Source organism: Pieris brassicae, chromosome 7, assembly GCF_905147105.1.
Source record: "Pieris brassicae chromosome 7, ilPieBrab1.1, whole genome shotgun sequence".
Lineage (NCBI taxonomy): Eukaryota > Metazoa > Arthropoda > Insecta > Lepidoptera > Pieridae > Pieris > Pieris brassicae.
In genome coordinates, this window is record NC_059671.1 from 1,908,106 (window position 1) to 2,196,463 (window position 288,358).

General features: G+C 32.2%; 1 protein-coding gene and 1 long non-coding RNA gene across 2 annotated transcripts; both read right to left on the bottom strand.

Moving 5' to 3' along the window:
- Nucleotides 1–48,417: 48,417 nt before the first annotated feature.
- On the bottom strand, nt 48,418–197,634 carry LOC123712086 (hemicentin-1-like). The gene is made up of 17 exons (XM_045665026.1): nt 197,494–197,634; nt 151,661–151,794; nt 108,422–108,584; nt 98,544–98,740; nt 84,719–84,829; nt 81,740–81,946; nt 76,378–76,532; nt 75,837–75,981; nt 74,346–74,476; nt 73,019–73,178; nt 69,163–69,314; nt 67,823–68,039; nt 65,976–66,191; nt 63,423–63,557; nt 51,918–52,019; nt 50,908–51,065; nt 48,418–50,489 (listed from the first exon to the last, which is right to left on the bottom strand). The coding sequence occupies exons 2-17, from the start codon at nt 151,731–151,733 to the stop codon at nt 50,370–50,372; spliced, it is 2,442 nt and encodes an 813-aa protein (XP_045520982.1). The 5' UTR covers nt 151,734–151,794; nt 197,494–197,634; the 3' UTR covers nt 48,418–50,369.
- Nucleotides 197,635–280,535: 82,901 nt separating this feature from the next.
- LOC123712326 lies at nt 280,536–281,178 on the bottom strand. Its single transcript, XR_006754073.1, has 2 exons — nt 281,076–281,178; nt 280,536–280,851 (listed from the first exon to the last, which is right to left on the bottom strand). It is a non-coding gene; the product is annotated as an uncharacterized LOC123712326 (long non-coding RNA).
- Nucleotides 281,179–288,358: the final 7,180 nt, after the last annotated feature.

Sequence of the window (288,358 nt, forward strand, 5' to 3'; positions counted from 1 at the left end):
GCACGACCGGGGAAGTACCACTGTCTCACAGAAAACCGGCGAGAAGTGATGCAATAGGTTCATCTTATTGTACTCGCGTTTCGTGCGGTGAGTGAGACTCCCGGAGCCCATCAATTCCCCCCCCCCCAGAATATGAAGATGCAGTTTAAACAGAGATTACCCCAGGGGGGTACCACACGTTTCCGCTGTGGAGAATCCCCCTCTGAGCGTCCATCATCGGAACAATCAGTATTCGGTGGTGGATGCACAGGCTGCCCTTCGTATTCTGGGGTGGGCAAAAACTGCGCAAAAAACTATAGGTTTCGATCTCGGGGCAAACGGAAGAATTTACCGAAGGCATCCCCTTCCACGCTCTCAGTGGACTTTACCAATGTTAGGGGGCTCAATTCTAATCTTAACGCGGTTCACTTTCACCTCGAAACTGCGAAGCCGGCCTTATTCTTCCTTACTGAGACTCAGATATCCTCCCCGGCTGATACTTCCTACCTCTCCTACCCGGGGTACAAATTGGAACATTCATTTGTGCCGCGGGCGGGAGTTTGCGTGTACGTCAGAGAGGATATCTGTTCTCGTCGCCTCGGGTCGCTTGAAGGAAGGGACCTATCTAGCCTCTGGCTGCGCGTACACTGCGATGACCATCCGCGATTCTACGCATGCCTGTATAGGTCCCATAGCGGAAATACCGAAACTGAGCGACTCATTGAGCACATCCCAATGGCTACAGATTCCCTGCCCGAAGGGGTTCCTACCGCTGAAATCGTGATACTTGGCGATTTTAACGCTCACCATGCCGATTGGCTCGGCTCGGAAACCACCGATCACGCGGGAAGATCCTTTCACGACTTTGCTTTAGCTTACGACCTGTCACAAATGGTCCCTGCGATTACGCGAATACCAGATGTGGATGGTCATAAACCCTCTTTGTTGGACCTTCTGCTGACCTCACATCCGGAGACCTATCAAGTCTCTGTTGACCCGCCATTGGGTTCATCGGATCATTGTGTGGTCCGGAGTACTGTGCCTACTACGCGCCCTCCTCGGCCCCGTTTTTCGGGTTGTCGTCGTATTTGGCACTATCGGTCAGCAGATTGGGATGGGATGCGGTCTTTCTTTGCGTCCTACCCTTGGGGGCCTATGTGCTTTTCGTCGGAAGCTCCAGATTCCGTCGCTGCCTCTGTCGCCGAAGTGGTTCTACAGGGCATGGAACTTTTTATTCCATTCTCTGCGGTGCCGATCGGTGGCAAGTCACAGCCCTGGTTTAAGCGTTCTTGCAAGGCGGCATCGCGTCGAAAGCGAGAATGCTTTAATGCATGGGCGGAAGCGGCGATATCTCGTGATGCCAATACCAGCGAACATAAAAAAGCATATAACTCAGCCTCCAGGTCCTTCAAACGGGAAATCGCTAAGGCAAAGTCAGAGGACATCGCCAGATTTGGCGAGAGATTGGCCCAACTCCCTTCGGGGACCCGAGCCTTCTGGTCTCTCGCCAAAGCTGTACAAGGGAATTTTTGTCAGCCATCGATACCACCGCTGCACAGAGAGGATGACTCGCTCACCCACACTGCGAAGGAGAAGGCCGACCTCTTGGGCTGTCTCTTCGCGTCCAACTCGACTTTGGATGACCGGGGGAGATCACCACCGGCGATTTCGCGGTGTGATAACTCAATGCCGGAAATCACATTCCGGCAATGTGCTGTTCGCAGAGCACTATCTTCCTTGGACATTCATAAGTCGAGCGGGCCGGATGGTATCCCTCCAATTGTGCTGCGTACTTGTGCTCCTGAGTTGGCTCCGGTCCTGACGCGCCTTTTCCGGTACCTGTACTCGCTCGGCACTGTCCGGAAGTGTTGGAAGACCGCTTCGATACATCCGATCCCTAAAAAAGGCGGTCGCTCTGATCCGTCCAACTATCGCCCAACCTCCTTGTTCTCCAAAATAATGGAATCCATTATTAATGGCCAGCTCTTGAGGTATCTAGAGACAATGACATGTTGCAACTTAACAACATTCATTGCTATGCGGACGACAGCACTGGGGATACTCTTTACACTGGCCGGGCAGGTATTTCTCGGGCAATTGCCGATGAGTACCGGAACAAACTTGTGTCTGAAGTCGAAACTCTACTACGTGGAGTCTCGGACTGGGGTAGACTAAACCTAGTCCAATTTAACCCCAAGAAGACACAAGTTTGCGCGTTTTCCGCGAAAAAAATACCCTTTGTCGCTACTCCTCTTTTCGAAAACACTCTTCTTGAAGCCACAGCCAGCATCGGAATACTTGGCGTTGACATATCGAAGGACGTTCAGTTTCGCGGTCATTTGGAGGGAAAGGCAAGCAAGGCGAGACGGTACTTCACTCCGGGCCACCGCTTGCAACTCTATAAAGCGCAAATACGGCCCCACATGGAATACTGTTCTCACCTCTGGGCGGGGGCTCCCCAGTACCAGTTCCTTCCACTTGACCGTATCCAACGAAGAGCGGTTCGAATCGTCGATGACCAATCCCTCTCCGAGCGGCTCGATCCTTTGGGGTTGCGTAGAGATATGGGGTGACTCTGCATCTTCTACCGCATTTACCATGGAGAGTGTTCAGAGGAGTTGTTCGGATTAATACCTGCAGCTGAGTTTCAGCATCGGACGTCGAGGCAAAATACAAAATTCCACCCGTATCACCTCGACGTCCGACGTTCCACGACTGAGCGTTTTTCAAGGCAATTTTTGCCGCGCACCACCGCTAACCAGCTGCCCACTGAAGTATTTCCGAACCAATCCGACAAGAAATCCTTGAAGAAAAGAGCGTACAAATTCTTAAAAGGCCGGCGACGCACTCGCGAGCCCTCTGGCATTGAGAGTGTCCATGGGCGGCGGTATCACTTAACATCAGGTGAGCCTCCTGCCCGTTTGCCCCCTATTTTATAAAAAAAAAAATAGTATAACAATTTTGCTAAGTCGTCTGTTAAGCTCTCATCCTGAGGATGTGGACCAGTCTTTTGACTGACATCCCCTTTACTAATTTTTGAAATCAAACATTTATTCTCTAATTAAAAATTGTATATAATATTTATACGACATAACATTGAGATCAAATGCGATACTGTTTTATTTATTTAAACTAACAGCCTGGCGTTTAAAATCTATCCATCCTATCAATACGTCCCAATTTCCAATACCCATTGTTCGAATAGCATCATTGTGGAATTCCTCTTCGATATCATTTGTGGACTCCGCAATTTAGGTGGCTTAATTACAAGCATTGCAGAATACGTATAGCAGCTGTAATGAGACTGAATTTGTCTTTCGCATTTCGCTCTTGACAATTGACATTAATGCCACGATGTCCCAAGATGACATTTTTTGAATTTCAAAATTGAATTCCTATATAAACCTTGTTTGCTTTATAAATGTTATTAAAGCTTTCCATATTTAACCTTTTTTCTCTTGTGCTATGTATGTTTGAAATACGATGATGAAGTCTAGGACTGAAATCTCAGAAAAGATTTTTCAAAGATAATCTTTAATTACATACAATTCATACAATTTCCAGAAAAAATTACTGATTCGTTATAATCCGCGTAGATTTTTATCTTTATGCCTGACCTCGAAAATCATTGAACTCTGAATGAACTCAGAAAAGGAATTTTTATAGATGGTCTAAAGGAAATTGCGTAGCGCTGTCGAGTTGATGTCATTACTTCATTTGCTGAGTAAGAATCGACTTCAAAAATTGACGACCCTTAATTTCCGCTGTGTAGTACTTATCATGAATACTTGTGATAAACTTTTCGTTATTCAACGAGCTTTTTTCTAAGGTTCTAAATTCAAGCGTTTTTATTCTCAACCCACTTAGGCTTATTTTTTAAAATTTTAAAAATATAAGAGTTCATGCTCAATTGGAGGAATTGGAGAACTAATAACCAATAACTATTGAGTAAAGATACTTTTTGTTTTTTTTTTGTTAATTCATAAAATTGTTATATTAATATTATGAATTAATATATTGTATTATGCTTTTCCCCACTTTTACTCAACATTACTGGTCTAAAAATATCAACTACATTCATAATCGTCTCCAAAATTCTATCTATTACAACTTGCCAATATTTTGGAATGTTTATTTATATAATTAAAATAAACTCAGAGCTCAGCATTTTTAAATCATCAAGTAAAAGGCATTGACATACGAAAGTGTTACCATTAATCGCTATATACATCCGCGAATACTCTATATTAGTTAATCGTATAGTACCTTGTCATTCTATTCCATATCTGATGTATTAGAATACAATATGGTAGATAAATTGGATCACTATCGCTCTTCAAAGGATTACAGTCGATAATTGAGGATTTTGGTAAGCCGCAATTAGTAGCCATATTTTGCTTATCACTGATGACTCATTGATAATAAAGTCGCGTAATCTGTGAGTTGTTGTTCATTTTAATTAATGAGAATTTCAGTTTTAAAGCTTAAATTGATTATAATCATTACAAATTTAAGCTAAGCAATTTTCAAAATGCTTGAAAATGTATGTTGACTGATTATGAAACAACATTTAACTTATATCCTAATAAATGTATAATTAATATTTAAATTTAATTAGAATAGTTCCTTGTACTCATTAGGTGCAGCGAAAGTACTTACATTTTAATGTATTACCGTTATCAACAATAGATATTCTTAATTTCAAAGTAAGTAAATTATTTGTTAATTTTTGAACGCTGAAAAGCACGCTAAACGTCGGAAAAAAATTAAATTTAAAATTATGTAAATAATTATAAGTTGTTAAATTTTGTATAAAATATATAAATACTAAAGTTGTGATAAGAGAATTTTAAAATTGTAAGATGGTCCAAATATAGTGTTTAAGCAGTGTTAGCCAAGTGGCTTTAGCTTGCGATTCTCATCCCTGAGGTCGTATCATCATAACCATCATCCTCATCTATGGCACAATGGGCTTTCATTATATTTGCGCATTTAACATTCGCTCGAAAGGTGAAAGAAAACATCTTAAGTATACCTTGCCTTCGGCCAAAAGAAAGTTGACAGCGTGTGTCAGGCACAGAAGACTGATCACTAATCTATTAGATTAACAAATGATGATGAAACAAATACAGAAATCTGAGACCCAAACCCGATAAATGTTATAGCGCCACTGAATGTTTTTTAAATGTATTTATAGTCTAAGTGTGCACGTGTCATTTTGTTTAATGACTTTATAATGCTCAAAGACACTTAATAAAACCGTACGAGCTCTAAAACTCGAATGAACTGATAACAATCGAATAAAACCCCATCTTTAGTCGTAAAACTTTAAGAGACCTCATGTGAATCCAATAGTCCTGTTTAATATATAGACAGTAAACACTTTTTATTGAGTACTTTGCAAGTTTAAAGATGCCTTTTAAGTTTATCTTTCTTTTATTTGATAATTAAATAACTTTGATTTTTCCGCGCTATGTGGTAAACTAAATTGTAAGTAGTGAATCCGTACATTCTGACAGAAAATGAATTACAGCTTTAATGATTAACAAACCAGCACAAAGTTTTGTTAAAACTGCGTAATCTCTTTTACCATATCAGCGATATCTTTAGGCAAATACGATAAAAGGTCAGTCAGTGAACGAACGGCAAATACTAAGATTGAGAAATGAATGACAAGCCAGTAGGCCAACAATTACAATTAATAGATAATCTATTACCTCACAACAACAATTAATTACAATTTTACACTTTTTGGCTCGTTTAAAAATCTGTAGTGTAATGTGTATATTGTACATGCTTTGAATTCTTTCTAAACAATACTACACTGACATTAAAATCAGTTACCCATCAACATACATCTGATACATCATAAATTCATACTCAATTTACATAACCCGTTCATGTCCGCGTCACTTGGCAAGATTACCTAGTGTCAGGTGTCCTCGTGCCGTCTAATTTACCTAACAGACTTAACTAGATTCTGTGACTGTATCTATTAACATGGTGTTTAGTTAAAAATATTTGATTGTTTAATAAAGATATATGATGACAGTACTTTTTAATTAATTTCAAGCACAAATAAGTGTTATATGATAATTTAGTTTTATTTTAATTTAAAGCAAAGTCATAGGCTTTGATTAAGACTTCCATTTATAAGTAAGTTGGTACACCCTTGGTATGATATGGTATTGTTGGTGGATTCATTTTCCGCACATAGACTCATAATTGGTCCGTTGTGCGTTAGGTCCTGGCTAATTTAACCAGCCTAGCTCCTTCCAGAAGCACAGAAGTTTCCTGGGCACTTCACAGGCTTCACGGAGTGACCTCACTGTTCCGAGGAATTCTGTACGTTATTTAGCCACAGCCTCGCTTTCCAGGACCACGTGGGTGACTGATTCCTCTGCACGAAAACAGCCTCTGCACAAGGGGCTGTCTGTCGCGCCTAGGACAAAGAGATGTTTATTAAGGAGACAATGGCCCGTAATTGTCCCTAATTGTTTTGAGATTGGTTCTATTCAGGCTTAGAAGTTGCTTTGTCAGTTGCGGGTTCACAGCTGGCAGAGCCATTTTGGACTGTTTGCAGTCCGCACTTCGCGACCATCGCTGATGCTGGACTTAAGCGGATTTCTGGCGAATACAGGTTCACACTACCGAGAAGGGCAATGGGAGGAGCGGATACGGGCCAGCAGGCAACGGCAAACCCTTTTGTGCCTTACATGTTTTTGATTTTCAGATCTAAACGCCAGCGCGCCACGTTCTAGTACGGGAAAATATAAGGAAGGACGGACGTATGGAGAACAATTGATCTTTGACTAATAGAAAATTCGGGGACTTTGTAAAATAAATAATTGATCTAAAATTTATTATGTGAGTCTAAGTCTAAGTCGTTCAATTATAGTAAACTCTCGCTTATGTTATTTACGATAAAAGAACCGTTTTCAAATCTTTAGCTGTGAAAAATCATTTATTTTTCATTTCTTCATTCTCGGGCGGCTTCCGAACGGTTGCGACGCTGCATCGTTTAATAGACTCGATTACAATGATTTAAATTCCTAGATTATTTATTCAATAAATAAGAAATTAAATATTTTTTGTCAAAATAGATGGTTCTTTAAGTTACATCTTTATCTTGATATATATATATATTTGAAAATTTTAATAAGATACTTGTAACCCCTATACTGTCCGATAACTTTGTAAGTGTAATTGCAATTAATTGTAGTTAAGGGAAAAATCCGGATACATTCTCAACATTTAAAAAATTAGATACTTATATAAGAATCTAATTTTTCGAAAAGAAGGTCTTTGATCCATCCTATTTTTTTATGGTATCTTAAGTTAAAAAAGCCGCGTGCGCATCGTTACAAAGTTAAATAAATACATTATTATCAATTTAAGAAAGCAAATATTTCCTGCAAACTTTTATGAAGTACTAGTCAACATTATACTATGTATTAAAACTGACGCCCACCTAAAACCTGAGAAGATAGCAGGGGAAAGAATTTGAAGGAGACCTACACTATTAAATGTTATAATAACACAATCTTAATGTAGCTTAAAAAATATTACCTACTCGAATAAAGTTTATTTTCATTTATAAATCCAGTACTATAAATCAATGTTTTGGATATTTTCACGCTCCAAAACCCGTAAATATACAGCATTATGGGCAAACGCTTTTATTATACATCATGTGCAGGTGTACACGAGATTAGCGACTTATTAAAGTTTAATACGTTGCTCATTGCCTTTCAACTTCTGACTAAGCATATAATATCCTTACAAAAAATTGCGAGAAGTTCATTAATATTATAAATAAGTGGGTATGATTTATAAGAAGTCAGTTTATTTTTTTAATATTAGTTCTTTACTCTTAGGCCAAGATAGTTAACTATTACGAAAAATAAGACGTTACAATTAACAATAATTCAATAAAGGGAATCAAATAATAAAGGGAGTCTCACCGCCGGTTTCAAACTTTAATTATTTATTTTAAAAAAATCAAATTGTATTTGTAATATGATAATTGCAGTTAATGTAATTTTTTAGTGCGGATTTTATGTACGGAATATTACACCGTCAAAATGTGTTCATCACGGTAAATGGTCTCTTCAAAGCGGACTAGCGAATTTGCAAAGACACGCCGCAGGACGGCAACTGATATGGCTCTCACTTCTGTCATTATTTTAGTTTTTAACTGCTCATAATTCGTACAGCACACAGTGATAGTGAGTTTACTAAACAGGAACCCTAAGGAAAGTATTGGAAACATTTTCCTGAAAAAAGGGGAAAAAGGAAAGAGGAGATGAATAACTATGTACGTCGTACAAATTAAGACGTATCAATTCAAACTTTTATAACAATTAGAATTATTATTAAAGTATTAAAAAATTTAGTTTTCATATACTCTGTTGTACATTGAAAACTGCTGACAAGACACACGTGGTTTTTCTAAATTTTAACAGCTGAATGTGCGCGATACACCAACAGCTCGCAAGAATAATGAGTGAATGAGATATAGTCTATGATAGAGTGAGAGATAATTATGAATGTTCGAATGAGATAATCCCACCGGAGCTTCCGTCTGTTACCTTAGGTCTCTTGGTTCAGTACGGGATGTACTTATTTATAATATATTCACTATTTATGTGTTAGGGTACGTCTGAAAGGCTTAGAGATCCGAAGGATTATTAGCTTCTTACATCTTACCCTCTCATATATTCAGTTATATAAAGCAGCTTGCTCATACATCCACTACATATACTTTACAGTTACTGACTCAAGAGTCAGTCCTCTGTAAATGTCAAGGTAATGTCAGGACTTTTGTTAATTTTATTTTAAAAAGGCACACTTACTAAACACAAACGGACACTTACAGAGAACACAATCGTGCATTGTACAGTGTACATAACACTGCAATATTTAAAAAGAAACATTACAATGATACAAAGAAAAGAAATAATAATAAACGACAATAAACTAGATTAAGCAATACAAATATTAAATCAATTACGTAATTTAAAAGTATATATACCTACTACTCGTTCAAATACATTTTTATTGAAGTGAAACTTCTTTAGCGGCGTTGGAAAAAAAATACCCTCACATTTTTCGGTTACGTGACGCACATTTTTCCGTTACGCGCCAACTTTTCCTTGTTTTCAACTACGGTTGATTTAAAGAGATTCGAAGCCATGGATAATAAAAATATATAATAACGATAACAGTGATATTAGGTCCTTACATATGAAATTGGCGTATTTCGTACTGGCCACTTTAATCACGATGTTCTCCTCTTTGGTAAGGAATTCCAAATTCAAATTTGTACAGCTATTTACTCATGTATTTGTGCTTCGATGCCGTCATTCATTTGTTTTTTTCTTCTATTTTTTTCTGTTTGCGTCACTCATTTTACAAAATGGAAAACTTAATGTATCGCATTATTTACGAGTACGAGTTCCGCCGTGGCACTAGTGGTGCGGAAACGACTCGAAGGGTGAATGATGTGTATGGCGGTCATGTTGCAAAAGAAAACACAGTTCGTTTTTGGTTCCAACGTTTTCGTTCTGGAAATTTCGATCTGCAGAACAAGCCCCGTGGACGGCAAGTTGATAATGAAGTATTGAAGGCTATGGTGGAAGCGGATCCATCGCAAACCACGTCTGAGTTAGCTGCAGGCTGCGGTGTTAGTGATAAAACTGTTTTAATTCACTAGAAGCAAATTGGGAAGATTAAAAAGCTTGAAAGGTGGGTTGAACCTCATGAATTGACTGAAGCAAACGCGCGTCGACTGCTGCGTTACATTACTGAACCGGCACAATAATGAAGGTATTTTAAACCGAATCATTACCTGTGATGAAAAATGGATTCTTTACGATAATCGGAAGTGCTCAGCGCAATGGTTGGATCCTGGCCAGCCAGCCAAATCCTGCCCCAAGCGAAAATTAACCCCAAAAAAGTTACTTGTAAGCGTTTGGTGGACTAGTGCCGGTATTATTTTTTGCAGTTTTCTCAAATCTGGCCAGACTATTACGGCTGATGTCTATTGTCAGCAATTGCAAACCATGCTGGAAAAGCTAGCGGCTAAACAATCTAGGCTGGTCAATCGCTCCACGCCATTGCTACTTCACGACAAGGCTAGACCACACACTGCACAACAGACGGCTACCAAATTAGAAAAGCTTCAATTGTCCAACAGATTACCATTTTTTTTTAAATTTAGACAACTTCTTGCAAGGGAATAAAATTTAACTCTGATGGGGCAGTCCAAATCACCTTCACAGATTTTATTGATTCCCGTCCGACTGTTTTTTTTAGTAAAGGGATCAATGAACTACCTATGAGATGGCAAAAGTGCATAGAAAACAATGGTTCATACTTTGATTAATTAAATATGTTATATTTAAAAATATTCGACTTTTTGTTCCTCCCATACAAAACGCCAATTTCATATGTAAGGACCCAATAGTAATGATTCTATTAAAACTAATGAATGTTTCAATCTTATTAGTAATATGGTAAAATGAAATAATTGTATTATTTGTATTCATGTCTAAGATAATAAAACCCTTTCTTCCGTGTATACACTAGTACATGCACACAATTTTATTTTTATAAGCAATTAGCACTAATGTCGAAAACTACCGTCCAAAATAATCGTTATCCAAACACTGTCATCCGAAGGCTATTAAAACGTCTAAACCCCATTTGATTTTTCAATTAAAACCTGAAAGGTTAAAACAAAGCATTGAGGGAACAAAAGCACGAACGCAGACTTTGAGCGCGGTTTCATAATTTCCTTATTTGCAGATGTTGGCAATTTTATTTTTTTACTTTCATCACGACAGTGCGAGAATTTTACCCTGACGTTATTTACATTAAAATGGGGAAACTCTTAAACACAATGCTGTCGTGTAATGAATTAAGTTAATATTAAAATCTTCTGACTGTTGCGTTTTGTAATTCATGTTTTGTGGCGATTTGTCTGACTTATAAAAGGTAGTTTATGGCTGTGACATCTATGAAAGGAAAGTTATATTACAGGAAATTTCACGCACTTAGACAGACATATTTACAAAGATGTTTTATTAACAAATTTGATTATTTGTATGTAATTGCTCAATTAACAAACTAAAACCCACAGATTTTTTTTTATAGAACAGGGGGAAAACAGGCAGGAGGCTCACCTGATGTTAAGTGATACCGCCGCCCATTGACAGTCTCAGAGGGCTCGCGAGTGCGTTGCCGGCCTTTAAAGTTTTTCCGTTTCGTAATAATATTTTTGATTTAAAACGGATGTAGAATATAGCCTTCTGTGCCTCATATGTGACTGTTTGGGTCTAAGGTTTCATAACGACTATTTCTTCTCTTCTAGGCGGAATTCGAATTACGACAGACGTTATCAGAAACATTTTCGAGAGCAGGAGTTTGTTTATTATTATTATAAGTACACAGTAAACTTGTGTGTCCTTTTAAATTATATTATTGTATGTGTTATAACTAGGACCAGGCTTAATAGTCACGGGACTGGTGAGACTAAAATATAAATTAAATAAATAAATCAATGGCGCTACAACCTTTTAGGTCTGGGCCTCAGATTTCTGTATCTGTTTCATGATCGTTTGTGAATTGAATAGGCAACTAGGTGATCAGCCTTCTGTGCCTGATACACACCGTCGACTTTTTGGGTCTAAGGCAAGCTGGTTTCTTCACGATGTTTTACTTCACCGTCCGAGCTAATGTTAAATGCGCACATAGAAAGAAATTCCATTGGTGCACAGCCGGGGATCGAACCTAGGACCTCAGGGATGAGAGTCGCACGCTGAAGCCACTAGGCTAACACTGCTCTTAAAAATATAAATGCTTTAATAAAAATCTATTTAACTCGTGTCGGGGCAACCCAATCCAACCCTAAATCATTGTACCCTGTTCATACTATCTAATCTTATTGAATCATGATTTCACAAAGTTCAATGTATTTAGTTTAGATTTACAGTCTCTTTATATCGCGCTGGGATAAATCCACTCTGCCCTATCTCCTCTATCTGCCAATACCAAAATGGACGGGGCGAATACGACAACGGACCAAATTGAATTTGTACTGCAAGGCACCTCTCCCGGGATGCCACGGCCACTCCCGACTCATCTCGAATCGTAATTCAAACCATTTAGCTAACTTCAGAAGTTCTTTGAAATATATGATAATCATTAATATTAATTAGTCTATATGCACCGTTAAAATTAAGCACTAATCACATTTCAAAACAGCAAGCAAGCCAGCAAACAGAAAACTTTAGTAAAAAAGTTATTCCCGTTATTTTTCAGATGAATAATGCAGGAATGGGACTACACTGTTTTAACTTTTTTGTCAGTGTAGAAGATCTATCCAATTAATTATTGCGTAGCTGATAACCGAACTAAAGCTACGGAAGTTTTATCAATAATAGACAAAAGTGTTTACCTGTAAGCTACTAAGTCCATACCTAAAAGCCTTTATATTCTCTGTAAACATATTAATGTATAAACTCCCTTTACATAACATTATATATTACATAACATATAATATAGTAAATACGATGATATAAACAAAATGTGTACGTGTGATAGTTTAGACACGTAATAAATGAAACTTATTTATGACCTTATTTTTCGAAAAATGATCTACTATTTACTTTACAGAAATTGGTTTAATAAAGATAAAATTTAACAAATGGCTTTCCTTATCATAGACATGAATACAAATAATACAATTATTTCATTTTACCTTATTACTATTAAGATTATTACACAATTTCATTAATTGTAATAGAATTATTACTATCACTTTTATCGTCATTATAAATTTTTGTGCTTGGCTTTGAATGGCTTTGAATTTCTTCGAATCAACCGTGGTAAGGACAAGAAAAGGATGGTGCGTAACGGAAAAATGTGACGGTATTTTTTTTCCAACAGCGATTTTCACTTCAAAAACTGTGGATCTCACAATAAGTTCAACTCAAATGACTTAGTTATTAATATCTGAAGTGATTAAAATCAAGCCCTGCTTTGTATTCAAACGAGTTTTTTATAGATAGCACTGGCTGAGAATTTATCTATATAAATAAAATTTAATCGCAAAGTATGTTGCTAAACGCAAAGCTCGAAGATGGCTGGGATAGAATAGCAGAATGTTCCATATATATGTAGCTACTTAACTAGTAATGGTAGGCTATGTAAAAAAATCCTTTTCAGGCGAATGTAAGTTAGGGGCATGTAGTTTGATATATAAATGTTTCACAGCTACGGCTCGTAATTAGGCTATTACGGGTTTTACGTAAGGGACCTTCATAAAAAGAGCGTGGCATAACCTCAATCTAGACATCGCACTTGCAACGTTTGGCTGGTATTCATGGGTGGCGATTTTCACTTAATATTAACTTTTTCGCTCGAACTACGTTTTTTTTAAAGATGTGACTAATCGGGGAATAGTGTAGGTATAACATTATTTGCAATTTTCATAATTCACTTCCTGTGCAGCCACAGCTACTACATTTTCACTCTGTGTGTATTAAGAAAACCAAACAAAAGTTTGTATCCTTTTATGACAAGTTTAAATATCACCTATCAACTATCATTTACAAATAGTCACTACTTTGTCCATATATAAGAACTGAATAGCCTCGATAAGCTGGTAATGGTAGGGAGAAGTGATGGCAGGAGAAGTCGAGATCGATCGCCTATCGTTCTGACCAAATTAAGACAATTATGGGTCTCAACATCCGTAATGCACTGACACAAGCTGAGGATAAAGCCAGTGGACGTATCGGTTAGGGCTTTTGAAGATAAGCACGATCTTCTGTAATATAAGTAAAAAATAATAGAATGTAGCATAAATAAACATTCTACAACCGAAATACGACCGACGTGGTCGGTATTAAACATTCTCATACTATATTTAGTTTTAAACAAATTCAAAAATAGAACACATTATGGAAAACAGCCTAACTGTAACAATCATAAAACCAACTCGTATTTGCGGCATACTATTCGTAGTAAAAGTTTTCGTACGGTTTCGCGACGCTACGTAAATCAGAGCCAACCAGGTTTTATTTTAAATCACCCAATATTTCCATGTCGTGTTGCGTCGGTTTGAATTGTGGCCGAATTTATTTCGTAGCACATGTTCTGTCGTGTAAACAGAACTGTGCAAAAACGCTTGTACAGCGCCGCAAACATTGTTTTGACGTTATGGGTAGACACCTGTTTTTTATTACAAGCTGAGCGAACATAATTAATAGAGCTTATGTATCATGGTTGACGGACTGTTGAATGCAAGATAAGTAAAAAGTTACAGTTAATACTATAGATGGTGACGAACAAATGCCATAAAGAGATTTTTATCAGTGTGAGTAGGTATTCCATTAGTTATTGTATCGCCGATATCCGAACTCAGGACTTCCAATTAAGCCCAGTTCTCATCAACAATATACAATGGTGTTTCCATACCTAAAAGCCTTTCTATCTATACATATTACATATACAGACAGAGTAAATTATATTTAAAGAAATAAACTGAGATCTCACAATAAACAATAATAAAGCCCATTTATTTCTTATAACCTTAAGTAACATTTTTTTCTTATAACTATTCATCTAAAACGATGTTATTGGAACCCCATGTAGGGTAAACACCTCTAGTAGAACTTTTATGTTTCTTATTTTGTTGGTCGTTTGTTAGAGTAAAATCCACCTCATTTTTCGTTCTCCATCTGGTGATAGCTAGGACCATTTACGGTTTTTTTAAATGTTGATACTATGTTTATGATACTTCTTTTATGTTTTTTTTAACTTAACTAAAATGACGTAGTAATCATGTAATCACATAATTTACACAGAGATTATTATTATAATAATTGTAGTATCATATAAATAAAGAATGCTACGATCAGTGGAATATTAAAATTAAACGTAAGTATGCATATGTAATACTATCATTTTATTAATTACAAGCCACCTATTGAATTTATGTTTGACAAATCATGCCTCAACTTTAAAACTTTGTTGAACTAATAAAGTGTCTGTCTCATCGGTTGGACAACACGGAGAAGTCACACTTGTGAAACAAGGACTTCAATTTACCGGATGTAGGTAGCACTGAATCCTATACAAGTGCGTGCAAGTTGTAGGACACACAAAATATGTTACATATTGTTCTGTGAATGCAAAAATTGTATCTCCGATTTAGAAGACTGATTGGATACTATGAAATCAAAATTATTTATTATATAAATAATATGTTTACTTACTTCTTAGGTCAAGACTGTTGCCGTTTTTTTTTTGTTTTGTTTTAAAGAATTAGTAAGAAAGTATTTTGTTTATTTTCAGATACTGGAATTGCCTAATGTTTATTATAATTATTACCCTATTATTATAATTTGAATGATATTGTGTTTAATTAAAGTGACGGATGATTGCCTGTTGGTTAGTAAAAAAAATAGTAATACATTTTTGTGTCTTTTATCCTATTTGTCGTAGATTTTGCCCTTACAACTTCATAGGTCTGCTTACCCCAGGTGAATAAACCCCAAAATACCCCAACCTACCCTAATAATAGGGTATGTTGACCAATTTTTCCTTTTACAAAAGAACTGGCCTGAACTGTACATCATAATGAATAACGTGCTTTTTGCCACTTCTTTTCAAAGCAGAATAGTAAATCTATTAACTGGAGCCGTTTTTAAATCAATATACTCTAAATAATTAAAAATAAAAACTTAAAAGCTGAAACTTGGTCAACAAGGCCCAGTCTCCCCTAACCCATAATCGGTGCTTTTCCAATACATTAATAAAATAATTTCAACAATACAATAATAAAAGGTATCACAGAAGACAAGGTAGTCTATATATCGCGTTAACTGTTACGACCACTAGACTACGTCTATTGGCCAAAACAATCGAATTACATGTTATCATCATGGGAATCGATGCGTGGACCGCTATAAATACGGCTTTAATTCGGCTTAGCCATTCCTAAAGAAGTAGGGTTGGCTCTTCATCAAGACCTCAAATTAGTGTGTCACCGCGGTCAATGAGGTTTCCTAGTTGAAATAAAACTCTCTAATTAAAAACAAAGAAAGAAGCGGGATCCTGTTAATTTTTGTTTTAGTAATTTTTATAAAAGTGTGGAATATTTGTGCACCAACGTTAAGCAAGCGTCAATAGATGGCGTTAATACAAATAACATTTCTATACTCATTTATTGTGATGTGTAGTACTTGTGTACACCATAAACAATATGGGATACTTCCTACCATTCCGACCATTCAGGCCCGCTTATAGTTCTGAGATTTTAGATACAAATCGCTAGAGGCGTAACCCACTGCTGTCCTTCGTACATTGATAAAGTATCTAAACCTACATGGGTCTTAATATCTAGATCTGTCATAAATATTTCGAAATCGCTTGGTATACATTTTTTAATTACTTTATATACACGATCAGTTCGACCAATCACATTTAACGGAAGGCGTCAAAAATCCTTTGCCAATATAAGGTTCAAAAAACTATATAGTCAGACTAATATGATTAGAAAGTTGGCAACCCTACGCTATCTTGAATGAACGAACTTTTATTACGAGCCAGGGACTAATAAACCGTCTGTTTCATTCTACCCTCACTTGCATCGACGAAATAATTCAATGCTTTTTGATAAACTCCTAACATAAAATTAACAAATTTTCATCCAACAAACTGATCCCAGTTGTGTAATACTGAAAATTTAAAAATAATACAATTAAAGTACATATTCAACATTTTTGAAGTTATACTTCTTTTGGTGCGTTAGAGAAAAATGAGAGTCAAATTTAACGATACGCGCGCACACCGTCACAAAAAACAAACACCCTGAAGGTAGCTATAGTCAATAATGCGTTATAGTAAATGTTTAAATGTATTGAATACCTTTTTTCTATTGTAAAATATAAGTGTCGTTTTTTCTACAGGATATTTTCTTTTTAAGATTTTTTGTTACGTAAGTATAACTTCTAACGCGTGTTAAATATATGCACTTTTTTATTTTTACTCTCTTTATCATTTTCAAATGAATAAACTACTACTAAACCCTATTTGAGAAAAAAACAAAATTCTGTATCCAGTAATAATTTGAATTATACTAATTAAATCTGTTATATGCTGTTAGATGCCATAAAATGCATCTAATTGCTAAGAGACCCGCTAAAGAACTATTAATTACTCATCATTGAGAAAAGCGGAATAAACCTCGATCGTTTAATTAAATTCGTTCCTGTTTTACAAACAATATTAAGTTATCCAAGTACTCAATTTAATAAAATTCCTAATTACTTTAAGAATACGTAGATAAGTAGGATTTCGTAGGGTTTTAGAAATTGGATGATTGGTGGTAATATTTTATTTAAACTGGAGTCGTAAAATCATCTTATAAATATTTTGCGGGTAATCAATTTAAAATATATAGTATTAGCCCGCTCCGGTGTGCTACTTTTCGATTTCTAAACTCAAACTCAAAATAACTTTATATATATAGGTAAAAACTACACTTATGAACGTCAGAAAAGAAGTTAAATTAACTGTAAATTTACATTTATTACCAGTCAAGGATGTAGAGCGGGCAAGAAGAACTGAGAAGTAACTTTCCGCCACCTTACTACTCGATGCAGCATATTAACTATGTCCAGCATGTATGTCCAGAAAATACTTGCACAGTTTTACTACTATTTTTTTCTATTAAAGATCGCTTGTTAGTATTAAAATCGCCCTAAGAACTTATTGATTTATTGCAACGAAATTTGGATAACATATATTGTAATCTAAATTAATATTAAGTGTTGAAAATGTATAAAAAATATGAGATAAAAGGTCATTGATAAACCAATAAAGTCGAGAGTTAAAATCCAATATAATCTTGAAACTGATTAAAAACTACCTATTTATTTTATCGACTGAAGCTCACAAGCGTGAAATCAAACGCAGTGAGTTTAAAGGGAAGTTGGGTAATTTCGCTTACGCAATCTCATAAAATTATTTAAACGTTCCGTAATAAAAACCGCTCTACGACCGCCATAAAAGGCACTTAATTACGTGTGGGCATGGACCCTTCGAGTTATTGATGATAACGCTCACTGTATAGTGTAAATAACGTATTGAGTTATGCATATTTGTTTATAATATAGTATGAACAGTGTTGGCCTAGTGGCTTCAGTATGCGTCTCTCATCCCTGAGGGTGAACTGGGGATAGCCCAGTTGTGCACCGATGTACTTTCTGTCTATGTGCACGTTTAATACTTGCCATATCCCCAAACAAATCGACGTCGCGTGTTCGGCCCAATCGGTTGATCACCTACTTACTTGATACAGATTCCGAAATCTGAGGCCTAACCTAACCTTAGTTAATTTTTATATATTAGTAATAATTCGAAGCGCAAACCAAATGTTAGCAATTATCTCAAGCCAAAATAAGTCGTTTAATTTCTCCCAAACTCATAAATGTTAATATGACATTCTCGTTTCCGATAATAACGGCTACACTAATATTCTTTAGAGGTAAGAGGTCAGACCAAACAATAATAAAATTATAACTATATTAAAAAAATTTAGAATAATAAAAAGAACAAGGATAAGAGTTATCTAAATGTTGGTTAGAGTAATATTTGTTCACAATCAATTAGAATTTGCTTAAAACAAATAATCTAAAATCACCTATGTGCTTGTGTTTGGGTTTTAATTCTAAAATCCAATTTGTGTGGTTCCGCTGGGACACAAGCCATTAAAATTTATGATACATAGCGCAACTGTAATTAAAAGATCCCCAGGAGCAAATACTGCGATAGTTTATTAAAGAAATAAACCTGATAATATCCTTCCACATATATAACTGTTTATAAAAAAAATATGGATGTCATATGTCCATAGAACAGGTGGTAATAAGAGTAAGATTTTATTTAACTATGTCATTATTTTCAGTCAAGCCTCACTGACCCAGTGCTACCAATGCTAAATAGAAAAGGCAAGATTTTTTTTGTTTTCTTTGTATTATGATTACTTAAACAAATAGAAACGTTAAAGATGTATTTTAAATACGAAGACAATTTTCATTATCAATCATCATCATCGAAATGTGGTTTTAGTTAACGGTCGAGGTTTGATTGCACGAATTCAATATCGAAAGTGGATGATCTAACCACTAAGATAACATTGGTCGAGACGAACTCCCAAGTAGCACTACTATTAATCGAAAATAATTTTGTTTTGTCTAGTTCCATGCAAATATCTAGTTGTAAGGAACTAGAACCATTACACCCACTATTTTAAGACTGTAACGCGTTCGCGTAAACAAATACAAATACACGCAACACACACATAACATAGAAGCGCGCGTCTAATGCGAACAATCAACCAAGCTCGTGCCAGGTTGGCAAGCGGTGGCCCAAGCCGCCGTCCAGGTCTTGCAAGAGACGCCCTTGCGCTTATCGTGGGAAAAGTCTTTACTGGCCGAGCCACTCTCGCCAAAACAATCCGAGCTAAGGTGTCAAGGCCCTTCAGGCCAACAGCGAGATTCCTTAAAAAAAGCTCGTGGCACTCCCTAGCTAGTACGTTAAGTACGATAGCCCTTCGGGTCGTCTTATATTGGATCTTCAGTTTCTTGACCGATGCCTCACGTCGTAGGGGTGAATATAACGGTTGCGATGCCCCGCGTCCTCTCTACAGTTCAATGCTAGGTTACCTCATATTGTATGAACCCATTATAATGTAATCAATATTGTGTCATATTGAGTTTGATTCTCAACACAAGACATTAAAGACATACATTTTTATGAAATAAAAAGGCTCAAACAATAATGGGATATTAATACTGTTTGTATAATATGACGAAGTATCATAATATTGAAGACATAATGAGAATAAAACAAAGTCGAGTACGTTATTTAATTACGAGTCTTGTTCAAATTAATTGGAGACGTCGTTAACGCCTCATTCTGTCAACACCCTTAATTTCAATAAAAAATGTCTTATACAATTTAAAATGACGTATTTAAAGGAACACAGTAATTTTTAGTAGATTAAAAAATGTGTAGTTTTTCCTTATCAACATTTGAGAATGATCAGAAAATATCATAAACGTCTTTAAAATAGAGTCGTATAATTTATATATAAAAATATATCTATCGATACAAAAACGGAATTTTACTTTATATTTAATTCAAGTTTATTTCAAACATGAAATAGATCATCATCAAGCGTTTGTGCAGACAATTTTATAATTGTCAGAATGAAAATCCAGAACTGGTCCTGTTTTTGCTTCCTGAATGAATAAAAACCTTAAGAAGCTGATCATGTAGATGATAAAGAGACGATTACTTCAATAGCACAGGCTGTACCACGCATACGGAAATCTAGGAAGCACTATTTCAGAAGAATAATACGTTTATAAGCTTTCGTAATCTCACATAGAAATCAGTCAACAAAGACAGTTTAATTACATCAACATACATCATACTGTGGTTATATAACATAGTTATAACTAAGCATTTTCCTTTAAACAATAAAACTCCCAATATGTTATCAAGCAAAACCGTTCAATCTGTCGATAAACAAGTGAAAATAGGAAGAAAAGCATACGACGGCATCGCCAATATTGTGGCTTTCACAATCGTAAGGCGGCGCGCATTACGCTCGTAAAAAATGTGAATGGCATATTGAAATATTTCCTTTCGCCTAGCGACCCTTTCCTTTCCAATTTTCTTTTCCTCGTGCGATACTAGTATAAATCTAGTACGCAATAATTTCTATGATAGAATTATTTGATATTTAAAACTTAGCAATTTTTGTTAGTATTATGATAATTAGAGTCCTCGTTAGAATTCTGAGAAGGTCGCCTCGCAACCGCTTTTTATCAATAAATATTCCGTGAGTTTTTAACTGTAATTATACAAAATACATTTAAAAACAAAGGAAAGCCTGATCGTCAGTGGTTTAATAATATTTATTTACTTTTTAAGAATAGAATATTACATATAATATTTTAATTCGATGTGATACTATGCAGAAATTAAAACTTAGTTTACGTTTAAAATAAATATATTTATACGATATACAGAGCTTCCATTACTTAATACTATCAAAATTGTGTTTTACGCAATTACAAGAAAATACCTTAAGGGTCCAGCTTAGAACCAAAGGACTAAACAACTTTATAGCTTCGAGTAATAACAACTCGTATTACTCTAAAATAGAGTTCAATTTTAATTGCACATAAATAAGCAATCAAGGTTTCTTGTAGCGTGAAGGCGACGACTGTTTGGCAGAGATATAAACGTTTAATGGCAGGCTGTGGCAAAAACAGCCGCCACTGCAACCGAGATTATAATATCGGAGTTTCAATTGCATAACTTTGTACAATTTGCTGTTTTGCACAATCACATTACGAATAACATTATTTGTGTTAATGACATGAGTATTGTCACATTTAACTATAATTTATCTGTAACTATAACTTCAACTTAGTAACAGTGTTAGACTACTTATATGTTAATTAAGAGATCCCAGCATCAGAAATTCCTTTTTTTTGTAGTTTATGGATGCGCACTATAGGAAAAGATCGCTATGAAGTTTTTGTAAATATACAAAGAGAAGCAATCAGTCAGTCAAATTTTGTCTCCCACTATATAATAAAAAATCTGACAAGAATTGTTAAATCTGACAGAAGTATGCAGTATGTAGCCTGACTGTGCTGGTAGGATTTATCGTTATGAAACAAAATCATAATTTGTTCTCTTTTGTTTAATTTAACAAACCAATTAAAAGGTCTAATAATCTGACTTAGGTGATTCAAATACAATGAATGCAATTATTACAACTGTGACAGGTATTTATAAAACCCATTGGAGTGGTAGGTATTTATGAAAGGGACAAAAGTATATTTATGTCGTGCTATAAGCATATTTTATTTACTGTTACTACTTCATATGAACTACAAATACATTACAGGGAGTACACCAGAATGTCTGTGCACACAGAAACTTTGACAAATTAGTTCATGCTTTACGAGCGCGAACTCGGAGGCACAAAGAAGTTGTTGCACATGCAGTGGCATATCGGACAGCCGGAAACTTCTGCCACTGAATAAACGTTGTATATATACTATACGATCCGGTTTTATTACTTCTCTAAATATGAAATATATGAGCAATATATATAAATTTATTTATAGAATTTGAGGTTTAGACGGTTCAATTAATCACTTTTGAAGTGAAACTTCTTTAGGCGCATGAGGATATTTTTTTTACGGATGAAACGTCACGAAGATGTGCAGCGTTTTTTGTGAAGAAAAGGGAGGGAGCGACTGAGACCGATTGAGAGAAAGTGAGAAAGGGATATAGAGAAGAAATACACGCTATTGGTTGATTTATTCGTTTTGTAGTTACATATTATTACATATTAGAACTTTATATGGCAACTCTGTCGCATAACGTCTTGTGCAATAAGCACAGTTTTATTTATTTTTTTATATTATCATTACACGGATACAGTATGTGAACAGTGTGAATATAGATATACAAATATATGGAGTGATGATATACTGGTACATAATCATCTATTGGGAATTTAACCTTAGTAATAATTAATTTACTTATAACTTACACTTCTGACTGTGTACTTTGTACGCACGCACTTTTTTTTTAAATTCAAAAGCATATCAATTCATTCACATAAGATTTTACTTAAAGGTGAAATACTAAGATAAAACGTGATATACGGACTTTATTTTCTTATAAACGATGATAATTTAGTTTATAATTTATTTTAATTATGATACATGTATTTTTAAATGGATTAGTATCATAAAACCTCAGTTGTCAGATGATAATTTTGTCTATGGTTTGCACCAAGTGTTAGGTATATATAGAAATAAGCCCAGTATACATGAAGAGCCAAAATTGAAAAGGCGGGCGAGTCAACAATGCCATACCATAACTAGGAGAATATTTCAGATTAAAGACTGAAAATATATGCATTATCAACATAAGTCCATATGCATAAATAATTTAGTTATTGAGTGACTGGTAAATCACTCATACGTCCTTCTATTGACTGTAATTATAGTTTTATTATTAATAAAATTGATAATAATAATGTATATCAAATCGACCAACTTCAAGGGGAGCGGATGGATGACGATTTGTAGAGCAGCGCTTTCGCCCACAAACTCGGTCGGCTCATCGATATCGGTCAATAGACAAAATAGAAGAACTTATGTTTTGCTATAACAGAGCAAGATTATATCTCCAAATAAAGAGTCCTCAATATTTGCAATACCCATGCAATACCAATACAACCATAAACAATAAATACCAATACATAGACTACAACTATAAATTATAGAGTAACGTAAGTGCGTTTTTACACGATTCACCGGCTGTACGCACTTTTTAATGGACCTTTTTAATGTGTATCGTAATTTATTTTATATGCATATTATATTTATTCCTTTTTAGTGGGTTAATATTATTTACCAAGAAATAAATTATATATATTCACGTTTATTTGCACACGCTTAAGTAAAATGTTGTGCAAACAATTTTATTCATATTATACTGAAATCAACAAAACCAAGAAATTTGTTCAAATATTTGTTCACAAATAACCACATGAATTAAAGTAAATAATGAACGGAATACGGAAACAAAGAGAATCACATCGACACATAATTACAAGCTAGAAGTCCTATTGTAATTAAATGTTAATATTTGGCATCAGAGACTTAATGGAAATTTCTCCATTCCCATTTAAAATGTCTTTGGGAGATCTGTTTGAAGCTTTTGATCCACTCTCGCCTTTTAATGTCTATTTCGTAATGTTTTGAATTTCCTAATATTACGGTGTCCGTTCCAAATTTGAATTTAACAGATTTACTTTGAAGTAGTCACTGTGGCTTACACAAGTTTTAGAGTGAATAAATTATAATGCCATCCAAAACATAACTTAAAACTAAAAATAACTTAGTTTCGAAACTCAGTTGTTCTACACAAAAAAAGTTGTGAGTTCCATGTAATACCAAGTCGGTTATCATTCAGTCCCTATTTAAGGGACGTTATGTCTTAAGTTGTTACGTAATTAGCTAACCTAACAACAGTTTATACTGGCCATATCGATATAACAATTGTTTTATGTTTTAAATTAATACATTAACTTGGCCATATTATATTAAATTAGATTGTTTATAGCGATTGCCAAATATTTTTATTTAAACAAAAAAATATTTAATATTAATTAAAGTCTCACTTTCTTGAATTCCAAAGAATTTTCTTATAACCTACGTACGTACGTAAACGTTCCGCCTAGCTTAATCGTCAAAGTAATGTATACATTAATTGTAGTATATTTACTGTTATATTTCGATGGCTATTATTATAGAACGAAGATCGCAGTTATTGGTATGGTTTTCATTGCATTAGTTAGTAATATATAGGGCAGCACTCGTCAGGAAGTTAATCATTATGTAAATATCAAGCTTAACAGAGGATAAGCTTAAACGAATGTACGGCTCTCACTCACGGCCGCGCTCAATGTTTTTTTTTCAAATAATAAAATACTTAATCCTTGATAATAACTTAATCTTTGTGCCTTAGAGTTTTGATGATTGGTCAGTGACGGAGTGAGTAACAAAATTTAGAAACTGACTAGTTATAAACTACTTTTATAAGCAATTTGTCGCGCGCATAAGCAGTACTGCTGTCGTTACATTTATACAAACCAAGGGGTTTTCTAATGTAACATAATATGATTTTATTGTATTATTATTTTGTAAAATTAAGAAATTAATAAAAAAAGTGCGTGCGTACAAAGTACTCATGTCAGAAGTGAAACTTCTTTGGCAAACTAATTTGTATGTCTTGTTCATATATATAATGTAAAACTTTAGATTTCCGAGACTTAGAGGCAGGGAAAAAGGAATTTAATAGTCATTAAAATATTAAAAGTGTCGAAAATTAATACAAATACTTCGATATTAACATTATTCGACACGATTTCTATTGGTACCTATTATTGTGACTAAAGCATAATGACAAGTAAAATATGCACTATATAAGTTCGTGTTTGAAACATTCTCTAAATATCTTAAAAATATAGCCTCTATTGTCGTTCTACTCTCGCTCCATGGCTATTTGTTTCATGCTACGTTCGCTCTTTCTCACTCTTTCTTAATCGGTCTTAATTGCTCTCTCCCTCTTCTTAAAACGCTAATATTATTATTATTGCGTTTCATCCGTAAAAAACCCTCATGCGCCCAAAGAGATTTCACTTCATCAAATTAAGTTCAAATTGAAAGAAATTTTAAATATACAGTGTTGATACATTGCCTGCTTAGTAACTCATATTCAGGTTTTACTCTTTAGTTCAAAGGTAAGGTATGGTGTTAGGTATATATTTTGTTTTGAATGTTCATTATGTTATAAATTAGTTCATGACAAGTTTTTTAGTTTGTGAAACGTCACGAAGATGTACAGCATTTTTGTCGAAGAAAAGGGAAAGAGCAGTTGAGACCGATAGAGAGAGTGAGAAAGTAAGATCGAGAAAACGCTAAACGCTATTGGTTGATGTGTTAGTTTAGTACTTACGTAGTCTTGTGTAGTAAACGCACTTTTTTTATTTATTTTTATTATCATTAGAACATATAAAATGTGTAAACAGTGTGAATATAGATATATACATAGATTGATCATAATATACTGCCACACAATCATCTATTGGGGCTTTTACCTTAGTAATAATTAATTTAAAAAGAAGTTTCACTTCTGTCATATGTACTATTGTATTTATGTGTACAAATAAATGTAACTTGATCAACTCAATTGTGATTTCCATTTACCTACTTCTCTATATCCATACAAAATATCTATCAAACAAATAAAAATAAAATTTTCTTTTGAAAAAGCAACCATTCCATCAGTATTTTCTTATGACGTTGTAACGTTCAACTATCGTCAGTAAACCGACTTTACAGACAACCGTTTTTTTCTTGTTCTGTCAAATCTAAAACAGTTTATAAGCTTTGGTATATTAAATTATATTTTGTCCCGTACACTGGTTTTTTATATTGTATTTTGAGTTTGTTATGTTCAAATGTTCCATTTAGCTAGCTTGGGCGACGCGAGCGATGAAATTGCATTTATCATATAACCTATGGCCACAGATATTTTATTTCAACTTTCCGATGTATAGCGATCCGGTAAAAATGAAATTCCATATAAAAACCACAAACATATAAAAATAGTGAACTGACGTGCTTGGCCATTGTTTTAATTTTATGGGGCGTTAAAATTTACATTATTAATTACGATGCCAAAATCGTTGCTTAATCTAAATTACCGTTTTTATTTTCACATTAAGTCTGGCTTTTCAGCTGATTTATAATGTTATTAATCAAGCTGAAATTTCAGTTACGTCCAATTATCTCTTGCTGAATTTTACTTTTGTTCGTATACAGAATATTTTTCCTGAGAATTAAACAGTGTTATTTATTTCGTAGCGATTAAAAATTACCCAGGTCGTATTGATATATGTAAACGATAACATCAAAAATAGGTTAAACTATTCAAGCGGAAAAAGCTTAAAAGGATTCCAAAATAAATATAAAGCATGTTTATTTAAAATATGCGATCAATTTGTGTACATTTTGTTATGGGATGAAAAAAAGCTATATTTATTTAAATCACACAACAAGTACTTACGGAATATTAAATAAATAAAATAAACTGATTAAACAAAATATCTTGATATAAGGAAGATACACTTAGCCCTAAGACTAAGTTATCTAACAAACTTCTTAACTAACAAGCCTTCAGAACTGAAACAATTGTTTCTTTGAAAGCGATTACAAATAAAAAGATATATAGATTTTCAGATAAAAAGCCTATAGTAGTTATATGAATGGCAAATAAGTAACTACCAAAGTCCTCAACAAAAAAGGTAGGAAAACAATGCATCAACGATGCTACGAAACAAGGTCGTTAAAGCGGCACACTATTCCTCTATTGGGCACGTACCGTCGAGAGGAAACGAAATAAAACGGATTTTCACTTTTATATTCTTTGTATTTTGTAAATGTTGATTGTTTCATGTTATTATTTTGTTATCTGCAGATGATTTAATATGGATAGTTTGTGTCGTTATTCATCATCAACTAACAACGAGCTGACTAATACGCCTTAATGGTGTTTTACACATATTTTTTCAACATAAGGCAATTTGGGATAATGTTTTTAATACAACATAGCAGTATTGGTGAATGTTAAGCGTGCTACTCTTATTCATGAGGACCTTGTGTTTTGCCGTATCACGACAGACTGCTTTAAAAAAACATCCTGCGCCAACCCTTTATGGAACCAGCTGCTTGTCTAGTTATATCCAAAACATTACGACTTAAGGGCCTTTAAAATAATATTACCACTACCATAAAGGCTAGAAACGCACTTAAACGCGCAAACGCAACCTCCTGGTGGTAAAAACGTTACTTCGAGTTACTCGCCTCCTCCTTTGCCTCCTGTCCCATAAAAGAAAGTCATGTGTTTAAATGTTAGTAAACAATATTAAATTAAAATTTTCTCTTTTATGACAAGCATTGCAGGAAACTGGTATGTCCTAAAGCAAACTGAGCGGCGTGTATCAGAAAGGTTTACGACGTACTTCCAATTAGAAATTTGCTTACTAATTTACTACTTCATGTAAGTTATTTAAATAACGTAAAGTATAATTTAAATTAACACTATTCTTTGACAAAAAAAACTGTAATGTAATGTTAAATTGTTTATTAAAGTGTTTAGTATTCGCAAATAATATAAGTTTATTATTTTTTATTAAACCTTTTATTGGACTAATCCAGTCAAATTCAATGACATAGTGCTAGACTCGACAAACACATTTCCGTTGTTGGCATGTTTGTACACTTGACAGCTGCGTACAGGCTGCAGTGTCAATATGCACAGACTAAGCGGAAGTCTTTACATACTCCATTGCTCTCCCAATATATATAGGATTGTTATATAAGCAATTAGATAAGATTTTAATAATTTACCTATGGCGTTACAACTCGTAAGCGTTTTGGCGACTCTGACTACATCAGATTCTTTATTAAGTAAGTCTTATAGAAGTCTATTTAGAAGTCAAGTAATTTTTATATTTTATAGCCTTCTGTTGTCACATTAAGAATAAAATATGCTGGATTCCTCACAATGATTCACAAGCGCAGAATGAAATTCAAATCGTTCACAGCCGTTGTTTAAAGACATGACCTCAAGACAGCTTGATTAACCAAACAACAATCGCCTTCAACTATATTTCCATTATATACAATACAAATGTAGGTACATTTGTATTGTATATAATACAAATCATGGTATAGAATATTCAAACACCATTTGCATTTCGAGCAGTGTTGGCCTAATGGCGTGAGCGCACGAATCTAATACCTGAGGTTCGAAACCCTAGCTGTGCACCAATGGACTTTTCTGTCTCCAGCATTTTAAACTCGCACATCAAAGAAAAATATCGTAAACAAACCGGAACCCAAAATGCCAACAGGCCAAAAAGATGATCGCGTTGCATGAACAAAATAAACACGAAACAAAAAATCTGAGACAAAGAACAAGAGTTGTAGTGCTACCGGTATTTTAATATGATATTTTTTTGTTAGTGGTTTGAACACACCACAAAAAACCACGTTAAGCCCCGTTGGACGTACATCTCATCGAACTTAGCCTTGTGCACTAAGGTACAAGTACAGCACACGTTGAAAGTAGGTCCTTAGAAGGCCGTTCTCACTATACGTAGGTTTACCGTACGAGCAATTATGATAACTGCATAGTATAAACGTACCTTTCATCAAAAACCCTTTAAATATCGCACTCTTTACTATTAGCTCTACACTGCTCCTTTTGATACATAAAATTTCTGCATTCATTTGAAAGTTATTTAGTAATGTGCTTCGTATTATTTCAATTTCGTTATTCGCTTACCTAGATTGCCTTAAAATATTAAACTAAATGTCATATTTGATGATTAACCCAATTAAACAAAGCTTTTAAATTTAAACGGAAGAATACCATTATTTAATAACTAAAATAAACTATACAGAATATGTACAAATTTCATAAAAGTAAAGTAGTAATATAGTGGGACAAAAGACAATCGGATTGTTGTAGATATATACGAATACACTATATTCAATTACCGCGAAAAACAGTGATCTGGGTTTTTTTCAGAAACAGTAGAGCGATACGTTTTAACATCACTAGTCTTACAGTACCACATACTTTCTTGGCCGGCGGCTGAAACTGGTACTACCATTTTTAAATGTCAGACTGACATAGTCTATTTTCTGTAATTCCTTGGTGCGTACAAAAAATAATTTTATAATTATCTAATCTCGGCATCTAATAAAATTCCAACTCAAATGTATTTTTTGTATTCCTTGCATTGTTAATTGCATTGGCAATTAAATTATATAACAGTTCTGATGTAAAATGTATTATACTAATATTGCAGGTAACAAAACCTATCATATCGGTTTATATCATATATATTAACAAAACATATCATAGCAGAAGGCTCACCTGATGTTAAATGAAACCGCCACCCATGGCGGAGGGCTCACGAGTTCGTTGTCAGCCTTTTAATAATTAGTACGCTCTTTTCTTGAAGGTTGTTACTAAGTTTGTGTCACATTTATTAAAGCCTAGAACTGTATTATGTTATGTATTAACATTTCAATAAATCATTATGTCCCTCAATCATTTCCCTTGTAATGGTTAATTTTTATTTACTGGCAATACTAATCTATGATAGCGACGGTCTTACCGGCCAAAATAAGTATGTGGCACTGTTCAAGCGTAGACACACGCTACGTTTGTCTTTCATTTTACGTTCTCACCACGCGTATTGGTCTCATCTTTTCAGCGTTCGTTCGTTCGCAGAATATAGGTGATACACCTGAGAATAATATATAATAAAAACATATTCGAATAATGAAGTTGGCTAATTCTTACCAAATAAATACTTGCCTCTGAAGTACTAAGATAACAGCCGAGAAATGCCGAAATGGCAAACTTCGCTTAATCGACGCCATGCTTGGATTTGAATATTAATATTCGCTAAGTCCCAGAGAATCACATTTATGATGCTAAATTATAACCGAAATTTAATTTTATTCAACGTATTAAGTTTGTTTTCTGAGTTATTGCCCTAAACGGGAATGTCTCCAATATAACCAATGTTTTAGTTTTCGACAGATAAGTAAACGTTCACAGAACACGAATTTAATTACTATTTAAATATCGAAAAAATAGTAGATTACATGGCCGGGAAAGTGATAATTTCTTAGGTCCTATTCGCTATTATTTCCGCTTTCTACATACCCAGACGAGTCCGGCTTGATTTAGTATGTATAATACATGCTGAATAAAAGTTAATAAGTTTCTATACGAATAGAACATCGAGACGTTAAGCAGCGACGTTGGCAGCCATTGTTGATTGCCAACAAGTTGCCAATAATGTTGAAAAATGCGTCCATTAATAATCATAAGTATCATGTTTACGAGACTGTTAATACTTCTGGAAAGGTTTTTAAGGTACTACAAAAAGAATGCTAAGGAAAACTATACTATAAAAAAAAAATCTTTATTTGTTCAGATATATGTACAGTACAATTCAGATAGAGGCCTCCCTAGTAAGTCAGAGACCTGTGACAGGGAAGCTTCGCTCTTCTTTAAATTTACAAAGTTTAATCAACCAACACAATTGGTTTGAAAAAGAAAAATAAATAAATAAAAATAAAGAAATATATGAATATATTATGATGACTATGTAATGTGTTTGTGAAAGACGAAACAAATGTGTGCGCGTGTTGCATGAAAAGATGGATTAAGGAAAAAATTATATTGGTTATGGTTTAAAGTTATTTTACATTTATGGTATGTAAGATTATGAAAACTAAGAGTTTTATTTAAACTATTATAGAGATAAGCTGAGCGATTGTTGTATTGCTTACGTGCAAAGATTGTCTTGCAAATTGTGTAGCTTATTATATTATGTTGGGTCCTTTTTTGAGGTGTGTCTGTTCCATGTGGAGAGGTTGCGTGTCTCCTAAGGACACAACGGAGAATATAGAGCTGTCGTATGGTCAGTAGTTTGCAAGACTTGTACAACTCTTCAGTTGGAAAACTTTTATTTTTTAGTAACATTATTTTTATAATTGCTCTCTGAGCTCTTTCAAGTGCTAGAACTTTGGTTTTCGCACAACCACCCCACACTGTGATACAGTAGGTGATAACAGATTGAACTAATGTTTTATACACGGTATATTATATACGATATTCGTTTTATATACTGTACACTTGCAGCACTATATTTTCTATAAATTGACTTTAGAAAAAATATGGCCCCAAGGAGTTATTACTTATAAATTATAGTTTTTGACAGATGTGCCAACAAGCTTTAAAATAAATCTTATAATCTAAAAAAACGTAGATTAAAAAACACGTACATTAATAGTTATTAATGTGTTACAGCTATTAGTGAATAATAATTAGTTAATTAAAAAAAATTCTTAACTGTCACAGTAAGAAGTCACACAATTTGATTTTGATTTAACTATTCATTTAATTTTATCTTAGACTACACGGATATAGTAGAATATAGGTTTACAGTTTTCACTGGCCTAGATACCATTATATATATAATGCTATAATAACACGGATCACGATGTTTTAAAATCAACCTGGCGAAAATAGAAATATGATTTCACTAATCGGCGATTGCTTATAAACCAAAATGAAACACTTTCATTCAATAAAACCTAGCTAAGCCTGCTGTCATGATCACGAACATTAGAAATCTGGAAGTTTTCCAATTCCGAATTGGAGAACTATTCCAGAAAATTGGATTTCTTTGTGAGCTTACGATCTTAACTGGCAAGCTGTTTCATGATTGATGTTTTTGTTTATTAACTTTGCTTTAATATAAATTAATTTTGACAGGGTTAATAAAATATCATTCATAATTAACACGTAATTAAATCTGAACTTGACAATAGAAAAACATTAATTAATATAAATAAAGTCAAAGTTCTAAGTATTTAATCACGAAACGAACTTGTAAAAACCCACAATCTCAATCATTACACTTAATCGCGAACTGTTGATTTGCTACATAAAATGGTATGAATCAAATAATAATAAAAACAATTATCTGTACCTCTATCAGCAATTGGCATGGTATAAAGGAACACGCACGGCGTACAGTATAGCGAGAATAACAAGCTAACTCGTAAATATTTAAACCTCACGATAAACACAAGAAGCTTAATGGTTTCCGTAAAAATATAAATGATCCCGAAAAAATATAACTTATTTAAAACACTATCTTCTATTTTTACAATAACTAATTAAATATAAATATGAACATAAATCAATATTGTAAACCTGAATTATAATCAACTGAAATATAAAAAAAGAAAAATAAAGATAAAATGAATCTTTAAACTATTTTATAACACATTGATATTGTGAATTCAATCAGTAAATAATAAAATATATATTTTGCATTTTTTAATACAAAATAATACACTGATAGAGTTTATAACATCAACAAACAGTGCAGTACATTAAGTTAGAATGAGTAATTCGTTTTGTTACTTTACAGCAGTCCACATTGGAGCACATGCAAGCCACGGGTACTTTGTAGCGTAATGCATGTTCTATTTAACTGCTAATGGCCAAATGCCTATGGCGGGGGCACTAATTGTACATTATTCTGCTTTATCTGTACAAAACAGTGAAACATGGCCTATGCTCCTGTCATATTATACAGAACTGGCTATTAAATATCGCGTATTATTCATTATTCGATAGCCGTGTGTTTTTTCAAATTTGGAAATTATATTGTTCACTTGTTTCATTCGACGCTTGTTTGCTTGTTGTTAATGGGATATTTAGTATGCATATTGGCCATTCTTTTTGTCCTATAAAAAATAGTTTTTCGAATATACTTGTAGCATATAAAATTTGTAATATAATAGTAGTAATTGGATACAAAATGTATGAAATGATTTGATGATATTAAAGCTAATTTCCGTGAAATACACAATTTATTTTCCACTTTCGACCTCATATTAGAATATATTATTATGTTATTATAGGTACCATTTAAATTAATTACTAGTGAAATATGGAACGCATTGTTGGCATATTGTCTATCCTCTTATTCATGATTAATAAATGTACTATGAACTTTAGATAGCTTTTGTTTTGTCCAGTTGTTTCTTTGAAAATAAACGTAACATTCTGTAATTTTATTTGGCATGTAGCCCGTTAATGACACTATTGTAGTCACTCTAAAAATGAGTAAATAGCCAAATATTCTATAGATATTTGACCTTTATCTTATATACTATATATTTATTTATACTTACATTATTGTATACCTTTATGTTTATACGCCATTAAATTTGTTACATAAAGAATTTACAGAAAACCGTATCAAACGTTAGCATATCAATTAAATCTCTTATTAAATTATTAAAAATATTATAGTACCACATCATAACATAGGAGGAAAATACCTATCAGAATAATCTTTATAGTTGTTCCATTATTCACACTTAATATTTTAATTAACTCCCGAATTCGACCTATAGATGAGAATTATGATACAACAATGAACGTAATAAACTGTTTTGCGGAGCGTTCAATTGAAAATTGTAATCAAAGCAATCCTCACAAACGGTGGCAAGTAGAAAATGAGTGCTGTTTTTCTCGTATTGGCAAAATAAAAGGCAGTATATTAAAATGCTGTCGTTGAACACTTTGTATTGAAAGGAATGTTAATATCAACTGTTCTCTTTACCTTTCTTGGCATAGCGTGAACGGTATAATTAATTAAAAATCTACACTAAACCTACATACAAGTTTACTTATTTATTTATCACAGAAATACATACATTATCCTTACGGACTATGCCAATATGATACTGTCGAGAAACATTAAATAATTAAAATAGGTATATAATATTAAACAAATAATTTACACAATATCGCTACTGTGAATTCATTTAGCGAACATATAAATATATCAATAGTGTTGGAGACAGCATTCAGTAACCGCAACGTCCTGGATAACTGGGATCTGTGCAACAGACTGGTTGTTGCCATTGGTATCGCAAATAAACTATGCCTTCGCCGTCACTCATGTCCCATAGGTACTAAGAAACCCAGTTCTTGGAGCACACTTGGGTTGCACACTACACCCCTCAAGACTTTTTTATGAAAAGATGTTATTTTCAACGATGTTCACGTAAGTTTTTTTTCATACAAGGAAAAACATAACGTATCAATAATTATGCCGTAAATTTAATTTCGTATCGTTTGAATTTGAAAGATAAACGTGAAACCGTCCGTTCAAAATTATTATTTACTAGTTCAAATGTGTTAATTTATTTCTTTATAATTCTTCTCGCCTTTCAGTTTTCTATTGGCGCACTTTCGGGACTGCATAACATTGTTCCTGTTCAAACTATGCACGCCTAGAGGCACGTTAGAGTTTCATCGCTGTTATGTACCGCACAGGATGATTTGGATCATTTGTCATTCAATATCGTTCGTCATTTTTTGTTTAAATAGCGAAAGTGGAGAACTTCTTGTCTAATCTTCTCTAAATAATGTATCACAGGCGTTTATAAATAGTACACGATATTAAAAGAATTGGCTCCAACATTGAATATACCATCGTCGGTGCCTTTTTAACTTGACGATCATGCAATAGTTCCTACGACGTTTGGAAAAATGATGGAATTACGATGCGTGGTAGCTGTTATAAGGCATGGAGATAGGACCCCTAAACAGTAGATGAAGGTCGAAAATATACATCCTAGGTTAGTGAGTTTCCGGTAGTTTCATAGACAACGCACTCTGCAATGGGCTACATATACCATCAGTAGAATTTTGGGCCTTGATTTAAATATATAACCTATTTGAGTTGAGTAAATGGCTTTTCTTTGATATTTTAAATTGTTTCTCTTATACTTTATTAGGTTCCATAAACACCGTAAACATTACTTTTCTTATTAATAAAGTTTGTCATTATAAAAGAAGGATTTGATACCAATTGTATTTTTATATAATAATTTTTAGATTATAAACAAAGGCAGGTATTGATTTATCCCTCGAGTTATGTAGAGTTAGAGCTAAAGGAACTGAAGTCGAAACAATTCCAATTTATCACTGTTTGATAGGAAAGTGGATGCTAAGGTGTCGTCCTTACTCAACAAGGTCTAAGTATCAATAGTTTTATTAAATACAATGTTTGTTTTTAACATAATTAACTATCTCACTAGGGTTTGATTAAGCTGAGATGCAGTATAAGCTTAGACCCTTGAATCGAGGTATGTCTGATACTTGTACAACAGCGGATTTCAAAGTACTGCGGGTGGAATGATCAATGATACATTAATATACAATACATACAAAACAATATATATGAAACAGAAAACATAGGAAAGTACGTTAATAAGCAAAAAGATAAAAAAGAAAACTGAAATTTAATATTAAACAAATGACATTTAATACTTTATATTTCAAATGAAAAACAAAAATGATACTTCTGAACAAAGTCAAAGTCCTCCCTCTGATTTTTTAGGCAAATGGGTGATCAGCATACATTTCCGTCATAGGAGCAATGTCATAGCTCGGACAGAAAAAAATGCATTTACATTACAACTTGTGATTGAACGAACTTAATTCTAGTGCACATATGGTTGAGAGTCACACCTTTATTCTAATCTGCTTCTAAGGAAATCGTGCATGAAAATAATACAATAAATCCAATGTTGAGTACGTAACCCTAACTCACTCGCCCCGTACACTAAGTTTTGCAATTAAAATTAATTGCTGAAATGCTCTCTTTTTGCCAGTAGTGATACGTGAAACTTGCAGACCCCTTTAATTACCCTACGTTGATTTATTATAGCTTTATAAAATCCATACCAATTAATTGCTTTCGTGTAAATCGATTCGAATATGCAGATACAATTAATTATACAATTATATAATACAATTTCTCAAGAAATATCTACGTAAAATCCTCTTTCTTCTGTATGCTTCGAAATAGGCCACCTTTTATATCTGGGCCTCCAATTTCTGTATCTGTTTTGTAATGTTTAGATTTTTTCATAAGAGGCAAGTAGGTGATCAGCCTTCTGTGCCTGATACACGCCGTCGTTATTTTTGGGCCATGCCAATGTTTTCCTTCACTATACGAACGTGTGTTGAAGTCACACATAGAAAGTCCATTAGCGCACAATAAGGTATCGAACGCACGACCTCCAAGATCAGAGTTGCATGGTTCATGTAAATTTACTCAAATGTACCGATTTAAAGAGGTCAAAGAAAATATTGCCAAAACACGAAATCCACAAAAGCTGAGAATGAAAGCTAGTATCTAAATACAAATGTATCGTAAATATTCATGTATAAACGTATACAGTGGACAAATACAATCGCAATATGGAAAAGCAATAAAACGTGCTATTCTGTGTATAGAAAAAAATCAAAGCGAAAAGTTCATTTTTTTCTCTAACGGTATTTGTACAAGCCGGCTTTCACACGTGGCTTTAACGTTACTTGATTGCTCATGTGGAAAATGTTGAATGAAAATCTCCTTTATATCTAAAGTGGTTAGGTCTTCAGTGGCTTGGTATTTACCAGTCAATGTATGTTTTTTATTCACAGTTAACTTACAATGTTTAATTGTAGTCATATTTAATTTAAATTACAAAAACAGAAGATTATCATTTTAGATTATACTTATAACGATTTAATGTACATAACTTTTACATTTGTATCGTGAGATAAACAATTTAAAATGAAGTTTCGGATATATTAAAATTTTGAATTAAAATCGGCAGCGAACTCGATTTTTTACGTCAAATTAAAAGTTGCTCTTTCCTAGGTGTACAGTTAGCAATTTTTGAACGAAGTTAAACAACATAACCCCGTAATACATGTTATTCTATGTATTTATAAGGTTATAAAATAATATTAAAAAACCACATCATTTTTAAGAAAAATATATCTATAAGAATTAGGCTTACTAAAACAGAAATCTGTTTTTGTTGCACAGGGACCATTTCCAATTTAAACCTCTATTTTAAAATAGATATAAAACGGCGAAAAAAATTTAGGCGCAAAACGGCATCAATTGGTATACATTTATGTAGTTTTTATATTTCTAAAATCATTTTAATAGAACTTCTATTCTGTTTTTATGAATGTTAGATTTGTCTAAGATATGTATTATTTTGGTATTTCACTTAAATAGGTTGTAATAGTACTTTCATTCCAATTAACAGTACCAACCCCAGTTTGTCTTCTATACAAATCTCTTGAAAATTTGAGATATCTCTATCGGTGAGAGAATCCGTTTGAGCTGACATAAACAATCTTTTTGTTAAGCTACGATATTCTTAAAATTTTAAGGATACATCTACCTATAGATGATAATGTTAGGTAGCCTCTATTTCGTGCTGAAACGTAATTTAAATTTATAAGTTGTCTGCCTCCCACAAACATTTCACAAATAATTCGGCTTGTCAGTTGTCGGGTTATGTTAATATTAACTCTTAATTGGAAGTTATAAGCAAAACACGTAATAGAAGTACTTACTATGTCTAAATAAATAGACTTAATACAGTGGCCCATTCACCAGATAGTTTGTACGGTAAATAAAATGTGACCAAAATACCCATCGAATACAACATCTTCGCAGTATTCATAGTAGGTTGTTATTGGCAAGGATTATTTTTTCTTTCGGATTAATTATACACTACATTAAATTTTATCTATTCTAAATTTAAACTAGATCCCCCCATAATAATGCTTCATGTTGTTATTTACCTTTAATAATAATTATCAAATAAAATCGTAAATATTTTGTTTACATGATGGAAATGAACAGTTTACATAAATAAAATGGTTTAATTGTTTCGATATTCATAGACAACATAGATTCTTAATATATTTTTTTCTATATATAGTAGGTATCTCTTTTTACCAAAAAGATCTTGTTCTTGATAAAAAAATTAATACAATATAATACAACTTACGTTAGAAATTTAAGTATTAACCGTCACGTAAACAATCAATATTCTCACAATAACCTAACAAACCCTTGTTTTTAAGTCAGGCGGCCTATCATGACCTCTTATTGCGAGCTTATTGGCAACCTACAACTAAACTGTATCAATTATGTATACCATGACGTCAAATAAACTGGCCAGTTCAGATTTCCACGTGACCTCAGCGGTAATCAGATTTCGTTCATAAAATTTTTATGATAATGGCCTAGCAACGGAACCTTAATTAGACCGTTTAACCGACAATTGTATTTTTTTAAATTGAAGTGTCCAAATAATAGTTAAGAAGATATAAAAGTCAATATTTCAATTAAAACTAGATTATAAACTAATATAAATATAGTAAAAACTATTAAATTAATATATTTCGAATATTGAAATTGAATATATTATTTAAAAAATTGATAGAAACAAGACGACAATCCTCTTCCTTCGACTTCAAAGATGTCAAGTTTATAATTAGCTAAATATGTCTTTGATACATTGAAGATCTCAATGTAGCAACTATGTTAAATAATACTCAATTAACTAATTAGGTATACAGGTAGTATTTCAAAATTAATAAAACATTATTAATTAAAATATCATACAGTATTTTAATTGAACTTCCGCCCACCTTGATTTAAATTATACCAAAATATACTATGACTTCAAGAGTAATTCCGTGTATTAAAATTTTGCATAATCAATGACACATCTAAACCTTATTTATGAGTCAGTATAGTATAGACAAAAAACTACAAGTTGGTTCTTCATTTTACAATAAATAAAAATGTTAAAAAATATTTATCGTGGTCATGAATCAAAGTATTATCCTCTGCTGTTTTATTTCTTTAAATAATTAAAAGTATTTTTCAAATGTATAATATGTTATTAATAGCTATATAAAACTATTCTCATAAAAGTATTTATTTCGTTCGGATAACGCCATCAAGATAGAAAAAGATGTTTTCAGTCAATGTTCAATAGGGTTTATAAACACATATTCATATATTTCATTGGGTTTCTTCTTCGGCAACACCTTCCTTAATTTAGCGAGTTTGTCTGTAAATAATATTCGAGTCAAGATTCTCTCTACGAAGATCGTAAATAAAATATTACGATTTATATTAAATGAATTAGTTTTATAATGAAATTCTTTCTTCTATGTTACTTTCACTAAAATAGTTTACGCACTTTTAGTTCTTTTGATAAATACGAAAATGCGGTAGAAAAAAATTAAAATATAAATTTTTCGGTTTAATTCCACTTCAGAGGAAGAAGATATGTTTTCCTGTGATATATTTCACTACTAATGTCTGTTATTTAATTTTATTTCGTATCTTTAATAACTTCTATTTTTAATATGCACTCACACACTCACTTATGCACTCCAGTGTGTTGATAACAGTTAAAAATCAATAACAAAAAAAGAAAAAAAAGTTAATAGAAGATGTAACTAAATTATATATAAATTAAATATTTTAAGGAATGTATAACTAAGTTTGTTATGAAAGAGCTGGAAACCCTGACACAGGTATATTTTTTACTTAAAAGGGTTCCCAAATTTTACACATTGTAATGAAATTGAACTTAAAATGAATAAACATATTTTATTATTATTATTATAATTGATTAATTTATGAGCACTCTTATGCTTTACGAGTTATAATTTGTTTTACATCAAGAATTCACTTCGATATATTTATTTTTGGTAAACAAATTTGTGGACAATACTTACTCCATTATATTTATAAGTTAAACAATTACATTTAGCTCCTATACTATATCATATTTTTTTATTAAATAAATATACATTATAATAATACATAACAGCATATTTTAATTGATGAATTATTTAAAATATTACATTAGGTTAAATGGTTCTATTAATCATCTGTCGAAGCAAGTTTGACAGTAGAACTTCGGAAGTTACATGGAAACCACAAATAAAATATCGTTACTTGCATTTCCAATACATTACAGTTTATACGAGGTCATGGTACGGAAAATGGGATTTAATTTAGAATTCTAAAGTATCTCAACTGGATTGTATTAAATATTACTTGGTGGGGGCTTTCTCTTATTAGTAAAAATAGATTACAATTATGTGACCAGAAACGTGCGTACTATTAACTGCTATAAAGGCAACGATTATAATTTTGACAGATCTCTATATAGATTTTAAAATATCATATCGCATTTACTAAAAGCAGAAATCCCTTTGTATTTGAAGGTGCTATTAGCCGATAATTTACGTCACCAGCTTTATCCTAGAGTCTCAACCCTCATACGGCTTACTTACTGTTTATTCGATATCTTTGTGATACAAAACCAGGACTTACAGTAATAATTGTGGTTTATATAAAATTCCGCTCTTCTCTGTGTATTTCGATTTCTTCATTCGCATTTATTATTATAAAAAAATACATTTAACACAATTGTCTCAATTAGAGATATGAATAAATTAACACGAGAACAAATCTTTACGGGAATATTACTGAATAAAAATTATTAAAAGTATTTGGATAGCTTTGTAAGGAATATAAATGTAACACATTAGAAACTTCGAAATAGAACAAGTATTTACTTTTATATATTTCTACTTATACAGACACTAATATAGTAGAATTTACTTATGTATTTGACTATTTAAACAAAAAATAAATGATCAACATAGTAGGTAGTTAGTATAATTTATAGAATTAGCTGATGTCATTTCTGTGTTGTTTTTTGTGTAAGACACATTCTTACAAAAATATTACTAGTTTTTATATTTTCGTAGCACTCGTTTAAGTTCCATAGAATGCGCTACGAAAAGCTACATTTATTTTTATTCGTTACTCACCTAAGAGAATGGATAACGGTGATAAAATACAATCTCATTCAGCCGTATCCCAGGTCCCACGGCTTTGAGATCGTAGAAATAAATTTCGTAAATCCATAGTCCGGCCACAGTTGATCTACATCCATGCACCGATGTGTCGTTGGGCTTACGGTGCAGGGATATGGCAAACGATTAATGTACATGATATTTTTTACAAGGTTTTAATTAAATCTTTATCCTTTTCCTTCTTAAGTAAAACAATATATTAAACTAAACATGGAGAATCCTTTATGAACAAATTCATATTTATGTAGCTAATAAGCTAAAGGCTTACAAAAATGTGTGTCCTGTAGCGGAGTTTGTATCCTTATGACTCGTATTTTCGGTCTCGGTCTCGATCCTTATTAGATGTAGAATATTTTGTAGCATGCAGTCATTATTATTTTTAATTAGTAAACTAATAACATTTTACTTTCTACAGAGATTATTTAAAACAAGAATTATTTTGTTTGTCAATCTATAAATGACCTTTTTGGTATATTATTATAAAGTCAAATATACTTGGTGTAATTGATTGAAAACTTAAACATAATTTGATTGTTTACAATAACAGTTAGGAAGTTTCGTAAAGTAATCAAAGTAAATATTATTTGCCTGACGGGCTTTTACGTTAAATTTGAATTTCAAATAACGAGTCTTGATTCGATTAGAACCTCCTTGGTTACTAGTAATTATGAGGAAAATTTGAATTCTGATCAAAATTTATTAACACTTTATTCTTGTCATAAAATAATTTTTATTTTCAACCATTAGTCATCAATATATATTATCTTACTTTAAGATAGATAAGGTATGCAAATAAAAAATAATATTCAAACCTAATCGTAGCATCGTACATAATGGGTGAAAACGGATTTTATAACATGGGCAAGAGCAACGATCATGTTGAAAATACAATTATGTGTTTGTGAATGTTAATTAAATGTATATTTATTGACATAGTAAGAACATTCTAATACACAAGTATCAAGTACAATACAGTATTTACAGTAATCTTATATAGAATTATTTTTGTAAGCATTTTCAGCTGCTCCTTTCAGAAATGTTATTTAAAACTCGTTTACTTTATTCCCGCTTTAGTATCCAATCAATTAATTATCAGATTTGATGTATATCATTTATTACAATATAATATCGGCTGCAACGATGACTCGCCAAAGTAAATCTACAACTGTGCAAGCAAGACAATCTAACAAGCAAGACAATCTTACTCACACAATATTTTTTTATAAATTATGAGGCGAACAGGCTCATCTGGTGTTATAGGTACTTACAATGCAAGGCACGCGGGTCAATTGCCGGGCTTTTAGGAGTCATTCTTAAAGGACCGGCAATATCTTGATCATATCCTTAGGGCTCACTGTATTACCGTAGGTCTCCCCATGCGGACATCTCGTCTGATTTATTATATAGCGGACCCGACAGACGTCGTCCTGTCTTAACTATGAATATAAATTTCAAATTGCTATAATGATATAAGAAAATATTTCAGAAACAAAGTGTTTATTATTCTAATGCTTTATGATATACAACACTTTTTGTTAATTTTCCTGGCGTGTGTATAAATAGTTGTGTTGGTATTCCGACACGGGAACAGGCGAGATATAATTGACCATGTGAAAAACATGTATATTCAAGATTAATGTTACAAACAATTAGCGACTGTAATTATTTGATTTGTATATCAATATAATAACTCCGATCGCAGCATTTGTTTTAAGCGATATTATTTTTTCTAGCATTCTCTTTGACGATATTTGCAGCACGCATTCTGTCAATGTTATGTCAAACGCCATAAGATTCCATGAAAAAAGTTTGAATTGTAAAAGCGCTATGCACTGAAAACAAAATTTGCTATAGTAACAAAAGTTATGATTACTTAACACGGTGTTTGAGTATTCTGAAATTTTCTAATAAATAACAAAAAAATAATTAGCGAAATCGGTCCAGCCGTCCTCGCGTGATGACGTGACCAAGGGATATAAGGATTAATTTATATTTATATATATATATATATATATATTTATATACTAACAATATAATAAAGATTTTAGGTACTTATATCTAATCCTCTCTCTTGGTGTAGTAAAAATGTTCGATATCATTTCATCGTTAATGCCGCGTTTGACACTTTATAGATAAAAAGTTTTCGTTTACAATGCATAAAGAGCAAATTGCTCGTTTTGTAAAGGCCTGATATAACAAGCTTTATAGTGTAATTTAACGAAACTTAAATTCAATACTCAGATAGCAATGGATTCTGGAAAAGTAGTCACTATTCACAAGCCCAAGTATCGATAAGATACAAAAGGACACAACAGAACGAGTGAAACAGCCTTTGTTTCAATCGAACAATGTAAAAAGCCTCAAATGACTATTGAAATCGCCTTCAATAGCCTTATGTTTCTGAAGATTTGATTGCTAATGTTCGTCCTATTGTTCAAAATTTAATTTTGTATATTTTTTATCTAAAATTTTAAATCTAAAAAGTTGAATTTCAATATAGACAATTTTCTCAGTAACGATTCAAAACTTTATACACTAACAAAATTAAACAACATCTCAACCAGTTCTATGCTCAAACAGAAAATATTACAATAATATTTTCTGTAACTTAATAATTTCTTATAAAAATTGTTTGAATATAATAATATGTAGGTATTATGTAGAAATTATTGTCAAGAGGAATAGACTGCCTCCTACGACACAGTAAAGGCGTGGGGGCTAGTGCATGTGCTTAAATGTGCATGTGTCTAATATCATCACACGGTTATTTTTTCAAAGAATCATAAAAGGTCTTCTATTATCTATTTATATAGGCTGATAGTTTTTTTTTATTTAATATATACTTGAGGTACAATTTAAATTTGCAACAAACCTTCTATATCGAAGTACTTAACATATAAGTTCTCATAATATTTAATATTTATTGGAAATACACCCACATCGAATCACAAAGGATTTATAACACCTACTCTCTAAAGGTTTACTACCTTCATTGTGCAATAAATGCTGAAATTATTCAAAGGAAATATTTGTATTTTTGTAAGATATTACTACCCACGATAATTCTGTGGTAGCGTAATTTCTATAGTTGGAAAAATTTAATATTCTACACAATTTTTTACTTAAAGTAGCATAGTAGATTAAAATATTAGTATAGAACAGTAATGATAAAGTTAAAATGTGTACATGTACTAGTGTACACACGTGATAAGTGCAACTTCTTAAAGACCTTATTTTTAGAAAAATGATCTACTAAATGCAACTTTACAGAAATTGGTTTAATAAAGTTAAATAAGATAAAGTTTCACAAAAGGCTTTTATTATCATAGACATGAATACAAATAATACAATTATTTCATTTTACCTTATTACTACTAAGATTATTACAGAAATTTTTAATTTGTAGAATTATTCCTATCATTGCTATCATTATTATATATTTTTGTTATTAATGGCTTCGAATCACTTCAAATCAACCGTGACAGAGACAAGAAAAAAATGACGCGTAACGGAAAAATGTGACCGCAATTTTTTTTCCAACCCTGATCAAGAAGTTTCACTCCAAAACTTATTATTGTATACTTGAATTCAGGCTTAGATAGAATAGAATTGTTTGCTAAAATTATTTAAACAAATTAAACTAAAATTTAAATATAATTAAATCCTTTCTACATTATGTACAGACCAAAAACATACCCGAAATTCAACCAATATTCTACGATAAATTTGAAAACGCATCCGGTAATAACGTGAATTTGGCACGGAGCGTTTGCAATTTTCTCCCGATTACGAGAGCTGAGTAAACGTATCGCTTAAGATCGTACGTATCAATTACACAGATGGTCTCGGGCGGTACGTCTTTGTCTGTTCCAAATTGAAACGAAAATTAATCAGGAACTAGTTGTGGAAATGTTTTAAAGCTTTTTTAGTGATTTGAATGTTTAAATTTGGAATACATTGGGACTTTAATTACTATTCTGTAATAAAATAGGTTGGATGGATTTTGTTTTTATAAACAGTTGCGCTTTTAAAATAGGAATATGTAGTAATTAGAAGGTGTTTCGTCTTTGAACTTGATTAATTCCCGACAAAATAATTATTAATATATAATCGTTTTAAGATATGTATATTGTGTATGCACATTACCATAATATTATTCTATTATTATCAAATTAAATCCACAGATCATCATTAATCATTCAAAGTACAGATTATAACATTTTGTTACAGTTATAAATTGAAAATTTGGTCAAAAAAAAACATCACACGTCGATACGAACTATTTAATTATTCATAATCATACAAACAGAATTATCATCCCGGACTAATTACTGATTAATGGACTTCCACACTGGCTAATATTGTTGGAGAAATAAGTCCAACAAATTCACCGCTTAATTGAAAGGAAGAACTCGCAATTACATATGCACACAAGCTCAGAGGGAACATGCAGCGATCGCTACCTCGTCATCCGTGGGCTAATTCGACTAAAACTGGTTGAAGCGAGATATAACCGGCCAGAAGCGGTTATTACAAGATTGAAACAAATTTTAAATTCAAACGAAAAATAAATGGAATTATAAAAATATTTTGCACAATATTATAACGTAGCATTATATAAGATTACCGAGTTTTATTTACTGCAATTGTATGACAATTTAAATTAAATTACAACTGATTTTTGTGATGTTTTTTGTTTTTATTTATCAGTTACACTGCCTCCTATAACAATCTATAGAATAACTTTAACGACGAATAACTAAATAAAATATCGTAAAGGAACCGGTACGTTTAAGATTTATGAAATGAACGAAGTGTGTCTGTCACATAAGATTACATAGACAAGCTACTTGTCTAGAAAAACGATCAATCTATAAAACAGTAATATGACTACCATTAGATGGACACTTTATAAAGCTTCTTGTATAGTATTGTCTTTTGTTAAAATAGCTTTTACACATTAAGAAAAACCCTTTTTGAACGGATTAAAGCTATGTATTATTATTATTAAAACTTATAGTTATTTACATAATTCTAAATTTTAAAAATTATTTAATTATTAATGCCCCAATAAATACAGATAAAACAACTTTCTCTACAGCTGTGATACGTTTGACATTTAACACCTTTTGTCTTCAGTCACCGTGACCACGCACGCTGAAAAGCATGTGAAACGTCGGTAAAAATTTTTAAAATTTAGAATGTGTTAGAATTAAAAAAAGTGTTTTTCTTAAAGCTGATTATATTTACAAAACAAGACATCTTTGTATAAACGGAATGTTTCAAGAGTATAAGCAGTATTTTGTGTTGTGCCTAATATCAATAAAAGTTAAAACCGTTTAACGATAAAACGCGGTTAGAGGTCGTTCAAGAGATTTGATAAGAACTTTTATACTCAGCTTTTGTCGAAGCAAGGTGATTTTAATGCCTATCATAGAACGTGATGAGCTTACCTTGTTTATATCCTTAATAACAGCCACATAGAATTTTCGTAATCCCCAAACAATGGACATTGCGGTCGTTTTTTTTTTCTACAGAATTTTTAATAAAACCACGGGTATTCTAAACAGGTTACAAAGAACAACAGTTTATAAGGTAACATTTTACAAAATTCCCTATTGTTACATTCTTAATGCGGTAGACTGTTATTGTGATTTATGGTTTAAAGGTATATAATTATTTTGTACGCTTTTAATATATTTATGAATTTGATATGATAAAAACTTTCTTGACAACTTAAATTTTGTATTTTTTAAATCACCTTTAGGGATTGACATTTATGAAACCAATATGCAAATATTCTTCAATATTATTTTGTATCTTACTAAGCCTGGTTTGGAACATAAATATGAAGTCGCTTCCAACCTTAGGTCGTGTGTTCGAACACCGGCTATATACAACACTATGTCTGAATTTTCGTGTTCCTACTAATAATTGCTGATAATCATTTTACTACGAAACTTTATAATTATAAAACCAGACAAGTTCATTTTGTTAATAATCATTTTCTCAAATATTATGATAATAATCCTCATAAACACGTAACCGAAAGTTTATTAAAGATTGAGTTGGTATCAGATTCTTACTTAATTTATCAGGTTGCAAAGGGGGTTTAATTTTTTAATAATAATAGACGTTAAACGCTCGCTGTATTAAGTTCTAGTCAACGAGCTATCAATTAACAGAAAACATTTTGATATAATTCAATTAAAGTCTCAGACATAACAACAGTGATGAAAATAATTAAAACACCAAAGAAATTTCTAATAGGCAAATTTATTTTCAAGAAATTACATATCTGCTTAAAGTAACGATATGTGAAGTCGATATCGCTCATCAGAAACAATAACTCATAATATTGACGTTATTTACATTGAGTAATATTTTCTAAAACTTAGTTGCAAATTATTTTAGAATACAATTTTTCAATTAACACGTATTTTACAGTGACTCGATAAGCATAGTTCTCTTATCTATTTACAATTAGAATTTCATTATCAATTCTTAAAATAATTTAATAGCATCACAGTGAATTTATTTATAATACAATCTCAATTTACAGTAAATAATCTAATAAATTTTATAGTAAAACTTCTATTTAAGATATAAACACAATTAGGATAAAATTTAATACATAGTTGCGACTAACCAGAATTATCTATATTAAAACAAATGTACTTATAAATGATACTAAAAGCTATATAATAATGTTTTATCACATTTCTTTTTTCAAAGTTACATGCAAGTAATATAATTGTGGTGATTTGTATGTGTAAAGCTTTAAGGTGATGTGATTTTTATAAAAAATAAGCTGCTTTATTGTTACATTAAATAAAAAGAATCGCAAAACAGCAAACCATTCAAATGCTTATTGATACTGATCGTACGTTTTGAACATGTATACTACTTTCGGCTTTATTTATAAACGTATAAAACTTCTGTGGCTTGATTAGTTATGTTCAGTTTTTGTGGCGCAACAAATTTCTTGTTTTTAAAGACAGATTAATCATCTACAACCCAAAACCAGACTCAATATTACGCCCGTTATGTGTTCTCACATTAAAAAAAGGTAATACTTTTTGTATTTTTTAGATATTTAAAGTAAGAAGTAAGTTTACTACTACTTAGTTTTAATTTTGCTAAATCATAGTTACCAAATATAGAATTGTTTAATCAAAAAATATGAAAGAATCGTTTGTTTTACAACACTTATACTCGTATTATTTACCAGAATTTAGTTTCTTTTATCAGAATTTCTCTACTTTTGTGACTTTATTTTACCTAGTCGGTAATCTACAAACGTACTATTATAAAAAATATAAACTTAACTGTGAAATTAATTTAACTAATTGTTTGAACTGTGTCTTAACTTATATACATATTTATATACAACAGTTAAATTTCATTACTATCTAGACAAATAGGGAAACAGTCTTTTATAAAAGAAATTTAGCTAATATTAGTGTTTTTATATTTGACATCGGGCGAATTTTTTTTTATGCAACATAATTTTATTTTGGTACAAATAGATTAAAAGCGCTCCGCTCAGCCTTGGCCCGTTTTCTGGTTTTCCCACATTTCTCAACAGAGAAACAGTTTTTATTTGAGCAGAAATTGTATGCGCTATTTTTAATATCTAGTGTGCCAGCTTTAGTTTACGGATTATATGATAAACATTCCATTTTAATATAAAATTTTTGATTCAGTTAAAAGGGCAAGGTTCTTTCAACTTTATTCCAATTGAGGAAGAGACTCAAGACCATGGAGTACGGGTGGTTTTTAGGTAAGAAGGCTGCTTTTTCTCATACGGACCTAATTCGTTAAATTTGTTATATTTATAAAAAAATATATAACAGGAGAAACGGGCAGGGGGCTTATTTGATATTAAGTTATACAGCATGGGCACTCATATTGCGAGAGTGCTCGCTAGTGCATTGCCGTTTAACAATTGGACTCTCTGTTCTTGAAGGTCCCTAAGACGAATATATTCGAAAATACTTCAGTGAAGTATTTGGAGTGAGTTACATGATACGCGTAGGATACGAGGATTGCAAGAATTTTCTACGGCGTAGACATTACAGTAGGCGATAAGCTAGGCAAGGTCTACAGATGTAGTGAGCGTAAGGAATGTACATTTCATATCAGATACCCAAGTCTCACATTTAAAATATATTTAAGTTATTTTTAATAAATTAAAACCTGTTAGTATTTGTTTTTGGTTTAATCATTTACTAGACAGTTGAGATGTAAGTTCGACGTCATAGTCATTTAGGTCATACCAGTTAAAACGCATTGTATAAAAGCGAGAATAACACGAAGAATTTTAAAACTGTAAAAATATGCAGAAAAAATATAAAACCTTTGTCACGTCTGTCTATTTCTACTCTAGGCTTGGCGCGTCAATGCGAGCTTCCTATGTTTTATTCACGACCTATGCACCGCTTGACGCCCAACACGAGGCATAGTGCTCTTGATGTTTTTTAAATAAAAATTTGAAATAGCCACGGTAGAATGGAAAAAAGGTAACAAGCTTTTCCAATAATATTCGAGTGCAACTCGCCATCTAAATGGTTAAAGTAAAAAATACCTCCAATTTGCTTGAATTTTTCGTTATTGTTTTGTTTAAATAATTTATTTTCTAACAATAACAAAAAGTATTTTTTGCGACTGAATAAACTACCAGACTGCATCATTTCAATGCGTTTTATTCATTAAAGACAATCTGTTTAACGTGTCAAGTGATTTCGTTCGTGAAAAGATTTCAATTAACAGGTTTAAGGGATAAACAATTTTAATACTGTCATTAAACGTTTATAATATTTTAAACTAGGACTTTTTGTATGTTTACCATTTGAATGCCGAGGCATTTCTCTTTGTAAAGAATTTTCTTTATTGCTCAAAGAATTAGCCCCTTTGTACTCTGAGCTTCAGTTCCACAGTTTGAAATGATTCAAATTTTTCATTCTATCTCAATTGTATCTAGCTTTAAAAACAAAATAATATCCTTTTGCATTGTGTTTATAATCTTTTAGCAATTTTTTCCCCTTAAATTTCATCAAGTATTTAAACCAAAGTGATATTCAAAATAATTAAATAAAACTCTCAAACCTATCTTAATAAATATAGCTAGTCGTTGCTTTAATTGTATGACTGGTTTACTTAAGAACTGTATTCATATATATACTTTGATGATAATTATTACCACTGTGTGACACAATCAGCGATTGTCTTATTTAGTACAACGTGCAACATTAATTTTTTGATAATAATTTTCCAAGTTAGGCCTTAGGCTATGGAGGTTCTATCTACAGACTATCTATTTATACACAGCTCTCTCTAGCGTTGGCCAGTAGAGGTGTCCTCGTAGTAACAACTTCTCTCCGCCGGGAGAGAGTGCCGCTTGTCACACTTCTCCGATCATCAGCCAATGTTCCGATGCTCTAGAATCAAAAATCATTGTACATCAATACATAACATAAATATATAAGAAAACTTATATAATAGGAGTAATTTATAAATGATATACGAACGTTACAAATGTGAATTAAAATGATTGTATGTACCGAATATGTGTATTAATGTGTGCGTTTGAGTAAATATATTGAGTATAAACGTAAAATTACTATATTATCCAATAATGTAGTAATTTCGTGTTTATAATGTTCTGAGGGTTGTTTTTACTACCTCGAGGTCAACTTCAACAAACACATTATATTTTTTCTTTAGCAAGCAAGTGTTAAATACACCATACAAAGGCGGGAATCGAACCAACCGATAAGAGATAAAAATCAAACGCCGAAACCACTAGGAAAATACTTCCCGATGTCTTTCCAATAATAGAGAATTCTTAAAGTATACCTGAGCATCAGACGCCGGCGTGTTCGGTGTATGGGGTGTATTTGATCTAGTATCGTGCAAGCTGTGTGCGCTACGGGATGAACCAACCGGTGGCGAGACAACTGCAGCATAGGGTGGCGGTTCAGGCGGTCGTTCACAATCTCTCGTACAGTTGAAGTCTACACAAACATAAATAAATAATAATAATTTTATTAATTTATAATAAAATCCTTAATTGAAACCTTGTAAAGTGGTTTGACCTTTATGAATTATATAAACTTTATGTATATTTGAAAACCACTGAAGAATGAATGATTAGATTGAAAAATACATATTAAATTCCTATAAAAACTTAACATCTCAAAATTAAATCCATATTGAAAGTATATTAATTCTAAGTTATCCCTGTGTCTATAAATTTAATATAGTTACAAAAGCATAGTTTCGTAGCTACTAGTCTCACAAGAATTTAAATTTACAAATTAATATAAGCACGAGAAAATGTTACAATTTAAATACAACATGAATTTTACCCTCATGGGGTACTAAATGCAAATTGTATGGCACATAATATATGATATCAATTAAATGACATATCATGATAATTTTAAAGCGTGCATGAATTTTATGAAAAGTCAGTACATTTTTAACCAGCTTCCTTACTTGGATTTCAATATAATATATAGATACCGTTTTAATAAGTGAATAGATCAATTATGATATACGTATTGGTATTTATTTCCCTTAGACACACATATAGACAAATATAGATACATTTTATACATTATCTTTTCAACTATTACCTGTGCGTAATTTCTTAACAACTACCTCACATTACAATTATATTATGTGAAAAAAATTGCCTTATCAAATATGTACGTTTCATATTTAACGAACTGTACTATGATAATTCGATCAATAGATAAACAAAACACAGTCGGATCATTGTAGCAGTTGCTCACGATTGTCAATAAAATGTGTTGTATCTGAGTTCAAAGCATTCCTGTTTCAATAGAGAAACAAATACCTACCCTTTCCTAGAGGAACTACGTCCGGGTTCTTGTCGTCTCCTATGGGTGAGTGGTTCGCACTTTGCATTGATCCTTTATACGCCTTTACCGTTTGTACCGGTGCTGAAAAATAAATAATATTGAACACGAATGCTTTAGAAATATTTAAAGAGTATTCTTCGTGTATATGTTATCGTGTAATGTGTACACTATACATACAAATATGACGAAAGGAGTCTGTTGTCATGGTAACGTTTGTTTACAATAGCAACAAGCACTATGCTATGTTTTGTCCAGTTTTAATAAAGTTTTCAGAGTTAATTTATTCCTTTATATCTTTCGTAATTATCTAATAATAAGAGATAAAATGTACACCACAGTGGCGGTGATAAATCATGTTTTTTACATTATTGCCGTATAAAACATATTTATTCATTTAAGTAACTTTTGTACACTTGTACACGCACATGAGTCAGAATTTATATTTTCTCAGATCAAGCATTTATTTTAAATATATATTACTAAACTAGTCAGTAAAGGTACGTTATTCGAATATTATCAAGTAATAGTCTGGACTGTGGTGCGTCTTTTATTAGACTGTTTATATTTAGTACGAAATTTCAGCTTCAGTACTGCAAAGCTGTCTCAAGAATGTCAAATTACTAAATATCAAAGACTATTTCACTAGTTTGGACACTATTTCAATATGAAATTGACTTTGATGGTCATCCTTTTGTCATCATATCCAACATCAAGTTACATAATTATTGATCTACAGTATTCATCTTGATTATTTATATGAAAAACAAGCATACCAGATAGACGTTCTCCTATACACAGTTTTTAAATGCAAAATTTCAAAGAAACAAAAAAAACAGTTGTTACTAACATTTCAACAGTCATCAAGGTCCTTTAACCTATTACATTGTGGCTGTGTCGGTTAAGATTCTATCGTCTTGCTCGTGGCATTGCTTATGATAATATCGGTTTGGGAAGCTAAAATAAGAGAAGAAAAGCTAAACCCAAATAAAAGCAACAACCGATCAACTTCAAAAGTTCTAATTGCGTTTAGCTGTCAGCTGAGTTTTGTGAAACCATGTTTAAGAAATGAACAGCTAGTTGGGCGGATTTTTTGACTGATAAACTTTTCATTTTTCAGTTCGTTGCGTTCTACTACGTTTTATATACGTTTAGACGATACAGAGGATGCCCGACTCCTGTTTCTAAATATCTAAAGGAAGCATAAAAACTTTAAGCACTATTAAGAGGAAGAGAAGAATACGTTATTACTTTATAATCTATATAAATAAATATTAATCACAAAACGTATTGCTAAGCGCAAAACTTAAAGACGGCTGGAGCAATTCGAATTTTATTTTTTATTTACTCCTGATACTCTGAATTTATTTTACGGAGAGAAAATTAAAAAAAAAATAACTAATAATTTTATTTAGTACTTAGGTTTTTACTTCAGAAAAGCGAATACTGACTATAGTGTACCTAAATGATTCATGTTTTGATGGACTAAAAAGGTAGGTTAAGTAAAAAATCATATTAAGGCGAAATGTAGTAAGAAAAGGATTAAAGACAATACAAGATGCCTCTTTTTATTAATACTGATAATTTAGTATCGCTCGACCCTATATTAATAAATAATTAATACTAATTATATATGTTTCGTGATATATATATATATATCACGAAACATATACAGTAATGATAATTTGTTTTTCTTCCGAGGCTAGCAGGTAATTAGCCTGACACACTTTTGATTATTAAACTAAGGGTCTAAGGCATTCCGGTTTCCATACAATATTTTCTCTCCGTATGAGCGTGCGTTAATGCGTACATTGGTTCAAAGCCGCGAATCAAACGCATGAGGGAGAATTGGGAGGAAGAGGGCCGATCATTATAACTTTCTTAAATGGCCAGACGATTACGACGGGTATCTATAACAGTTTTTTTATATATTTGGATAACTTCTTGCAACGTAAAAAACGTGTATGTGTTTTATATTCGTACTACATTAGCCATTTCTCCGTCACATGTCAGTTATAAACCTTATACTGAGGCATCACGTCATGAAAAGTCAAATATGCTATAACATGAAACATTGACGTCTCATCAATAGCCAAATAACACGCCAAACGACACTTAGGTCTCGATATATACCTGGCACTAGGTCACACTTCAAGAAATTATTGCTTCCCCGCTTTCGAATATAAATCGACAAGGTTTATAAATTATTTATTATGATATTTAATAGTTAACATTTACATGTTTATTGCAAATGTATGTTTTCCATTTACGATATGAAGCTGTATACTTAGGTAACACTGAAAATGTTTAGAACTGGCCAGTTAGAAACATTGCTAATGAAAACTTTTTTTGAATTTCAATTTTAGAACTCTTTGGTAACCTAATGTAGTATATTTTATTCATTTGTCATTTGCTTTTGTGACTTGGCACGTATATTGTGCAATTATATAAAATAAAAATCTAAAACAACCAAGGCAAAAGGCGCCTGATTTAAAAAAAGAAACATAAAAAAGCTGAATATATGATACGTAGATAGTGTCAACATCTTAAAGAAATATTACTGTAAAAATTATTTAAATTAAATAACATATTTTGTACTAATAAGTATACCACTTCCGTAACTCAATCTTGCATATAATAGAGGACAATGGCAAAAAAAATTGTTTTTGAATTGGTGTGTACACAAGGACCATTACCTGCTTGTCTTAAAAAATATCTAACACAAAAGAATGAAATACTCAAGGAAACAAAATTGTATTCCCAATTCGGTCCGAAATTACGTTTAAACGCTTTTCAACAAAATGTTTAATATTTTGTATAGAAGACAAGTTATGGACCGGAGCTGCCTGACTCGCAGGTGTATTTGAAAAGGCGTACTTTTCAAAAACATTATGCATTTGTGAATTCATAAACAAACTATTCCTAAGCAATTCGCTAGTAAATTCACTTTTGGAAATGAAATAGAAAGCACTCAACCGTCGAACGGAATTGAAACTGTTCCATTTTGTTGAATATGCCCGCAGAATATGTCATTGACTGTGCGTTTAAATGTTAGAAATTTATAACTCGAAAATGTATTAAATTTGGAACTCGCTATTCCTTTTGCGCTATTGGAAAGTTAATACAAATGTCGTGTGAGTGACGAAACATGCAATTTTTAAGGGGCATAAATCACACAGGAAATGTAGAGAAATGTGTAGCTCTCTGAATTTCTAGACGCGAGGGATTCTTTCTATTCTTTGCATGCACTGACGTAGATATTTTGGCTCACCATCTTGTTGTGACATTTCGCAAAGAATTTATAACAAATTTTTATTCAAGTCGTGAAATAAAGATGTGTTCTTTTATTTTATTCATACAAAAACTCTAAACTGTAACGAATGAACTAACACAAGACCTTTGTGAAAAATTTGTTGTATTTTTAATTTAGTTTTGATTTTAATGTGTGAAGGACAGTGTGCTTCTCCAACCAAACGAAGATTCTCGACCAGACTAGCCCGAAGGCTCCAGTGGCTAAGGTTGAGAAGTTGTATATATACTTAGCAGTCGGAATGACTTTATAATAAATAAAATAAAAAGTACTTAATTAATTCAAATGTTTCATTTTAGCCAATCTTTGTCCGGGTTATCTAGACCAATATTAGCAGTAAGATAGATTTTAAAAAGGTAATCTACTATGTTTTGATATTACTTAAAATGTAAATTAACTGTTTAGGTTAAGTGAAAACCACAACCTAAAGACATTGTGGGTTCCAAAATTGGCTTAAAAACTGAATTGGATTTCCAGCCTGGTTCCAAAAATTTAAACTAGTTTTAAACATTTTCAACTAAAGCAAATCCGTTATACGTTCTCTTTCCTAAACTAATTTTATTAAGAGGAAACATTTGTATTTTTGTATGGTATCAATAACTAAAAGTTATTTGAACTTGTGATTACTAATAAACCAATGTATACTACATTGCGCACACTACATAATTTTATATCCTAGCCAATTTCTGTAACTGTTTCGTGTACATTTGTATTTTTTAATAGGCATGTTTATTAGCTATCTGTGCCTGACACACGCTGTCAACCTTTTGGCACAAACGCTTACCGGTTTCTTTAAGATGTTTTTTAAATAAATAAATTTGATGCGATTCGAATGAATTCTTGAATAAAGCATAAATTATGAACTCATGAAATTTCAGTTTTTGTTTCTCTGGATATAAAATCTTGCCATAAAGAAACTCGTTGCCACTCTAACACAATTACTCTCCACTCACAAGACGTTATGTTTAATGAATACAAAATTGGTTTACAAATTATCTTCTATAATAAACAGATTGATTCGTTTAATATTAACGATCTGTTTGGAGTTATCCCAAATCCGATAAGATTTAAATTTTAATCTCGCCGATCTCCGCGATGCTTGCTACAATTTCATTATCGTGTATATGGTATTTTATACAAATTACCAAACAATTAAATAGCTTTTGTTGGTAGTTGAAGTAAATAATATCATATTTTTGTGATTGCAATTTTCCTAACAAAAATTATATTGTAACATTAAGTTAGGACGTGTTTAAATACTCCCATGTTGTAGATAAACAATCAGCTATGGAATTCTGGAAGAATATGCGGGTAATGGAATAGAGAGTACACTTCTTACGCCCACACTTAAACGCTTTAGCCCTTGCGTAAATGTCGAGTCTCATTAGAGACAGGCCACCGTCGACTCTTTTGGTATATATAACAAATTTAAGTCAATTTCCATCCAAGCTCAAACTCTATTAATCTGCATATTATTACTTGCCTACATTAAGCAAACTATTAGCAGTAATTACTCCTTGATGACATTGCAATACACTTAACACTAATTCAAATACTGCAATTAACTAATTAACGATACGGACTATTTACATTAAAATTCTGCCGCTAAAGGTGATAATAATCATGTCATAAAAATTCAAAGTTATAACATTAACAAGTTTTTATGTTCATTCTACACGCAAATTACGTATTACCAATGTTTGATACTACCTCGATGTTTAGACTAAAGTGTAAATAAATTTAGCATAGCATATAGAATAAAAATGAAGGTATTAATTATAAGTATAGTTTAGGATTTGGGAACTATAAGATACCTGTGTCAGGGTTCCCCGCTCTTCCATAACAAACGAAATAAATAATTCTATAACACACTTTTAACCCCATGAGCGGTAAACCCAAGTTATGTCTTAATGGATTTTTCCTTCATAAAGGACAAGGTTTGGAATTACCAAAGACATGATAAACCGGCATGTCTTAAACTAATAGAAGGAAACGGAGGTATGCAGCCCAGACATCGTTGAAAAGACATCGTTGAGAAGGACCTACGCGAGTTCCAAGTTCCCGATTAGGAAGAAGTAGCGCGTGATTGGCAAAGGTGGCCTTGGCCCACAAACTCACTTTGGGTCATTGCACCGCGGTCAAAAATGATGTAAGCGAGGCAAGGAAGGACTGCTTGGATACAAAAAAAAAATGAAAATTATGCAAAAATCGCCCGTCGAAAACGTTTTTTTCTTTTGGTTTTAACGAGATTATAAGTGTATTTACATTTACCATGTAATAATTATATGAGCAACTGTTGAATTAATTTTTAAAAACATAACTATGCGAGGATTGTAAGCCCTAGTTTTGAACAATTTCGTACATCTCACAATTTGGAGTTGGACATAAAAAGTAATGAATCTATTCTATGTAATATGAATCCAAATGCATCAGGTGGGCGCGGCCGGAAATAGACTATAGTAATTGAATGCAACGTACAATAATAGCGTAATTGTAACTATGCTGAAATTTTTTTTTTTTTTTTAATATACATGTGTCTTTACTACGACATCATGGAACATTACGATCTAGCCTAATTTAAGACTAATAAGTAATTTAAGTCTAACCTAATTTACTAAAAAGGATTGTAATAAGTAAGTGTCCAATAACGCTACTTATAGTCTCTATTAAAGGGAAGACACTCTGTTCTTGTGTTTTCATTTTTTCATTCACTGTTTAGCACTTAATATTAAAGTACACTAACACTAATTCACTAGTTCGAATGGTTTTATCCTTTTCAATCTTCTCACTAGGTCAGTGGTATCAAGGAGTTGAATAGCCTCGACATTCACGTGATGGTGGAGCCTATGTTCGTGTGCTCCAGCAGCCTTTTTTATTAATGTGGTGACGTCCTCTACATTAAGGTCCCGATGGAGGTCGTAATTGCGAATGTACCAGGGAGCATTGACTATTCCCCTGAGCACTTTGTTTTGGAATCGTTGGATTACTTGGATATTACTATTACTGGTACAGCCCCACAGCTGGCAACCATAAGTCCATACAGGTGTCAGGACTTGTTTGTAGATCAATAATTTATTTTGTACTGATAACGTGGAATGCCTTCCGAGCAACCAGTACAATTTAGAGTAACGGAGATCCAACTCTTCGCGTTTCTTTTTAACATGGACCTTCCATCGGAGTTTGGTGTCTAGCGTCATACCTAGGTACTTAGCTGAATTTTGGAACGGCACTTTGACGTTATCAATATATACTGGCAGGTAATTTGATGTTTTGTTGGAAAAGTTTATGTGAACTGATTTAGACTGATTTAGTTTTATCCGCCATTTTTTGGTCCACAAGCCAACAATATTTATGGCTTTTTGTAATTTTACTACCGCTTCCTTTTCAGTAGTCGCCGTAGACATGATAGCAGTATCATCGGCAAAGGTCGCGATAACGTTATCTTTTAGATCAGGAATATCGCATGTGTATAAGAGGTACAGGACCGGACCTAATACACTCCCTTGCGGCACCCCAGCTTTTATTTCTTTTAGTTCTGAATAATCATCATCTTGTCGTACTCTAAACATTCTTTGTGTTAAATATGACTCAAGGATATTTGAAAATTGACGAGGCAGTAATTTCCTTAATTTATGAACAAGTCCTCGATGCCACACTTTATCAAATGCTTGAGCTACATCCAGAAAGACAGTGGAGCAGACTTTTTGTTCTTCTAGTGCTTTTTCAATATTATTTGTGATTCTATGAACTTGCTCTATGGTAGAATGTTTTTCTCTAAAACCGAATTGGTAATCTGGTATGAGCTGCTTTTTGACAATAATAGGGTTAAGACGTTTGAGAAAGATTTTCTCAAATAGCTTTGCTATAACAGGTAACAGTGAGATTGGCCTGTAAGACGTGACTTCGTGTGGAGGTTTTCCTGGCTTGGGAATCATTATAACTTCCGCAAGTTTCCACATATTGGGAACATATTGAAGTCGAAAAGAGGCATTAATTAAGGTTGTCAATTTAACTACGGCTTTACGGGGGAGATGCTGAAGGACTTCACCCGTAATTAGATCAAAACCTGGTGCCTTCTTTTTAGTTAGACATTTAATTTCACTTAAGACCTCTTTTGGTGTGACTAGACGGATGTTCAGCTCTTCTGACGTTATTTCTTCGAAGTTAAGTAAATCTTCTTCATCGATTTGAAATATATTTTCTAGATGATCAGCGAACCTCTTAACTTTTTGTATGTTACTTGCAGCCCAATTCCCATTAGACTCTCGTAAGGGAGGAATATGTGTTGTAGGTTTTTTGATATTTCTTATCGCTTTCCAGATGGAGTAATCGGTGGAACCATCAGAAGTTAATTGGTTTAGGTATCTCTTTATTGAAGTATCTTTATGTATTTTAATCTCTCTCCTCAGTTGTTTAGTGAGGTTATTCAGATGTTTTTTGTCTTCTGGACATCTTGTGGAATGCCATCTTTTTCTTTGAGTTCGTTTTGTCTTTATCAAATTTTTAATCTCTTCTGGGAAGTAGTTGTTTTGTACCTTTTTCTTAAATTTTGGAGTATTACTCCAAGCAGCTTGTTGGATGTTCTTTGTAAATCTATTGACTTCTAAATCTAATTGTTCCTCAGTCTTTAAAGGTACTCTAAGGTCTACCATATTGACAAGATAAATTTTGAAGCTGTCCCAGTCCGTATGCGTGTTCACGAGAGATGGATTCAGTTTTCGCTTTATAGGGTCTTCGCCAATTGTGAGTAAGATTGGTGAGTGATCTGAGTTCATATCATAGGCTTCCTCTATTTGGAGAACATTTGGTGATACTTCTCTAAATATGAAGAAATCTATAAGATCTGGTATTTTATTCTTGTCTGTTGGCCAGTATGTGGGCCTTCCTGTGGAAATTGCATCACATCTCAAATTTTTCATAGCATTGAACAGTTCTTTTCCTTTGGTCGATATTAATCTTGATCCCCAGTAGGTATGTTTTGCATTGAAGTCGCCTCCCAACACAAATCTATTTCCAAGACTTTCTAGCAGGGTTTTGTACTGGTCGTACTTAAGTGCATGTCTTGGTGGGCAGTAAATAGATGATATTGTTAATGGATACCGCTTCATTGATAGGCTCACAGCCACAGCCTGTATATGCTCTTTTTCATATTTAAAGACCTCATGGTGTTTTAAGCTATCCTTTATTATAACTGTACTTCCCCCACTGGATTTATTACTTGGGTGAAGGGCATGGTAGGCATTATATCCTTTAAATTGAATGTATGACTCCCTGGTAAAATGTGTTTCCGATACCAAGCAGATGTCAATGTTTTCATGTTTAAGAATTATCTGAAGTTCTCTTTGGTGTTTTAAAAGCCCATTAGCATTCCATGCCATTATTTTTAAAGCCATTATTGCTTAAGACGTTTGGGAGCAGCTATTTTGGTGCCGCTTTCTAGTTTTTTAAGTCTTTCATCAAAGGATGTCAATAATGAAAGTATGGTGTTAATCTTTTCATCCATGCCTGTGCTAGCTATCTCATTTTGTTGTGTTGGGGATGGAGTCTTAGGACCTTTAGTTACCTGGGCAAAGGAAACAGTTTTGGAAACTAATTTTGCTGGTTTTACCGATTTGTCCGTTTCTATCATTGATTTTGATTTTAAGACATTTCTCATTTTCTGTAATTCTTTTGCTACTACACAGCCTCTGTAATTAGCTGGATGTGACTCACCACAGTGAACACACTTCGGTTTCACGTCTTGTGGCTTGTTACAATCGACTGTGAGATGCTTTGCAGTGCATTTCACACACCTCGGCTCCTTGGAGCAGTATTTCTGTGTATGCCCATAAGCCTGACACCTCTTGCATTGGGGAATCAATTTCGGTGATTTCAGTGGCTGTACATCAATTTTGCAGCCAAGTATGGATTTTATTTCGTAGATATTTTTTATGTTTTCCTGATGGTGGAAAGACAGAATAAACATGTTAAGCGGTTCTTTGGTTTTCCAGCTATATTTGACGGCTGCGTCTAAAATTTTAAATCCTTGGCGAGTAAGGTCTTCAACTATCCTTTCAGGCTTGCAAGAAGCATGGAGATTTTTTGCCATTACTCTTATTGGCCTGCTCTGCTTGTTTTCGTAAGAGAACCACGAGGCATCTTCTTCTTTAAGATGTTTTGTGATCACTCTGTAGGTAGCTTCACTATTAGTGTTAATCTTCACCGATCCATTTCTAATCATTTTTACTGTGAACGAGTCTTTATTCAATTCTTTTTTAAGTAAGGAATCGTAGAATGATTGGTATTCAATTACATTTTCGACAATAATCGGGGGTGGAAGGGGTTCTTTTTTAGGCTTTTCTTTGGTTACTTTATTACAAGTAACTTCTTTCATGGGGGAAGGGGAGGTGTTTAGTTTCCTTTTCTTTCTGGTTTTTTGTCGCACCCATTCCGTTTCTTTAGCCAGTTCTTCTTCGTCCGTCGCATACTGAATTGATTCAGCGGCTGCCTCGTCCCTTTGTGTTAAGGGCTGCTCTATTTTTTTCTCGAGCTGAGCTATTCGTTCCTTCAGTTGATAGACAATAGTTTCCAGGTCCGAGCATCGGGCTCTTTCCTTTTTCAGTTCAGCCACTAGAAATTGCTCGTTTTGGGTTATAATTTCAAAAACACTTGGAGATGACATCATAAATTTAATATAATAATTAAAATTATAAAGACAAAACCTCGACTTTATTTATTACACAATAACAAATATTAGGTCAACGATTCATCGTAACGCGATCGCGGCGCTGCGTCAGCGCGTTGCACTTTTTCGGTCACAATAATTAATACGCGACGTTTCTAACCGAAATGGAAACAACGAATGACTATGCTGAAATAAACTTCGTAAAACTTACCAATGAGCTGTATGACGTCATCATAACTTTTTTTTATTTTTATTATTTTGTACACTACGACATCATGGAACATTACGATCTAGCCTAACTTAATACTAATAAGTAATTTAAGTCTAACCTAATTTACTAAAAAGGATTGTTATCATAAGTAAGCGTTCAATAACGCTACTTATAGTCTCTATTAAAGGGAAGACACTCTGTTCTTGTGTTAATTTTTTTTTCATTCACTGTTTAGCACTTAATATTAAAGTACACTAACAGTAATTCACTAGTTCAAATGGTTTTGTCCTTTTCAATCTTATCACTAGGCCCGTGGTGTCAAGGAGTTGAATAGCCTCGACGTTCACGTGATGGGGGAGCCTATGTTCATGTGCTCCAGCAGTCTTTTTTATTCATGTGGCGACGTCTTCTGCATTAAGATCCCGATGGAGGTCGTAATTTCGAATGTACCAGGGAGCATTAACTATTCCCCTAAGCACTTTCTTTTGGAATCGTTGGATTACTTGAATGTTACTATTACTGGTACAGCCCCATAGGTGGCAACCATAAGTCCATACCACCATTAATTAAATAATTTTTAAATTTTAAGATTATCTGTGATAAGTGGGTCAATATAATTGGTTTTGACGGTTGAAATTGAAATATTATACGATAATATAATATTTGCATGATACATTAACCATTATGACCGTTATTACCATATTGTTTCTAGCACAATGTTATACGAAATACGAAACGACAACCATTTCAATGTTATTTGTCAACAGCATTTCTAGTCTAATACGCGTTGATACGGGACATGATCTGCCAGAATGTTACATCCATTTGACCAATCATAATCGAACTCACAGATTTATTGTTATAACGAAATACTTGCATATATGTGTATGTATACAAACTACGATATGATGGGATATGATATGAATAGATGTATATGTATATGGTTATACACAGAATTGTACTCCCGTCAGGATTGTCTACATTTATATTAAATGACCTTTGTCTTAGCATTTCTTGTAATACCGCTAGGGATTGTGTATTCAAAGTTTAATAGAGCTCTTGGTAATTTAAATATAGCTTTATATTCGTAAATTTGCATTAATAAATACAACGCGTTCGCAACGTAAAATTTATATAAATATTGTTTAACATAATTTTTTAATTCAGTTTTTGTTAAGTTTCATTTTCGAAATAAAACTACTTGAAATTCGGTGCAATTAACATGCCATATATCATGGCACAAAGGTTTGCTAGGGAGTTGGAATGCACAAACGACGACAAACATTTTTTTATCCAACCAACCTTCATACTGAAGCGGTCTATGTCGTTTCCTCGCGAGTAGAGCTAGAGTAGCCAGTACTGCAAGTGTTCCTATGATGCCTGCAATGATGCCGAGAGCCCAGCTGGTATCAACACCGACGTGGTTGCTTTTCGCCTCTGAAATTAATTATTTATTAATTTTTGAAATTAGAATGCAACCACTGCTTCTTCCAATTTCAAGTTTGTGCTTAGCGTATCATAAAAATGTTAAACAGCTTATGAAGCTAGTTTAACACTATAAGTGACTTTTATAGAATACAAGCATTCTTCAAGTCAAATGATTTAAATTACTTTTACTATTAACCCTTTATTTTTAACAACAACTAATTCACTGTAAGATAGCTATTCTCTAAGCGCTACAGTCAAAACTGATTTTTTTATAAAAACTTTAGTATGTTCAAAATGTTGTGAATTTATTTATATTATTTTAATTTTTTGCTTAGAATTATCTAATTAAAAATCTACTCTCTAAATTGTCTCGCTAAGTGAATGTAATTATTTTAAAAAAAAAAGTCATTTAAGGTTGGAGTTTTTCTTAATTATTACAGTAGAGGTACATATAAAATTTCATCCCTAAATTATATTTAAGTAATAATTTAATCTGCTTTAATCTACCCTACATCCTAATATGATACCCAGTAAAGGAGGGTATAAAAGTGGAGCGGTGTTATAGCGAATTACATATTATATCCATTCGCCTCGCTAAAAGAACCATTGAGTTCATAATGATTAAAAATACTTAATGCATTGAATGAATATTAATTTTAAAAAGTTTTCAAGCTTCTTCAGCGGAGATTGCATTCTGTTGTATAATATCACGTTCATTATAAATTTTCCGATAAAATATTATGTGCTCTCATATAATATTCTATTTTTAATTAAAGTGTCGAAACAGTATTTTATAGAGATTTATATGACTAATTTATATAAAAATCGGTTATGCTGTTTGTGAATGCATAGTCTAAAAATATTGTACATTTTAAAATGTCATGTAATTTGAATTTTTTATAGCATATAAGCCTACGGGACACTCAAATATGGCAGGAATCGTAGCTCATGGACCACCTATTTTAGTTGGTGCATTGCCGGCGTTTGTAGGGGAGAGGAAATCGTTTTTTGAAACAATTGGACGTAGTATCTCCCAGGAAAGTCTCTTACCGGGAGTCGAATTCATAGTTTAGAAAAGAAAATTTATTGTGAAGCGGACCGTAAGAGACTATCGTCAAGGAGAAGCGGATAAATAAAATCTATTGCAAAATATTAAAAGATAAATTCCTTTTTATGTGGTAGTGTGTTTTGGTTTGTCCACAATTAACATTAGCTAATACAGGCAGACATCGCGAGAAAACTGCTACATCTAAAATCCGAATGATCAGCTATAGTAAATAGTCAATGCAGAAATCTGAGGCCAATCCATAAAAGGTTGTTGCGCTACTAAATTATTACAAAGTTAAATCGCAGGCTGAACCACTGCTATATATGTAAATTCCAATAAGCTTTTAATAAACCTTTTACTCTTTAAATTCGTTTAAAAGCTTCTCAATTGATTTTGAATTTATCGAAATATGAAAAAGATATTCAGTGTACTATAGTTAAAGCATGATTTAAGATATTTTTTCTAAACCTTTACAATAAAGTTAGATTATTAAAATGCTAGTGGCATTCAATTTAAGAAAGAAACAGTAGCTCTAACCATTAGTATTTGCCTCAGATTTCTGTATATTTTTCTTGGCATTTTTTCAGCAAGTAGTCTGCTACTCGCGCACGTCTTAGATTTATGTTCTAAGTCATAACGGTCTCCTCACGATATTATCCTTTACCACACACAATAAACATTTGACGTGTATAATGAGACAGATGTTCAGCATATAGTCGCACGCTCAAGAAATTAGGCCAGCACTTACAGTTTTTTGGAAATAAATATCTAAATCGAAATTCTTGAAAATGACATTAAATGTGCGAGTTGAGTTAAAGATATGAAATTATGAAGAACGGTGATTGCCGTATAGTACAGTGACGTAAATTGTTTCCAAATAAACATCTTATACTTCCGAAGTTTATCTACTATTTTAAGTGGTAAGCTTTTTTTAATAGTTTATTTGGATTTAGTTGAAGGAGCCTTATTTCAATTGTTTTACGAAATGGACTCAAATAACATTCCCAGTTTATAGAATACATTATTGGTTTATTTTATTTTTTCTTTTAAATATCTATCGTTTTGTATAATTAATATTAAATATCTAATATTATTATATTTTTAGTTGATGATTAGTCGTATAACGTCGTAGTCGTTGAACATAATCAAATATTAAAATGCGACAAACAGTATAGTATTAAAAGGATCACTCTCATCTCACAATCAAATAATATTTGACATTTATTATGTCAAACTTCACAAAGATTAAATGATTTGACAGTTTGTTCTTGATACGGAGCTTGCTAGATATACTCCATTAATAAACGCACTATATAAGCGAAGGAAATATATATTGAAGCCTGTAAATTAGTTAATGGATAATCGCTCATAACGTATACCTGTGTGTAAGGCAAGTCTTGACAATGTATGCACTCTGATCGTAGTAACTTCTGATCGGCCTCGTGCGTTATTTGCGTAGAAAACCAGCTTCAAAGCTGTCTCAGAGCCCAAGCCTTGAAGCTTCCAGACAGGAGTTATCGTTGATACGTTGGCGATTAACTCGCCTGCAGCCCATGCTTCCACGAAGTAAGTAGTTTGTAGACCACCATCGTAACCTTCAAAAATATTGAAAATGTAAACAATGATGTCGATACTATTTCCGTGGCTTCGTTTATTTTATACGTCTCATTTTGATTGTGGGCAACAACATAATGGAAAAATAATTAAAAATATAAAAAAGTGATTTAAGCTATAAACAATTTTAATACATTAGAATGAAGTTATTCCCGTGAAATTGTTTGACTAATAAATTATATTTAAGTTTCATTTGAACGTCTTTGTTTGTTTTTGGTAAAAATCTTTAAAAACAATGATTAAGCTATATGTTTGCAAGGTAACATAGCAATTCGTATTTTTATATTATCGGTCTTTTGAGACCATGCATATGTTAAAATGAGGATAAACATATACATATGAAAATATATTATTGAACGGATATGGGACATGATACACGCGTGAAAAGGACATGAGAAGTTAAGAACAAATATCCGCGAATATACAATGTAAATATATAATTATTTAGGAATAAAGAAAATAATAATAATAGCAAATAATTAACACACCGAGGATGCTAACACCACTCCACCAAGTCATTTCTCGTCAGAGTTTTATTGTAAAACCGACAGTCTATTAACAGGACCATTAAACGATAAGCACTAACGTGGACAAGCGCGCAAAAGGGTTATTTGATTTTAGTAAACCGTATAGTGTATAGGGATTTTAGCATGAAATTCCGTATGAATATCACTATGTATTCTATAGACACGTATATATCGTGATATTCATACAGAATTAAAATGAAACAAGGTCAAATCTTATAAGGCGAGAGTCGTAGATTTTAAGCGAATCTTTTAAGTAAAGACCGGCACACAACGTAGATAAAGCCTTATTATTTTAACTTTTACCTTTGTATAAATTTATATATACAGAAAATATACATGGAATTCAAAAGTCTGCAAAAGTTACCTACATGAATAAATGGCTTTAGATTCTGAATGCCAGTAATTTGTAAAAAACTTTTAAAAAGTCGAGTCAAAATAACGCAAACAATATATTCTTTCCCGTTTCGAATTAATGAAATTATCTGATAGATACCTATAGATATTTAATTCAGAAAATTTCAGAAAATTTTATAATAATATTAAATTGTGGACTTTATAAAGTTCATGACATTTTCTACAACGTTTACTGGAGTTAAAAGTTCGCAATGTAATAGTTGTGACATTGTTCTTTTGTTTTATTTTTTGCAATTTTATATGAACTTTTCCGTTTTAGACATTCTTTGTTTTAGTTTCTATGTGACTCTCGCTAACTGTTTTTAGTTACGGTCAGTGCATTAGGTAGCTATTTGGTTCAGTAAGTCTTACTTTTCTAATTAATTACTAATTTGATGTTGTTGTAGATATTTTATTAAACCATTTAAGTGGAACTAGAACGTTTCCATTGTTCAAAATAGGTATAGCGTGGGATTGTCGCAATGTTGAACCTTTATTATGAATTGTGTATTTTTTATGTTATGGTTAAAAAAACGTCGTAATGAAATCGAGATGTCGTAGATTCTAACAAGATGGATATAGTCTATATTGCATTTATTATCCATCCAAAATGATTATTTCTTGGAATCAAACTTAAAATCTTCGAACCACATTGAATTAGACATATCTAAATAATACAATACTGTTCTTACCAGCAGCACAACGCAGTTCTGCAGAATCATCCGTCAAATTTCTTGCTGAGCAATTCGTAGGTGGGTCTGGTTTGACTGCTGGGAGAAGGGTGTATCTACATGGTTCGATTTGCTGGCCAGCTAGGTTCGTAGCCCGACAAGATAGAGATCCGTAATCAGTTTCTGCCGTTGGAATGAATGTTAGTACGGATCGTCCTGGCCCGACGGTGAATTTACCCTAAAACAAAATCATGGTGAAGTAAGAAAATCTATGTTCATTCTTTTGCCGAAAGAAAACCATTAAGTTTTGAATAAAAAATATACATGAATATGGTTTTATTAAATAGATACAAGTTGTGATACAGCTAATTTATAAATAATAAAATTAATGATGTCTTACAAAGTCCGATAACATATTGTTTTTAGCGTGGGAATTTACAAATATAAATAACAATAGCGACGTCGAAGTTGAAACATTTAACTCATTGACTGATTTAACAAATTGTTAAATTATTTTAATATTTAACGCATAGTACAATTACTATGTCAGCGAATATATTGAACACAAATTGACAAAAACAGTGATGGCTTAGGATGGCTTATGATACTCCATTCTGGCAATGCTACAATAATATCTTCATCAATGTTAAACATCGCAAACCATGTGACTAGCCTACAATAGTAGCCAATGAAACACATGCATATATGTGCAACCAAATCCCTGATTCCTTCATTGAGTTGATTCATTTATGTTTTGTGATGGAGGTATAAATTAGTTTCTTGCAAAATGTTATATATTTATTAAAATAATAAAGTCCACAGGCACTGCCATATAGGTTCAGAAACTATCTAAAAAACTAAATCTAGTTTAAATTAATGTTAACTAAAAAAATTAACAATTACACCATACAAAAAAGTAATAGCAAAAAATATACGATAAGTACAGCCTGAATGTACATCACCGATGCCTGAATATGAAAGAGGATATAAATATTATGGACATTTAATTCTTCATTTAACAGTTTGCCGACAGTATTAAACAATCAGAAGAATTAAATATTTATGAGGGCTCGGGCTTATCGGTAACAAGCCATCTCTATCTTATCAAGAAACAAAATACATTAAGGGGTATTAACAAAAAAATGAAATGAAAGATAATGACTGTAAACTGTGTTGGCCGAGTGGCACTTAGCTTATGGGATTTTCTCTCTATGTATATTTAATATAAAGCTTACACGGAGAAGGTTAGCAAATGAAACCGGCTCGAAAATTGACGTCATTTGTCAGAAATAGAAGGTTAAACAATAAACTGATCAAAGAAAGATAAGCAAAATTATGAGCATGATTATAAGTAGACATACAGTATCAAGCTCCTTTGTTGCCGAAGTGTTGTTAAGAACCCATTGAAAGTTTTTAGGTGGTGGAAATGCGTCTACTTCACACGTCACCTTTGCAGCTTCGTTGATGGCAGCACCCACAATTGCATTAATTGGGGTTTTACAGACTGGTTTATCTGCAACATACATATATTTGTCATTGTCCAAAAAATATCTTGAGTAGTAAAACGACTTACGGTTCTTGGTAATATTTCATTTAAGAAAAATCATCAATTTTAAGTTACAGACTGTCACATAGAATCACGATATGTTTGTACCTTTAATTTTACAATAAATATATTCAATAAATAATTTTCAAGCAATGAACAAACAAAGTCTTGCAAAAGGCAATTCCCACTATACCATTTTATTAATAAATAATTAATTAAGACATCCTATACATAAAAGAACTAAACGTTTGTTATTTTACATATTAAACATATCGTGTTCTATGTAATAATAATAATAAAACTTTATCTATCAATATAGGTTGTGACAAAATTCATCTATTGATAGTTCCCACACTTTGTATTATGGGTAACTAAATTACAATTATTCTGTGGTACATGGTACATGTTAATGACATTTTTTTTAAAGAAAAATAAGTTTAAGTACTACGACTTATCAAGGATAAGTCGTATGAGAGACTGAGCATGCGTGAATGCGTGAGTATGTGAATGTGTTTATGTGTGTGTATGCATTTGGGAGGGTAGCTGAGAGTTAGGGAGTAGTCTGTGTTACTTTTTGATTCCTCATGCCAAGATGCGTATTAAGGACCTCAGTAGATTTGATTTTAAATTTGGCTAGCGTAATTATGTGTTTGTATCTAAACAGTTTGACCATCTCAGAATTCGATTTGGCTATTATATTATAAAGGAAGTGGAAGGTAATTTAAAGAAGCGATGGCTAAACACAGTCCTTCGTTTTGGTGTCGGTACAATGAATTACGAGCTTTAAAAATTATTTAAACTAAAGCCCGTTAAAACTTCATCATTTGGACTGTACTGTACTTTGTTTTTTTGAATATACATAAAGCGAAATCTTCGTTACGTTACATTCGACACTTCTCGAAATTTTTGCATAGAAACCACACAACCCGCAGCCCGATTAGACAGGGAGGATTTTATATTTCTTTCATTAACAAAAGCACATTTCACTGAATGCGCTGTTCTCATTGTATTCGTACTCAGAGCACTTGACATTTTTGTCCCTTATATGATGACGTTTCCACTTTACACAGCGCTGAAGATATAGCATACTAATGTGATATTTCACTGTTAATTCTATATACACGGACAGCAGTGACTGAAAAGTGGTTTAAACAAAACAAAACAGCTTTTCAATTAATTACGTCATATATACTAATGATTAAATGCTTGACTACTTTTAATACGTGTTATCTGCACTGTATTCGTTATATATTATTCCAATATTTCATAAATTTTGCATTCATAGTGAAAAAGCGCAGTGATTTTACATCACAGGGATTCTCATCACTATTAGAACAGAAATAAAACAACGTACCAACGTACACCCTTGTTAAAGTTAAATTACCTACGGAAAAAGGTCTTTCCGAGTTTTTAGCTCTTCTGCATTGTTTCGGAGTTGTTGGATCCGATTCAATGAGCCATTCTATGTTTGTTAGGAGTTAGTTTTTCGTATTTATTGAGGCTATTTTAATAATGTTTATGTATTCGGTGTTGTTGTTATATGTTAATTATATAAATGTAACGTAAAAAGGTTTAAGCTGTTGTAGTTCGAACCATGAGCACATGAGCTATGTTACACATTTCTTATATAAAACACATATTGTTAGTTAGTTAGTTAGATAATGGGCTGTTTGACAAGATTTTAAAAACCATTTCCGAATATTTATTAATGACTACAGAACCTATACAAATTGTTATGTTTAATTATGTTAAGTATTGGCTTTACAAAATAAATTAAACATTCATAATTCCAAAACGCTTCTCTAGGCAAAATGCCGTCGCAGCAGTCCTTATGACGCAATATACTTGTAAAAAAACGTCATTTGTTAACGCTTTAATTCGATCGTCGAACATTAAATCATCAATCCCTCAAGATAAATCTCATAAGGAATCAAACTCCGAGTCAGTATTAGTTAGACAGGCGTAGATACATTACAAATATGCTGTTTGCATGAATTTGTCATGTGACCGATGTATGAAAATCAATATTTTTACAAATAGATTTTTGTTACAATTTTACTTCAAACCCCCAGATAGGGATAACTCTTAATAACGCTTTATTTCCACACCATCACGGCTTATAGTGTAACTTTTTACAACACTTCCTTTACCGAATTTTTAGATTTTTTTGTTCTTCAGTAAATATCTGGAAGCAATTTCTGTTCATATCAATACAACTGTTCGATGCGTAATGGAGTAAATTAAATAAAAGATTCACATACATTAACTATCTTTCTGTAAAATCTTTGCGATTATTATATTTTATTGTCATGTACGTAAATATATTTTTTATTTTATGTGAGCATAATTTTCCAAAAATCCAGTGACGGTATTTTAGTATGAGGTTGGATATGTAAATTCATTGGGAAGTTAGCACTCAAGTTGCAAAATTTGCATGTGACTGCATATTACAGCAATTCATGTCTCATCACGCTGGATCCTAGATGGAATTGTATTTTCATACATATTCAGATTTTACAGATTATTTTAGAAATACATTGACAAGAAGTTAATACATTTAAAAAAAACACTACTCAATATATTTAGAAAGTATTCTAAACTGTTGATTTCCGATCGACTGTTTTATTATTATTATTAACATACTTAGTTAAAGAGAAACTTCTTTAGGCGCATGAGGAGGATTTTTGCGGATGAAACGCAATAATAATAATAATAACGTCACGAAGATATGCAGCGTTTTTGTCGAAGAAAAGGGAGAGAGCAATTGAGAGAGTGTGAGAAAGGGTGAACGTAGCATTAAGCAAATAGTCATGGAACGAGAGAAGAACGACAATAGCTACTATTTTTACAAGATATTTAGATTATGTTGTATCAGTTATTTTGCATATTTTACTTATCACAATGCTTTAGTCACAACAATACCAATAGAATTCGCGTCGATTAATGTAATTATCGAAGAAATAAATTATATTTTTTTAATTCTTTGTATTTACTTTCGACACTTTTAATATTTTAATGACAATTAAAATGCTAATATATATCTTATCTTCATCTATTTTATCTTCCTTTTTCTTGTCTCGGAAATCTAAAGTTGTAGATTTGTGTAAATGTGAACAAGACTTAAGAAATTGTTTGCCAAAGAAGTTGCACGTCTTCTGACATGTGTACTTTGTACGCTCGCATTTTTTTAAAACCAGTCAGCAAGTTGAGGCATGGTTTGCGTCCGTGGGAGTTCAATTAACAGTTGAGAATTCTGTCCGTTAGCCTAATAAAATAATAGAGTGGTTTTACTTGTAAATAGATACATAGCGTTCAAAATAATTAATGGAAACGCAGGCTTTATAAAACGATTAAAGAGTTATTAAACTGTAATTTATTTTATTTCCCCAAATAACTAGCAAAACATCTTTATAAAGCGAGTGTGTGTGTTTAATTAATGAAATGAGTGACAATTAGCTGAAGTTCAGAGTGGTTAATATACTTTTGAAAAGTAGTTGAAGTATTTTCAGATAAGTGAAATGCTACGATTGAATCAGCAATGTATAAAAATGAACAAGACTTAAAAATTTCTTTGCCAAAGAATTTTCCCTTATTAGATGTTTACTTTGTACGTACGCACTGTTTTTAAATTGAACTAGAGCTTTACATGATATTTGCTGCAATATACTCACATAATATCTGTAAATTAACGGGCTCCGACCGCCCGTCACCTTCCACATTGGAAGCGATGCACACATACTTCCCCGCTTGTTCTCTTGACGCACCTTGCAACGCCAGATGTGCTGAGCCGGCAATCACTCCCGCGCGCTGGTTGTGTGTCATCACTTGGCCCTGGTTTATTTGATTAAGGTAAGGTAGAGTTCTGATTCCAAAATAACAAATTTTCTTTCCAAATGTCGCTATTTGTCTATTTTAATTTTCATAGCTTAAAAAATTGGAAGAAAACACTTTTTTAACCAGATTAAAGCTATTTGTATTATTATTAATAAGTATGTTATGTTAACAAAAGACAACACTAAGCTTAAAACATTATAACTTCCGATCTATAACTTCTTAGATGGGAGCTATCTCGGCCTTGATCTATCTACAACTCTAAATTCCACGTAATTGTGTATTATCTTCAAAAAGTAAAATTTTATTTTTATTTGTACGCATATTAACCTTACATGTGAAAGAAGTCGCTAATGTATTTTTAAATTTGGAAATGTGATTTCATTCGTCGCGTGAGGAAAATTCTAAGTGGCTAAGAATCAGAAATATCATTTGACGTTCAAGTGTCATCTGTCGCGACTGTCATCTCCAAGCAGCTCATAAATTAATCCGAGTGAGCAAATTCAGAAATTCTTAAGTGACATTGTCTGAGTGAATCTATAACACATACTCTTATTTAAGAAAGGACAGATTGCCACTTAAGAAAAACTACCAATACTAAAACCCTGCTGTAGCTTCCCCACTATCATGTCGCAGCCAGCAGAATCGTAAAATTATTTAATAATAAAAAATATTATAAGATCACCAATAATTGGCGTAGTAATCGTAACATAGCCATGCTTTTAGCGGTTTATTTTTAGCCAGCTAAAGTTATTTTTCATTTATTTTTTAAAATGTTAAAATTTTTTTCGTGCACCGTGCGAGTTAAATAATAATATTATTTATTTATTAAAATATCGATACATTACAGATAAAAAAGTAACAAGTCATTAAGGATGTTGTAGGCGGCCTTATCGATGACAAGCGATAGCAATCTCTATATGTATATATTATAATTTGGTACGAAAACTACTAAAACTAATAATTCAGATATTTCATAAAAAAAGCACAACTCTCATCCCAAGGCTGGTTACCTACTTGCCTATTCGATTAACAAATGATCATGAAACAGATACAGAAATCTGAGGCCCAGACCTAAAAAGGTTTTAGCGCCAAAAATATGTATAAATTCACGAATCGGCCATTTCATTCGATTCTACGACAGGTCACATTCCGAAATATACATACATTATGTTCCCATACAACTTTATACGCAGGTGGGTTTGCTTTTACAATGCAGTCAAAGTACACATCATCGCCTTCTTCTATGTCATTAGGGTTCATTTTGGACCCCAACTGTAGCGTCACAATCGGCATAACTGTAAGACATATAAAAAAATTCAACAAATTTTTGTTTAATTGATAGGCAACGGACACGATTTATTTACATTACACCAAATAATCAGCTTTAGATTTTGTATACAAGAGCAGAGTTGTCTTAGTGGCTTTAGCGTGAAACTCTCATCCCTGAGGTCGTAAGTTCGATTACACCAATAGACTTTCTTTCTATGTTCGCAATTAATATTTGCTCGAACGGTGAAGGACAACATCGTGAGTAAACCGTGAGTAAGGCAAGCGCCTTAGAATTATACAGTCGACGGCGTGTGTCAGATACAGGAGGCTGATCATCTGCCTATTATTGACAAATTATCATGAAACATATACAGAAATCTAAGGCCCAGACCTAAAAAGGTTGTAGCAACATTAATGTATTTATTGTATATTTTGTAGAAACTAAGGGAGAATCTTATCTCAACCAATAGGCTTTCACCTAAGGTAATATTTGCAACATTAGTTTTTGTATAATAATATGTATTAATTGTAAATAAATATTTATTTTTAATTACTAAAAAGCTTATAACCTAATGTTAAAGAATTATTCTTTAACTTTCTGATACAAATGTGCCAAATATTTTTTGTAATTTTAATTAAGTCTTAATTAAGTCTTTTTAATATTATATAATTAACAATAACGAGAATGTAATATCTAATACGAATACACATAAAATATATAACACTAACATTGTTCTTTATATTAGAAGCAATCTTGATCGTAAATGTTATACTAAACGAGAACGGCCAAAGTCACCTCTACTTTAACTTAGATAAAAGGTTTTTCATTCCACCAGCTCAGTTACTCCCGTGAGATGATATAAATTGTACGTATTTATGGAGCTCTTAAAACTTGACAGAAAATCCCTTTAGGCATTGAATACTCCAAATATTAAGTAATATATATCGTTATTCAAATAGATGTATATATGAACCGATCCAGTACTGTAATGTAAGTATTTCTATTTGTAATTGTGTAATTTTGATATAAAGAAGGAATGATGTGAGGATAGATGTTCGAAGGTACATAAAGTCCCAACCAGCTGAAAATCAGTAACATTGTTCAAAACATAATTATAAATCATATTTAAAAGTTAAGTTAGTCCTTCCCGTGTATGGATTTTTTTATTCAATGTCAAAGGTCAAAAAAATGAGATTTTTGCGATTTCCAGCAAAACGGTAAGTTTTATCATAAAAGTATTATGACCTTTGACAAAAATGATGACTTCATTCTCATTTTTTGGTCTAAATTGACCGGACTATTCAGGGTTGTTGTCAAAACTCAAATATATGCTTTTCATACACTATCTGGAAAAAAAATTAACTATTTAGTTTAGCCATACTTACAATGTAAATCCAGTTTTATACTCGTTTCAAGAGTAGCGTGCTCGAGTTTAGAGTGCGTAGCTCGGCATTTAAGAGTGTGACCATCGTCTTCCATACGAGGTGTCCATCGAAGAAATGATATTGTTTCATTACGGTCTTCTGAATCCTTAAATATGTTATCTCATTTTGAATTATCTTTATTAATTGTATTAAAGATGGAACATGTGTACACTCGTAATTGGTATAAAGATGATATGATATACCAAACAATAAACTTCTTTTCGTGGCAACATTTCTAATTGACAGATTTCAGATCAACACTCTCGTAAGTCTAGCCTGTATGTTTTCTAGCAAATATAATAACACTCTCTACTCCCCTGCTATAGTGTCCAGGGACTTTTTCTATCTTTTAATAATAAGTATAAATGTTTAATGTGATGGCGTATTTCTATAAACTAGGATTGGTTAAGAGCATTTCTTGTATGTCTTGTCGCTTATCTGTATTTGTATCACATTGAAACGCTTTACCACGACATTATATTTAAGAAATCGCAATTCTTACTTTTTGGGGGTCAGTGACCGTCATTTCCTTGTTATCAAGCCACCAAGTGATCACAGCAGGTGGTCTTGCACCAATTGCTCTGCAGGCTAATTCAGCTTCATTACCAACAGATAGTGGTTGTTCTCTGGACAAAATCTCCACGAGTAGTGGTCGCACTATAAACAATAAATTAAAGAAATTCGGATAGTTATTATTCGCTTAATAACCCTAATATGGATTACCTTAATAAAGAAAACATATACACGAATTCAAAATATTTTTTTTATAATTATCAACAAAATATGTTACCAAACCTCAAAACAGCACCTAACATAAATAATTCCAAACTAATAGTTAAATTACAAAAGTGTGTTAGAGGCTAATGGAACAAAGTTATAACAACCAGTTCAAACTACGATATTAAAATATTAAAACAATGTCACGACTTGAACATTAAGCGAAAACAAAAAGGCATTAATGCCGTCCATTAACATAAGTAAAGTGGAATGAAAAGCTCGCCATAGGAACTTACATAATCACAATGAGAAATAACATCCAGGATTTTCGCCGGTAAAACGGCGTGCTAGCAAATATAAAGTAATGATTCTGTATGAGGAAAGACAAAAGAAATCTGTTAGCTGTCGTCATATTATGGCTTATTTGAGCCGGCGTGCCGTTTGATCTAGGTTAATCGCGGGGATTTGTGGATTTCGTTTCGTAATAACAGGGAATGAGGCAGGTGAATAAGAGTGGAAGAATGGCAATTTCGTGAAATTACTTTCGAGCGGTGTAGCGCGTATTTTTTAAAGTTTCGGATAATTTTGTGCGGTTAATTTGGCCAATGTTGTAATTACCGTCGATTTATTTAAACGGGATGAGGTAGATGAGATTGGCAATTTTACGGGCTTTTGTTAAACGAGTAAAGTCTGCGGGAAAAAAACTGTTTACGTGTATTCTGTTAAATCTTATATATTTTTTTCTACGTTAATTTAAATAATGCTTCACTAAAGAATAAAACCGCAAATTCATTGTTCTTCCGCAGACCACCACCGATGTACAGCACTCGAAACATCGGATTACGTATAATTGAAATTATTTCGTTTATATCCGGTGTAATTTTATTTTAAAATTGTGTTGTCAAAACCACGATAGAATGTCTTGTCAAAATCAATATTTATTTTAAATACTATTCCAATTGGAATGATTTACACTAATGACGACGAATAATCATTTCTTACAATACCTTTAATTGAATTTAACGACTGACTACGGGAAGCTTAGCTTAATGAAAGTTCCAGCTTTTAACAAGACTTCTGTTAAGTTATTTATTTATTTATGAAATCTTTTTTGTTGTTAAAACTTTTCTCATAAAACACGATTAAAAATTAATATATAGCACCTGCATAATTATGAAAAACCATTACAACTACCTAAACTACATCAAAAACTGACTGACATTGATCAAACTATACAAAAATATTCCTAATAATCTTTTGTTTGTTAGTTTCATATAAAATCAACTTTGACACTTGGCACGGGAGTCAATAACAGGATCCTACTAACGATAATTATATTTTTTTGGGGAAAGGTCCATCATCTGTGAAAGGATTCTTGTAAAATAATTAGGAAATGGATATAACTTAGTAGGGATATAAAAATTATATATAAAAGTTTAATTTGTTCTTTTGTAAGAAATAAAAAGTCTTTTTTATTTTTATTATAATTTTACTGTAATGAATGTCGTTGGTTCAGAGGACGGAAAAATTGTGACCAATTTATGTTCCGCCGTCAAACAATTTTTTGTATTGTAATTAATTTTTCTTTAACTTCAACGAATAAAAAAAAATATTTAGATTTATCGGTATATATAAAACTGAACAAGTTATCTAGTCTATTCAAACATTATGTTAAAATTAATATCTGAAGTAAACTTGTTCAAGACTAAGATAAACTTAGTACAACTTTTAGAGAACGCAAGGTCTCAAGCGTAATTTGTTAGTTTCATTTGTATTTTAACTTATTTACATAATTCAATTACTAAGAATTGGACAAACTTTCTGTGCAAATGAACACTTTATCCTATAACTAATTAAAATATTTCCTAGTTAGACTATTTTTATATGTCAGGCACTAAACTGTTCATCTATCTTAAATATATTCTTATAGCACCACTATGAAAAGCTATGAAAACTCAGTGACTTCAGTCTTGATTTAAATGATTGCTTTAGTCTGTCTTCATAATAGGAGGCTTTATTTAATACACAATAATATCTGGAACGAATTGTTTAAGGGATTAGTAAATGTTGGGTTGTCTAATTTTGAGAACAATAATTCAAGTCCCCGTTATTAGGACGGGTAGAGGTCAATGGACGGGATCTTTGACATGTCACGATAATGTACTGTATATGAAATAGTTCAGCGTATTAATTATACAGCATTCGTGAAGATAACAACGGAATTATATTATTCTCATGTTATGTAACAAAGTACTTCCAAAGATAATTTGGTCATTAGTTTCTTTAATAAATGTTTCCGCAAACAATTAAGCACAAGATTCTATTTTCTTAAAACAATAAACTCTTAACTCTTAAATAATAAACTCTTTGGAAGGGAGAGGCTCAAGTATTATTTGTAAAAAATATAGAAATGTAAAAGAGGTAAGCATCGCAAAACATATTATCGTCAAGATCCTTTACAAATAAGGTATATAGTACATAAGGTCCTTGGTAGTATTTTTTTGTAATTTATCTCTTGAGAGTGACCGTTCAATACAAAAAAAAATAACACTACTGGTATACGTATATACGTTTTATTACTTAACGTTTAACGTTTTTAACATCGTTGGAATGAATTTCCCAACGTAGTATCGCAAAGTTCACGCCCGACAGATGAACACACAGTTACACAGGAAATGTTTGAGCATCATCAACTTTCTAACTTTGGACCACATTAGATCTCTTGTAAAAAATACCCATCAGGAACCTCATGATTTGCAGTCGAACAGGTTAATCAATCACCCAGTGAAACAGTTAAAGGACGCATTTAAAATCAGAAAACCTAACAATAATGTAGAAATACAATTGATAAAGCAATTTGTTAATGTTTTGTCTATTTCATTATTTTTATACAACAGTTTATTGTCAGCGTGATTTATGAATTAAAGTATTCAACTTCGTGTCAACATTTCATTGTTTGAGGTCACAAATAATGAACGAACTCAATTTGATTTCAACTGTGATATATTGTTTGTAACTTTATCATATTTTACTACTATGTAATTTAATAATTCACGTTTCAGGACGTTATTATAAATCAAAGTTTGTTTGAAACATTTTGTATTTATAAACTTTTAGTATGAATTTTGAAAATATATTTGTTAAGTTCCATACTCGCATCAAATAAGTAAAGTTGCTGGGACCGGGACGCAAGCTCATAGACCTGTCTATTTCAATAGTACATTTTCATAGGCGCATAGATGATAAATCATCATTGCCAAATACACTATTAGTTTTGGGTCTAAGATTTCCTTAAATTAAATAATGGGTTCACAGTCGGGTTTTATACGTACGTCTTTTAAGCTGATAATGGCCTGAGAAAAATGTATAACATTAAGTTTATCAGTCCTTATTACGTGAGATTAAAAATATCTTAGCGCACTTGAGCTCTATATAAGAATAGTTGATTTTCACACACTGTTATATGTTTTTTTAAAGAATAATGTAAAATCAATCATTGTTAATATGTGATCATCATGTATCTACACAATAATTAAGTTATATGCTGCATTGTTTTTTATAACACACATTTGTAGTAGTTTTTTTTCTTCTTGGTACACATAGTATTCATATGTAATTATCAAATCAATGTAACTTTTCTTTTGTTATCTTTTTATTTATTTTGAATTTGGAACACGAATATTATTTTAAAAACTTCTTTCGATTTCACGCCACTTCACGTATATTTTCGAGTTCATTATCAAATTACAATATGGAATGGGGTATTAAATAAAATAAACTTATGGCTGCACTAGGTATACTATAATAAAATAAAATAAATTAATGTAAAAACTATTTTATAAGAGTAAGTATGAAGTTTCTTACAAATTTTTCTCGTAATTAAACTACTTTTTGGAAGGGCGAACTGGAGTAATTTTTAACTAGTTATTATGACTTTCAAATGTGACTTTTTAAAGGCCTAATTGAAATAAATGATTTGATTTGACTTGACTTGATCCTTCCATAAATCATTAAACAACACAAGTTACCACTACAATCGCATTGCAAATCAGTACTACCACAAAGCCAGAATCGATTAAGTGCCCTGGGTGATCGTCATTTGTTTGCCCTGTTACGAACAGAACCTAGAAATGCGGCAACGCTTGTACGCTGTTAAGTTAGAGAGCTGAAGATGTCACATTGTTAACATGAGCCCATGGTTTAGATACTTGAAGTAATTCTACGTAGAAGCAGATATTAGAATGTTAAATAATGTCTTTTTTCATGTTTGTCAATATGGATTTCAACAGCAAGCCATGGATTAATAGCTCAACATCGATGATTTGCGATTATTTCAAAATATTACGAAAAAATATCGTCAAAAAAAAGTTTACGTTGTTATGGAAAGGGAGTATACATTCGTAAGTTACTTATTAATCAATGTATATAAATACTTACTAATTAAAACTATGTGAGTATAGATTTTATTTATTAACTGAATAATTTAACGTCAAAGAAATGCATTTTTTTTTAAATGTACAACATAAACAATTATCCCGTATTTAACCCAACTATCGGGTACATAAATTATCCATTAAACAATTTACATACTCGATCCGAAATCAATTGAGCCGAACACTTTATCAAAACAATAATAACTGAGTAGCGATGAATATATTGTATATTACCTTATAAAAACATGTATTTCTCATTTATCTGTGACAAATACAATATTTTCATGTATATTTTCTTAAATATATACAGCATGTATTATAAATGAATAATTATTATACCTTTCTTACTACCTGAGTAGTTTGGTATTTAAATAACACAAAATAGTAATCGTTTCGGATTAGTGTTAACTGACCTACTATCATAAAAAGTAATAAATAAAACAGATATTTTGTAATAAACAATAACTAAAGGATACTTTAAAAATGCCCTTAACTGACAAACGCTATGGTGACTATGCAACAATAATTATACATAAAAAAGAATCGATAAAAATATTTTTTGTTTATATTACAGGGCAAAAACTTTACAGAAAACCCATAAAAGGCTGGTACTGCAGTGTTTGAAGTATATATTATTCCGAGATCGCCTTACTCAGGGAAGACTTTCGGAAACAGGCGTCATTTATAAAATAAATAAATATAACATGTACTTACGAAACAATTGGATCTGCACATTGACGCGCAATGGCGGCACCAGCGCAGTATTATCAGCAGCGCATGTGTAGACAGCCTCAAAGTACTCCCTTTTGAGTTTTGGTATCTTTAGTTCTAGCGTACTGAGTAAAGAACCATCTTCGATTGGATCCAGCTTTGACACCATTTTGTCCCCGCGCCACCAGCGAACGCGCGGCATGGGTTTACCTAAAAATATGTGTAATATTATAACTATGACTTTTTAATAGTTAAAGATACTAAAGAAAGATGGAAACAAAACTAATGCAAATCCTACCTTGAAAAGGTTTATTAAGACAAAAGATGTCGAAGTCAAAGAATGCTTGTGAGACGGAAGCTTCAAGGTCAGTGTGATTTACTGTGAGCCGATTTAACTTCTAAAGTCTATATTAACGGAATAACGGTATTTTTATTAAATAGTAAAATCACCTAGTAGAGGCCCTAGGAAGTATTTTGAAACCCATTGATTTAGGTTTAAAAACATTGACTCTCATTAACTGCTTATTAATGAGACATAGTAAATGGATATCTGATTGTTTTTAATCCGCCAGCGTAAAATTAATTCTTGATATAAGCTTCTAGTGTAAGTTATTTTTCTTAATTATTTTTAGGTTTTTTTCTATGTAAAATATTGACGTAAATTTTAAATATTTTATAGTTAATAAAATAAATAAATCAATGGCGCTACAATCTTTTTAGTTCTGGGCCTCAGATTTCTGTATGTGTTTCATGATTTGTTAATCCTTAAAGTAACCTTAATTTTTTGGGTCTAAGGCAAGCCGGTTTTCTCACGATGTTTTCCTTCACCGTTTGAGCGAATATTAAATGCGCACAACGAAAGAAAGTCCATTGGTGCACAGCCGGAGTTCGAACCTACGCCCTCAGGGATGGGCCAACACTGCTCTTTAATAGTTAATTAAGTGAATTAAAATAAAACAGATAATATACTATCGATAAGATAATGCAAACATGAAAAATATATAAAAATTACTTTAACCATTGTATATTGTTAAGAGAAATATACAATGAAACAAACGAAATGTATTCGCTCGCATGATATAAACATATTTAAATCTCTGTAGAATCAACGCGCACTGCGTAATACAACACTTTTAGCTAGTACAAGGTATTCCACTCAGTCAGTAGGTGGGAGTAGTGTTGAGCTATGTGGGCTGACAAAGAAGTTCCAAATAACAAATGCAGCACACGTTTTTGCACCTAGCCTAGATTTAACACTGCTAAAAACTACTTAGAGTACTTCTTGTTTGGTCATATATTCAGTAGAATATTGTCTATTAAACTAGTATCTAAAGTACTGTGTGTATAGTTAATATGTGTGTTGTAATATGGACTGGACTGGACTGTGTTAATATAGAAACCATAGAAATTAATATCGTTAGACAAGCTTCATATATTCAAAGGATGTCACATCACCGCTTTTGTACGAAAATACTAAGTATTTATAGTATAGTTTGACTCAATAGTATTTATTATAAATCATATTTAATTGGGGTAATATGAAACTGTTTATATTAGCTTGCTAGCCTGCCTGACGGGCTCGTTCTTCTTAGAACAAGGTTTCTGGTAGTTTTGCGAACAAATGGCATAGTCTTGCTCTTTCACAATTTTTTTTAAAGTTTTTGACATTCATAAGCATGCGCTAAGACGCATCTAAAGCAAATAAACGTATATTGATTTTTGATTAAAAATGTTAAAATTGAAGCGCTATTTACTTTTTTCTTATTATTGTTTAGTACCTGTATTTAAAATACCATTTAATTGCTGTGTTTATATTTTCATTTGTTAATACCAGTATAATATACTAATTATAGTATATTTCTGTGTTATTTTAGTTGTGCTGCCTATCGGCACTCGCACTCTCAGAAGGATCGCAAGCACGCTGCCGGCATTTATGGATTGGGCAGCTGGTTCTACATAGTGGTGCTGCGTGGCAGAAATCGCCTTAGGAAACGCTCAGTTGCGGAACGACGGACGGCAAGGTGATACGGATGTTATTTTGTACTCTACTCCAATGATGAAACTCAGCAGCAGGTATTAATCCGAACTCCTCTGTACACTCTCCATGGTAAACGCGGTAGAAGATACAGAGTGAACCCACATCTCTAGTCAACGCCAAGGTATCAAGCCGGTCGTAAAGTGACTGGTCGTCAACAATTCGAATCGCTCTTCCTTGAATATGGTGAAGCGGAAGGAGCTGGTACTGGGGAGCTCCCGCCCAGAGGTGAGAACAGTTCTCCAAGTGGGGCCGAATTGGCCACTTCTCTTATTAAAACTGTTATGTTTCCTTATTGAATAAATAATAAAAAAATACAATAATACATTTAAGTCGGCATAAATAATTAACGAATTAGGCCTAAAACATAACGCGAAATCACAAAATGATTATTAACACGGAACAGTTGCTGACTGACCATTCCATTGTTCTTTCTTAATTAGGTTAAGGACAGGCATATTCGTGCTGAATTATGGACACGAAAACTTTTAAAAGTATTGATAAATTATATGGATCCGTTTAAAGTACAACAATTTAAATTTAAACGCTTTAATATTTAGTTTTAGTAGATCAAGTTTATATTTATAATGTTATTTAATTACTAAAATATTATGATATTAAAAAATATTAGTAAATTTTATTTGCGGTTACGTGTGTAACACCGTTTTGGTAATTCATTGTTAAATTATGATATTTTAATGTTTTTCACATCAGGACAAGTTTTTATTACACTATTTTAATTTTTGAAACAGTTTTATGAACTTATGTCTATCTTAGATGAATTAATTAGTTTTCTTTTTGTTTAGAAAGTAACATTAAAATGATTTTATTGAATGAAGTTCCGAATTATTTGTATCAAGCTGCATAATTTAGCAAACGTAAAAACGGTTTTGTAATAAGTATAAGAAGATAAAGCAATGTTGCCAAAAAATGACTGCTAGTTTTACCTCCACTTACAACACAGGTAAGTCTGAGATTGGTGTCTTCGATGTAGGGGCCGGCAACGCCGACAATTTCTTTATCACTCTCGTCAAATATTTTCGGTTTCTCTGGCAATTCTGAAACGAAAAAAATCAATCACTTTTTGCACGGCTACTGTTTAAATTATTGGCTATAATTAGCGTTGTCTAACAAAGTATCGATTTAACAATCATGAAGTTAAATCAGGGAACTCATGTTCGTTATTTTTAGTTACATCCAAAACTGTATAAAAATCAGGATCGGAATTATATTGTTAGCGGTAGCTGATTTAGTTCTTAGGGTAGGAAATTAAACACTTCAATGATGACTTAATTCACTATAATTTACTTCACTGATTTTACGTGAACTGTATAACTTCAAAGTTGTACAAAGAAAAGGCCCGTGCGCATGTGTCACAACCTCTTTTATAATCACAACTCCCTCCTCCGACTCGACCATCCCACTTCGGGAAGATGGTAGAGTCAATTCGTAACAACTCGTAAACAACCGAACGAGTCAAATGAGTAACTATTGCACATACGCACTTGTAGCAAGATTCTTAAGAATATGTTTCATAAAAATGTTTAGAATACAATTAAATTAATATTAGAAGCTAACAATATTAATTTTACGTGTTTATGCTGGCGGTTTGCTATCTTGTTAGTTACAAATTGGCTTCGTTATTTGTTTACTGAGTTACACGTGTACTAACTACTTGCTAGTTAGTTCTAATTAAGTGAATGGACCGTACAGAAAATTATTTTTAGCTGCAATATTCATAAAAAACAAAGGCATATGCCGATAATCACTTAGGCATTGCCACGTCTCTGCGTTTTACTTAAATTATTTACATATATATGGTGATTATAAACGATTCTGAATCAAATACTACGCCTGGAATCGAACGTTTAGCCTACGTGCACTGTGCACTACTGAAACATAACCGAATTAAACATACCCTTTTGAACAATTTAGAAATTCAAATTTTGTACTGTAACAACACAGATTTGAAATTTTAGTTTCAACCATTTTTATTATATCCAATGTGATTTCAGGTAAACTGTCAAAACTTTTAAATAACATGCGATTGGCTCACTAAAATACGCATCGATTCTAAAAACAAATACACGTTAAGGCAGGTTCATGATAGTTTTATACCGGTTTTTGTTTCACACGTCAATATTTGTTTAGTATCCCGAACTAGTATATTCTGATACAAAATATTCTCAAATAAACCTCAAAAATCAATATATACAAGCTGGGTTAGAAGAAAGTATTAGCTAAAACGTCAGAAAATCTTTCTCCTGTGATCAGGGTAACTTGTCAAGTTATAAATTTTCTGACGCTGTGGCTTGTAACCTCACCAGGTTACAGCGCACCTCAGCTCATCTTCGCCATTTCGCGATGATTTCCCTATATACATTTATTTATGTATACTTCTGTCTATATGAAAATTTTTGTTTGTAAATAACGTAAATAAAAATAATTGTATGTGGCGATATTTTTAATGTTCTAAAACTGTGGACAGCTATTTTTATCAATAGTAATATAGACAGTTGCAATGACAAACAGTGAGCAAATACCTTTTATATCGCAATCTATTTTAAATTCGTTGAATTTTGTCACGGAATCCGTTCCAACGCAGATCCAACGATTAAACCAATCATTCACACATGTCAAATGATTCTAACTTTATTTTGAAAAATCGCTTTTTAGTTTACCGGTTGTGTATGATCATTCATTTAAGAGGCTTTGGATTCACAATTTTAAAGCCTTTTTGAAATGTTAAATAGCAAAGTGCATTTTATAAATGCGTGGAAATATATTAATATATTGTATCACCAAAGTGATGCGATTATATGGCGATCTTACTTGTCGCGAGAAAGAGCAGAAAACTCGAGACCGTCTGATGTTTATATCATTAAAATAAAAGTAAATAAAATGTAATGTAAAATTACATAGTTTATAACTAGAATAAGTAGTTTCTTTAAATAAAAACAAACAAATATTAACATTTAAGAAATTATATGATGTTGATGCAATGTATCTTTTTGTGAATCAATTTAATTTGTGCATGCAATATTTTCATATACAAAGATAATGTAATGTTTTTGGTACAGAACGATATGGACTCAAAAACATGGTGATACTGATTTAAAAAGTCTTTGGCAATTAAAATGCATTTTGTCTGATTATTTATCTCCATGTATCGTTTTTTTGATATTTATACTGCCCAGACGTCCGAAGCCCTGTTCCAGTTTTTGTTGTAATGAGGTTATTTAAGTATAATTATACCTCCAGTCTCAAGATACTTTTCCTAAGGTTAAAATTCTACCATGTTAAACAAAATCAATATAGTATGTACTAAGTAGAGCAAGATTAAAGCCTTTGAAGCAAAAGTGTAAAGTAGTTTTTGTAATAGTCCAGCTGAGCCAAGATACTAAGTGCAGTCATCAAGGTAAGTGCCACGACACAATAGCAAAGTAATAACTGCAATCGGCTACTGCACATAATCGATGCCATTTTCAGCAGATTTTTAATGAACTTCAGATATCGCAATACCTATTTCGTTACCCAAGCTTGCCCCGCGGTTCCTTCGTTGTTTGGATTTTATATAGCCTTCCTTGATAATAGGACATTATATCAGCTTCATGATCTTTGTCTATTAATAGGCAAGTAGGTGATCAGCCTGTGTTTGAAGCACGCCGTCGATCTTTTTAGGTCTAAATCAAGCTTGAACAGCTAATCATAAATGCCCACATAGAAAGAAAGTCCATTGGTGAACAGCCTGGAGTGGAACCTCAGGGATGTGAGCCGAACGCTGAAGCCACGAGTCCAACACTGCTCAATAGGATTATACAAAACAAAATCGATAAAAAAACCTCAATTCTACCCGGTAGTAAAGAAAATTAAACTAGTGTTATAAGAACTTCACTCTACGGTACTTCGGTATTTTAGATAGATAATTTTAAGATTAAAGAGGGCGTCTTTTGTAGTGGTTTACACTAAAGGTTTGATTCAATACTAAATGACTCTAATAAATTACTAAGCATAAGTTACCCTTACACAAGGACATGAATTTAAAAACAATAAAATAAAAACAAAACCAATAAGTGAATAAGAATACCATAGAAAGTTTCCTAAATTACGTGCATTTACAATGATTCAAAAGCGATAAAATTAATAACTATATGAGTACTTTGGGCCAGCAACGCACATGCGAGCCCTCTGGAAATTTGAGTGTCCATGGGCGTCATCACTCCAGGTAGCCCTCCTGCCATGCTAGATAAAGAAAAAATTAAAACGTATAAAAATATAAAGGTATAAGTATGCTTATATACTTACTTAGATATATATTCAATAAGAAGTATATATATTTTAGGTGTAACTATGAAAAAACTAATAAGCCAGGGCGGGGTCGAATATTATTTAAGCTTTAAAGATAAAGTATAAATTTATGCAAATTACCCGATGCAAGTATTGCAACCAGTCTTTTTTTCATTTGAACGAGATTCCATACATTCAGCGTTTCATAAATTACCAACATATCGTGATTGGTTCCACCCAGGTGTGAATATGTAAATTTGCATTTATTTAAGGTTTTCCCTTTGCCATAAATATCTGTATTCGTTAACATGCAACTCAAAATGCTCTATACCTGTATTCATTATATAGTCTTTGCGATATCGTAATGGTTTATTATATATACTGATTGGAATATGAAAATTGGAATGTACTTTAAATTTCGATCTCACGTCAATTCAGTTCAACGTCTATAATCATATTGATGCATTTTTTTAAGACTTTTAAACTGAAAAATATTCAAGAATAGATAAGAGTCAAATGGTTCCCAATCATCATCAATAAATATATTTATTAGTATTATAAATTTATGGTCAATTTAAACAAGGGAAATTGGATTTTGAAGTCGGGTTTAGGTGAATTCTTATAATACCTTGTTAAATATGTATCATAATAGTACTTCTAGCGACATCTAGTTATATATAAAGAAACAACTACTTTGTGGGTCTATGCATAATCAATGATCTAATAAAACTTTTAGTCTGTGACGAGCACTTGTAGTTTCAATATACCTTAAGTTAATATAAATTTGTACTTCTGTAAACTGTTTACTTTTACTAAAACAAATAATAACTTAGAAATCACTTATTTCTCTATCAAAAATTTACTATTTTTTTTTACTAAATATTAAATATAATATAGTCATATTACGCCGTCTCTTTCTGTTAAATGTTTCTTACTACTTTACTGAAAGAGACGTTACTATTGATTTAATTAAAAGAGAATAATAAGACTAATTATTTTACAGATATCGTATGCTACTTTCATGCTTGCGGTAGTTTCAAAATTCAAAACATCTATTCATGTAGGTAACATAAGCTTTCCGCCACTCTTTTTAATCATCAAGTTTTTTGTTTTACATAACGTTTGTGCAATATCATGTTCCACATGGCATTTCAAGTAATAATAATAAATTAAATTAAAAACAAGATTTGTCCTCTATCAGCGGAAGGCATGGTGAAATAGGAACACTCACTTACATTCTCGTGGGAACAACACGCAAATACATAGTCAAAAATAACTAACATCACCGCATACACGAATTCAAGTTCGACCAGTCACCACAAGTAGCACCCGTTTACGAGTATGACGCATGGCCACCCATCGCCCCCTCACCATTTTTAGCGAAAGACCACCACCACACGGGTTTCAATCCCCGGCTGTGCACCAATTATGTCTATGTAATTTATCATTCGGTGGAAAGGTGAATGAGAAAAACATCGTCAAAAACTGGCCTTAGACTCAAAAAATCGACGGCGTGTGTCAGGCTTAAGAGGCTGATCACATATTTGCCTATTAGATTGACAAATGACCATATAACATATACAGAAATCGGTAATACCTAAAACGGTTGTAGCGCCTCTGATTTATTTTAGAAACAGCAGTCTAGTAATATCATTGGTTAATAGAAATACTTATATTATTTATCTAGTATCTAATATTTAAAGTTAAAAGAATAAATAATTATAATTACATACTGTGTTGTATATCAGCAAAAACAATGTAAATCATTTAGCTATCAATTACTATAATAATTACGATGGTGCAGTGTTGCCAATGTACAAGTCACCTGAACCAGATGTCCGTTCAGAATTTATGTTTCGACATAGGAACGAAGCCAAATCGAGCCGGTTTATAGTACGAGCATCTTGCCAATATTGCCGTTGAAATAATGTTTAGAACCCACCGAATGTTTATGGCTGACACAGACAGGGCACATGATTGCTATTATGAAGTCTATGGTGATTAATATTTTTCTCACATTAACGCCATCTTTGGCCGCGAATTTAGTATTGGCTATATTCCGCTGGACATACATAATGGAAACTGTATACCCGGTTCCAAATTTTCTGAATTATTATAAGATTTTCGTCAATAGATGGCGTTGATAAGGCATAATTTCAATAAACTACGCAATTTTTACTATTATTTATTGAATCTTAAATTCATAATTATTTGTTAATCTTATAGGCACGTAGGTGATCAGCCCTCTGTGACCGACATACGCCGCCGACTTTTTGGGTCTAATGCAAGCTGGTTTCCTCACGATGTATACCTTCACCGCTCGAGCCAACGTTAAATGCGCACATAGAAAGAAAGTCCATTGGTGTACAGCCGGGAGAGAACCTACGACCTCAGGTATGAGAGTCGCATGCTGAAGCCACTAGGCCAATACTGCTGAACATAAAAATATATAATAATAATAATATAAAAAAAACAGTATTGAAGAACTTATTGCTAGTTCTTCTCGTCGTTTAATGTCCTTCATCTGGGAACTGGCAGTAAATGTAAATTTAGAAGCATTTCTTAAATTACGTTGTAACACAATACCTATACGAGTCAGTTTATATTTTTATCAATCTCTTTTCGCCGGTTATACGCTGTTCTTTAAGTTGTTCTGATATTATTTTAGATCGTTAGAAATAGCGGCTTCATTGTTGTTGTTACAACTTAGACAATCGCTAATGTAGTTTTAAAACTAGAACGGGATTCTCAGACATAAGTTTGATATTTCCGTGCATTCACGTTGAAGATTAAGATCTAAATACTTTAATTTTTGGTTTTGTTTCATTTATGTTTGCTCTCAAACATCACACATGTTAAAATGAATTCAATCCATGCCACTCACAATTGAGCGGCCCGCAATATCCAAGCGACTCTTTGTATAAAAGAAGACGCATTGCCCTCATTATTATCATACTATTCTAAGTGTACTGATTTCTTGCACTCCCACTCCCACACAACACTCCCAGTGTTAAATAAATACACACCACATTTTGAATCACTAAGCACATTGACTAGTTACAAATTATTTTGAAGATAAAAACAAATGACATCTATCATACCATGGGCACTATGAACGTGTCAGAAACGGAGACGAGCGGAAAAGTACATAGTATACCCCATACACTACAATGATTGAACGGCGTAGCAAGGCAACGTGTAGTGGTTGTATTGTAGCACTAGCATGACGTTAGAAGGTTTGCAGGCACGGTCTGGACCGTTTTTTTTTTACAAAGAATATATTGTTGGCTGACGCAGTATCGTCGTGAGTTCGTAGATGAAATAATTCGATTAGTCTATTTGGTTTCCCTATTGTAAACCTTTGCACATTGAATATTAATCCTTGAATAAATTATTAAAATTGCTAATATTTATAAAGGTATTTTTTACTTAGGTTAATTTGACTTTGGTAAAATGAAATAAATGTATTATTTGTATTCATGTCTATGCTAATAAAAGCCTTTTGTTAAACTTTATTTAACCAATTTCTGTAAAGTTGCATATAGTAGATCATTTTTCGAAAAATAAGGTCATAAAGAAGTTTCACTCCTTACGTATACACGCATTTTTACAATTAGATGCTTTTTTTTTTTTTTTTTTTAATTTTTGTATTAATACAGGCCTTAGAGTTCCTCATATCCATCATAGTAATAGTAGCATAAATATTAAAGCTTTACATTAAAATATAACAAACAAAATGTAAATGTTACAATTAATTAACTCCATTACATGAAATCATTAAACTTAAACAGAGCGAATCTCAATTTTGTTACTATGACAAACCGCTAATGTGTGCATTAACGTAATTTGTTCTTGTAATTAAAACAATGAGACTAATTATTCTACATTATTTTATTAAAAATGCGTTGTAAATTCTGACCTGGCTTATTATAGGATATATATATATATATATATATATCATCTCTTTTCAATTATAACCTCTTGTGAATCAATGTCTTATTTGAATTGGCTATAATTAACTGATGAAAATAAATATGTTAATTAATTACTTCATGTACAAAAACTATCATATCCTTTTGGGCTAATCTTCGGAGGTCGGTTCTAAAACTAACTATAATTGGCATAATGCGTTAGTGTGTACCGTTAACCAAACTTTATGGTTTAAAGGCGCCAATAACAAAATATGGAATCGACACCTAATTAACGCGAATGTGCTATTTTTACAATCTTTAGACTGTATAATAGTTATCAGGAAAACTGATCATATTTGAAAATTTAGTTAAATTAGGTTTTTGAATAATTAAAATATTAACCATTTAATATATAAAAGTATCATTATATGATTAATATATTAGTCAAAAATATAATGTTTATAAAATGCAATGTGGCCGTTTTTACTGTGGCCGAAATAACAATCAGTTATATTATAAATTATTATTGAGTTTAAACAACTCCATCAATAAAGAACTTATATAGATAGGTCCAGTTGGTAGTTCAACTGGTCGAAGATTGTACTAGGTTAGCCTGGCAGGTAGGTGGAACAGCTGTAGCTACAGGAATTCGCAAAAGTTTTTTGTATGATATACAACACGTGCAAAAAAGTTTTCACCGTTTACATGTTTTTTATTTATTTGCTTTGTTCCAATTGTTTGTCTCAGTAACGATATGTCTTATGCACTTCTTGGGCACCTTATAAATGTTTCTACTAACAGTTGTTTACAGGAAGAGATCGTTTGAAACCGATTAGTCACACCTCCTTTGTAATTAATAATTTTAATTGTCTTGTATTTATACTTATAAACGCGGTGTTATAAAATAAATTAATAATAAGTTGTGGTTTACAAAACAAACCTCAAATCTGCTAATGCAGCTTACTACAAGCTGTAACGCAAGGATAAATTACGAAAGAATGATATAGAAGGCAAAAATAAAGGAAGAATTGGCTGCTGGCCAGTGGATGTAAGGCACATTTTATGAGTAATTTAACTCACGTGCTGTTCAATATTACATAGCGTTCATTTACTGGCTTATTGAAAAAATATTCCCTACTTTGCGGGTGAAAAAGTCACGTAGGACATACGGTGTCAGTTGGAGCTGTAATTTTTCATTTCACTCTAGTAACTGTAGTGTAATCAATATTTAAATTCAGTCATTATAAAACATTTTATTAATAGCAACCTTGGTATAAATTACTGCATAATATTTGCTTACGAATAAATCACGCAATCAAAAATTATCACGAAAACAATCTGCAATAACCCTTGGCCTCATATTAATATATATTTTTGATCATTTTCCTTTAAAGATGATCTTCCTTTAATGTATACATATTTCAGAACCAGACGAACAGCAATCGCTTAAAAATATATTAGTATTGGAAAAAGGCGACTACGGCAGTGAAAGCCTCGCACCTAACTTAACTTAATGTAGTTCTAATCCTGATAACATTAAATAATTCTAAAGAAAACTATGTTAATTACAGATGAACATTTTTAGGTATGTCAGAAGTTAAATTTATTTGCCTCAATAGTTTCATGTACAGATTTTACAAATCTTATCCCATAATGTCAAATACCGAGTTAAAGGAATATGTTTATAATTATTATATCCTCTAGTTTAATAGCCCATATCTAGGCGTCGTGCTAGCACCTGATGAAAATATCTGTTTCCACCGGTTTTTATCCGGCACTATGATGAGAATCACTTGATCGGGGCATCTGGTTACAAAAAGTAATAAATACTCATCGCTTCAACATTAACTTTATGAGACGAAGTGTTTTCCGTCTATATCAGACAGGCAAGTCTTTATTAATCCATAATGTAATGGACATCACTGAGAACAAACGGCTCTTAATTTTTTTATGCTTTTATTAAAATATTTCACCTCATTAATTAGCTTACATGACCTATAATTTTTGAGTTGTATTAATACAATTGACAATAAAAACTATCGTTAAAAATAACTGCCCGTTAATTACTTTTAACTGGACCGGTAATTTTATTACGCAGAGCATGTTTCATAAATGTCGGAAATGCAAAAAGTTTACGTTATTTTTAAAGCAACATTTTACTGTTGGTTAAAATCATAAAAATTTACGAATTTTTTTCAAGTGATTTTAATACAGTGGTAATCTGGCACATCAATCATACACTGCTGTAGACTTTTAGGAGTTTTTGGCTTATTGTGAGTTGCTTCATTGATATCTTTCTTTATACGTAAGGTTAGTTTTTTTTGTGCTGATGGTATTCCATTTTTCTGTTTGAGACATTTTGTCGCGATGATTTCCGTACAAGTGTTAATCGAGCTTATCGAAAGAATAAACTATAAATAAAGTAGGAACTAAAATATGCAACCTCCAAGGTTTGCCACCACCCTCAAGTGCCAATGAGACTCGTGCGCATCGTACACGACTACTTGCCAAGACGCTCAATGCGCTATCGTAAAGAGGGAGCGTTATCGCTGTCGTATCGAACGTTACTCAAGGCGCTGTTCACGCCATTCACTGGCGATATTTAAAGAGTTCCTAATTTGGAGCTAGCCCTCTATGCCGATGACACCGCTTTCTGTATAGAGAGATGGTATCACCCGCCTTCGCCGGGTAAGACGTGGACCTTTACTTCGCACTTCGCTCACTCCAGTGAGGTCCACCCTGCCCATCGTCGCGGCTTGGACAATCGCCTTCAAGTCCAAGCTGAGGTCCGTGTCCCGCAAGAGACGTCCTTCCACTAGTTGCGGAATGAGCCCATTCCAGCCGAGCTACGCTCGCAAAAACAGCCCTTTTCAGCTGTAAAGGTCCTTAAGGCCAATAACGAGATTGCATTAAAAAACCCTGCAACCTCAATGTTGAGATTCTCTTGAATGCCAGCCTAACACTGCTTTAAAGATATAATTTTATATCTCATTTTACATTCGAAAAAGTTGTGAAATAAAATTATTAATAATAATATTTTTTTTTTAATAAAAGGCACAATGAGTAATATAAAAATAGGCATACAATTGTCATATTTTTTTTATAGAACAGGGGGCAAACGGGCAGGAGGCTCACCTGATGTTAAGTGATAACGCCCCGTCCATTGACACCCTCAATGCCAGAAGGCTCGCGAGTGCGTTGTCGGCCTTTTATTTTTTAATAATTGTAATAATAACAGATAAGTTATTTATACTTGCTGATTTTTATATACTAAAACTTTAATAGAGGAATTATCATAAATTCTTAAACCAAATATATTGTTAATAAACTCGTAAATTTACCCGTATACAATTAAATAATTAATCTATTAACTATAATGCAAATATTAAAATTAAAATAGAATTCTAAACTACAGTTCACATTATTATAAAATAATATGAGACATTTTGGCTGTGTGGATAAAGATTGTATAGTGGTTAGGTTTGAAAACAGGAGTGGAAATGGCATCGCAATACGGAATTTCACGGGCTAATTCTGCTACGGAACGTGTATTGATTAAAGGATTTTGTGGGTTTTCTATTTTCTTACAGGAAATAGGGGGAAGAACAAACGAATCACGAGGCAGGTTTGAACTTATATTACGAAACGGTTTGTACAAAACTTCAAATAGGTAAACCTTCCGCTTTAGGATTAAAAGCATTTCGCTGTATTTTTAATACACCGTTTTTGGAAAAAACAATGAGAGAAGTAGGAACAATTATCATCGGAATCGGACAGAATTTGAGTTTTTAAAACCCATTCCTAATTTTTTGTTTCAGCACGAGCGAGCTAAAACTCGCTCTACGCATTCTACAAAATGTACCTACCAGACATCCGACCTATGAAAAATTACCTATACACGTGTTTGAGATTACAGTGTTCTTTTTACGGCAGTAAAAAATTGCACCTCATATGCTACGCATCATAGTTCTTTTACGAAACCAATTACCTACGACGGTTTCAATTTTAAGAATTTTGTGAGTCATTTTCATTCAGTAAGAGTTAACGGTTTCTTAAACTTTAGCAAAGATAGATAAGTATCCTAAGGATTTAATCGAAAGGCATAATTGATTACTGTACTATGCTGCTGTGAAGAAGTATTAGACACTTTATAAAAAAAAACTATAACGTTATGCGGCTGCTTAATATTAAAATTTTTTACTGTTTAGCTAATTATTTTAAGCACGATTTTAGGATCAAATTAAAAGTGTAATTAAAAAAAAACTGATTTATAGGCAAAAAGTGTTAGTGGAATCTTTCACATCAGCTGTTCCTAGTGATTGGTTAGTTTTTAACTAAAAGGATATTTATCACGCCATTAAGACATCCGTTTTTATACAAAGATATTCTTGATAGGGCAGTACTTTTTATCAGTCATGATTTTAATGTCTTATAGATTCAACGTGTATTTTCTGTTTTAATTAAATTAAATTTTATTTTAAATTAAATGGTTCAATATATATATAAGATTATTAAAAGGTAGAAAGGGTTTTTGAGAGAGGTTCTGATATTATAATGGCCATATTTTGTTTCATTTAAAGGATAGATTTGCAATACATTTTCACAAAAAAGTCTCAGTAATACGCCTGTTAAAAATTGTTATGCATCTGTGCAAGTAATTTTACTATAATAATAATATTATAAAAGGTTTATAGGTTAAATACATATAAAAGGTTAAATACACTTAATTTAGTTATATTTATATACATATCAACCCTATTTATAATTTTATTGTTCTCTCTTAGCCGAGGTCCCATGTAACTGTATTCGTTGGTCCCTTGGAAGATGGGACGGGCTTTGGTATAAGATACTATTTGTGTGGACACGTTAGCCCCGTCCCTCCACTCCCTCGGATAAGCAAAAAGGCTGGGGTGGTTTCAGTGCAGGCGGAAAATAATAAACGGCTCAAATAAAAGAATATTTTCTACAAGTTCGATTTTGTTCTCTTTGGAGTGAGAGTTTGGTGAGTGGGCCGTGGACCGTGGGGTTCAAGTGCACAGGCGCTAATTATAGATTTAATTTGGCGCCTGGTAGATTGCACAGGTGACCCCAGAGCTTGTGCTTTCCTAACTCAACGAAAAAGTATCGTAATACAGCGTAGAAATGCTGCCAGCGTTAAAGGTACACTGCCACAGGGACGAAGCTTCTCAAATTTGTTTTAATTTTCTTTTTATTATTTTTTAATTATTTTAATCATTAGTATGTAGGTTAAGTAAATTTTAAATAATAGTTGATTGTTATTTTTATGTCTTGATCTTCTTGTGAATATAATTAACAATTTCATGAAATAAATGTTATCTAAACATCTAAATATTCCGTATAAGGAGAAACATTATTGACTATAATGAAACCGCTTCCAAAATTATCCTTAAAATAATATAAATAGTAAATAAATATAAACAACCTGACTTCGTTGAAAAATACTACATAGATTTACTATTACATAAAAAAAAACTTATTTTCTAAATTCAATAAAGAGATTCCAAATCAAAGACTCCTTAAAGCCCTAAGTTTAAATCGCAGTGCTCTAAATTAAATCAAGTCTAAACTTTTAACCATGCAGCTAGTCTGGTATTGAATGAAGTTTGCACCGATAACATACAACTTGCAGGCGTTACAAGTTCCAAGTGATACTTTGAAGTTGACTCGTGGTGGGGCGTGTTAGTTTTGTTTGACTCACGCCTACTAAGTTTAGTACCAATATGGGTTGATATAAACTAAAATTTTGGAACGTCAATTCAAAATTCAGACACAAGTAATGTAGTCCCAAATTAAAAATGCGCATACAGATCTTCGCCAGGGGTTCTATTCCCGGTCACATCCGAGTCATTGAATCGTAAGATCCCTAAAGGCACTTGCATTTTGCATCTTGTTTGAAAGAAATAGGAGTCAATATTATCTCACAATCGAAAACAATTTGGGCGGTCGGCGGCTTTCGCGGCGTTCGGTGAGTCCAATTTCATTCAGTCGTCTTTAAATATTGGCGCTGAATTATCGAATCAAATCTCCTAACTGATAAATATATTTTTTTCTCTTTTCACACAATATATATAATTCAACTAATTTATGCGTGAAGTACCATCTATATATATCGTCTCCCGACGCTAGAGAAATACGACCGTTGCCGAACAACAGGGAAGATGGCTTTACCACTTGGGGAGCACTGTAAGTGATCAGCGTTTGGTCTGACGTATCGTAAATTGTTGGAGTTAACATGCCGGTTCTGTTACAATATTTTCCTTCACCGTACGAGGTATTGTTAGATGATGAGACATAGATAGAAAGTAAATTGGTGCACAGAGATCGAACCGACGACTGCAGGTGAAAGTCGCAGGCTGAAGCCACTAGACCAGTACCATATATCATACTAAGTATATTAATTTGACACTGATGGATAGTTGTATTGACTTTGAAGGAGTTGTAAAATTTTTACTTAAGCTTAGAAGTTAGCCTTAAAATAAAACTTTATCCTGACCTATCCAATATCATATTTAAATTATTTACACTTTATTTATATCAAACATACATTACATACCTATAACATGTAGCATTAGCTTATGATTCTTGGTTGGTGATACTTTGAAGTCGACTCTACACCGATACAGGGCACGATCGGTTGGGACAACGTCACGTATTTTGAGCGCGGAGTGTGGTGACGCGTGCCACCTTGCCCGCCCTCCGAGCGACGCGTCCGCCCAATGCGCTGTGGGTCCCTTAACTCGGCCATCGTAGCTGAAAATAAAAATACACATTACATATTGTAAAATGAGTATGTATGAATTTGTTTAACTCAAAATCAAGGCAAGAGATTTTCATAAAGAGACATACATATAAAGAAAGTTTTAAATGTTTGAATCATTTTGGTTTGAAATAAATTGACTAAAATATAAGGATTGAAAGAGTGCGAAAAATATTACTAAATTGACCAATATGATGATAGAAGTTTTGTTGATTGCCCTATGGGGTAAGAGCAGACGGAATTTTGGTTTTTTTTTCAGATGAGTGGCCCAGTGTATTACACCATCGATCGATCAGATATTACTGTTTTCTTGCAGCGTATAAGTATTTCTTTTAATAAAGTTATCGGGGCAGTCAGGCATTAGTCTACAGCGGATGGTGCTTGGAAGCCATCAGCATTTTCCTCGAGGTAGTTGAGTCCACAGGTCAAATATTCACCTTACGATCGTAAATTACTAGCCATTTGAAGCCATTATAAATTTTGAGGCATATGTTGGAGGCGAGGAATTTTATTGTCTATAGATTTATTTTAAAAAAATCTATTCTATCGAGAGAAGATCTATTTATCTTCAAAAAAGGTCGACTTTTTGAGCTAAAAAGTTTTTGGATCAAATATTGGAGAATTTTCATTAAACAGCAAGGTGTGACAGCTAAACAAATGTGCATAAATAGAGGGATGCATACGAATGATAAATGATTTTCTATTTCATTAAGGCAAAACTTTTGAGGCGTTCTTAAAACCAAACAAAACGTTATATATTAATAACGAATGGCTTTTAAAACTTTTTAAAAATATAAATGTATATGTTGTTTTAAGATTTATGTTTTGTTTATAGCAATAATTTATAAAAATCCTACACCACGATTTATTCAATTATATATAATATAATAATGATGGGTATTCATTTTTATACCCATAAATTAAGAAATAAAAATACGACGTCATTATAAGTGTTGACTAGTGACATGTCATGCTAATCATGTCTTAAATTTAGTGCTGCGATACAACTATGACACTCAACAGGTTAAAAATGTATATCATAAAATCTAGGAAGAAAATTGTGACGAAATGACAGAATTTAAAATAATACCTAAATACAGTTTAATGCCTAAGTGTACGAATTTATATCGTTTTATTTCATTCGAGATGGTAGAATAAATTATGAAAATCATTCATGAACTTTGACCGATCATGATATTGAATAAATATAAATTATTATTAACATTTTATATCTTTAAATGTACTCTATAAATTGAGTGATATCATGCCAATTTGTCTGTATTTTTAGACTTGACATGTTTATGACTTGCTTATATATTTGGTCAATTAATTATTGTAATATGGCACGTACAAAGGTGTAAAAATTTATGTGGGTTTATTTAGTAGCACCACTGTATTAAAAAAAATTGGCTTACCTAAATTCCACGTTTTTATGCCTTATTATAGAAATCATAATATGGGATCTTAAAATAAAATTATATTAGTTTTATATGTAATTGTATTGTGTATTATTTATTATATTGACCTTTATAGTAATACACAATAGATTTTTATATAAAGGCCACCTAATATCCGTGAAAATAAATGAAACCCAAATAGAGAAATATGAACGTATTTTGATAATACATTTTCGTATTACAAGGAAAGGGAAAATAAGTAACAAATAATTTGTCTATTATATTTTTATTTCATATACGCTTTTAATATTGGTATTAACTGAAGATGAAAATTTGATTTATTTAAACAAAATCGCCAAATAAAAGTACATTAAAATATACATAGCTTAAGTCGTAAAATATATTAAACTATAGGCTAAAGGTCAGGATTTTTTTTAAATTAGACAAGAAGATGAATTCGTGAGAAACTTGAAATTTAAAATAACTAAATTAGGCGCGCGACTTTTGTGACTGACATTAACCATTATAACTAAATATTGAATGAATGCTAAATTCTTAAATATACATAGATTAGGCCGTAAAATACATTTAACTATGAGCTAAAGGTCAGGGTTTTTTTTTAATTAGACAAGTAGATGAAACTGCGAGAAACTGGAAATATAAAATAACTAAATTTGGTGCGCGACCTTTGCGACTGACATTAGCCATTATAATTAAATATTGAATTAATGCTAAATTCGTTTAAATCCTTGTTGTCAATAGTTGACTGTTAGGACTGACTGACGGACTGACTTAGACTGTTATAGATCGCATTTGGTTTCATAAATATGTGTAGTCCCTGTATCCATTACCTCCATCTCTATATCATGGGTAACCACTGTAAGGAATATGAACTTGAACACAAAACCTACATTTGAGTTGAAGGGATCAGCAATTTTTTTTGCTTTAAATATCTATGAACGAATAATAATAGATACCACCTATAATTGCAGATTTTCAGTTCGACAGCTTCTTACAAAATGTATAAACAAAACACAAACCCAAGAGAATCAACTGTTCTCTCGTTGTATGCAATTTCTAGTATTCTAAATTTAAATATCATCCGACTATAAAAGCGTCCCTCGACAAGAGAAGCTGGTCAGCAATAATGCGGTTACAATCCAGTTTGCTAAATACTCTCCCGGCGCTTATATGCATACACCGTATCTAATTTGTACGCAGGATTATAATGTTATGTACAGCTTTATTATATCTTATGTATTTAAACACATTTTATTTAGTTTAATGCATAATGAAAAACGTTTTGTATATCATCATCAGGAAGAGTAGCAATAGGGCAATGTATCGTCACGGTCTTTTTACAATTTGCTGTTATGCGATATACAAACATTTCCTTTCAATCGAATATATCATTCTCTGGACAAATAAACTTTATAGCATTTAGTGGATATTTTTATACAGGTTTCATTTTCAACGTTGAATATTTTTTATTATTTAAAAACGTAGTTTTAAATATGATGACTCACCTTTAAACACCTAGTAACCAATTGATATACACGTTAAATTGTGTATTAAGATATTCTACGCCTACGATGTTCTACTGTTTTGATAAAGATTATTTGATAAGTTCAAATACATTTAAAAATAGAATCGACTCAAGATTTAATTTATAAATTGAGATTAATATGTATTAACTTTTTCCTATAAATTCTATTCTTTAAATTTGATCGATTCATTTGGCACCTCGATCCTTTAGATCAGTCCACGGACGAAGGAGCAACGCACACAAAAAAAATAATTCACGTCGAATTGGTAATGCTTATTATTTTTTTAAATTTATTTAAAAATAACCAACAATTTATTTCCTACGGCGGAGAGTACGTACGATTTAAATATCTACATTTAATCATCATACATCGTTAATAAGCTATTTCCCAAACCCAAGTCACGATAGTAACTTCAAATTATGAGGTGGCAATAACAGTGATATTACTTATAGCACAATCAAGGTGTGCGTGCATATTTTATACATCACTCAGAATCACATTTGCTATGCATGGTCGTTTCGTGCGGATGTCAAATTAGTTTCGACACGACCCAAGAAAATGTACGCGAATGTGCTGAATATTCGAGAAAATGCTAGCAATGCTCATTGTCTGCGAACTTTAGCTTATATGAGCGTTTCCGTTTTGAACAAGTGATACCAATTTGTTATTAGGTTTGTCACTGGAAATTTCTGTAATTGCTATTTTAGTACTTGAGAAAAGTGAGTGTTTTCAATGGCGTTGAGGGGATAGTAGAGGATGATCATAAGCTGTGGGACGGCATATTAGTAAATTATATAAATGGCATACAATCTTAGCAAACGTAAGAGGGGGCTTGGCACTTGGCCAGGCGATGAATAGTTTGTGTAAGATATAATATTATTAGAATAAAACTTACATGAAGTGTATTATACAAATAAAAAAATATTGTTGTTATTATTACTAATCAAAGAACCCATTACATTCACACGACCTGCGTGAATTTCGGCTGTAAACCAAAGGATTCTTAATTCTATCTTCAGTAAGTACATAAACGAAATACATTTTATTAAAAGCGATAAGTCTAGAGAAATTCAGACACAAGTACACTTTACTTGCAAAGAATGGTAATTGAAACAAAAGAGGGAGTGCTTTTCCCATGCATTATTAAGTATAAATGGTTCGGAAGGCCTACAATTAAATCAAAATAAAGGCATTATTATATTCTTAATAGGCTACGTGACATTATGACGTGACACTTCAACCACACCTACGAAATAATGAGAATTATGTTAATCAATATTATGAAAACAGGAACATAAATAAACGCCGAAGCTATATGCAAATAATACAACAAAATGAGTCGTAAAAACTAATATCTTAATATCATGGACTGTGCTACTTTTTCTATTGCCATATTTAGACCCTCGGACGTGGATGTAAGCCAGAAGCGGGCAGTGCTGCCCTATGTAGTGTGAGTACCGTAAATAGGTCAATCGCGATATCACTGCGCATTAGAATAGAGTGTTAACACGTACTTGCAGCAGGAAGTATTTAGGAAAACTTATATGAAATATGGTAGATAGACTAAAAATATAAATATAATATATATTATATATATTGAAAATGTAAATTATTCAAACGACATGGGAATATTTGTCTGTTAAAACAACGATCAATTGAATTTTCTAGTAAAAAATTACGTAACCCATTGATTCTAAGAGATGTCGGTTTCCCAGTGTTAATTGCACACTTAAACCACGCCTCTGTCCAAATTATTTGCGTGAATAATTCTTGCTCTAAATATTGCAATAGAAAAAGAATGAGTCCATGACATCACTTTAAGATACTTCAATAAAACAGATTGATTCATGAAGTGTGAAGTAATTGAACATGATTAGGTGCAATTGTTTTGTATAACACGCCATCTCGAACGCAGTGGCGTATAACTAATTCTTATTAAACCGTTATGAACGCAGAGGGAAGTTTTTTATCCTTTTATAGCGTGCACGATATTGGATAACGACTGAACACCAGGTTTGATTTAGTACATGTGAAATATTGGCTAGTAAAGGTTTAGTTTAACGATCAGATAGTTTTAAAAACATTTTGGTTTTTTAACATATTTTTAATACATGTTTTGAAGTATTTCATTTACTAACTACGAAGCCCAGTTGTGTCTATTTCACTGATATTTTATTATAGATATATTTTTGGCATTTGCAACGGTACATTACATTAAATGTAACAGAAATTTTGTATGTGCCTGGGTATCCGACACATGAATCCTCCAGGTTGATATCTCCCCTCCGATAAAATAACATTCCATGGTTCCGCTGTCGCGTGTCAGTATAAATAAAGAAATCCATGAATTGATCTTACCATCAACGGTCCTACTCCAACCACTGGATCCTTATTTTTGTAAAAAAAATGCAGTAGTACGGTGTGTGGTTCAATAACAATGCGCACGCGACAGCGCTTAAAAAATCTAACCTTGTATGCTTGCACTATTACACCAACACCACCTACCATTTCCAGTTCGTGTGTCAATATCACAATCGACAATTGTCATCTTTCTTTGACTGGTACTGATTTAGCGCAACCAAATGTAATTAATGTTTCTACCAATACCCGAAAGATAGTACGAATAAAAATATTTTTTACAAAAACATACGTATATTATTTATAATCTAACAAATATATTTTTTATTAGAACGCGTTACTCATATTGTAAAAAAATAATATGTATATGAGCTATTAAACTTTCACAGTCACGTTTCATTATAAGTGGATGGTACATTTTTGATGTGTCGACGGGGACTCATAGTCACAACCTTTGAATTATATTACACGCAACCAACACGAGAGACGTAAAAAAATACTAATATCGCGAGCTTTTCATATGTTTTATTGGACTAGTAAACGTTGTCGGCCTTCAGCGACCACTGGAAGTCTATTCAGCAGGACTGTGGAAGACTTCTAGCTATCAAGGTTACAGTTTAGCCCAAACAATTCATCAGAACGTAAAATACTTTACGCCATCACTATCAAACCTAGTTTCAATGTTTTAATAATTATTAAGTTTAGGATGAAGTTCGATGTCTTAACACTGAAATTTAAAAAAAATATTTTATTTACAGCGTTATTGTACGCTGTAAATAACAAAAAAATATAAGGATTATTATTATTCGTTTTTTAATATTTTTATTTTCCTATTCCTATTATATTCATAATAGGCTACGTGAGATTATGACGTGACACTTCAACCACACCTACGAAATAATGTCCTACGAAAGGATGAAGTTCGATGTCTTAACACTGAAATTAAAAAAAAAAAATATAAGAATTATTATTATTCGTGTTAATTATTTTTATTTAAGTGCATTTATTAGTGGCTCCAGGGCAAGCCTGCAAAGTTAAACCTGTCTTTCCAAAGTCTTATTGTGATCTGTATTATGACGTATGATCAATATTAATTTAAATAGGCTAGCAACAGTAAATATAATGCACTAAGGTATAACTTTGGCGATCTACATTCACCATACACCTCTACAAGATGTATTGATCGAATACTTAAAGCCTACGAGTCAAAGTCTCAATTCTCAAAAATAACAATAGACAATATTTATTGTAACAGAAAGAGTACTAAATTTTATTTACCGAAAAATATAAATGCAAATATATTTTCATTTCGTTTCGAATGCAAAAAACGAACATTGAGGTTTTAATAAAGATGGTTTAAAGTAGGACTACAAATTTGACGATTGGCCCACTTAGTATAGTAATCCCGTTTATGTAAGCCTAAAAACCTCTGAATTTATCCGGTCTGCAAAATCAACTCTATTCCATTGAGATAGAGTTTGTTTTGCGCTGCGCGGTTGGAATTAGACTTTTTGATTTAAATGTGAGAAATAAAACAGCAGGTGGAGGTTCTTTATTCTTATTAGGAAAATGAGTTTTATACCTCAGAAATTTAAGATGGTAAACCTTGGCAATAATTCTGAAGTTGATTTAACAACCATTTTCTATACTAAGAAAAGGGTAGAAATGTGCTATGTGTGCTTGATGGCGGAGAAACCCATTTTAGACGAAGGACGACTTTTAGACCTACGTATGAAATATCTATACGATTTTTCAGACAACAATAAGTCTAATCGACGAAACAACGTAATAAAATAAAATAATAAAGTAGTGACGTAAGAATCCTATATAGGTCTAGACTAGCAAATGACGCTAGAAAAAGAAGTGGAATAGAAAACTTTGGATCCAGATGAGAAAGCAAGTAAGCAAGTTCTAAGACAAAAAATTAAAACCCTATGCGATAAAGCTTACTAGGAACTTTCAACGGTAATCGCTGTCGTCCTATTTTATTTTTGCATTAAGCGTTCGGTTCCGCCTATGAATAGACTGAAAACGAAACACGCAATCAGCACTTTACGGCGTGCTATTTTGTAAATTATACTCTAACACCAACGACAATATATAATCAATAATTTAAGCTGGTAAAGTTTAACGAATATTAATGTGGCACACGCCCATGTCTCATTGGATTCTTATCGAACGCATAACGTTCACAACTAATTAGACGAAATCGCAAAAATAAATGTGTTCACTTCTATTTGAATACTGACCACTCTAATTTTAAGTTCTACATTACGAAGCAATATTCAGTATGCATTTAAATTAGCGATAATTATCGTCAAATGATTTATAATAACTAGCTATTTAAGCAGTTTAAAATTTGTAATACTTACATAAAAACTATAAACTTGTCATTTTGATACGTTATAAAAACGTTATCATATAAAATGCAATGAGAGCCACAGTCCTCGTCCAATAACCAAGTTCTACAAACTTTTTTCCTAGTAGCAAAATTCGTGAATGCCACAAATGAAAGATACAAAATCCTTACCAATCGCGTTGATACAGGGATATTTATTCTCTATTCTAATATAAGGTTTATCCCAAGGATAAGGGATCTTAAGCTTCGGCTTACACTCGTCGCGTCTTCAGAGGTATTTTGATCCCAACACACCGTTGAGATTGTGGAAAGCATAACAATGGTAATATTATACTGCTTGTATAAAGGATTAGCTTTTACTTTATTAATGTATATTCTAAATGAAATCACGTATCTCATTGAGATATGAGCCAGACTGGGGCAAACTGTTTCTATATTTCGTTGATCATCCAAATTTGATTGTTTCGACAACTATAGAACTTTCAAGATGCTACAACCGTAAACTATATTTGCATGATACTAATTGTACATCCGTTCTTGCCAATAAGAGTACTGAAATCACGAACTTACTAACAATGATCACTAGTTCATCAAACAAACTCACACTGGGCTGTCACAAAATGCATTAAATTAACAGTATGTTGAAAAATGTCTAAACTGACATAGGATTTTCTCATATACACCCGTACCATCAGCGATTTAATATGATATAACTGCACGATAGGAGAAGGAATCTAAGGAATCCAGGCACCACTATTTCGAATTCTTCGCGATTTTAAAGGATTAAACAGTGCTTATTCGGAGCTGGATATATTCGGTAGTGGGCTGATCGGTTTTAGAGAAACCATTGTTGGGTGCCTATCTTGAACCTAATTCGCTGTTTTGTTGATGATGTCTTTTGCTCTTCCAAAAATATCTGCTAATTTTATTGTGTGTTTATTTTATCTTGTAAATCTTTTAATGGTATTTTTTAATTTTTTTTAGACACTTATGTTAACTTCAATTGTCATACATTTTAGATGGAAGATTTTGTAAAATATGTATGACGTGGTAAACTTTAATAAATGAATACACATACATACTGTCATTACATTATATTTATGATAAAATGCAGAATTTTAGCTGTAAATATAGAAACACGATTTCAATAGATTTTGTTGAAGCACGCATAAAGTAGTATTATGTGAGTTAGTTGGCCGTCAAGTTTATAATACCTTTGGCGTTTCAATAATCCCCCCAAAGAAATGGGCTCCTAGTATCTATATTCTGTCCTGTATTTATGAATAAATAAAGCACTCTTCTAAATAATACCCCAATTTGGTAGTGACCCGTGAACGACTAACTCAAAGCTCGCAACACAAAAACATCGATATTTCAACAAAAATATTACCGATTTCTTAGTGGTATTGCCTTACCGTTTGTATAAATTCTTGGAGCATGTTAAACAGTGGATTGAAAAAATAAATAATTACAGTTATGAATGCTGAAAAACTGGGTTACTGGTATTGATTAAAAATTCTCTTGCGCTAAAAATCTGAGTTACGCCAAAGAATTGTAGCGAGTGATTTATACTAGAGAGTAACTTTAAATTACAAATTATACTATTCATATAGTTTTTAGAAAGTTCTTGTTCCATATTCAATATTTTTACGAACGATACTTTTATTCTATCTTATTTTATGGTTAAAATTGTTTTTGGGCTTAGTAAGTCTGTTGTATACAAGATTTTTAACGCGTTTAAAATGTTTAAGAGTCCGATACAAAATGTTTTTGTCTTTTTATTAATGTAGATTATCACTGTGAGATATATAAACATACAATACTTACATTTACTCTTATTAAGTTAAATATTAAGAAAAGACAGTATCACAGATCAAGTGAATCAGTTTACATCTATACTATGATAATGAAAAGTGCTATGCTCCTATTGTTCTGGCAATTCCCACTAAATATAATGTATCATAAAATATGTATTGCTATGATATCGTAAATAAAGTCACAAAAAACTCTTACCTATATATCGGCACGTCATCCTTATACCAGACGACAAGTAACAAGGCGTCAGGAGGCTGCGGAGAGCGAGTGTCGCAAGGGAGTGTCGCGTCGCCTCCTGACACTGCTGATAGGTTGACCGCATCCAGTGACTCAGCTCTGACACTCGGTCCCGGACGGAGCCCTGAAATGTGAGTATTTGATAAGAATACAGTTCATGTTTGAATTCATTTATTTAATATCTTTATGATTTGTAGATCACATCGTAGATCTTTTTCAAAAATTAGATTAAGTACGACTTGAATAAGTACAATCGATAAAATGTTAAATGATATGTAAACGTAAAAAATTAATAACTGTATAAAAATTCAATAAATATATTTTTATGACTAGTATATACTCAATACCCGTTGAATCAGATGCGATTTAGTTACATTTAAAGTTTAATATGATGCTAAAAATCTACAACTGAAATGATAATTATCTTTTAATGCTTTTCTGAAATTAGTATACTATTTAAAAATCTTAATTCTGAAAGGTAAGGTCAAGTAATGTCTGACCGAGCCAACTAGGAAACTCTCGTGAGCAATTTGGCAACACTAGCAATTTGTAGCGTAACTTTTACTGACTAAATGTGGGTCAAACATCTGATAGAGGGCATCACAGTACATGACTATTCTAAATCAAGTTAATTTCAAACATAAGAAAAAAATATTCAATTTAGTACGTCAGCATAGGTACGATAAATTTTGGTATCAATAATTTACATATAAATATCTGTACCAATACCGGCACACTTCTTGAGCATTAAACAAGGGAGTGGGGGAAAGTTTGCGCAGCGCGGGACGCAAACGTCAACTGATTTAATGAATCACGCGATCGACACGTCAATCTCCCGCTGCTGCGCACCATCACCCGCCGCCTGTTCCCAGTGATACCTAAAAATCGCTTCTGCACAGGCAAGGACATTTGTTCACGATGTCTGCTGGTATCTATAACTTATGGCTTGGTATCGAACTAAGTAACCAAATGAGCCACGTTGAGCCACGTTGAGCCATTTGACGTAATGAGTATAACTGTGTTATTGTTTAAATTTACTGGACCTTATTATTCTTGATCACACTTGCTCTACTCTACTACTATTATGCAATTAATTTTAGATACAATCACAATAAACTTTATTTATACTACTGGTACGGCATTTTCTTCACGCTCAGTATCGATATCTTGGGAATATTTTTTTTAATGTAGTATTTCAAAATAATCAACGTAAAACGAAATAAATCAGACTGCATGGGGGTCACGACATATTATCATTAATTACTTATAAATTCTATATTTGAACTCAAAACCTCTAGACTAAATCCAATTAGTGGGAGTTGTGCGGAGTTAGTTTTATTCTAACGATGCTTACAAGTAACTGGGGTATGTAATTATATCATGCATGTTTTCATGCAATATTTTGATGTGGCGTGTGCTATAAATCATGTAAATGAGTATTGTAATTTTATACAAATACCGAGTTTGTTTATGAAAAATTATAAAATTATTCGTCAACAAATTGGGTACAAGTTTATAGCCCACATAATAGCATTGCATTCTACAATTATTTTCATAGAAGTGGTTATGGATAAAATTCCCACAATCATTAATATAATTATAATTTTCTAGCAACATTAAAAGTAATGCATCGTATTTATAAACGGTAAATCAAAGTTCACTTCCATATTAACTAAATCGGATAATCCGTCGATAATTCCAGAAATCGCCACAACCAGATTCCTCTGGGAAATTGGTCGCGTAATTTGAGTCGTTCTTTTGCAGTGAATACCAAGCGCGATCGTGACAAATGGTCCGATTAACAATCCCGTCCCCGAAGAAGATGGTTCGAATAACGAGCCAATATATCAAAGGATTTTAACGCTAACGAAACTCAGTCGTTGCGCCAATGTAACACAGTCTGCATCGTTATTTAGGGAAGGTACTCGTAGAACTACGGCGTAGCTGTAGCATAACATAAAATACGTGGCAGTATTATTTAATTAATAATAGTTATAATTAAATAAATAAAATATATTGTTTAATTAAAAATATTTTTACGACTAACAATTTATTCTAGCAAACATTTTTTATACGAATATCAAAGAATGCATACCTTTAACTTACTATGCTACCTATACAACTATATTACTTTGTAACGAGCGTAAATTTAATTTTCTGAAATCGTAAAACATCGAGGGAAAGAGTATACACTACATAGGAGCAAGTTTTACGATCAGACATTGAAAACAACTGTTCTTGCGACGTGACACAAGACGACAAGATACAATTGTCTTCAAATAGCTATTGATGGGTGAGATCGTGCTGGGCTAACTTATTCGATTGAAATATTGTGTTATTACTAAAGTTGAAGTTTGGTATTACGTGCTCAATATGAAAACCAGCTTTTAGCGTGTATTAAAAAAAATGTCCCTTCCCTGGAAAATATATATTATGCAACAATTCACTATATAAAAGTCATATCTGAGCTCAGTATTAAATAATTTGGGCCCCTGCTGCTTAACTACTCGGTACCATATCTACCTGACTGCGTGCTCAATAGGCTAGGATTTATTTTATTTATTTACACTTCGTTACACTACAAAATAAAAATAAAAATTAACATAATTAAATCAAAAGGAGGGCAACTGGCGGCCTTATCGCTTACGAGCGATCTTTCCAGGCAACCACTGTGAGTAAAGAAAAAAATAAATGTATTAAATAAGATAGGCAAGTAGTGCAAAATACATGTAATACACAGTTATTAAACAAAACTAAACAGGAATAAAATATTAAAGATACATTAAAGAGTAAAAGAGACATTAAAGAGATTAGGATGTAGGGGCCCCCTGATATTTATAAATAAAAATGTTTATAAAAAAATTGGATTGATTCATAATATTTTTTTATTTGAACCATTACCAACACTTAACATATAACTACCATTAATTTTCATTTCCTAAGCTAATCAAATTAAAATCTGTATCTATATTTGTCTAGTTTGTTGTTTTTTCTAGGCTCTCGCATATCATGAAGTACTGATATGTCGACTGTCTTTGCCCCGAGTTGCCTGTATGGGTAGCTTCGATGATGAGACACGTATGAGAATATAACAACTTTTCTAAACTTTCTGTCAAACATCTAATGATATAGTTGACAGATGAGCTGTCACTGTCGCAGGATTTGGAACATGAACTAGACTCTGAAACTACAGTGGATTATTCCCTGAATGCCGGCAAAACAATAATTAATACATATACGATAATAAATATGACAATTAAAATATACCCTGTGCATTATTTTTTCAACTATAAATTGGTAACGTAATATAAACAACATACTATATTTTTTTAATTTCATTCTTCAAGACATAACGCCAGTAAAGGCAAGTTCGCGCTAACTTTGGAACACGTTCAATGTTAAAACCGTTCGCACCCTTACGTGACAAGGAAGACGTAAGCCTTTCTCGTATGTGGCTTGATGACGGGAAAGCTTGTATAGCTTAACTTTTACAGCTCCGAATACATTTTATAAAGTTGCATCTACTAGGTCCTGCGCTCATTTAAACTTAAATTTTAATCTTGACTTATCACTACAACTTCCTTAAACTTATAATACGTTTATTTAATATTGGACACAACGATCAACTTTCTAGGTATATAACTAGTCTGGCCATAAATACGGTTACATAAAAATTATTATCAAACACCTGGGATCCAAAATTATCCAACGTTCCGGACTTTATAAGAGCTGAAGACTGACTTTTGACTTCAAATTATGGCTAGTTTTAGAGGACATAGCCTGCTCTAAACGACACGGCAACATTGAATTTTATTTTTTTTATTTTTGGAGCAAGCAGTGGCCAAATGTCCCTTGGAAACAGTTTGTAAATCAATAGATTTATGGCCAGATAGAATAAAGGCCTGTATAAAGGCGAAAGGTGGGCATTTCCAATGAAATATTTTTTTATTTGTTACTGAGACTTAAATAAATATATAGGTATAAATTTTAATAATATTACATTCGTTCATTTATCCAAAAAATACATTTTCATTTGTAACTGGACTAGGTATATTTGAATCTTCTTCTTATAGTGCCATCTCCTTGCGGAGGTTGCCGGTCTATATGGTCAGTTTGATTTTGCATGCCGCACTTCTAAACAATGACTTGGTGTATTGACCAGACCATTGTCTAAGATTTTTCACCTGCCTTGCCTTGCCTTGAGTTGAAGGAGCTCGTATTTTTTATCCTGACATAGTATATTTGAATAACAGGCACCTAATATGAAAAGTATCTATACCTAATAAGTAATCGAATTACCTGCATAATTCGCCAATGTTTCGTGTTTTATCTAACTTGTCATAGTTGAGAATATTGATATTTTCCACCTCACCATAGAAGATGTGAGGAAGTTTTTGAAGAGGCGGGAAGACTCAGATTTTGTTTAAGCAGTCATTTAAAATATTAATTATTATTTGCTGTTTCAAATGTTAAATTTTCGTTTTCTTTAGTTTTTTTTTAAATATATTTTGTCTGTAAATGTACTCACTTGTTTCCTGTTACATATATAATGTTAATCTATGTAATCAGTTTTGGCTTTCTGTATTGCCTAAGTGTTTTGTTTTACAATGTGTATGTTAGCTGTAAGATCACTAATAATTAAATAAATAAATCTTTAAGGGTAAGTTAAAGATTCAAAGCATTATCTACCTAGTACCTTTAAAGTGAAGTGTGGCGGAAAGTTTCTTGCCAGTTCTTCTTGCCCGCTCTAGGCCTTTGACTTGTGAACTCATAGTAAATGTAAATTAACAATTAATTTAACTTCTTTTCTGACGTTCATGACTGTACTTGTTAATAAATGAATAAATATAGTTATTTTGAGTTTGAGTTAAAAGGATCGGTAATATACAAAGATTTCCTACGGTGGAGTCGGAAAACGTCCTAAAACCTTAAAGCCCCTGCGTGTAGGTGTTGTACATAAAGCCTCTCAAAATAACTTACTACTAACGCATAATTTAATGTCTGAAACCAAAGAAACTAACAACGACACTTTTCATTAAAAATGATACTGAAACATATATTTCGCGAGAAAACAATTGGGCGCCGGGGAAACGTAAAATGTCTTGAATAGAAAAAATTGCAAAAAACGCAGCGTTATTTTTACGATTGAAAATGGAATGGACTAACCCTAACTTATCAACGTGATTTGTGTAACAGTTTGGCGTCAAATAACGTTCAAATTGCCCATCTTCAAGATTTGTGTTGAAATAATTCTTTTGTTTAATATAAAGTGGCACGTTATCCAAACTCTCTTACAATGAGAAAAAATAAAACATTCCTAGTCTATCAGTCTTCTTACCATACTTTTCATGTGAACTAAGTTTTCAAATAGCAATTAAAGTCTCAACTAGCTTTCTATTTTCGTTAATAGAAATACAAATTAGAAACTTAATAATATCATTTTATACTAAGAGAATCACTAATTATTAAAATGCAAATTATATGCTGAGTTACCGAAAATTTTATAATTCTGAATTCAAAAAAATCATAAAAATGTGCAGGATGTAGGATACAACAAGTCATCGTTTAGTTTTTTTTTTTTGATGTACAAAAAAAAGACAGTGATACTTTTGTCATATGTCAATTTCTGGGTGTATGGCGCACATAGAAATAATAATTCTAAGGCGCGCAGCCGGATTCAAATCACGAGTGATATTTACAATTGAGCACTTGTAGGTATATCTAATGTATACAGCTCTTTATAATTTAATATATAAGTAAAAACCCGTTATATATATGCAAAATTATCTGGAGCAAACATAGTTTCTTTAATATAGATTCCAACTGGAACATTCTAAAATAGTTCAAACATAAAACTCCAAGTCCGAAGTCTGTTCAAGCTCACGCGAAAAATGGCAGTCCATTTAAATCCTTCTGCTGAAAGTCCTCTTTTTATAATAGACGTAGTTACAAGTTAACCCGTTACGGCTGACTTCTTTAAGTGGAGCTCAGTTTTTTTAGTCCCAAAGTAGAAAATTGCACGTTTTATTTATGTCCTTTCTACAAACATTTGAATATTTCAAATGTAACAAATTCGAAATTTAAATAGTTAATCATTTTATTTTAGTTCTAATTGATTGAATTGAAATTCAATGATTTATTAACAATTACATATTATGTCGTTCAACAGTAATGAACCTGAACTATCTAGATATATATTATTTAAGAATAATATAGCCATCAGGCTAACTTCTAAGTAAGTAACTAAGTTTTTATAATATATCTTTTTTTTTAGACGCCAACGCTTTAAGTAAATAATGACCAATTTTAAGAAAGGGGAGACTTCGACACTCCCCTGCTGCTTAGCTACTCGGTCACATATCTGCCTGATTGCGTACCTGATAGGCTAGGTTTTAGAGGTCCCTGTTTATTAAAAAGTATATCTTTTTATAGTATTAGTATAGTTTTCTCAAAAAAGCAGTTTAGTTAAAATTATATTTACGAATGTTATTTATAGAGTAAAACGATCTACGTCTATTGAATAATTTTAAGCAGTTTTTCATACCTATTTGACCAGCATTACAGCAAGCTGTAATATCACATTGATAATGTTTTTAATATCTTGAGTTTTAAAGACAAGTAAAGAAAAATATCAATATAAAATGTTAGAGATATGTATTAAAACAACTAAGCTCTTATATTTTGAAACAGTATTTATGTTTTTAAAACAGTACAGCGCTCAATATTATAGTGCATTTTCATCTCAGGTAAAAGGCAATACTTAACGTACGGTCGACAACATACGAATAAATACATTACGAATATTACGATATGCCACTTACGACTCTATCTCGTTGTGATAGGGTTTATTTCATCTTGGGTACTACGTTCTTGCAACCTTTAGCTGCGGTTAGCAGTACGGCCATTTCGCTTAGCTAACTCTCCACTGGTCGAACAATAAAAAATAAGCAGCCATTCGCTTTAGAGCAGTTGGTGGTTTCTTTCATCGCGAGTTTTAAATTAAAGCACCGAACTGTTTGCTAATACGAAATGTTTGATCAAAGTTTATAAATAGAGCGTCTATAAAATGAGGTTTACATATATTTACATATGTACCTTTATACGTAGAAGTTTTGTACCTCTATAATGATGACTTGTAAAAATAATTTTAGAAAATGAACGGAGGAGAGACACCCACCTCCTTCCAGTTCCAATTCGAATTTTGGACTAAACCAGTCCATGAAAATCAAATTCTTCAAATCCCTGTATCCTTTCAGTTACTGGAAATGCCCAAACAAGATTTTTCCCTCAAAAATCCATTAAACTTTTTGATTCCACTTTCGATTTCCAAGCGTTTTGTTATAGTTGATTAATTTATTTATTACATCACAGCTTATGTATACTGAAAATATTTCATGAACGCTTTAAAAAAGCAGCGTAAAATAACGTTTTCAAATACAGCGAATAAAATATACATTCTGTCTGTTAAAAACTTGAAACAAATAAATTAGATATCCATTCTAAAAACATTCCCCACGAACTGTCTATTCGCAAACATAAAAAGCCTCGCCCAACTACCAAACACATTAGTATTGCGGCTTTAGATAAGGCGAAAGAGAAACAAATTCTAACCAGCTTACCCGCGTCCCACGTAAAAACGCGTCCGAAATTCAGTACCGAATTGTCACTTTTTATCTCGGTCCAGCGCTGCAATCACCCGGCTCACTGAACGGGTTAATTAATGAAATCTATTAACCTCTCCTCCTTAGGGACTAGGATTGTTCACTGATTTTTTGCTTCGTCATCTATCTGGGAGCTTTCCAAGTGGCGGACGCTATTTCATTGTGATTGGACAGTTAGGACGTTAAACGATGCTCTGTGACACAGTGCTATCAGTAGCGCTGATAAAAGCGCTCGATTTTACCGTGTCCCGATTTTGTGAATTGGTTTAGTTCGGATATTGATTTTAAATACGCTTGGGATTCAGATTATTGGGGCGGAAAAGTATTGGAATTGAAGATTGAGATATAAAATTGTCGAAGAAATGAATGATATGGAATTGAAGATAATTAAAATAGAGATTCGGCGTAGCGTTTAATCTAAATAGAATCGTAGATTAACTTCTATCTGAATAAGAATATTAGATTTCTTTTCAATAAAGCTTTTTGCGGGTTCATATATTTATATCAGATATATGTAGGGTCCAAATCTCCGACTTTATTTTTTTCTACTGACATCTGAAATAAATCACATATTGAAGATGAGGACGCCCTTTTACTTCTTTTCCTGTTCTTTGACTTAACACAATTTATTACAGTATTTTTATATCCTTATGTTCAAGTCACTTTTGGTCACCATGTCCAGCGAAACATTACTATTAGCTATGTAAAAATAATAAATGTTATTTTTATATTTAGCCTTGATTGTTTTGAATTATTATACAAACTGTCAATACAAAAAATTGTATTATTATGCGGCAGTAATAGCAAAATGCACCTGAACTTAATGCGTCTATAAAACATATCAAGTATATGAACGCCTTAATCTTACATTAGTTGCAGTAACGAGGATGCCGTTAAATATCGCTGAACATTGATGCGGTGGTGGTATAAATATTCATGATAGAGAGACTAGACGGCATGTTAATGAGGCAGCTTAAACGGTTGCTCACAAGACAGAAACTTAGCGCGAACGTTGGAAAGGGAAAATAACATTCAGTTAGAATTATATTTAGTTGATACATTGTCCTTTAATAAATATTAACTGCTTAGCCCTTATCGCACTTGTGAGCTTTTGAAAGCTTTTTCAATTAAGCTCGGAGAAGTCCTTAATAGATAAATATTTTAGTTCTAAACTTTGACCGTAGCATTATCATGGTTATATATAAATATATACATAAATATTGAAATTGAAACTTAATAAAATTATAATATAAGTTAATAACGGTTTGCCCGCGAATTCGTGTGGATTATTATAAATAAATATAAAGTTACCAGGTAATTATTAAACTATTATATACCTCCTTGGCCAGTCAGCTTATACCTATGAGTCAAACTTCTTAATTAATAAGTACTTGAAAAGCTTTAGTTGAATGTGATGAACTTTGTTTGGAAAGTATGCTCTTGTATTGAGCTCGTCCTAGATTAAAGTTCCAAACGCTTTTAACTTGGAGTGCCTTATTAAAGCGAGTTCAACATGTATTAGTTCCCCATACCGTAAGGCTTCGCTTTTACACTTATGTAACTTTCTTGAAAGTATGATGACTTATATTAATGGTATATCTGACCATACGTGATGCAATAATAAAGTTTTGACGTAAGTGTTGAGAACAATTTTGATTTATTAAACGGATGTTAATATGATGATAAATGAATTTCATTACATAGCCAACGTTTCGAGTGTTTCTTAGCAATAGTGGTCGGAAATAATTCTACATGAAGGCAACATATAATTATTTGATATGATGATTAAATTCCGGCCGGTAGATATAGAACGTTAATCACGTGCTAGATTTGTAAATAATTAATGAAAATGTTGTCCGAGGCTTTATACCTAAACATAGGTCCTTAATATATAATTAATAATACAAAACGTTCTTCAAGGCTGTAAGCCATACAAAGTTCCGCAATACTTTTTAAAAGTTCTGTGTAAAACATATGTAAACGGCAAATTATTGAATTTTTACATTACTTGACGTTTACAGTACTTTAAAGAAGTCGTTGATTACGTGCCTTTAGCGTACGTAACCCTGAGGTCGTGCGGTCGAATCACGCCTGGGCACCAAAAGACTTTTTTTTGTGTGAAATTAACAGTCACTCGTAGAATGAAGGAAAATATCGCGAGAAAACAGATAAATAGATGTATGTGAAAAAAAAATGTAGCAAAACACTCTCACTCTATAAACTCAGGTTAAACTACCAACGTAACGATTTAACAATACATTCAATAAATTTTCGAATCACCAAACAAACTTATGATTTATAATGATTAATTTATTCAGTAATTTTGAATTTAAAATAAACATTCTTATTTCAGTTCTTTATTTCTTTTCAAATCTTTAATAGAATATAACTCAAAAAATCTTTTTTCCCGTATTTCATAAATATTCAAAGAAATCTAGAACATTAATTGAGGTCTAATTAATTCAATATAACACAAGAGTCCTCTAGTCTATTAAGCTGACCCCATTTATATCATCAATTGACCTTAGAACGATGTCAATCTACGAATCGAATAAAATATTCACAATAACGTCGTTCACTAGGCTTTAATACACGCGAGACCTGACCTGACACTTACGTTTAGTGTCGCCACTGCGCCTTTTAATCCTGTTTAGGTAATATTATGAAAACAGGCATTAATATATTAGTAAAATGGATTAATTTAGTGTTTATAAATAAGAGTAACCCCGTTAATTACTAGATTAAATAAAAAACGATGGTTAAAAGGTTAATTTATTAAATAAATAAAAAAAATATACATATAAAACGTTTGCCGGCAACGATGCGTTGCGTCGCGTGACTTAAAGTAAGTGAATGAAACGCTTATACTAACAATGCTTTGTTTATTCCACAAGATATGAGCGTGTTTAAGATAAGCTTGTCTTTGTAGGATACTTTTAATAAAAGCACGCATTTGTGGAGTGAATTATTTTCAATGGTGTTTTGCAAAATATACCTAGTTTAAGATTGTGCGCAGTACATATATGTTTTGGCAAGTTAAAGTGTTTTTGAAAGTTTTATAGTACCGTAATATTTTACGATTCAAAAATGATAAAATTATTTAAAAAATCTTGATATGTGATTATATGTTTTGAGACTAAGAGAGTACAAATAATATGATATTGTTATAAACAATTGGAAATACATTACCAACAAAAAATCTCATTCTAAATCTTCTGCAATAGCTATACTAGCTAATAAGCATTAAAATACCAGTATTCTATCCAAAACGCATAATATCACACGTTCAAAGGTACACAATACGCACTTTTCGTGAACATTCCTAATTCAAATTCTCACGGACAACGAAGCGTTCATCTTAAACGATACAAGAGTATCATAAGGAGAAGTTTAACTTGGTGAAGCCGAAATAATGTATTATGACATCAGCAGTTTGCATGCGACGCACGGCTTACACTCACGTAATCTCATTCACACATTCCCGACATTACAACGTACCTTTTATCTATGAATACAGGGATTTTGTGTCAAGTTTAACAGGATTAACTGCGTTCTTTATACTGTTTTAATTTATGTTACGATTATGTACTTAATTTTGAATGAAACTTGTCGAAAATGAAATAATGATTTTGAAATTGCACATATTTCACACACACTCCTAAAGCATGATGTGTGTATATCACACAACGAGCCGGCTATACTAAGACCTGGCTTTGCACGGTTGCACATTTATCAACAATTAGTTACTTTGATATCGGTCCAGTAGTTTGCGTTTATTCGTTACACATCACACCTCCAATATTCAGAGTACAATTATACATATTCATATGGCTTTGAGTGTCTTTTTTCTTGAGGGTCAATATAGGACGCTGACGATACACTGGGTGTACGCTATGCAGGTTTTGAGCAACCTTTCAATCACTATTGAAATAAAATGGAACATAAAACGATTCAAGACGCGACGCTCATAGGTCGTAGGTGCGATCCCCGGCAGTGCACCAATGAATTTTCTTTGTATGTGCGCATTTAACATTAGCTCGATTGGTGAAGGAAAACTTCGTGAGGAAACCGACTTAGACCTATAAAGACGACGACGTGCGTCAGGCACATGCTGATCCTACTTGCATATTTGATTTAAAAAAAATGATCATGAAACAGATACAGACATCTGAGGCATAGGTTTGTCATTAAATTGAGGGTTCATACATCGAGTTTACACTGTATATTACATAATTCAAAATTCAAAATCATTTATAGGTAACTCAATGTAAACTTATGAACATCAAAAAACGTGTGCGTGTACTAGTGTACACAGGTAAGAAGTGAAAATTCTTTATGACCTTATTTTTCGAAAAATTATCTACTATATACTTTACAAAAATTGGTTCAATAAAGTAAAATTAGATAAAGTTTAATAAAAGGCTTTTATTATCAAAGGACATGAATACAAATAATACAATTATTTAAATTTACCTTATTACTACTAAGATTATTACAGAATTTCATTAAATGTAACTGAATTATTAATATCATTGTTAACGTTATTATATATTTTGTTATTAATGGACAAGAAAAATGTGACGTGTAACCTTAAAATGTGACGCGTAACCGAAAAATGTGACGGTAATTTTTTGCCAAGAGGTTTCACTTCAAAAAAGAAAAAATATATGAAATGCTTCTAATTTTACATTTTTTTAACTATACAAATATAGTTCAACAGGCGACTATATCTTATATTAACTATAAGATTCAACAATTTAATTAAGAGATTTAATGAGAATGAAATTCTTGAGATATAATCAAAATTTCATCGCGATATAGGTGAAGCTCTCGCTAAAATCTACGTAAAATATTTGTAAGAAACTTTGCACGCGGCCCCTCTGGCGGTAACACAACACAAACTAACTTCGGTACTACGATGTTGACAGTTTTCAAAATGTTCGAACTTTTCATGAAGTAATGAAGTCCCAGTGATCCCATATGGATATTTTCTCCTATCGGACAATAAAGTATACAGGCCCTTAGATTTCACAACATTGTTTATTTTATATGATCAGACCAAAAATAATAAACAGCTCAAATACAAGAGTATTTCGATTAAAGAGTATTTAAAAAAAAACGATTTTATTCCCTTTAGAGTAGAGACTCTAGGGACATAGGGTTCAAGTGCACAGGCACTAATTAAAGAATTAAGTGGGTGCCTGGTAAATCCTACCGGTGTCCCCAGAGCTAGTGCTTTCAGCACTTAACGAATAGTAAAATACAGCAAAAAAATGCTGCCAGCGTAAAAAGTATGCATTTTAATTATTTTTATTATGTAGGTTAAGAAAATTATGATTACTGCATATTTGATTGTTATGTTTAGCTAAATAAATAAAACATCTCCTTTAACTGTTTTATTTTTAATTTTAATTTATTGAAGTGAAACTTCGTTATCGGGGTTGGAGAAAAATTTACCGTCACAGTTTTCGGTTAAGCGCTATGTTTTTCTTGTCCCACCACGGTTGATTCGAAGAGATTCGTAGCCCTTAATAACAAAGAAATATAATAACGATATCAATGATAGTAATAATTATACTACAATTATTGCAATTCTGTAATAATCTTAGTTGTAATAAAGTAAAATGAAATAATTGTATCATTTGTATTCATGTCTATAATAATAAAAGCCTTTTGTTAAACTTTATCTAATTTATCTTTATTTAACTAATTTCTGTAAAGTTGCATATAAAAGATAATTTTTCGAAAAATAAGGTCATAAAGAAGTTTCACTTTTAACGTTTGTACACTAGTACACGCACAGATTTTTATGGATACAATAAAATATGGCCATTGTTAGCTACCGAAGTCTAGGCATATTTCAATATAAACTATCTGAGACTACAAAACATAAGAAGACCCAAATGTCTCTGCGTCAGTTCTTTGGTTTTATATTGAATATAGATTGAGTTCAGATTGTCTCATCAACCGGAAATAATTTTATATTTTAATTTAAATTTAGAACATTTAGTATACCACAAAGGCATATATTATACACACAATTTCCTAAGGAAATACCTCGATATATCCTTAATTCAAAAATTAACTATTATTGAAAAATTCAAAAGGTTAGACTGACTTTAACAAATGTTAGCGGTAGTTGATCTAGTTCTTAGGGTAGGAAATTAAACACTTCAATGATGACTTAATTCACTATAATTTACTTCACTGGTTTTACGTGAACTGTATAACTTCTAACTCGCACAAAGGAAAAAGCCCGTGCGCATGTGTCACAACCACTTTTATAATCACAACTTCCCTACTCCGACTCAACCATCCCACTTCGGGGAGTTGGTGGAGTCAATTCGTAACAATTCGTAAACAACGAAACGAGTCAAATGAATAACTATTGCAAGAATACGAATATGTTTCATAAAAAAGTTTAGAATTTAATTAAATAAATATTAGAAGCTAACAAAATACTTTGCCTTTCAGTAAAATCACTGAACAAAAATAACTGACTAACTCATTATCATCGAGTGCGAGGAGATACATAATACGGAAATTTTGCTGCAAGCACCTAATAACCAAACTCGGCATGGAAAGCGATCGCAATTGCTAGCATTGCCACGAGCGCGTACAAACTCTCTCAGTCTCATTCACTTGCATTCCGCACACTCAATAATATTGCATATGAGACGGCATTATTCATCATAATAATGTACCAAAAGGTTTACGCTTTTTATACGATACTATATTTTTAGTCATAAGTTGTCTATAGAATTAGTATTTCGTTAATATAAAATTATAAGAAAATAAATTATCTTAAAATTGGATCCGATATTTTAAATTTAAGCTCGACGCCACCACGGACCTCCCCGGAGTAATACGATTAAGAAGGAAAAACATTTAAAATTAGTAAATTAGTGCTAGTTGACGTCAGTGTCATGTGATATGGAACAAATAGAATATACGAACAGACTACTTTCCCCTTATTAGAAACCAGATACTATACTATACTATACTAAACAGATAGCTAAAATGAAATACATCGTATATACAAACATTTAAAAAAATTATTACGAATGGAAAAAGGATGATGTGAAAAAGAGGGTGTGTATGTGGGGTGTGCTCATGCAGTGAAACATCTGTGATTTTTGCATAGTTGGTGTTGATGTGAGGAAATTGAAACAAAGCCTGATTACGAATGTAGGCTGGAACATGGAAGTGAATTTTTTCAGAAATCAGCTGCAATTAATTTTCTTTGTGATGATGTCATGTTATCGTATGGTATTGTTTTCGTCGAGTGCTATTATACACTTGAAAGTATGAATTTAGTGTTATTATACACTTTCTTAATATCTTATTAGTCTTAATTGTAGCGCCCAAGGTCGCCCAGTCATGAGTCAATTCAAAAGCTGTAACTTGATATTACTTAAGATTACGGCCAGATGTATTGTGTGATAAGATTATTCCAGCTCTTCGACTATCAACTTACGACTTCAATAGGGATAAATTTGACTGCTCAATTTATTCAAGGGACTGACGAATTAGCATCCGAAACGAGCGCGCCTTTATAATTGGCGCTGCTTACAGTGATGTATTGGTTACGGAATGCCAGCTTTTTGTCGATAGACGTGCTTATTGTAACAATTTAGTAAAGTGTGGGTACTTTAATAAAATGTTACTATCAACATAGTAGGGAAGGGGGAAAACTCCGACTATCTCCACATTATACAATACAAGAATATGCGTTATCGTCCAAATGATCTTCATGTGGAAAATACTACCTATAAAGGAATTGCTAATACTTGGTATTTGGGTTTCACTGTAATAATAATATAATAGCCCAATATTATAGGCTATTCGCCTAGGCCCATTGACTACGTTGGCTGGGGTACCTTGAGCGTATGGGCCAATATTGGACTGTAAATAAAGCTAATTCTATCTGTCCCAGTTGTCGGAGACCAGTAGTCCGGCCTAGGTATCGCTGGATCGACAGATTGAAGGAGGATCTGCAGCCAGCTATTTGTGGCGGTGAAGATTCTCATGTCGGATGCCAAGACACTTTTGGTGTCAAATCGTAAAGATTTAAATAAGGAGTTAGCGGTTAGAAAATAAAATATATTATATACATACATTTTAAATTAAAAAATATATCAGTATACAATTATAGACCGCGTGTTTGTTTATAGTTTTTTTGTAGTTTATCGATAGATTTGCGAGCATCGATGACATCACTAGTTGTTTATACGTTGGAATTCTCTTAGTGTTTGTCAAATGTTGCTTTTGAATAATGGAGGGTTCTGTAACCTATTTAAAGTTGAGTTTACGCCTATATGGCATTTGTATGTATAATTGCTTGTATATAATATTATGTAACACATTTGTGCTCGATTTTATCACAATTATAGCTCCACTATATATTTACTCAATGATATCATACATCGCTCTCTTGCCCGTCAATGTTCCAGCCATTGTGAAATCCAACAGGCATATCTATAGACGATGGCCCGATGAGATGTCATCGATCCCTTAGAGTATAAAACTGACTTTGGGATGCCACAACAGGCAGAAAATAATAAACGACTCAAATATGAGTCTCTTCTTCAAATATAAGACTCTTGGACAGTGAGGTTTAAGTGTACAGGCGCTAATTAAATATAAAATTTGGCAACTGGTAGATAGAACTGGAGACCCCAGAGCTGGTGCTTTTTCGCTCAATGAATAAGTATCGGAATACAGCGAAGAAATGCTGACAGCGTCAAATGTACAGTGCCACATGGACTAAAATTTATAAATTTGCTTTAATTTTCTATTTATTAAGTATAAATAATATGTTTTGGCTATTATTATACTATGTAGGTTAAGATATTGTAAATACTGTATATTTATCTTATGGAATCAATTTCTTTTCTAAATTATTTATTAGTAAAACATTTGTCTTTTAAATACTTATTCAAAGTCGTTCATTTCGAGTTACTAGCTACTTAACATTACTTCACATCTAGCAATTATTTACCTAATTCCTAATCAGTCAGCTAATCATTAAATTTAGTAGCAAATTATATTAGAAATTTATTACAATGATTTATCGACGGATTGAGAATTCATGGAAATTAATTAAAATTGTGGTTTAATTGCGCTCAAATGAACCATCATATTTTAAAAGTCATATTATTATCAACGTTTTCTAATTGTATATTTAGCTTTGCAATTGCAAATATATTAAATAATATTCCATAATATTGTCTTTTGTTAATATAGCTCTTACACATTTAAAGAAAATATACTAAAATAAACTTTAGATTAAAATATGCATTTTTTTAATCTATGAATTTAATTTAATTTATAGAATATTTAAAGAAAACACTTTTTAACCGGATTGAAGCTATGTATTATTATAAACTTATAATTATTTTACATTTCTCCCGGCGTTTCACGTGATTTATAGAGTGCGTGGTCACTGTGACTGAAGACAAAAGGTGTTGAATGTCAAAAAGTAACACAGTTGTAGAGAAAGTTGAATTATCTGTATTTATTTCCCCGGAGTTAATATCGACTAAAAGATGACGGGTTTTTTGGGAGTAATTTCTGCAATAATAAATTAATTTAAAATTTTGTAAAATAATTATAAGTTTATAATAATACATAGCTTCAATCCGGTAAAAAAGTGTTTTCTTTAAATATTCTATAAATTAAATTAAATTCATAGATTAAAAAAATGCATATTTTAATCTAAAGTTCATAAGTTTCTAAATAATACATTTGCCCTGCGCTTTCAGAAATAGTCCAGTAGTACTCTAAAACTTTCAATAGTGACAGCGATACCGACCCCAACGTATGCAAGTTCTATGTAGTTCTCTAAATATACAAAATCACGATTAAACAGATTGCAAGTATACGTTTAAAAGGTGTTCATATATAAGACTTGAGATAGGTAGCTAATGATATGGGATCGGGGAACGTATGACGTATCCATAACTTCATGCTGGAGATCCAAATGCCTACGAAGGATCAGCTTCTTGAATGAATTTAGACGGATGATCATATATATATAGTAGCGATATTTTGTATTAAATATATTGAATTTTTCTCGACATTATCGTATTGGCATAGTCTGTAATGATAATGTATGTATTTCTGTAAATAAATAAATAAATGTTTGAAAATATCAAATATTCAGCGAATGCACAAAAAATTCAGGGGATCAATCTTATCAAATAGCATCTAATTTATGTCAGGTACATAAGTCCGCGTAATCAAGAATAGGCAGAAAAGAGGTAACATGGTTTAGTGCGGATGAAAATGAAGTTAGAAGAAGTCTCAGAGCATAAGGAGCGGCATATAATTTGCGGCTGATTTCTTTGACGTAATGAGCCCAGGACATCCTTTTTCAAACTCAAACTCAAAATATATAGGTAAACAAGTTCACTTATGAACGTCAAAAAAAAGTTAAATTAATTATTTACATTTACTACCAGTTCAAAAGTCAAGGGCGTAGAGCGGGTAAGAAGAACTGGCAAGAAAGTCATACAAATTATTTGAACTGGAGCAAATTTACGTATTCGCCAATTTTTAAGTCGATGATAGTCTGACTGAGAATCAAGGCCGAGCCATCGAGGTGACCGCTTCAATGAGCTCAGTTGATTCCTAAAATAATGTAAGGGCCTCCGATGAGGATGACATCGCTGTTTGAAGGAATAATATTAAGACCAATCTCTTTGCTCTAATATTCAAGTGTCGAAGAAGAAGTTCATCGAGTGTCGAATCAACATAAATTTGAATGAATAGGTGTGTTGTCAGTGAGTTAGTTAACACTTTTAATAATTTAGCTCGTCATTGCTATTAAAGGGTTGAACCTTACAAGAAGGGTTATATTAGATCGATCCAATTAAAGGAGATTTAATTAAAGCCCGAAAAAGTTAATAGGCGATCTTATCGCAACGACCCGGTAGCCTTGGCCCCTTGCGTCAGGTGAGGGTTGATAGTTTAAGAGATAAAAATAATTAAATAAGAAAAAATCCAGCACGGCACAAGATATGAATGAAACCAGTATTACTGACTACAAAATTAAAGGTACACTTATTATTTAATTAATAAATTAATGGTGCTACAACCTTTTTATGTCTGGGATTTGTGTCTGTTTCATAATCTGAACTCTGACGTCACTCTTTCGTCTTTTTCAGTCAAATTGGGTCTTCGTTGTGATAAAAATAGATAGATAAGTACTTTAAATAAAAAGGTGGAATAAGGCTATTAAGGATATTAACTACTGATGTTACTGATATTAATATCAGGATTATGAAAGTATCACAATGTTTCAACAATGGTAACGAAAACTAGAAAAAAAATAGTTACTAACAAGAAAAAAATAAGTACTCAAAAATCAAAAGCTCTTGATCAAAAGCTTAGGTATACGGTTTGTAATACAACTCAATCTGGAAATGTAAATTTGGAACGATTCCGTTACTTGAATAATCAAGAACAGGTACAGTGGAGGCTTTGTTACATACATATTGTATTAGAAATCACTGCGGGTAGGTAAACTCGATAGCTTAGCACACGTTTAACATTTCTATATAATTATTTCTTTACAATTAATAATTATCTAATATCGCTTACCCTATGTCTAGAACTCAGGTAACATCCGTCTTTTGCTTTTGATCCATATACTATAGACAAGAATATTATGTATATTTTATAGCCTTCTGTGTCTTTGATTGATGTTTGATTTTTGGTTTCCTCGCGAATTTTGCCTTCACCATAGTAGTTAATACTAATTACGGGCATAGAAAGATCAAACTATTGGTCGTAATTCATACGCCCGACGTCAGACAGAATAGTCGCACGCTTAAAGCACTAGGCCAACAATCTTATTTATTTATAGTAATTCACTTTTTTTTAAATCAATGGCGATACAACCTTTTTAGGTCTAGGCCTCAGATTTATGTATCTATTTCATGATCATTTGTTAATCGAATAGGCATAGGTGATCAACCTTCAGTTCCTCACGCACGCCATCGACGTTTGGGGTTTAAGGTAATCCAGTTTCCTCACGATGTTTTCCTTCACTGTTCGAGCTAATGTTAAATGCGCACATAGAAAGAAAATTTGTGCACAGCCGGGGATAAAACCTACGACCTCAGGGATAAGAGTCGCACGCTGAAGACACTAGGCCAACACTGCTGTTAGTTATTGAGTTATAATATGATATTCCAACACTGCCCTTGTTAATAATAATTACTTAATAACTTACTAACGCGCTTTTTTTAATGAATTTACACCTTAATAATGTTTGCCAGTGTAGCTTGTATGTCTGATATCCTTTACTCTTTGGTTAAGAAATAAAGAGACAATATTTTATTTTATATCAGTTTTTTTTAATAATAGAATTATTCTTCTACATAAAATTTGAAAGATTGAATAAATATGAACCCTTGAAACGCCGACCTTTTTCGCGGGCGTTAGCTAACGTCACCCAATACGCCCGGTATTTGCTTTCTTCAGGCGTATCAGTAATTTCATACGTATTTTCAATTTAAATTGTTATTAATTGAAGAAGCTAAAACTCCACAAAAACAAAAGAGTTTTTACCTATTCAATATTATCATTACTACTGTATGATAATATGGAATAGCTCCTATGTATAATTTTAAAATCACACAGATCGCTACCGTTTGATAGTAGGCTGTTCTTAAAAATAAATAGAGATGTTGTCGTCGGTTAGACCGCAAGAACTGACTTCGCCAGACGCAATATCCAAGCAGACTATATGTATAATAAATTAAATAGGCTGTCTAATACCTACCCGTTCACTGTCTATAATCTAAAATACGAGTAAAGGCAGTCCTTTAGTGTGTGTTGTGCGTGTTCATAAGCCAGTGCTTATGAACACACCTTACGCAGTGTTGGAGATGTTTCATTCATTCACTCACTCACTCATGCACACACGCGTGATGAGAACAAAAATATCCAAAATAAAAGATATAATATAAATATTTTAAGAAAATTATAATTATGTTTGTTATGGAAAAGCTGGGAACCGTGACTCAGGTATATTTTTTACTAAAAACTTTACTTACTTACACATTGTAATGCATATGTACTTATACTAAATAAACACATTTTTATTTTTATTATTATATCGAAACAAACATTATTTTATCTATTTATCAGCCTCAAATAAGCCATTATAATAACCCCAGAGTTGGGATGAAGGCTTCCAAGAAGTGAGTGTAAGATTATCACGCTGGCTCAATATGGGATGACACATGACACATTATCGATTGTAGTTAAGTAACAATGTCGTCTTGAGCGCTGACAAATACGTCAAACTATAAACAGAAAAAAATGGTATGGCAGCTCTTCAGACTAGACTATTTTAGTATGACTGACGTACTAAAATAAGATTCAGAGTGAAGATTTATCGCTAAACTCCCTTCGAAAACGGATTTGACGTACTGGTATCAAACTTAGCCGTCTTAACTATGAATAGAAAGAAAATGGAAACGAGTAACTGTTGTCCATGGCGTCCAAACGCATGATATTATTCAGCATTACACGATCCTACTATTACTGCATACATAACTGTATTGATTTAAAATATATTTGTTTGTTCCTCATGTTTTGCAAAATATGTATTTAGAATATAAGTAAGTGAACTAAATGAAAAGAGAAATTCTTATAAATACAAGCAACGAAGGTTTTAAATTAAATATGTAAATACATATATTATCAATCACAGTCAACTAGAACTATCCAAACAAATTCTTTACAGCAAGCATTGTGTAGCCCGCTTACAAAGCTAAAACAATGCGAGAGCAATCGCAGATAATTGTATCGGCTCCAATACATCATTTATTGGCAAAACAGTTTATACGGCGCATAGTTCCCTAAGACATTCCAAATTTATTGCCTATTCGAGATTCGAACTAATGTAGAATGTTGAACAATATCAAACTCGGTTGTGACTGTGGCGCGCAATAATCTGTGTAATTGTTTCGTCTTTGTGTCTATTGCTGTACCGTTTCCTTAGGTGGTACAGATATTTGGAGTTAGAACATTGACCTAAATAAAAGTTATGTGTGAATTCGAGTCGCTACAATATCATACGAAGTAGCTATGCAAGTGTGGTGCTTGAAATTGCACTGTGAAATGTCACAAAGTGTTTAGGTAGATTTGTATAATACTGGACTCAAGTAGATTAAAAGACACAACCGGAAAAATAATCGATTTATTTTAAAAAAAAACTTTATTAAATCTTTTATCAGATCAATTACAGTGATCTTAAAGCAGACGTTGGAAATATTTAGTTTTATTTATCTATCTAGTATCTATTCAAACAAATAATTTAAACTTTATTTTTATATGGAGCGAAATATTCGAAAACGAACACTATTTCTCACTGCATCTAAGACAATATTTTATTCAATAATAAATTAAATATATATTTTTTAATTTTATATTACATGGTAAACTTAGGAATATAAAATTTTATTTGTTTAATTCGTCTCTTATTATAATTATAATCATATAGGGACTACGAAATATATCATATAATAATTTAATAACAATAAAAAAACAACACAAATATACACAGTACTTACTATATTATGTCAAATAAAATAAATCAGTGGCGCTACAACCTTTTTAAGTCTGGACCACAGATTTCTGTATGTTTCATGATCATATTCTTATAGGGAAGTAGATGATCAGCCTTCTAAGCTTAACGCACTCCATCGACTTTGGGTCTAAGGCAAGCCGGTTTCCTCACGATGTTCTTCAACGTTCGAGAGAATGTTAAATGCGCACATAGAAAAAAAGTCCATTGGTGCACAGCCGTGGATCGAACCTACGACCTCAGGGATGAGAGTCGCACGCTGAAGTCACTTGGCCAATACTGCTCTATTATGACAAATAGAACATTAAAATAAATTAAAAAGGGTTGGTTTCTGTGTCAACTCCTCTGGATATTATTGATGCTGTCAGCATTTATTTATTTTATTATTTATTTACACTTCGTTACACTACAAAATAAAAATAAAAATTAACATAATTAAATCAAAAGGAGGGCAACTGGCGGCCTTATCGCTTACGAGCGATCTCTTCCAGACAACCACTGTGAGTAAAGAAAAAAGAAATGTTTTAAATAAGATAGGTAAGTAGTGCAAAAATACATGTAATACACAGGAAAAACTAAACAGGGATAAAATATTAAAGATACATTAAAGATAGAAAGTAAAAAGACACATAAATTACGATAATTTAAGATCCTCGCCATAATAATTCGGTGTCCTAGGAAAGCACCAGCCTTTGGGTTACCGGTAATGTTGATGAAAGGCATCATTCAATTTTTACTTAGCGCTTGTGTATTTGAACATCACCCCCCTCCAACTGGAACAAAATTCAAGTTGGAGAAGACTTTTATATTTAAACCATTTATTATGATGCGCCTGAACTGTGCACCAGCTTTTATACTTGTCCGAGGGAGGTGGGACGGAGCTAACGTGTCCACACAAGTAGCATCCCTTACCAAAGCCCGTCCAACCTTCAAGGGGTCAAAGACATCCCCTCTGGCCACTTGAATTTACAATAATTAAAAAAAAATATAGAAAACGCATGTTTTATAACCGTTGCTTGTTAATTAAAAATAATACTAGATTTGCTTATGCGACAAAATGACACAACAACAATATTCAATTTTACTAGATCATTATATATTATGTGATCAGTGAGACTGTTTAAAACATAAATGTGTGGACGAAATGTTCGGATGAGCGCTTAAAATTCAGTGATATGCTCATAATTAATTTGTATCGCAATATGAGTAGGCGTACATGGGCCAAACTTGCCCTATCTTGTTAGGGAAATTTCAACTCAGCGTCACTTGTGCCACTCAGCAACAAAGTTAGGTTTGTCCCACATGTAATGATAAGCAAGGAACTCATGATTTGACATTATAAGTATTGTTCGGATCCGGAATACTTCCTAATTGTTTTATGTTGATTTTGATCATCAAAAGACGACTCAAGAGGTAATGTGTATCGTTTGTTTTTGACAGAATTAATCTAAATACGAACAGCGGACTTCGCACAAAATGAAAGTGTCTTGCGGTAAGTAAAACTAATATACCAATAATTAATGGAGGCAAATTAGTATTATATTGATTATAAATGAAATGTTACCAATATTATTAATATAAATACAAGCTTTTAACAGGTTATCTTAATATTATTCTTCAAAGTGTTTAAATCTAACTTAGATTATATCACGCCCTTAATGTATAAAAAATTGTGAAAAAACATTTAAAAAAAGCTCCCAACGTATATATTTGTATAAAGGATAGCAAAAACGGAAAACCATCTGTATCGCAATGCACTGGACATCCGGCCTAAGTTATTTGTCGACGTGACAATTTTTGTCCTTTTCATACTTATCGCTAATGAAAGAGACGGCACTAGTATGTTTCGTTAAAAGGGGCACATATTAGGTGGTTCTATATTTGAGTAAACTTTGAAATGGTGTTTTGGTTAAACTAAGAGCTAAAAGCTAAGTTGGCTTGATCGTTTGACATCGAACTTTTTGAGATTTGTTGATATGTATACGGATATTATTTTTGTTACGAGTGATTGCTTAGCCATCGTGGCCGCCAGGCACATTGTATTGTATTGTTTGGTTGATCTTTTAATGTCTTCATTGACAGTGGTAATTCCCAATTATTTATAGACTTCAGCATTTCGTGTAAATCACGGCGCACCGCTAATCTTTTGCAGTATTTTGTTTTGTAGCCGCTGCAGGATTTCAATATAAGAGCGGCTTGCTCATCCCCAGAGCTGTATCCCATAGGAATATATTAGTTTTATTACAGTCTTGTAATTGAAAAATTAAATTTTCAGACTGAGTGCAGCTTTTTTATCTAACAGCCAGTTCACGCTACGAAGCCTTCCAGCACACTTCCATAGTTTTTACAAGTCAAGAGTTTATCTAGGTACGTTCCAGGCCAGGTGCCTTCTATTAAAAAAAACATATGCCATACTCGTATAAGATGCTAGGGTAAGGGCACAGATATTTACATCAATAAATTTCACATCTTAAAACATTTTGTATCTGTGCGATAAATTTATACTATAATGAAATATGAGAAGAACTAATGAATTTAAATATCAGCATTAAAGTATGGACGCTAATTATAAACATTCATTTCTTAAGTGCCTCCATAGTTAATGGAAATAAATGAGGATAGAGAAAGTTCAATTTATTATAAGTGATGAACTGTTTTGATAAATTATTTTCGCTTCGATATGCTTCAGTGATGATGTCACCCATTGATTAATCAGCGTTAGCAAATTCAGACCTTGAAAATGTATGATTAACGAATTTTCCATCCAGTGTCGTTTAAACAACATAATTTTTTATAATATTTCATAGCTTATATAAAAATAGGTTTTTATATAAGCATACGCTATTTCGCTTATAGAAAAAAATATTTATTAGTGGTCTACTTCCATTTCACTGACGCCCTCACAATTGGTAATCAAATTTTAAATATATTTAAAAAGGAAATATAGCAGACACATCACAATAAAAACTATGAAAAGGAATAAACGTTACATCAGAGATACGAGAAATAATGTAAATAACAAAACTAAATTAAACAGAATACTAATAAAAAGTACCAACGCGTGAATATTTAAACACTACGAAACATCGGGATGGTTCTTTTACTATTCGCGAAGCCTTAATAATTAAATTAAATTGTATAAAAAATGTGTGCGTGTACTAGTGTGCACACGTAAGATGTGAAAATTCTTTATGACCTTATTTTTCGAAAAATGATCTACTTATTATATGCAACTTTACAGAAATTAGTATAATAAAGTTAAATAAGATAAGGTTTAACAAAAGGCTTTTATTATCATACACATGAATACGAAAAATATAATCATTTTATGTTACCTTATTACTATTAAGATTATTACACAATTTCATTAATTGTGATAGAATTATTACAATCATTGTTATCGTTATTATATATTTTTGTTATTAAGGGCTCCGAATCTTTTCGAATCAACTGTAGTACGGACAAGAAAAATATCGCGCGTAACGGAAAAATGTGACGCGTAACGGAATAATGTTACGCGTAACCGAAAATGTGACGGTAATTTTTTTACAACGCCGATAAAGAAGTTTCACTTCAAATATTTTGTCTATCTCATCCTTCAAACACTGTTTGAATTTCCAAGATCTATTTACCTAATTTGTCGTAACTGTAATCATTGTAAAAGTTGTTTTCAAATTTGTAGGTAGTAAAAATGGTTAAAGGTTGGACTCAGTTTCCGCACTCAGAAGGGTATGGTAGTACTTTAAAGATCTTGTACTTATTTTTGTCATAAAATATTTTACAATTATAAAGTGATGACAAAGAATCTTTTGTGTTAAGTTATTTCTTACAATTTACCAATTCTTAAAAGAATAAATTAATTTTACTGAAGCATTTCATTACTTGCTGAGGGAATAGAGAATGGTTGTACATTATTCACAATTTAATGTAGGAACAAGTGTCACGGTGGTATCGATCATACGATGCCAGTGTAGTTCCACTTTGTGAATTTGAAATTACTTTTTGTTGTAAATTGTAAGTTGTCTATTATATATAAAAAGGTAATATTGAGTACATGGCGTTGGGAAAACATTTTAAAATGTATTGCAAATATAGATAAATATATTTATGAAGTCTACTATTTATACTTTAATAGTAAATCCTATGGCGCTTTCACCTCTGAATCTTGCTCTCATTTTTGCAACCGTTTTATTTGTTCTTTGAAATAGGTTATCAGACATCTGTGCCTGTCTGTAAATTTTTACGGCAAAACAATATCGATTTCCTAGCGATGTTTCCGTACGAGCGAGCTTAAATACGAACATAGAAAAAGAAAGTCAGTGATTGGTACGCACAACCTCAGGTTTAAGAGACACTCACTCAAGCCTCCAACACTACTTATATTTTAACAGTATCAGAATGACTTGAAAATGTATAAAAAAGTACTATATAATAATACAAAGTCCAGCCATAAGTTCTGATAAAAAAGACAATGCATTTTTTAAATGAAGCAATGTAATATTATTAAAATCTATATCTACATATTTGTTAAAGTTACTTGCCTATCTTATGTAATTTTATTTTTTTTTCTTTAATCACAGTGGTTGCCTGGAAGAGATCGCTCTAAAGCGATAAGGCCCTCCTCCTCCTCCTCCTGCCCTCCTTTTGATTAATTTATGTTCAATTTTTTATTTTCTGTAGTGTTCGCTACACTACAGAAAATAAATAAAGTGTTAATAAATAAAAAAATGAATAAAGTCTCAACAACAAATAAATAAATATTCCATTCGAAATATCCACCTTTGGCTTTTATATAGGCATTTAATCTGTTTGGCGAAACGCAAAAATTTACGCAGTTTCCAAGGGTAATTTCGACCAAAGATTTTTCAAGAGACTTAATGTCCGTGTCATTTAGAGCAAACCATGTCGTCTAAAACTAACCATAATTTGAAGTCTAAAGGGTTGAGGTCTGGGCTAGATGAATCCTCAACGTCGGTTTCAAGCAAGGCTTCTGTAGTTCATGATTTGTGACCAGTTGCAGAATCCTGATGAAAAGTCCAAGGTATGTTTTTAAAAAGTTTGTAAAGAATGTATCTTGCTACACTTTGGCAGAAATTTTCACCGCTTTATCATAAAAATGTAGTTTTGGGGTTTCTTTGATATGACCACGTTATACTTTTCCGACCACTTGAGCAGCTTTTTTAAAACTATGAGCGCTCACTTTATTTTACTTATTGTAGAGTTCTTCAATCGTGAAAATTATTTAAACAGTTAAGCGAGATATTTCTGTGCTTTTTGTGTGTCTGTGTATCGCGACAGAATGCATTTTGATCGATCGATTTTCAGGGCATGTCCTGTTTATCGAAGATAAGTACCGAGCTTCAGGTCTTGTTCTATAATAGATACGCGACAAAGTCCTAGCGGGAATCTTAAGATTTTTTACTTCCTAATGGGGTTTCGACGCATTCTGGCTTTGACAGCATTAACAGCCTTTGTATTTATAATAGCACGCGGCCGCTCCGATCTTTTATAGTCTTCGACAGACGAAGTGTTGCTGTATCTGTTGATAGTACGATATATGAACATACAGCTGACACCAAGCTTTTCAAGTGTCTGGAATTTGGCCGACCGATCCATACCCACTTTGTGCAAGGCGATCACTGTAATTCTATTTTCTTTAATACCCCATTCCATAATATATGTGACATGGCGCAAAATCAAAAGAAGTTATGGAAATTATGTGTTCCAAATTAAAAGTAATTAAAAAGTTGAAAAAAAAGAAAAGTTTTTATTTAACAGTATTTATGGCCAGACTACCTATAATTGCTTTTTATAATTCCTCGATCCAATTTAACATTCAACCAAAGATGATTTAGTTTAACATTTAACAATAACATTCAATATTAAATTTTTCTAGTTTTAACAAAAAACTGAATAATTTTTGTGAATGTTATTGATTTAGTAAGCTAAGAACAGCTAAAGGATATTTGTAAAACAATAGGAAATGACATATGTGTAATTACTATAAATAAAACACTTAAATAAAACACGCTTAATCGTGTAGAAAATTAACATTACATTTTTCTTGAGCCTATACATAATAGTAGCAGCAACAAATATCAAAAAGTTATAGCTATCAAAGAGTTTAGAGTGTGGCCAATGTTTGAGACTGAGACAGCATGGTGTGAGTTATTCAAAAATGTACCAAAAAGATGATAATAGATTATATTACAAGTCTATAAAATAAAAAAACTTCAATGTAGAAGGAAAATATTCCGTACTATGGACTTCCGCGAGTCTGATAAAAAATTCACCCTCATTCGTACTTTAAAATTACTTTCCGATTGAAACAGTAACGTCTTGAGCTTATTAAAACGTTGATCGTCAGTCGTCAGTCGTGGTTAATGAATGGTGGTTAGCTAGCGTGACTGTAGAACTTTGAAATAGCGCACTGTGTACGGTAATTAATGTTTTTTATTGTTACATTAAATGGAAAACGTGCAAGGGTTATTTAATGATAAGTGACAAACTTAATTATGAAATCGTTGAACTGTTCACCTAGTTTTCTTAATTTGTTTAGTAAAAAAAAACTGTAAATGTTTAAAAAGAATTAATCACTTTATTTTTGTCTGAAAATTTCTTTTCGGGTATAATAGTCTTAAGTCAGTGTCAATCACGTAATGATTGGTTTCGCGTAGCCCGTAGCGTGCTACGAAGTGCTATGGTATGCTACGGCGCGAACACCTTATAAACGAGCAACACAGCGGTTTTCACCTGTCAGCGTTATACGAGAAATACATTGTTAAGAAAATTTAACAGTTATGTTTTGTAGTTTACAAAACCAGAGTATTGAAGAAAATCAACAATAATCCCGTCAAATGTTGCACCGCTGTCTTTTTCAGTTTAACCCGAGTAAGATAGAAATTATAAAATGCATTATAAAATATCTTTCTGTTGTTAAATTTTTCAAACGAATGTTTCTGTTTTTATAGGCCCTGTAGGAGTTGGAAAAAAATAACATAATATTTTTTGTTTTCTCATGAACAAAGCAAGTTTACTCAGGATGAGGAAAAATTATTCCCCAATGACCAACTTTGAACTTAGCTGTGCCCTCAACACTACGCGAATATTGGCTCGGGTTGCTTCTTTGAAAAGTATCATCACATTTTATATAAGTTTATTGAACTTATAGTATTGAACACGCATCAATATACTGCTTAGTTTTTAATTTAAAACTTACACACACACACATAACGTTAAAGTCTTGTTGCGTTCTCAGATAAAAGATAATGATAAAACAGAGAATGTATTGACTACTGCCCCATGCTCCATTGGGTGCGACGAGGTTACACATTACTACTACGTAGTAGTTGGACAAATATGTAATTTTTAATCTATTTGTGGTAGACAAAACATCTATTTCAAGTCAAATTCATCATAATTATAACAGTGGTACATTTTTTACAGCATAAAAACTTATTTATTTATTTTTATTTTCGTAAGATTATATTATTAAAGGAAAAAGATAAATACATAAAGAAGATAAACATGTACTTTATTTACTTATATAAGACCTACACTATAAGAGTAATTATATGATAGACTACATTTTATTAATACGACAGCTAACAGTTTTATGGTATTTGCTACTTTGTAGCATACTCATTACAGCTCAAATCAACTTGCTTTATACTATGATGAAAATAATTAAAAGCACAGCAGGTAACACAGTCGCGACATAAGCAGTCTGTCGCCAACATCTCATTAGCGCACCATGGTTACTCTAATAGTCTCACTGCATAGCTTTTGTATGCTCGTGACTTGTTTAGTTCTTAAGTCTTTAGAATATAGGAACACTTGAAGGTATTTTGACCAATGTTGAACTTTTTGATAATTAAAAAAACACTTGAAGTTATTTTGTATTAGTTTACTAAGAAACATTAATCTATATGCTGAAACTGTAATTATATGTATTAATATATTAAAATGTTTATAAAACTATATTAATTTTATTTGAGTATATCACACAAAATATCCAATGGATGAACCATTGACAACCAAAGGTATTTGAATAATATTTTTTTTGGTAATTTATACCAACTAATTTAGGCATTATAAGAATATGAACAGGAATTTTACAATCCAGTGTTGGTGATATTTTTCAAAATGCTATACAAGCATCTGTAAATGTTGCGTAGTAAAAATCTTTGTAAACAGAGAAAAACAAGAACGAAAGTACTAAGTGAAGAATCATTTGCACGAATGTACGAGTGGCCCTTCGCTAGAGTATGGTGTGTACTTCAGTTAGTATGTGACTGTTTTGACGATGCACTCCAAAGTTTACATGTTAGTTAAAGGACAGTTATATTAATGTTTATGAAAACTAACTGACAATTAAACACTTAAATTCAATATTTTGTTTAAAAGATAGGAATCACACATTATACATACTGCCAGATTATAAGAAATAAATAGAAATTTAAACAGACAACTGGCAACTAAAAATAACTTTATATTAAAACAAAGCATATGAAATGTAAATTTTATCCTGTAATAAAAAAGGTTTATTTATAAAATACCTAACGCCTTTGTTTTTTTAAATATGATATTAGTAATTCTATGGACGGCGGATATTAGGTATACTTCCTTACTTAATTTTATTATGTTGATATTTTTTTCTCAAGAATGAAGGTCAAACATCACTGTGCAAAACTTACATACAGTATAAATTACCACGTCTCTTATTAAATCTATTAATACGTACACAGGATACAAGTAATTGTTGGCCATTTATCCGAAATGAATCAACAGATAGTATTGGAAATGCGCTTCAATGGTTGCGAACCTTTTGACGATTTGAGCACAATTAATTCGTTCAAAAGGACCAGTATAGATTTATTGTTACACATTATTCGTTTATTTAAATATTAAGCTCATTGGATTACACGTAAGTAATTAATGCCACAATAGTGCTGTAAAAATTATAATTAATATATAGTATTTATTCATGATAATCGTATGTGATAGTAATCTAAAGTACATAAGTAATCAATTAGATATATGATGAATACTATATTTTGGCAATAGATAGCGTTAATATGAATAATTCAACTTAATCATGCAATGGCTTTCTATGGCGCGTCAATGTTTCAATTGGTTTATGACGTTTTACGTGCAGTTTTAATGGTTTGATTGTTATAATGTTATAGTTTGTATGTCACTGGCCTTAGTATATATGTTAATGATTTAAATATGTTCGACGTCCTGGTGGACAGAAAAATGTTTATAGTTTGTGTTTCCACCACACCAATTTTTATATTAATATCATTTATACAATAAATAAATAAATAATCACAATGTTGATGGAAGAATTTCGCTTTATCGCTTTATATACGCTAAAAATGATGTCTTTAAGACCTTAAAAAAGTTTTTCATGATAAAACATGATAGACCCGTTACTATTTTAGTTAGTTGCGGTTTACTAATATCTAAATTCACGAAATATAAACAGTTTTAAATGAGGAATATAATTATTGTTTGAGTTATAAACAACGATAAGTACGCTACGTTACGTCTTTGAATCTTTCAATTCAATTTTTGGTATGGGATGGATAACATTACGTCCGTTGCATCAGCACAAAAGCTTAAAAAGGAAAGTAATAATTACTAAAATTCGAGTCTTTCCAACAACTTTATTTTGTTACCTTTGAAGTAGAGACTACTGGGTCGTGGGGTTTAAGTCGATGCCTGCTAGAGAGCACAGTACAGCTGCTTTCCTAGCTCAACGTAAGTAATTGCAATGCAATTCCAGCCAGAAAGCATTTCCCACAGGGGCCAAACTTTTGCCCATGCCATATGCAGGGGCAAAAGGGTTAAGATAATATTTTAATGAAATTTATTTAAACATATATATATATTATATATTAGTACTTGACTTGTAATAAGCGGTTAGTATTATAAATGAATTATTTTTTTTAGAATATTGCCTGTTGTTAGGGGTTTTGTAAATAACTATATTTTAATTTTAGAAAAAAATTAACTGTTTGCGGTGTTGTATTCGTAAAAGCTATTATACAATAGTTATTTTTTTTCAATATAAGAATATTATCGCATCAATTTGACGTAACCACAAAGTCGTTACCATTTAACTGACGCGTTCATAACGTTTCAATATCAAGTGTTACTGCATTTTTTATGGAGTTCATAAAAGCGAGGACATTTCCCCTCAAATGGAGGTTATATAATAAAACTTATTATAGTATACTCATAAATTTCACCCCAACTGTATATCTGACAAAAATCACGCACCTTTCTTGGAGTGGTTCTATTTTATGTAAAATATAACACGCAAATGTCGCTTCGATCTTTTTAGGCCCTCGTCTGAAAGCATGCGATTAACTTCTGCAAATAAACTTTTTCTTGAATTTTTAAATAAGTCTCTTTTTTCTTTTAATAGAATTTATAATAATACAAGTGAAAATATAAATTTCGATACAGTACTTTCATTATCCAGTAAGGAAGATCAACTGGACACAAAAAATTTGTCATCAAACGAATTACGTAAAACATATATCTCTTATGTTGTGAACTATATTTCAGGAGCTTGTAACTTCCCATTTACATGTTAATAAAATTTAGTACATTTGTTATAATTAAATATGTGGACTGGAGAATAAAAACATACCGTAAATCTGTAACTAAATACTGCCATTAGCCAACCACTTGTAACAATTTCTTACAGATGAAAGATCGCATTCCTACATCGAAGTCGAGCTTAATGTCTGGTAGAGGATTTAGACGGAGCACAATGCGAAACAATAAAAGCGTCGTACGTGCGAACACGGTTCACTTGCGTGTGACCTTCGACCCGGCTCGGGATTCAATTTATCGTTATGTCATCTCAGCTCCTTTTATTTTTTGTAAATTACGTTCCCTATGATCGGAAATATCGAGATGTATCCGGTTTGTATTCTTTGTTGTTGCCCTTTTGGTGATAAATGGGTTTTTTTCATTTTTGGAACGCGTTTGGAACACAAACATAGGAAATTTCGGGTTTTGATGGACAATCTATGGAATTGCATTACAAAATCTGTAGCTTTTGGTAGCTTATATTGTAGCAGGCATTGAAGATTTGATCAAAAATAGAGTGGGACTAAGGTCCTAAAAAATTTATTAAGTATGCATATTGTTTGTCTTTTTAAGTTTTGTTAGGTACCTGGGGGAATCCCAATATAATTAAAAGTAATTCATACTTTAGGTATTTATTATTTTTCTCTGAATTAAAGATGCGTGTCGTGTGAATAAACAAGGTAGAAATAATTCAAGCCATTTAGTTTTTAAGTTAAACTAATGAATAAAATTTTCACTTCTCCACCAAAATCAATGCAAACACTGTAATAATAAAACGAATAAATATCTTAAATAACTATCAATTGATTTCTACTACGACCTCAACAAATACTTTATTTAACACTGACATTTCATTAGTGTTAAAAAACAATAACCATTTTCGCGCCAATACATGTCTGTCAAAGTGACAGAGCCACTCTGTCGCTTTAAAACCTTTTTAATACTTTTATTTCGGGCAAAGCCAGGAAAATTAATTTATAGGGGCCAATACAAATGGGAAACCTCAATAAAAATGTTCATAAAGAATATATTAAATCAAAAGCTTGATACTAAATTAATTCTATTAAATTTAAATTTCACTTTCAATATAACGTATATTCATCTATATTTTGATTGGCCTTATATAGTAAGGTAAAAAAGGATAAATGAAGATCCATTATAGGAAATTTGGAGATTCATACAGATAGGTCCACAAACACTTGCAAAAAAATCGAATTGTAAACCTATGCTTTTTTGACATCGGCTAACGCATAAAATCCCATTCTAAAGGGTTGACTTTGTATTGTAAATATTTTTTAAGCAGGAATCTTAACAATAAATATTAGGTCCTTACATATGAAATTGGCGTTTTGTCGTACTGGCCACTTTGACCTCTTTGGTTAGGAATTTCAATTTCAAATTTGTACAGCTATTTACTCATGTATTTGTGCTTCGATGACCTTCATTCATTTGTTTTTTTCTTCTGTTTTTTTTCTGTTTGCGTCACTCATTTTACAAAATGGAAAACTTAAAGTATCGCATTATTTACGAGTCCGAGTTCTGTCGTGGCACTAGGTGCTGCGGAAACTACTCGAAGGGTGAATGATGTGTATGGCGGTCATGTTGCAAAAGAAAACACAGTTCGTTTTTGGTTCCAACGTTTTCGTTCTGGAAATTTCGACCTGCAGAACAAGCCCCGTGGACGGCCTGAGACCCAAATTGATAATGAAGTATTGAAAGCTATTGTGGAAGCGGATCCATCGCAAACCACGTCCGAGTTAGCTGCAGGCTGTGGTGTTAGTGATAAAACTGTTTTAATTCACTTGAAGCAAATTGGGAAGATTAAAAAGCTTGAAAGGTGGGTACCTCACGAATTGACTGAAGCAAACCGGCAAACGCGCCTCGACTGCTGCATTACATTACTGAACCGGCACAATAATGAAGGTATTTTAAACGGAATCATTACCTGTGATGAAAAATGGATTCTTTACGATAATCGGAAGCGCTCAGCGCAATGTTTGGATCCTGGCCAGCCAGCCAAATCCTGCCCCAAGCGAAAATTAAGCCCAAAAATTACTTGTAAGCGTTTGGTGGACTAGTGCCGGTATTGTTCATTGCAGTTTTCTCAAATCTGGCCAGTCTATTACGGCTGATGTCTATGGTCAGCAATGCAGCATGATGGAAAAGCTAGCGGCTAAACAACCGGCTGGTCAATCGCTCCACGCCTTTACTACTTCACGACAACGCTACACCACACACTGCACAACAGACGGCTACCAAATTAGAAGAGCTTCAATTGGAATGTCTAAGACATCATCCATATTCCCCGGACCTTGCTGCAACAGATTACCATTTTTTTCGAAATTTGGACAACTTCTTGCAAGGGAAAAAAATTAACTATGATGGGGCAGTCCAAATCGCCTTCACAGATTTTATTGATTCCCGTCCGACTGGTTTTTTTAGTGCAGGCATCAATGAACTACGTATGAGATGGCAAAAGTGTATAGAAAACAATGGTTCATACTTTGATTAATTAAATACATTATATTTAAAAATATTCGACTTTTTGTTCCTCCCATACAAAACGCCAATTTCATACGTAAGGACCTAATATAATTAAACAGATAGCAGGAAGCTGATCTGGGCTTACTTTAAGCAAATGGCCGATGACACACATGGTCGATTGGCATCAAAGACATGCCGATTTCCTTACAATATTTACTTATCCGGACGATCAAGTGCATTTAGCACACAAGGATTATAAATACATTCGATATATCGGCTGTATACAGCCAGCATTTAAATGCAAGTCTACCTACCACTGAGGTTAAGGGTCGCACGCCTAATCACTAATAATATCACAACGATCGGCGGCCTCCAGAGCCAATATAATTTTTTTTAAGATTACTTTAACGATAAAGTTTTCAAAGGGAAAATAAAGCTTTCTAGATCTATTTATAAAGAAATAATTATAAATTTTATGTTGTTTTCGATATAAAAAGGTCAAAAGTGAATATCAAAGTAGAAGGTAGCTCAAAGGCATTCCCGGCAAACTGTTGAGAAATTCCATTAGAGATTTAACAAATTTATAATGTAACGATATAATGACATCAGACTACATATCTTAACTCGCTAAATGAAAAAAAACTAAAATTAAATATTAAGTTAAATTAAAACTCATTATGTTTTGATTCCTGAGATAATAAAATCATAGGTTTCAAGAATATATTCTATAACATATCGACTATGTTACTTATTAATTAAAACCACCTTTTGTTAAATGATACTCATGGATACTCTCAATGCCAGAGTGTTCCCGAGTGCGATGCCGGCCTTTTAAAAATTTCGCTTTTTTTACTTGAAGGACCCTAAGTGGAATTGTTTCTGAAATACTTCAGTGGCCAGGTAGTTCCACATAGTGGTGCGCGGCAAAAACTGCCTTAAAAATGCTCAGTTGTGGAACGATGGACGTCGAGGTGATACGGATGGAATTTCGTATTCTTTCTTCCTCGACGTCCGATGATGAATCTCAGCTGCAGGTATTAATCAGAAGAACTTCTCTGAGCACTCTCCATGGTAAATGCGGTAGAAGATGCAGATTGACCTCCCATCTCTACGCAACGCCATGGGATCAAGCCACTTGGAAAGGGATTGGTCGTCGACAATTCAAACTGCTATTCATTAAATACGGTAAAAACTTATTCATAAAAGAGCGGTTGGCATTATACAAACTATACTTATTGAATTACACATTATGAGGTAGGTAGGTAGGTAAGGTGGACGCATTTCCCACACTTAGACTCGTTAAGTCCTGGCTAATTTAGCCAGCCTAACTCCTTCCAGAAGCACAGAAGTGTCCCGGGCACTTAACAGGCTTCGCGGAGCTACTTCACTGTTCCGAGGATTTTTGTATGTTGATTAGCCACAGCCTCGCATTCCAGGACTACGTGGGTGACTGATTCCTCTGCGCTGAAACAGCCTCTGCACAAGGGGCTGTCTGTCGCGCCTAGGACGAAAAGATGTTTATTAAGGAGACAATGGCCCGTAATCATTGTTTTGAGATTGGTTCTATTCAGGCTTAGTAGTCGCTTTGTCACAGCTGGCAGAGCCATTTTGGACTGTTTGCATATCGTTGATGCTGGAGTTCAGCGGATTTCTGGAGGAGCGGATACGGGCCAGCAGGCATTATTCCGGATCCTCTTCTCGCATATAAATAGTTAATTATAATAATAATGTAAATAAAATAAACAACATACATTCTGAAGGGCATATATAGGGCGATAATTTTATTCGTAAAGTAATGTAAAAATACGATAACAACAAATATTTTAAATATGAAAACCTAATCTTATTTAAGCAATCAAAAGGCGTAATTACATTTATACCACAGCCAGAAATATCATTCACTTTGGAATTTAACTTATTTTTTTTTATGAAAGTTATATATTCCTTTTCGCGTTTTGCTTTTTAGTAACTAAATTCTGTAGAAATCTTTACGAACGGACTTTGTATATAACATGAGCTCCGTAATAGCTTGTATGCCTTTTTAAACTTTCAAAGGATATAAGTTCATTTTATGAACACGACGAGATGTTGGCTTTTTCAAAAATCTTTGATAACTTTGAGAATAAACGCTTTAAGAAAACTGGTACTTCTAGTACTTGGTAGCTAGTCTATGTATGTTCAAATGTAAACCTATTAAATACCTTTTTAAAATTATTTTTATAGGATAGTTTTAATGAAGGCGTGTGCTTGTAACATCGGGATTGAAGCATTTGACCCATTAATAGCTGCTACTTGTAGGGTGTCACAAAACATCGACCCCTACACACCGTCACAAAAAACCGACACTCTGTGGTTAGCAGTCAACATTTTTAGGATAAAAAATTTCAATTTCTTTAATTATGTAGCAATTTTTTTGTGATATTTAAAAAACTTTATTTTAATAGATAATGAGACTATCAATGTATTAAATTGCTTTTTTCTATTGTTAGTGTCGTTTTTTCTACAAACGTAGTATAAGGCGAAAGATAAATAAATTCAAAAGATTTTTTCAGATTTTCTTGTTACCTCAAAGAAGTATAATTTCTACATGGATTTACCTTGACACTGCAACTATTCTATTAACGAACGATGTTAAACGTGTTATTGTATTTTTTTCAGTATTATAACTAACAACAATGTACTGAGAAATATGATGTTATTTTTTTTATGGTTGCAGCTTCATAAACACGCTTTGTAAAAAAACAATTGGCGAATAAAAGAGTGACGGAGTGTTAATGGAGTCAATGTAAAACATACTTAATTTTTACTGACGTTCATATATATTGTATAAAAAACCTTATATATCAAAGATATGTTAATTTTATTGGCTTGTTTTCAAGCAATTGACTCATAAGGTAAAAGAATTTTAAGAGAATAAATGCCAATCAAGCGTTTAATATTTAAGAATTTTTTCGTACGACCAAAAAAACGGTAATATATAACTTTCAGTACTAAATTAGCCATTAGGTTACTACAACTGTGTTGTGAGTTTATTTAGTTTGTTGTGAATTTAACAGTCTAGGTACTTTGGCGGGTCTAACGTGACTATAACATAAGTTTTATCTTAAGACATCGAGTTTTAATGAATGAGGAAACGGAACGGGCCACCTGTGGGTCATAAATGCATTAGTACTTTAAACTTAGACAAGAAAACTTAAACAATATAGATATTGTGTTAAAGTTTCCTGCAAGTATAGATATATCCAAATGTTGGCAACGTACTACCAAGCCTTCTGCTCGTTTACTATCTATTCTTTAATGCCTTAAACATATGTCGCAGATTTGAAGCGAATAATATTAGCCAGATAGTTAGCACTATTGCCGTCTGTCATTTGGATTTTATTTTAAAATATGTCAGGGCGCAAGAGCAACTGAACTTAACGATTAATCCAACGCACTACTGTTTTTGACATATTGATATATAGGTGTTGCCATTATTAAAAAAACAAATAACATCGATATTTCTAATTACATTATCTCTGACATATATTTTGGCGTAAATGAAGAAATGGCCACCCGTGACTTACGTTTACTATACGTTTAATATTAAACTTAACGTTGCAGTGAATGACTGTCACATCAAGTTGACAGTAAGCTATTTAGAGTCCATAGAAATATTGCTGTATAAACGCCATCTGTTGTCACAAGGTTGGTAATAACAATAATCCACTATATTTTTACAATATAAATATTATAAACTTAAGTACTCGAATAAATCAAAGTGGATTGAAACTAAAAAGACTTGCACGTACGAAAAAAAAATTAATAAAAAATAAGCAGTGGCGCTACAAAGGTTTCTTCGCGATGTTTTCCTTCACCGTTCGTGCCAATGAGACAGAAAGTCCTTTGGTGAACAGCTAATCGAACCTACGATTTTTGGAATGAGAGTCGCACGCTGAAGCCAACAATGCTCTGACGAAAACCCATCGTTAAATGAGTTAAGCTTAAACTTAGCTATGTAAAAAAGTATGAGTAAGTGCAAACACTGTATCATAATTAATTATATTAAAATGATAGCAATGCGCAAGCAAAACAAAACTATCTGGGAGCACTTGTATTGAACACTTTGTAAAAGGAAATTCTAGCAATCACGCTAATGAAAACAACGCGCCGTCCGGTAAATATTCATCGAGCGCCTGTAAATGTATAGATTATATCTGTGCTGATAGCCAAGATATTTTATTATCTGTGGATAAAAATAGATCTCTCCAGGCACGAATGAGTATCTGGCTGAGTGTTGTTTTGTAATTTTTTTTGGATTAAAAAATACAAGAAACCACTCTACAAATATAGCTACAGCGAATGCTAATCAACAGCTACCTTTATAACAAAGATTTTACGCGAACATATTTCTTTGAAAATGAAATAAATACTATGAATATTTCTGATGTGTCCGAATCATATGTCTATAGATACGTTTTACAATACAATCCTTACTTTTTATTGGCTGTTTAAAGTTAAGAATACAATTAATAACCTTAATTATTTCTTACAGCTAATTGCTTGTGAAATTACAGGAAAAAACAATATAGGGATACAATAAAATATCTGAGTATTTGATCAATTTAGTACTTCTAGATAGATAAAATTTATAGCTTTTCTAAAGTTATATTTATCAATTATTATGTAGACATATGTAGACATAATAATTGATAAATATAACTTTAGACAAACAATTTCTAAATTCAATGGCTAAATGAATTATAAGAAACGATGACATCTATAATATTATTGTATATATTAGATTAAACATCAAAAAAAGATTAGAGAAACTGGTATAAAACCCAAAATCAGATTGACATGGCTCTTTCTGTATGGAGAAGAAACGTCGGCTATGCTGGCTCGAGAAAGGCACAATATTTAAGGCCTTTGAAATGTTACTCACCTACCGACAACGAATTATGTCATATTTCGGCCATACAATACGAAGAGGCGAAGTGAACTTGCTTAGTAACACAGAAGACAAAAGATCAAGTGGCGGTCAACCAACCACATAGATCGATCAACTGAAAGACTTTTCGTGCTCAAAACTGTACACTGTAATAAGAGAGGCGCAGAAACAGATAGTCCGCTCTAAATGTTCTCTTGTTGACCAAGAGGTGTAGACATATCCGACTAAAGAGAGAGATTAGATTAAAAAAATATTAATTTAATTGTAATACTCACGTTAGTCAACAACAACAAACAAAAATCTCTTTCTATCTAGTAAACTCTTTGCAAAAAATAAGTTATATTTTTAATATTTCGGCATATTTGCTTTCCACCTACTTTTTAACTGAACATCTACATAAGATATATAATATACCTCAATAGGATACTAAATAACCAATACGTTATAAACGAAGTATTAGGAGGTTAAAGAGGGCCTAATGTAAAGAATTTCTTTGAATATCTCGTGCTCTCAAACCATTAAGGCTTTCGTTTCGGCAGTTAAGTGTTATGGATACCCCTAACGAAACAAAATATCGTAATAAAAGTAATTGCATTACGCTGTAATGTATTTGAATGAATGTTCGTAGCTGTATTACAGTACTAATGAATATTCCTACCGTTATGAAATGAGAACGTGTTAGTTTTGCATTCGTACTTCGTACTCAGATAAGTTCATTAAGAGATTACTTTTGAGTAAACATATTATATTCAAAAGCTAAGTTCACGGTCCCATGTTTTCTGACATAAGTCGCGAAATAATCGAAATTAACAGTGTTAATTTCGAATATTTCGCGTGCGAACCTCAAGTACGTGCGTTGAAGGCTAGACTTCTATGTGTGCAATTAAAACTATTCCCAGTATAGGTGGTCCTATCAAAACCTTACTACCTAGGTAACACTGACAATGTTTAGAAAATGACAAACGACTTAATGTAGAAAGTCGCCAATACTTTTATTGTTTTTCGAAGTAATCTCCGTTCCTCTCTAAACATCGTCACATTCGATGGAACCACTGAGAAAAGCAGTGGGCCCATTCTTCCTTAGAGGTCTCTTTTATGGCGTTTTCGTACGCTTTTACCGCATCTTCAGGGCTCGTAAGGCTAATACTTAATAAAATAATTAAATCTTTACTTCATGGGAATAAATGAAAGTGGCAGGGCGCCAGATCTGGACTGTATGGCGGATGACTTATTATTTCGACACCTGCCATAGTCAAATATTCAACAGTCCCTTTTTCGGAGTTCGCTGAAGCATTGTCGTGGTGAAGGAGGATCCTGCTACGAGGGCGTTGCTGTCGATTTTTTTCCAAGACAACAGGCAAACAGCAATTGACATACCAGTCTGCATTAATTGTCCTTCCATCTTCAAGCACAACTGTCACGAAATTCTACAAATATAGACTTTTCCGACCAACGAATGAGGCAATCATCTTTTTTTTGACTTCTTCCTTTCTTCACCTTAGTTGGTCAAACCTCGAAAGGAAACACCCACTGTGCTGATTGTCTTTTGGTTTCGGGTTCGTAGCAATATATCCAGCTTTCATCACCTATGATGATGTCAAATACAGCATTTGAGTCACCGCCGTTTAACTTATCTAACATTTGGCGACACCAGGCCATGCAAAAGTGTTTCGGTTTGGGTCGACGGTTAAGTATGAGGAATCCATTTGCTACAAAGCTTCCTGACGCCTAAATGTTCGTGTAATATTTTTTTTATTATTATACCAAAGCCTAGGCTTGCCCGTATCTGCTCATAAGTCATTCTTATCTTCCTCTATTATACGTCGCACAGCACTAATAGTATCTTCAGTAGTCTCTGTTAAAGGACGTCTCTCACGCGCATCATCATTGAGATTGCATCGTCCACGTTTAAACTCGTTAAACCTCGTAAATAGTGGCACGAGATGGGGTTTCATTAAGAAATGCTCATCATAGTCTATCATAGCGAAACCACCGAAAGTCATAATGAAACGTTGACCAAAAATTTTTGTCGCGTTAGGTTAACTTTCACGTGTAACAAGAGTTTTAGATTTAGATTTGCCGCCAATTTACAAAAACAAATGACAAATGAATGCAATATACTACAACCAAAGAGTTCTAAAATAAAAATTCAAAAAAAGTTTGCAGCAATGTTTCTATAAATATTTTCAGTGTTACTCATGTATAGATTTTATATCTGTGATCATAGGTCAGACTTTTTAATATATCATGTGTTTCATATTTTACTAGTGTCTTCAAGATTTCTTAATAATTTCCGTATCCTGTAAAGTCTTGTATGGCTACAGATATATTTCGCTTCATACTAGGAATATTTATTTAAGACCTCCCCAGTGGCGTAATTAAAACAGAATTACATACTATCGGTATGAATGAGCTATAGAGAAAGTTTTATTAATTACACTTACCGACTAACTTTCCATGCATAAGTTTCCATAAATATTTCAAAGTTACCTGAAAAAAACGTTTCACGTTTAATTACTTGCTATACTAGTACTTTTAAATCTCCGTTGAGCTGAGACACTATCGAGGAATTGTGGCTCAGATGAGTTTGACATACAAGTTGAATACAAAATAAATATAATTTATTATAAATTACTTGTAGATTGTTTAATATTAAAACATATGTTTGACAATTAATAAAAATGTAATAAAAAGATATCTTGTATAAATATCTGTATCTATCAAACTGAAAACTACATATTAACGTCAGCAATTGTACAACCAGTTATAATCTAAAATCTTTTTTTTTAATAAGAGTATATTCAGATTAACCTTTAGATTATCAATTCATAAAGATTCACAAAGGATAAAGCTATTTAATTTAAGAACAATGCGTTCATTGTTTTAATTTCCTTAATTGTTAATTAAATAATTACCTGCTATATTGAAGCTGCCTATGAGTAGAGTCCACAGGGATATCACCCGGGTTGGGCCAATGGAACACTCCATCGCAACTCAGTTTTAATTCCAACATCCGTTCTTAGGATTACATTTTCATCCGCTCCGTAATCTGGAAAAATTAAACGCAAAGTTAGTTGAAAGCTCCTAAAGTTGGTCGATTTTATGACTGGAGATTAAATACAATGTTGAAACATGTTTCGATTTACCTAATATATACTTTATGAGGGCCCTTTTGCAATAGCAAATAAGTTTTGTTACTTTATGTTATTACGAGTATATTGTCTTTAAAAGTGTATACGTTTTTATAAAAATTCTCTAAGGTCATTTGGTCATAAGGAAAATAATGCTCTCCAAACAAAACCTACATAAGTACAGTACACGGTATACAAACAAAGACATATTACGAAAAAGGGGATAAAAAGAAACAATTACATTTTTTTAAATGTTATTTTCTTATTTATCGGTACGGCAATAATAACAGCACGAATTATAAATACTCAGTTAATAAATTCTTCACTTCGGTTATTCACTTTTAAGTGATAGCCCTGCTCAATAGAGGTTTGGCACAGGTTTGGTAATACCTCGACGGACAAAGCGGTGGTGTCCTCGTGCAAAAATTCGTCGTGGTTATCTAATATCAAATTATTATTTTTATTAAAGTACCGGGGGCAAACTTTCAGCAGGCTCGCCTGATGTTGGGTTATACCATCACCCATGGACACTCTCAATGCCAGAGGTCTCGCGAGTACGTTGCTGGCTATTAAGAATTGGTACGCTCTTTTTTTAAACGACCCTAAGTGGAATTGGTTCGGAAATACTTCAGTGGGCAGCTGGTTCCACATAGGGCGGCGAAAAACTCTAAAAAAAAGATGGAACGATTGACGTCAAGTTGATACAGGTGGAATTTCGTATTCTGCCTCGGTGCCCGATGATGAAACTCAGCTGCAGGTATTAATAAGAACAACTCCTCTGAACGCTCTCCATGGTAGATGCTGTAGAAGATGCAGAGTGACCCCACATCTCAACGCAATGCCAAGAGATCAAGCCGCTCGGTTAAGTATTGGTCGTCGACGATTCGAACCTCTCTTCGTTAATTACGGTATTATTTAGTGTTTATTCTTATCCGCCAAATAAGTATATAATAATACAAATGATTATTACACGTATTAAATTCAAGTATGCTACGCCAGTATATAATTAGTGATATGATTTAAGACCCATATATAACTATACGTACTATATAAATTTAAGCTTAATAATTTTGCCCTAGTTACTGGCGTTCTTATCGGACTACTAACCACTCTGCTCTGTGTACCTTGGGGACAGGACCTCCACGCTGTATGAACTGAATTAAGTTTTAGACATTCTGGTATATTACTGAATTGTGAAGTAACCACCAGTTGACTCGAACACAAAAGAACCCTTTCTTTTGTATTGGAAGCGATCGTGAAGTTTCTAGTATAAAAGCCGGTGTATTGCCACTAGACTTCCAATTAAAAATTATTATTTTATCAATTAGCTTCAAGTTAAGATTTGAAGTATGTTTTCGAAAATATACTAACATTGTAAAACTACCATGATAACTTAAACCTATTTCGCTTGACTTTTGACACCATTTTTCTCAGTCAGATCAACTTTCTCAATATTTTTACTCTTTAAAAAAGTTAAGATATTAATGATATTAGAATAGAATATCAAAATAATAATAGTTTTTATTTCCAATACTTAACTGTGACCATAGCAGTTTCATTAAATCTTCTGAATTGAAAAATAATAATTATTAACATAACACTGTAACATTTAGGAACCATTATTATCTTTGTCACCACTTGTTGTATGGATTAATTAATAAAGCTTTAATAACGCTCAATAAAATAAAATAATAATTATTATTATGTTTGTCAGGTTTTAGTTTTTACGTTCGACATGGGGCTTCTCCATCCGGTTCCACGCGGTGTCTGTCGTGGCTCAGACGCAGCCAGATAAAACCAGATAATTTTATTGTAATAAAAATAGATGAAAATCCTTAAATTCAGCAACTTGTTAAGTTCCGTTACGTAGATTAAACGAGAAATCGGATAGTTAGCAGCACTTAGCGGGACGAATGTTCCACGTCACTGTTCTCAGGAAATATGAAGATTGATAGCGTTTTGCCAGCTTATCTATTAACAGCTAAATACTGCAGAGAAAATTCTGAAATTAAGGAGAGAGATTAATAAACGTTTGATGTTAATTGAGACTGTAGCTATTACGAACAATACTTTTGAATTCAAAGATTTTCAAAGTAAATATTGATCGAATGGGATTTTTTTATTAACACGGGTTGTGCATTTAAAACCAATTTTTATATAGAATCGAATTCTTTCTTTACAATTTTAGGCCTGGTGTTTAATTTAAACATAATGCTATTTATGGTTGTTTATTGGGTGTAATGTGATATTAATTTAAATGATATAAAAATTTCTCAAAACATAACTTTTTGTTTGCTTCGGACCCCACCGTGAAAAAAAAATACTTATTTTAACGCATTTAATAGGGATTTTGATACGGTAGCAATACTGTTCAGCTAAAAATCGAAACCAAGACGCTTACGTTGTTAATGTAAAGCTTTACTTTCAATGCTGGCATTTTAGTCTACATTAAGACAGCACATTACAAAGAATATTTGAGGATGAAATGTACCATATGTTTGAGCGCGGTACTTTAGGAATTCCTTTTAAATTTCCCAAGAATAGTATAATCTTCTTAAGTAAAAGGCGGTTTTCAGCGATAAGCGGATAAGCAGTATTTGTTATTTTCATTGAACGATGTTTAGGCAACAACTAATTTATTATCAACTACCCTCTTCCCCGTAAAATAAACATAAAAGAATATAAATATCCAATAAAGTATATACCATAACTTTTCTTCACAATTTTTTTTAATACAATGGCAACAAGCTCTTTGGAATCAACTTAAAAAAACCGAAACAATTACTATAACCTCTATCGTAATTGTTGATGTGGAAGCAAAAGTCCACGCATTAGTTAGGCTTACCGAGACAGACACGACCGTAAGTATACAAAGAAGAAGAAGATATTCCTCCACCCGTGAACTGCTTTGGATTGTTATAACTCTTATATTTTCATTTCCATGTACTATCAATTGTCGCAAACGCTCATTATAATGACGTGTTCGGACCACAACTGATTTAATGTCAACTGCACTGCAAACCTTTTTGTGGAAGGAAATGATGTTAATATTTGCATAGTCCTCTCGATCTGTGATGCACTAAAGGTACGATTCCATCAGTATGCTGAACTGTGCAGCAGTGTTGTACAGTGCATGCCACAAATACATGTTTTAGTCGACTCACTCAAGCGAACAATAAATAACGCGCAAATATAGCAAAGTTTGCGCACAACTGTGGACACGTGTCGACACACTCATTTTCGCGAACATAGTCTTGCTTACACTACCGAAGCGAACACATTTCATTGGGCATAGACTAGGGATCGGTATAAAAAGTTAGCCACAATTACCCTTAATAATTGATGTTTGTATAATTCATTTACTGATATAAATTTCAGCTATATGTTTATTAATTAAGATGTAAAAAAATATGGTTGACAGCTCACAGTCAACGTCAGGTGTAAACATCTATATTTTTGTTAATATCAGTATTTTTTTAATACAAAATTAATGTTTTATATTATATATATAGGATTATCCATGGCCATCAGAGGTGGTCACATGTCTTTGGTCATGGCCACACGAGGTAAGTGTGAGCGCAAAAGCGTTAATTTGTTTCATGCGATAAATTAGGACAAAGCATGGCAACTCTGACACTTTTCCTTTAGCGACAATTCAAATAAACAAATGACAAATGAATGCAATATACTTTTTTAGAACATTGATAACACAAGTAAAGTGTGTGTTTACCTTTACTAAATACTGTAAGTAGAGCTTTTTGACACTTTCTCATGTTAAATGTTCTTATTCATAAATAAAGCTACAGGAAACCCAGGCTTGGTGACCCCATAGCTGGCGCTTTTATGGCACAACGAATAAGTATCGCAATACAGCGAGGAATACAGCCAGCGTTAAAGGTACACAGAAACAGGGACTAAACTTTTTAAATTTGTTTTAATTTTCTTTTTATTAATTCTTAATTATTTTTATTATTACTATGTAGGTTAAGAAAATTGTAAATAATATAAATTTGATTGTTATGTTTAGGTTTTAATAAACGGTAAGAAGATTACATGCCATACAGCGATGGATAATAGCATGTTATATATCAGGAAGTCCGATAGAATCAATAACTAAAGCATAAGAAATACCCAGGAAAATCGAAGACGTTACAACGATGATACGAATACTGAAATAGAAGTGGTACAAAAGGATCATGTACTGGTACCAAAGAAATAGAAGGGAGCTAGACAATTTTGAAGGTGGGAACCTTCAAAACCGTCAGAACTGTCAAAACTTCAAACCTTCAGACGACGAAGAACAGAGGAGACTGGAAAGAAATGGAGGAGTGAAGAATGTCCTGTGCCAAGGTGAGAAAACAGATGGTTTGACGGTGTCTCCGACTCACTGGAATCGCTAGTTTAATATGAAATTTATGTAAAATTCGGAATAAAGGCTTATATTATTTTCTTGGCTACAGTTAAATTACTATAAGCCTTAATACAGTATATATTTAAAATGGCCAAGGACGTCTCAATCCAGGAACAATTCTTACAAAATCATAATTGTATTTAATCGCGTTTTTATAATATTATAATAGAACAAGTATTGTTAATTGTATTGTTAATTATGAATTTTGATAATTACTCATTCTAATCCGTTTTCATTTTCTATTAAATTTCAGACGTTGTATTAAGCTTCGATAGTAAAAGGTCACGACCTGAATTATTGATTATGCTAATATAGTTTAGTTTGTAATACATTAATTTATTTGTACATATTTCTATTTTTGGTACTTAATTAAGTCTTCTTTTGTTTTTATGGAAATATTCTCTCTTTAAATTGAGTTTCTTAAAATGATTTGTAATAATATTTTTGCTTTAAGACTAACAAAATCGGTGTTTAAATCTGCCGAGACGTGAAGTTAGCTGTTGCTGGCTGTAGTTTTATCCAAAACAAATAAGTGTTTGTGTTATGTATATAATGGATTCCTTTATTTCTTAAAACATAAAACATTATGTAATGTAAGCACAATATGATTACCAATGGTGACGAGTGACGAAAAATTTTGAGGTCCCTGAATCAGACGGAAGACAAAGCTTTCTAGTGTATTTTCCTTCTAGTTAAGGCTGAGAGAAGTTGCTCCTTAACCTGCTACGACTTTACTGATACTTCATGAGGAGGTTTAGTTGTCTCGGGCAACGTCTTAAGCCCATTGTGACTATTAACAGGACATTTGTTGGTCCCTTAGTATGAATTTGTCAGAACTATACATACGTAGGCAAGTAATTCAGATATTATAAAAACTAAATTTTAATGCAAACTGACGTTTATTATGTGACGTAAACTCGTGTAAATATCAGTACTTATAATACATAAAACGTTTTAATAGCCCAAAGCGGAGGTTTAAAATAGAAGGTAAATTTCTAAGGTAATTGTTTAAAATTAACTACCTAATAGTGAAGTTTTCTGACGCGCAGCGGTGTATAATATTTCCTTGAGTGAAAATTTTAATGGACTTGAGAAAGGTTTTGTTAGAAAATATGTATATTTTATTTTCCCGCTTTTACGCTAAGCATATTTTAGGTTCATTACTTTGTTTCTGTTATAAATAATTATGGTTATTTTAAAAGAAGTCTTGTTTTCATTTTACAATATTTATCACAACAAAGGGTCGATCTTTCTATTAGACAACTGTTTATAGTAGTTTTCGTGTCGGTTGAGATACAAGTATTGTTTATATTATATGTAGGTTTTTATTATCGATTTCAGAGGCTGGAGATTGATGACAATGCGCCACAGATTTTCCAAAAATGATTGTACCGCAACTAGATTTTCTATCAATACTTCAAACTTATTTTATCAACTTATCAAATAGTTATTATATAAGGGTAAGAAATTCACTGAACTATTACAATATTCAGTGACCAACACCACGCTAAACGTTCTTAAGGTAAAATTAAACATTCAGTATAATCTTTAGACGCTTCTATTTATGTAATAAATATCATTTAACAAAATATTACATATCCTAAGAAAATCTCTAAGGTTCAAAGCTCACTTTCACATTTTACCGCGACTGGGTTCGTTTTCCGGCGATATCATTTACATTAGTATACTGGTCGGTTCTATAATATAATGATAAGCATAACCAAAACAAAGAACCCGTACCACAGCTAAATCTATACATTATATAAGCCCACATTGGTAAATAATATCAAGGTTTTTGTGGTATGTAAACGTTTGTTAAACGGATAATAAAATCCTCACAAACAATTCATAATATATTTAGTATACGCTTAATGATTTACGTATTGCCTGTACATAAGTACAAACTATATTTTAAAAACGCAATTTAATTATGGAATTTCTCCCGCTCGATAATTCCCTAGGATTAATATTCTTAATATTTAAGTTAACACCTCAATATATTAAATACAAACGTGTCCAAATCCTAAATCTGACGGCTCACAACCGGACATAGAGGACGGAACAGTCCAGTTTTCTAATTCCAGACGTTCCTGTCGCAGTTGTTCATGAAGTGAATACTTCATCTTACGGTCACAGTTTCGGACTTTACCGAGATCACATGAGAGAGAGAGTGAGACAGACACCCTTGTCGAGTATCTTGTTTCTGGACTCAAGGCGCAGTCAATTGTCATCTAAAGTTTAGGAACCTAATCATCTGTGCCTACTACCAGTCTTTCTTTTCAAATTTAGCATTGACTCCTACTCCACATTCTAAAAATGAAATACACTAGCCTCCTTTATATAAATTATTTAAAAGTAAACTAAACGCCGGCTTTCATAGAATGGTTTTAAATCTACCGCTTACAGCCAGTCTTTAAGTAATCGGTATGGTTCTGCCAATGCGCCACTATTTGCTATTCAAGCCAATATTTGTTTGACGCCGGCAGTTGTTCAGTTCGGCTGTACTTTGTTCGTAAATCGCGTGTCGGGAAACTTTGCGTAGTTGAAGTGAACTAAGTATTCTTAGCAAGTGATTTTTTGTATGACTGGCTGAAAAAAAAATGCCACGTAACCCAGATAATTATTAAATTATTCATGAATGAAGTCGGATTTCAGTTTATATCAGTTTTTTACGGGACAGGAAGCAAACGGCAAATGAGCAATCACAACACTAGGAGATTCAATGGCATTGCCGGCCTTTAAGCTTTAATGATAAATATTTTTTTTATAAAACAGGGGACAAACGGACAGGAGGCTCACCTGATGTTAAGTGATAATGCCCGCCGCCCATGATACTCTTAATACCAAAGCACTCGCGTGTACGTTGACTTTTAACACTTTTTGACACACAAATTTGCCATTCAAATACAATCGTTAATCTTTACATCATTAGGTACAAATGTATCCTATCAAAACATCCTGTTTAACCGAACTTCGTTATTTTAATGTAAATATATTCCACGCATGTTCTTACTCAAGGCATCAAACACAACTTTGTTCTGAATTGCCTACAATAATAAATTTGTAATTTGGTAAACTTTGTAAGCACCTTTATTCATGCCTACGCAAATTCTTATTTGAGTGAAGCCAAATGGTTTATTTAAATTTCATTTTGCATATTTCAGAGTCGACATAATGGCATATACGTTTATCAACTCTGATATCGTGTGTTAAAATCATGGAACCAATGGTTAACCTTTTAACACTTGCGTGAGGAAACTGGCACAATTAAAGACAAAAAGATGGGATGTGCTACGTACAGGAAATGAATAACATAATTGTCTATATCATAAAACGGTGAAAGGAACAGATTCAAATCCTTACGGGTCTATGAACTGAACTAATTTTCATATAAAATTACTCATTTAATTTTTTTTAAATAAATAAATAAAGAAAAATAATCGCATCATATGTAAATAAGAATGACAGGCTTCTATACATTTGTGAAGTCCCAAAAGTCGCATACAATTTGTTATTTATTCGATAGATACGATTACTGAATGAACAAAAGATAAAAATAGATTATTTACACTATGAAAACATTAAAACAACCCTAAAAAGGCAGCACAGAAAATAATTACACAATAAGAAAGGATAAAAATTAGCTCTTTGGACATTAGTATACGTATATGTCACAGAGCTTATAAATTAATAACGTCAAAGTTAACATCAGTTCAACACCGTTTATATGAGTGGTCTATTTAATTTTCCAATTTTGCTAGATGTATAAGTTAACGACTAATTAATTTTCGATATTAATAGTGATTTTATTATTATTTAAAGTAATTTATTTGTATTTTAAAACATAGAGACAGAGTTGAATAAAATTTATACCATTGACATTCTTCCTTTCTCCTCATCAAATCCTAGGTCCCACCCCATAATTATTTAGATGCTGCATACTTTTAATCTTAGTTCTTGTATATATTTCTGTTTTTTCTATTGTGTACATTTATGAAGAAAATTAACAAATAAGAATGTTACTCCTAGCCTTGTAGATTCTAATCTCACCTTGATTAAATTGTATGACATTATTTTAAACTTCTAACGCTTAGCAGGCAAACTGATCACTAAAACATTATCTTTGTATAATCGATATAAACTCATTAAAATAATAAGAAAAATAATTTTTTTTTGAACAAAAACTGCTATTCTTTCACACTATTATTATTAAAAGTACCCTATGCCCAATCCCTATCGACTATGTATTTGCGTGTTGTTCCCACGAGAATCCTATTTCACCATGCCTCCTGCTGATAGAGGACAATTTTATGTTTTCAATTTATTTTAATATTATTAATTACTTAGGATGTCATGTGGATGTGTGGGTGTAATGGTTGCAGCTGAAATAAAAACAAAACTTGGTGATCAAAAAGAGTGGCGGAGAGTTTATTGCCGGTTCTTCTCTTCCGTTCTACGCCCTTGATTTGAGACCTGTAAATGTAAAATTAAAAGCATTTATCATTTAATATGTATTTCTTTATTGACGTTCATAAGTGTACATTGTGTTACCTATTTGAATAAATGATTTTGAAATTGAAGTTGAATTTGTCGTTCAAAATATTATGTTATATTATATCTACATAATATGTCGTAACAAAACGCTCCCGTAAACAACTGTTATCCTTTTTATATTTATAAAAGCAATAAAGCAAAAGCCAGCTCAGAATTGCAATTACACTACCCTCCATTGAATCTAATGAAATGTCTGATGAATGCACAGGTGTATTTTTCCCTTTATTCGCTAAGGTCACCTTATCAACGGTCATGGACAAAGACCTTTTTCGTAAAAAATAAAATGGATTAAATGCATAGATAGCCGAGAACAATAAAGAGATTGGAGTAGATAATCTTGCTGGAAAAGTTCCGTATTTCAGGTACCCGAATTTTTCCTTTGGAAATGAAATCTTTTTTGTTTCTTCGTTAAGTGTGATGACGTTGCTTTGAAATTTTAAACGAGTTAGCGTTTATGTGCCTTCGTTTATTTGATTTTGTTTCTTTTGTTTATTTTTACTTTGATAAATAGAATTTGTTTTTTGGTTTACCTATAATTAGTCTACTAAATTAGTAATATTAAAATAAAAACTAAATTAAAAAGATAGGCAGATTACGAGAGTCTGAGCCGAAAATAACTGATGCTGTGTGCATGAGAACTAATATAGAAATCATTTTGTTACGCTTCCTTTTATTTGTTTACAAAGATACTTGCAATTCTTTTCTAACTCTTAAACAGACTGCATCTTATCGTCACGGGTTAGTGGTCAAATGTCTCTCCAGGGGCCGACCATGAGCCTACCTGCTCTTATTGTGAGCTTAATGTCAACCTACAACTGAACTAACCATACTCGTTCTGTTTAAAATTGTTAGGCAAGGTGTGGTTTATAAAAAATCTACGCCACATAAGTCTGTATCGTAAAGAGTGCTGTTACAATAATAAAACAAATTCACTATAAGAATGCAACCTTGTTTTATAATATTTCATGAAATATCCAACACTGTGAGATGGGCTAGATAGACATATGTAAAAAATTCTATTCATACAAGACCTTTTTTCTATTAATTAATTAAAATAAAAATTTTTGTCTAATACATTCTACGCATAATTAAAAAAAATAACACCTATGACTCCTTAGTAACGTATTATCTTGCTTTTTAAAACAAAATTTATAGTTTATCTACTGATTTTCTTAGCCATACCACCTTCAATGTTCCTATCAAGACGGTTATTTCAAGACGCTCGCATAATTTCATAATCTTCAAGAAATTCAAATTCAGTTATTTGTCTTTGAGATGCATTATGGCTGCACTTTGCGAAGCGTTGTTTGAATACTGCGATAATGCTGAAGGAACAAAAGTTTGATTTCTTCGAATAATTGAGCGAGTAATAGCTTTAACTTAATAAACTTTGCCATCATCTTGACCTGAATCGTCCAATCTCGACTTAGCGATGTTCTCTGATGTTCTTGTAGTAATAAATATTTCCAATCGACATAATTTTATGTTTTATCAACTTACTTACTTACGTACTTTATTGTTTTATCATAAAGACATTTATTTATTTCGTACACCTAAAATATATATTTAATAAAAAAAAATTAGTACAATTAAACTGAGTAATACCAAATTTGGCTGTGTTGTGTGATAGTGTAAAAGTGAGGGTACGTATATGGGGTGTGCTCAGGATGCAGGTAATTTTGCGCTATAGATATTCTTAATATTTCTTTTAAGCATATTCCGCGACAACTGAGACAAGTGAAATAAAGTAAATAATGTCGCTTAAATATTGGTCTTTGTATGTCCGGGCTACGCGATACAAAACTGAGTCTTTGGTATAGTTGGAGTTGATGTAAGGCACTTGGAAGCACGATTCTTCTAGGTAGGAACATGGAAGGACAATTTTTCTAGACTTAAGCTGTGACTAATTTTATTTGAGACGCTCACATGACAAAGTTTCTATCTCAGGTCAATAAAGTGTATATCTAAATTTAATACAGTTTATATCTCAATTTAATAATGTTAATATCTCAATTTAATAACGTTTATATCTCAATTTACTCAGTTTATATCTCAATTTTATGAAGTTTATATCTCAAGTTGATAAAGTAGTTGATAACAAATTTGCAATAAATCGTATTGTTTTCGTCCAAAGTCTGATGTTTCATTTTTAAAATGTTCACACGCGTCTTAATACGTATTAAACTTATTATAGGTCTTATAGGAAATAAATTTTATAAAGTTGTTTGAAATATTTATGATACTTATTAAAGTTTATTAAGTTAAAGTTGCATTAAGTGCATCTTTTAAAGGTTTATTATAATATTAACGGCGAGGTACAGTATTAGTTGCTATAGTAACCTCTTGTATATGGCATATGCATCGTTGCCATCGTAACGCTATAGTCCAATGATTTTTTGGAGCTTGCCGAGAAATAATAAGTAAGGGGTGAAAGGTTAGTACATGATATTTTAAAATTTGAAAGGAGCTCATCCATGGCTAATCTATAGCAAATACTTTAAGACATATTATTGATTTATTACAGGAATTTATGTTTATCTTTTCCGGATGTGGAATAAATAACAATCATGAATGGTTCTTGTATTAATTCCTATGTAATTATTGGTAAATACTCAATGGTGTTTCCGAACTCCTCGATGAAAATCACTCGTAACCATTTCAGGATTAAAAATCGCATGTCCAATCCACTGAGCCAAGACGGCTCTTACTCTTTAAGTCCAAACATCCATATGATAAATTTACTCCTATTTTCTATATTAGATACATTTATAGTATGTTATGTTAAATCTCGTGGAAATTAAATACAAAAGCAAAGAATATTTTATTACTTACAAAGCTGTATGCGAAAGCTACAACTCAATATAAACGCAAATAACTCACGACTTAAGCGTTTCCGCGTCGATAAATTACAAACAGCATATCGCACATTTGGTAAGCCTCTCTTATTTACTTCGACGATTTCTTGGCAAACATTTACCTTAAGGAAATTATTAAGGCAGGTTGGCTGAAACAATTTCCCTCGGTATGAATGATCCGTCTTGAACATCGAGGCTCGGTACTATTGTACATAATAATTAATTAAGCGCGAGAATGTTGAAAGCCTCGCGACAGTTATCATAGAATATTTCGTTGGATTTAGGAGTATTTTATTTATAAGGCTGAGAAACGAGGCCATTACTTATTTAAAAAAAATATTCAAATTTCATAATATATTCGTAATGCATAATATTTTCACAATCAAATATACAGTATTTACAATTAGTAACCTAGATGGTAATAATAAAAATAATTCAAAATTAATAAAAGAAAATAGAAACTAGTTTAAAAAGTCCGGTCCCTGTGGGAATGTACCTTTAACGCTGGCAGCATTAACTCGTTGTATTGCGATACATATTCGTTGAGCCTTGAGTTCGAAAGCACCAGCTCTGTGGTACTATCTACCAGGCGCCGAATTAAATCTTTAAATAGCGCCTGTGCACTTGAACCCTACAGCACAAGAGTATACCGTGCATAATTAAAGAATACGGGGCATGTTGATGTTAACTGATATTATAGCTGAAACATGGCTAGTCTAGTGCCAGCCTTCATTTGTAAGCTATTTTCTCTAAATATAAAATTTTCAGTCGATAGTTAGCACGAACTATGAAGGCCGTAATCTACGTTTACGTCATATCGAAATAAAGAATCTTAATATAGTAAAAATATGAATTCTCTATGTATAAAAGACAAATAAATTTACATTAAGTACGAATATTCATTGGCGGTAGGAATGTTCTAAATGGAAGGACGTTTTAATAGTTGATGTAGTTTCCAATTAGCCAGTCTTTACGAGTGAATTGCAAATTCATTATTATATCGCCAACAATGTTTCATGACAAGCGTTTCCATCAATTAGGGTTGTATCAACGCAAATATAAGTTACAGCACTCGAACACGTCACACATACAGTACGCACCTGCGTTTGACAGCCCCATTAGCTCGAGAGCTGTATTACGTAGTGCGTCTTGGGATTCACGGTTTTAATTGACACGCAATGCGCAAGACGAAATTATCTTACTGTTGTCTTAAAACTTTAAAGGCTTAATATAGTTTTGTACGTACATGTAGTTACAGTAAATATGTAGAGCAGTGTTGGCCTAGTGGCTTAGTGCCTGACTTAGTGACTCTCATCTCTGAGGTCGTAGGTTCGATCCTAGGCCTTGCACCAACTTTCTTTCTATGTGCACATTTAACGTTCGCTCTAAAGGTGAAGGAAAATATCGTGAGGAAACCGGCTTGCCTTAGACCCAAAAACACGGCGTGCGTCAGGCACAGAAGACTAATAATTGCTCATACTTACCTATTAGAAAACAAATGATCATAAAACACATACAGAAATCCGAGACCCAGACCTAAAAAAGGTTGTAATTTTTTATAGTAAATGATGGTATTTTTTTATTACATAGTTTATTAGTTTTTTTATAGGTGTATTATTCAACTCCAAATCAGTTTATTAGCTTGACCTCTATTTCTATGTTAATATTGAAATTATTTTTGTATGATGATTTGTTTAGTAACCAACGTGCGCAAAATTGTATGTGTCAGTTTTGAAAAAATCGTGAATAAATTTCTCGGAAATGAAAGTCGTAACGTGATGATTATTTTTGATATAAGTCTAGTTAAGTTCATTCCAACTCAAGTAACATCCCAAGTAATATAAACGTTTATTAATTACATTATATACAAAAGCTTTAAGGGCTTTTGTCACCGGAAGTGCCCTGTCTATTTATGTAAATAATGTAATAAATTCGAATTGTAATAGATTAAAAGAGTTTTATTCAAATATATGGCAAGAATAAATAATATTACGGAAATGTTGAAATTTCATTGAATTAACTGGAAAACCAGTCTATATTATATACTTAAGATAAGGCGGGTCATATTATCTATGTCCTCTTGGTTGTAGTAATACAGAAATACAGTACAATTAAAATAATTAAATAAAAAGGATAAGAACTGGCAACTTTATTATTTTTGAGCGATCTCTTCCAGGCATTACAACAAGGCAAATAAAATAAATAAGGTGAGTGCAAGTATTTCAATATTATATGACAAAATTACTTAGACATATCTGATGGAACAAAGCAATGCTGAATGCACACGTAATCAGTGACAGAGTATTGTCCCTGTCACTGATTACGTGTCTGTATAGTAAACAGTACTGGTATATTATAAAACCTTAAATATGTGTATAAATATATTCTTTAAGGAAAAAATATTCTACTTTTTCGATACCTTATATCAGACTTTATATAATATTTACGCCTCGTATTTGTTAACATAACATCGTTACATGAAGTCAGCTATGAATAACAGGAGATGACATAGGAAAAATATACGTATCCCTTAACGACATGCATCATATAGCAACTTCATGTTTTATTGAGTCTCTTTATGTAATGATTATTTTTCGTTCGTTGAATGAATTACATAAAAGTTAAAAACACACATTTTTCAATTCATATATTTGTACTCATTTTCGAAAACTAATTTAAATTTAACTCCAGTTATGTAACCTGACGTTAATTTAGTTTGCGCTCATTATTATTTATTATATTATTTATTTATTTACAAAAAGAGACCCCTACATCATAACCTATCAGGCACGCAATCTGGCAGGCATGTGACCGAAAGGGGCTTTGTTAACTTAAACGGTTAGTAAAGGTTTTGGTAAAAAATATGTTATAAAAACTTCTATCAGGCTATATTATTCTTAAATAGTATATATCTCGATAGTAAGGTGATTTAAACGCGATTATTTAGTGGTTAGTTTACCAGTAGGTAAATAGGTTCATTACTGTTGAACGACATAATATGGAATTGTGATTAATGATCCACGCTTAGTTTGTAAAACTCATAATAATGAATCGTTGAATTTCAGTTCAATCAATTTTGAACTTAAATAAAACGTTTTAAATTATTTACTGTTTGCGGATGTTTATTAAAAATGATTCTTAAAAAACGAAATGTTAACAATTATCTTACACTTGTGGCTAATAAATAGTAATACTTTAGTTTTGGAGGACATAAACAAGCTCTTTCGTTTTTCAAACATTTATAAATAGTTTTCGAGAATGTACAATAGGTTGACATCACTGATATTGTTTATAGGTAACATATGTGTCAGGTAGTTTTAAAAACCCATAAATAAGTCAATCGCAGTTTTTTGTTAGTCCAGCGTAGCAAACTCCCATAATTATAAGCCCTTGATTGAAACGATGAATTAGTTACAGTCACAGCAGATTTAACAGACATATTCTTTAGTTTCAAACCAACTCCACTAAGCCAAAGTAACTTCGGTCAACAATAGATTCAAGCAAAGTGTCTTCATGAACAATCCCCGCCGAATTTTTCTCTTCCCACATGGTTTATTATTAATAATAATAATAAATTGTTTATTTGCCAAGATAGTGATACAATTAGATAGATCAACTACAAATATCCGCTCAATCAGGCATGCAAATGTCATATCAATTTTTACAACGTCATATACTAATGAGAACGTTAACATAATGTCAAAGTTATATTATCTACATACTTCGGCAAAGCAATAAAGACACCTTGCCTTTAAAAATTTAATTACCTTTCCCTTGAAAGAATTACATGGCAAAGATATTACCTTCTAGGAAGGTGATTGAATGGATTTATAGCCATGGCGTAACTATTTTTTGAATACATCGTGGTGGAGTGTGCAAGAACCTATAGCCATGTTGGATCCCTCAGTATATGCAAGAAGATATGTAGATGTAGTATAATAGGAAGTATCACAATTATGAACTATTTATTTTGGCTATAAATTTATCCACCAAAATCACGTTTCACTTCAACGTATTATTATTAAAAATATGCTTTATAATAATTCGATCAAAGTTCCAAATCGACATTTTTCGATCGCGTAATCATTTGTACCGATTTCTCTTATGGGTCAGACAAATGGGGCCGTCAGGTGCACTTCTAAGTTGACGAGCGAAAATTGCTTTGATTTTCGAGCTATTCTAGAGCCTGTTTGATTGCTCTATAAAAGTTTACGTTTCGTTTATATAAACGTCAATATGAAAGGTATTACATATCTATAGGGCATTAGTATAAAAAAAAGTAATTAAAAATTACTTCAACTACCTGTCAAGTGTAAAGTGAAAAGCGATATAACATAGCTTACCAATAGCGGAACTACTAAACCTGTTTTGATGAAACTTATATAATTCTCTAAGGAATATCTGATGTGTCGATATAAACTTTAGTATTCAAGTTACTTCTGGACCAACATCAAACACTTAGGAAATTTAGCAGTCATGTCCCTGAAACTCTAACTAAATGATTATATTAAACGATTTGACATAAAGGGCTAAAGGATAACCATTTTACAGGTGTCAGTTAAAAAAAAGATAAATAGCTTTTTTAGTATGGTTCACACGTAGGATTTTTCTGCTTATTAGACATAGTCCTCATGATTAAGCTGTCATATGGCACAGATATAAGTCAACGCAGCTTTTTTCCGTAAAAGCCTACAAATTAATTGAATAATGGTCATTAAAAGCAATTATGTATTATTTTATTTAAGCATCAAATAGTTTACTATTTTAAAATATTTTTTTATATAGATTGGAAGATATTTCACAGTTTCTTTACATTGCATAAAAAGTTTATTTATTTATAGTAATATCCATAATTATACAAATAAAAAAAACCTATTTAAGGTTACAAAAGTTATTAGGCAATAGACGGCCTTATCCTTAACAAGCGATTTCTTTCAGGTAACTCTAATATGGACCAATAAAAAAAAGAAACACATACATAGGGTAAAGTATAAGAAGTGCATAATTAATTAACAAAAAAAACTCAAAATAACATGCAACTATAACTTATATTAAATAAAACAAAATCCACAGAAATATATATAAATAATAATATGTATTAACAGACATGTAAAAGCTCTGCTAAAGGATAATTGATTCACAATTATTATATATAAGTAAAATCTAACTACGGGGCAGAAGAAAAATGATCAAAAAGAAGTTCTGAAAACTAGAACAAAATAACCTCTAAGAGATTAGTAAACCTGTTATACTCAAGAACTTCATAAATCTTCTTCGTAACCTGTATTTAATTGTTTTTAGGCTAAATGAAAAAATACAACTAATTTCGAATAGTACTACAATATAACAAGCTTCGCCATCAAATATTCGTTGTTCATATTGAAAAAAAAAACGAAGTCAAGTGTTGATGAAGAAAATTGCTTCGTTCGTTGAAAACTCAATACAAGTGCTTCATGAAACAATACAGCACAATCGGGGAATCGAAATACGTCGTCTTATCTCCGTAGTGTTATACAGTTCCACAGGTGAATGGGTAGCACAAATCAGGTCAACAAAATCGATTTCGATTTTAAAACTTTAACGTTATTCAGTACGTGAGTGGAAATATAAATGGTTCAGGCCAGAAAGGTGTCATAATTCAGCGTCTTTCCAAGCTTTTTCTTGAATTCTCGACGTACGCTCGAATAAGTCACGAATTTGTCACAATGCAACGAAACGTGTTCACGGTTTGAGACGATTCTTCGAAATTCTCGTGAAATATTGTAATGTGTATAAAATTGATTTGCTTTAAAAAATTGCTGCTGTTATCCACGTTGTAATTGTCTGATATTGTCTATGGATTTTTAACGGATTTTAATAGATTATAAACCCATTTTTTTTAAACGCGGCTCTAAGATAGTGCTGATCATCTGGCAGAAGGCTCATCTGATGTTATGTCATACCGGCCGTGGACACAGAATTCTCGCATGTACGTTACCGGCCTTTTAAAAAATTATACGTTCTTTTCTTAGAGGACCCTAGGTCGAATTGTTTTGGAAATAATTTTAGTAAATAATTGTTTATGTTGAAATGGAAAGAGGCAGGTTGTTCTAGTTAAAACAGTGACTCGACTGATTTTGCTAAAGCAATACGCCTTAAAGACAAATTCATGAGTCTCAAAATGCAAGTTTTAATAGTAAAGCATATTGATTCATATATAAAATTTAAGAACATAATTAAAAATACAATATCTATTGTGCCAGGTGTTTACAGACTAATATTACGTAGAAATCAAAAAGCAAAAATTCGAAAAACACATACATAAAACATAAATAATAAGAAAAACACTTTTTGAACGGATTAAAGCTATGTATTATTATTAAAACTTATAATTATTAACATAATTCTAAATTTTTAATTTTTTACCGACGTTTCGCGTGCTTTTCAACGTGCGTGGTCACTTAAGACAAGAGGTGCTAAATGTCAAAAGTATCACAGCTGCAGAGAAAGTTGTTTTATCTGTATTTATTGCCCCGAAGTTGATATCGACTAAAAGATGACGGGTTTTTGCAAAAATGACTCACGGTGTCCTCTGTTTTCGAGGATTATTTGCCTTTGGGTTTCAATCTATTTTAACAAAAGACAAAACACACATAAACATGAATTCTAAATAATGTCCAGAACTAGTCTGTTAATTGAATTTTCCCAGATTTTGTTGTAACAATAACAAAACGTTGGAAGTCTTGCCAGACAACCAATATAGTCACGGGCGACGAAATTGTAGCGTCATTTTCTTGCCAACACACCATTACGAAGTTACCAGCAAAATTGGACTTAAGACTAGTACTTATATGTATTGTGTAGATATATTTTGGACGATTTTTCTCCTCATATACACTGATTACTACAAAGTAATATTATAAAATAGTTTGTTACTAACAGTATCAAGAATAAATGCGAGGCAAGGTGATCTGACCTTTTCCTACGAATCCAAAATAACTTTACTGTGATTGAACTTACGGTCTTTATTTTGTGTTTTTGTACAATACAAGCAGCATTAATCTACCAAAATATTAACGTTTAAAGCACACTATGAATAACGGTCGTATGTCAAACCTACGTCAAAACAATATGAGTTTGGAGTAGAAAAAAACTCTAGCTTCATGCCATACAAATACTTAGTACAGACGTATACATTCATGTTTCGCAATAAAATAATATAAAAATAATTAACCGACGCAAATTAACTAATTTCGTATTGCGTTTCATTGTCCAAGTATCCGTCCTTTGAATACGTCTGATTTCAATGTAGGTACATATGTTATATGATTTGGAAACATATAACGTTAATGAAATTGGATCTAAAAATAGTGTTCACGAATACATTTTGTTAGAAGTATAAAAATCCTGTTAGCTAAGTCGTAAATGAAAATAAATAGCCTTACGGATGCACGCAAAAAAATATCTAGGCAACAACACAGTCCAGTTAAAAGTGTTAATGGATTTCACGTGTATAGCCGGTGGCAGGTAAAACGTAGCAAGCTAATTGTGTTTAGGCTCTATATTTTAAATTTTACAAATTCATCTATAAAGCTATAAATTTAAAGATGTTTGAACTCGCAAATCTTATCTTTACACTATTAATAATATATACACTGTTATAGTCACAGCTGTTGACTATTTTTATATGTAAATTCTGTAAATATATAATCCAGTGATGGGACAACCACTGTATCCGTCTTTAAGCCGTTCTTTTGATCATTTTATTTCATCTATAAATAAGTGAGCCTATCTGACACATATCAACGTATTTTGATATGAGATATAAACCAGTATGTCATTTTGTTTTACTTTAGCTGACGAACAACTCCTAGGTGTGCAAATAGACAGAATATCCACTAGTGCATAGTCGGGGATCGAAGCTAAAACTCAGGGATGAGAGATGCACGCAGAAGCCAACACTGCTTTGATGTAAATCAATAAATATTCTGCTATAATTAGATTGCTTGACTCGTTCTTTATTGATTCTGGACGATAATCAGCTTTCTAGAAATATCCTTAATAAGATTTATTTATTCTCTATACAAATATCATAAACATATTACAATATATTTGAAACCATTACATTAACTTCATGTTTTTGTTGATAAGTCGTTTTATCTGTTGTTAGTGCATAACAGTTGACACTGGACACCATTATTATCTTGCCGAATAATTTTGAAAAAATATCTAAAAATAATGACAAATATAATTGGTTATTTTGAATTTTGTTGTCTTTTGTTAAAATAGCTAATAGTTATTTAGCTTAATAAACTAATAGTTATTTACATAATTCTAAATTTTAATTTGTTTTTCCGACGTTTCGCGTACTTTCGTGCGTGGTCACGGTGACTGAAGACGAAAGGTGTTAAATGTCAAAAGTATCACAGCTGCAGAGAAAGCATTAAAATTTAGAATTATGTTAATAACTATAAGTTTTAACAATAATATATAGCTTTAATTCCGTTCTACACCTTTGATTCGAGAACTGGCAGTAAATGTAAAATTATAAGCATTTAATGTATATTTTTTTTTGGCGTTCATAAGAGTACATTGTAAGACCTTTATGAATAAATGATTATAGATTTGTGACTTTTATTAATAAGTCGCTAATATTTTTCACTTTAAAGTTTTACTTAACACCTCGTGACAGTTTTGCATGTTACTTTTGACATATGGGAGATTGTGTTTTGTTTATCTAATTATTTCATGCAAACACTATGTACTGCTTTCGTGATATTATTCTGTTTTTATTAGTAATTTCAGGCAATAAAGAAATACAATTTATTACGAATTTTATTCCTTTTTTGTCTGAAAAATACAACATAAATATACGTATACGTTCTTTAACGGATATAAATGTGATTTTACTACATTATTTACATTTCCTTTAAATATATTTGTTTATATTAAAAAAAAACTTACATAACAACAAATACAGTTTTTAATTTTAAATATACATAGGTTGTATAAATATTAGGTCCTTACATATGAAATTGGCGTTTTGTCGTACTGGCCACTTTGATCTCAAATACCTCCTCTTTGGTTAGGAATTTCAAATTCCAATTTGTACGGCTATTTACTCAGGTATTTGTGCTTCGATGACCGTCATTTATTTGTTTTTTTCTGTTTGCGTCACTCATTTTACAAAATGGAAAACTTAAAGTATCGCATTATTTACGAGTACGAGTTCCGCCGTGGCACTAGTGCTGCGGAAACGACTTGAAGGGTGAATGATGTGTATGGCGGTCATGTTGCAAAAGAAAACACAGTTCGTTTTTGGTTCCAACGTTTTCGTTCTGAAAATTTCAACCTGCAAAACAAGCCCCGTGGACGGCCTGAGACCCAAGTTGATAATGAAGTATTGAAGGCTATTCTGGAAGTGGATCCATCGCAAACCACGTCCGAGTTAGCTGCAGGCTGCGGTGTTAGTGATAAAACTGTTTTCATTCACTTGAAGCAAATTGGGAAGATTAAAAAGCTTGAAAGGGGGGTACCTCACGAATTGACTGAAGCAAACCGGCAAACGACTTTTGAGTTACATTACTGAACCGGCACAATAATGAAGGGATTTTAAACCGAATCATTACCTGTGATGAAAAATGAATTCTTTACGATAATCGGAAGCGCTCAGCGCAATGGTTGGATCCTGGCCAGCCCCAAATTCTGCCCCTAGCGAAAATTAACCCCAAAAAAGTTACTTGTAAGCGTTTGGTAGACTGGTGTTGGTATTGTTCATTGCAGTTTTCTCAAATCTGGCGAGACTATTACGGCTGATGTCTATTATCAGCAATTGCAAACCATGACGTAAAAGCTAGCGGCTAAACAACCTAGGCTGGTCAATCGCTCCACACCACTGCTACTTCACGACAACGCTAGACCACACACTGCACAACAGACGGCTAATAAATTAGAAGAGCTTCAATTGGAATGTCTAAGACATCCTCCGTACTCCCCGGATCTTGCTCCAACAGTTTACCATTTTTTTCGAAATTTGGACAACTTATTGCAAGGGAAAAAATTTAACTCTGATGGGGCAGTCCAAATCGCCTTCACAGATTTTATTGATTCCCGTCTGACTGTTTTTTTTAGTAAAGGGATCAATGAACTACCTATGAGATGGCAAAAGTGCATAGAAAACAATGGTTCATACTTTGATTAATTAAACATATTATATTTAAAAATATTCGACTTTTTGTTCCTCCCATACAAAACGCCAATTTCATATGTAAGGACCTAATATTAAAAATGCATATTTCATCAATTACCACTCGTACAATCATGAAATACATAAAGGACCAAATGAAGGATAAAAACTTGAAATCAAAAGCCCATATAATAATCTGGTGCCACTCGATTATTAATTATAACTGTCATTCGATTTTATGTCCAACAGGAAATTATAAGCTAGAAATTAAGTTCTTATAAGAAAAACAAGTCATGCAATCTTTATACAAAACATATGCCTCATAAAACATTTAACCCGGTCAAGCCAATCATAGTAAGAAAACAGGCCGACCAGCAACCGTTGACCTCTTGAATATTCAACATACTTGTAATTTTCTTAACTGAGGTTTTAACTGTAATTTAGCCATATTTCAAAGGGCTATTATCGTTAACCTGAAGGTTGAAATACCACATTTACTTTGGCAATAAAGTATGTATTTGTATCTTAAATAAAATATCAAATCACATAACTGAACCTTATAATTTTTGTAACACGATTAACATTTTTTTAATAAATATATTACTAACACCCAAATATTAATTTATATTTGCAACATTCTTAACCCTACATCACAATAATAATTATTAATTTATATTAAAAAAAAAGTTATAAATAGAAAATTAAAACAAATTTAAAAAGTCCCTGTGGCAGTGTACCTTTAATGCTGGCAGCATTTACTCATAACGATACTTATTTGTTGAGCGAGGAAAGCACCAGCTCTGGGGTTACGGTACTATCTACCAAGAGCTTAAATAAAAAAAAACTATTTTTAGAAGTGAAACTTCTTTTTTGTATTTTTTTTACGGATGGAATGCAATAATAATAATATTAGCATCACGAAGATGTGCAGCGTTTTTGTTGAAGAAAAGGGAGAGAGTAACGGAGACTGAGAGAGTGAGACGGGCGAAAGTTGCATGAAGCAAATAGTCATGGAGCGAGAGTATGGAACAAGCAAGTGAGAAAAATCGAAAGAGAGAATGCGAACGTCGCACCACGCACAGTTCCATGGAGCGAGAGGTGGGTGAGAGCTATAGTGAGAAAGATTGAGATAGAGAGAGTAAGGGAGATCGAGAAAAAATACACGCCATTGGTTGATGTATTCGTTTAGTAGTTACATATTAGATCTTTACATGGCAATTCTGTCGCATAACGTCTTGTGCAGTAAACAAACGTTTTTTATTTATTTATATTATCATTAGCACGTATACATTGTGAATATAGATATACAAATACATGGGGTGATCCTATACTGGTACATGATCATCTATTGGGGCTTTTACCTTAGTACTAATTAAAGAAGAAGTTTCCCTTCTGGCATGTGTACTTTGTACGCACGCACTTTTATTTTATACAGTACTGGACAGACGTTTGTAGTTTTAACTCACAAAATTAAAATACCTATATGTCGTTAGTATAAACTTACTTCCAGCATACAACCATACCCACGAGCGGCAGGTCAGATCACACAAAAAATTAATTTAAAAATGTGGTAAACATGTTTGATTTTTTTTATCTGATTAGTTTTTTTCCAATGTTAAACAGCTTAGCTTCTCACAATAAGTAGATAATTTAAAGAATATTATTTTTATACGACCCCAGGTCGGTTGTTATCCTACACATCCATGAACTGAATAGTTCTCATTATCATTATAATATTATCCTAATAGATACAGCAGCTTAGTACGCCATACCTGTACTATCACGAATACAATGGGTTCATTACATGTCAGTTGCGACTGTCAATAGTCTAATCTAATCTGTACTGGCAACAAAGACCTTTCATATATGTATAAATCTTTAATTATGTATTAATAAATATATACCAGTCTACCTTACCTGCGTGATTTCATTGGTATATTATATACGTAGATACTGTTTTGTACTGTCCGATTTTTAATGAACGTTACAAAAAAACCAATTTAAATTACATTACAATCCGAATTATTTTTTATTGAAATTAAAAAAAAATGTTATGAGATTTGTAATTGATATCTGTTATACTCTTAACACTTTATAATCCAGGAAATGTTTACTGTGGTCAAACCAAACGGCAAGAAATGATTACATTTCAAAATATATCAATTTTGACTTATCTGATATTTGAAGTGAACGAATTTAACAGTTCAAATGGTGGGAAATTCAGTAAGAAAACACCAAAATGCATTATTTACAAACTATCTTATTGTTTCGCTTCCCCCGACTACAATAAGGTAGTCGCTTGACTTTGCACTTTGTTGCCGCTTCGGGGTTTGCATTGCGAAGAAAACATTTACGTAGAAATACAATCATTTATCCTTGCATTTAAGGTTTCAGTAAACAGCGATCCTAGTTGCCAGTCTTCCGTAATTTACTAAAGTATGCAAAATTAAAATTCAAAACGCCATATAGATAAACTTGTTGCAATACGACATCGTTACATCAAAAAGTTTTTTTTATAATTTGAATTGTGTAAATCTGAGTATACTATACAACACTTACAATAAAATAACCTCAAAATAAGGTTTATTAGTAATCATAACAATCAAATATAATCTTAACCTACATAGTAATAATAAAAAAATAAATAAAACAAAAATGAAAGCAAACAAACAAAAGTTTGGTCCCTGGGGTACTGTACCTTCAACGGTGGCAGCATTTCCTCGCTGTATTGTGATACTTATTCGTTGAGCGAGGAAAGACCACCTCTGGGTTCACCAGAACGTACTACCTACTAGGCGCCAACTTAAATCTTTAATTAGCGCCTGTACACTTGAACCCCACGACCCATGAGTCTCTACTCCAAAGGAAACATTTGAGTTATTATTTTCCGCCTGCTCTGCAGCCGCTCTTACCTCAAAATGAAACGTATAAGTCTATATTAGCACTTTATGAACTGTTCCTAATCTTGAGTGATTTCCAAAAGAAATTTCTCATATACGAAGTTAATCTTTCTTATACAAATAAAACTTTATTTTTAACACCTTAAACACACTAATTAAATAAAACTCAGAACAAATAGCGTAAGAATAATCAGACAGAAATAGCTCTTTAATCAAAATTAATTAGGTACGGAGATAAAACATTTATTGATTATAATAGTCTTGATCTCAAAGCGTTTATGAGTATTTAAACGTTTGAACCCCCCACAAACCTCCACCCGAGGTGTCAGACCGCCGCGCTTTTCTCATTTATTCGTTACTTTTTTATTATTCCCACGTTGAATGTTTGAAGGCTACCAGTTACTTATTCTTTTATTAATAAAAGTTTACGCGACCTCCGCCTATGGCGGTTCGCAATTTCCTTCAGTGTTTTTTCTCTTGCTTTATTTGGCAGTTCGAATTTCAATTTAAAATCAGTGGAAAGCTCTCTCAAACGGAATACGAAAGAAATGATTTTAAATCGCATTTTACTTGAAATGGTTCTAATGAAATGCCATAATTACTAAGCGATCGAGCGGCAATAAAATTCGTTATTATAAATATTGGGATTCCTTGAACATTTTCCCTCTAAATGTTTATTATTTGACTCTGACCCATTTGTCCTCTCTTAATTCTTTGTTCGTCATTATTTTCTAATTACTTCCTGTTTCTATTTTCAGCTCATTTATCGAAAATTGTAACTGTTGTTTGTCATGAAATTATAATTGATAGCTTGTTCAGCGCCTTAAAACAAATTATTCAGATATAATATGCACATGATAATGAAAACATAATTTAATAATTTTTCGACGCATAATCACGACTAGCTTACGCCATGGTACTTACGCAACAAAAGTGTTTAAGTTACGGTTGTACAAATACATTACAAATATATATTACGATTAACGAACAATACCTTCGGGTAATTCAATTATAAGTTGGTCCATAGCAGACTTTTGTTGCCTTTTAAACTCACCTTCAAGCCAAGTTTACCGTTAACTTTTGGCTTAATCCGATTTTATTTTTTTTACATTATTTGTTATTCAACTCAGTTGTGTTTCATGTTTCTACGAACCCAACCGGAAGCAAAATAACTTTAGACAGTTTGAGACGTTTTGTTTGTTTAATTTAAATTATTTTTAAATAAAACCAGTTATGGATCTTAAAAACTAGTAAACACAATATCTCAAACAATGGTCTTCTGTACGTGCCAATCGGTGAAAGGGAATTTATATCGCAATTGCATAAGATATAAGAAATTAATGAATTATCAAAATTCTAGTAAAACGTAAATAAAGTTATTATAAATTTCACGATTATTTAAATGTTCCTAATCCTTGGTATTGATTTGCTCCATTTCAAAAAATTTTTATGACTCTAAACTTAGCGATTAAAAAGAGTGCCGTAGAGTTTCTTGACAATTTTTCTTGCCCGCTCTACGCCTTTGATTTACGAACTGGTATTATATGTAACTTTAGAATCAACGAAACATCTTATTTGTTGACGTTCACAAGTGTACTTGTTTTTTTTGAGTTTGAGTCAAAAAAGTCATATGTCCATACATGTGTCTAGTAAATGGAGGTGTTAGGTAAAAATAAAATATATGAAAATAGCCAAATATCTGTGAGATCTTACGTCAGCAACAGGCGATGATAAATAAGTTTTCATTTTCTATTTGGCAGCACCGACGGAAAATTGTGGAGCCTGTGAGCTTTTGTGCAAAATTGGATGATTTGTGACAGAAGTCAAGCTTCGAAGATACGAATACGATATTTCAATGAAATCGAAAGTAGACTTAAAAACTCAAAGGAGAAGCTTAACGTGTATTTTTTGTTTGATCAAGCATAGCTCTTTCAACCATCTTTCTGGACGTTTGGGGTGTCCTGATGAATGATTCGGTTTAGTGATAGTAGGAATATGGTAGTTTTGTAATAATATTGAATACCTGGAGCTCTCCCCTCAAACACTCAAATATGTTATCCATCAATTTAAAAAATCGGTTTATTATCTCTTAAAATTTAAATAAATAAAGTACTAAAATGCGGACCTAAGTGTGCGAAGAAAAAACTTTGAAGTTAATTGAACTTCACTGTTCGTCAATGTTACTTCTTTCGTTATGATAATCAACACTTACTTCTATCAGAGGGAGGAATGAACGGACTTAGCCCAATTAATTAATAATATTTTTTATTTCTCGGTTGGTATATGAAAACTAATTTTTATTGTTAAAATAATAAAAAGATCAAAGATATTTCAAAATAGACTTTGTAGACAGTACAAGTTAATACCATGCTATTAAATTAATCACGAAGCGCGCATTAATGATAAATTTAATACTATACAGCAATCTTGACGTGATTGTCTTCATAATACGCTCCCTTACAAGTTGATTATCTTGTGAAGTACAAAGGAAATAATTATAGAATGATGAAGAAAATACAGCCACACCATTCGTGGTATGTTTTTATTATAGTTATTGATTTGAATAAATTTGTTAACATTTAGAATACCATAACGCAATAATTGCTGCTATTATCATGCAGCTAAATCACGTCACAAATCCCATACAATAATATGAATTTATTAATCCTATATAATAATTAAAGCGAGTTAATGAGGTTATTTGATTGTCTCCATTTTACCACACTCATAAAGAACAAATTTTATTATAATTTAGGTTCTGACTGGAAATAGAACCCGCTGCCCGTAAAAAAAACTTCGTCAACGGATAAACGTATATATCAAATATTTACATAACTCAGCGTTTTGAGTGCTTTACAGTAAAGACGTATAGTAGTCTCAATATTATTTTTATATATGTTATACGCCATACAGACAAACGTTGATATGTATATCAAAAACTATTTAACATATTTTAATCAATCTCAAACTGTTCCTCACTAAATATACCATGTCAAATTAAGACTAATCTCAATATGTTTTTTATTACAGCCTGTTCTTAAAAAAAATGCAGTCATCATGAGTTCTCAAGATGACATAATTTGGTAAATCGAGAGTTTTAATATGTTCGAATCCTTAGCAAAATGACGACCCGTTTCCTCAACGCATTACCGATTTCTTTCGTGTGGTAGTGTGACTGACATCAAGTAATGACATTTGACGTTGAGATTGGAGAGCCACTCAGAGCCCTTGACTTGCGAAGGTATACTTGGTACGGGAGTGTTCTTAAAACATGTATAAATTGAGGGACTAAAATTGTAATATTTTTTTTACATTTTACAATGCTTTGTGTTAATTTTTTGAAAATTAGTCTTACTGAAATAACAAATATGAATTTCGTTTATGTAAATATTTTTCAGATGGCCCCGAAACAGACGAAGAAGCCCTTTTGTTTGATACATATTTAACATTATTATGCTTTTCAAACAAATTTACAACTATTTTAATGTTTTCTCATTTTTTACTTTTTTGGGTGATGTACTATAACTGTATATATAACTTTTGCAAAAATTTATTACGAAAAAAACCACTTTAGACTATGGAAATTATTGTATGAGTAATACTTTTACTTTTAATTTTACTTTCCTGAACTAGATCTCAAAAACCATAAAGATAGTTTAAGTTAGGAATTTAATTCTACAAAATAATCACAAATGCTAATGCAATAGTTTAAATATAACTAAAGATTGGTTATATATTATTACGTTCTAGATATTCGTAAAACGCGCTATCGTAATGTACGTTTACTGTATCATTACTGTGTAAAACAATCGTAAAACGCTTTTGCTCTTCAGTATAGTTAGATACATTACTGTAAAGTACATTTAGTAACTTTAATTACATTTAACAAAAATGTTAAAATCGTCGAATAGATTATATATATATTTGTATATGTAACGTACTTCGTATCCTAGAATTAATGGAATTTCTTTTTCTTTTATTCTAAATAAATTTAGGTTTTACGACATTCTTCTAGTGGTATATTCAGTTGGTTAAGAAAACTTATTCGAAAAGTACTAGAATTTTCAAAAACTTTTACTTCTTTTACCACTATTAAAACTATTAGTTTAGCAAAATTAATTTAGTTACCACAAATACAATGTTAAATGAAATCAGACCGCAATTGAAACATGATATTATTTAATATTAAACGAACGATTATCGAATAATGCTAAAATGCTATAATAATTAAAACGTATTGCGAAAAATATTTTCTCTCCCGTGTGGAATTTCTCAGGAAATAAATAGACCAAACAATATTTTTCCAGGTGTTTCGTTCACGCATCTCTTCATCAGTATCTGTATTTCTTAAAAGTAGGTTACCTTCTGTCTCTGACATAATTGCTTAGCTCCTTCGCTATCATCCTTTAAATCTTTACTGTACAAGCATTCACCTGTCCACATCATATCCCTAACCGATTCAACTGAAATTATCGTGATTCATGCGCCCTTTTCATGTCCTTTTATTGTCCCTTTCACTGACTACATACGTTTAAATTGTGTTTTTCCATTATATTTGTGTAAGTTTAAATAACTTATCGATTTTGCTCAACTTATCTTATTTAATATTTTTTCTCACAATTGTTTCCTGGAAGATATAACTCGAAAGCGATAAGGTTGCATGGTGCCATCTTTTTATTTAATTATTTCAATTGTACTGTATTTCCTTATTACTGCAAAGAGTTACAAGTAAACTACTGATATTAAGATATGCCAATTTATTGACGATGTATTAATGCAAAGAACATCAAAGATCACACGTTGTACAATGGCTCCGTCCTTATAAATATTATAATTTATTAATAATTTATAGTGTAATATATCAAGTTGTATCGTAATCATTTTGAGGTAAAACGCATTCAATAAATAACCTTTATTAAAATTTTCTGTAATGAGTTATTTATGAAGCGCCCCGGCGTGCACAGATTGCAGGATTATAATTATATGGAGCTCAATTATATTGAAAATATATGAGATAATACAGGTGTAAATTATGTAAAAATATACTAAAAATTCAGTATTAGTAGTGTAATGTGTTTAACTATAACAATTAAAGAAAACAATGTGCAAACAAAATAAAATATTTTCACCAAACCACAACTTAGTTCAGTAGCTTCAGTATTTTATTTGTTTAAAACTGAAAGTACTGGATGGAATAAAATGATTTATTTTAAAATACCTTATATGATATTGAAAGTCTCTAATTTGTTTTTTTATTTATTAGTATATTTTATAGTCAAATAATGTTAACATGTCACAGTTATAACTTAATATTCTGATAAAAAAATAAAAAAAAATCAATGGCGCTACAACCTTTTTAGGTCTGGGCCTCAGATTTCTGTATCTGTTTCATGATCGTTTGTGAATTGAATAGGCAACTAGGTGATCAGCCTTCTGTGCCTGACGCACACCTTTTGGGTATAAGGCAAGTCGTTTCCTCACGATGTTTTCCTTCACCGTTCGAGCTAATGTTAAATGCGCACATAGAAAGACAGTCCATTGGTGCATATCCGGGGATCGAACTTATGACCGCAGGGGTGAAAGTCGCACGCTGAAGCCACTATGCAAACACTGCTCCTCAATATTCTGCTGCTTAATATTCTGATATGATGTATAAAAATACAATTTAGGGTTTTGATAGCTCTCCGATTTGATTGTATTAAATAAAGTCTGCTTAAAGTTATTAAGTTCTTAAACAAGATTTTTCTTCTTAGTCTTCATAGGACTTGTCTTGAAAATCCCAAACCAAAACGTTGACTTGATACCTCCACACCACGCTATCTGTAGATAGCGTGTAGCTTGAGGCCCATAATTGAACAAGATTAGTTTATAATTAATGTTAGCAATACCTATAATAACGGTATCTATAAAATATTTTTATAAACAATAATCTCGTTAAAAAACTGAAACATATGTAGAAACTCGCTGCATAACATTTTATTCAATCGAAGCCAACGACGGCCGGAACAAGTAGGATGATAAAATGTGGATTGCATTTTCAATCGTGTGCAATGACGTCGAAAGAATAATTTATTTGTTGCGGTTGCGCTGTGGTTTTCGCTTATGTCAATGTACCTTTGAGACACGTTTAATAGGTTTACTCAAATTAAAGCCTGCATCATTCACATAGTAAATGAAATACTGTTCTATGGTGCCATTGTAGCCTTGCGTGCAATTTTTAACGGTAATGAAAAACATCTGTCTGCGACATGTCTGTAACGAACGACGTGTCTTGGGCACAGAAAACATCCGCCTATAAAAATATTAATGAAACTAATGTATCTCGGAGGCGTTACTGGAGTTTATACACAAAAAACCGAAGTTTACGTTTGAACTAGGTTTTTTGAAAGCTAAATGTTTTGAGCCCCAAATCTGCACCATTGTTTTGCCTATTTGTTTTTGTAAAACGTCTGGAAGTAACAAGTCTTAGAAACAAATCCTGAAATTCGGTTCCTGCCAAACAGTATTTAACCAGTATACTAGATTACAGCAGCCAATTTTCGAAAGTCTACATTCTAGTGGAAGTAACTATTTACTGCATAAACAATTTGAATTATAATTGGAAATTTCTTTACTAATACCATATTTATAGCTCTATTGTCCATTAATTAAATTAAGAAAAACATTTAGCTAGGTAGACCTAAGTAAAATATTTCTCTTAACTCACTCCAATTTTGTCTTCGTGTATTTTTGATCATTTCAAATCTGTATAAAGTTAGACATATACAACTGAAACTTAAGAAGTTTCAGACGCTACTTTGCCTCTATTTTAGCTTGTATTAATGTTATTCCTCTATCAAATATAGAAGTTTTAGACACTGTATGATATCTATTAATAATAGTACTGTACACGACCATGACAGTTTTGTTTATAGAACAGGACAAACTTTTGACATTAACTGATACCGAAGTTACTAGCCCCTACGATGATATAATCCTCGTGAGTGGTTGGACTTTTTACTCTGGTACGCTGATTTCTTTAAGGAGCTTATATTGTAATGAAATGAACACATATCACAATAGTATTGTCTTTTGTTAACATTGCTTTTACACATTAAGGAAACACTTTTTAAACGGATTGAAGCTATGTATTATTATTAAAAACTTATCATTATTTACGTAATTTTTCAATTTTCAATTATTTCCGACGTTTCGCGTGCTTTACAGCGTGCGTGGTCACTGTGACTGAAGACAAAAGGTGTTGAATCTATTATTTAATAATTTATGTAGTTTTTACTTTATTTTATGTTCATAATAAATTATTACACTGCACACAATTGAGCTTTAAGAGAATTAAAATTTTGCTGCGCATTATTATGTGGAACCAGCTTCCCACTGAAGTATTTCCGAACCTCTCCTTTTTTTTCCAAGAACCTTTTCCAAGGTTCTCTGGCATTGATCGTATCCATGGGGGGCAGTATCACTTAATATCAGGTGAGCCTCCTGCCCGTTTGGCCCCTGTCTATGATAAAAAATTAAAAGTAATTATAATATGTTACTACGTTCGGCTCAAATTACAGTGTTTCAATTTAATAATAATAATAATTTTCCCCCAATTTTCTATAAGTATATTTATATCCTTGACCGAGTAAACCACCCTGGGCTGTGGCACAATTAGCTTTAATAATATTTATTGGAAAATTATAGAAAGGTAGCCATAGTTTTACGATTTTAATAAATAATTAATATGTTTCGATAATTAATATAGGTATTTACATAAATAATTATAAAGCCACTAAATAAAGTACTATTGTAATAAATATATTACATTTAACAGTACTCCTCGATTTAAGTGCCTTTCTGACCGTGTAATAATAATTTTGTGAAATCCATATTTATTTAATTAAAAACGTCGTGACACGCACAAACTTCTCATAAAAGTAATAATTACTCATAAAATCATAAAATCAATATTTCACAAGTACTTGAGGTTAAAAAAGGTCCAAGGACTGTTCAAGGTCGAAATAGTAATTGCGGAACCTACACGCTCGTTGTTATGTTAATTAATAAATTCCATGAAATGACCGACCTCGCAACATGGTCCCGTAATTTCAAATTGTTCGCCAGACACGGCATTGTTTAAGAATTGGGTCAGAAATTAGCTTGTGAAATCTGTATTGTTTTTATGAAAATTCATATACTAGTAGAAATATAACAAACAAAATAATTACTGGCAACCTTTTTAGGTCTGGCTCTCAGATTTCTGCATCTGTTTCATGATCATTTGTTAATCGAATAGGCCCTTGCCTACGTTTTGCGTCACCTCCTTGAGGTGATCAGCCTTCTGTGCCTGACACACGCGTCGACTTTTTGGGTCTGAAGCAAGCCGGTTGCCTCACGATGTTTTCCTTCACCTGTTCGAGCGAATGTTACATGCGCACATAAAAATAAAATCCATTGGTCAACAACCTATAACTTCAGGGTTGAGAGTCGCACGCTGAAGCCACTAGGCCAACACTGCTCATATAGTAATGCGTCAAATTACGGCAAAGGTGCCAAGATTTTAATGCTAACTTATTAGTTATAAAAATATACTATATATATAAGTATATATAAATTACGCGTCACGTTGTTAAACTAAACTACTTAACCGATTTCATTTAAATTTGCACACCGTGTGCAGTTTGATCTAACTTACAAGATAGCTTGATATGAACCTTTGTATGCGTTTGGGTCCCTTGATGGTTTAGATTCACAAAAATCAGAACCGGCAGATGGCGCTGCAGTCGGTATTTTCATACTTTGTTTAATATCCTAATTAGCTTGAAATATCACGCAACGTCTGTCTGATCCGCTAGTATAATATATAATTCTGATAGAAATTCTGTCGAAAATTGTTTGACCATATTTTATTATTTATGTCTTACAAACGTAAAAAAGATTATCTAGATACGCTATGGAATCAAAAATGTACATTAAATATATATACTTTCAAAATCAGGAACAAAAATTTATTTTTTTAGAATACCTCGAAAAAATTAGGGTTTTTTAATTTAAAAATGGCATTAAGTGCAAAACTTGGGAGTCACGGGAGCACACGAACATGGGCTCGATCATCACGTGAATGTTGAGGCTATTCAACTCCTAACCACGGGCCTAGTGAGAAGACTGAAAAGGACACAACCATTGGAACTAGTGAACGAGTGTGAGTGCACGTTAGTATTGAGTGCTAAACAGTGGTAAGTAAAAAAGAAAAGAGTGTCATTCCTTCAATAGAGAGTGTAATTTGTCACTTTTATTTAATTTAATGAACACTTTCTTATGTTGAAAATCCTTATTAGGTTAGAATTACTTGTTAGTCTTAAGTTAGGCTAGATCGTAATATTATTCATGTCTCGGTAAAGAAACATTTGTAAAAAAAGCGCAAAACGGAACGAAATACGTTTAAGAGCTTCTATTACTATATACTTCTAGTTATCACTCAAAGCACAGATTTTTAAACTATGTAGACACATTGAAACACCTATTTCACACAATCTTTGTGTTATTCAAAAATTCCAATTCGCTTTTCCTATACAATTCACATTGTTTGAATCCAAAACTTATTCCTATTCTAAAGCTGAACAAACTTTCACACTAGTCTCGTATGAAAAACCTAACGTTTTTCCTCTCAACTGGAGCGAGGCGCAATTAAAATTTAACGAAAAATAACCTTTGAAAAACAAAAGGGTGCAGACACGAACGCTTAACTTTTTTAAACCATCAAAACTAAGTACGTCCTTTAGGACTTTACACATTTTAAATGAAGTGGTTTTAATACTTTTACGTTTATATTTTACGATTTTGTGTGATTGTGAGCAGTGTTGGCCTTGTAGCGTGTGATTATTTGAGGCCGGAGGAGTTTGAACCTCGGCTGTGCACCAATGGACATTTATATGTGCGTATAACACTCGTTCGTTCGGTGACGGAAAACATTGTGAGGAAACCAACATGCCTTATGCGTGTGTCAGACATCCATGGCTGCCACCTACTTGTCTATATGTAATAACAAATGATCACAACATAGATAGAAGGCACAAGACCTTTGTTGAACATCGGCCTTTATGCAGTCACGGATGTTGACGCGTTGAATCAAAGTTAAAATATTCGGCTGCAGCGTCAAATCTGTGCTGCTCTATAGATATGAAACGAGCAAGGTCACCATAGACATCTTCGTCAACCGCTGTCTTCGCCGTATTCCAGGCATAAGCTGGCCCGAAAAGATCTCTAACGAGCTTTGGGAGCGTTGCCGAAAAACCCCGATTAGCCAACAGATCAAGCGACATAAATGGAATTGAATAGGCTTCATAGGCATAGGCAATAGGCATACACTTCGAAGGGATCCCAATCACATTCCTAAACAGGCGCTTGATTGGATTCCGCAAGGAAAGCGCAAGCGTGGCTGTCCCAGGCAAACCTAGCGTCGTACAGTTGCAGATGAGGCGAAGAGAGTCAGAAAGAATTGGAGCGAGGTGAAATATGGGGCTCAAGAGTCTTGAGTCAAGATCAAACGCGATAGACAGCTGCCCCATCTCGGTGTAGGACATTAAGTCAAGAGAATATAGATAGATCTCAAACATTTAATACGTCTCCATAAATTAATTTTTTGTCTTAGTCCTTGTGCTACTTTGACTTTGACTCACGCGTCTATTGACTGAGGCTTGTCAGTCATATATTACGATAGTTGAATTGCCAATTAAAATGTATATTTTTATGCCTGGCCAACATTTATTGAATATAATGTCAATGATAATAAAATACTAACTAATTCGGAATCATGAATTTGATAAATGACATTCATATTTTTCTTTGAAAGTAGTATAATCGACTGTAATATTTACTAAAATGTATTAAATACGTTCTTGGATTACTACAAAAATTACCTATAAAGTGAGGTCACGAAGATCATATGAGGTTAATTTTAAGATATTTTTTCACAATTCTTAATAAAATACTAAAAATCCAATCAAGCGCGTAGAGTGCACGAGAGGAACTGGCACATTTAAGCCCTTCTTTGGTTTTCCTTAAAACCGGTTAAAGGCAACCATCAAAAGCATTCCTCACGTAGCATTATCTTTTTAAGAAAGAAAGGTAAACTGTAAGGTCACAGGTAAAATACAAATACCCAAAACTATTACAAAATCTTTGTTCACAAATTAACAAATTCTTTTAACCATCAATTTAGCCTTTGTTTTCGTGAGAATAAGCGGCTTTTTCGCATGACTCGTGACTAAAACTATATCACTTACCGAAGGTCATAGTTTTGAGTGCGGGTTGTTTAGATTGGCTGATAACAGTTTAATGTGAGCCGGAACTACTGTGCTGGGTCCCGACAGACTTGTAAAGAAAATGAACCAATTTGTTTTACTTTTCACGAACCTAATAATTGGTTTTAACACGAATATACAATATAAACTTATGGAGTATTGAAAAAGTTCTGAGTTAAAAGTCTTTGCGGACAATAAAAGATTTAATTTGTGACAATTATGACCTTATTTTTAAATTAAACTCTTTTAACTGTGTTAATATCAAAATATATCGTGATGATGTGATATCCTCAATATCGAAGGTAACGTGGTATATCTTAGTTGTTTAATATTTGAATGTAATAATATTAATGAGACTATTATGTAAAAACTTTGCTAAAAAAGACTACGAGGTAAAATCTACCAAATAACTTTATCAAATAATCCATAGTAAAAATTATTGATTTTAATACGTCAAACACATGTCACAGTCACAGATTAGCATCAATAAAATAATGTCTTCGCCCGAGTTAAGTTCGGTGGCGGTTGTTGTATTAATATGTTCAGATATATGTTAAATGCAACATTTTGTTTAAAATATGAGCTTATAATCTACATAACACACTCACACACATACACACACCTATACAACTTTATTTCTACTATCTCCTAAGTAGTTGACTGCTTTGTTTTGTTTTACTTTCCTTATTCAAAACGTTAAATTTGTTTGCCTACCCATACATATATGTACTATTTGTTCCCACTCAATATCACTTTGCTGTGAATGGAAGCCTGGTTATCCATATCACAGGTTCTTACCTAGTTTGGAGACCAGTCTCCCAATACCTTCTCAACTGTAATTTTATTTATTGTTGTAAATGTTATATGTTATAAAATTGAGGGTAGTAGAGTTGCGACTTTAACAAAAAACTAAAGGGCTCATTTTGGCTTTAAGTTTTCGACGATTGCTAACGCTTCTAACTATTTACTAAAATATACATATGTATATGTAACTTAACTGATGTTAGATTACTCCTGTCTAATCCTAATACTGTCATGGAGTTTGCTTTAGTTGGAGACTCTGTTTTAGAAGCCTATAATATATATGTGCGTATACTTTAAGAAAAAGAAATAACAGGTAAAAATTTTGAGGTTTGTTTATACGTAAGGTATACGTAAGTATGGCGTAGTATGTCATAGGCGCTACGCAATCTTGTATAGTGGAACGTTTTAGCGGATTCTTGAATTTACGAATGTTTAATTAGAATTTTTAAAGCCAATACTTAACAAAATTAAAATAACAACTTGTTAAGGTCCTATTAATGTACGTGAGTATGTCACTAATCTTCTCTTAAACGGCTGGATCGATTTGTATGTGTTTGGGTGGCATCCTGGATGGTTTAGATTCAATAATTGTTTTATATATAATTTAAAGCTGATTACCTATATTAACAATTTAGTTCAATGAATAGTATGGATTTTTTTGAGACACGGTAAAATGGGACTTTTATGGCAAAAAATTCTAATCGTCTAATCGTCGTATAAAGGGTGTAACAGATTTTAACATTACAGCGATGCAATTAACTGCGTAGGTCGATAAGTTATAACCAAGCGTTGTATTTGTTCCGAAATACTTTCACTGGTGGTTAGTAAGCCCAAAATAAAGAAAATATTAAAAATCTTACAAATACATGTATAAAAAATAAAACGCTCTAATAATAATGAAATACCGCAGTAACACAAAATAATGGAGTCGTAACACGAGCCTAAACAACATTTCCCCGTACAGTCAGCAAAAAAATCATCTCATACTTTATTAGAACAAAATACGGTTCACGCTACATAAATAACACATCATCCAAGATATTATCCAGTTGAGTGTACGAATGTAATTTGCAAATGAAAAATGACTTTGGGGAGCGGACGCACTGCGGGGCTAAACATTTATCTAGAGTTATCTCTAGTAAAGTTTATGTTTAAAATAGGCTTTAGATCATTTTGTTCGTATTCCAATTATTTATTTAAATTTACAAATGTCAATTGAATGAATTGAAGCATGAATGCCGATTTTCGCAACCTCACTCATTTGTATTTAGAATTTTCCCTAATTAAGCGTCTCCAGTATATATGGGCTTATTAATACTAAAAGCTAGGAATACTCCCATAGTAAAGGTGTAAAACGCTTTCATATTTACTGACTACACGACTAAAATAGTGAGGAATATCGAAAAACACCAAACTTCAATGTAATCTCTGTACAACATTTAAGATTATGCCATTTAATACTTTGAACATTAACTCTTCTGTTCGGCAACTAAAGCTGCGGCTTATTCACAGATTAAAGAACAACAGATGCGGTATTGTTATAAGCAAGCTGATTAACATTTTAAAACAAAGATGAAATTAATTTTACTATATGTATTTCGATTTTAATAAATTAAAAAATAGTGATGTAAATTCGTAATTATTTTGAACTAGGAATAAGGAGCATATGTATATTTGTACCTGTATCATTGTTTTGTTGTATTTTAAACGACCTTTTAGTATTGGAATGTACTGATTTTTAATGTATATTAACGTGAATTCATTGCAATATTTAAATAAAAGAGTTTCATAGTTTTCTTTCTCAATAGGCTGGTAGGTGATCCTTCACACGACGTTTACCTTAAACAAACAAGTGTAAAATGCGCTTATAGAAAAGGCAAATTGGCGCACAGCCGGGTTTTAAATAGATACGTGCCGAACGTTCAAACCACATACGCCAACATTGCTCATATTGCAATACGCCAACATTGCTCATATTGGAATACGCCAGCATTGCTCATATTGCGATACGCCAACATTGCTCATGTTGCAGTACGTCTAAATTGCTCATATAGCAATACGCCTACATTGCTCATGTTAAATAAAATTATTTCAAATGTTCTCAAGTTAAAAAGACGAATATTAATGAGCAAGCTTACTCATAAATATTTTTTTATGGAAATTAAACTGCGGGTCAATGTCAAAGTCAATGTCTAAATAACATTATTAAATAGGTAAAAAAGTACACTTAAGAACAGAAAAGAAGTTAAATTAATTCTAAATTTATATTTACTACCAGTTCATTTTGTTTACATACAAGTTATTTGAACTGGAGCAAATCAATCCCAAGGTTTAGGATCGTAAAATTTATAAAAAGCTTTATTGATTAATTTACGTGTAGGTGAGCCGGAGGTACGCGGCTATACGCAGTAACAATGCAATAAGAATTAACTGAAAATCATACTCTTTTTTGTAAATACATTTTTATTATATTTCCGCTTAAAGTTTAAAATCATTTATTCATAATAGGTAACACAATGTACACTTATGAACGTCAAAAACATAAATGTATATGAAATGCTTCCAATTTTACATTTACTGCCAGTTCTCAGATCAAGGGCGTAGTACGAAAGAGAAGAACTGGCAATAAATTCTCCGCCCCTCTTTTTAATAGCAAAGTTTTTTTTACACAACGTTAGTAAGGACCATTATACCATTTTCCACGTGAATTCTTAAATAAATTAAGAAGATTTGTCCACTATTAGCAGGAGGCATGGTGAAATAGGAGCATGCACTTACATTCTCGTGGGAACAGTTGCTTCTGAGAAGATGTATATGAGACGCAATAAAATGGATGGATTCTCTCTCTTCGAAGAAAAATCTATTTTCAGCATTAACAGTATAACACTCTACATACAAGTATCACTTCCATAGATCATTCGAACTATCAGAATTGAATCAAAAAACAGTGAGTTTATTTATTATTTTAACTTTAATTCGACTGTAATTTAAGCGAATCAACAGTATAGTCTAACACAAAGTACTAATTATTTATTTATTTATTATTTATTTCACAATCGAAGAATTAAGAAGAAGAATCAATTACTTAATTTAACTGTCTCAAAAGTTTATTTTCTGCATAACAAAAGTTGCTGGTATTTATATTTTATTTTGTATATTTTTTCATTTTTTATACTATCTTATAGTTGTTAAAACTTCCCTAGCTCTAAAGACTTACTCCTGTTGAGTCTACGCACTAGCCTCATGGTGTAGATGAACTCGGTGTAATTTACATTCACGTGTTGAAATCTCTACTGGTTGACTTTCACATTTTTTTAAATTTCTTCGACGATGCGATACACGATTATAAATGATCTTAAAATATAATTATAAATATCAATTAAATATTTTATTGATATCAGCTCTATCTCTATCAGAGATAAAGAGGACGAAGTGCCAAAGATACGAAATGTCATACTTAGGTGTTTTGGCCATGTAGAACAGATGAATAAGAAGCGGTTAATAGGAAGGGTGCTCTAACATTTCGTAAACAATACTTGAAAACTTAAATATTCAGTTTTCGCTTTAATTTAAAGCAAACAGCCGCTGTCGAATTTTTTAATGCGAAATCATGAATTTCCTCTGTAAAACAGTTTCCACGTCAACATTTTCTGAAGCGATTTTTCAGCTTAGTTGCGTGAATGTAAACAAAGGGATTTCGTGAAAAACGACCTTTCATCTGTTTAAAACTGAGGGATTTATTATTTTCGTTTACACGCCACTTTTGTGATAGTATTGCGTGGAATAAAGGTTTATCTTTAATAATATGAGAGATATTATCTCTCTCTCTTAATCAGTTTCGCAAAGCGATTCTTTCCGTAATTATACAATAAGGTATCATTACATTTCACGCGTTTTTAATCGCAATAATCGCGTTTAGCAAATTCAAAAGTGCATTAAAGATACATGTCAAAGTGAATCTACTAGATTAAAATTAGGACGTGTATCTCGCTCTCATATACATAATGTTAAGTTTCTCATTTAAATAAAATACAATTTTGTAATGAGAAAATAAAGTTCTTTAAACATATTTATTGTTACTAAGATTTCCGGTAGTAACAGTCATTAAGTATTTTTATAGATATACTAGGGGGAAAACAGTCTAAAGTTAAGTGATAACACCGCCCATGAACACTCACATTGCCTGTAGGGTCGCAAACTTTTTATGAATTGCTACGCTGTTTTATTGAATACTTTGTTCTGAAATACTGTGGAACCTGCTGTTGTTCCACGTAGCGCGGCAAAATCTTCCTTAAAAACGCTCAGTATCGACGGACGTCTAGGTGTTGAATTTCGTATTGTGCCCCGACTTTCGATGATGAAACCTTCTCTCTATCACATGCTGTGTTGCCTGTTTAAATGTGTACATTCGTTTTCATTGTTTGTTTCTAAATGTATATTTATTGTGTTGTCCAGTTATAACTATATATTATATACTAAGCGTGCATAGATTCATCCATTTATTGTATGCGTTTTTGGTGTTTATGAATCAGTAAACCTTGCGTACAGGGCGCTATGACAATATTTTAATACGCATTTTGATGTGAGTAAATGATGTTTCAACGCATACAAATGTATTATTTAACTGTGAAATTCATCGAAATTTAGAAATCTGTTTTGAAGGTTTATGTAACATACCAGCAAGGATAAGTCAGACAATAATTGTTAGCAGTTATTTTGAATAAAATAATTGCCCGATTTGCCTTTGAAATGAAATGAAATTACCTTCATACAATCAACTAATTTTTGCTCACGTGAGGAAATTGACAAATTGTTTCCATACAAAAATATGGGTATATAAGTGGTCAGTTTGCGTGAATACTAGTCACGCGAAACTGCGGTCAACAAAACTTCAATAAAACAAATTCTATTTTGTTGTTTATAACCTACACGCGAGGGACTATAATTGATTGAATTTTGAATAATAGGTGTATAAGACAGGGTATTTGTTCTCCAAGGTCAAATTTAATACGTAATATACAAATATATCAGAAGCTTAAATCTATAAAAAACCTGTATTTTATCTGAATAATAGAGTTATAAAAATAAAAATGTAAACACCTCTTAGTAATACATGTCTGTTTCATTTGGCTTTCACTATGTGGAACCAATGGGGAGGTCCCGCAGTATATTTAATTTATCCAGTATCTTCAGCTTGAAAAAATAATTTCGACCGAAATCGAACGTACTTCATATTGTACTGAACTTATGCTTGGGTAGTCATTAATCAATATTTATAATTGGATATCGAAAGTTAGAACCTCATATAATTTTAAAACTACATATAATCAACTCGATATCATATTTCCCAATTTAAACACAATTTGGTCCAATTATCCACCCAAAACATTACAATAAATGGATTTAAATGGTTTCCCAATTGCCATTTTTTATTCAAAAGGAGTTTTAATTGTTAGTAAGCGAAGTTCTTTAAATATTTATAAATTACTTGAATACTTAAACCGTCGATAAGATACTCTATTCGAATACCGATGGAAACAGAATCGTATAGAATTCGGTAGCTATAGTTTTGAATCATATGATTTCATTTAAAAATATTTTTCGTTTGGTAATATGGAATTAGAAGTAAGTATCGCAGTTATAACTAAAGAAGCAAACAAAAAATGTCTGGTTACAGCTTAATTAGGTTTCGAAGGACATCCCGAGACAATATTGTATAATACTGGTTAATTTATTGAAATTGTAAATGGGGAACCTATTTTTTCTTTAGTGGGAATATTTTTCAAGTATCGAGGCCTAATATGCATCAGATGTCTTTCAAATTTGGTATTAAATGTATCTAATTCAATATCAAAATCAAAAGCTTTTTATTTCAAATAGGCCTTTGCAGGCTCTTATGAAACGTCTAGTTGCACTATTAAAAGTAACGAAGATATTTTAATGCTTAAATTGTAATATGTTTCATGCTTTATATCTCTTCTTTCTTATTAGTTATAGGTATGAGGAAAATGTAAGAACTGTATAACAATATCATATTTGTGACTTGATATTATTTGTGGCCAGTTTCGCGTATTGTAAGGTCATGTTCGTTGAGTTAAATTTAAAAATGTAGTACGCAGCAATCAATAGTGTACCACAAAGAACGGTTCGGTGGCCGTCGATACACAATCTTATACTATAATAATAAGTCCTGAGTACATACCTCATTACAATATCTTCTTACCAGGAAGAAAGGCACACAATATTATCAGCCGTTTGGAGATATTCTATTAGTTTGGAAACGGAGAGGTTAGACTGAAGCTAATACCTTGCCTCACAATAGTTCTCAAAAACGTACTAAACACTCACAAAAAAACTCTATAGAGTGGACGTAACTATTATCAATTATAATTAGCAAAAAGTATATATCAAAATAAAAATGTGTCTAATGTTGCCCGAGTAAATCTCAACAATGACTGACTAAGTTTAAGTTTTAAAAATGCTACTCTAATTCTAATTTAACAATCGAATATCAGTTATCAATCCAAAAATAATTTAGGCCAATATATTATAGGCATATTATATTTAGGCATATATATTTTGATGCATGATGATCTTTTAATTCAACTCTTTGATCACGATTGCGAAAAATAGTTTAAACGTAAGTAAAAAATCTAAAGTATCTAATGAATACATTGTTCTATCTATAAAGTTTAATTTATCTATCTTTAGGATTTATTTGTCTTAAGATCATAAGTTGACACAAGTTATTGTCGATACTTTTTCAGAGTTACCTTAAGAGAGTGTCGATTCGCACTAAAAAGAGTCATTTTAAAATACATTAGGCAATGCGTATCTATATATCATGTTCCCGTAATTATTAAGAAATTGGGATTTTCGAAACGTTTATTTTGGAGTAAGTCTATTTATATAAAACCTATTCAAGTCTCAATTAAGGTGACACTTGTTAACATTAATAAGATAACATTAAATAATAAATGTGCTTCTCATATATAATTGTATTTATTTACACTTTTTTTAAATATTATGTTAGTATTATGAAATACCTCTTGACTGATATACATAATAGTAAGGATTAGGATTTCATTTTCAAATATAATTACAATTTCTATGTTTTTCTTTGATCAATTTACTTAGAAGTACAAAGGTCGATGGGCCATAGAAAGATGGACCCAATGGTGCATAGCCGGAATCTAAACCTATATGATTGTCAACCAATAGACTACTACAATAGACGAATAAATATTATTGGTCGTTTAAAGAGAGGAACGCCACAGAAAAAATATATAAAAACATTGTCTCGCTTATACGTCCATTTTTATCTTTATTTATTTTTCTTAGATCAAAGTTATTAGATATAATGATATATATTAATATAATAATATTTGAATAAGGAAACTACAACCTGGTGATCGGATTCTTTTGACTTAATGTGGATTTATTGTTTTAAAAATACCGCTACAACAATATACCTAAAAATCATAAACTATTTTTAATTATGAGGCAAGGCAATTATTATGGTGTGTTAATTATATGTTTATAATTAGTTTTTATAAGCATTTATGGAAACTGTTGAACAATCTCCAAAAGGTGATAATATACTTGGATATGGTTATTCATTACAATTATTATGTTCGCCTTAACAGGGAAATCTTCAGATAGATGATATTCAATTTCAATCGATTGGAGAAGCTATCACATCCGAAATCATCAATAGTAAAACGAGAAGCCGTTAGAAGTAGGCTACAAATACTTAAGCCAGACAAACAGATCAAAACATATTATTATAAAAATCTATTAAGACGCAAACTATCTACAAGAAGAGCATTCATTGACTCAGCTCCGGAAATCCTCGCCGATTTTATATGTGTATCAGACAATCTCGATAAACTAAATTGTTTATGGACATCATATTCCCGTTAAACTTTAACATAAATACGAAATGGCATAGACAGTTGGGAAATTTAATAACTGTATGTACAAGTATATACGACCAGTGAGACACAACCTAAAATTTCAACATAACAGCTTGTAATGTTACGATCAACTGGAATTTATTAGATACTTTAATTGATTTCTTAAATTGTGAGCTTGTTTTGTATTTGAATTAAGAACGAATTATATAATGCCATTCCAGCGATATAAGGTTGATTCAGATGTTTTTTTTATTTATAAAAATTGTATTAAAAACAAAGAAAGCAGACGAAGTACTGAGCTCTTTATGTATATGATTTTTAGAACCCCTTTTTATTAATTAAATAGATATTAGAAACAGGTGTAAAATATACTGAAATGGAAAACAGTATAACAATATAAAATTCGCGATTTGTATGTATTATAACGCAAATAACAATTATAAGTGAATTCTAAGCGTTTATAAAATAAGTTGTATATTTTTTTATTCATAAATTAATTTATGCTTTTCATTATCTTTTAATTATAAGAAGGTATAAAGGCTCCGAAAATAACACACAGTTTAATATTAAATTAAATACAGAATACGGTCTAGCTAAAATATAATTTCGACGTAATACATTAAAAAAAAATTAGTTCATCTAGTCAGTTGACATTTGATTTTAGTTAAGTTACTATACCAGTAATATTTAAAACCGAATATTTCATTTAAATAACTTATATGCTTACCCAGAATAAAATCCTCATACTAACACAAAAAGTTTAATCCGAGTCAGTTTTATAATACACACACAATACGAAAAAGTTACACACAATTTTATACACAGAATGTCCTAAAGTTCACCATGATCGCACACCGCGTAAACACAGAAAAGTGACAGCATACCAGCTAAAACAGGTGCAAACCGAACCGCGATCGGCCAATTACTAAAGCTCGCACACTAGACACGGACGAAATACGGAGAGCGCAGGCGCGGCTCCAATTGACACTATCTAAGTTTTCCTATGATTTCTCATAAGTTTTTCGAACGTATGAGATGAGAAAATGTATCGTTATAAGCTTAGGTATTTTTTAAACTGGCTAAAAGGACTTCTTACCGTTATTATTACGTACAACGTCAGCCAAATGATACGATTGGTTGTTACAGTGTGAGATTAAGCGCTCAGTATGGATGAACAAACGTAATGTTCGGGAATCATAGTTTGCTCTAAATTCTGACTCTAAATCTCCAGAATTCATAAATATTTACAAAAAAATCGGATAAAATTTAAATACATCAATGAAGTCATTGAGACTACGATACAAATCAATTATTTTCATTGCTATCGCCATTTATATGTTCACATAATGTGTTTACAGTAGCGTATATTCTGTGCATTTTGTATTTAATATAATATACTATCAAGGTAGACCTACTTGTTTTGACACTGGCTGAGTTCACAAGTTATTAGTTATAAGATCTAGGATTGTTAATGTTATTTAATTGTAGGTTTATCAGGTATTATTTCAAAGTTCCATCGCATTACTAGTAACTGTTAAGATATAATAATTATGTGAAAATTAATATTATCGTATTAGCTTAGTTACTTTAAGGATAGTATCTATCTATTTTTGTGAATATATAATGTTTAAAGTTCAAACCGAAAAATATTTCCTGAAGTTTCACTCAAAGCTTTTCTAAACTAAAATTATTTTAATGTAATAATTACGTTATTACACGTTCCGCTTATACACAATTCAACTCTTCAGAATACAAAAATACTCTGAAAATTATTTTAGTTATTTGTTCCGATATTTTTATCGGAACAAATTACTCAAGCACCGTTAAGATATTTTAGCAATAAAACTCTCCAAGTTTTACAACTTAAGATAAGACCAGGTCCGACCCAATAAAATGTAATTGCACGAAACAAGATTTTTAGTTCATTGGCGCTAAAATTAATCTACGGGACATCTTTAAAACCGTTCAAAGCTCAATTCATCCCTTTATCAGAACGATTGTACGAGACCACTCAACCCTTTTACCCCAATTCGAAACGCGTCCGGTCGTTAGCAGACATTAATGGAATCCAATGCGGTTAGTCTGCCGTGAAAATAACAACGATTTTGAAACTGAAGCCCTTGTGAACAGCAAAAACTGTTGGCAGCTTAAAGCAAGACTTGAGGTGCAGCTTAATTGATAAACTACCACGATTACAAATGCTTAAAGCTGTAATGAATCTTACACTACGGCTCGTAAAGCATTTGGTAGCTGTTCGTTTGAATAGATTTAGATAAGAAAACATCATTTAGAAGGCTATGGAAATAATAGTATAAAATTGAAAATGAACTTTCTATGTATGTGATTTACACTCGACGTTAACAACAGTCAAAATGGAATATCTACAGATCACAAAAAGTCTATCATTCATATTTATATTGGAACGTGATTAATTAAACAGCCACAGAAATATGTCTGGACGTTGAAGCTGTATAGTAATTTATGCTCTTTTTTAAATTCCGCATATGTTAAACCCTCGTTAAAAATGCTTATAGTCTTTTTTTTCTAAATATCCCGTCTAGATTCCACATTGTATGACCTAACAATACATACTCGCAAATATGAACAATTCGTTACTCACACAGTTTTTTCGCAAAAAGGTATTTTGTTTATTTTATTCAGAATATACGAAGCTTATCCATAAATATGATAGTGGAAGTTAGAAACTATCTAAAAAGCAACAAAACTGACCTATTAAAATCTCTTTGTTGCAAGCTCTATTTATATTATTCGATACTCAAAAGGCAAACTGCACATAGAGAGTGGTTGTAATATGTCAGGATCTTTTAGCCGATTTTTCTTGTTCGAAGTAGTATTAGAGGCTAATCGTGATTTTCAGCTTTAATATCGTTTTTAAAAAATAATAACTATGCACTTCTGCGTCTTGATAATACCTATTATTAATTCTGCGTATTAACAATACAATTTTGATTACTCAAAGGAAGTCAAATCAGGTCAGGTCCTGCACCTGGCTATGGCTATATTAACCACTAAGCCACGCCATTTTGATATTAAATCGACTAGATTTTTTACGTTCACAGGGACGCAAAACATATACGTAAAACTTAATAATATATTATAAATAAAGTTGGAATTATTACGACGAATACCATAGACTTATTATAAAGCATTTAGCGTATAAAAGCATACTTTACAGAGTGTTAAACGGCGGGAGTCGAACCCGGCACTCATTATAGTACAAAGTAATACACTTTCTAACCTTTAAGTTGTTATTATTGTAGTTGATATTATTTTAACATTTTCACTATAAAAATTCAGTTTTTTCTTTTTCACAGTTCTGAGTGAACAGCCCGAAAAGAGGCTTTTCGTTCAGGTGTGAAAGGTTTTTCGCTGAACACTATCTTAACTTATTATCAGTTGCATCAATCTCCGTGTATAGAGATGCTCGTTAATATTAATACATTTTCAGTACCAAAGTTAACTTTAAAGCCTTTTTATGAAGATTATTGTTAAAGTTATTGTTTTAGCAATTACAATGGTAGGCTAACTTTCATTATTAAATATATTCTAAGCAACAGTTACTATGCGAGTTATTAACTATGCACATTGCAGCATTATTTTACTTATGTTTTTTCTAGGTTGATGACATATTGTGCGCTGGGAACTAAACTAGAAGCTTTGATAAACATATTTTTTTATAAATTATAAAAATACAATTGTGTTAAATTATAAAAGTATTACATTGATACTTTAGTTTTACACAAAAATATGATAAGGTTATGTAACATTTATATAATAGTAAAAAATATGCATTCAGTTCAACGATTTATCAAAGAAATATAATGTAAAATAAAAGAAATAAACGTCAAAAGTAACTTGGAGCTGCTTTCTCGCTGAAGACATGTTTTGTGATTCTGTTCATCACTTAAAAGGTCTTTACGATGTGTTATAGTTTACTCACTGTTATATTTTTTTAATAAACATAATTAAAGAACAATTTCTTACAAGATGGATACGATATTTGTATTGTAAGTCGATCGATTCGTTTCGTTAGGTCGCAACTCGGCAGATTGTGTATAGTTTAGATTTATTTAAATATTCATACAAATCTTTAGAACATTTAAAATGTAAACAATCGTATCCCATTCATCTAAATTTGTTATCATTTCTAAGTGATCTTAGCGATAATATTATGTCCCGGTAGTAGGTATTCGTTTAATCCTACCGAACCAGCGCGCCAATGCGTTACCGTTTTTCACCGTCGCCTAGTATGCATGAATTTGCAATAATGTTAAGTTTATCGTAAATCTATTTTTTTATTACACTTTCTTTGTTACAAAAATTTGCATATTACATCTGTACCCTTGCACTATAAAATATGCCACAACCTTTTTTCTACGTTGTATAAAAACTTTTTGTGTAACTATATCTAAAAATGATGCTATGCTAAAGAGATCACTGATAATTAGTACACAGAATAATTCGTGGCACCTTAACTTCGGGATAATGTAGGATAATAATACAGGTTTCGAAACAAGCGTACCACTTTTAAGGCCGGCAACGCGCTAGCAAATCCTATGGTACTGTGAGTGTCCATGGGCACGTAACATCGGGTAATCCCGTTTGTATTTTCTATAAAATAATGATTTTAACTTAAACTATATAAAACTTACTTAATTACATTAATATTATTTCATTTAAATTGCTAGAGTAAATCTTTTGAACTAAAATGAAACCTGCAAGCTGATTCGAAGAACTGCTACCAGTGTTACGTCGCTTAACCAAAATTTAATTAATATTCTCTGAATTTAAGAACACAAACCAAACCTTAGCTTGAGGGATTTTCTTTAAATTAAAATTCATTATTCATACAAAAACTTTCTATAAATACTGTTCTAATTATACCATTTTTTATCAATGCTCAGGAAGACAAATAACTGTTTTTAACCGTTAATTTTTTGTGTGAAATCTATTTAAAATAATATAAAAAACCATATTTATTTGTAAACAATATTAATTTTATTGAGGGTATACCCATAATTATTTCAAACGGCTGATCGTCATTTTTATTTCATTATATAGCTGTAGTTTTGATGCACTATAAATTGTTCAGATTTTTGCTAATTTATTAACGAATTCAAACATATATTGTTTAGTAAATGCGTGTAGTAAACTATTTCTGATTTTAGCAAAAGAAAAGAAAACACTTTATACATTATTGCGTGTTGAGTAAAAAGAAATTACACTAGCCCCACACTAAGATTCCCTGTGTTCCTAGCCTCTTCCATTTGACACGTTGAGGATACTTGACAATAATTTCTACATAACACTATTTTTATAATTGAACTATTATTGCACAATAAGAATCTGTCCATTCCATAGCACAAGTTCAGAAGATGTTGTTTAAGTTTGTTAATAAATGTATAAAATTTTGGAGCGTAGCGTTGTTTTTTAGAAATTGGTTTTTTCGTCATTAAGTTGGAATCAAGGTTACATCGGTACAAGGTATGATAACTCTTACTATAGTAAAAAAATATCTATCAACGACTACCGAACCGTTTATTGTGGAACACAAATACGAATTATTCGAGTGGATTATATTTCTTTAAAAAAATATTGTTTAATAATTTAATTGGACGAATCTTTTTTAATGTGTTATAAAAAACAATACTTTAATTCTTTAGCTCTCTGGCCATATTATCATTTGTTAGTGAATTGTTTTAAATTCGCGTTTTTTACCACTGAAAGGAGTTTTATTTAAATTAATATATTACGATATAATATACTGAGAAATAATATTTTACCAAAATATAGTTTGTTCACATTGTACCAAAGATAATCATCAAAATCAAAATCAAAAGTTTTTATTTCAAATAGGCCTTTGCGGGCTCTTATGAAACGTCTAGTTGCACGGTTCCAAAAAGTGGGTCTCATGGAGAAGAACCGGCAAGAAACTCCATGGACACTCTTTTCAACAATAGTTTAGCTTAATCGCAATAAGGAACTCCAATGATGTAAGTGACTAACAAAATTAAGGCACACATTTTTATGGCTGGTAAATATATAAAACTTCTTCTTATCCGGTACACTCTTGACAGAAAGAATATTAGAAGGGGCAGAGGTGATGCGTATCACGACGTTTCGCCCTCGTTGGCTGAGAGGTCATCCTGTTGCACTCATTGAGTGAACATCCTACGGCTGCCTTGATCTGGTCAGTCCAACGCGTTGGCAACGCTGCTTAATATCGAGTTCTTGAAGTATCGAGACGTTTGTACGAAACTAACTAAATAACTATGCCAAAATTATATTCGTTGTTATAATTCTACAGTATCCACATTTTTTTGTAATTTTTAATCTGTAGTATTTTTTTCTTATAATATTATTGTTGTTATTTAAGTTGACGCAAGGGTGAACAGAAAAGTTGTCACACCGTCACATAAATTTCTGTTATATTTTTTAATATCTTATATTTTAGTTGACCATCGCTCTATGCCTTTCAACACTGGATGTGCTCCCAAACTCACCGCTGGCTCTGCGATACAATACACTTAAATAAGGAACTCACTGGTAATTATACTCTCCATGCGTTAAATAATGTATTGTGTGTAGTAAAAATGTGAACAAACTCATAATAGGTAAGTTTCCCCTGGCCCAGCGGATAATCTCTGTAAATCTGACGAAGCCGCTAATCCAGATTGGTTGTATGACTTCACAGTAGTAGTAGAACAATATCTCATTATTGAATTCTTTACATACCAATGTTTAAAGCTGAGCTGTGTGATTGAACTCCAATAAAACTAGTCTTGCGTGATTGAAACAGTTGAATAAAAGCCAGTGGCTATATGACGCTTGGTCTTGATTACCGTTTGTAATATTTTTACCTGATAGGTAAGTACGTTAGCCATTTCTTCACAAATGATGTAAATTTTTCGATCTCAGACGGACTGGTTTCTACATATATAGGTTACCAAATTTCTGAATTAGTCAAAGAACGAAAAAGCCAAAAAACTATCCCAATAACAGTACCATTGAAAAAAGCTACGAAAAAATTTATATCTTTGCAATTACTGTGAGAATAAATTATTCAAAGTAACATAAGGTCGTTGGAATATACTGCCAGTGCCTAAACGGTCGTATTACATGCTACCATAGTGTATAACAATCAGACCATTTACAAGGTGGCTGTGTGGCAATGCTCCAACTTAGTAATTTTCTCTTAGCACCGAAAGTCGCAATCGAAATTAACATTTCAACTGCGTTAACTCAGATAAAGTTAATTTTTGTTACTTAAGTTCATTGAAATAAATGTTTTTATAATTCAAGTAATAATAGTGTAAACAATTAAATACTAATTATTTGGATTGACGCAAATTTAAATAAAAACTCACTTAAATTATAAAAACGCTAGTTGATAAAGTTTATTGAGTGTCTCGTTAAACCCAATTGTAATTAATTTACGTTTACATTAATCACTTAATAATCACTTTTATATAAATTAATGCGGATACTCAGTATACCCTGGATAGTTAAGGAAACAATCGTCCATACAGGATGGTTATAGGTAAAAAAAAATTGTTGCCAACACATCCTGGGTTTATTTGGACGTGTAACACGCAAAGATAATAATACTCGGAATATACGCAGGCTGCAATTACCGCGTACTAGACTATCTAAAGTTAGTAATTATTTTTTGGGAAAAGGGATACTTTTCTTTAATAAAATCCCAGAGGCTCTTTCATCTCTATCTTTTAATACATTTAAAAAATTTATTTAAGTAAAGCTGTGTTAAAAGGCGTACTATAAACTTATCTAGTTGATAAAAAGGCCAGGAACTAGTGTTAGACAGGCTAATTAGCCTATTAGAATTCTAATAGCGATATTTGTTTTGCAATAAGTGTTGCCATTTGAGTACCGAGAGTTGTTTACGTTGGCTTTTTCTCTCGGCCTACACCCTCTCTTCATACGGTTCTTTCGATCACCTAGGCGCAGAGGCTTGCCGAAGACGGGAGAGAGTGAAGGAAGTTGTGCGATGTCACTAACACTACCTTCAGAAATGAAGAGTGCACCTGAAGAAGAATATAAATTATTGGAAGTAATTAAATTTACTATATTGAATTTAAAATAATAAAACTGTCTGGCACTCCATACAACACAAGTAATACTGATTTAAAAACAGTTATCATGTTTCAATCATAACGAATTAAATTTAAAAATATTAGTTATCAACAAAATTATTATAGTAATTCTAGATGACATTATCATAGACATTTTCAGATTTAATATTATCTTTACATTAATTTTTCTATTATAAGAACACACTGGGTGGGTCTTACCAGAACAAATAAGGGTCGAACTGGAATGTTTTCTTAGGATGTGAAATTCCTTCGTCCTTGGTAACCTGTCTTGTATTATTTCAAATACCCGTTTCTCTCAGCATACAATATACCTATCTTGTTAATTAGATGATGCTGTACCTACTAGGATATATTTGTAATATAACTGCACCTGACCTGGGGCAATATTTTCTGTTTATTATAAGTTTATTTTTTTATTTAAAAACATATTGATAATGAAGAGGAACATTCATTTGTGATGGGACATGCAGAATTGTTTTTTGTGCATCATGAATGACTTGTTTGAATTGTTTATATGACAACTTGAAGTTTAATTTTGATAAAGATGTACCTAACCTAACCCAATAAGAGCCGTGTTGGCTATGTGGCTTCAGCTTGCGACTCTCATTCCTGCGGTCATAGCTTCAATTCCCGGCTGTGCAACATTGGACTTTCTTTCTATGTGCGCATTTAACAACATTTAAGAAAACATCGTGAGGAAATCGCCTTGCCTTGGACTCAAAAAGTCGACGACGTTCTTGCCTTTTATATTACCAAATGATCATGAAACAGATATATAATTCTGAGGCCTAAAGAGGTTGTAGCGACATTGATAAGCCTACCCCAATCGAGTAAGATCACAATCGAGGCGATATTGATTTTTTTAAGAATTTAGTTGTAATGTAATTGTAAGCCTTACGAGGTGGCGTTTTGCTTAAGAGAAAATTCTACATGAAACCAAAACCAACAAGGTGTTACAACCTTATAGGTCTGGTCGTTTAAAACCTCAGATTAGTGTATCTGTCGTGATCTTTTTTTTAAATCCCTAATTAATAATAGTAGCATTTTATTTCAGATACTTTTTACAATGGCAAAGGTGTAATCCGCCATTCCTGTCTGAACTGTACCGGTCTTTGCCATGTACAACCTGCTGTTTCCTTAATCAGGTCTATCCACCTTCTAAATTGACTTCCTCTTTTTCGCTGTACCTTGGGCTGGTGCACAGCACCTTCTTTCTCCACTTTTCTGTTCATCTTGCCATGTGCCCCGCCTATTTCCGCCTAAGTTTTTATTGTAACTGCTACCTTGGTTCGTATTTTTTATTTTGTCTATTCTTTTTTTCCCAATACATGGTTCCATCGATCTTTGACACACCTGTAGCGTTGTATGCTGCGCTTTAGTGGGCGCCATAGTTTGAGATCCATATATTAGTACAAAGCTTTCATTTAATTGCCATCCTCATTTTTTTGTTGACTTCTCTAAGTCACAGATAGGTTTAAATAAAGTAACATATGGCCATAGATACAAACACTTTGCTCGAGTTTACAGACAAATTGCGAAGTTTTTAAGAAAAACATTTCTATAGGAATTCGTTATTTAAATCACTCTGGAATTATGCGTAAAAATTTACATAATCTCGTGCTCAAATAAGTAAGAGTTCCGCTAATTTTATTTGTGTTTCTGCGGAATTTAATAAGGCCAAAGAATTATAGAATTTTTAAAGCATACATTCGTGTCCAGTCTAATGAAATTAATTATTTTAATGAAAGGTAGTTAGCCACTGCTTGTGAATAAATATTTACTTATGTATCTCAATGGGCCATGGTATAATTACCTTTAAATGCATGGATTAAGGTTTATTTTTAAATACGCGCCAGATATTTTATACCCTTGTTTTATACCGACTATAACAGTTATTAAGCAATAAAACTGTTGAGAAATGGGTTACGCTATTTAGGACTAATAAGAAAATGATGGAAAAATTATTAAAATATTTAATTAGATATACTCCTACAAGAAAATAGCTAGCTACTTTGAATGAAAAAATAAATTAATAAAAACTTTATTTATGACAATGGGGTTGTGACAAAATTCATATATCGCTTGTTCCCACATTAGGGAGTCCCTGTGTTGTGGGTAACTATATGACAATTATTCCGTGGTAAATGGTACATGTTTAAAAAAAGTAATTTTAGTGTTACAACTATGCCTTATAAGAGATTTAGTGTGAGTATGTGTAAGTATGTGAATGGCTTTGTAACTGAGAGTTTATGATCGTGTAGTTGTGTGTTAGTTTTTGGAACCTGAAAGTCGTGATACCGTACGAAGTACCGAAACGTAGTAACGAAATACAATTTAGCTAGTGATATTTCTACGTGATTTGCAAGTTTGTATCTGGATAGTTTGACCATCTCAGAGTCCATAGATTGGGAGGTTTTATTTTACTTTATTAATATACATCTTACGTTCTGAACTCTTTTATTTCTTTTTTATAAATTACTGGTGTGATGGAAGAGCAGAATATCAAATAATAATATCATTGGACTCATCAAACTTAATATTCAAATATTGTCTATAAAAATCCCACGTAACCTACAGATTACAGAAATGATTTCTACTTAGATGCTTTAATTGTTAACATTTAAAATACTCATAATGTTCTTACAACTACAGTTAGCTTAAAGATTAGATATATAATAAATTGTTATTGTTCCTCATTTATTCAACAATCGCTGTATTATAGATTTGCTAAATTTTCGATGTGATCGACTAACTACTTTTTTTAATGATCTTCTGGCGGATTTAACAAACTATTATGGTAATGGGTATCTGGGTAACTTAACAAAGTATTTTCTCTTAGTAAAATTAAGTTCATATTATTCAAAATATAACAGTTACAGTACATAATGTACTGCTGGAGGCGGATCAAACCGGTAAAAACTGGACCCAGTTGTTTTTGCATTAACTGTATTTCCATTAGAATTTTCGGTTTAGGGTCGGTCCTTTTAGCCTGAGGTGGAAAGTGTTTTTGTAACACTCTCCCACTTCGTATCGGTTCATTAATTTGGGACCTCTACTTCTTCGAGACAATGATCAAAAATAAATAAATGTAGGTACGTATTTACTTGACCCATTAAAATTTTATATACTTTGCGCACCTTATGTAATATTTATAAAAATGCCTATCGCATCTGATGTAGGAAAAAACTGTAATTTTGGAGCTTTCATCTTCTCAGTTTAATATGTAGCAATATAAATTTTAAAATTACGAATAATAATTGTAATTCAATTGGAAAGAAGCTATACGTTGAAAAGTTACTTGATTTTACTGTATCTTTATTATTCTAGCAACCACTCCTGGCAACTATGTGGGTTAGGAATCTTACGACAACGTATCAGCTTGTCTTCTTCTAGTTGAAGAACTGAAAGAACCGTACTTTAAATTGTTCTGTATGGTCATGCAGGAATACAAAAGCATATTCACATATTTAATGTTTTTTTTCAATCACTGAGGAGAAACAGCTTTACTATTTGTGCTGAAACGGTTTTAATAATAACAATATTCAGGCGCTACAACGTTTACGTTATGGTCTCGCATTGCTTCTGTTTATTTAATCATTTTTATTAGGTGGTCTTTGTGGTAGGCTTTTGTCTGACACATATCGTGAATTTGTGGTTTAAAACATGTCGGTTATCGTTACAAGCGAGTATAAGTAGCGCTCATAGACAGAAAATCCATTGGTGCAAGCCAAGTATCGAACCTATGACTTCAAGTTTAAGGGATACGCGTACAAATAGAAAATAGTATCGTTCATAAGGAGTAGATTATGAAAACGTTTACCACAGACTTAATTGGAAGCTCTAAAAAGTCTCTTGCTCTATGCGTCCCTTAATCAACGATTATGAGATTAAACTTTATAGTTGGACAGGGCCGTGATTGCGATATATTATTTTACTTAAACACTTACATTTATTAAATTAAACATAGAAAAATATTTTGCGAGCACTTGTGAGCCTCTTAGCAGGACGGGCGGTATGACTTAACATCACCCTTTCAGGAAAATTACGTGGTTACTAAATTACCTTATGTCAATTGAAGGATTTGGCGAGACATTGCTTGTGGACTATCTTAAATGCGGCGAATGTGTGATAAGGTGATTTTATATTGATTTGTTTTAATTAATATTCTCAGCCTCAAATATATTTATACTCCTTTTTAAGCGTACGCCACAATAGACTAAGTCGAGGCTTAAAAACTCATTATATTGAATCTATTAGATATCATTACATTCGAGTACAATAAGTGAGATTATATTAAATTAATTTGCATTCTGGTTATTAACAGCTGTATAAAAATTAAAATTTATCTATTTTACAATTTAAAATTGCAATTCCAGTAATGACACTGCAAATATTTGGCGAAAAACAAATTTTCCCAAATAATAATTTTAATGAGGCGTCTGCTAACTTCCATGACGCGTTGAAAGCGTTCGTGTTTATAGTTTTTAATGGCAGCTTTTAATCATTTTAATGTGTTTGGATTTTAAAACGTATAAACGGCTGATATAAATGGCGAATTTTATATATAACAAATTATTTAAATATTATAATCATATAAGACTTCTACGGTATTGTTTTTAATACTATTCATCACTAGCTACTCCATAATCGTTTCGCCATAGTATAATTTTTTTACTCAACTCAACTTTTTAGTAGCTGCATCCCAGCATATGAAACAATTTGCTATGCCAAAAGAGATTGTTTGCTCGAATAAATATTGGGTTTTAGATTTTACCGTGCAGTTTTTTCAGTAAAATCCATAAAAACCTTCCTCAGACTAAGACAGAAAAAATCTAGAATTGTTCCAGCCCTCTTCGACTTGTGCCATTCGTTGTTATTAAAGTGGTATTAACTTGTAATAGAGTCTCATCCACTATTGCAGTTTACAGGATGTGTGATGTCCTCAAAGTAAAAGAAATATTTATTTTTTCTATTTGAAGTAACTTTTCCAACTAACGTGCAATCCCATCAAACTAATTAAGAGACGGTGCTATTTCATTCTGAAAATAATTTTTTGGGCCCGTTTTCGTCATACTTCCTTATATATCAAGTCAAAATAAAAATCTTGTAAAATAGCTGTTTATGTAAATGTCTAAAAAGCCTTGATGAAACAACACAAAATATATAATCCATAGCCATTTGAGTTAGACTTAATAAAAAATTAATCAATGGCGCTAAAACCTTATTTGGGTCTAAGGCAATCCGGTTTCCTTAAGACGTTTTCCTTCTCCGTTCGAGATAATGTTAAAATAAAAAAGTGCATTCCATTCCTTCCTTTGATGGCACAGCCAGGGATTGAACTTACGACCTGAGTGAGAGTCGCACGCTGAAGCAACTAGGTCAACACCGTTATTTACGCTTAATATAATAATTATAATGTTGTATTATCTTAATATGTAAGTTTTATATTGGTTCGACATAACAGGACAGGATCTGGAGGACAAAAACTATGTCTAGTTTATGTTCTACTTTTTTATTAACTCTAGACACTGTTAATAAATAAATGTCGTTTTTACTCATATTGGCAACTCTAGCAACAAAGTTGACATTAGCAGTACAATCGTTATTCAAGAGTCATGGTAGCAAATCGAATAAAAACCCCCACAAACATTGTAAACAATCATTAATTAGGGTTCAGTAGCCGTAAAACTACGGCTGGGCGTGGTAGCTATTAATCACCCAGAGTCACTCCTTACGATCTGTACGGAACCACCTGATTGATGAACCGCTAAGTACTGGCCAAGTGTTAAAGATACGCTGTCCACATACGCATTCAACCGAAGGTTTTAGCTACTTTGTTATTATGTTTAATTAACATTTAAAACAAGATTTAATTGAGTCTTGGTCTAGTCGTCAGGTATAAAATGTATCTACTATAAACACCAAATTACAAAAAAATAACAATTTTTTTCAAGTTCGGCTACGCATAGGCGACGCCTTTGAAAAGTATTAGTTCCTATTTTAAATCCCATCTCATAACTCCTCCTTTCTTGGCGATTCCTTTAAGGTCTCCGCAGTTAGGCTATGGAATTCACTTCCCGTCCCTATTCGCTTAGCTCCTTCTTTATCTTCCTTTAAATTTCTTCTGTACAAACATTACCTGTCCACATCGTATCCCGAACTTTCTTACTAACTACTAACTGACGTGAGACTTATCTTAAATTATCGTGATTTATGTGTCTTTTTACTCTTTAATGTATCTTTAATATTTTATTCCTGTTTAGTTTTGTTTAATAACTGTGTATTACATGTATTTTGCACTACTTGCCTATCTTATTTAATACATTTATTTTTTATCTTTACTCACAGTGGTTGCCTGGAAGAGATCGCTCGTAAGCGATAAGGCCGCCAGTTGCCCTCCTTTTGATTTAATTATGTTAATTTTTATTTTTATTTTGTAGTGTAACGAAGTGTAAATAAATAAATAAATAAAATAAAATGTGTGCGTGTGCTAGCGTATACACTTAACAAGTGAAACTTCTTTATGACCTTATTTATCGAAAAATGCTCTACTATATGCAACTTTACAGAAATTGGTTAAATAAAGTTAAAGTTTAACAAAAGGCTTTTATTGTCATAGACATAAATACAAATAATACAATTATTTCATTTTACCTTATTACTACTAAGATTATTACAGAATTTTAATAATTGTAATAGAACTTTTACTATCATTGTTATCGTTATGATATATTTTTGTTATTAATGGCTCTTCTAGTCAACCGTGGTAGGGACAAGAAAAAGAAGGCGCGTAACGGAAAAATGTGACGGTATTTTTTTTTCCAACTCCGATAAAGAAATTTCACTTCAAAAAGTCTAGTTTACTTTGCATTTTTCTAACTTAACAACGCCTGTATAAATCTGCGTAAATGTTGTTTTAGTTTAACAGTTCGTCAAAAATTAAACGTTTGAAAAAAACCGTTAAAAATATGATAGTAAAATACAATTTCAATTTAATAATAATAACTCATGCAAAAGCCACTACAGAGCAACTAGTCAAATAAATTGTGCTAAATTCAGACATAATGCGTTTCAATCTTAGTGCATTAAAATTGCATACATCTTATGCACATATATTTAAAGTTGCAACGACTTGGTTGCCCGTATTGAAATATTTTTCATTCTAAACTAAAACATTTTTCATAGTCGCCACTAAACGAAAAGGCACTAGCAAACATCTGCTCTGAGAACGGACAATTACGAGCGTCATCTTATGTCAGCTTTTGTACAACAGAGAGTTACAAATCTATTTATATTTAACCATTTTGTAAATTACCGGTTTGTATGTAAGATATTACAGTACTTTATTCATTTAGTAAGCATTTTAGTATTTTTGATATGAAAACTGGAACAAAACCTAAAATATAAACCGTAATATACCAACAACCCATAAAAACAAGAATTTTTGTTACTCTAGTTTTCGACACTGAAGCCAAACCTTTCTAAGATCAAAAGTATTATATTATTATTAGCAAAGTGTACTATTGTGAGTGTTCTGAAGATTTTTTTTTGGGTTAATACCTCCTGCCTCGTTTCAATACCGTACGAACCGTATCAATGTAAAATTTCATTAACATCACCTTGATGGCTGGAAGTCTTCCATAGTCTGCTTCACAAGGCATTTTCTTTTGTGAACTAGTGAACTGTGAAATTGACTCCCGGTAGGAATCTTCTGACAGTTACTACCTCCAATAATTCAAAGTTAGAATGTACTCCACCCTCAAAGGCCGGCAACACTCCATCTACAATTAGGTGTCCATGGGCAGCGTTGACTGTCCTTCATGGGCCTCCCGTAGACTAGTTTGTTATTATGTAAAAAAGTGATACTAAATCAGAAAGGAAATAATTTTATTACTTAAGTAAATGATGAACATTTTAGATGCTTCAAATCTTCGTGAGGTGAGATTAGGAACTTGCACAATAAGTTTAATCTAATCCCAATACTATCGTATATGCATTTAGAGTAAGATTTCGTCGACAAAAAACCTACTAAATGATTTACATTTTTTTAAATATGTAATCGGACCAATTCTTTTTTTATACTCAGATACTTGAGGTCTAGAAGAAAACACGTTTAACGTTAAGAACAGCTATGATACTATGTTACTAATAATAAAACTATGTATTTGTGTACGTAATGTATTTTAAATTAAAACCATAGAAGGAAGTCCATGAATCCTCGCTTGTCCAAAAAAGCTAAACCTAAAACTAAACCAGGATATATTAGTTAACAGTAAATAACGCACCGAAGAGTGCAATATGATTTCGTAGGAAACGCATGATATCATTTCTAGTTAACTGTACTTTAATTAACAAATCTTGTTCTGCATCAAGTCTGCAGTTCTTCTAAAGGAAATGACTTAGCTTACTAAAGTACAAGTCATACCGCATCCATTTATTATTCCCTCATCTATACTGACGATTTTAATTAATAAACAAGCGCTGTGTATAAAAAAGTTGACGACGCCCTTAGAAAAGGGGATTTTCATTAATTTACTTAAGTATCGGAGTAGCTAATTTAGCTAAGACCAAACGAAATAATATATAATGAATTCTCACTTATCGGATTTATTTTTGTTGCATTTGTACAAGATAGATAGATATGTCCTATGTCATTTAAGCGTGCAATATAAGATGCCGCGAGATTTATTTATTTATTCATTCAGAAAACATAACAGATACATCTATATACAATAAAACATAAAATGAACTCATTGGATATTTCCACAAAAAGTTTCAAGATACAAAGCAACACAATACAAAACATTTAAGCAGACAATACAACACAAAATTTATAAATGACAGAATGAGAATGACAAGCATATATACATATATATAGACATAGCTATAATATTGAAGAAAGATACAAGGCTTAAGACATTAATAGTTGTTTTAACCTATTCTTAAATGAAGCAGTAGAGGAGTGGTCGATATTAGTAGCAGAATCCAAAGAACACATCCTGTGAAGAGGCTCGCAGAACCAGATGTTGGTTCTGGGAGTCGGAAGGTTAAAGGTTCTGTGCGAGCGTAGAGATCTGGCAGGAACATTAAATACACGATAATGTGCGCCTAATATCTGACACATTTATTTAGGTTTATTTTACTTGTTCGAAGCTGTCTGACTCCATTAACCTATATTGTACTTCTACTACTGTACTTCACTGGCTCTGCTACCCAAAATGTATCTTGGCCTCCAAAATGAGATATTTCCAGCGCTCTCTGTATTCCACTACTTTCCGCCAGGAGATTTTTCTCCACTTTCCCCATCATTGAGCTGGCCTAGAGGGTGGAGACCAGGAGGTTGACCGACTTATATATGGTTTCTTCACTGTCCGATGTTAGTCCATGCGCTCAAAATGCTCAAGTCACCGTAGTCTATAATGTTGAGCTGAGCTAGCAATTACTCTAATCTATATTTTTATTGATCTACATAGCAGCTATATAAAAATATTTTCTATATTAGCTTCTTAGAAATTACAAGGCAAAACCGTATCGTTTATTCATAAAAATTGAATATATTTTTTTTTTGTAAATTCTTACCAAGACAACGATGATTTTACGTCAGAAATTAAATGAAGTCGACACAATGCAAGGTTTATAATAAAATATCTAATAATAATGATGATTAATTTACAAATTTGTGGCAGGCTTTGAAATGCCCTGTTGGAGGCTTTTCCGCCCAACGTCGTAACTTAATTAAAGTGTAGTGATTAAGATTCCTTTCAACGCTTTATTAAGAAGTGCGATAATGTCAGAAATTTATTAAATCTTAAAACAGAACTGCCTGTATTCGAATATAGGTGGATCGTAATATCACGCACAATAAAGTATTGATTATTTGATAATTGAAACACGGTATTTATTTAGTAACTCCTAAACCTTTTAATAGTACGAAATGCGACATATTATTACGCTGTCTTATAGAATGTATTAACAGTAATGAGCGGTGTTGGCCTAGGGACTTCAGCGAGCGACTATCATCCCGTAGGTCGAAGGTTCGTTCTCCGGCTGTGCCCCAATGGCATGTCTTTCTATTTGCGTATTTTACAATCGCTCGAACGGTGAAGGAAAACATTATGAGGAAACAGGCTTGCCTTAGACCCAAAAAGTCGAAGGCACAGAAGGCTTATCACCTACTTGCTTATTAGATTAACAAATGATCATGACCTAACAGTTTATTTGTATCTTTCCCTGATTCACACTTATATTTTATGGTTATAATCATTTGTATGAATTGAAGCCTGTCTAAGTAACCATGCGGCAGTGGTAGAACATCTTACGACAAAAAACTCATCCATACTCAAGACAAAACGGTATGTCAAGGTTTTAAAAAGTTCAACGATTTCCATTGAAAATTGTACAGGTATTGAGGAACTTTTAGTAAGTAATATTCTTTAATAAGTATTTATACTTTGACACAGAATAAGGCAAGTTCGCCTTTCAGTAACATAATACCTTTATAGATAATTTCTAAAGCGAGTAAACTTCAAAACTTTCAACTCAAAAACCAACTTCAATACACTACGGTACCGTTAGTTTACTCCTCACGTTAGGTGACTCTTATTCCAAAGGAATAAAGGTGGATTTAAGTTCTACAATGTTTCAAGAAATATGCAGAAAAGTTTTTTTATTTAACGTGGTTCCATACATTTTATAACCTCTTATGTTTCCTGTAAGGCTTTTATAGTAAATGAAAATTTTATTTAGGTTATACTGGAAATTATTTTGAGCCTTAGATAAGAATGCAAAATATAAATTTACATAACTATGTTACAGATACAGTCAAAATACATCGAAGGAACTACTAATTTTTAATCGTAAAAACCGAAAGTCGAAACAGCTGTTGATGTTGCTAATAAGAACCTAATATGTACAATAAAATTCAGCCGGGACCTTTGATTTTGGTCAATATAACCCGTATGTTGTTATATTAATAATCTTCTGATAAACAAAAAAACCCTTATTAGCAATTAAGGTTATCATTATCTTCTGTATCATATAGCATCATGGTTGCAGTAAAAGAACGGAGTGTGTTTTACAATATCGACATAACATTTAATCGACGACGTGAGAGATAAATACATCAATAAGTTACAGTGTTATTTAAATGTGTGGTTCCCAACGGAACGTTGATACTACTGCTGGTTGTCTCATTGTATTGCGTCGCTTATAAGTTGTATGAGATGATAGCTTTTCACAGTCCAAGCACATTTTTAGGAAAACGGTTTCAACTCATAGCTCGTGATATAAATGTCTCCATTTTAAAGAGCAATATGCACAAAAGCTAAATCAGTCAAATTGCACCCATTTTTCTTCACTTCTGTAATATTGTGTTTATGCTGTGATGAAAAGAGACAGTACTTATTTGTCAAAACTGTCTCTTCTATAAATAAGGGAGTACATGCTGTATATGTATACATAGTATTATTTATGTACACAGATACATAGATATGTATGTATGTATATATATATTATCCCTTATTTATAGAAGAGACAGTTTTGACTGCCTCTTTTCATTTAAACACTAATTATTTGTAGATTAAAAATAAAATAATTGTCAACAAGCCACGTATACAATCATAACAAGTTCAAGATTATAACAGTTGTTTTTCACAAATCCACACAACAGACAAATCAAACTGAAAATCCACTAACAGGTAACATTATTCATTTGTAAACTCATTATTTTTGGGTACGCATTATCCAAGCGTTATGAATTTCCAGCTTAACAGCGTTTGTATGGAAATTCCCATCTTCCGGGGACTGTTAAAGTCAGTTCAGAAAGTAATTTACACGACAGCGTACAAGCTGAAGTTCTACAAAGAAATTGTAAAAAAAAACCTCAGTGTCGCGACATGAGCAAACTGCTCAATTGCGACTTCACAGACTTAAAAGAACTGTGATTTTAAAGGAGCGCAAAGGGTTTCTGTTTCTTTGTGCTTTCATTTGAACGTTCTTTTAGCTCGGAACAGCAATAAATGGTAACAATTTAGTAATGCTTTTATGGTGTGTGATAAAACTTGTTTTTACAGTCCTTATAATGTTTTTTTTCTAAGTTCATAGTGGTCTTTGCCAATACGGCAGAAGAATTACAACAAGTGCTCTTAGAACTGAATACAGCTAGCAAAGAAGTTGGTTTTTAATGAACATCCAAAAAACAAAAGCAAGCAAGCAAAGAAAAATAGATGAGTGATGTGATGAACACCATAGATTATGTATCAGAATATTTACATCTAGGTCAATTGATATTCAACCATGATTCAACAACAATGGAAATAGACAGTAGAATTGTAATGGAAGGAAGGTCAATAGTCAAACAAGCATGCACATCAAGAGAAAACTTTACAATACATGCATCCAATTCTCACATACGGCTGCCAAACATGAGTTCTTACCAAAGCACAATGTGAAAGATTAAGCGTAAACCAGCAAGCCATGGAATGAAGTATTATAAAGAAAAGAAGAATTGACAAATTAAGTAACAATAATTTAAGAGATAAAACGGGGTTTACTGACTGAAATAGACTGGACACACCATAAGAGGAGCAGATAAATGGAGTAAATTTGTAACACTATGGAATTGGCTGGAAATGCTATGACCTGGACGATATTGGTGTACAATAAGGAAAAATTGAGGACAGTGGGGCAGGCCTTTGTTCGTAGGCACACAGAATCGGATTTCGTAGATCAACAAAAAACAATCAATACAATGTATAATGTATTCCGATATAAGTCTAAAAATAAACATATTTCGTTTTATTGACATAAACATTTTGACTTAAACTGTCAAGTTATAAGCTCTAATTTTGAGTTAAGCGTCAATAGTAAACAAAATTCTGTAGGATTTAGTTTAACGTACAACTTTAAATAATATGTAACATAAGTTTATCGGCCGATTATACAAAATTATATTTCATTGAATTTATATTTACTATGCTGACGATAATAAGTAATACATATGAATACAAAAAGCAATAATAATAAAATGTCTGCAAATATCGCTTCATAAATACAGTTCTTGCATCTTAATATAAATATTTGTCTTACTTAAACATAATCATTCGTTATTACCTTTGGGAAATGCGTGTAAATGAAAGAGGGAAGAGGAATTCCATTAACAAAATTACATTGAATAGTCTATGTATTTCATTTTATGCAACCAATATAGGTTTCATTAAAGGGAAATAATTAAAAATAAATACTTGCGGTATTTATGATATTTATTTAAAAAGTATATTATAGTAGTTTTTGGATCGTATCTTTATTTTATTCATAGAAAAAATTATCATAAATTGGTCAAAAAAAATTCGTCCATCGAAGTATCGGCAATCGTTTAAATAATATTAATTTATCACCACTACCACATTACAATATAAAACTTGATTATAATTAAAAGTAAGGAGCACCTGGCGGCCTTATCGCTACTGTTCTATATTACAATTAAACAGTAAACACATTGGTAAATACGGTTAAATTTTAGGTTTGAAACCTTTAAACGCACCTTGCCTTTATTGGTCACCTTGTCCTTACTTCAAATTATAAATAACTAACTTATAATTATTATGAAATTACGTTCCTGTTCTTATAATATCACTTTATGAAAATTAATATGACATTTGCATGAATATTTGTATAGGGCTGATTGTACAGATATTTATAATTGATCGATCTTATTGTTCCTCTTTGTTTGCTAATAAAATATTTTTTTTTTATGGAAAATTAGTTTTATACTTACCGCAATCTGAAAAACAGACTTAAACTTGAACTCGAAACATACATAAATAATAAATTTTACGTGAGTCCTATACTTTGCCAAACACATCGCACACCCACGTCACAGTTGTCAAGACGTTAAATAATAAAGCAGTTCATCCCGACAATCGCCCGTCTCGAGTTGAACCCACAAGTTTGTGGTAAGCTCATCCATCCGTACTTCCGGACCTCTCAAATATCCTGACGCAACATACATTATTTCATTAATCTTACACTGTTTCTATATATTATGTTTTGAATAATTATCGCAATGACGTCAATACACGGCATTATCACCATAAAAGTTTTCCAATGACTGAGTTACAATCGTTTTACGTTTTGGCATACAAAAGCATATTTTGTCGAAACAATCATAAAAAGGGCTGACAGATGTCAAAATTTGGTGCCGGTGACTTTGTTGTATAAATTCGGAAAAGGTAGCCCATAGGACCAATGTCTCATATTTAAAGGAACTGCATATCACCAAGCGGCTGTGTAATTGCAATATTTAAGCCACACTACCCGAAATCGGCTAGTTTTCGTCATTTATTTAGTGGGGAAAGGGAAACGACTGACGAAAACAATACCTGAACTCCCCTGACGCCTAAAACTTCTGAACAAAAGGCTTGGGAACATCACGATATGATGACGATTTTAGAAGTATTGATGGTTAGTTCATCAACGTGAGCTTTTGGGCTTAACGTAGAAGAGAGCCTTACTTAGTAGAAGTTGGCACACCTTACGTATATTTGCGTTTCAGGCAAATCATTGTACGGGTGCCCAAATGGGCCGACAAACTTAAGAAACAAAGAAACGCAGTGTGTATTATAGTTGGTACCGCATCCTGGCCGAAAGCCAGAAAGCCGAAGCTAAGGAGAGAGGGTGTAACCCTACGCTGGAACAAGTAAACGCGTGTCGAACCTTCTAAGACCAAGATCTGCTAGTAGAGTGAGAATGTGAGCTGAAGGGTACGAGTGCCGGTCAATATACGATGAAAGCGCTTGGACCTCTGCTTCAACATTGGTTAAGGAGGCACTGAGGCCACCTCAGCTACCGACTTGTGCATAATATGCTGTCCGGACATGGTTGCTTCGGTAGTTATCAGCACGGAGTAGTAGAGTACGAGGAGTCACCAACCTGCCACCACTGTGTCGGTGACATCCCGACACCCCGCATACTCTGAGGGATTGCTCAGCATTGGAGTCAGAGGAGACCACTGCTAAATGCAAGACAAGGAAGCAAGGCTGCTAAAATGACGGCCCGTGGAAAAAATTCTAGCATGGCCTGTGAAAGATACTTGTCAAGTATCTTCAGAAACTAACAATAGGCATGGAGAGGTGGACGCATCGCATGTCAGAATAAGGCGGATAAAGCTCTGCTGTTACCGTATCACGCCTAGGACAATTATTGTTGGCGTCTTGGTGTTGTAGTGGGTATGCACAATAGCGAGTCCAACACAATACATTATTCGCAATGCATTTAACGTACATAAAACTGCCTGGACCTGATCACGCGATATTTCTTTCATATCAAACAAAACGGGTTACAAGTTACGATATATTTCGTATATATATATATTTACGATAAACCTCGTTGATCCAGTCTGACTGGCAACAATTTGTAATGAATAGGAATCAGAGACCTTTCGGATTTGTAACTTCATTAGATAAATTAAATACTATGTTATTGACGATAAGAATTATATTACTCCATAAATGCCATATTATTTTTCATTGATTAATTGCAGAATATCTGATAATCAAATAACCCATTAAATGGTTTTGTATGTATCGCTTTGAGCAGGAACGTGTCTGAGATAAAAGGGATTCAGAGAACGGGGAATGCCCCGAGGGAAGATTTAATTAGAAATATTTAAAACGCTAATCATGTCATTATAAGCTCCGGCGTTTCATAACTTATTTCTTAAGAAGTGTTCATTACGATTACAAAGAATATAATCTATAATTTCTTAAGGCATACACTATCGAATTGTAAATCAATGTTGCATTCCTAATGATATTTCTATGAAATTTTACACAGTAACTTTTTTTTCTTTTTGACTTTGTTATTATATATTATTATAAAATAACAAAACAGTAGTAATTTCATAATCATTTTAAGTTTTTTTAATTATAATACAAAACTGTATGGGACGGTAATTCATATAATCAGTTAATATATTTATAATTAATTAATACACTAGAAACATCAGTGGCAATACAACCTTTTTAGATCTGGGCCTCATTTTTCTGTAACTAACCACTAACAATCTAATAGGTGATCAGCTTCCTATGCCTGACACACTCCGGCGACTTTTTGTGTCTAAGGCAAGCCGGTTTTCTCACGATGTTTTCTTTCACGGTTCGAGCAAATGTTAATTTCGGACAGAAAGTCATTTGTACAGCCGTAAATCGAACTTACGACTTCAGGGATGAGAATCTAACGCTGAAGCACAACACTGCACATTTAATATATATTAATTAAATTAACCTATCAAGTATTACAAGCCTGTCACTGAATCACCTTATGAATAACGGAAGAACTAAAATCGTTTTAAGTAAGATAAAAAGTATTACACACAATATTTTATATACCAGTTAATAAGAGCAGAAAACCGCTTTTTATAACAAAAATTCTTGAAAACACTCAGCTAATATACAAGTTTCCTTTGAACATTATTAAGTGACGTATTCCAAGTTTTTTGGGTTCCCTATTGCTGAAGCTTTACTTCGGTTAAATTAAATTCATAAATGAAAGATTCATTTAATTTTAAAATATGCTACATTTTTGTAACGTATATGTATACCCTGGGGCGAATTCAATTCTATATATAATTAATCATTTTATAAACCACAAATATTTTATTGAATCATAATTTGTATGTATTCGTTTTCTATTTAATTTTCAAATTCATTTAAACTAATCGACTTCGAGACATTCCACAAAATCAAAATAAAGAATTTATACATTAGAAGTATTTGACAGTTGACATTTATATATGACAGTGGATACTTCGTGATTGTGTAGTAATTTTGTAGCAATAATCGATTGCCATGCTTAAAACGACGAGGTTTTTATTATTATACTAAAGTAAATTGTCAAAGTGACATAACATACGATGGTTAGTAAAGGTAAACATTGCACAAGTACACAAAATCATAAACATTATGTTTATTATAGATAATACTATAATGAAAACAGGTTCAAATTTAATAATTAAGTTTTATATGTTCTTAAACAGATGAATTAAAATATTAACAGATTATACGGAATATTTAGAATGACATCTTAAATTCAGCTTGGCCATTTTTTATATTTTCTTGAAAGGTACTCTCTCGATAGCCCGAGGATATTTCAATATTCACATTAGCGATATTACTTTTTATTACATTTTTTCATTTTTTCATACGCCACAGATTAAAATCAACAGTATAAACAATTTATTGAGAGCATTGCCGCTGGCTGCCATAGTCATTACATGGCACAGAGCTTGTAAACAACGTCAAAGTCTTATTAGGTTAATGCTAGTGGATTATTTGATTTGTCATTGTTACTAGATCTTCAAATTAACAGACTATTCAACGGTCGTTAATAATAATTACGATTCATTATTATTTTTTAACATCATTTATCATAACTTATTAAAATAAAGATAATCAATATTAAAATAATACGATTGTCAGAGACAATCGTTTCTATAGTCTGTAATTGATTTGGGTTCGGTCGCGGTACGAGTTCACAAAATCTCACTAAACTTTATTGTCACAAATGCGGGTATCTATAAATACAGACACTGGTGCGGAACTTCCATTTCCGGCATAAAGGTTTCTGGTGTTCAAGTTTTGTATCAGATTGATCAATGGTTGCAGAACTTCAAACTACAACCTTCTTTCGAAATAAATATTAACAATTGCTTAAAGTAACAGTGAATATATTCGCAGAAAAACAATAATTGAATCTGAGCTACATGCCCTAAAACGTAAACGGATATGCAGGCCCCGAAGCCCGTTATACAGATGACAGTTCTAAAACAGTAACCAAATGGACTGGTCTAAAAGGAAAAAGGAACAAAGGAAGACAAATTTCGATATTTTGGCCGCTATTATGTTTTCGAACACGATTTATATTTTATAATATATAAATTAATTAATTAATGTACCCTTATGAACGTAAAAAAATGAAAGGTCTAAATTTACTCCCAGTTTCCAGTCAGGCATACAGCGAGAAAAACTGGTAAGACACTCTTCACCGCTATTTTTAATTGCCAAGATTTTACTTTACAAAAATTTATTAACTGCCACTATTACCCCATGCTTCACTTGCAAAAAATATGTCGTAATAATAAACTTACGAACGCTTAGTATTAGCAGGCAAAATAAATGTACGCAATTACATTTTAGTTAGAACAAAACACATGCTATGAAGTATATCGTAATGAAACAAATGTGCATGGATGTCGTTTCTACAGTACCACTACTGCCAATAAGAGGTCAACAGCGCTTTGTGTTTGGTGTAATGTAAAGTGTTTGTATTAGGGAACAAGAAGTAAAAGAGCATATGGATACATAACTGTTCTTTATAACCACGGCCCATGGGACCTGCAACGTCATCTGGATTACCAGCCTGTAATGTAAGCTCTTCTCTTGACCTCTTCGTAAGTGCATGTTTGACCACAAGCTTTTCATATCGTAATGTTTAATAAGGTATTATTTATTTCTTTGACTCAGGACGTTCTAAGTTTTATCAAAAACTTTGTCGTGTTTTTCAATAATTTCGCAACATGTATATATTGATACGTATATTACCTTTACAATTGACAGTGAATTTAAATTGCTGTATTTTTTTCAAAATCAATTTCATTTGTATTTTAATATTATAACAATGAACGTTTCTATGAAAATATTAATACCACGATAGGATCTTAGGAAACACAAAAGCTGGCTTTGAAGGAACTAACGGGCAAAATGCCCTTAGGTAGAATATTATTGAAATATTTACAATAGAAAATACATTTTCTTCGTACATTTGTGGTTGTTTTTAGTTTTCGCGATACGTAAACTAAAATATTTTATTTCAATAATACTTCTTTAGTGAATATCAACTAATTTATAACATATATCTTCATAATATCATTTTGAGTGCTTTTCACCTACCGACAGATTTTATACACACTTACATATGTAAATACCACATATAAGCCAGTAATGTTTCGTCTGCAATGGGTCTAGGTGGTTTCAATAATAATTAAAATCAGTGTAACGACAAAATAATACACTACAATACGGCTTTTACTTAACAGCGAGCTACAACTATTCCATTTTTTTATTAAACAATACGTGAAACAGCGATTTGGTTTCGAATCACTGACCCCTATGTTAATCAAATGGGATTATGTTTAAAACAGATGTAGACCGTGTGAAGGCTTACAACATCATCCTTCCATTAGCGATTTGAACACGAATCAAATACTCGGCAACGCGTAATAGACCGAACAAATGAATATTTTTACATTTGTGATTTGAAGTTAGAACGAAATATTTTCATTTTTAAAAACAAATTAAAACCAGTTTATATTGTATCAGCGGTCTTTTTAATGAACGTAATAAAGAGAGGTTGTATGGTCGTAGCCTTGTTGGTAGTGATTTCTTTTTAAGCAATTTTTTTTTTATTTGTTGCTAGATGATTCGGTGAACGTATTAAAACAAACCAAAGAGCTCGTTCCTCATAGTGCATCTATGAGACAGAATTCTGAAGGCTTCTATAAATATATGACAACCAAGTGGCAATTTATAATTTCTAAAAAGACATTAAATAGTTTCTAACATGGAGAAGTTTTTATTGTTAAATTCAAGTATGGTTTTTAGGATGTTTATTATTATTATTTATGTTTCCTATCGCTTAAACCTTCTCTGAACTTCCTCAAGTGACACAAATCAGACAGATGAGACAAGCTACAAGACAAAATGAGACAGCTAAATGATAGAGTTAAACAAACAGCAATTCATTTGTATATAAATTGATTAAAAAAAATATAAAAGCTCTGTTTTCAAAACATAAAGCGCTATTAAAATAAAGATAAGACCTCCAATAACTATCAACCTCCACGATTAGAGTTGGTAAGTACAAATGTTAGAACAACAGTTATATGTAACATTACTGCTCCCTCTAACAAGAAGAATTAATTATTGTGTGACACGTGTCGTCATAAATTGTAGTTCTGCCCATTTATTTAAGGCACGCTATAGACACGACAATCTCATTGCGTTGGGAGTAAAAATCTATTTTCAAAACTTCTTCTTTCGATTAATTAAGAAGCTCCTTCGCTTTACAAATCGTTTTATCAGTGAGCCATTAAAATTGGGTATATTACAAATATTAGGAAGGTGTTGGCCTAGCAGCCAACACAATATATATCTCAAGCATCGATTGTACCGAAACGTATACAACTCTTACATACAGCTTACACAAAATAAAGGGAAAATTTTGCAACGTACGAACTACAGCAAAGCAATAAAAGTGTATTTTGTTAGTTTGTTTCGTTCGGAGCCTTCGATATTTGGCGTCGTGCGGTTATTTAGGTGGCCAAAATTTATCACCCACGTACAATGTCCTACTGTAAATATTGCTGGCTCTTTTGAGGTATATATAAATGTTTTTCATTGTTTACACACTTTGCTTTAACTATTTATGAAATATATTTTCACTCCCTAGTGGGGATTAGCGTTATATCAATTAGGCACAAGTATTTGTTAAGAATAAAGTTCTTATTATTATAAAAAAACTAACTTCTAGGTGTTCGTAATAAACAACTAACTTGGCTAATATAAATATTTGAAATTAGAAACTGCTTGGCTGATGCTTATACAAAATTTCAAATGTGGAATATGTTTCATTATCGCACAGTGTGTATACGTCACTTACGGCAGAACAGCGCACTCAGCTACTACATTTACGAGGAAAACATTAAGGAAGATATAAGATAATGTCTTACCATAGAAAGATAATATTAACGCTAGTCCGAGCGTAAATCTAACACATTATTCAGGTAACTAAATTGGTGGTCTACATATAGAGAACTGATATTAATTCTCATTGAATTACGGAAGAATCTCAATTATTTTAACTAGGTAACTTTTGTTGTTTCTATTTTATTATATAATTTTTATTTAAATGCATCTGTTACATAAGCTTCAAAGCATTAATTTTTTTTTATATATATAATAATATGATAAAATAAAAATAACTTTATACATCTATTGTCGCACAAACTTTTTGAGATACAGCCACAAATTTCTGTGCATGATATAAAATTTTGATATAATGTTGAGTTTCCGATCTCATCATTGGGTGTTTTATTCACTATAAGGCCAAAGAGGCAGGTGAAAAACTTGGTGTTTTGGCAAAAGTCCGACAGCTCTTCATACCGGAACAGATTATTAATCTTTATCAAGCTCAAGTCGTGCGTTCGTGTGTGGAGTACTGCAGTCATCTCTGGGACGGTGCGGACAAATGTCATCAGGCTAAGCGAATAACCCCAACTTTAGACAATTCTCCATGGGACTACACAACCTGATTCCATCATCCCCTTTCAAACAATGCTCATCTAGAAGGACGCTGGAGTTTCACGATGTTGACATCTCCAGATGCCTGCACAATTTGGAACATCATTCCTTGTAAAAACAGCAAGGAGTGGGTTTCAATACGTCTATAGGCAGGCAACCCCTACATAGGCGTGTCCTCTATTAGGCCTCAATTTACTTAACAACAGGTAAGATTGTCGCCAAACGGCTATCCAGTTAATAACCATATAGTGTCAGAGTTTTAAACATATTTTTGTTTACCGAGCAGTAAATTGCACACATAAAAATATTGTTACAAAGCTCTGGTTTGAACGCAAGACCACTTGGTTGAAACGCTAGCACAACCTTATATTGAACATGCGACAAATATCAAAAGGCAAACACATAACTTCTATTCTCATTTCTCAACAATAAAACTCCACAAATATCACGTTTGTTCATTTTGAAAGTTTACTGCTTGTGTTACGCGAAACTTTCTTATAACTTCGCGAATATAATTCTAAACGCAGACAAATTTATTTCAATATTTATGGTCGTTTAATATTTGGATAATAGATAGGTTTTATTTGTTATCCGAAGTATTAGAAAAACAATATAAATAGATTGTTTAAAGTAATTTTTTGAAAGCTATTTAAAAGATTGTGCAGAGGAGGCTGAGTAGTTTCAACCATGAAGTGATTGACTGTCATCCCTAGGGTTATAGGTTTGATCTCCTGATGTGCACAAATGGACTTTCTGTGTGTGCGCATTTAACACTCGCTCGTACGGTGAAGGAATATATCGTGAGGTAACCGACATGCTTTACCCGGTGTGTGTCAGGCTCAGAAGGTTGATCACCTTGCCAATTAGAAATGATCACGGAACTGATACAGAAACCTGAAGCTCATAAAAAGTTGTAGCCCCATTGGAATATTAAAGGGATTAATTACAGAAATTAATTGATTTAAATACTAAAAAAGTACAATGTAAGTCAAATTATGCTTAACTTTGCAATTTAATTTAACGTTTGTGTCTAATTTTAAAACTTTCTTATAGAAAAAAAGCTTTGCAAGTCTTGACCTTCAATTTCTGAAAATGTTTCATGATAATTTGTTTTCTATTATAGGCATCAATCAACCTTCTGTGCCTGAAACATGCCGACGACACTTTTTGGGTGTAAGGCATGCCTGTTAAATGTTATTTAGTTACTGCTCTATCTCATAGGGTAAAGTATCATTTTTGCGCCAAAACTCAACTGCATGTGTCAGCCAGAGAAGTACCTAGTAGAAATCTAAGGTACTACAAGGTCACTTACTGATTTGAGATTTTAGAACTCTCAATAATAATATATGCTAACAAAAATTTAAATAGGTATATGTATAATACGCAAGACTCATGTCGTAGCCTTAGTTGCAAATTCAACTGACGATAAAAGCATTCTAAGAAAATTAAACTATGCCTTGTAATATCGCCTAAGGAATACATATACCATACGTATAACATCAAAGTTCAAAATAAACCACATTGAGAAACAAAATTCCACACCCACATCAAACTTGTTAGGGAATAGAATAATTAATTTCTTAAAACATCGCATAACAAGTATGTAATAAGGTTCAAATTGGCAAATCATCTATACGGGTCGTGTGGCAAACTATACTGAGGTCGTACAAAAAGGAACTCCATAACTAATTAACAGGCATCAAAAATACGGGCGTTTCGTGAAAATATTCACATAATAAGGGCGAGGAAAATTCAACCTTACGTCAAAGACTTATGGATAAAATACGACATAAATTCGGAATTCCATTGATCTAATTATCTAAGGCCATCTTGTAGGCCACTGAATGAGACAATATTTATTCATTAATTAACGAATATATCGTTAATTATATAGGATATTCTCTACTATGGAGCGAGTACATAATAATCGGTTTATAGAAAGTCCTGATTAAAGAAAATATTAGAATTAGTATTATGTTCGCAATTTCTAACCTACCTCAAAATCGACGGAGGATGTGTAATTTTCAACAAAACCAGTGAAGACCTAACAATTCTGTCAGTTTTAGTACTGAAAACGAATTTTTACTCGGATAAAAATATTATCATCCATGGAGGTCAAATTAACTCAAGTACATGTATTTTATTACTATTAAGTGGTTAAAATAAAGTGTTTATTCCTGCAAGGAGGTTCAATCGGGTTGAAAGTACCTTGACTAAGATACAACAAAAAGATTACGAATACCAGAAAGTGTTTAAAAAAATCTTTGTTTCGGTAAAATTTATAAGAGTAGTGTTCCAAAAGCTGTATAGTATGTCTAATAATATCATAATCTACCTAATTTAGAATGCTATTTAAAAATATATTTTTTCTTCACAAATGACTCTAATGTTAAACAAAAAGCTGGAATAAAGCAAAAGCTCATCACTAGTGTCCATAAATAAATTGTTTACTAATGTCGCAGCCTATTACTAACAGAACTTCTGTTAGCGGTAATTAAATGTACGAGCCTTTGAAAGATATTTCCTTTCACTCGATATTACTTTCCTTATAATATTTTTTCTTATTTTTCCAACATTTCTGATCAAAACAATTTTTATACAAAATACTCCTTAGATAAGGAAAATCAGGCGCAAAATCAGTCCCAATCTTATATATCTATCTATCTATATAACTATGAGGTCATGGTTTCGAACCCTTGCTATCCAGACTTGTATGATATTCTTATCATAGATTCAAAAATTGTCTATCAAAAACATAAGCAAACAAAAAGCTTCATTTGAAACAAACTTCTTGGTGTAACACTAAAATGAAACATTATCAATTTCCACCAGTCTAGAACAATTCTATTTTAATAACAAAACCTGCAGCTACGCTCATGTTTAGATAATTTATTCACGACTCATGCATTGCTCGGCTATACGAGAAAATGTACTCGCGAATGTCAACAGTATCACGGACTTACCTCATAATTAGTTGCTACGTGATTCATGAGACTTCATAATTGTAAGTCGGATGTGTAGAACAAAACGATTCGAAGCTTTATAATGTCTTCATCTAACGCTTATTACAAGTTTATGCTATTTTACAGTCCTGAATCCAACTAAAATATAAATATTTTCTTTATAGTCTATATAACATAATCTGTATTCAAATTAACCCAAATGTATATTTAGTACATATATTAAAGACTTATGTAGGTATTTATAATTTAATGCTAAAGGTTATTTACGTATCGTTAAGTCTAGTTTGGCTATGGTGGACACAAATTGGACCGTTCATTCTATCCAATTAGTCCAATTGTATTTAGATACACGTAACCTGATTCTAGGTAATCAGACACCACGTCTTTGATTCTGCAACAAACATTGTCTTTGCGTGAACTTAGTTACTAAGTGGGAGAGAATTGCACACGTCTTCGTGAAGCCTCTACGTAGCGCTACGACGTAGCATGGAGTAGACGTTTCAAGTGGTTTACAAAGTCATGAGGAAAATTGCATTTATAGAAAAATCTTATCGTAGCAAGAAAAATAAACCCTAAGATGTATGTTTTTAGCAATAACTATATATCTTTATGAAGATTTAATGTCTAGCGTTTGTATTGTGTATAATTAAAATACAGATTTGGTATTTTAATAATAATGATAATTCAGTGGCGCTTCTACTTGTTATGAAATTTGGCCGCAGAATGTATTTGTTCACATCGCCAAAGATATGTCAGCAGCCAGGGTTTGAAAGCAGCTTCAGGGTTAAGTGTTGTATTATTAAATTTATTTAGTAACTATATGTATTATTAAATTTATTTAGTAGTAAGAAAAGCCAATCATCTCATTAAATAAGCATAAGCTTTAATCGTGATTAGCCTGTTAAGTTTAAAATTATTTCGCCTATACTCAGGACACTAGTTACGTAAGTCTGACTTTAATCGAGCTCAGCGTAGAGTCGTCGAAGCGTATGTTAAATACCATTTGAATCTTATCTTTTACTCAGAAATGTAGATTACGTAAAATCTTATAAGTTATACATTTGTAGGTACAGTTGTAGTAGTTAGTTGAGACCATACTGACTGTGTTATGATGTAATTAAGAAGATTATACGCGATGCTCTGTCTTGAGAATGTTTAATTGCAAACCTGGTTGCATTTGAGATGCAAACAATGTTTCTACTGAGTTTCAAGGGAACCATGTACATACAATTAGTTTAATTAACTGAACTACTTACATTATTCAAAGTGGGATTTTTAAATTTATAAACGACTTTTGTATTATAACATGGGCTTCAATCGATTCCAAAGGTCAATACCTGTTAGTTTCGCAAAACTTTTGGCGAATAACTAGTAGACTCTTACAGTAAATTAAATAGTTGAATTAAGAAAAATACTTTTTAAGCGGATTAAAGCTATGTATTATTATTAAAAACTTATAATTAATTAAATAATTCTAAATTATATTTTTTATCGACTTTTCGCGTGCTTTTCAGCGTAATAATAATGCATAGCTTTAATCCGAACAAAAAGCGTTTTTCTTAATGTGTAAAAGCTATTTTAACAAAAGACAATACTAGTTGAATTAAGTTTTGGATGTATATTTACTTATAACATGTTTTATTATTTTTACATAAAAAAGAAATACAGTATTCATGACATTATAGGAATGTATTATCATGGTGATCAAATATTTAGGAGGCCTGACCTGGTCTAGTATATGGACAGACCTCACAGAGTTCTATGGTACCCATACAATACGATATCCAAGTGAAGGCCCAAAACCCGATTGATGATTCAAGATTGAAACCTCAATTTTAAATTCAGCCAAAAGAAAAATAAAAAGATCTAGCGTGTTCACAAGTCTGTTCTGAAACCATAACGTTAGCTTATAACTTCAACATTCTTATTCTCGAGTGAGAAAGCACTCTCGGGAGGTTTAGCCGACTGAAGTCAAAATTGAAGTCAACGTGTCCTTAGGGCCCCAGTTCAGTATCTACGCTATAGATTCACCGTGTCCTAACATTACCATAGATAAATAAACAGCCATAATTAAACTCTTTACAAAACTAATCGCTAGTGTTTCAAAAATACCGTCGATAAACACAATAGAAATTGTAAAAACATTAACATAACTAAGAGTGTCTTCGTAAAAATATTAATATAACAAAGACAACTTCGCGCTTGTTTCTGAATGTTTCTTAAAAGCAACTAAAAGGTACAGTTTGTTACATAAATAAATCGCTTTTCTTGTTAATTATCATATTTCAAATCAATCTAAACATAATTTTTTTTAATTTTTATATGCAAAGTATTGTGATCGCTTTTAATGGAATTGCCTAAAGTAATGGATACAATGTATTTGTTGGGCCCTAGTTGTATTAACAACGTCCCTGTGGACAGTGTTAACGTAGAAGTTTTAACTTTGCAGGACTTTCAGACGTGGGTCTGGAAAGCTAGTCATAACTGTTATATATGATCCAATGTTGGATTATTTGAGAAGGTAATAGCTTACTGTCTATGCTAGGTTTATTCTTTCGTGTTACAGGGAGATCTTGAGTACAAGAAAATTGCTTTTGTCTTATTTTTTTTTATGTAATAGCAGGCAAACGGGCAAGAGGCTCACCTGAAGTGAAGCGATACCGCTGCCCATGGACACTCACATTGCCAGAAGGCTCGCAAGTGCGTTGCCGGCCTTTCAAGAATTGGTACGCTCTTTTCTTGAAGGACCCTAAGTCGAATTGGTTCGGAAATACTATTAGTCTTAAATCAAAATATATACAAATTAAAAAGGAAAAATGCTTTTGATTTTTGTCTAGATAATTAAATAAACTCCTGTTTATGACACCTACATTTTGGCTGGAAAATATGATATAGTTCATTAATATGTAATATCATTTTTAATTTGTACAAGAAAATTTATTACAATTAAAACAAATAATTAGTAGTCAAAATTCGTGATTAACATAAGTGTTCTACGATAGGATTTGTTATAGCGGCTTCTGTAATGTTAATAGTAAGTAGAAATCTCTAACAAAAGGGGTAGAAATAAATTTACTCAACCCCTCGTAAGAGCATCGTTGTACACTCCGAATATTGCTGAACAATATTAACATAGAAAATATTTGCATAGAAAACTATATGAAGTTCAAATAACAATTTCTAAAGTAACTATTTCTTTGACGATTTCCATCCAACATATTTTATATCATGATAATTGCGAGGAAAAGTTTGTCATTGTTCTTTGAACTGTTGCCTTTTCATTCTATATGTACTGCGTTTGAAATAGAAAAATATATAGCATAAAAGATGTGAAATACTTGACAAAGAAACTTTAGTATATAAGTATTTTTGAACCAATTCGACTTAGGGTCTTTCAAGAAAAGAGCATACCAATTTTTAAAAGCCAACAACGCACTGGCGAGCCTTGTGGCAATATGAGTGTCATTGGGTGGCGGTATCACTTATCATCAGATGAGCGCTCAGCCCATTTACCTCCTGTTTCATCAATAAAAATTAAAAGTTAACTTTGACAGAAGTCACACTTTAGACATTGCAAGTGTAGTGAAAAAAATTTAAAAAATGGTTATGACAGTTATTTATCTAAATAGCCAAACATCAGTTATAATTGAGTAAACTTATCTATTAAAATGGTGGAGGTAAGAGGGACTTTTTAAACAATCAACTTTTGAAGTCCTGTTTCTATGTCTGATTCACATTTATATTCTAAGAAAAAGTGGTCAGCCTGCTCGTCACGTTCTTTCCTGTCGAACATAAAACCGTGTTGGTTCCAGTATTCGAACTCACTCCATGGCATTAAATTAAACAACAAAATAACTGTAAATTATACCAAACTGCTAGCTACTATTATACGGATGAGCGTTAAGCAGATACACATACAGTTCTTAACTATATCGCATAAATAAGAGTAGACTTAAATGTCAATTTAGAATTGAATTTGACATAGAACACCATCAGGGCTGCACCTAATAAAGCGGCATTATACCCGACAAACTAATCAAGACGAGTAAATTGAATTTAATTTTGCAAGCGTCCGCCGTCCTTTGGGAGGTGACGCGGCCCGTAGATTATGATTAATGGTATAGTCTAATGTGTTAGGTGTATTAATACGGGGTAAATAATTAAACAGGCTTTGTGGGGTCAATAGGGCGGGATAGAGTGAGAAACTTTTGATTTGACCTTTCGTACGTTTTAATTGGGCCTTTTAAGATCGGGCCGGAAGTCCCTTCGATGTGGAAGAGATAGCAAGCTAGGATACTGGTGCCGGATGGGAGATGTTGTTTAATTAAATTATTTATAAATAATTTAGTAAAGTACGACAGTTATACAGATATTTCATATTATATATAGTATATTTATATGAATATAAAATCACAAATTGATACTGCTTCGTTAGCTCTCAACGCTAGGCTAAATACTGATTTTATATGACAAAATTTACGTAAAAAATTCAAGTATACATTTATCTATATTTATGATTGAAAAATTCTACACATTGTTACGTTTATAAGCAATTTGTTGTTGTACTAGACAGGACGTTATTCAGTACGCTAAGAACATATACATACGCGACTCGTCAAGTATCTAGCCTAAGCATAACACTAAAATACACAAATTTTAGATCCGTGGTTCTCTGGATCCCAGGACCTACATACTACTTACTATGCGATATCATCTGTGTGAGCTTTATAGGATAACGCTACACTACAAGACTACCGAGATGAAAAGTATATTCAGTGAAAATGTATATTGTCTTCATCGGACAAAAAATTGGAAAGAAATTATATGACTGAAAAAAAAAACATTTTACAAGCGCTTAGGTTTACTAATAAATTAAATTGTACTGTATTAAAAATACCTGCAGGGATCAACGAAGAAAGCTAGAACTCGGAAAAGTTTACGCCTAGACCTTTGTAACTTACAAATTAGTTAAGTTTTGAATGCGCCAATGATCTATTCAAAATCGCTCGCAGTCCACGTTTTATTAAACGTCTAATTAATTAGCCAATACGCGTTGAAAGCTTTCGCGAGCTTTTCAGTGCTATTTTACTTGTAATTAAGAAATATTATATTAATTAACTTTCTTTCATTCAATGTCATTGCTTGGTTTATTATAGTAGCAATGTTATTTAAATAAACTTAATTAATGTATGCAAACTTCATGGGTATTAAAAAACAGTTAACATTCCTTTTAAATTTTTATACCTTCCTTGTCTATTGTGCATTTAACAAGAGGTCATGAGATAGACTAATCTTGATGAAGAAGGCTACCGATTGTGTATCTGCCAAACTGGAAATTAATGTTATCAGTTTATTATATATACATATGTAACTATACTTACTTATTTGATATTATTTTTATATTGATCCTATTACTTTTATTAAGTGAATTAATTTATTAAGTAACAAAAGTTAGTAGTTATATGTTAATGGAACTAGTCCTAAACTAAGCTGTTCGGTTAAGCTCCATTTGACACTGATATTCTTGATAGATCCAGTCCGTGAAATGTCTATATTCCTTCAAAAAATACATGTATAATTACATGATACTAATACAAACCTATGATTTGCTTCAATGTTGCCATATTATTATTTTTAGCCGTATACTATGGTAATCGTAAGTAATTTGATCGTCCATTAAAAATCTTATTACACTACAAACCACTACAATTTCACAGAAACCGCAAGAATAAAATAATATAAAATAAAAATGAGTTTATTCATTTTAAGTTCTTGATTTTTCAACTGTTATCAACACGATTCAGTGCATGAGTGAGTGTATGAGTGCAAATGTGTGAGTGAGTGAGTGAACGAATAAAATGTGTAATTACATACTTCAATAAGTAGTTTACAATTTAATTATCTTACAGCAGGTCAATACCACTTCAGTTTAGTATATTTTACGGTATATTAAATCTAATAGCTATTCGTGAACTAGAGCGGAAAGCAAATTGATTGAGTTTGTGACAGATGTCCGCTCGAATGTAAAGATATACACGACTTCCGACGTCTAATGATCATTCAAACGTAAATAATAAGTAATTGACATAAATAAGAACTAAATTAACTTCGACAAAACATTATACAATATAAATACTGACCAGCTACAAGCAGGACGGAGAATATAGTTAACAAGTATATGTATGTCACTCTTAGAGTACCTTAAATGCCCATGGACACTTAAATTGGCAGATGGCTCGCCAGTGCAAATCGCACTAAGTAAAGTAAGTCGACTTGATTAGGTAATCCTTAAGCGGGCAGCTGGTTCCACATAGTGGTGGTTCGCGGAAAAAATTGCCTTAAGAAACACTCAGTTGTGGAACGCTGGACGTCGAGGCGATAGTATTTTGTATTCTGTCTTGACGTCCGATAGTAAAACTCAGCTGCAAGTATTTGTCCGAACAACTTCTCTGAACAACTCATAACGTAATAATAATCTAGTAGCGCTACAACCCTATACGTAAAGTAAAATACGAAAGTCTATTGATGCACGGCCGGGGATCGAAGTTTCGACCTTCAGAAAGAGTATGCTGAAGACACCAGGCCAACGCTGCTTGTATTTACTAATCATTAAAGTAACAGGATTTATTGGAAACATGAAACAAATTTTTACCGTAAAATTCACGTGACAGATGTGTCTACGTGGTTTATACGTAGATGTTTTATTTTTTATTAATGTTTATTATGTACCTAGACTATGGAAGGAGGGTAGGCGCTTCTGTGCCGATGTTAAAATCAGCTCCGTATTTATCGTAAAATTAAAAAATAATTGAGTCCTCTAACTCAGTAAAAATAACCAAAAGTGGAAAATAATCAATAATCTTTTAACATACAGTGTGGGCAAGCCTTTTATAAAGTGACTCAGTGCTAAGTAGTGAAAAATACCAATATCATAAGTGATTTATCAAAATTCATAATTGAACAATTAAAGTGTCTAACAATTAAAGTGCCGAACAATTATAGATTTGTGAGCTCTTCTAAAAAAATATAAAATTATAACCAATTTTGCTAAAAGATATTATAAAAAGATACCAATAGCGTATTGACAAAAGCGCCATCTAGTTATACTAGAAGCTGTAGTACGTAGCTGTACCATAACAACAAGTAACACTTCGATCGTATCGATCAATCGACTGTTAACTTTGTAAGAACTACAGAGGGCTGACAAGATATGGGGTCACTAGTACCATAAAATTATAATGCCAGTCGATTAGTCTAGTATTTACAAATATGGAAGAAGTTATGAATGCACTAAACAAAAGGAACTCGACGAACAAAAAGTTACGATCATAAAAAACGGAGAAAGAGATACCGAACATGTAACCTAAAATATAAACATCTAAAATTTAAAATATTAGACCATAAATATAATAATCTCAAGGAAAAATGTGAAAATCAAGAATTTCTTTGAAAAACAAAGAAGGAAGAAAAATGTAGTCTTTTTTGGGTTACAAGAAACAGAAACATTATATGCAAATCTAGAAAAAACAATGATCAACTTTATAAAAGAACGCTTTCCTTTAGATCTGGAAGGGATATACAAGAAATAAGGAGAATAGGAAAAAAAGAGGGCAGACCTAGACCGATAATAGTCACTTTTTCCACACTCGGCATAAAAATCAACATACTCAAAGTAAGTAGCTTATTGTAAATTACAGAGTTCTATATAACGGAAGATTATCCAACAAAATGTACTTGAAAAAGAAATGAGTTACAAGAATAGGCACGAACTGAGAAAGAGAAAGGAAATGCGGTAATAATAAAATATGATAAATTAATAAAACGCAACAAAAAGAACACAGAAGCTAAAAATAAAGGAATGCTTTCAACGTCTCTCGAAATCAACCGTGACGAAATTAGAATGCGGACGAGCAAAAAAAAATCCAAATCCAAAATACGGATACCCAGGTGGAAAAAAAACGATCGATATTCTAGTCTTTCAGATGAAGTCGTAAAACCTGGGATCCTGAACTTCCTGACCACCAAAACCCCAAATTGTGCATCCGGCAAAAGGGACAACAACATACGGATAACATAGTGGAAACAATTGAAAAAAATAATTTACATCTTTCAAGCCGGCTGGTCACCGAGGAAGATTTTGACCAAAAACCTCCAAAGGTTCAAACAAAAACAAAACCAAAATTTGCAACAAAAATACCTACCTCGACTACTAAGACTAGAACATCAGGAAAACTCTAAATTTTAACATACAATGTTAAAACACTCTCAACATACGATCGCTAAATTGAATAACTTTATTTAAGTAGCTCTGGAGAGGACAGGCTATCTTTGGAGGAGGCCTTCACCTACAGATGAGTTTTTAAATGAATGAAGAATAATAGTTTAATAGTAAGGTTAAGGAAAAACTAACACAGGATTAATTCAGGATACAAACTTAATTACTAACAAAACTAATAATTGTATGTAAGTAAACTAAATTAATCTAACTTCTTGTTTTATAAGTAAGAATTAAAAGGCTTTTTTTATTTTTATTTTTTATATGTACCTAGAAAGATAAATGTATAGCCGGGGCTTGAACCCTCATTGTGAGGGTCTCAGAAACAACTGTTAGAATAAATATGTGGTTAGACGAAGGTTTAATAAAACGACTCGTTTATAAAGGCAACTTAGCAAAGGTTTAATCGACAAATCTCCCCTCAGCCGCACTGGCAAACGGAATTGTGTTAAAAGCTGGTAATTAGCCTACGGAGAGATTAATCAGGATTCTAATTAAGCAAAAATTACGTGCGTTCGGTTGGCTTTCTGAAGGTAATGTCTATGCTATATATTAAATGCAGTTTCACTGAGAAATAAATTAATGGTTTTATGTGTTTCCACACCATAGTGTATTTCATATTTTAATCCTTAGCCCATATTTCGAAATACCTTCAAATTTCATTTTTCTATTGTAAACATTATGGATGTATATTATGTTCCGACATTATTGAAATAGGATTTTTTATAAGAAGGAAGTACACTTTAGGTATCAACTTTCTATGCCTAAAGGACACATATCTTTACAAATTTTCATCATAGGTGTTATATTCCAGGGTTTATAATAATAATAATAATAAAAAGCCGTTATTTTCAAACAAGACAATATAATAATAATATACAGCTTAGATTCATTACATTTTATACATTATTATCCTGTTATCCTATATCCTAGCTAACTTCAGTACGGGTAAAGGTAGAGGTAAAGGTAAAGGCTTCCTCCAGCTTTTCCCAACTGACTAAGTCTATGGATTTCTTTCTGCTTTCTTTCACCTTTTTTGGGGCGTCTTCTTCTTCTTCTTGACCTTGATCCTTTCCATACAGTTATCTTTAAAGTCCGCCTTTTATCTTTATATCTTCCTATGTATCCAGGGTTTATAGGCTAAATATTTATTTATTTATTTAAACAGAGAACCACCTTGGCGCCTCTGCGAACGAACCCTCCTACTTATACTCGTATTCTGATGCTTCACTGTCCATTTTTTAAAGAGATATTAATAATGCAAACAAAAACGGTGACCTATGAAAGCTATTAAAAAACGGGCCTTATCAATATTGATTATTACGGCCCCAGCTTTCACGAGAGCAAAAAACTTTTAGTAAAATCCTAAATTTTTTACAACCCCTCATAATCCCAACAACCTTTATTGAAAATAGCTTTGTTTTAGTGCTTTCGCTCATTTGCGTAAAAATATTTCAGGGTTCATAAAAATATTTCACTATAAAAGATTTCAATTGCGGTTATTAAATCAATTTGCAGGATATTCAACCGTGGTCGGTTGCGGCTATCCGGAGGCTGCGTTTAATATCAATACGAACAACAATATAAAAAGTTTTCGTTCACATTTGCATACTTTCTTTGTTGTAATTTGAAAATATTATAAATATAGTTTTTTTACAAATAGAACAGTTTGAGCGTAATAATCTCCACCTGGTGGTGCATAAAAACAATTGCGCTCCGTGAATCTATGACCAAGACTAATGCTGAGTAGTAGCACTGAATTATAATTAATAAGGCTTCGAAGACTATTAGCCATCACACATAAATACTATACACATATATCATATTTACTAGGATACCCGACAAACGTCGTTTTGCCATGTAAATTATTTCCAGAAAAAAAATTTTAGTTCAATAATAATAACCTATTGTCTATAATACAAAATGGGGGTTGATCCTAGAGGTGACAATTACGGGTTGTATGTATTTTATGTTGAATAAAAAAATATTATATATTAGCTATTTTCTCATTTTTTTCTTTCATAAGAACCTTCTCCTGACAATAACAAACACAACAACAAAAATAATTAGCCGTGACCAAGGGAAAGTTATCAATAAAAATACTAGGTAAAATAACAAAGAAATCAAATTGTATTAATAAAAGCTGGGGCCGTAATAATCAATATTGATAAGGCCCGTTTAATATCCCTCCGCGCTTAGTTTCATTTTCCTTAGTAGATTGCAGAACGCTTGAGCCAGGCTTAGAAATTCGTCGCAAATGTATGATGTTTATGCAGCAGTACTGGCAAAACGGTGCCTCAGGAATTTAATTTCATTATAATGCTTACCTGACGCCAGAACGGGTCAAAATGCATAGAATGCAATATTAAATTCCAGCAACAACTATTCGTATTGAACATAGTTTTTGGTAATGAGAAATGCTGTTTATTCCGAATTAATGATTGCTTTGATTAACTCCCAAAGGATTTTCTGTTTAAACAATGCGATGAGCAATAATCGCTATTGAAGGTGGTGCCGAACTGTCGGTGTACGTTGGGTGAGATTGCATGATTTCAATTTGGTCTTGAAGTTAATGGTGGCGATATTTTTTTCTTTTAAGTTGAAACGCATACTAGAGATATAACTTTCAAAACAACGGCAATATTATCGATGCGTGATCAACACAAATGGCCTTAATACAATAATATTTTAATATTTTCCGGGCTATGCTACGGCATCTACTTTCTATTGAGACTGGCCATACGCAGGAATATGGAGCACACGTGCAATTTCTGGAACATAACTTCTAAACTTCGTTGGAACGTGTGTGACACTACTGAGCACGTACTAGACCTTTGCCTACTCATCTGATGTTAGAATTCAATTTAAAATAATCTTTAAGCAAAAACGCAACGACGTATATTATCCGTTGTAATCCGGAATAGTTGAACATGAGGCAGTTATCAGCTATTTATAAGTTCTGAAATCGTTAATCACTAGAACGGGAAAGGAATTATAGGTTGTCCAATCAAGCCGTTTGTCTGCTGATTAGCATAGTTCCGAAAAAGTTTCAAGTTATTGCAGAACTCATTCAGTCCGAGTTCCCCCGCCGCTAATTTGTTGGATTCACTCTTGAATCCTTGAGATATTCGTTTAAATTTAAACAAGAAACGTGATATCTGGGTAAGTCTGCTTTTGTGATTAAATTACCAAGTTTTACCTATACCATCTCTCTTGCTGGAATTTAATTAATTTTATACAAACAAAATTCTTTTAAAAATATCTACTTTTAAATGCATGAAGTATAAAATGATTTGGTAAATAATTTCACTGTGTTATATTATTAAGAATAATTTTGAAAATTGAAACAATTTCAAATGCCTGTCAACATTATTCAGCTAGGTACTAATATTTAATTATATCTTGATAATCCGGTGCAAGAAATACAGTACAAGTAAATAATACGCAAGGCAATAGACAACCTTTTCGCTTTCGGACGATCTCTTCAGGTAACAGTGGTAACGAAAAAAAAATAATTAATTAATGTGAGTTCGAGAGGAACAAAACTACAGTCTTATACATATCTTCTCCATAAATGTATACCCATATCTCATAACTACTAAAACAATTGCTAATACGCTACCCTATGTTTCGACTTACCAATTAAAATCAAAGGGATCAAGTCGATATGACTAAGAAATTTATGGACAATACATTCACTAACGATTTTTAAAGCAGATTAAGCTACTTTAACAATATTCAATAATCATATATCGCCAATAAAAACAAAATAAATCAGCGGCGACAGCCTTTAGCCTTTACGCCGTCTTTTTTTTGGGTCTAGGGCAAACCGGATTCCTTACCTAGTTTTCCTTCACCGTTCGAGCGAATCTTAAGTACGCACAAGGACAGAAAGTTCATTGGTTTACAGCTGGGAATCGTTCCTATGACCTCAGGGACGAGAGTCAGACGCTGAAGACAATAAGCCACTGGTCTCTTAATTTCGCCAATCAGACAAGGTTTTGAAATCAGATAAACATTAAATATTGATTAGAGCATGAACCACCCAAAGCTAGTTTTTGGATATCCTTCATGCATCAAAATTGTTCCACGGCAAAGCTATGCAAAATGGAATGCAAGGAAAGCTAACCTCTTTGGCCTTATTAAAGTTAAGAAAATCAAGAATATGTAAAATAATAATAGAAAATTTCGAAATAAAATGTACGACAGCAACATTACAGTATACTAGTATTATAATAAGGTTGGAATGTTCTATTTTAAAAATATTTGTATAAAACCAAATCATCAATCAATTAGGACAGATATTTTTATTTATAAATAACATACAATTAGGAACTTACGAAGGCATTGATTGTTTATGTTTCGATCCATCAGTCCGCGATAAAAGTTGCTTTCAGAAATTTATTTACAGACCCATCAACTACGAGCACAATTACAAATTACATTAACCAAAATATATTTTTCTGTTTATTCATAATCTCACGTGTATTTTTATTTAAAACATTGACGTGAAATGCTGGTTATTGCGTATTATTTGGTTTAGGTTTGATTCCTTGTAAACAATTATTGTTTCGGATTTTAAAAATTAAAGTTGCGGGACGGTGCTTTATGTATTTAATAGACGTAATACAATAAACTTAATTACACTATTATTTTTATGTATTTTTATACAAAACTTCATTGCAGCTTTCTCAAATTATATGCAACAAATTGTAAATACAATAAGATAATGTTTGTTACGTTTTAGAATTGCGTATATCTATATCCATCTACCCACATATAAAAACAAAACAACTTATACAACAGCTTGTATATTTAATATTTACTATAAGCACACTCTTAAAATAATTTAATAAGTATGCTAGTTAAATAAATAACATAAGTTTATTTATTATTACTTAAAAAAATTACTTCCTTGCGGTGTATACGTACTTTGGTATGATAAACTTCTTTACATCTATATATACATATAATCTTCTAAACATTGTTCTTTATAGACAAGTAGAACATCCCTCTGTGAGTGAGTCAAATCGTTTTTTAGTAGTACCCTTATATGTCAGTTCATATATTTGTATTATTTTTTTGACGCAATATGAACATGTGTTAATTGCTGCACAGCGACGGACACATACGACCGTACAGTGTAAAACGTTCTAATCTACTAGATTATTATTGGCCAAATAAGTATAAATGAAGTAGATATCGGTTAATACGTGATACATAAGTTCTGTTTCAAATGGATTAATACCTCTGAAATAGTAATCCTCATCTCAGGAGTATAAAGTTATTGAATACAATATGATACTAAGTTTGGATGGTTTAACCATATAACTGACCCAGTACGATAACAGCACAGTTTAATAACCGACAGTTAGTACATTAAAGCAAACCATAAGACATAAATTATTTTATGAAATATTTGCCCGATATTCAACTGGTATGCGATTATATCAACAATACTTAAAAATGGCCAATACCAAATTAAAAGATATGATTTGCATTGACACTTGTCAATAAAGTAATAATTAAAATTATTAAAAAGAAAGTTTCGTCCCCGTGGCAGTATACCTTTAACGCTGGCGGCATTTCCTCCCTATATTAAAACAATATACAGCACTTGTCAATTATATTTATAGGACTTTAATATAACAAATCTACAAGATTTATTTGACGTGAAAAAATTTTATTCAACATAAATTAATATTAATTTTTTGGCAAAAGATTTATACGTGTATTAATTGTATATGTAGTAATACAATTACTTACGGTCTTCCATAAGCATTATTTAAAAAAATATTTATACATTTTATTAGCAAAGTAATACACACAAGAGACACAACATTTCTGCGACAAATTTTAACACAGAAAATAAAAAGTAATGTAATAACCGAATATATAATTGGAATCTACGTACTTTTACGGCTCATCTGATGTTAAGTGATACCATAGGCACTTTCAATGCCAAAGGGCTGGCGAAAGTGTTGCCAGCCTATTGGTTATTAATTACGATTTAAAAACGTTAAAGTACTATATAGTGTGGTATATAATACTAGACTTTACGACTAGAGTACATAGCAAAAAGGTGAGGTTATCACTTCAAGGCAGTATTTTCATCCTAACAATATTAATACGTTTATAAAACAAATTTTATTAAACAATAAAAGTACACTGCGCTACTAGACATATATTATTACCAGAAACAATTGACTTACTAACAGTTTATATAGCTGTGTTTATATTGAACTTAGTGGAGCACCGCGATTGCCGGTAAAATTAATTGAGTCGAGTTAGGCCAGCAATCAAAATCAGTTGTTAACATAATTTTTACTTCACAGACACTAAGTAATCTGTGAGCGACTCCTACAATGGTTTATTGGGTCCTCCCCGGAAGGACCTCATGCTCTGAAGATTTCTGTTAGTTAGGAAGTAAGGAAGCCACGCGTTCCAGGACTACGTGGTTGAATAATTATTCTTTAAAAACATAATATCTCATAGAAACAGGTATGTCTCTTTAAAGAATTAAATCATTAAGAAATTTCAAGGCGGAGCAAAGCGTATACAGTTTGTTCATGCTTGTTTAAGTTCTGTTTCGAAATTCAGTTGTAACTGTTTTTAAGAAATCGACGTCCTCTCTGAAGCAGTCGTGTTCTGATTGGCTATGTTGTACGTCCCGTTAGAATAGATCGTCTCAAGCAAAACAATAATTTTAATTTAACGATTTATTTATTTATATCTTTATCCTAAAGCTAAAATAAATATTATACAACGAAAAACAATTATACTAATATGAATATGGATACATAATATAATATTAATATATATGTTAAAAGATAGAATACATAATATATATATAAAGGTTCTAACATTTACGAAAGAAAAAATTACCTAACTCGGCTGTGTTGTGTGATGTGTGCATGTCAGGATATGTATGTTGGGTGTGCTCATGATGCAAGTTACACTGTATATAATTTAAACCAAAGGCGAACCGCGTACCAGTCTTTGTTTAATATTAGGTCTACCATCTGTGTTCAGACTCACTAAACTGTTAGTTATATTAATGTAGCCTTAGTTATACAAATATAAAAAGTATTAAGCTACACATACAAAAAAAAGTACGTGCATACAAAGTTAACATGTCAGAAGTGAAACTTTTTTGTAAATTAATTATTACTCAGGTAAAAGCTCCAATAGATGATCATGTACCAGTATATGATGTATTTGTATATCCATATTCATACTGTTTACAATGCTAATGATAATATAAATAAACATCGCCTAAAGTTATAATATGTAACTAGTAAACGAATACATCAACCAATAGAGTGTATTTTTCTACGTTCGCTTTTTCTCAAACGGTCTCAATCGCTCTCTCCCTTTTCTTAGACACAAACGCTGCACATCTTCGTGACGTAAAAATTTTACCCTCATGCGCCTAAAGAGGTTTCACTTCAATATTAATTTGGAAAGTCAACATTTGATATTTTGCTTAGATATCAAATGTTCACAAACTTTATTAGTTTGTGATTATTACATTATGTATTAATTGTTATAAGAGAAAAAGCTAACTTTCTGTCCGATTTTCCTCTCACAACAGTGGTTCAATACAAATATTCTGAAGATTAAAGAAAGCTTACGTTTCTCTTGGGTAAAGAAAGAAGGCAATCAAAAGTTTGTTGTTTACCAGAACTTTTTATAGATATCACTTTCGTGAATGTAATTAGCATGAATCGGATACGCGAAGTTGTCGGCTCAATTTAATTTGAGTTATTAAGGATTCAGCCGTTTTACCGCATTTGCATAATAGTTCCAAACTTAAATTAATTCCTCTTCGAGTATGTTTGAAGTATTTGTACGGTCGCTTCATTGACGGTATATACGATACGATACGGTAAGAAAAGTTTATAAAAATGAGAAATCTTTGTTTTTATTCATATTTAAAATTAATCCTAAACACACGCTGTATTTGCGGTAAATACAGACACAACTAAATTAATTAATAAATTACACATAAAATAACAATAATAAAAAATAAAAATAAATAAATAAAAAAAATAATAGGGAGGAAACAATTTTTTTAAAGAAAAATGTTTAATTGTTTTTTTTCCTATACTCAAAGTGGTTGCCTGGAAGAGATCGCTCGAAAGAGATAAGGCCGCTAGTTGCCCTCCTTTTCATATAATTATGTTCTATTTATATTGTAATGTAACGAAGTGTTAATAAATAAATAAATAAAAATAATGCGTGTGTGCTGTGGTTGTAATTGGCCCTGGCTCAGCATTATGCTGAGAAGCAGAGTTGTTCCACAGCGCTGGTCATTCTGCCAGAGTCCACAGCAGTTTGGCAAATAATAAAAAAAATATTTTTATTATTTGCCTAGATAAAATCTTATTAATTCTTAAATAACGATCAAGTCAATGTCAACTAAAGAAACAGAAAGTTGTTACTGAATTAAGCTAGTATGCTAAAAAGCTGGATTCCAATGGCTATATAACCATTAACATCCATAGTATTCTCATTACATTAAAAGCTAAACAAGTCACCGGCGAGCTAAATGCGAGTTACTGGGAAAGGCAACGACTAATCCGATTAAAAACTCCGACAGCGTTTCACTCGATTAACAATTTATTCAGAATTGGAGGAATGGCTTTAAGATTTTTTGTTGTACTCTTAATCGTCGTTTGTATGTTATTTACAACAATACTAGATATGTACCAAAACTTATGTAAAGAAACAGATTGGTTGTCTGGAAGATATCGCATAAGGCCGCCCAAGTTGCGGTCGTTTCATTTAATTATGTTCAACTTTTATTGTCATGCAACGAAGTGGTAATAAATAATTAATAAATTGCTTCTGTACTAATCAATATTTTACGATTTCAATGACACTTTTTACCCCGCAACGTTAGTAAGTACAAGCGCGGATACCATGAGCTTTTATTGTGAGCCTTATACTACCTACAACTGAGATGCATCGCTTATTCATACCATGGCATCGAAAAAATCAACCCGTGTATGTATCCACGTGACCTTAGCGATCAGATTTCGTTCATTCAATTTGTATGAAAATGTAGTATGAACTGTAGACTGAACCAAAATTTGGCCGTTTCGTCTTCAGACAGAATAAGCGATTCTAAACAAGTTTTTGTTCAACCTTTTTTGTAGCGAAATGTCCAAATAATAGTTAAAAACATATACAATTCAATAATTAATTTAAAACTTCATAAAGTAAGATGTATAAGATATATATATAATAGAGTACCATGCCTAATATAGTAAAAATTCTAAAATGTTGTATATCAAAAGTTATAATTATGGGTTAATTTTGTGTTGAGAAAATTTAATCATAAACAACAACAAATTTATTGAAAATTGACGGAGATAAGAAACAAGACTCCAATCCCCTTATACCGACTTATAGACCTGCTATAGATCAACGGTTTCTTTGAAGGTTTCAGTGTAATTGCACAGTATGCTTAATAATATTTATCTGAATAATTATTTACAATATTATTTTATAAAATATTATTCTCTTGTCTCATTATGTCTCTCAACATGTCTCTCAATTTAGAGAGATTATGAAGTTAAGTTAAAACTGTAAAGAAAATAAAATTAATTATATTACATGAATTAGTTAATGTATATAAGAATTCATTTTGATATGGTTATTTACATTTGGAAATCAATTTTGTAAACAATCAAACGATTTGTAAAACTGAAATTTTGTAAACACCTGGCAATTTTGTATTCTTATAGACACACTAGCTGACCCGGCACTAGCTGCGCCGTCGTTTTGCCATGTATATTATTTCCAGCAAAGAGTTTTAGTTCAATAAAAATAAACTATCTACTATAATAAAAATAGGGGGTGACAATTAAGGGTTGTATGTATTTTTGTATGCTGTATCATGAAAAAATTGTCTAAAAAATTAAAAATCATTTTTTCGGGTTATCACTTAGGGGTTTGAAAAATAGATAGTAGTATTCTCAGTTTTACTGAATATGCATAAAAAAACGTAATTATCGGTCGAACCGTTTCGAAGGAGTATGGAAGCAAAACTTGTGACACGAGAATTTTATATATTTATTATATATAGAAGTGTCGAAGCAATTTTGACATTAAATTTCAAAACTTACACTGAAAGCTCAAACAAAATTAACGTTGCGAATGCAAGACCGAACGAAATACGTTTCGTTTATAGGAAGTCATGGTGGTAACCTAAACTCACTCGCATCTCAATTGGATTTTTTAATGAAAGCTCATAGCAGGCCACCACATACTCGTCGTAAACCCTCTATTTATGTCTTAGGGGCGTTCAAGAAAAGAGCGTCATTAAAGTCAATGTAGTCTATGCCCTTATATATGGCCCCCAAGGTTGTAATGGTATAGTGGTAGTGGTGGTGGTATGGTGGCGCGTAATCAAAGTGTTTTTAGTAAGTTATCTATTCACTTTTCTATAAAAAGTTAAGAGTTAAGTAGGAGACATTTGTTATTATTGTGAGTGTCCATAGTATTACTTAACATCAGTTGAGCCTACTGCCCGTTTGCCTGTTCAATAAAAAAAAACTGTTATCTTCCATAATACTGAATACTAGTTGCTTCCCACAATATCATCAACTAGGCAAGTAATTTAAAACTGTAATTGTATTTATTATATGATTTATAGCTGTTGCAAACTATAAATTCCCTAGATAATTCTTACCCTCGAAAACTGTTCAAGATAGGAGCTACATAGAGAACTTAGAGTTAGTTTAAGTATTGAAAAATGAACTGGAATCTTCGATAGCTTTCTTAGAACAAAGTAATTTTAACTTAGCCAACGTTTGCCGTTGGGAGGAGATTAAAAATAAAAGACGTGAGGCTAGCTTTAAACTACAGTTAAGATAAGCCAAGTTAAACCAGCCGCAGTGGTCATAAAATCACATTTATAAAAACTTTCACGCAAAAACAAATTTCTATACAAACGAACCAAATTTAAACAATTCCGAACAATCAGGAAGTTGATAGCTATTTGAGTTTCGTGTATCTCTCTGTCATAAATTGACATGAATTTTATATCAAAGCATAATTTCCGTAATTAAAGACGTTTAATTAAAAAAATCACAAAGAAAACATCTCTTTACGAGACCCGAGAGAGGAAACGCGTAAAATTAACACGTGACAATCGTGCGAAAACAAAACGCGGTGACACGGAGTGCCGTTGGTTTCACGAAAACAGACAAAAGCGAGGGAAAAAGTGGATTGTGGGGTGGCTCACCCCTTCCTCCTGCCTTCGCGATACGGTTGTTAGCGCACTAACAAGACCTCACGGAAGTCGGTTAAGTACGAAACGAATCTGTGTAGTGGCGACTGTATTTATATTTTTCTGTTGCTTGACATCGTGTTAATTTTTTTTTCAAGTTTACAAGTTTCCTTTGTGCTATTTAAATATTGTTTCAAAAAATACATCAAAGCTTTCGAGAGGCACTATCATAGAAAAATAGAACTTTATCCTATTTGTTAAAAATAAAATAAACTTTTCCCTATTCGTTTTTTTTCTCAAATTTTTCATTGAAATAGCCTTTAAACAATGCTAGTAATTCTCTGAGCGTTGTTTTATAATTTGCGTATCAAGACATTTTTTTATTAGCACATGTTAAGCTAAGCTATGCTAAACTGTATAATCTCACAAGGAAATATTCGGTGTCGTAATAACTTAACCTCGCTCGCTCGACCACGTCTAACGTAAACTAAATATCGAATTACATATTAATAAATTCACATTTATGTCCGTTTAAGAAATGTCTATATACATGTCTACTCTTGTGTTTCATCACACAATTAAAAAATATTTACACATTGCCGTTATAATAAAGGCATGAATAAACAGTCTTTTCATTAAGCCGACCCGACACAAGCATTGTTAAGAGCTCTTGATTTCAGCGTTGTTTCAATAATAAGTGCCTACAAATAGAGCGCCCTTCAATTTATCTTCTTCTATTTGGTTTTCGGCCTAGGCCGTGCTGATTTACCGCTCATTATACGAAAATAATATCGTTATATTTTATTTGTAACTGGACATGAACTTGAACATTTTAATAATAAAAATGTAGTGTAATCTGTTTCCAAGATCATTAAATTACACAGACCTATAATTCAGCAGCCGTCTTTGATATGTCTTTGGGTCTAAGACATGCACGTTTCCTCACGATCCTACATATAAGCTGGTATTCCTTTTTCGTATAAACAGAAAACCCATTGTGGCAGAAGCTCAGCGTTCAAAGCCGGACGCTGTCTCCAAAGAAGCAAATCAGTAATAATATTCAGATCTTTGTTTTAAATACAAGCTGGTCTCCCTACAACGTATACCTTTCTCTTTTCAAGACAGCATAAAAAAATAGTCACAGGAAAGGTAATAAAAAATAGATGATGACAAGAAAACACTTTTTACCGGATTGAAGCTATGTATTATTATAAACTTATAATTATTTATTTTAGCTTCAATAGCTATCAATCCGGTAAAAAGTCTTTTTTTTTTTCAATGTGTAAAAGCTATGTTAACAAAAGACAATACTAGATGATGACAAATATAAAAAAAAGTATTTTTGCGTAACGTAATTTGACGGTATGATTGCTGCATTTGAAACCTATATAGGTTAACTAAACAAAGACAAGTAAAGTGGGTACGGTATGCCAACAAGTGGTACGCGTAACAAAAGAATGGGTTACACAAAACAAAAGAGGAACTGCCCTGGAAAAAATCTTCAAGTATTTTTAAGGAATTTTACCTGTTTTAAGATAAGTCTTCGCGGAAAGAAAATCCTTTATTACATTATTTAGACACTTTAAGAATGTAGAATGAATTCATAGAACCTCCTTAACTCTTCCTCCCTAACGCTACAGGGCAGACATACTCTAGACCTCTGTTTTATCTTTAATAAACCCGAAGAGAACATAGACAATTTATATCTTCTATTTAGTCCTTCTATATAATTAAAAATATATTTGTATAAAATATGTTACATATATAGAATAAATAATAATAAAATACATGAAGATTGTGCTACTTTTAGCCTAACCTCCTAAACGAAATCAGCGTTTGTATCAACAAAATCTATTTTCAATACACGTTTCGTATCGATTATATCGTAAAAAATTTGTCATGTTCGTATTGCCTCAGACCAGTTAGTAATATCAGGGCTCGCTGGAGTGTGAAATTGCATCCATCGGTACGTGGCCAAGTCCCGCGGTCCGACAGATCGACTTAAGGCTATCCAAGTCAATGACTTTACAAATTTTCTATTACTAAATGAATGATATTTGGGAACGAAAATACAGAAAATATTTTTAATAGTGTGGTAAATTTTTTTACGTATTTTAATAGATACAAAATAATCGTTCAAGGACTATTACACCAAATTATATAATATTTACGTTCCTAATATATTTTGTAGACGGACGAATATTATACAGAGGAAATACTTGCTTTTTGATTGTTTTTAAGAGTGTTTATATCAAACACTACTTAAGCAATTTTAAACTACTTTATGACCTTATTTTTCAAAAAATGATCTACTATATGAAACTTTACAAAACTTGGTTAAAAAAGTTAAATAAGATAAAGTTTAACAAAAGGCTTTTATTATCATAACATGAATACAAATGATACAATTATTTCATTTTACCTTATTACTACTAAGATTATTACAGAATTTCATTAATTGTAATATAATTATTACTATCATTGTTATCGTTATTATATACTTTTGTTATTAATGGCTTCGAATCTCTTCGAATAGGGACAAGAAAAAGATGGCGCGTAACGGAAAAATGTGATGCGTAACGGAATAATATGATGCGTTACCGAAAAATGTGATAGTAATTTCTTTGCAACGCTGATAAAGAAGTTTCACTTCAAAAATCAACAAGAATTATGCTCTGTTTACTGAATTATTAAAGTTACTTATGAAACTAGCATATAAGTCATATATTACGGAATAATTAGAAGCTAGGATTTTTTTGTATGAAGTCCCAAATAATGTTATAATTGTCCCTGTGGGTAGGCCAAAGTCATCCGACACTGCCCTGTATATATAACACAATTTATTTAATTATGTATCTTATTACAGAATCTGCTATCAAATGCAATACTAAGAGATCACATTTTGAAAACCGTTGAATTCTTAATACTTCGTTTAATCTTAAAACAATCCGCTGATTAAGCAGTGGCCGTTAATCGGTGAGAATTAAAGTCGTGCAAAAAACTTTACCACTAATTGCCTATTGCGAATGAGCCAGGCTAAGCAGTTGGAAATCGCAATTATGATACCAACTTTAACTGTAGATTTAAAACTGTTTTAAGTCATAGTATAAAGTAATTAACAAAATCCTATTAAGATGTCTTTAAACTTTGAACGTAAATTAAAGGTAAACGATTTGTAACCTGAAAATAACATTGTTATCATGGTATATGCATATTTTGTAATAATTTTTATATATATATAATTTAATTTTGATACGCAAGAGGTATGAAGCAATAACTCTTCAAGACTGATATTGCTTCATCAACAAAATAGCACACAATCAAAAATTTGCCTGCTCCTAAAAGAAGTTTACGTACAATATTACGTAACATTGGAAATACTACTAGATAAGCTAATGCGTACAGATCAAATATTGGAGCAAATCGATTCGTATCCGGGCAGCCTTCCGAGTCATATTCAAGCCTGTGGCATTATCGCTCCACTTGTTTTGATCGATCGACAACACATCGTAACCTAATAATTGATGCAGGTAACTTGGCCAAATCCTAGATAATACTAGATAATTTTATTTGAGGTTAATACGTAAGTTTTGAAATTTAACTGTCAAACTTTCTTCGACAGATGTTTCTATAAAAATATTTTAAATAATTCATCAATCAGAATAATCTATCATATCTTAAATTATATATTTATTTAATATAAAACTATATAAAATATTTTGATATGGTGCTACTTTTGATAGTTGGTTCTTATTACTTAAAGGTTTCCGTCAAATTTTGATAGGAGTTTTCAATATTTTGGTGATTACAAAATTTATGTTTTTCTTCGAGATTTTAATCCTCTTGTATGTAGTATTATAAGTATGTTTAGTGTAAATAATAACATTCAACTATTATTATTATTATTTTTTTTTTTTCCCTTATTTAATAAATGTTTTTTGTTAAGTCACGATTAGTTTCCTTCGTTTTTATTATTCATAATCCGTAAATAATTAAAACAGCGAATTATAAAAATCTTATACCTGACGCTGGCTAATGCACAAACCGTGCCAGAGCCACACCGTGCCAAGCCAGTTCTAGACATAAATACCTATATCGAAGTGAATTCCTGATTAAAACCCTTTGCAGTAGATATTACAAATCATCTTATAACTCGAACATGATAAGTTACTATAATAAAAATGAATTCCTACAAATTTTAAAAATTTAGTTTATACGTTAACTGATTCATATAATATAATTAATTATATTTTCTTTACAGTTTCAACTTGACTTAACAATCTCCCTGAATTCAGAGACATGTTGCCATGGAAGAGGCTGAATCAATTTATGACTAAATGTTTATACCCAATTGAACATTGCCTGAAGACATTTTAGCTTGGTGGCATCATCCTAACTAAATAAATACTATTATTAGAATATTTTTAATAGCTTAATATTTTAAGTATATATTTAAAAAATACCTATTTTTATTTTAAGATACAAAACAGTAGAAAAATACTATTCATGAACATAATAGTAATTATATAATTCTTATTTATTATTATAAAATTAAGAACCAGACAGCGTCTAATTTTGTAGTGTAATTAATTATGCTAGATATACACGGATATTCGTTAAAGAAGTCGCAAAAGACTTTGGTAAAATACACGAAATATGCTATGATGTATTAGAGAATTATGTTTTTATTATACATGCCTAATTAATTAATTGAATAAATAGTTTGTGCAATTGTGTGTAGGTCACACAAAATCTTCAAAAGTCGTTGATCTATAGAAAATTAAAAACTCGACAGCTTCGAAGTCGATAGAAGGGGATTGCCGTATTGTTTCTCATCTCGCGACGACTTTTTAAAAAAAATATTTATAATCCCACTTTTAAAATGAAAAACACCCGAAGTATCAAAAATTTGTTTCTTCCTATGTTAGACAGCAGTTACTCGTGCATCTTATTATGTTCACTTTATGAACAAGTTTAAATTAAAATATTGTTTTTTTTTATGTTCTAAAATTATTTGGATATTTCGTTACAAAAAAGTTGAACGAAAAGTAACTTTTTCAGTATCACTTATTCTGTTATAGTTTGAAGGCGCAACGGTCATATTTTTGTTCAGCAGAGCGGACATAGTACGAATTTTCATACAAATTAAATGAGCGAAATCTGATTACCGCCTAAGGTCAAGTGGAAACATAAACTGTCTTGTTTATTCGATGTCAGAGTATGAATAAGCGATGCACTTCAGTTGTAGATTGTCAATAGGCTTGCAATAGTTTGAGTTTAAGGATCATCGGCAATAGTTTCATCTTGATCCAATTCACAATTATTGAGTTATGATTTGGTAGACATAATCGCCTTCGAATGGAGGTGGCATTGGAAGAATATTCATATTAAAGTTCCACCACCACCACTACCACATCAATATACATTCAGAGACAGATAGGAGAGTGTATAACAAACTTCTTTATAAGAAAGGTCGAGCAAAAACTTCACTTTCGTTTAGTTATAATTAAAGTAATTAAGTTACTTCTTTAGAGGTGTCAAACTTGAACAAAAGCCTTACACGCTTGTAAGAAATTTACTTTGCCCTTATTTTGTGTACATATTGGAACACCTTTCGTACATTTGAGACTGATTTTTATCCTCTGAACTGTCATGTTGATCATCGAGAAATGCAGTCACGAATTAAGGAAGGCAATAATTTTAGCTATATCATTTATTGGAAACGTGCACGGCCGCATAACCATATGCATAACTAAGCACCAATGAAAAATTAGTAAAGACTTATGTTTTGCAACAGGAAGCTTTGGTAATGAGCAGTCTTTTACAACTCCAACGTAGTAAAACTTCCACAGAAATTATGAGTATAGGCAAAAAGAGCGAAACTTTTCACCGCTTAGATTTTGTACTACAAGAAAAGCGATTCCAAAAATCATACACATCATGAACTGCTCGCTCCGACGTGATACTAAAACCAATCTTAACGTTCAAAACACCATCCAAAAATATATTTGCTTCGGTTTCCAATTAAAACATTACGAAACATTTCATAAAATGCCGTCCACGTAGCATTTACCTCCTAGCTAGGATTAAAACGACTGGAAATCCAGCAATAAGTTTCTGTTTATATTTCGCTCACGTCCTCCAAACGTTATTGGATTATTCGTGTATATCGAATAACTTTAATGTTTCATATATGGTGTAATGGTAACTGTTCGGAATAGAGATCACGTGCCTTTTAATCTCTAAGTACCTAATAAAATCACTTACTGCAGTCCTACGATCTTTTAGACAAGTCTTAATATATAAATGATAAATATATAAATAAGAAAAAGAGAAACCTGAACATAACAATCAAATATACAGTATTTAGAATGTTCTTAATCTACAACAGAAAACTAAAATTTTGGTCCCTTTGAAAGTGCACTTTTAACGCTGCATTTCCTCGCTGTATTGCGATACTTCTTCGTTGAGTGAGGAAAGCACCAGCTCTGGTGTCACCGGTACTATCTACCAGGCACCAACTTAAATATTTAATTAGTACTACTTGAACCCTACGGCCCAAGAGTCTCAACTTAACTTCTAGGGTACAATTATAACGTTAATGTTGCATAGAGCAGTGTTTGCCTAGTGGCTTCAGCGTGCGACTCTTATACCAGAGGTAGTTCGATCCTCGGTTGTGCACCAATGGACTGTCTTTCTATGTGCGCATTTAACATTAGCTTGAACGGTAAAGGAAAACATCGTGAAGAAATCGGCTTGCCTTAGACCAAAAAAGTCGATTGCGTGCGACTGGCACAGCAGGCTGATCACCTACTTGTCTATTCGATTAACAAGTGATCATAAAACAGATACAGAAATCTGAGGCCCAGACCTAAAAAGATTGTAGCGCCAAATCATGCAATCATTCTAGCGGCATCTTGAAAAAAATGCGGCATGTCCTAAAGTATCACTTTTGAAACCATACCAACGATATTATGAACATAAGAAACGAAAAGTATAGTAATATAAGAATGCTATAGGGGTAAGATTCCGTTTCGAGACTGAGGGCCAAGCGAGTCTCTAATACGTCATGAAGTCAAAAATGTATTAGAATCATATCATCAATCATATTGCGCACGTTTCTGAATCTTTTTTAAAGTTATTTTAGAATATAATATACAACGCAATTTTTTTAAAAATAACGAATAAATTAACTATAATAAGGCCTTACCTGGAGTACATTATCTTAGGTATTTTATCCAAACTAAAGTGAATATCAAATATCCAAGTAGCTAATTTTATATGTTTATATAATGTTACATTGCTGTCTTTTAAAAGGAAGATTTTCTTGTTTTCAAGGCAAGATGTATTAATATCAAAACAGTACGTACTCCGTAATTTCATGTACAATGTTTACCGAGTAGCAATAATACATCTCCGAGCGACGTCACCTCAACCATTTACAGGAGCTATTTAGTTGAACCGCGTAATTTAAGATGCACCTGCTTGTATTTACATTCCTACCATGCCGACGTATGATAATATATGAGCAAAAATATATCAGAATTAGTACCCTTACTTAAATATTTTTATTTATATATTTATTAAGGTTTACTACATCATAAATAATTCTAAATCTATGGCATATTTTACGAAATCTTTCATCTAAAATGTATGACAATGTAAGTAAATATTAGTGTTTCAAAAAAGGAATTAAAAAATAGAACCAAAACGTAAACAAGATGAAATATGCACACAATAAAATTATCAGAAATTTTTGGTAGCAATCATAATTTCATTACTATATTAATCTCTGGAGTTTTGTTTTGTGAATACACAACAAATGGTCAGTTTGAGTACAATTCTCATATTTCCACGGCAGTTGTTTGATTAGGACACGGTTTACATTGAAAATATATCGTTAGAAATAACAAAAATATTAATTTTAAACTAACTTTTGGTTAATTTACTTATTTATGTTATTGCAAAATTTACTTATAAGCATTTAGAAAATTTAGGAACATCCCCACAGAGCGATGTCTCAAAGAGAATGACCCTCAGTGCGCCAACAGTCCGCCGTTAATTTTACGTTCGGCCTACCCTCCATAATTTGTGATATTTAACAATACACTATTAAAAAACCGTCTTAAATTTTTTCTTATAGTAATGTGAAATTCTGCATTAGAAAAATATATGTGTCTTTAGCAGTAGTTTTGATATGATCTACTAATTTAAATGAAAAATCTATTATTTTAAAGCGCAAGTCGGTATCGCGACGAAGCGTGATTGTTTGCGACCTCACTGTAGTGTTTTTCTATAGGTATATGTGATCCGTGAGATGGTTAGTTCCATCCCCGATCATGCACTAATGGAATCTCTATCTTCTGTTGAAGCCTTAGACTATAACAGTTGTCCGATACAGAAGGCCTACCTACTTGCCTATTACAAAAAAAAAACAAATCACGAAACGTAATCTGAATCCCTTACCTTTCTGTTGTTGAACCACTGATTGTTTGCCGCTTAGTTTACGTAAAAAAATATTTTAGTTAAGCTTTTTTATAAGGAATGATCGATTCTGATTTACGATAGGCACCTATGTGTGAAATGCTATACTAGTCTGCTATAAATATTAATTCAAGTTTAAATTATATACTCGCCGAACCAGTAATAAAGCAGGGCAGTGCGCTTACCAAGTCGAGCAAAAAACAGCACGTGCTAAGCAACAGCAACTTACAATCGTTTTCAGTTCAGGCCACACCGATTTCATCGTTCGTTGTGGATAACAGTTTCCCACAGTTTAGTTACCCACAACACACAAGGTAGTAATAAGTTACACACAAGGTAGTAGTAGTTAGTTGTATGAAAAAACCAAACTCAACGTACAACTACTTTAAGAAGTTATTTGATTAAGCTGGATTGTAAACGTCGCATTTATTCCTAAGCCTTAACAAAATTCATAACGGCTTCCATATAAATAAGACGAGGCGGTAGTGAAATTGACTAGTTTAATCTTTCAGAGTTCCCAATATCCAAAGCGCTTTGTGGCTTCACTGTTCGAGATTGGCTTGACAATGTTTCGTTGGGACGTGTTTCACTTTGTAAACACGCTTTCACAAGCCGAAGATTAGTCTAAAAACAATACTGTTGTGTAATCCGGTTACAGATGCTTGTAAATCAGTTTGGACTGAATTGAAATGGTGTTCTAGGAATTTCCTTGATTTATTGTTCTTTTAAAACAGTATCTGTTGATTCTGAGACGGTATGTAGGAATGGATTATGTTCACGGTTTCCGCACCTTCCGCCCATTGGCCCGTTGTGCGGAAAATCTTGGCCTTCCAAAAGCTCAAAAGTTTCCCGGGCACTTCGTAGGCTTCACGGAGCGACATTACTGCTCTGAGACTATCGTACGTTACGAAGACACAGCCACGCATTCCAGATCTACGTGGCTGATTCCTCAGCCTCTTGGACACTTTTACTTTATCTACTTTTTTTTATTGGACCTTATCAATTATTAATTTGAAAAATCAGAACAGTATCATCAATACTGAAATAATAGGCTCGTATTTAAAACATCAGTAAAAACTTATAACTGTGTTTATGTTTTCAATCATATTTCTATATGATTTTTTTGTACTTAACAGCGCTCAATACGAGATTGTCACTGAGTGCCTAAGACCTAGAAATCAAAGATCAAAGATATTTGTCACACACTACTCATAAAAAAAAAATTCACGAAACAGATACCATACTTGTATTGTAGTACCAATGGGTTGTTTAGGACTCGTTACGTGGTGCTTGTAGATATTTAAATATTGTCCATGGTGTATGATAAACGGCATAGCTACATACCAGAAACACTTTTGTCTAAGGTTGACGGCCTTAAACCGTTCAGGCACAAATTATTTTATATATTATTACCATTATTATTGACTCATTAAGCATAGGAAGGAGAATTGACATGAGATTTTTTGATTTTATATCATATTAAATTTCGTTTAAATTCTCCACGAGTTTATCTTTCAAAGGTTTTCTAAAAATTCTAAAGGTTTTTTTTTTCAATTGAACAAAACTAAAATCTAGGTAACCGTGTCAACGATAAAAATTGTAATATTCGTAACTTCCACTCAAAGCTTAGTAATATAGAGAATTTAAAACGGTTTTATTACTATCCTTTTATTATATTCCATTTGTCATTTAAGGAATATGATTTGTATCAAAATCAAAATACGATTATTCAGTTTAGATGCATCTTAGTGCATGCTTATGAATGTCAAAAACATTTACAAAATTCCCGAAAGAGCCATCCGTTCGCAACTACCAGAAGGCCTTGTTCTGACAAGAACGGGGAAGAAACTCAGTAAGGTTTATCCTCCCTCTTCATAAGTTACAAAAGTAAAAAAAAAACAAAAAATGTGTGCGTGTATAGTGTACACACGTAAGAAGTGAATCTTCTTTATGACTTTATTTTTCGAAAAACGATCTACTATATGCAACTTCACAGAAATTAAACCGAGCTTAACTTTAAATAACTTAGAAAAATAAATACCACAATCACACCCAAGTATTAGAAAAAGAATTGAAGAAGAAGAAGATATAATTACTTTCTTTTAGGAATTACAATTAGAATAAACCCATTGATTTTGCTGATCACTTTAATATGTATATATATACTGTTTGTAACACTGTAGAGTGTTAGAAATAAATAAGTGTGCAATAGAAAAACGAATTTGTTTAAAGGCAGTTCTGAAATATTAGAACTACTAGGAATCATGTTATAGCAGCGTCTACTAAGGCCCATAAATGACGTATTTATTTTCTGCAACCTGTATGATGGCTGCAAAAGTTTTTCCTTATTTCTTGTATTCCTACTGTGAGTGTCAGTGTTCCTTAAAAGAGAACAAAACGCACAAAAACCATACAGTTGTTATCTACAACTGGATCGTTAACTGGATATTAGGAAGGTACTGTCGAAATATCGATTAACTGGAACAAATTTCTAAGTGAATTGCCTGATTTCAAGCAATAAATTGACCTTATAGCACGTTTTTGTAAGATAAAAATCGATTGTTTATCAGCTGCTTTGCCCCATAAAAGAATTCCATACGACATAACGCTGTAAATGTAACTAAAATATACTATTCTGGCAGTGTCCTCGTCTGAGTTATCTTATTTTTTTTTAATAAGAACGATTGTTACTTATTTCAAACCATTGATCCTTATTTTGATAAGGGTTACTAACAATTCAGTCTTACAATAAAATAATAATTATTTATTTATTTAAGAAGACAATTAGTCCATATAATAGTTTACAATATTGTTCTAAATATTATATTAGTAGTTCAACTTTATTAATCGTAAAAATTAATTCTAAAATTAATCCCTAATAAATTCCCCATCACAAATTACCGGAATAGTGGTGCTATTATGTTTTTGTTTACCAAGTAGGCACAATGCAATGCTTGTAAGGCAATCCAACCGTTTCGCCATTACTTTCTAGCATGGTGTACCCCCGCACGCGCCTTAAGCATTATTCAACTGAAAATAAAGGGCTGTGTACGGGTTTTTTATACGTATAGCACGACCATAAAATAATGTTCCATATGCTTTAAAAAAGAGTGATTCGTACCTCTCACCAACACCGTGCAAACCGCTAAATTTAACATTAGCTCTAACACACAGCGCCTTTCGTTCCCGTTTAACGTCAGCATCGTCTTTCAGAGTAAGGTATTTCACTTTATTCACCCTCTATAATATTGTACAACTACTACTACTATACTACTACTATTATAGCATATTTTAGTATTGGTTAGTAAACAAAAATAGCTATGGGGCTATATATAAGGCACATAAGGCGAACCATCCGTAGATGTAAAGAAGTATTTAAACTCTTCGTCATGGCCTCAAATTTTTGCATCTGTATCTTTATAGATAAGTAGGTAATCTCTCTTCTATACACACACATACCGTTTATTCTACATGCTAAGGATAAGATTCAGCGTCAAGACTGAGCATAAACTATGACTTACATAAGTAAAAATCGATTGCGTTTTTACTTACTTCCGAAACTTAATTAGGGTAATATTTAGAGATTTGATTTATAATTTACCAAGAGAAGATTAAACATTTATTATTTGCATAATTAATACTTTCTTTTGTATCATAAAATTGAAATACGATTTGATAGAACGGAATTCAGTTTCGAAATTAAATTTTTGAGTTATTCTCAATGGCTCTTTAGAAGCAATTCTGAAGTGTATAAATATTAATAAGAATTATTGTATACTTAGAGCTCGCAACTTTCTGCACGTGTATCTTTTTTATTGCCCTTGTTTTATGAACTGAGTAAATCAATAAGCATTATATCAAGTAATTGAAACCTTGAAATTTGAAAATCAAAATACGCCGTGATAATGCCTTTATTATTTATTCTAAGGAAAACATTTTCCTCGAAGATAATAATAATTATAAAACATTTATTCAGTCATAAGTAAAGTCACAAGACTGGGTATAAAGCTGGCTGTAGTAAGAGGACAGTCTTACCTCTCACAGTAGTTTCTTCCAGAGAACCTAAGTGACAATTGGCTAGAAAAAGCATTTAAAATTGTTACCAAGTTACCCACTACACAGGGGCTACCCATATTTTTCTCACAATCATATTTTGTTTTAAATAAAGTTTTATTATTTATTAAAAGAATAAAATATACTTTGGTCATTCCGGATATAATTATAATTGGAATTTATGGAATAATGTATTATTGCACATACAAACCTATACTATAACCTTATATAACCTTATATATTTTAACTAGAATATGCCGACGTTGCCAAGTCGAAACAGCGTTAGGCGGGAAGAACATTTTTTCGTATACAATATTTGTTTATTTTACTGCAACTGTCCCCGTATCACCTCGACGTACGTCATTCCACAACTGACCGTTTTAAAGGCATTTTTTGCACACTAGCATTATGTGGAACCAGCTGCCTACTGAAGTATTTCCCAACCAATTCCACTGAAGAAAAAATAAAAGTATTTTTTTAAAAAGCCGACAACGCACCTTCTGGCAACGTAAATGTCTATGATGGGTGGCATCATTTAACATCAGGTGACCTTCCCGCCCAATTTAATAAAAAAAGAAATAAATCTTAAACCTCTTGAAAATGCAAACAGACAGAGAAAATATCTGAAACGATGTTTGATGAAAAATAGTCTGACTTATAAATGAAAGCTCAAAACAACTTTGGTGTACATGTCTCACAAAAGCTTCCGTAACTTTAATAGTTATATATTCTATAACCCTTTCGCACCGCACTTAACTGTGATGAGCTCGAAACCCCGAGATCTTCACGCAACAAACCACACGTGAAAACAATGGCTTCCCCATTCTCAATTACACTGACGCACATCGATTTCCTCTGTAATTGGACTTCACTTTACAATGTCACAATGACTACTTGACTTGAATAGCAGAGTTTCCTTCATTGTTCGCAATTAAATTGTGCGGGGCGAACTTAGTCTGTTTTATTTCTTTACACCAAGCAGGTATTTTTGTATTTACCTTATACATAATCTAGATTTCATAATGATTTACCAATACGTTCTTTACATTTACGCTTTGTGCTTTGACAAATACTCTTTCAATCGTAAAAATGTAATCTGACTTATTAACGATATTAATATATATAAGTGAATCCCTATTTCCCTTGGACGGCATCACACGTTAACGGCTGGACCAATTTCGCTAATACTTTTTTGTTGTGTTTGTTATTGTCAGGAGAAGGTTCTTATGAAATAAAAAATATATAAAATTGCCGGTAAATTTAGAAAATTTAAAAATATTTAACCACCATATAATGTAATCATCAAGTTTTCATGTAACCTAAACATGACATAATGCGTGCTGTAAATATCTTCAAAGAGGATGTAAGAAAAATGAATATAGTTTAAAACAAATGCTTCGATCGAAGTTATTATATTTATAAAATACACATAAAAAATTAAAGTCGCTAATTGATTGTGGCATTAATCTTGTAAATCCATGTTTTTCACATGGCCAATTATATGTCACCTGTTTCCATATCGGAATACCAATAAAACTATTTATATACGCGCCATAAAAACAAACGAAGACTGTTGTATATCATAAAGCATTTTTAGTTAATTATACCAATTCGAAATCAATATTCATAAATAGTTTACTATTTATGAATATTGACATATATACGACAGGACAACGTCTGTCGGGTCCGCTAGTTTATAATAAAAAGCGTAAATCACAAACAATACAGTGCAAGATGGAAAACGTACATTACGATATTTTGACAACGCTTCCTTTGGTAAATATAAATTCGAAAGCGGATCCTTCAAGAAAAGACCATACCAATATTAAAAAGCGACAACGTATTGCGAGCTTTCTAGCAGTGTAAGTTCAGCAGGCATCACTACGTAAACTGTTTGGCCACATAGTAATGATGAGCGGAAAGAAAATGCCTTAAAAATGGTCTGTTGTGGAACGACGGATGTAAAGGTGTAACCACCACCTTGGGTGTAATTTCGTATGATGCCGTGTTTTCAATGTACAATTAAATGAAATACAATATAAAACAATCTTGTCTAGTTTTGTTATAGTTATTAATTATTATTCACATATTTTTTTTGATGTGAAACATCTATAGCCGATTTCTGGCTATATGATGGTATATATATACAGTCTATATGCAGTAGTGTGTACGGTGTATTAAACGAATTAAGCAGTCACGATTCGAAATAAATTCGTAATTTTTTGTATTTAATGAAAATAAATGTTTATTCAATGAATAGTCATAGATATCTGGAAAAAAATCGTAATATTTTTTTTTATCATTATGACATATTTAGTTCCTATCACAATATGTTCTTTTCTGCATATTACTTTTACAAAATAATGTCGATGTTTCACATTTGCCAGGCGTCCCGTGACGGTTCACATTTTTTTGTACGTAGTAGAAACACAGCACACAGACGTCAAGGTCAAGTTCCAAGAGCCTTGAAGTTTGTTAAATAATTATTAATATATAGTAAATCTACTAACGTGACTAATATATTATTGTTACTTATACATTGATTAATGAACGACTTTATTGTATGTTAAATGAAGAATTATTAAACTCGCGTAATCTTGAAGCGAAATATATAAAACGTGAATCGTTCACTTTTTATCTTTATAATATATCGAATAACGTCACGGGTTTAGAATCTCGGTTGATAATATTAATATTGTTTCAATAATATTCCGCAACACAAGATACAACAGCAATTCAATTAATTATCGGATACAAGCGACAAACAGTGAAGTCCTCTCGAGTGAGATTAAGCTAAGAGCACCACTAGCCATTATTCTGAATGCCCCAAATACTAACACCTCAGCGTAGTCTTAGTTTAAATCTATAGTAATTATTTTGGATAAGTTTGAAATCACATTCTAATAGGACACACAACGGTCACAATTATGCGTTTCATTGCCGTTAGGGCTTGGGTGGGAAAGAAACTTTCTGAAGAATATTTTCGTATAATCGTGTCTTGTAAAAACAGCAAAGGAGTGGATGTCCCTGCCCTCTAGACGGTTAAATAAGGATTCATTTAAGCGGTGGTTAGATTGGAAAAATCAAGGCCATTTCTCACTTAATATCAGAGGGGTTTGTGATCAAACGTATGTCCATATGTGTATTTAATAAAAATGTTCCAGTACAGATAGTGTGAATACATAAATGAATTAACTAAAAGTATACTTACTAAATGTTACTAAGGTAAAACAAAACATTCACCCTTAAAATATTCTGCCGTAAAAAAATAAATTGTATTTACTTTATGACCATAATGGTAACCACGATTGATATAAAACGACCGTTGAACTGTGCAAATAATAATGACTAATATATGAATTAGATTGTTTATCCATCAAAGTATGCATTATACATAACAAGTGGTACAATAACCTTCTAGGTTTTAGCCTCATCGATTTTGTGATATATTTTTTGATTGTCTTTTGTCAACATAGCTTTTACACATTAAGAAAAACACATTTTGAACGGATTGAAGCTATGTATTATTATTAAAAACTTATAATTATTTACATAATTTTAAATTTTTATTTTTTATCCGACGTTTCGCGTGCTTTTCAGCGTGCGTGGTCACGGTGACTGAAGACAAAAGGTGTTGAATGTCAAAAGTATCACAGCTGCAGATTTGCTGTAAATAATTATAAGTTTTTAATAATAATAATAATAGCTTCAATCCGTTCTAAAAGTGTTTTTCTTAATATATTTTTTTCTTACTAAATATATCAGTCTTCTGTGCTTGGCATATGCCATCGCTATAGGTCTAACGAAGTCGATTGTCTTTCTTCACCGAGATCAAGTATTAAACATAAAAATGTGGAATGAAGGATGTTGACGTGATACGCGATAAACTTCTTAATCTGCCGCGACATCGGATACTCTTTTTATGTATTCAAAGAGTTATATCTTTTGGTGCACAATCGTGATTTGATTGCATGATCTCAATATTGAAAAGCGCACGCTTTAGCCACTACGCCAACACTTCCCGAAATGAATTATATACTATTGGTAAAATATATATAGAGCTTATGTAGTCTTGTCATCCAATTACAATTTTGACATTTCTTCAAAGAAAGATATGTAAAATGAATTCTAACGAATTATGTAAATGTTACAGCTAGACAGTAAACATTTTTATCGCAAAAAATATAAAACCCAAGGGATTTTATTCTACAAAAATGCAGGCTCAAAATAGAGGCAGCAAAAATCGATGCTCTGTGTCGTCACACTTTTACGTCCCTTGACATTTCCTGCATTCACATGTAATCAATCACACATCGTTCACAGGTACAGAATAGTTGGCTTAAGCCATAAGTATGTCACTATTATAGATAGATTTTGGAAGCATAAAAGACAGGGAATGCTGCCAGTGTTAAAGGTATACTGCCACAGGGAAAAAAATGTATGCATGTACTAGTGTAAGAAGTAAATGTAAATTGAATAAAGTTTAATTAAAATGAATACAAATAATTCAATTATTTCATTTGACCTTATTACCACTAAGATGAATTCTTACTATCATTGATATCGTTATTATATATTTTTGTTAATAATGGCTTCTCATCGTGGTAGGGACAAGTAAAAGATGGCTCGTAACGGAAAAATGTGACGGTAATTTTTTTCCAACGCCAATAAAGAAGTTTCACTTTTTAAAAAATTGAATCAGTTTTGATTTTATTTATAATAATTTTATTTATTACTTTGTTGGTTAACAAAATTGTAAATATTGTTTAATTGAATTATATAAATAATAAAAATTAAACTTGCTTAAAAAAATACAGAATTAGTTTCTTTTAAGACGTCTGAATCAGGTATTGTTAAAATATGAATAATAAAAAGTATGAAGACGAGTCAATTGTGGACTAAATATTTTTTATTGTGAACATTTTTTTGTAAATTTTTGTTATAAGATCGTCATTAATGTTTAGAAACACCGCTACCGAGGAGTACTACGGAGCCCAATAAAGCGACAATTGTTCATTGCATCGCAGGGACGCATCGCTACCGCCCTAAGGGAAATCTGAGAGATGGGGAGCATAGTACGAGGGCGCTGTTTCTTTCCGGTGGTTTTTCTGGAAACAAATTATGTGTTTACCTAATTTACACAAAGTGTTTTCACAACAGTTTATAATACTACTATTATTAAAATTTGAGAATGTTTTGAAGTGACATATTTTGAACTACACATTCGTTTCCATATTTTCTTTCAGAAGTTCTGTGAAAAATGAGTTGAATTGCAAAAATTTTGGGTATGAACAAGGAGACACTGGTAGTGCGTTCTGTTTGTATTACAGGCAGGCATTACAGGTTTGTATTACCTGTTGTACTACAGGTTCTTGGCCTGTAAGTAATATCAGTCAACAGAAGGAAGAAAAAATAATGCATATTTTACTGTAATATCAAACAGGAACGTTTACGAGTAATACATATATATATATATATGTATGTATTACTATATATATATATCATATCTTTTATTTAATTAAATCATTTCCCATACCAATAATACAATATTATTTAAAAATACAAGTTTTTTTTAACATAGAAAAAACTTCGGGGCATTATTTCGATTAAAAGGGACACCTATAAGTGTTAGATGCATGTTATCGAAAAACTTCTATGTAAATATGCTACTATTGAAACGGCACATTTACGTCGCTGAAAATTATTTATTTATTAACACTTCGTTACATAACAATATAAAAAATGAACATAATTAAATCAAAAGGAGGGCGGCCTTATCGCTTTCGAGCGGTCTCTTCCTGACAACCACTGTGAGTAAAGAAAAAAATATATTAAATTACATAAAGGCAAAAAGTGTAAAAATACATATTTAACAACCAACGACAGTCTTAAACAGCAACGTAGTGCTAGTTCGGCGAGATTAAAGGAATACCGATCGAGACGTAAATATGAAAACTAAGTTCACTTATGTTTCAATTATAACTAGTTAGAATAAGAATTTTACATTTGTTTAATTTATAAGTGTTTAGAAGTGTCGTCAGAATACCTTAATTAATCTCAGCTGTATCAAATCTGTGCCGTACTTCAAGACTAAACAATTTCTAATTGTCCTACTAAAATATGAAATATATAAAATTGATGTCTAATAAGTTACTGAAATGTGCAAAAGGCCGGCAACGCACTTGTGAGCCCTATGACAATGAGATTGTCCATGGGCGGCGGTATTACTTAACTCCTTGCCCGTTTGTCTCATCATAAAAACACTGCTTTCGCGTCTAATTATTGTATTACAATATAAAAAATAATAAATCAGTGCGCTAAAACCTTTTCAGTTTTAGGCCTCAGATTACTGTATCTGTTTCATGATCATTTGTAAATCGAATAGGGAAGTAGGTGATCAGCCTTCTGTGCCTGACGCACACGTCTTTTTGGGTCTAAGTCAAGCCGATTTCCTCATGATGTTTTCCTTTACCGTTCGAGCGAATGTTAAATGCGAATAGAAAGAATTTTGGTGCACAGCCGAGGAGCGAACCTACGACCTCAGGGTGAGAGTAATAACTAATCACCAGACTTTGCGTTTACAATAATTGGTAACGTCATCAATTACTACAAAGATCGTAGCATTTTACTATCATTAACATTAATTTAATTTAAAAAAAGCCTCAATTCCGCATAATAATATCGAAGTGATAAATCAGTTTCCGTGGTGTGCCATATGCATGTTTCGATCATTATAAGTAGCACTTTCCTTAAACTGTTTAAACTTATAATTATATTAGTTAGCAAACATTTATTTGAACAAAAAGTTATAGCAATGTCTAACTTGGTACTGAGACTACTGCCACTAGTAAACTACTAATAAATTTTTCAGTGTGTTATTATTTCACGATTTCTTTATTAGTAAGAATTAGGATTTCGACGACACGTAAGAGATCAACACCTGTACATGGACGAATTATGTAACCAATTTTGGTAACATAATTGGTCTTTGGCCTAATATACCTACTATTATAACGATATTTTCTATATTACCGTACAAAAGCGTATACGAAAACAGCTACAAGACAATAGTATACTTTTAGTACATACAAGTTGTTGTTTAAAGTGAAAACTAACAAAAATCATTGTATTCATACGGCTTGTCAGATTTAATTAAAATTTTGCAAATTTAAGATCGTTGTAACCCTAAACATTTTACAACATTACCAATAGTACATATGTCTATACAGAGCCCATATGTACCGTACCAATTATTGAATCATACAAAAATATAGCTCTTAAAATATTTCATACCAATAAGCGTCGAGAGCGTGAAAAGCATTGAGAAAATCGTCTTGAGGAAATATCTGGCACGAAACCTGCCAGCTTAGATCGCTATAGAATTAACGAGATAATGATCGGGACACTTCAACAAGTCGTAAATCAATCTCTTTGGTGACTCGACGAGTAGTGTTCGTCACGTTTAGGTATTTAACTGTTACTGACAAGGACTATTTTTCTTTAATATAAAAATGTTCGAATGTTTTTCTAGTTGCGCATTATAAATTCGCTCGAACGATGAATTTCCTTCATCGTGAGGAAACCGTCTTGCCACGACCCAAAAAGTCAATGGTGTGCGTCTGGCACAGAAGGCTGATCACCTACTTGCCTATTAAATCGACAAATTATCATTAAACAGATACGGAAATATGAGGCCCAGACTTTAAAAGGTTGTAGCGCCATTGATGTTTTTATTTAATTGATATTATATATTTATTAACCATCTAACTAACTTTCCTTTTCAAAAAACATGGTTATGTTTTGTAACTAGATGGAAACGTTTTTCCAATATTGTATAATTAATATTTCATTAAGAAAAATCGCTCTAAATAAGACCAAATCTTAGCTCTTAAGAGTATCTTAAGAGTTGACGGCATTAAACTATTTTAAAAAACATTAATTACACAAGTCTTTGCCTACTTCCTGTTTTTCACTAATTGGACTTTAAATTTCCTAATTAAATTCACTATTCTAGACTTATTAAACTACTATTAGATATAATATAATAAAGCATATAAAAAATAACATAATACTGCTAAGATAAATTAATATAACTAACTTTAAAATATAATAACGAAAATATATTATTAAAAGGAATTCCCTTTAGGCAAGGTTTCGAAGATACCGGCAGCGTTCCCCCTTTGAATAGCTAGACTAATACTTTGTCCGAGGTAGCTGCCAGCTCTTCGGTGGCATCCTGTGATGTGATAGTTTTAAATAAAACCAGCTATGTGCAATTTTAGAAGAATGTTAATTTTTCTCATAAAAAAACTTTCATTAGAAAAATTCTATATATAATGAATAAATGGTATCTCCTACTTCTTTGCGTCGTCACAAATCTCTTGGCTAATGTCATCCTTGACGAGAAATTATCTGTGGAATTTGTCACAAGACAGTCGCGTGTAGGAAATATTGAAATGGATGAAAAAAACATTATTAGTAATCTGAAAGCTATTAAACATATTACAAAACAAAATATAATAAGACAGTATACAAATCCAAAACAGATCACATAGATAAAGAATATATATGAAACAGAAAACATAAGTGAGTATTAATGACAAAAATATGTAATAAATAAATGAAAGAAAACTTAAATTTAACAATCTCTCACACTCACATCCTCTTTGGTGAGTTGGAAAATGTCAATATACTCATAATAATTGTCATAGTTAGACAATACCTGAAATAGTGGCGAATTATGCTGGTAATTCGGACGAGGCACATGGAACAATTGTAAGTATCTTATCGCATACGGTGGAGGGATTCTTAGAGAAATTAACGTCAGCAAATAGGGGCTATCTAACTGCCCATTAAGAATATCGTGCAAAAATAATAAGTCTTGTAGACTCCGTCGTCATTCTAATGAGTCCAAATTAAAATATTTGCAAGAATCTTCGTAATTACGGAAACATTGTTTCTTTTCTAATATTGATACTGTTTAAAACCTTTTTGTAGTAAAACTTCTTTAGGTGCATGAGGGTAAAATTTTAACGGAAACGTCACGAAGATGTCCAGCGTTTTTGTCGAAGAAAAGGGAGAGAGCGATTGACTCTGATTAAGAGAGAGTGAAAAAGGGAGATCGAAAAAAAATACACGCTATTGGTTGATGTATTCGTTTAGTAGTTACATATTAGAAGTTTAGATGGTTTTATTTATTGATACTATCATTAGCACGTATACAGTGTGAATAATTAATTTTCACTTCTGTTCTGACATTTGTACTTTGTACCTACGTACTTTTTTTGTATATTTTCCACAGCTTTTATATATTTTATATACTATATATATTAGATGTAATTTGCATACTCCAGCAAACTTCTAAGCAAATATATAGCTGTTATAAAATAATGTCTTGTTTATTAAAAGTTAAGTAATATTCATCACTGTTTTTTTTAAATAAAAGTAACATTTACACATTCCAAAGACATCATACGATCATTACATCGTAATTCTATAACAAAACACGGCTAAAAATTATTCAAACTCCAGCTCTATGTAAATTTAGATATGATATTTGACTTCAAAGAGATCTGGTTATCATGTCGACATACCTTCGAATATATAGACGAATCAATCTTGGAGCATTTTCGCAGCGTCCCGCCGAAAGAAAATAAATCTTTTGTAAAAGTTTTTCAAGGGATAGGTATTATTCATGAGGGTGCCAAACGACTGATTGATCGTGTTGTTTAGCTTTATATTAAGTTATGAGCTTAAGCGGTATTCTTTGAAACTTCGAGACGCCCGCTTGAATATTGAATATCTAATCTAGATATCTTTAAAACTTTCATATAAAAATTTAAGGAATAAATCCCTAAAACTTGATAAGCAAAGAATCGTTTTTCTAAAATCCATGTAAGACTTGAGGATTTTAAGACATATATAGACAGGAGAACAGTGAACGACAAAGGTATTTTTCAAAGCCTGCCTTGCTTATACTTATTACGAAATACATAATGACATTAATAACATGTGTTATTGTTGTCTAATTAAACAGCATATATATATAAAAGTTAGTCGTGTTAGTTACACTATTTAAAACTCAAGAATGGTTGTACTTATTAAGATGAAAATTGGCAGTGAGGTAGCGTAGAACGACGAGACGATAAAAATTTAGGCAAAGTTTTAAATGAAAAAGTAATATATAAAATAACACTGATATACTTCCTTACCAACAACTTACGAAAATCTATATTTATTATTATTATATGACTCAACGTTCTGTACATGATAATGTTTCTGTTAGTTTCAATTGTGAGCGAAAATGTATTCCAGTATTTGTATCGCCATAATCGCCATAAACACTAAATTTAAATTATTATCCATCATATAAGATTTATAGTATATAAGTATTTCAATATACATGAAAAGAGAATGAAACCCCACTATTGAAATTGTATCTCAGCTCCTTGTAGTGATAAATTCTATAACAGGAAAGCCCGAGGCTTCGCTGGAACTGAATATAGATTTACCCGACTTTGGAAAATGTGTTATTTTCTAGGTTACATTTGCCGTTAACCGTAAATTTAGACTTATGGTTAACAGACTTAATTGAAGCAAAAGACTTAATTCCGAAACTCCTTGGTCCTGGAGTGAAGGCTACAAGAGAGGCATCCATATTTTAAAAAAAGTACATTTGGATCAAGCCAAAAATTCGAGACTATCGAGTCTACAAAAACGTTATAACGAAATAAGATTTGTATCTTTGGAATTACTTTAATAATATCAATCGACAAATTTTCTTTCAAATATAAGTTAAACAGGTCATCTCCGTCACCGTCACCGTACTTAAAATTATTTGTCAAACGTTTGTATAATTTTATTAAAAAGTTATGATTTTTAGTAACGTGGATCACTGACTGGCCTAGAGAAGACGTAACGATATAGATGACATTGCGGTATTATAAGTAACGCACAATATAAAATATTACTATTCTACTTAGTTATATAGAATAGAACAAGGATTCTTCCCATGAAGTCCGAAACAATTATTGAGTTTCTTTTGGCATAACAAAATTTAACACTCAAAAAGTAATTTTTTGTTTTTGTATGTACCAAATTAGTTTTTAATCTTTCTCAATAACTACAGTGCAAAAAAACATGAAAGCATCCTTACCGGACTGTAAAAAATCTTTATTAAACACTATCGTAATTTATATACTATTATTGTTTACGTTTATGTAAATGATATTACTTTAGCATTTCCAATTATTTAACTCAATTTAGACAAGATTCTAAAAATGGGTACTAGAGACTAATTCATTTTTTTATTATTGTATCTGTTTAATGTTTTAAATATTCATGCCTGAAAGAAACTTCTCTTAGCAGTAAGAACGCCCTACATCCTTTATTTTCACTGTTTTCTTTGTAATGTAGTGTTATTATTACTATCATCTGAGTATATTATATGAAACACAGTATTGCAACATAAAACTCATAACCTCAGCAAAGTTGGCTTATAAAACCCAATCTTACGAGGTGTAGACATGAAAAAAATACCCGTCATTTACACGATACGAAATTTTACAAGCTCATAAACTTTGGACCACATAATTTTGGTCGCTTTCAGTGAAAATGAGGAACCTCAAACGGATAATTTTCTCATTTTCAACCGTGAAACGATTCTTTTGTAAATTGTTATAATATGCCGCTGATGGGTTCGTTATTCATATTATAATTAATATCATAAATCTTTTTTTCTAAGTTTAACCGTTAAAATCCCCGACTACGTGCTAGATGTTGCGTAACCCTCTTACTACGACGTGGAGCGGATATATCTTTGCTTCAATTTTTTAAATCATTCTTGAGAGTTGAGGTGTGCGTGAGACGAGAACCGTATAGTAAAAGCTTCTAGACTAAGCTTATCGCCTTTTTACTGAAGGAAAAATAAACTTCTGAAGGTGTTAAACACTTATATTGAAATTAGCAAACCATATTTGCGTGCACAGCTTTTGCGTTTAGTAGACAATTTCGCGCTTTCCGCTGCCCGCCCTGTGACTAGCTGCAGGCCACCCACCGCACACGTGTCGTCACAAATAGCGGTAAAATTTGTACCAAGTTGACGCATTTAGTATTGCCAGGGATCGAACCTAGGACCACCAGGCAACAACCCACCGAGTCGTAGCCGCATCAGAATTCTATGCTCAATCTCCGTCAACGCAATGCATAGTAAAATAAGACAACCAATTAAAAATGCAAATCAAAATGTTCTCAAATAATTAAGGAATCCAAATTTAAGCATGGTGACGAGAATTTTTTTCTTTTTAATACAATAAACACAAACTTCAAATCTCATTAACAATTTACTTTAAATGTAGGAAACAGTTGACTCGCGAACTTTCAAACTAAAAAGCTTTAAGACTTTACATTGGAAAAGGTTTTCTTTAAATTGGCGTTGCTTATACGTTGATGTAAAGGTTACTTGAACTAATTATACGGCACTGGGTTGTATGAAAGATTTTTGCTTACCGCATTTTGCAGTTACATTTCGCTTTATTTTCATAGAGGAAAACGTGAGTTACTCTACAAAGGAATTTTTTTTATATAATCACCATCATGCGTTAAAACGGTTAAAGAACTTTATTGTTATGTAGCGTTAATAAAAAAGCCATGGTATAATGGGATTATAAATAATATAATTATAGCCATTAGATAAAATAATGAATATATTTTTCCGTCTTAAAACCATACTGCATATGTAACATACAAATTAGCCTTAATTTAAGTCCGTTGTTGCACAATCGTGATGCGAATGAACTACTTCAGGCTTCACTAGCCTTTTAACACACACTATATTTATGAGACAGATACAAGCGTAGGAAATAGTACTTTTCGATGGTGTATCAATTACTGAACCGATTCGAGTGTTTTTTTATTTATTCCTTGAACTCTGAGGAAGGTTTTAATACAGAGAAAAACCAGAAAATCTACAAAAAAGATAGTTTTTACTTCCGACGCCTATAAAGAAGTTTCACTTCAAATATGTGATAACGATAACAATAATTCTATTGTTATGATCGTAATAATTCTATTACAATTACTGTAATAATTTTAGTAGTAATAAGGTAAAATGAAATAATTGTATTATTTGTATTCAAGTCTATGCTAATAAAATCCTTTTGTTAAACTTTATCTAATTAAACTTTATTTAACCAATTTCTGTAAAGTTGCATATAGTAGATCATTTTTCGAAAAATAAGGTCATAAAGAAGTTTCACTTCTTACGTGTGCACACGCACACATTATTAAATTGTTATTAATAGCTTCGAATCTCTTCGAATCAACTGTGGACAAGAAAATGATGGCGCGTAACGGAAAAATGTGACGCGTACCCAAAAAATGTGACGGTCATTTTTTTCCCACGCCGATAAAGACTCCCAGAACTCCGTCAGAGAGTCAATTCATGCGGGCGGTTGATTTGGAAGTTTGTAATTACCACGATAATGCTAACAAAGAACTCAAGTTTTATCTTAATTGCTTTAAGAATTTGACATCGAAAGCACGCATTTACAAACTTAAAACGAAATCTGAGGTTTATAACGAAACGCTTTAAAAAATTACTTTTTGTTTTAAAAAAAAATCAGTGGTGCTATAACCTTTTTTGCTCTGGGCTTCAGATTTCTGTATCTGTTCTGTGATCAGCCTTCTGTGCCAGACGCACGCCGTCGACTTTTTGGGTCTAAGGCAATCTGATTTCCTCACGATGTTCCTTCACCGTTCGAACGAATGTTACATGCGCAAATAAAAAGTATGTCTATTGGTGCACAGCCGGGGATCGAACCTACGACCTCAGTGATAAGAGTCGCACGCTGAAGCCACTAGGATTTTTAGTTAACTAACAAAAAAACAAAGGAAGGGAGCTACCATTTCCAGTAGTTTCCAGCCACTGCTAAAATACTAATAATCAAAATATTCTCATCAATACAATAACTAAACTTAATCCCAGCCTTGCCCCATTATTCATAAATATACCATTAACCTGAAATAACTATTATTTACTTACAAATATAAACTTTATAGTATGTATTAAATTTAATGCTAAATAACATAGGCAGGATTGAATAAACATTTGCCAGGTAAAATTGTGTTAGTGTTTCAAACTAAGGCTGCAAGCAAATATAATTCTTAAACCTTTCTTTGCTACATTTTTGATTCTATTTATTATTGAAACATTTTTACGAGTTTTATCAAAGCATTTTTTATCGTGAAATTTAAAAATAATTATTAAAATAAATGATCCCTGAACTTTGTAATACGTAATATATTGTTTATTCTGTATAGGTAATTTTAATGACTATTATCTTTCTAAATTATATATATTTGGGCTTGTTATCTTATTTGTTCAATAACTTAAAGATTAAATTTAGAATATTAATCTACACATTTGACACAAGACCAGTACTTATTCAAAGAACAGTTCTAATAACTGAAAAGGCTAATGATAAGCTATCGGTTGATTACGAGCAATCACAAACACCGTCATCAAGTGAAATTCTCAATTTTTTTTAGAAACCCGCCGTATCCTGGCCATTAAAAGCTAACGTTTACGGCGGCGATAAATAGGATTAAACCAACAAATCGCCAACAAAAACACCGTCTTAAAATGTCAACAATAAACAAGCTGTTATCCTCTCAACTCTTCCCTGAATTATTTACCTCAGTCCATATTTAAACCGCTCTAACGTTCGACTCTAGGTGGGAAATTTGCTGGCATGGCTCCAAAACCTAGCCGGTCATAGCTCACCTAACCTTAATGTGCAAACAAACTTTTTTCGTTTGGTCTAATCCATGCCATTCATGTCCACAGCTAGTGATAGCCTAAAATTTTACGCGCTATATATAATCGTGCTGTAGAATATAATTTTCGTTCAATTTAAAATAAATGTCGATATACATAAGGTTAGATAGTTATAGTCTAAAAGATCGTAGGGCACACAATTCGGAGATGTCTGGTTCTGCTTCATTGATAAGCTCTTGTTAGTCATTACAGCACGTGTTTTTTGCGCAGTGCGAAACCGCTTTTAGGCTTTTTTCACGTTTGAATTCTCTTAAAAAAACAGTCTAAAGCGGGATTTAATCCAAAGATGTGTATAGCGTAAATTATCTTTGCGAAACCAATATAAGCACTAATTTATTGTCAGTCACTCAATCTGAAACACATGTGGGAGGGAATTGAAACGGATTCATTGGCTCATTTAACGATTGGAGGAATAATGAAGCGCTATTTAGAACATAGCTCTCATTTGAAACAGAGATTTTATTAACTGAAAAGTAATACGGGGTCTGAATATTTCATACGATAGATGAAACCGTGATGCAAGTTGATTTATTGTGATTGGTTTAAGGGTTTCCCGTGTCTGTGATTAGATTAAACGACATCTTTCTTTTAACGATTGGAAACTGTAATAATTATTTTATGATACAATGCCTCTCTAAAAATATAGATACATATAGATATAGATACATATACAAAATTAAATAATCACGCACCAATAATTATATTTGTGTGATCATTATAAATTATCATGGAATCCCGATTTTAAAACAAGTATCGTTCATTCATCTGACGAAATCAGATTAATATCATTAATTTTTAACTAAGAACGTAATGGGTTTAATTTTCATATTTATTGCACGCTAATAAATTTGATTTGAAGTATTTGACATGTAGATGATCGGCCTTCTGTGTCTGACACACGCTATTGACTTTTTTGGGTCTAAAACTTTGTCGGTTTCCTCACGAAGTTTCCTTCACCGTAGCAGAGAGTATTGCGCATTTAACTTCAAAAGGAACTGAAAATAAATACGGTAAAACCGCTCTTTATATGTTGCCACAACGTGAATTGTTATATACAACTAATTCTAAGACGCAGTTTGCGTCTAGCTTTAAATATGATTAAATTAATTTAGCATTATCTAAATCTACAGCAGTAAAGTACTAACTCTTATCTACAAAGTGCAAAGAAATAAAAGAGCTAAGGTCTTATCAGCTAGATTTGAATACGACTTATGCCAGGACACCTTCAGACACATTAAAATGCTGTTTAAGTTGAATTGAAATAACCTTGGTGTAGCATGTTGGTACCAGTCAGCATATATAGTAACGTAAAAAATATATTATTGGTGAGAAATAAAGTTACATTATATATACGTTTATAATAATACATAGCTTTAACCCGGTAAAAAGTGATTTCCTTCAAATGTTACATTAATTTGTTATATATTATTGTTTTAGTGTGTGTGTGTGTGTGTGTGTTGTGGTTGTAACCACAGCCGTAGCTGAGCATTTAGATGTAAAGCAGACGTGTTCCACAGCGAGTAAAAGCAATGGGCAGTCTTACTGTTAGCGATTTCTTCCAGACAACTATAGGGAGGACGTAAAGGTAGGAAAAAGGCTGATAAATTTTAATGGGAGACGAAATAGAAGTCGGGCCACTTAGAGTTAAGTACTTACCAGAGAGTGTTGTCAGTCTTTACGGTAGTGGAATGCTCTAATAACATTTTTTTTTTTGAAGAATACTGCTTTAAAAATCTGCGTAAAAGATGCCAAGCCTCAAAGGAATTAATCAGAAAGTTTGTTCTTAACTAAAGCCATGCATGAATTACGTAACTTTTAAATATTGGATTTTGACTACAAGTTAAGTACATACTGTATTTATTTATAATTTGTTACCATAATATGCATAATTATACAAACAAAAGTAGTTTACATAAGTTAGTAGGCAACAGGCGGACTTATCGCTAACAAGCGATTTCTTCCAGGCAATCCTAATATGGGAGAATAAAAAAAGAAACACATACAAAGGGTATAGTACAAGAAGTGCATAATTAATTAACAAAAACAACTCAAAATAACATGCAACTATAACTAAAATTGAATAAAATAAAATATAAATAATAATACTAACCTCCTAGGAAATATTATATTTTCTGTATGACATTCGACGTTAAAACCCTTTTCCAGAGTGTACTTTTAAGATTTTCTTTGTAACTAATGCGAATAGACAAGTTCATGTTTTCTTAATGTTGCTTAAGTACGTAACAAAATATTCAACTTAATTCAAAATATTATAAAGGCTTTAGAGGTTTTTAGGCTTTTAATCCCAAAGAATATCTCCTATATTTCATTAGTATTTAAATAATATATATATATTTATTATTTTTAATGTAGATAATATTTAAATACACGCCTTGCAAAAATTTCGTAATTGCCATTACCGCTTACGGACTTACATGACTTACTTACAGAACATACATCTTTATGGTGTCGGAAAATATTTTTTTCGTAACCAACTTCAATATTGTTAAGTATACAACAATCCTATAAAGGAATTCAATAGCAATGTTAACTACTCTCTCGAATACGAATAGGTGCCCGTTTTTCAAGAGTCATACAGCCCATTACTTCTATTTTGTATTATAAGGGCTTTTTGGCTCGCCTAATAGCCTTTGCGGGAACTCAAGCATACACCATTGTTGTATTAGACAAATGCCTTCTAAGTCCATACAAATGAGATTTTCTTCAGTATAGGATATATTTGTATAAAGTTTTTATATTGTCTCAAAAATATATTTACATTAATTGCAATATTTTCTTCATTAATATTCAATTAATTTAATTAAGAAATTTAAAATAAAATAATTTTCCATTTTTTTTTTAAATAAAATATAAAAATCACAGCCGATGCAACCATTTATGTCTGGGCCTCAGATTTCTGTATCTATTTCTATCTATCTATGATTATTTGTCAATTTAATAGACCAAGGTCTAAGGCATGCCGGTTTCCTCACGATGTTTTCCTTAACCGTGAGCGTGGTAAATGCGTATATAGAAAAAAAGTCCATTAGTGCATAGCTGGGGCTCGAACTCACGGCCTCATGGATGAGAGTCGCATGATCAAGCCATTAGGCCAACACGGCCAGTTTGATTTAGACTTGGTATTCAATTCTAAGACTGTGTTTGCGCAGAAGATAATATTGCACAGTAAACACAATTTTTCCCATATCCCTATAGGATCAGAGCGTCAAGGCGTAGGAGAAAAGTCACAATAGTGAAAAAAAGAAACCAAAATTGTCTAAAACACAGTCCAACAAAAGCAACGGATAACAAAGCTAACGCTAAGCATTGTATATTTTAAATTTATATTAAAGTAAATATTGCCTATTAATTAGAATTCCTGATTAACACATCTACCAAGGGACTCATTAAACGTTTGTGAACATGGTAAAACATAACGCTAAACCATTCCCCCGAATTAGCTTATTGAATAGCTCCAAAGGGGGACAAGGGACAAACTTAGACCGAATTATTCATGAGCTCGGAAATCCCGATTGATTATACTGTTTATCGCAAATTAACTGAAGTGGGAACTACATTTACACTGCGACAAATTGAAACTTTGTTCTTAGCGTTATGTAAATAAATTCGTTTTTAGTCAATTTAACATTTAAACTTTAGATATGAAACAAGTTCTAGTAGTGTCAAAATAGTTTTAGCGAGAATGGGTTTTCTAAGTTTTTTTACAGTCCGATAAATTAAGGACTGGAGGCCTACCATGAGTTCATATTGCGAGCCTATTGACAACCTACAACTGAGATGCATCGCTTATTCGTACCATGACATCAAAAAAACGAGACAGTTTAGGTTCCCACGTGACCTTAGCGGTAATCAGATTGCATTCGTTCAATTTGTATGAAGATTCGTACTATGTCCGCTCTGCTGAACCAAAATATGACCGTTGCGCCTTCCAACTATGATAGAATAAAAGATTCTGAAAAAGTAACTTTTTGTTCAACTTTTTTGTATCAAACGTGTCCAAGTAATATTCTATATTTTAATAAAACTTGTAAATTAAGTTAAAATAATAAGATGTACCTACTGTCTAATTTAGGAAATAAAATATAATTCGGATATTTTAGGGTAGTTTTAGTTTAGAAAGTGTGATTATAAATAAATTATTAAAATATCGGAGATGAAGTACAAGACGGCAATTCTCTTCTATCGACTTCGTAGATGTCTTGTTTTGAATTTGCTATAGATCAACGACTTTGATTCTATGAAGATTCAGTGTAACTACAATTATACAAACTATGTTCAATAATGTTTATTTAATTATTTAGGCAGGTTTAACAAAATCATAATTCCCCAATATATAATATTTTATTTTAAACCAGCTCCCGCCCGCGTGTGTTTCGTGTATTTTACCAAATTCTCTTGCAACTTCTTCAACGATTATTTCGGGTACTAAGCAGAATTTATAGCATAATTATTGACACACCTTCATAAGGATTCCGTGTTATAGGTAAATACTGCAAAAATAGCTGCCGCCTGGTTCTTCATTTTACAATAAATAAGAATGCAAGTATTTATTATAATTCAAATTTCCTGATTATGTTCATGAATTATATTATTCTGCTTCATGTTGTTTAAATAAACATAGGTATTTTTCAACTTATTATAGGTAAATAAAAAGATGACTTCAAGCAATGTTCAAATAATCACATATTCATATAGTCTCTCAATTTAGCGTGTTTGTCAGGTTAAGCTGTAAAGAAAATTTAATTATTTATATTATATGAATTAGTTAACGTATACGCAAATTTTCTACAATTTGAAGGAATTCATTTTTATTATAGTACTTATGATTTTCCAGTTATAAGATGAATTTTAATATGTTTTGCGATGGGCCTATCAGGAATTCAGGGTATCAGAAATACCTTCCATATAGGTATTTATTTTTTAGAAAATAAATTTGCAAACAATACTTACCGCATCATATGTATAAGTTAAACAATTTCTAAAATTATATTTATAAAACTGAAATTTTGTAAGCACCAAAATATTGAAAGCTCCTATCAAAATTTGATGGAAACGTTAAAAAATAAGTGTCAACTGTCCAAGCACCAGAAAACTTTACGTTTTAAAAAAACGAAAGAATATTTTTAAATTAAATAAAGACGCAGACAAGACGTAGCTTATTGTGATTGATGAATTATTTAAAATAATTTTATATTGTTTAAAACGTAAAGTTTTCGGTCTGGTTTAAAATATCGAAAGAATAGTATATATATTTCATTCGGTTTTATAGAAACATCTTGCGAAGCAAGTTTGACAGTTCAGTTTCAAAACTTACATAGAAACTTCAAACAAAATTATCGTTCTTTCATACGGTCTTGCGATGCAAATACGTTTCAGCTTACAGGAGTTCATGGTACGAAAAAATGCTATTGACTTAAGGTACCTAAACTCAACTGCATCGCAACTGGATTATTTTAATAAAGTTCATGGTAGGCCCCCAGGACACAAGACCCTTTATTCAAAATGGCCTTTATAGCTATAATATATTTTTATATTATAGCTATATATATATATAGCTTTATAGCTAATAGCTAAATAACCTTTAGCCTCTGTAGGTGTTTCTTTATTTTTTGTTCCAAATAAAGGTTGGAAGAGATCGTTCGAAAGCGATAATGCCGCCAGTTGCCCTCCTTTTGATTTAATATTTTATTATATTGTAATGTAACGAAGCGTTAATAAACAAATAAATAATAACATCAGAAATTAAAAAAAATGTATAATTATGTTCTGTAATTATTAGGAAAAGTAGATTATCGGGATCACTAACACAAATATAATAAGTATTGATCCCAACACATTATGTTTATATGACACGTATGTCCTAGGCCGTATGTAGTTTTGTTGGTTAAAGAAAATGCAGCTTATATTGTCATAATATTGCATAAAAGTTTAATAACTCTAAATATATTCAAGATGAAAGTGGAGTCATTACGTACTAGCCAGTCAGAGAATGAATAAAATATCACCTAAATTGGCGTCTGGGGATACCAAGTTGAGAAATTAACATCTCGAGACCTGAATTACAATAAAATAGCGTTATTTATGAACCTGGATATTGATGCCATAACAATTTATATTAATTACGTACTTCGTTGCGCTTTCAGTAATTATTTGTATTGGGATTCAATGATAAGTTCTTATTACAAGAAGTTAATTCTAATTCAGTAGAAAGAAAGTTAGAAATATGTTTTTAATTAATTAAATTTAATATTTTCAAAATTGTGATAATTCCTAAATTACTGAGTTTAATATCTTCAATATTTTTTTTTAATATAACGGCGGGTTGACGAGCATACGGGACGCCAAAAAAAATGTCGTCGTCTACAAATTTAACAACGTTTATTTATATAATAATTGTATGTAAATATGTATCACCATTACAAAAATTATGCTTTATCCATTCATATATAATATATACGGTGCGTAGTTGATTAAATCATCAGTATCTCTAAAGCTTATATCAAGATTGTCGATATTGTTCGTAGCCTTTGGGACTCTATCACATATTGAGGTAAATTGCGTGTGCAAAAACAAAACGTGAGTTGAACGATACGTGATGAAATATGATGATAGTCGATCGCAATCTAATCGTGATTGTTTTGAAATAATCCGTTAGGCTTTTGAGGTTATTTTGCTTCGTACATATACGCATTGTTTGACAAATTAAGCAATTTAGTTTGCGTATATAAATATTCTAGCTTTATATACCATAATCTAATGGCGCTAATTTAAATAAACAGTGTCATATGACAACTCATATATTTTTTTAGTATGGGTGGAGTTGGAATAAGGTTTGGTATACAATTAATATAAGTGAGGGCCAAATCAATAATATAAAAATTAGCTATTGATCGAGCGCGGCCACTTACTAAATACCAGTAAACGAAGCAGTGAGCCTTCTCCACTCGTTTCTCATCGTCGCCCCACTTTTCCAATTTTCTATTATCTATTCCTGATATCTCTTTTATGTCACTTTCCAGGGATTAAGCTATCTTGTCCTTTCTCCGCCAACTAGTAAATAAGTATCTTTTTGACACATCTGCCATCACACGAGTGAGATGCAGATTGTTAATAAAAAATAATTACATTAAAACCTCATACTTGTATTCGGATAACTCTTTTAAATGTCTAATGTATACGGAAATTTATTATACAAGTGGTTTTTACTTTTTTAATATAGGCATATGAAGTAGTAACATTCTGATATATGACAAACCACATTATTAATACTTTAATAATGTGGTTACTAATTTAAAAAATTTATTATTTTTTTATAAAAAATCTGGGGTTTATTAAGGTTATGACTGTTAAAGGGGTAGACTGAATGTTTATATAAATTCAGTAGTTGTATAAGGCATTTACCAGGGTCGCAGAACTCACGCAAAGTAATTTAATGACCAGACCCGCTATTCGCTAATTGGCGAACAGATGCTCTCTACAGTCAATGTTTAAATTAACTGTTTCGAGTTCCCTTTCGTTTAAGACTTATTGTGTAAAACGGAATTTATTGAAAAGCGATTAGGAATTACCGCTTTGAACTTTATGGGATTAATTTTATTTTAAGTATCAAAATTTATAAGATCGTTCATTTAAATAAATATGTAAGTGGCACCACAATACTGTGTGCGTCTATTTCATTGATATTTTATATAAGCAAGTAGATTGGCTTTCGTTTGGAATATGTAATTGAGAGATTGCGATGCAAACTAGGATAAAAAGTAGGGATTGCACTGATAGCAAATGTTACCTTAGACGTGTAGTTTCGAGGAAAAATTCATATATCAGTCCAGCCATAAGTACTGTTAATGTAAAATTATTAAAATTTATACCTACATATTTATTAAAGTCTTAGTTACAAAACAAATAATATTAAATCAAATCAATTGAAATTTGAAATGGCCACATTTGGCTTTTATACAGGCCTTTAATCTATTTGGCCACAAATCTTTAGATTTAGGCACTGTTTCCAAGGGAAATTTCGCCACTACTTGCTCCAAAGATTCTTTAAGAGACTCAATGTCTCAGGCCATGTTCTCTAAAAACTTACTATAATTTGAAGTCTAAAGGGTTAAGATTTAGGTTCGATGTGGGCCAGTCTTCATCCTATAAAGTCCGAAACGTTGGTTTCAAGCCAGGCTTGCGTGTAATAAACCTACATATATTGGCGAGAGGTTTCGCAACTTGATCCAACATTGTTTCTGGTTTTCACTCTTTATCACAAAAATGTAGCTTTGCGACTCCTTGATAAGACACGCCCCACCAAACCATCCCTGACGCAGGATGATGACCAAGTTGTACCATTCAGACCTCTAGGGCAGAACTGTGTGCGTACCATTTATCACTTTGATTATTTTAGTGTTCTTCAAGCGTGAATTTATTTTACTCGGTAAAGAGGATATTTCTTTTCGCCTGCGTCTCGCGTCAGAAAGCATTTTGATCGATTGATCTCTTTAATTGTAAAGATTGATTTTATGATTAAGAAGATTGAGTATGTCCTGTATATCGAAGATGAGCACCGAGCTTCAGGTCTTGTTGCATAATACGCGATAGAATCCTAACCGGAATCTCCATTTCTAGCGATAAGAGTTTTTACTTTGTAATGGCGTTTCGACGAGTTCTGGGTCTAACAGCATTGCCAATCATTGTAGTTCTAATCGCACCGATATTTTCTAGTCTTCGACAGATGAAGTGTTGTTGTATCCATACCCATCATCATCTCCATACCCACTTAGTGCAAGACAATCAATGTTATTTTCTTGAATACACAAATCCATATTGTAATTTGATAATTAACACGATAAAATATGGCGCAACATCGAAAGAAGTTTTAAAATAATATACCAAATACAAAATAATTAAAAAGTTTTAAAAAATGCATTTTCATTTGTAACAGAAATTATGAACATACTAGTTATATACATATGCATATATGTACTATACATACAATGAAAGTATATAACTAGACCTATAAATAATACAAGAAACAGTGCAAATACTCATGTTTCGGTGGCGATTTTCGGAAGCTGACTATAAAACAAATCCACCACAAACAAAACGGATTTACGGAACTTATATCAAAAATACTTATTGTGGGTGAAATTATACAATTGAGATGATATTAAAACTGAAATTGCGCCAGTACTAAATCCTAATTAGGGATTCCGAAGTTTAAGGTTGTGACATCAGTGTTGCACTGTTCCATATCGAGGATAAAAGAACATAGTACCGGTATGTATGTAAAACTAACAATTATAAATTATAGTCTAAGTAAAAGAGACAATAGACTACCTCTTTGCTTATGCAGATTCATTCAATAGTTTTACCATATGTAACGAGTCGGTCTTGGTTGGAAATTCAACCATAATTTAATATTTTTTTCAGTTTTCACTATAGGGTTCTTTAGCCAAAGATATCTTTAATGTAAGGATATTGAATGTGATTTTTTAAAGATATATATGTCAATCAAGTAGTGTCTGTAATGTTATTTATTTAAAATAATTTAACGTAATTCAATATCTAAGTTCAACTGTGTCGAATATCATTTTTTTTTAGAAAGTTATACAAAGTTCGCGTTCTCGTATACAAGTATAACTTAGCATTTTTTATTAGTAGAATTCATAGACGTTGTACAAGGATACTGTGAAACATTTTCCTATTTTCCAGGGGTCGGATACGGGGTCATATCACATTACTGAGATTGGAGTAAGCCCGCGTGAGATCGGGAAGTCGAAGGGCTGTCAGTCTACTCTATTGTGAATATTTTAGTGTTATCTGATTCCTTTGATCTGATCGTAGTTTCGATGCGACTGCTTTTAAGATAATTCAACTATCTTATTTATTTTATGGTTTGTACCGACGTAAAGAGTTTATTGTAACTAAGACCTTTGGGAAATATTAACATAGGTTCAAATTGGGAGCTAAGAGAGAAATTAAATTAATGTAATAGAAATACATACAATATTAAAAATTAAAAATAATGAAAGATATTTTTTTTTGTCTTGTAAAGAACTGTTATGCGTATATGCTGTGGTTGTAATTAGCCCCGTCTAAGCATTATGCAAAAGAAAAAAAATGTAATAAAAACTTAGTAGAAGAAAAAAATATTCGAAAAATTTAAATGAAATCTTAAGAAATATTTTTCAATGAATATAGGTTGTTTTTTTTATGTTTTTAATGAATTTTACAATCCAGATTAAAATAGGTAGTAAAGTTAAGTTACTTTAAGTACGTACAAATAATTATAAAATCAGAACATTGAAATGGGATAAGTTTGGACAATATTTCGAAATTCAAAAGCAATAAATCGGTCGGGAATGTTATCCATCTCGCGATACAGGCAAATTGTTCTGCTGGCTTCCACCGGAGCTCATTAAACTTCCTCTGACTCAATTTATTCTCGATTGACGTTCATTCCATTTTTACTACCCACTTTAATGACAATTTTCGATACTAATGATGTATAATAATAATATACGATCGCTAAGAACACTGGTATTGAGTTAGTTTATTAAAAAACTAAGACTTACCAAGCAAAGAGTGATTATGCTAAAATATCTATACTTCAAGGCAGACAGATGTTCACGTATATTAACGTGAAATAATGCTTGTAATTAAAAGTTGTTTGCGCTTAGACATTTCAAAATACCGTGTTCTCAGAATACGTAAAAACAATTTGCGCATTATTTTCTTCCACATACCATACAACAAATTAAAAAAAGTTTAACAAAAATTAGAAAACCACAATCCGTACAAATCTCCGATAAAAATAGCGTAGTATTAAATCCAATATCCCAGCAATCCAAAAATATACCGAGCGAATAGTGAATTGAATTACTCACTACCTCAAATTGCCATAGGTCTCTCGAGACAAGGGAATTTAGGTTCTCACTAATGAGATGTTGATTGCGCCCCGCCCTGTAGTCTATTTTATTTTCTCCTCATATTTTTCCTCAATGAAATGCAGACTGCGTCTCCACGTTCTTTGTTGTTCTGAGGACTTATGCAGATTTCATTAAACGTTCCTCCAGCTTTGTTTAAGTTATACTAAACTTTCGATTGCGAATTGTTTTGTCACTACGGCGTTTTTCTTTTTATGGAACGTGACTAAACAGTATCATGTTTAGCCTTATTAGGCACAAAATAATATCTAAATACCGTTTTTTATTTAGCAGTAAGACAACCGGGTGTAAAATGGGGGCTTAATCAAGATGCCTTAACAGTGGTGTATGTTGAAAGTTGAAAACTATAATACATTTATGTGAAAATCATAGTTCATGTCGACAAATTGTTAAGGCAACATTAAGCACCCAGGTTATAAAATGTGCCGAGAAATAATACAATAAGAAGATACAGACATACATCTCCGATTCCTTGAATCTCAATAGCATATATGGATATATGTATGTCGGATGTTAATTTGTATACATGCTGCTTTTTAAGTATTAAAGAGCTGTTGCTGTATCATCGGCAATCTTTTAATCTTTTAATTCAGAGAAAATTGTAAGTTTATTCATTTATAAAAATAATATTTTATTTGTAAGTATATAGTATACGAATTATTTTGTGGTTGCATGTGGGATTTTTCTGTTATTTATCTGACATGCTGTGACAAATGATAACTTTTTGAATATCCACTTCTATTGAACAGAGTGTTTAGTGAACAGAGCTATAAAACTTGGAAGAAAATATTGAAACATCGACATAAGTCATTTAGAAAAACTCCAACTTCGCACCTAAGTTTCTAAATTGCATAAATCCCCTCGAAAAATGCGAAACCAACATTGCAAAACTAAATTTTTATAAAGCTTATAGTTTTTACCCAGTGGTATACCTAAGGTTGTTAACCTCAATATGATTTATGGTTTCCAAAACTTTTCTGTACAACTTTACAAATATACCAATCAACATAACGAATTTAGCACTAAGAGATTAAAACGGCAATCAAAAACAAATCTAGTTACTAAGCCGTCAAAACATATTTGTCATTTATGCGTATGAAGTTGTTTCACATCACTCACAAGATTCTGACTTCAGATACAAATTAGAATATGGACCTAAGAATGTGTTTAGTCATACTGAAATATTGTCTAGATTTTCGATCTCTATGGATCATCATTTATCGAGTAGAGACTCTTGGGTCGTGGGGTTAAAGTGTACAGGCGCTAATTAAAGATTTAAGTTGACGCCTGGGATAC

Excerpts from the sequence above, each read along its gene's own strand:
- LOC123712086 (XM_045665026.1), bottom strand. The coding sequence starts at position 151,733 with ATGGAGTGTTCCATTGGCCCAACCCGGGTGATATCCCTGTGGACTCTA. Across the intron at positions 76,533-81,739 it reads TGTGCAGATCCAATTGTTTC|TGCGACCACTACTCGTGGAG; the intron begins GTAAGTACATGT and ends TATTGTTTATAG. Across the intron at positions 75,982-76,377 it reads CGGTCACTGACCCCCAAAAA|GATTCAGAAGACCGTAATGA; the intron begins GTAAGAATTGCG and ends AACATATTTAAG.